Source organism: Drosophila suzukii, chromosome X (assembly GCF_043229965.1).
Source record: "Drosophila suzukii chromosome X, CBGP_Dsuzu_IsoJpt1.0, whole genome shotgun sequence".
Classification (NCBI taxonomy): Eukaryota; Metazoa; Arthropoda; class Insecta; order Diptera; family Drosophilidae; genus Drosophila; species Drosophila suzukii.
The window spans coordinates 13920068-14163860 of NC_092084.1; the positions used below are offsets into that span (position 1 = coordinate 13920068).

The 243793-nt window shown below is 38.9% G+C and overlaps 10 protein-coding genes across 17 annotated transcripts in view; 7 read left to right on the forward strand and 3 right to left on the reverse strand.

The window, feature by feature from the left end:
- LOC108018955 (uncharacterized) overlaps positions 1-1333 on the forward strand; it is a 2273-nt gene extending 940 nt beyond the window's left edge. For both annotated transcript variants that reach the window (XM_017086558.4, XM_070997508.1), the window contains exons 3-5: positions 1-13; positions 148-553; positions 1035-1333. The exon at positions 1-13 is cut by the window's left edge and continues 64 nt beyond it. In XM_017086558.4, the coding sequence (XP_016942047.2) occupies positions 1-13; positions 148-553; positions 1035-1250 (635 nt within the window). In that variant the 3' untranslated portion in view covers positions 1251-1333. The remainder of the gene's footprint in view (positions 14-147; positions 554-1034) is intronic.
- A 1266-nt stretch (positions 1334-2599) lies between these two features.
- LOC108018856 (uncharacterized) lies at positions 2600-5509 on the forward strand. The gene is made up of 5 exons (XM_017086445.4): positions 2600-2842; positions 3677-3986; positions 4052-4128; positions 4539-4965; positions 5033-5509. Exons 1-5 carry the CDS (start codon positions 2625-2627, stop codon positions 5324-5326), a joined length of 1326 nt encoding a protein of 441 aa, XP_016941934.3. The 5' UTR covers positions 2600-2624; the 3' UTR covers positions 5327-5509.
- Positions 5510-12976: 7467 nt separating this feature from the next.
- Positions 12977-47860, reverse strand: Tbh (Tyramine beta hydroxylase). Of its 3 annotated transcripts, none has more exons than XM_017086546.4 (8): positions 47715-47860; positions 43577-43885; positions 17966-18324; positions 17480-17631; positions 17025-17416; positions 15997-16346; positions 15216-15403; positions 12977-13390 (listed from the first exon to the last, which is right to left on the reverse strand). In XM_017086546.4, exons 2-8 carry the CDS (start codon positions 43785-43787, stop codon positions 13087-13089), a joined length of 1956 nt encoding a protein of 651 aa, XP_016942035.2. In that variant the 5' UTR covers positions 43788-43885; positions 47715-47860; the 3' UTR covers positions 12977-13086. The 3 variants fall into 3 exon arrangements, with proteins under 3 accessions (XP_016942035.2, XP_016942034.2, XP_016942031.2); XM_017086545.4 differs by having other exon boundaries at positions 47654-47860; XM_017086542.4 differs by having other exon boundaries at positions 47650-47860.
- Positions 47861-64481: 16621 nt separating this feature from the next.
- stx (ubiquitin-like domain-containing protein stuxnet) lies at positions 64482-102649 on the forward strand. The gene is made up of 4 exons (XM_017086838.4): positions 64482-65731; positions 87110-87197; positions 98257-100476; positions 100541-102649. The coding sequence occupies exons 1-4, from the start codon at positions 65352-65354 to the stop codon at positions 101321-101323; spliced, it is 3471 nt and encodes a 1156-aa protein (XP_016942327.2). The 5' UTR covers positions 64482-65351; the 3' UTR covers positions 101324-102649.
- Positions 102650-105347: 2698 nt separating this feature from the next.
- X11Lbeta lies at positions 105348-233039 on the reverse strand. The gene is made up of 14 exons (XM_070997882.1): positions 230242-233039; positions 160591-160637; positions 141506-142915; positions 140940-141385; positions 139558-139752; positions 138399-138823; positions 137520-138122; positions 136718-137258; positions 112502-113005; positions 110438-111721; positions 109413-109543; positions 107609-108376; positions 107337-107477; positions 105348-107282 (listed from the first exon to the last, which is right to left on the reverse strand). Exons 3-14 carry the CDS (start codon positions 142897-142899, stop codon positions 107211-107213), a joined length of 6504 nt encoding a protein of 2167 aa, XP_070853983.1. The 5' UTR covers positions 142900-142915; positions 160591-160637; positions 230242-233039; the 3' UTR covers positions 105348-107210.
- Positions 135465-136657, forward strand: LOC136117272 (nucleolin-like). 2 transcript variants are annotated; one of them, XM_070997881.1, is made up of 2 exons: positions 135465-135719; positions 135766-136657. In XM_070997881.1, exon 2 carries the CDS (start codon positions 135867-135869, stop codon positions 136317-136319), a length of 453 nt encoding a protein of 150 aa, XP_070853982.1. In that variant the 5' UTR covers positions 135465-135719; positions 135766-135866; the 3' UTR covers positions 136320-136657. The 2 variants fall into 2 exon arrangements, with proteins under 2 accessions (XP_070853982.1, XP_065723645.2); XM_065867573.2 differs by having other exon boundaries at positions 135470-135719; positions 135778-136650.
- Positions 166865-167950, forward strand: LOC108019078 (uncharacterized). The gene has a single exon (XM_017086740.4). The coding sequence runs from the start codon at positions 166984-166986 to the stop codon at positions 167854-167856; it is 873 nt and encodes a 290-aa protein (XP_016942229.2). The 5' UTR covers positions 166865-166983; the 3' UTR covers positions 167857-167950.
- Positions 190461-193943, reverse strand: LOC108019077 (thyrotropin-releasing hormone-degrading ectoenzyme). The gene is made up of 4 exons (XM_017086739.4): positions 193324-193943; positions 191451-192885; positions 190893-191386; positions 190461-190817 (listed from the first exon to the last, which is right to left on the reverse strand). Exons 1-4 carry the CDS (start codon positions 193926-193928, stop codon positions 190541-190543), a joined length of 2811 nt encoding a protein of 936 aa, XP_016942228.2. The 5' UTR covers positions 193929-193943; the 3' UTR covers positions 190461-190540.
- Positions 233040-239171: 6132 nt separating the features above from the next.
- LOC108019230 (dnaJ protein homolog 1) lies at positions 239172-240261 on the forward strand. 4 transcript variants are annotated; one of them, XM_017087027.4, is made up of 2 exons: positions 239172-239288; positions 239338-240257. In XM_017087027.4, the coding sequence occupies exon 2, from the start codon at positions 239357-239359 to the stop codon at positions 240185-240187; it is 831 nt and encodes a 276-aa protein (XP_016942516.2). In that variant the 5' UTR covers positions 239172-239288; positions 239338-239356; the 3' UTR covers positions 240188-240257. The 4 variants fall into 4 exon arrangements, with proteins under 4 accessions (XP_016942516.2, XP_065723922.2, XP_016942518.2 ...); XM_065867850.2 differs by having other exon boundaries at positions 239205-239288; positions 239335-240258; XM_017087029.4 differs by having other exon boundaries at positions 239218-239288; positions 239353-240261.
- A 1461-nt stretch (positions 240262-241722) lies between these two features.
- On the forward strand, positions 241723-243438 carry LOC139353395 (uncharacterized). Its single transcript, XM_070997523.1, has 2 exons — positions 241723-243083; positions 243161-243438. Exons 1-2 carry the CDS (start codon positions 242013-242015, stop codon positions 243167-243169), a joined length of 1080 nt encoding a protein of 359 aa, XP_070853624.1. The 5' UTR covers positions 241723-242012; the 3' UTR covers positions 243170-243438.
- Positions 243439-243793: the final 355 nt, after the last annotated feature.

A 243793-nucleotide genomic window follows, 5' to 3' on the forward strand; every position in this document is an offset into this window, starting at 1 on the left:
TTAAAATGGCCAGGTGAGCTTAATGTGGATATTAAATTGGTATATGGGTATCAGAAATTATTAAATTGATTAATTAATTATAAAAAAAATATTAGCTAATAATATGAAGCAAATAATTATCCAATGTTCATCTTTTACCGTCTGCAGCCAGGCGGATGTGAATGCATTCTGGAGCAAGGAGAAGGCTCTTTCGCAGATGTTCGGCACCGGACCCTTCGACTATGCCAGTTTGGTGCAGGACAAGGCTCTGGGCGCCCAGGTGGCCGGCTACGAGGCCATGATGAGCGTCGTCTGGCTGCATAGCCTGCGCACCGGGAACTGGAGGCACTGGCTGGCGGCTCTGCGATCGGCCAGTGAATCCGGCGACCAATTCGAAGTCCGCCTCGGTGTCTCTGGTACCATTGAGCTGTTGGATGGCCGGGAACTGGCCATTGACCTTGCGGACGGCAACACCCTCTCCGTTCCCGCCCACATTTGGGCCCATGTGCGCGCCCTGCAGCCGACTGGAGCGTCCGAGGACGAGTTCGTCCTTGTAGGCCATAACTCTCCCTTTGTGAGTATACCAAACTAACAACTTGCGACATGGTTTAATGAAAATGGAAACGAGTATTTACAAACGATATGTTTCAAAAGAGTTGATTACCTACTCAGAGAGAAATATTCAAGCAAATTGTTCTTGAATTGAGAACATTCGTTCTTAAAAACTGTGTAAGTACATTTTGGTATCAATGTTCTCAATATCAAAACAAAATGGTGAGAAGGTAAAAGTTGAATTGATATACACTAATGACTGAACTAATAGTTTAGTTGTTGAGATGAACAATGTAAGTACCGCCAGTTGAACTGGATTCAAGAACATTGAAAACATTTTCCATTTCTTAAAAACATTTTCAACTCAGATGGGAACGTCAAAAATCTCTCTGTGTACAAATATATTTATCTGATTGGAAAGAAATTCAAGTGAAAGCTTTTTATATAATTTAACAGCAATTAGTGTTTGGCATTGTGTTAAGAAGTTCCTTATTCCTTTGCAGTTACGAATCGATCCATCTGCCGAACTTTGCCCATCGATGTGCGACCAGGTGTCCTGGCTGAAGGACACCCTTTTCGCCAGTCTCCACCGCTATCCCATCAACGGCTTGATGCTGTGCTGCCGAGTGAAGGATGTGGCCCAGAAACTGGACTCCTTTTACGGATCACCAGCGCTGGCCACAGGCACCACTGAAAACTCAAAGGCGCTCGAGCAGTAGATTCAAAATGAATACTTGCAAAAATACATTTGTAAACAATATATAAAGACTTGAATAAATAAATTTAAATTACGACTACAGTATGTCAAAGGATCTTTAATCGAGTCATTGTAAATTTAGATAGGAATGGATTGCTCAAATTGTGTTATACTATATTTGCAACTTCGATAGACTGGAATAAACTATTTCAGCTCTTGTCAACTGTACAAATTTTTGGACAAGCACAAATGTGTCTCTTTAGTTCTACAAAATTATTATATTCTACTATCACAACTGGGGTTTTGTTTAAGTCTCTATAACATCTGAATTAATTTTATTTCTAAGGTAAAATTAAATGTGAGTGAATATTAAGGCTACATTTCTTTCAGTATTTTCATTGTGCTTTGTACAAACGTATGTATAAGTAATGACATATATATAAATATATGGAATCCGCTTTGAATATGTAAAGAATGACATTTAAACATTAGGGTGGTTCACATTTATACGGAAATTATAAAGGTTCAACGTTCACATGCGTACTTAAAAAAATTAAAGAAGGCGTCTTAAGGTCTGTGCATTGTTCTTAAAATTTAAGACTTCTACGAACCTTTGGCTTTTAACAAAAGTTTATTTTAATCTGAGTTGTGACAATTTCAACCAAACATTTGTTTTATACCCTCCCTTACTTTAACAAATAATCCAACAATATTATATAATGACATATGGGAAAACGTTTTTTTTTTGACGGATCTCTAACTGGCGACTGTCTCGTATGATTAATTTTTAGGGAAACTTAAAGACCATTTAGACGTTGCTTAAAATAACATTTTTAAGTTTTCGAATACATTTGTTGCACCCCAAAATCTATCATAATTAAAGGTGAGAATAAGATTCTAGATTGTGGACCACCCTAACGCATATATATATATATATGTATATGTAATCTAGTGCTCTTATCGGTTGAAAAATTAGAAAAAGGGGGATCCCATGAGCTGCTAGGAAAACAAGTAAGCCAGCTTAGCCATCTACACTTATACATATGTAGACTTAATTGATAAGGTGTTTCTTATTTATTTTAAATTTTTGGCAATCTAAGTTTATTTTCAATTTAAATAATAATTTCTTTGGTTCGACTGTTATGGTTATTTTTTATTAGAGAAGGTGACAAATAACTATAATAGATTTAAAATATATATGCATATACATACATTGTATTTGGAATGGCATACTTTCCGACCCTTGGGTTATCGCTTTAGCGCTGTGCTCGGTGGAAATCAGTTCACAATTACGAGTTCACAATTGCAATAAGCAGCTTTGCTGCATCAGCAAACAGGCCCTATAAAAAGGATCCCCATCGACAGACCCAATCAGTTGAATTTTAAAATCGTCGCGATGTGGCCGATATACACTGTGTTCCTGGGGCTTTCACTGCTCTTAATTCTGCCCCAGGATGTGATCGGAACTTGTAAAATGGAAGCAGGTCCCAACGCTCCGCTCGTCCTGACGCAATTCGGGTCCAAGCTACTTTTATCCGATTCTTTTGGGACTTACGAACGGGAATATGGAGAAACTATTGATTTTTATTGTGGCAGTGGATTTTCGTATAACAGGTTTTATGATTTAATACAACTGGTTATTATTGGCGTGTTTCAGCTCTGCAAAAGGAACTACAATTTTCGTGACAATTTTTAAACGCAAAAAAGTTTAATTTCGAATTTTTTAGCTCCGCAATAGTAATAGTGTTATCAGAAGTGTGTAATACAGTGAAATTCCCAAAAGTCATCTTTCATTCCTATACAGAGTAAATTCTGACGTTCTCATCTGAGTTGAAAATGTTCTTAAAAATAGAACGAAATTTTTCAAATTGAAAATGTTTTCACTTTGCCCGATTCAAGTGTAATGGGCGTTATGTACATTTTATATATCAACAAAAAAACTATTAGTTCAGTCAGTAGTGTATACTTATCAAAATGTTGTTAAATAAACTCAATTTAACTTTTCCCTTCTCACCATTTCGTTCTTATATTAAGAACAGTGATACCAAAATGTACTTCCACGGTTTTTAAGAACGAATGTTTTTAATTCAAGAACAATGTACTTGAATACTACTTATCAAAATGTTGTGAAATAAACTCAATTTAACTTTTCCCATCTCCCTTATATTGAGAACAGTGATACCAAAATGTACTTCCACGGTTTTTAAGAACGAATTTTCTCAATTCAAGAACAATGTATTTGAATATTTCTCTCTGTGTAGGCAAGTAGTGTTTAGGTCGGAACGGTCAAAATCAAAAAAGTTCTAGATTCGTTGCCTGGATTATATTCGCTTGGGGCATTGCATTTTTTAAGTTTTCAGATTAAATTGTTATTTTATTGGAGTACTATAGTACATAGCTGCTTGATTTGGTTTTAAGCTGACTCTTTTCTTGTTTTACTTTAATTAGGGACGGATATGCGGATACGTTTAAGGAAACTGTTAAAGTTACAGTGTACTGCAATTCTAATAGTTTATTTTACGACCAATGGATGTCAAATCGTATAAGTAATGTTCAGTGTCTGAAGGGATCGTGGCAGATGTTTGAAAGTAAGACCAGCATGCAGAACTGTGAGGGCGACATGACACTCGTTTTGGGTCATGAGTTCGATGAAAAAGGTTCAATAAAAAGTGCGGCCTTGTGCTACGATATTTTGTCCTCTCGAATGAAATATATCGGCTACACGACATTTCCAACCAAAAACCGAGTTATCACAAAGGTAAGTTTTTAATAGCTGAAATTCCGTTCAAAAAAGTTAGAGTGTGCATATCTGAATTTCCACAGACGCAAGTGGGCCAACTAAATGATATCGGATTGGACATAAATGTAACTTACCAAAAATATCTAGTCAAGACCGTGAGGTAAGTTGATTACAAATGATTACACTAGCTTGCAAAATAATATATTAAAAATGCTCCAAGAAGTATGATGGTAGTTCCTGGTAGAGTTGGACCCCTAGATCACAAAAAAGAGGTCACAAAATTATATATATTTTTTTAATTAAGCTTCTTTTTAAAGAAATATTTTTTGGTATCTCTGAGTTTTGTGATTATATCTCAAGTTGCGCCTAACCAATTAAGATGATATATATTTGAGTTTAAAACTATATTGTAAACCTTTAATTTTGCCAAATAAATGAATAGACTACATTGATTATTTTCGGTAAACTTTTGAAAATGTGGAATTTTTTTTTACTCGAGAAAAATGTCTACCAGGAACTACCATCATGTTCTATCAAATGCTTTTATATGAATTATATATTTTTGTAAAGCCAGGGGGAAATCGACGCCTACATGGCGAAGGAAAGGCAGCTGGCGCAGTTGTTCGCGGGGGAAACCTTTCAGATCGGCAGTCTGGTCCAGGACGAGGCTGTTGCCAGGCAATTGCATGGTTACGAGGACATGGTGTCCACCATCTGGATGAGGGCCTTGCGTGCTGGCAATTGGAAGCACTGGATCCAGGCAATGCGCGATGCAACCGAGTCGAACCACTTTGATGTACGACTGGGCGTGTCCGGTTACCTGGAGCTGCCGATGGCCATCGGACGACCCTGCAACGTCAGCCGTTCGCTGAAAATCGAAATGGCGGACGGCAGCTCCATCCCGATACCCGCCCACATTTGGGCCCATGTGCACGCCCTGGAGAAAACGGGTGGCGTCCAGGACGAGTTTGTCATCATAGGCCACAACTCCCCCTTCGTGCGTACATACATACATATGACTAACTCATTGTTAATAGCCTTCATTATCTTGTCCATCCTACCAGTTAAGCAACAGCGACTTTTGCCCCTCCATGTGCGACCAGGTGTCCTGGCTGAGGAGCAGCCTGTTCGGCAGTCTCCGCGAGTTCCCTGCCTACGGTTTGGTGCAATGCTGCCGGGTGGAGGATGTGGCCAGCAAGCTGGATAACTTTCCAGGTGCGTTTGCCTCTGTGAATGCCACCAGGAACACCGCGGAGGTTCAGCTATTGGACTTGTTTACTCGTACGATTGACACCACGACAGTCCCTAATCCGGAATACGACGACCCATACTACCCAGAAAATGTTATTAGACATTAGTTTCCAAAATGTTAGGTGCAAAAAAAACAAGATATAACTATTTAAAAAAATTTAAAGTTTAAAACCATTTATGCAGAGTTTGAAATTTTAAAATGATTCCCAGGTGAAAATTTGCCTTGTTTTCTATGTGTAATTTAATCAATTGCTTTGTAGTTTAAACAATAAAGTTATAAGTTGAGCATATATGACTGAACTATATACATATAACAAATGGTTGTGGGGGAAATATAACAAAAATTGTTGAGCATAAATAAAAAATTTGGAATAATATGAATATTTTATTTGTAATACCCTATTAATATTTTGTTGTTTTTACTTTTTAACAAGAGGTGGGGATCTATACCCATATATAAAAAGAACATTAACCTTTGATCTTCAGATCAATGCTTGATCTTAACTTATACAAGGAGTATCAATAAAATGTATATGTTTTCATGAGGATGTATGTGTATAATAACGCATTATTAGTCTCGGTTCCCCGTAACGATCTATTTGTAATACACCCCGCCAACTATGCCCCATAAAAGGACCTCGTCTCGTGGGATCGACCTACTTTCACAATCGCAATCGCAGTCGACAGGCGACAGGTCAAATGGACTTTGGCTTATCCCGTCCTGTGACCACGTTTATTGCGAATTCCTGCCGTCGGTGAACCACCCCCCCCCCCCCTCAGCGAGTACAACTGGAAGCCACAAGGGGGCGGAATGTCGAGTCACTTTCATTATCAACAAAACAAAAGAAGGATGGTCGCCGTGAGAAACGCAGAACCGAATCTGAAATGCACTTCTAACACTTCATTTACCTGTGATTTGGAAAATATAAGCTTTTTTAGACTGCCTAACATCAGTGAATCTGTATCACAAATGCATAATTAAATTCCTGCTTAATGCGAATTTATTATACCATAATGAAAACACCAATAAATTATATAAGTTTGCAAACGAAATTCATATAATTAAGCAGAAGCTGGTAATAATAATTATTGGGCATCAGTAATACGTTCTAGATACGAAACCCAAACGTGTTCAGATACCCTTTTTGGGCCACAAAACAAAACGTGGCAAAGGCCACAAAGGCCATTAACGCAATGGTCGGGGGGGATTCTTTTTTGTTTTTGGTCTGGCAAAGGGCAACGAGTCAAAGGCAAACGGAATTTCTTGATTAAGTAATAGGAATGTTGGGTCCACACAACCAGAAATGTCAGCGTTCTATCTCGACTCTGACATTCCTTCAAATGGGTGTGAGCTTTTGGGCCTTATCCTGGCAAAAGTCCTGCGACCACTGGCCAAGGACGAGTCAATAAAGCATACTGATTAATGTCAATTTGTACTTGGATATTTTGCATAAATTATGCATAAAACAAAGCAGCAAACAACATGGCAGAAAAAAATACACAATTGGTCCCCAAAGTGCCATACCGCTGCCACGCCCCCCTGGCCTTAAATGATTGGGCGGCACAGGGGCATTTAAGCCGATTTCAGTCGCTTTATCCCATACCACACAGTACAAATACCCAACGATTACCACCAAATATCACCGAATAGCACAAAAAGTGGTTACAAAAAAAGGACAGACCAAAAAATTTTAAGTCTTAGACTAAAGATTGTGGTACTATTTTTAATTTCTGCCCTTTTAAACAGGAAAACTATATTAAAATGTTATTTAGACTTAGAAAAAATATATATAAGTAAATTTTAAAATAACCACTGAATGTTTAATTGAGATGCTTCTAAAAATGTCCAAAAGATTTAACTGGTTAACTTCAAGTTTACTCTTAACCTAAAGATTGCTTAGCTTTCTTTTTTATATTTTAATAAAATAAATAATCATTTTAATATATATATTTAAATAACAAATTAGTTCAACATTTTCATAGATTTAGTATTGTTTTTTTTTGCCTATTAAGCAAACATAGAGAATAGCTCTGCCGCCACACATACGGTGTACAACAGCAGTCTTAAAGTCAGTCACAAATAATAAATGTACATAAAAGATAATAATATAATATAATATTATATAAATACGGGGTATTTTAAAGTCGACCACCTGACAATAACTGACTTAATGTGCTCCTTAATGCCAAAAATGCGGAAAAGCCTTCATAAAAGCGAATGAAATTACCACAGACTCCGTGCGGAGGTCCTTTGCAGGTTCCTCCTGCAATGACAACAAGAACAACCATCAGCCACCACAAAAAATGAAAAATAAAATAAATGAAAATTACAAGAGCAACGAAAAAAATGAAACGAAGTGAATCTGTGTACAAATTTAATTTTCCCTTTTTTTTGTTTCGCCTTTTTCCCCCTTCAAACTTCCCCCACAAAAGCCGAACGAAAATGTCACATAATCAAATTTTTAAACGCAAGCGATTTAAGAGTTGTGGCCGCTTACAGGGAAATTCCAGGAGGTAGAATTCCGGTAGGTGTGGCACGTGAATATGCTGGGAATGACGGCGGAAAGAAAAAAAAAAAAGAAAACAAGGGAACAAAATGTGGAGTGAAGTGGTGTTCCTGGGACTCCTTGCGATGACATATGAAATATTAACAAGAGCACCGCTCGCTCGAAAAATTTCCAATGCACGGAAAAGCTGCGTGTTTTTCCCAGCGCGCCAAAGGGGTTGGGGAAAAATGTGGCGAAATCTGGCTAAAAAAATTGGGGGATAGGGACCGGGGGGGTGTGGAAAGATCAAGCAAGTCGCACAATTCGCCATCAAGCGTGAAAACAAATTTACTTTAACGATTCTGGGCGAGGGAGGTGATGAATTTGGAAGCCCCACGGGTATGTCGAAATTTGCATGCCTTAAGTAAAATAAAACAGCTTTAGCTTGGCAAATTCTACGAGTTTTGGTATGACTATTTGTACAAAATCTAAATAATACTTTCCAGTGTAGGATGTTTTGAGAATTTTGATAATCCTACAATCATATATGGCATAACTTTAATAATCTATTAATACTTGCCAATGTAGGATGTTTTAAGAATTTTGATAATCCCACAATCATATATGCCATAACTTTAATAATCTAGTATTACTTTTTAATGTAGGATGTTTAAATTATTTTGCTAATCATACAATCATATATGCCATAACTTTAATAATCTATTAATACTTGCCAATGTAGGATGTTTTAAGAATTTTGATAATCCCACAATCATATACGGCATAACTTTAATAATCTATTAATACTTTCCAATGTAGGATGTTTAAATTATTTTGCTAATCATACAATCATATATGCCATAACTTTTTATAATCTAATATTTTGTGGCATTGTAAAAAAAAGGATATTGAAAAAAATACCAAAATTTTTCCTCAAACCCATTTGGTAAATACAAGCAAATCCCTTGAAAGGGTATAGGCCAAAGATAAGGCAGCCTTGATGTCGTCTGCATGTCTGTCTATTTGTCTGTTTGTATATAAATTAGAACACATCAAAAGTTTGTGACATTAAATTTGGCCCCTCCGTCACAAAACTCGTTCACACACGCCAGCGAATGGGCCGCAGATAAATGTTTTAGCAGAATGAGTCTGCGGTTGGAAATGGGAATGGAAATGCCGATGCCGATGACAGTAATGATGCTACGCGGGCGCGAGACTATGGATCTAAGTCCCGAACCCGAAACCCCAACCCCAAAACATCTACCTCAATCGTAACCCAAACTTTTACAGTTGAAATTCCGAAACTTGAATTTATTTCAGTGGATTCTTTAGGAACCTAACCGAAATTGATTTTATTCTATGTGATTGACAGGTAATCTATAAGAAAAACATAATTTTAATATGTTTAACTTTAGAAACATCGAATACCATCGTATATTTTAAAATTTTTAGCTGATAATTCCTTATTAAGTATTCTGATTACAATATAATAACCATTATCCATAATAATTCTTAAGTCTAGCTACTTAAGAGCTTTTTTAGGGATAACTACAAAGAACCCTTATAGAACCCTTCCTATAGAAGTTTGACTGTACCTCACAGGTGGCGCCACTAACCAGAACAAGGCGGTCACGTTGAAGGTTGGGTTGATTAAATGTTCTGCTCCTGCGTGTGTGTGTGTGTGTGCGTACGAGTGTGTATGGTGTGTGTGCGAGCGTGAAAATGCAATGACAACAACCCGAAAAAGGCGATTACACACACACACACGAGATTTTTGGGGGCGATGCCTTCACGTACGCCATTACGTTAGGTTACGTTACGCATACGCCGCGTACGCCGCGACCACTTGACTTTTCGCAGTCCCCGAAATCGGAAATCTGCCGCTGACTTCCCTCGCCTCAAATGAAACCACTCTGCCCGCGTGACACTGGCCCCAAAAATCCCTAAAAAAAAATTGGACGAGTTAAATTACTTATTCTAATTAAGAGTACTGCCTTGAATATTTTAAAACTTTAATTACGCTTACAAAATACACTGCTCAGCAAAGGGACTAAATATTATTTCATTCTTTTTCTTAATGAATTTATTTTTCATATATTTTTCTTTCTTGATATATTTTAAAAGCATTGAAATCTTATTTTTTATTTTAGTAGATAGAAAATAAATAAAATAATTAAAATTTAGTACATATACAATTTACACTGTTCATCAACATGATGAAAATTTATTTGATTTATTTATTTTTGGCAAGAACACTATATATTTTTAAAGCATTGACAAATTATTTTTATATAATAAAACTTAAAAAATAATTAAACTATAATTAAAATGAATTAAAATTAAATACATTTACAATATTCAATATTCACCAATATTTTGCTTAATTTATTTTTAAAGCATTCAAAAATTTTTTTTAGCAATTAAATTAAAAAATTACTTAATATATAATTTAAATTAAATACATATACAATATACACTGTTTTCTTCTTTTTTTGCTTTATTTATTTTTGGGGAATATGTTCTTACTTCATATATTTTAAAAGACATTTATATATTTTTATATATTATATTATACATATATTATTAAATTAAAATTTATTTAGTGGCCCCAAAATTTTATATGATATTTAAAAATCGAATCCTTTTTAAGATATGTCATTGTAATTCAGTGTCAAGGAAGTGTAAGCCCAAGTTCCATTTCCCCCTTCTCCTTCGACGTTCATTCTTATCGTTCATTCTGACTGACTTTCTCCTCTCCTTTCCTTTTACTTCTTATTTTTGCTAGCTTCTCGGCAGGAAAAGAATGGGAACGTACATATGTAAGGAGTCTGTCATCTGCTTGAAGGCTTCCACGTCTGATGAAATAATGCTAATGGAATGGAAGCTGTTATATTTTGTCTCCGCAAATAAACCATGCACAAAAAAATTGGGTCAAAAACTTAAGCAAAAATGTATTACTATGCTATATTCAAAAAAAAAAAAAATGATTCCAAAATATTTATTTTCTGTGTGGCACATTTTTTAAACATCTCACGCTCTTCCCTTTTTTTTAATGTAGTTTTTCTTATTCCCTCGTTTTTTTTTTTTTTTGGGTGTGTGCGTGTACGCCCGGCGCCAATGAATATTAAAATATTTGTTGTTTCGTTAAAAACTTTTAATTGGATTGCAGCGTTTTTAATACTCTCATGACTTTCCATCGCCGGGCGCTGTTCTTTACCCCTTTCACGTTGGTCACACGAAAACTGTGCACAAAACTGAAAAATCAATTAAAATGGCCGGTCGTCAGTCAACGCGTTGAAGGATCAAATCTGCAATGAGGACAATGAACAGCGAGAGTCCATCATTGAACGGTTTAAGCCCTTAAGCACTCAGGGATTTCCGTAGGGCCATAAATTAAACGAATTTTTAAGGGAAACTCGACTCAAATGTGTAATGTATGTGCATTTGGGTAGGATTTTTGGAGCAGACTAACTAATTGATAAATAATTGACAGGTGTCTGTGGAGTTATTATCTGAAAGTTGAATAAAAATCCATCTTAATCACTCAATTGTCAAGAGATGTTGACATTACGACACCATCCCCCCCCCCCAAAAAAAAAAATAAAACACAGGTATTTTTCTGGTATGGTGGTCAGTTTTTATTCGATAAATTATACATTTTACTTTTTTTTTGGTTTCGCTTTCGATTCGTTTTTGTTTTTTATAAATATTTCATCTACATAGTTTATATATTCATGTGTATATATATTTCTTTTATAGCCATAGAACAATTATCACATCTTACATATGTATGTTGGCTACACTTAAACGTATCCATTACATGTTTACTCAAATGTATGTGTGTTCGGTGTTTGTGTGTGTGTGTGTGTAGTTGAGTTAGGGAAAACTAAAAACTATGAAAGATAGAACTAATGAAAAGCGTGAAGGAATGATACGGATATCAAGGGATTCTGGAGGGGGATTTCCTGGTAAGTAAGCTCCTGGCTGCTGGTAGCTCATCTACCATGTCCCACGATCCCCCCTGCACCATATTCCCCATAAGAACCCAATACCAATATGTATATATATTTTTCTACGATTTGTTACATTTTTTTTACCGCCTTTTTTCCATGGCGTTTTCCTAAGAGCTTCTTGGTAATTAGACTTGGCAACGTGGGGTTGCATCAAAAGTTTGCTCATTTATATTGTATAAACAGTGAGCTCGACTACCCCGCTTCGCCATTATACTTTTGGCCTTCTTGGTTCCGGCCACTTTGTCCATTTAAGTCCGTTCCGTTCCATTCAGTCAGTTGGCCATTTCATTTTTCAGCTGGCGCTGAGAAGTATGCTACAATTTCCTCTCAGCCAAGTTCAGTGCGTGTGTGTGTGTGTGTGTGTGTGCAAGGGTGTGTGTGTGTGTGGGCCATGCCTTCCTTGTAAGCTGCTTTGTGTTAAACGTTTTAGCCTGGCGGCGCTGTCAGTCGGCAAATTTCAAAGGCTGGCCAAGACAACAAGGGCAAAGGGCACAAAAACAGAAAATATAACACAAAAGCAGGCCAAAAGCCAAGGAAAAAAGGTGAAAGTAAAAGTGAAAGGGTTTGGGTACATGGGCGGGATTGGTAAATGCATTAGTTATTTAAAGAGCGAAAACATTTGTTTTGGCCTGTTGCCCTTGCGTTGCTTTCACTTTGGCCCATACACACACGCACACACTCGCACAAAGAAAGGATAATGATAATGCTAATGGCGATGCAGATGAACGGGCAAATACAAAGCGACTACAGTCGAACTTCCCTAACGCTTTAAAAAAAAAAACGTTTTAACCTCTTAGAAAGAGGTTAAAAAATTTAAATAAATTCTTCAGATACTTCTCTTTGAAGTTTTAGCAAAAAAATGATTTCTTGCCCAGGAAAACTTATAAAAAAGCATACAATTTAAAGTTCTTACACGTAGGAAACTATTTTAATACTGATTTTATTATAATGCCTTTTGTTTTTATTACTTTAAGGATGGCTTTTTATTTTTATAAAATATTTTTCTATAACTTTGAACTAATTTAATGGCAAAGAAAAACTAAAATACTTTCAGTAAAGAAAAGATTGTTATGATTTCAATAGCTGCATTTAATTTCAAACCTCATCCTTTTAAAAAATTAAATCAAATCAAACTAAAGCTTTAATAAGAGTTTGCTTAGCATTATATATTATAATAATAATAATAAAATCTGTAAAAATTGTTTGGCTATGGAACTACGACTGTTGAAGTCAAAATCTCCGTATAAACCATTTCTTTTGCAGGTGTATGGGTGTGTGTTCTGTGTACTCTGTGTGTGTGTGTGCTTGTGCTATGCCACGCCCCCATGCCAGCCAAGGCGATTACGCCCTCCGCCTAATGCCTAATGCCTAATAGATGCACTCCCCCAGCAAATCGCACTCGCCCTTCTCCAGCGGCTTCAGCCACAGCGGATTGTAGTTGGGGCACAACTTGCGGTGGATGGGTATGCGGATTTGCACGGGCGTCGCTGCCACGCCCTCCCAGCTGTCCCGCCCCCCGAAGCGGGTGCCATCCGACCTGTTGCACTGCATGCTCAGCGGCTCCTGCATGTACATGGTGTACAGCTGGTCGACCCGGGGCTGGGTCCACTCGATGCTCCGGTAGTTGGACGACCTGGCCCCATTCAGGTGCACTCCGTGCTGGTGCTCCGTGCTGAAAGAATGCGGGAAAAACGGGGATCCATTAGCGATTATTAAAATCATTGATAACCAAAAAAGGGCATGGTATACATTGGGCAATCCACATTTGTATAGTATTTGGTATTTGGTATTTTGTATTTGGTATTTGGTATTTGGTATTTGGTATTTGGTATTTGGTATTTGGTATTTGATATTTGGTATTTATCACTCATACGCACTGTTGCCTTGAATCAAAGATCTATTTGATTCAAGGTGGCGTAGATCTCAACCATCCATTTCTTTGTATACCCTTCATTTTTTTTACAACAATTCTAACAAGTTCTACAAGTTGATAAGGCTAGGTATAAAAGAGCTATTTTTCTAAACTATATTTTAACTGGCATACGTGTCGTATGAGTAATTTTTAAGGAATATTTATGACCATAACGCTCTTCCCTTGAATTACTGGAACTATTTTATTATAGACAAGTAAAAATAAAAACAAATTTGGAATTATAATTATAAGTATAAACCAAATCATATCACATATGTAGATATAATACTACCCAATATTGGCAGTACTTAAATTGATTTTAACTTTATAGTTAATATTATAAAAATATTAAATTATAATCAATTTATATCACTGAAATATGCATTACATAAAATACAATTTCCTTTATTAGCTTTGACTGTCTTTAAGAATCTTTAGGGACATGGAACATAATGATTTAAGCAAAGCGGTTGTGGTTAAAAAGGTTTAGGTAAATATAACCGCAACAATAATAGCTTCAGCCATCTGAGCAATTTCCATTTCCGACTGCCACCTAAAGGATACGGATACGGATATGAATAGGGATAGAAATTCGGATACGGGGATACGGGGATACGGGGATACACAATGCTCTGGCAAGGCAGCATTGCAAGTTTTCCCATTGCGGTGGCCCTAATCTAATGTAAACTTCGCCATCAACCGATGCTCAACTGCTTAAACTTGGCAATTAGCGAACACCTTTTTTGGGGGCTAGGCTGGGGGAAATGGGCGTGGCAAAGGGGGGTTAGCGAACAAAGAGCATTTCGCCGTTATGAATGCGCCAAGGAATCGGTGCCTCCAAAAAAGGAATGCCGAAAAGTTTCCCTTTGATGCACAAGGAGCCGAGCGGAAGAACCCCCTTAATGAAAACCCACAATGCCACCACCGCTCATCACCCCAAAGCCCCTTGGACCCTTCTAAGTCCCCCCTTGGATCACCCGAAATCCCCGCCTGTGACGTCGCCTGTCGTCGCTTTCGCTGCGTAGATTAAAAAATATTTCTTCCATTAACGCCACAAACGCCTGCGGTACGGATGGATAGAATGCCATGAATGTGCATGGGCGTTGTAATTGTTGAATAAAGACAGGGATAAAAAAAGGAGCAAAAAAAAGGGGAAGCAAGTCAGGAATTCCCCTGGAGCTCTTTTCAAAATCAAAGGGTTTTCGGTAATTTCGGCGGTTAAGCGATCAAATCTAATCTAATCAATCTGAAGTGATTGCAAACAATTATAATCATATTATCTTTAAAGGGGTTTTTTCTTTTAAAACGTTCCCAGATTCTTAATACAAAGTAATAATATTAAAAAGGGGCGTTATAAATGCTGAATAAAGACAGGGAAAAAAAGTAGACGAAACAAGTTTACAATTTAGGAATTTGCCTGCAGCTCCCTCCAAAATCAAAGGACTTTCAATGGTTTCGTATCTAAACTAATCAATGTAAAGTGATTTCTAAAAACTATGACTTATATTAAAACCATTTTCTTTTAATATAAAATAATAAGTTCTAGTTCTAACTTGTATTATACTAGCAAAAATATATCCCTCACCGCTTCATATAAATAAAGTAGTTCTCCAGCGTCTCCTCGGAAACGGAACTCTTGCAGACCTCCAGTTTGGTGGCCGGATAGTAGTGGATGTAGTTGACGCACATCTCGTCGCTGATGGAGAATCCCCCGAGGGCGGCGGTCTTGTCATCCTTCGTATTGTAGTAGCAAGTGGTCACCAAGGCGTCGCCCTGAAAAAAACAAATGGTAGATCGTCAGGATTGCCAGGAGGTCAAGGCTAAAAAAATCCCTTTTAAAAATACAAGATTGCTCAAATTGTGACTTCAAGTGCGATGCGAAAGTGCTGTTTTTGTAATTTTGAAGTCAAAGAAATATTATTTAAAATATAATAAATGGTGGTATCAAGATAACTACGATTTGAATGAGGCTTTTAACTTTTAAGAAAGTTTGAAATGTCTTTTATATCATTTGTCACTATATCATTATACATAATTCGTGAAGTTTTTACAAAATGGTAAGATTTATTTAGATATATTTATAATATTTATTAAAATAAGTATATTGTTATTATTAAAATTACAATTTATAGTTTTATTTAGTAATTTATTATTCTCAGGTTAAAAGGCAATTGAAAATGACCTATTATCTATGTTTCTAATTTCAGCCACAGCTACTGTGGCCTCTAGCTAGTTTTAGAGTTTTACTTTAAGCTTTACAACGTATAGTTTTACCTTGAAGGTTCAAACTGTGGTAATATTCCCAGTTAAAAAGGCTAATTCTTTTAACTAAACCCAAATCAGAGCCAAAGATTTACATAACTCACCGGCAGGACACGCGGCTTGTAGTGCAGGGTGCGCATCTCCTGGAAGTGGTTCGAGTAGAAGTCATCCCGGTTGATCTCCCGCAGCTCCTGCTCCCCGCGGAAGTGCCGGGTGAGGACGCGCACTCCACGCAGGTGGGTGTGCAGCTGGGATCCGAAGATGATGATGCCCGTCGCCGGCAGAGCGGCTCGGGTGCAATCCGCCACACAGTAGCCGCTCAGCGGGAAAGCGGTCTGGCCCGGTGGAATGGCCATCTTGTCCGTATACTCCAGGCCCAATTCCATTACGGCGGCATCGTATTGTCGCAGTGTCTTCGACATCTTGATGCGGAAACCCGAGTTGTCGACCAAACCTGTAATTGGAATCGACAGGGCACAACGGGGCGGATGATTAATATTGATTGACGTTAATGGCACAAGAGCATTGCATTTCTCAATAGCTGCCATTAACAATTTGCAATTGGGTAGCAAGATTTAATTGGATCCAGTTACCTACGCTTTTAAACATTTTATAAAAGTACCCTACTTGACTAAGGGGATAACTTATTTACACTACATTGCGTATACGACTGGTTGAGCAGCCCTTAAGTAGGCTACGTTTTTTGTAAATTTTATAAAACAAAGGATTTTAATCTGTATTTATTAATTTTGAACTTTATTTAAAAAATAGCCCACTGGGATAATCAAATATACATAGTTCACTGGTTTTAACATTTTTTTATGAACTGGAGTAATTTTAAAAAATAAAATTCTCGAATAATTCTTATCTACGAACCCCGATAAAAATATATTTGTTTACGATTGATAATTCGATAACCTGGGATCCCATAACACCACCTAAATAAATGGCTCTCAATTGAGTCCCAATTAAAATAAATACATGCAAAGAGTGTAATACGCTTAAAGTTTCAACCAAATCCCTGTACTGCGCCACGTGTGGCGATGCAGTCCATCACTTAACCAAACCGGGTTGTGGTAATCCTCTTTGGGCTACCCCTTCCACACCCACACCCACTTCCCAATCCACTCACCAGCCTGCTTCTCTGGATTATTGAAGTGAACCTCCAGCCGGACGTAGGGATTGAAGCCAGGTCCGCCGATGGGCAGACCGGCCTCCGGGGGATAGGTGAAGGTGCCGGCGCCCATGGCCCACAGCACCATCACCTTGGAGCAGACCTTCACCGGCGGCGGCATCTGTTCACAGTCGCCGTTGTACAGGGGGATCTCCACGTGCTCCTCGGCCTCGCAGTGGAACACCTCCATGTGGTGAACGATGCCTGGCGTCCGGATGAGCGGCTCAAACTGGACGATGTGGTGCCGCCGCCGGAGATCTCCCTCCAGACGCTGGACATGGCACCAGTAGGTCGTCTCCTGGGCGGGAATGGGTGCCTCCTGCAGCATGATCTCCAAGTGGTCCAGTTCACTGAGTATAATATTTCGGGTATTTAACTAAGCTATATTTTGCATAGGATATACCCCGTCTTACGTTTCGGGTATGAGTATCTTGTCGGCCCGGAGTAACTGCAGCATCTTGACACCCGCCTCATGTGGAGCCGTCACATTGGGCAGGGCAAACTGGTGATCCTCCAGAGCCAGCTCCGTTTCACCACGGGCCCAGACCACGTACATGGTGCCCTCCTGCACAGAAAAAAATTTAAAGTAATGTTGATATACAATAAATAATGTTAATTTGACATTCAGGAATGGTACTTCTTGAATATCTATTCTTCGAAAAATTATATCAAATCGAAAAACAAAGGAAAGAGCAAGCGGGAAACTCCCGAAACTCTCCGAAATATAAAACAAGAGATCAAAAAGCAAAATGGTGAACGTATAACGTATCTAGATAAATTAGTTATGAATTACATCGAAATAATAATATATATATTTAATATTTAATTAATTTTTTCTCAGTTTATAGAATAAAATCTGCTAATCAAGTCAGTAGTTCTCTGTACAAAAATCAACTTACATGTAGTCGCAAATCTAGGGGATCGCAGGTGTCGAACTTGCGTCTGAAGGCCAGCGTAAACTCGTCCATCTTGAAGACCTCGCAATCCTGCTGGTAGTCCCGCCTTACCCACCGTCCATCCGGACTTGTGTACGTGTCGGTCACCGCGTTGAAGAACCCATTCTGGTTCTCAAAAAAACAAATATCCGCATCCGCCAGGCCACCACGTTTCGAGAATCCCAGATAGAACCACCGGTGCTGCTCGTTGAATGCATTCTGCAAATGGAAGAGCACCTCCTGCTTGTACCAGTCCACCATCCAACTCAACTTGATCTCCTTATCGTCCAAGTAGATCTCGTGCAGCTTCGTGTCCGACAATCCTGAGAAAGAGGTCAAGGAAAAAAGAAAATATTAATACAAAGTTTATAATATTGGTTGGTATTATTTCATAGAGGCTAAAATTAACTAAATTATAGGATGAAGTGATAGGGATCGTTGGCATATGTAGCAAGCTAGGAACCCCAATATTAAAAAAGGCAAAAACTTGTCAAACAATAAAAATCCCCCTTACAAAAAATGAAAAAATTTGTCAAAAAATAAATCTTCCTCAAAGTGATAGAAAGCGATAGCAATTGAATCAAGCTGCTCAAAACTGTCGGTCTTTTAGCTGTACGCCTTGATTTGGCTAAACTACGACTGAAAAACCACCAAAAAATGAGTATTTTTGACCAAAATCTGAATCTCAAAAATAAACGACCTACCCCCTTACAAAAAATGAAAAAATTTGTCAAAAAATAAATCTTTCTTAAAGTGATAGGGATCGATAGCAATTGAAGCAAGCTGCTCAAAACTGTCGGTCTTTTAGCTGTACGCCTTGATTTGGCTAAACTACGACTGAAAAACCACCAAAAAATGAGTATTTTTGACCAAAATCTGAATCTCAAAAATAAACGACCTACCCCCTTACAAAAAATGAAAAAATTTGTCAAAAAATAAATCTTTCTTAAAGTGATAGGGATCGATAGGAATTGAAGCAAGCTGCTCAAAACTGTCGGTCTTTTAGCTGTACGCCTTGATTTGGCTAAACTACGACTGAAAAACCACCAAAAAATGAGTATTTTTGACCAAAATCTGAATCTCAAAAATAAACGACCTACCCCCTTACAAAAAATGAAAAAATTTGTCAAAAAATAAATCTTTCTTAAAGTGATAGGGATCGATAGGAATTGAAGCAAGCTGCTCAAAACTGTCGGTCTTTTAGCTGTACGCCTTGATTTGGCTAAACTACGACTGAAAAACCACTAAAAAATAAGTATTTTTGACCAAAATCTGAATTTCAAAAATAAACGACCTACCCCCTTACAAAAAATGAAAAAAATTTGTCAAAAAATAAATCTTTCTTAAAGTGATAGGGATCGATAGGAATTGAAGCAAGCTGCTCAAAACTTTCGGTCTTTTAGCTGTACGCCTTGATTTGGCTAAACTACGACTGAAAAACCACTAAAAATGAGTATTTTTGACCAAAATCTGAATCTCAAAAATAAACGACCTACCCCCTTACAAAAAATGAAAAAATTTGTCAAAAAATAAATCTTTCTTAAAGTGATAGGGATCGATAGGAATTGAAGCAAGCTGCTCAAAACTGTCGGTCTTTTAGCTGTACGCCTTGATTTGGCTAAACTACGACTGAAAAACCACCAAAAAATGAGTATTTTTGACCAAAATCTGAATCTCAAAAATAAACGACCTACCCCTTACAAAAAATGAAAAAATTTGTCAAAAAATAAATCTTTCTTAAAGTGATAGGGATCGATAGCAATTGAAGCAAGCTGCTCAAAACTGTCGGTCTTTTAGCTGTACGCCTTGATTTGGCTAAACTACGACTGAAAAACCACTAAAAAATGAGTATTTTTGACCAAAATCTGAATCTCAAAAATAAACGACCTACCCCCTTACAAAAAATGAAAAAATTTGTCAAAAAATAAATCTTCTTAAAAATGATGGGGATCGATAGCAATTGAAGAAAGCTGCTCAAAACTGTCGGTCTTTTAGGTGTACGCCTTGATTTGGCCAAACTAAAAAATGAGTATTTTTGACCAAAATCTGAATCCCAAAACATATATGTTCCTTAAAGTGAAAGGGATCGATAGCATAGGTTCACTCGTGGTTCCTTGCAAAAGTCAGTTTAATTAAGATTCAGATTGTTGTAACGTGGAAGCTTCTCCCAAATTAACCGGTTAGGTCTTTGTGTTGCTGGTTCAATTTATTAATTAGGGCAGCTCAGATTGAATAGGGCCCCGGTGTTGTATGCGATTGGATAGCCCAGCTGCAGGGCCAATTTCCCGCGGGACCCGATGCTGGCAGTGTTATCCGACCTGTTACTCAGTGTCCTGCTTGTCCTGGGTGTCCTGTCCTCCTGGACAGTCCACGTCCACATCCTCGTCCACCGGCAAGTCGAGTTATTGCTGGCCATTAAGCCGGCTCGTCTGCTTTGGTTACCAATCCCGGCAACTGTGCATCCGTGGAGATGGCGCGATAATCAAGTTGCCTTGTACTAATTACCCAAATAAAAGCGAGCCACGCGACTTCAATTCATCCACTCCCCGGTCCATAAACCCTCATAACCCTCAGGAACTCGCGACGTACCAGGGGAATCCAGGGAATCCAGGGAATAAATGGGAGTAAAGGGAGTAATGTCACTTGGCAACGGGGGAACAGGGACAGCGTGGATTTATGTTGGCAGCGACTTGGTCGAAACGGCAGCACATCAGGCACATCAATTACGGCAACAATATCAGCAACAACAGCAATCGTGGATCCAGTGGAGCGGCAGTAACGAGAGCGAAGGAAAACCCAATAAAATGTCAAATCCAATTGGCAAACACACGCCGAGATCGAGGACGACGAGGATGAGTTTGAGGACCATGGCCAGGACTCTGGATGTGGATGTGGATGTGGCTTTGCAGCGCAGTTCGTAAAGTATATCAAACTGTTTGTCAGTGCGCAAGCACAGGAAAAAAATATTTGGAACGACCAATTAATAAAAAGCTCTTTAATCTATTTAAAAAAAAAAAATGTTACTTTCAATATGATAAATCCAATTCACTTGATTATACACTTGATTACACCTAAGAAAATAAACAAAGGTTTTAAATGAAGAAAAGGAAATTCAGATAATAATATTTTTATTAAAAATTATATAACTTAAAAGAATAAATTCCAACTTAAGATAATAAATAAAATATTTAAAGCGATACTATTGTATTGTATTGTACTAGAGTGCAAAATGCGTTCCATTAAAATATAGAATTACAACTCCAATGAAAATGAAATTGTATCAATTTATTTTAGATTCCACAGTGACTTAAATTAGCTTGCAATTTCTTTCAGTGCAGCTAGATGAAGACACAGAAGGCAGAGCAAAGGCGAGAGCGAGAGAGCGACAATAAAAACACTCGATTACAATCAAAAGTGACAGGGGTCCGTGGTTTTTTTTACACGGGGCGCGGTGTCGGGCTGTCAAGGGGGGGTTGGGGATTTGACATGGGTGCCGCTGGAAGAGGGGGCCAAAGGATTTCGGGCAATGGTGCGTTGATGAATTTCGCTTTCCGCTCGCTCGCTGTCCGGACCAGAGCAGTTCAATCAAGTTCGGCGGAAGTAATATGCCCCAAAACGAGTTTGAGCGGCACCCACACCGCCCACCGCCCCCCAATCCCCTTTTCCCACCCTATATGCCACCCCAACCTGTGTGTGTTTGCCACTAAAATTGATTTGTTACTGTACATATGTCTCACTTCACTTTTACAAGCGGCACACAGACACGATACTTCGGCCCAACCGCAAAGACCCCAACGAACCGGAACTGGAGAACCCTAACCCAAACCGCCTTTCTCCCCCCCCCCCCTACTCCTTTCTTTTTTCGGCGAAAGTTTGGTAATACGAAACAAATCGGTTTTGTTGTTCCGCTCCCATCGTTTGCCATTTCGCAATTGCTTCGTGGGAAATGGAGTTCAAAACCAGTGCAAAACGAGTTCAACTCATAATTGGCAGGTTGATCGTTAATTATTTGCCTTGTATTATGTGGGACTATTTAGAATTTAAGAATCCACACAATAGAATTTATGAGAATATATAAATGGCAAACGAATTGTAACCTAAATAAAATAGAAAAGTTAAAAAAAAAAAAAATTGTATTAAAAAATTTTTTCTTAGTATTAGATTACAGCAAAATCTTTTTGAAATTCCCCTGCTTTTCGCCCTCCCAGTTAATAGCCATATTATACGGCTAAGTATAACCATACCCACCTAAGTAATTCAATTTGTTTCGTTTTTTTTTTTGTAGGTTGGATTGGGTTCGTGGGTCAGGGCTGCGAGTTCATTGTAGATTCAGTTGGTGGAGCTGGCCCAGTTGATTTGATTTGGCATTGATTGGGCCGCCATTGCATCCTCGAAATCTACACTTTACATGGCCTTTTGGCAATTTGATTCCCGGCAAACAATTGCCCGGCCACACATAAGAGATATAAGTGTGATAAAATTTAATAAACTTGAAGTTTATTGCATTTGCTCGACTGCGTCTCGGTTGTGTTGGCCTCTTATCCAATCGAAAACTTTTTTGATTTTTCCAACCCGCTTGAACTTGAAATGCCACTTTGAAGCTCCGCTCATCCTGCGAATGGATGATATTTTTTTTTTTGTTTTTTCTGTTGATGGACAAACTACTGGGGTAGATCCTTTGGGGCCGCGCTGCATAGTTTTGTGTCTCCGGACCGATGACGGGAATGATGAGGATGTTGGCGCGGAAATGCCAAAGCGCACAGGAATTTTCTTATTATTTACTGGATGCGAACGAACGGCACTTGAAGGCATGTCCAATTTCCCGACACCCCCTCACTCCGATTCTCGCAAGTCCCATTCCCATCGAACATACCAAAGTGCTCCACAAAGCTACACTTTGAGAAGTGCTTCGGAAACTTTTATATATATTTTTTATTCATATAAAAAACTTGTATCATAGCTTCTTGCCATCGGTAGCTAAATCAACAGTTTATCCCTTAACAAAAACAATTTTAGCAGATCTTCAAAAACAAAAAAAAAAAATTCCTTTAAAAATAAAGTTTTTAGAAATTGTACATAGAAATGTTTTCCTTTTTTGGAAAGGGGTTGTTCTTAAGAAGGATTTTTCTTTGAATATATTAAAAAATGTGTAAATCCAAAAACGTCTTCCTACGAAAACGATTAATTTGATTACAAAACAGCAAGCAATTTTTTGTTGGCCAGTGTAATTTTTGCATTTGGACGATGGGCTGCCACAGGCGCACTGGGATGATGTCATTATAATAATGTTATATGCACAAATCGTCAATTGGTTTGGCCCGGGGACGATTTGGCTTGGCTTTAGTCGCCCGTCGTTTTAACCAGCCCCCTCCCCTCGAAAATCCCCCCCCCCCCTCTCATTTGTCGCATTTCCAGCATTTCCCTTTACCATTCGCATTCCGATTCCCATTCGTTCATTCAAATTGCCGCTCAAGTGACGCAAAAGCATCTGGGGAATGAAATGTTCGTGCTTTCTCCGGACTTTCCCTCGACCCCCCCCTCTCTTTTTTTCCTCAGCTTTCTCCGCCCCTTTTTGGCTGCCCCACTTAACACTTTATTGGATTCCTTTTGTGCATGTCCGCTGGTTGTTGTTGTTTCCGTTACTCTTATCACTTATCATTATCCGCGCTCTCATCTGTCCAGTTCGATTGCCATGTCCTGGACATTGGCTCATAATATAAATTGACTGCGTCCTTGTGGACCTTTTCCTTTTCCTTAACAACACCCCTCCCCCTTTTTTTGAGTTATGAAATTGTTCGACATGAGCTGTTGACAATTGTCGGGGTGCCATTATGTATTATCCATTATTATCTCTTCTAGGTTGGTATTTCGGCGAAAGCATTTCCCTTTTGTTCACTAAAAAATCATATTTTCCAGCACCGTAAGCCTAACGTTTAATTACTTTTAACGAGGCTTATGTTATTAAAACTTTGCCCCAAAAAGTGTTGCCTACTTATCAGCTGTAAGCCACTGTGATATTGTCGCGTCTTCTCTTTGATTGAGACAAATATTTGAACAAATTTCACCTTTGCTAAGGCACCCACATACATTCCATCCACTTCCATTGACACTTCCCCTTACCCCTTACCCAAAAACCTCAGAAATGCGGCTGGGGCTCTATATAAATTATTGAGGATTTATTGGGCGGTCTGCTTACTCGCTCATACACATATAAGATATTGGCATTTTGATAGACTTCCTATCACGCCCGCGGACACACAAGCACACACACTCAAATACCTAGTGATGGGAGTTATCTAGAAGGCGTTCTAGAAGGTGTTCTAGAAGGTATTCTAGAAGGTATTCTAGAAGGTATTCTAGAAGGTATTCTTCAACACTTTTAGAAGGTATTTTGGGTAGCCTTAACTTAAACTGGACAATTTAACCACAGCTTAGTTATATACATGAGTGATACGATATTTTTTGATATTAGGGTTATAATAGAAATCCCATATATTATGTACTTCTAATTGTATAAATACTATCAATGCTTATCTTCAGTTAAGAGGTACATTTGTTAAATAAATAATTTATGAATTCAAGTCTGAAGTCCTTGCCCATCACTAAATCACATCTAATTCGCACTTTGTCTAGAACAAACGAGCGCACGTTTAGTTTATCATAACGCTTATTTATGGCAACCACTTTGCGCCACCTTTCGATGATGATTCCCATAGTGATTATGATGACGAACGATCTTGGGCAAGGTGGGTGCATATATATATGCCACACACCCACGTATACCTATATACAGTGGTTTATTGGGGGCGTAGGCTGTGGGAGGCGCTCAACAACTGCCGTGACACATTGAGTAATGACACTCTCAAGTCGATAATCCATTAGGATGTCCAACACTAAGCCCCATGAATCGCTAATGCCATCGGGGAAAAAGGGGGCTATTTGTTTTTTGTTTTTAATAAAAGGGGCAGCGGGCAGGGTTAAGTGGCTAGGAATTAAAACCGATGTCCGAGCAACGTTTGCCTCATAACTCGAAGGCAAGTTAAAATGACAAACTGTCAAACTTTTCAAAACCAAGCAAAAACAATTTTTTTTCTCGAAGCTTTTAGTTTCTGAGTACACCGAAAATAAAATTATTTATAGTAAAATATTCCATTCAAAAGCTGAAATAAAAACTAAGGATTTTAAGTATTTTTGTATACAAGAAAATTGTATCTTCAAACTTCAAATGAATAAAATAAATACTTAATTAAATATTTTTTAAGTGTAAGATTGTGTGTAAGCCATCTGGATTAGTTTGTCATCTTCAAGGAACTTTCGAGTCCCTCACAAATTTAGCATCGATCATAAAGGGCTAAAACCACCGGGAAAAAAACACGAAATGCTCCACTGCTTTTTGTGCGTTAATTTAGTTTGAATTTTTGTGGGCTTTTCGCGTGGCATATGGACAGCCCCCAAAGGCGACATTTGGCATCCAATATTTGAGAAGGAAGCGGAAAAAGGGAAACAGGAGCTGCATGTGTTAGAAGGGGCAAAAACGTGGCCAAAACGCACGTGAACGTAAACTGCCGCAGGCTGTTGCATAAATAACAAAGCCGCCAAATTGCCATGGCCACGTTTTGGCCAAATGACGCTCTGACCACCACCGGCAAAAAAGAAGGCATAAACCAAAAAACAAAAAAAAACCTAAGCCAAAAAAAAAGGCCCAAAACTGCGGCGGCGAATGCGGCCTCTGATAAATAAATTAAAAGGCACACGCAAAACAGCGGGAATAGCCCAAAGTTTCCCATGCAACTTGAACCTAATAAAGCTGACCACGCACCATGGGAGGGAGGTCAGGGGTCAGGGGTCAGGGGTCGAAGGGGGTGGTGGCACATGTGTGGCCACATCCACGCAGCCGACAAAAAACCGCCAACGCGTGGCCACACAACGGCCCAAAGCGGCAAAAACGGTCCAAAAGCAAAGCTGCAAAGCCACAGCCCTAAACAAAATTGATAAACCGAAAAAAATAGCCAAACAATGGGGTATACTCGAATCCAAAAATACCTTTAATGTTAAGGAAGCATTTACAGTATAAAATAAATTAATAAATCAGGTATAAATTGTTTTTAGCTTTGACTAAATACTTTTTTAAAAATTTAAAATAATCCTTAATTTATCAATTAAATATTGAATAAAAAATAAATAAATGAATAACATAATAATAATAATAAATTAATAGCTTAAGTGTTTTAGTATTGAAAACAAAAATAATTTATAAATTGTTTTCAATTTTAAAAAAGCATTCCTAAAAATGTATAAAAATATATAATAATAATAATATTAAATAATAATATTAATATAAATACCCAATTTAATCGTAACATAACAATATTTTTTTATTTTCTGTAAGGAATGTAATCAAAGTACTTTGTAATATTTTCTTTTAAGCGAAAGGATCTCCATGAACTTTTATTGTTATAATTTCTTAGATCTCTTCAGCTTTAATGGAAACTGACCAATATAAAAGGCACATTAATAAAAGTCTATTAAAGTCATAAACAATTTAAATATATTCACCTTTCCTCTTTTAAACACCTTGTTCATTTAATTTTTACCTTTGAAAATTAAAGTTATAACTATAGCTAGTTGAGCAAATTGAACAGAACGATCAACTTTCAGATCTGGTGGCAATAATGAATTGGGAAAGTTCATCCTAGCTGTTGATGCAAATGAAAAAAGGTTTTTGTAAATACTTTTGCGCTATGGCAAACTTTCTATCCGCAACAAAACAACCAATTTATATAGTAAAATACCCACTGGAAAGGGGATAACAGCGGGGTCCAAACGAGTGCAGTTGACCAAAGGACAGTGGATGTGGATGAGGATGATGCATAAAGGAGTGAAAACCGCCATCGAACATGTTTTCATGGGTTTTATTTGATGCCACCAGCAAAATCGAGGAAATCTTAGGAACCAACGGAAAAAGCGGGAAAAACAAGCCAAAGTGATCAGAAATCCAAATGACGGAGATGAAGGAACTCAAGAAAGAAGCATATGGGGTTTCCATATGCAAGCGATTCAATAATCAAGTGTTTTCTTTCAGGATCCTTTGTTTGGGGTAGTTCTTAACTTTCATTAGTAAATGTGCTATTCAAAAACCATAACATAACTATGTATTACTAATTTTAAAAATAATGTATTTTTTTAACTCCATTTTTTAACAGTTTACTAATTTTATATAGCCTCTAAATACATATAAAGTATAATCCACTAATTAGTTATTATAAAGTGCCATAGTTAGTTATGTTAAACTTATATTTTCTATCTTTTTAATGCTGATCTATAACAATATTTAGTTTAGAAATCATGTATATATTTTTTTTTTAACTGATAAAGTTTATAAATATTATTTTATATGTTATATTTATATTTCCTCATTTTAGATCTTATAAAAATCAATGATATATTATTTTTTAGCTGATAAAGTCTTTTATATATTATATAATATATTATATTAATATTTTATTTTATATTATCTTTTATTTATCTTTTTTTTTTTTTAGAACTTGTTTTAAATTGCCTGAAATCTAGTTCCTAACTGAAAGCTCTATCATGTTTTATACCCTAGCTATTTTGAATATATGTTATCACAGATTGAGGACCTTAAGTCAAGGGTCTTGAGAGCAAATCTGTCCACCCAACTGTTTCTGGTTTTATGAAGTATCTAAAGTCCTCTTGATGTGCATAGCTACAAGGCACTTGTCCCGTAAACTTGGATCGGAGAAGTGGCAAAACCAAAAAAAGGAGAAAAAGAGGCGGCTGGTGAAAGGGGGAGTGGCAGACCAAGTGGGCGGTGGGTGGTGGGGCAGAAACCTTATCAATGTGCCTGAGTGAGTGTGTGTGCGTGTTGGGTAAATTAGGTTTCATCTTTGGGCAATTTTCCTTTTGCTATTTTGCTGCCTTTTTTGCACTCTGTTTGCAAACTAATTTACCGTTAGTTATTACTTGCCATCTGTGTGTGTGTGTGTGTGACTGAGTGTGTGTTGGTAAGAGTGTGTGTGTGTTGGTGAGAGTGTCTATCTCAGCATGCATATGCCGGCCATTTGTCTGCCACGCCTTGACCATAAATAACACGTTCTTTAGGGTCCTGGCTACACCAACCCAAACATGGCTAACACGGAGTTGCAAACACAGATACAGACACACACACACACACCGACGCACAGGAGCACGCACACAGCGACAAAGTTGTCACTTATAAATGTGCAGCTATTTCCATTAAGTTGTTGTCATCACTAACATTCCTGCGAGCCTCATTTGACCATAGCCAAAGGCAAAGGCAAAGCCAAAGCCACTTGGCCCAAACACAATATACCCTACTGCCAAATACCCTGCAATTTTTGATTGCATTTTAGGGAATTTCCATTCTAGTTTATTATATCTAGATGTTAATTTTAATTATATGCAACTGCTGGTAAGCCAATATTGTTCTTTATAAATGAAGTATTATGTATTTATTGAAAGAGGTCAGAAAAACTGGCAATTTGCTTTTAAGTAAGATTCTTATTATTTTAATTTTAAATTTAAGAAATTTGTTACATTGTTATAAATATATTGTTATATTTACTTTTGTTTATACAACCTTTATCCATTTAATTTAAACTTCTTTAGAGGTAAGTATTTTATATTTTGATAAAGTTAAAAATGGTAAGTTTTATACTTTTTCGTTGAAATACATCTTATAAAGTTAAGTTTAAATAATACAAATGTATTGTAGATTTAAATAAGAGGTATTCTCTATATAATATATAGGTTCTGCATTCTACATATAAACTTTATTCAAAGTTTAAGTATTTTATTTTTATAAAAATAAAAAAAAAATGTGACCTTTTTTAATACTTTTAATTAGTTATTATTATTTATTTTATATTTTATTATTTTACCAACAGCTACCAAAGAGTATCTGCTCCGTTATCAATTCGGTTCTCTTTTGACTCTTCATTTTGTTTTAGGTTTGTTTAGGCCAGGCCAGGAGAAAGGTCAGGGGAACAAGTCAGTAGGTAATCTCCGTCTAAACGGCAAGTGGTCGGGGGAATGGGAACGGGAATGGAAATGGGATTCGAAATGGGGGGCAGGCTGCTGCTGTTGGGGCGACTTGTGGGTAACCGACTTAATCACAAGAAAAGGACGTCACAGTCTTAACTTGGCCCTCTCCTTCTACAACTCGTCCCCTCTCTTTCTAGCCTCTGTCGCTGTCTCTTTCCCCCTCTTACCGGTTCCAGTCATTCGAATCTGCAGTGTCAGCCATTCATTTGGTTAATGACATTGTGGCGGTTGCTGCGCCAAAAGCCACAGGGGCTGTGGGCAGGGGGCTGCGGGGGATTCATGGCTAAGAAGGAGGCAAGAAAGTATCTCTAAGATACTTTCAACTGACACATAAAGTTTTTGGTCGGCCCACCGCCATATGTACACACAAAGAAAAACATTCATTTATTTTTTGTTAAAGATAACAAACAATTTAAGGATATACCTATGTAAATTGTAATTTAAATTGTTAAAAAAAAGGTTTTTGATTATAATATTTAATAATATTTTTCATACTAGTATAAATTTTAAGTAAAAAATTAAAAAAAATGTATAATATAATGTAGTAAGTGTTAGGAATAGGTATAATATATATAATAAAGTAATATGATTTTAAGTAATGAAATTTTTTTTTTAATAATAAAAATCCTAGTTTAATTTATAATCCCATATTTCAATATGTTAGGCCACAAACTTTTACTGGCTTGCATCTCCAATCATTTTCAGTGCGTTTTCCTTTGTTCTTTTGACATTTTAATGATTAACGATGTGAAAACCATGATTTCACCTGCATGTGAGCATGCAATTCGTTAAAGTGTGCCTTAATAATTAATGTACAAGATGATTTTCTCTCAGTGCATGCCTACATGTGTGGGTTTTGTGTTCGTGTTGTTCATGTTGCCGCTTGTCTGTGCATATGAAAGTGGTCGCCGCACCAACAGCGCTTTCCCCCGAAGTCCGAACTCTGGTTGAATTATTTTAGCAGCAACTGTTGTCTGCCCATGTTGCTGCCTTTGTGCTAATGCAGCATACCCACTCGCATTTCCCTGCAACATCTACCCTCTTGGGATGTGCCAGCAAGAAATGGAAATGAAATATAAATTAAAAAAAAAAAAAAAAAATTGTAATAGACAAACAGACGAGAATGTATGGAATGTAACTGAATTGAATTAAATGTACAAATGTCGGTGGCTGAGCCATATGCATGTGTACATATATGCATTTGCATAACAGTCCATATGCCTAGGGGGTTTTCCAAGAACAATCGTGAGTTTTTCCCTGCATTTGGGGATTCCCCATTCAAATTTAGTCCTATTTCAAAAATGATTGATGTTTTATTTTTTCTTTTTTTGGGAGATGTTCTCATTAGGACCATTCCTTTTTTATAGTAGATATACATACATTTTATGTAAATTTCTCACAATGATATTAAGAATGATCAATAACAATAAGAGCATATATATTATTATAATTTATTATTAGAATATAATACAAACTAGGGTGTTTTCCAAAAATAATAGTGTGTTAACCATTGAATTTATTCCCCATTCAAATTTAACTCTATTCTAAAATTCTTGAATCTCTATTTTTCTATGGGAAATACATTTTAGACCTTTCTATATAAGACTAAAATATATTATATTACATTAAGATATATTTGAAGTGTTAAGATCATTTAAAATAGAATCCATATAAGGATAAAAAAACTTCGGTTACTGCTTTGCATATAAGATTTAAAATGTCATCAACGTTCGCTACCAGCAGGAGAAAAAAAAATGTCACTAATTAAGGCGCTGCTGTTAATGAAATCTAGGCCAGGAGAAGAACAAGAAGAATTGCGAGGGTCTGGCGGGGTCTTGACCAATATAGCCGCCCCTAGCAGAGCGCTTTAGTGACTTAATAATGGCTCAACATTTGCATGGCCAACACACAGACACTCATGCAGCTGCACTTGGCTTAAACACACACACACACACACACACACACATGTTTGATTCAATTTGGCTGAAACGAAGACATTGACACGCCCCCAGGCTCATATGCCCCCCCAACCCCCTCTTCACGCTCACATTCCACAACATTCTTCACATCCTCCACTTGCAAAAACTCCCACTTTCGACCCAGCTGAACTCTCACTAATGAGTTTCAAATGGAAAGTACTCAAGGAAAGTGTGCCCCCTTGCCCCCTGACCCGCTGCCACGCCCCCTAACCGTTACCGCCCTCGATTCGGTATTTTTTTCCATTCTTCGATGCCGGACGAGTGGACGACCCTTTTGGGCTCTTGGGCACTTGGGCACTTGATGCATTGCACTCGAACGCCTGGCGATGCGATAATGGCAGGATGGAAAATGTAGAAAGCGCCGAATGTAGAATGTGGATGGATGGTGGATGGAGGATGCAGGATGCTGGATGGATGCAGGATGAATCGGCTGATGATTCCCGATTTCCAAATGGTTTTCCTTTTAATGTGCGCCACATACCATAGTTGACCCAAATCAGGGTAGTGGTTGCTTGGCTGCTTCGTTGGTTCATCGTTGGATGTGAGCCTCCCAAGCTCCCAACTTCCCATGCAACCCATACAATCCAAACACCCACCAAAATGACAGACTGAAACGAATTTTCAATTTTGCATAGAAAATTTTGAAGCCAAAATAAATCCGCACAAATGCTGATTCTGCTACACATGAAAAAATTCACTTTGGCAGTCAAATCAAAAAAAGTTGAGCTAATACCAAAAAAAAATTTTACAACATTTCAAACTCTAGAAATTACAAAGCATTATATTTTAAAAATTTTTTATGGCTTAGCAAATATTATTATTAAAGCTTATCAAAAAACTTTCAGAGAAAAATTGCATTTAAAATGTAAAACTAACTTGATAGATGGTAAAAAAAATCCCAAATTGTAGGTAAATTACAAAATAGTATTTGTCCAATGAAATAATACAAAGCCTAAGTTAAGATTCCTAAACTGTTTCCTAGAATCCGAAATAAAAAAATGTTTGTATATATTTAAAACTATGTAAGCTGCGGTAAATAATTTTAAAATTGTTTAATAGAACAGTAAATGATTTTCAACACTTTTCAAAAAGAGTTAAGTATTTTACGAACTCCCCAAAAAAAAAACCAAACCGTTTATAATAATACCAAATTACACCTACACAATGAAATAATACCAAGCTAAAATTTAAAATAAATAAATGTTTCCAAATGTTTAAAGCCCCATTAACTGCCCCATATAATAATTAAATTTTTAAATAACTAAGTAAATACCATTTAAGATTTAAAAACTCCCGAAAATAAGAAATAAAACATGTAAAATTCCTGAAACAATTTTGATAGATGGTGAAAATGAACCCAAATCGTTGATAATAAAACCGAATGGCTATCAATTTGTTCTCAGCGCACCGATTTCTCATTCCGCCCCCCTTTGCGACTTTAATGAGTTGCGAAATGTTCCACATGGAAACATTTGAGAACGGAATGAAGCCCGCCAGCATTTTGTAATTGGCTAAAAGAGCACGCGGGTCTGGGGGTAGATTCAAAAATGAAATTATATACCGCAAGGACAAGCCCTGAATGGATAAAAAGGGGGCGCAGGCAGCAGGAGGGGCGTGGCAGTCTGGGGGCAGACTCAATTTAATCAGGCAACGCAAAATCAATTTAAAATAGATTTACTTCGCAACGCTAATTGAGGCGCCGCCAAGTTGTTTCCAAGGGGTTTGGGTATTAACAAATATTTGCCGAAAACTAAAGGCGGCTATATGGGGAGCAGTTAGTTAATTAAACGCTTTTCAACGCCCCAGAGACAGCAACAACAACAGCGGTAGATACAACGCGTTAACAAGCAGCGTAACGGCAACAACAATAAAAGTTGTTTAGACATAAGTAAATTACTTGGAAGCGCCATTTTGACACTTGGCTGGCGGCGGCAATTCCACAGTCCGTCGCCTTCCCCCCCCCCCCCCCCCCCAACAAACCCCTTTTTCCGGGAAAATCCACTACCCCCACCCCCTTTTCACACTCTTTTGCCACGCCCCCTCGCCGCCTACGCTGCTCTGATGGATTTAAGTTCCCAGCGTAAACTGTAAACAAGAAAGGGGGCTCTCGACTTAAAGATACCAGGTAGTTTTGGTCAAAAATACTACTTTTTTTTGTCTTTTTTTACTAGTAGTTCGGTCAAATCAAGGAGTACAGCTTAAATACCGACTGTTGTGAGCAGCTTGCTTCAATTGCTATCGATCCTCATCAACTTAAGGAAAATTTATTTTTTGACAAATTTTTTCATTTTTTGTAAGGGGGTAGCTCGGTTTTTTTTGGGATTCAGATTTTGGTCAAAAATACCCATTTTTTAGTGGTTTTTCATTCGTAGTTTAGCCAAATCAAGGCGTAAAGCTAAGAGACCGACAGTTTTGAGCAGCTTGCTTCAATTGCTATCGATCCTCATCAATTTAAGAAAGATTTATTTTTTGACCAATATTTTCATATTTTGTAAGGGGGTACATCATTTTTTTAAAAAAATGTCAAAATATAAAAATTTTCAGGTTTGAATGCCAATGCATAATAAATTAAACTACGAGCTCAATGAGGTATGACATTTCTTATTTGGACCATTTTTTGGACCATGACGGTCAAAACACTTCAATTTTATCAATCATACGCAGTGGTGTACTTGGTCTAAGAATTGAAATATCTTTAAAATGTTATATTTTTTGAATTGCATTTTAAAGTGGATAGAAGTAATATACCCAGACATTTGCGCAGTACCTTTTATTCATGGAAAGATGAAGGAGCGGCTTCGCGAAGCGGCTAAGAAAAAGACATGGCCAGAACGATGGGAAGGGGGGGAAAGGCTGGGGAAAGGCCGGGGAAAGCCGGGGAAAGCAGAGAAAAAGCAGCAGCCAAGTGCCCACAAATACATTCAAATTTAATTGAAATACAAATTGGCAGCTTTTGTTGCCAATCGTCCGCATAAAGCTCGAGCAGAAGTGGAAGCCGAGGCGAAATAACAAAGCAAATAAACAAACAAAACGGGAAAACTGGGAAAAGGACTAAGGACCAAGGACCAAGGACGAGGGACAGCGAATTTCTGCTAGTGGAAAGCAATTTGAATTGAATCTAAATATTTATGCAGCAGTTGGATGAAAAGAAATGAAAAGTTGCTTATGAAACGAAGCCCCAAAAAGAGCCACTAACTAAAGAAGAAGAAAGTGCGCAAGAAAAATGCGAGCAAATAAAGGCTGCGCATTAACCGATCCGTGTTTCCGGGTAAATATTAAGGTCAATGGTATCAAAGTCCCCAGTTTCCATTTAAATTGAAATTCAATCAAGTGCACCTTTCAATCGGTAAAAGCAAATCCGATTTTCTCTACGAATAACTTGAGGAAATTCGAAATTCGTAGAAAACAAAAACAGCATTAAGAAAAATATGCACATGTATATTTAAAAAGGCGAATATTCTTTGACTAAATTAATTTTGCATTCCAATTGTAACCACCATGGCACAGAAAACGTTCAAAATGACTACGAAATCAATAAATTCTTATATTAATATTTAATAAACTGCTCTGCGAACTGTGTTATTAAGGATTATTTATTTACAACCCACTGCTGTCAAGTATTTGTTATTAATTAATGCAATGTGAGCTCCAGGAATGGCAAATAAACTGGAATAAAATAGCGAAAAGGGCAACAATTTAAATGGATTTTAAATGGCATTAAGCCCTATCACTCATACGCAGTGTTGGTTGGGGAATTAAATGTGCCACAAAATTCCTAAAGCTTGCACAAAGACTACAGATTACATTCGAGTAGATTTCCGTACGACCAAGTTGTTGTTCTTTTTTGAAATTGATGAAAACAATTTTCCAATTCAATGAAAAGCCAAGACAAAATGGCCGCAAAAAGGATAAAATCACTGAAAGCATTGTGCATCCTCGAAATATACCTTAAAATAACATTGAAGTACATACTCTTTCAATATCTTATCCCCGCCATTTTTGCCACCCAGCTTGGCTTCCTATCTCAGTGTTTGTATACAAATAAGATCAAGTGGGATTCGGCCCTGGAGCGTTGTATCCGGTGGATTGCATTCCGTGAAGGTCTCGCGGTCGGTTTACCACCCACAAAAGCCAAGTCCCCACCCAATCCGCTGGTCATCTTAAATCGCATTAAAGTTTCCCCGTCGAAGTCAGCCAATCGTGGTCTCTTAAGAATCACATCGACATCCTCACGTACGCACACATATGTGGGGATTAAGCTGCATCAAATGATTTGCCCAATTTAAATTGCTGCCATAAGTGTCTACGGTTCGGGTTAAGATAATAGCACTAAAGATATGAAATCATAATTATAACTATAATTATTTATTCAAATGTGGAGGGTATTCCAAAAATATATTATATGCCTTGAAGAACTGCAATGCTTCCTAAACATACATAGATGGTTTTCTTGAAATTATAAGACGTATTACAATGTTTTTAATTGTATTACCCCTACATAAATATGTAGTTTTATGTTGTAAAACTAATATTATATTTTTTAAAATATTTTATTTTAAGCCCTTTCTATTGGAAAAATAGGTTATACGCTTTGAAGAACTGTAACGATCCTTAATTATATTTTATTTGGAATTGTAACAGAAAGAAAGAACATAAATGCATAGTTTTTTCTGTAAATCTAATAATACCATATAATTTTGACCACAGCTGTAGATACGTATGCACACAGACATACTTAGCCTGGATTTTTTTTTAAGAGAGGAAAGGGGATTCTGGGGGCCAACAAAACATTTCGATTCCTTCACTAACTGGAGCAAATTCAAAGAAAATTTCCCTCAACGGGTTTGGCTTGCTTGAGCGCACTTCAAGTGGCAAACACACACTCGAGCACTCACCACACACACACACACACGTGTTGCCGGAAAAATCGAGGGAAATGGGAAGCGGAAAAGTGAGAACGGAAAATGCAACAGAAAAACTAGCGACGCTTAATAAAGCCACGCGAAGCGGAAATGAGCGTGTAATGTAAACGGAAATGCGTTGAATGACGCCATATTTGTTTGGGCTGCGAATGGGGGATTGGTTTCGCAATTGAAATGCTCCTCTGGCTTTGGGACACCAACATTCGCATTCGCATTCGCAATCGCAATCGCACTCGTCCAGTTATCCTAGTTATACCCCCGAGCGGCGACAAAGTGTTAAATTGTGTTCGCCAAAGAATGACAGAAGACAACGGAGATCTGGGGGAATTCCCGTTTTATGTCAGTGAGCGCTGCAGGCAATCCCAGCGGCACGGTGGGACCATTTCACCTTATTATAGCATATCGCATTTCATTTTTAATCAGCTGAGTGTCACCATTCACTAGGAACAACTGCCTCTTATCTTATTTTATTAAGGGCAACACCTAATACATTTTTTAGATACTTTTTTTTTATATAAAAACCCTTATACAAATATGTTATATATTATATAATATATAGTATAACTAGTTAAGAGATAAATATATAGACAGACAGAAATCTAACGTTCTCATCTGAGTTAAAAAATGCTCTTCAAAATAGAACGAAATTTTTAAAGTGAAAAATGTTTTTATTGTCCTTGAATCAAGTTGAAATGGCGGTACTTACATTGTATATCTTAACAACTAAACAATTGGTCCGCTCATTAGTGTATACTTATCAAAAAGTTGTTAAATAAACTCAATTTAACTTTTCTCTTATCACCACTTCGTTCTAATATTCAAAACATTGATACAAAAGTGTACTTACACTATTTTTAAGAACGAATGTTCTCAATTCAAGAACAATGTACTTGAATATTTCCCTCTGTGTATATGTTAGTACGAAAGATCCTAGGCTTTATATAAAATTAAAAACATAATTTGAACAGTTTTACTAACTTTGTTAGGAACCTGAAAAGTAGAAACCTTTTCGATTTAAGCTTAACATTACTATATTTAAGGACTTAAGATTGGTCAAAATCATTTTTTTTTTATTTTAAATTTAGAATTTTATTTCAAAAGCTTTAAAAGTCAGAAAAAGTGAATTTAACTAACGACTTGAAATCTTGGTTTTATTTTGCTTAAAATAAAAAACCCCAAAAAGTGCATTTTTCACCACTGTGCACACTGCACTCGGGGGACACAGTGGTGCAAGTGTGTGAGCAGGACATACATCATTGGTTATTTATTGGTTTCCACTAAATAAATCGAACTGGAATTGGCAAACGTCGCAGAATGGCCATCATTGGCCTCTCCTGACCCCCTGACCTGCGACATCCACGTACTATATATATATGGTACATATATATATATATATTTAGTACGCCTCACGTAAGCCCCGGACATATTAGAGTTGCCACCGAAAGGCGACACAAGGAGCCCAAAGTTTTCCCTTTGGCCGGCCAGCAAACTCGTCGCAAGTCACTCCAATAAATGTTGGCCAAAGTTTTTGGCCCGCTTTGGTTCGAGTTTATTATTTATTCAGTCAAGTTTTCACTCTGACACCGAATCCCAATACATGTCCCCCATATTGCGTCCATATGGGCCTATGTGTATTACATCTATATACTATATACCATATAAGGGAGTATCTCATTAGCTGTTTTGGGCTGCTCTTAGTTAGCGGATGATTTGCCCGATTGTCAACTGATTGCAGTCGCACCAAAGTTGGCCCAAAAGGTCCCGAAACCGGATGAGTGGGCCAAAAAAGGAAACCCAGATACAAAAGGCACCTGCTGTTAGTCGGCAAATTTGCTGTCATGGGGGGATTGGGTGGCACAAACGATGCCGGCGATAAGAAAGGTAATAACTTTTAAAATAGCTTTAGGCCACCTTGAAAGTGGCGGAAAAAGGTGTGGGGGGTGGGCCCCTTTGCTTTTGGCCAACTAATTTAACATTATATATATTCGAGGCCAGATTAGATAACTGTTTTGTAATTTTCACAATCTGCCGCCATGATAAATGAAACATTTTTAGCATAAATAATAAAGTCATAACCAGCCGGTTGACATCATCTGAAAATGTGTTTTATTGATCTTAAATCAATGGTAATTTAAATATATATCAACTGGATATGCGGTTCGCTGATCTTAAATCCACATCGTATTTTTTTTTTTTTGCTTATTTAAATAAATAAACACAGCAATGTTGGCTCCCTAATCCTTCTATGTACAAACGTTTGCCAACGGAATTTGCCAAAAAGTCGATGTATAATTCGCATGCAGTCGGGCCAATTAAATTTTCATAGCATACTTTATGGGGCATTCGTTTGGCTCTTGATTAAAATTAATGGCAAGTTTAGCTTTCACTGAATTTTCGCAGACGAAAACGAAAGAAATTGCGATAACACTCTTTGTTTTTGTATTTTAATTGTATACCCTGTGGATAAGGATATACGATTAATTTATTTATATTTATACATTGTACGAGCTATTAGATTGAAAAAATAAAATACAACTAGTTTATTGGAATACCTTCTATTTTCTTAATCTTTATTCGTTCATTTAAAAAATTTGAGTTTTGTATCTATTAGATAAACAAAATAGTTTTATGGGGTATTCGAAGATTTGGTTAAATAAAATTCCCTTTTTCTACCGGCTTTCTTCTATGAGAAATGACTGACAAATCTCAGGCGGAGAAAATCTCGCGCTCTCCTTCCAGTCTCTTAATTTTCCAGTCAAGTCCAGTCAGCTTAGTGTCAAGCAGTCTCCAAACAACAACAGCAATTCGCCAGTACATTAACAACAACAAAAACATAAGCGTGAGCACTTTGCACACAACAAAAGTCTCCAAACAATAACAACAACTAAATCAACACTAAAAACAGAGCAGAGCATAAAATAACAACAACAACAATTAAGACGAAAGTCAAGCGGCGAGAGGAAAAGAAAGAGAGTGAGTGAGAGGGGTGTGAGAAGAAAGCGGGGGAGAGAGTGAGCAAGAACTGCAGCTGAGAACATAAAGCAAAAACAATACAGCCAGAGAAATAAAATAAAAAAAACAACAACAAAGTTAAGCTCAAACAAAGGCGCCGCTTGCGAAAAAAGGGGGGTTTATAAACGGGGGCAAATGGCAAAAAGTGTACCCCTCCAGGGGGAGTAAGGGGCCAAAAGCCTCAGAGCGCACAGCTAAACGCTCGTAAAGCTTTCAATTAAAATTAATAAAAATGTACGCGAATTAAATAAACACCGACGGGGCTCAGAAGCAGTTGGTCAGGACAGGTGCCACAAAAGGCCAGAGGTGCGAATACAGGTAAAACAGCAGACGGAAAAAAAAGGGGTCAAGGGATGAGGGTCGAACGTTAAAGCATTTAATTGTCGACCCACATTAATCGATTGGATTTTAATTCGATTAATAATTTCGATTTTTTCGATTTATCTTATATATTTTTTATTTGTTTGCCATAGAATAGAATATATTATAGATAAATATGATTTTGTTTCAAGGAAATAAGGATTTTTTAATGTGATGTCAAGGGATGAGGGTCGAACGTTAAAGCATTTAATTGTCGACCCACATTAATCGATTGGATTTTAATTCGATTAATAATTTCGATTTTTTCGATTTGTCTTATATTTTTCATTTGCTTGCCATAAATAGAATATATTACAGACAAATATGATTTTGTTTCAAGGAAAAAGGATTTTTTAATGTGATTTATCACAGAAAAGGAATATTTTTTAACATTTTTTAAAATACCATTTTCACACTGCTTTTTTCCAACTATTTTTCATATTTTGCTAAAGATTGTACCCATTACAATTTGTTTACTATTTCATAGGATGTATAATTTTTTACCATTTTAACATTCTATGAAAATCTCCCCTTCAATTATATCTAACGCACTTTAAACTCGTATAAAAAGTTCAAAATATAAATACAAAAGTACCAATATTTGATTATGTGGACTATTAAATTTACATATTTGCGAATTGTAATTCAATTGGTCACATTCCTCTCACACAACGAGGCATTATCTTTGGCGCTACGTGCCGAATGCCGAATTGATTTTGCAATTAAGAATAGTTTTTTGTTGCATTAAATTGAAAATCTCTTGTGACAACAATTAAAGCTTTAATTGCCCGAGTTCAACTTTCTTTCATTATTTTTTTGTTTTGTTAAACGAAATTCAATCAAATCTGCGTTTGCATAAATGGGGTTACACAATCCAAAATGCAACATTGAAAGCTCAAAGGACTGGGTGAAAAAAAAAATAAAATAGAAAAAAAGGGGGGACCAAAGCAATATGTAACACGCATCCGGTTACGTGATACGTTTAACGTGACATTCGCATCCTCCGTGGATGGGATGTCTGTCGGTGACACATTAACCTGGAACGGAGGAGGAGGAGGAGGAGCGCCCACTGTCCGCAGGATTATATAAATTGAATTGTTTGGTACAACATGGCCCTGGCCATTAAGCAGGAAGCTAGGAGAGCGGAACCCCGAGAGTATGTGCGTGTGTCTGGCGTATAGAAAATGGCCGAGAGTTCTAGGGGATTTGGGGGATCCGGGGAACCGGGGAACTGGGGGAACTCCGGACTCCTGGCGCCCCGCTGATCCAAAGCCCTCGTAAGCCGGGCAATCGGCAGACAGACATACAAAAAAAAAAAAGAAATATAAAAAAGGAAAAAGAAAATAGAAAATAGAGATACAAAAAGAGAAGCAAAGTGATTTCACTCGAGCTTCTTTCGCCTTCGGTTTTGTCAGTTCCTTATGGATTTATGAGGCCCGCCCGTCGAAGGTAAATAAGTGGAGAAGCCCTCTCGCACTAATCAGACACTTATGTCGGATTTGGTATGTCCTACGTCCCATGTCTGAGGTCCTTTGCCCAAACGGAGCGCCCACACGTCGGATGCGTAATTCGAGCAGCGATGGAAAACGGAGCAGAAGGACGACATAAAAATAACAAATTATTTTGCTTATTCCAATGTTTACGGTTCGCATTCAAATTTTGTTTTATGGACATTCAATGGCCAATACGAAGGAACATATAAAGTTTCATATCCATACAGACAAGCACTTACACTGGGTGAAAATATTGTGAAATCCCTAAAAGTATGCAGTGAATAAGGGATAGTTGTCATTTCTGAAAGAAATCATTGCACTTTTGAGCTTAAAATATAATGTTGCATACTCTTAGATACAAAATTACATTTAAGAGTGGTTTTAAGACCCTAGTGGTTTCTACAGCATATCCGATTAATTTTAGGATAGTTTATTTTAATTATGAAAAATGTAGATCGTATTTACTTGAATTATTATCATACATACATGGTAATATTAAATGCTTAAATTTGTTTCTGCTTACAATGTTCATACATTTTTTTTTCAGTGATATATGTGTAACATTGGCTAGGATGGCCATTAAGAATGTTTGTCCCATTTATGATTCATGAATGCTCTTTGTTGCTGCCATCGGACCAATGAACTGTCATCAAATAGCTGGCGTAACTTGAGCATCAATTTGGACTTGTTGCCTCCGATGCTTGGTCATTTCAAGAGTTTACTTAGCATCGCTTCAGGAGTATCGAGTAAATGGATTTACTTTAAGGCATAGAAATGTTTTTGCTACAAGGAAAGCCAAATTGAAGGTATCTATACCGTTGATTGGCTTTGAATTAATCAACAATACATCAATTACCATAAATTGTCTTCGAATTTTAGTAATATAACTTTAAATGTGAGCATTTGATTACCTAAAGAAATGTCAGCCAGTATTCCACATAAAAAGGGTTAGAAAAAGTATCGATATGTAAAAGTTATCGAAAGTTAGCAGTTGATAACTCTTTGTTTTTTATTTTTTTGCTTTTTAAACTTAACACTTTGTAGCATACTAAGCTGATATACTGCACTTAACTTAAGTAGACTTAATGATTGCCAGACCAATCGTAAGACCCGAATGTGCTTTAAAGTTTTACACAGAACACTAATCGATATTTAATCGCTTCGATAGCCGGCAATCGATCACTTGGCTTTTATTTCCAAAGTTTTTATAGTTTCCACGTGAGGTGGATGCATTTCAGCCCATTCCACTGACCATTGTAGCTGTGGATCTGCAAAATCAGTCGCCCGATGACGTTGGCGCACCTGCATGGACCATATTTCTTACCCCGGAACACCTTTAACCCTTGTAGTATCCAACGTTGAGGTCGTGGGCAGCGAAGCATCGAGACAGCCCAGTCAGCCAGTAAGGCAGTCCGCCAGTCAGCCAGTCAGTTAGTCAGTCAGTCAGGCTGTCAGCGCACAAATGGCGCCACAAATGTTTTGCCCCTTTTTCCCAATGGTAGGATACATTTGTAACTTCTATTGATTTTTAATGCACGCTTTCTGTTCTGCCAGCCAAGGCGTCGTCTCCGTCGTCGTCGTCGTCGTCGGAACAAGCCACCAAGCCATGAACTTTACGAGGAAGCCACCTACTCAGGCCCAGACTCCGTCCTGCGTCCTTCGTTGTGGGTCCTTCGTCCTGCTCTACGTCTCAATTGTTCCCCCTCTGGTTTTCCCAACGATTGTGCGGGTGGGTGTGAATTTTAATGCTTGTAGCTGAGAAACAAACAAACATGTCACAGTCGAGAGAACTGGCCGCAAATCCGCCATCTTCTTGGCGATGCCATTGCCATCGCTCCACTTGATAACTTAATGCCCCACGCATGCCTCCACATCCTCATCCACATCCTATATCCTACATCCACCCATCCACTGGCACTTTCCCTCTCTCTGTGTGGTACATACGGACTGACACTCATCCAGACTGACACTCATACGGACATACGGACAGCCATCCATCCGGACGGACAACTCTATAAACAAGTAGGCAAACAAGCAACTGAACTTGCCCTGCCGGAATGCCGTCTATGCATTTGCGTATTGGAGATGGGCGCGTGAGGGTTCTGATTGATGTCCATCGAGAAGTAATCGCCGAAATTTGTTGATCGATAAGTGATCGATAATATGAATTTGAAGTAGGTCCATACCCAAGGGTATCTAAATTGCTTTTCAAATACTATTCAAAATGATGGCAATCGAATATCAGGAATCTACTAATCGATAAGTAAGCTATAACCTGAATTGGATGATAGATAAGTAATCGATAATCAAATTTTTGAAGTATGCCAATAGCCAAAGCTATACAATTTGAATTTTGTTAGTATTCTTATTATGTATATTCTCTTTTTCACAAAGATTTCGAATGAATGACAATCGAAGGTGACTACACGCCATTTTCTAATCGATAAGTAAGCGATATCATGATGTAAGCTAAGTAATTTTTGAAAACCAAACTAATAAGAATTGAATACTTTATGTTTATAACACCTACATGTATAATGAAAATGCGGATAACTTGTGGCATTTTAGTGTTTGGCAAAATGGGTTTAGGATAATTCTTTAAAATATCGATAGGTTTTGATGATCTATTAGCTACCGTTATAATTTTTTTGAATTGATCACGTTTGATACTTATTAAGGGATATGATTACGTACTATTGGGTATATGTTTTAGACTCTACTTACGGTTGGAGAAGGCGCTAAGTGGGCGCGTGAGGAGCGTGGCCATCAGGAGGAGCAGCATCACTGGCAACAACGCCGGCGAACGTCCTTGGAGCACTTGTTTTTGTTTTTGCTGTTGCTCCCGATGATGATAAGCCAGTTTTGGTTGCTGACGGAGGGGTCGGGGTGGTAAATTACCATTATGACTGCTCAACTGCAGCTGCATTTTCAGCATTTTAAGCAGATTGCTCGGCCTGCTGATCGCTTCTTGATTATTCTTCCTTGGATATCGTTTATGGCTAATCGCTGCGAGTTTTCCTGCTGTTGGTGTTGCTGCAAATGTTGATGTTGCAAAATCATTGATACTGGGGGAACCCATTTATTTCGACTTATAAACACACTCCAAACGAAATCGAAAATAAAACAAACAGGCGCTTGAAACATGAAAAATATTTGGACTGTAGAATACCCTTTACTAGGAAATGATTTATGAGATACTTATAGGAACTGTAGGGTTACATTTTTAAAAACAAGACTTACTAATAATCAGTAACTTTAATTTTTTTAAATATTTTATTTAACTGATAACTGAATTCCGCTTAGGTTTTTCCAATACATGATGACTAAATGGCTCTTTTCAAACGATTTTTCATCATACCCTCATTCGTTTTCGAACAGCGGGTATAATAAAACAAATCCGTGTACAATTTAAATCAGACAATTGACAGATTTGAGCATTGACAACAACAAAAATTGTAAGCACATAATAAATGTTTACACGTTCATTGTATTGTATTTACATGACAAATTTATCTGGCACCATCGTTTTGGATGGGGTATTATTATATTGTGGACAAGTCGTTGAGTGGGCGAAGTTTCGTGGATACAATGCGGTTTTTTAGAAGAGAGTGGGTGGTAAAGTTAATGTACTGATGGGATGGCCGATGGGCGAATATCATGGGAGCCGCCTGCATTAAAAATCTTCGAATTTTTGGTGGCAGGAGCAGCATACTTTACAGCACCGCCTCGTTTTACGACTTGCCACACGCCGCGTACATCCTTCAACTTATTCCGAAAAAGTTTCCAACGTGCCAGCTTCACAGCGGCGACGTGTAACTCACTTTCACCCACTTTCTCGCTTCTCGCTGCCTTGGAAATCTGGGTACATAACGCCGGATTTGTCAGGCATAAATGGCATTAATCAGTTTGCGGTTTACTTTCGCAAGTCATCCAACTTCCTGGACGGAAAGTAAAAGTGCCAAAGTGTAACTTTATCGTTTAGCGAAGTTGCATATCGCAATCTGAAGAAATTTATTTTAGTTATTAATACGATTTAAAATAGAACTGCCTTTAAGTGAGGTATCTTATGTTCAGGTAATTTAGGAAACTTGATATGCATTTGCCTGGATAACTCAGAAAATCGTTTCAATTTCAGCAGTCTGGCATTTATTTAAGATTTAATGCCACAAAAGAATTTCTAACGCCTTGTGTGCTCCACCTTCCTAGAAATTTTCCAATTAAACTGTCGATAGAACCAGACTTGGGGAAAAATACAACGTGTTCTGCTTAAGGGAGTTTCCAAAGAAATAAGAGGATTTTAGCAACTGAATTGCAGTGCAAAACATGTTATGCTTTCATAGTGAAAGAGAAAATAAAATAAATTACATGTCACAAGGTAATGCTTATATGAAACGGACATAAATTTAATGATTTATGTGGAAGACGTATTAAGTATTTTCTCTGAAATTAAATTGTTTCCTGAATATTTGCCCAAAGACAACAAAACTGGCAAAGTGACAATAATTGTCAGACAATTTAATTTGCTTTGTTTTTAAGTTAAAAAAAAAAATACATTTCATATGCAGAAATTTATGATGCCCACAGTCAATTTTCTCTTTTCAATTTATTGTCAACTCATGTAGGAATTCAAAATACATTTTTGTGTGGCTTTGTTAACATTGATTTGAAATATTTGTGGCCCTTTTCGTTATTTGACCAATAAATATAACTAAGTACCTTTAGTATCCCTTTTATATGGTTAAATGTATATTGTGGTAAGGGGTTGCCGCCGAATTAGCTTCTGTGAATGAACTGTGAAACTTTGGCCAATGAATACCCATGAAAAGGAGATACCCAAATCTAAAACCCAGGCCAAAAACCGTGCCAAGTTTAATCGCCTTGCGGGGGATCTGCGTATTTGCTGTCAACTCGGGCATGAGTTAAGCAATCCTCAAGGCATTAAGTCTGCCCTGCGGTTGGTTAGACCAAATTGAAAACGAATTAAAATGAAATTTCAAACGCTTTGTGCCAAAACTTTTAGCCAGCTTCTCTGCATCGCGCCACACGCCGAAATACTTTGGCAAAGTACTTAAATTCCTACTTTCCTAAAAAAAAATAAAAAATGGAATGGGTGAAAAGTTCTGTACGAGTATTTTCTCAGGTTTTTTCACTGCGTTCTATCACTAGAGAATGCAATTTCCATTTTGATTGGTTTATCAAATGGAAGAGCTCAACTATGCCAAGGGATTTAAAAAAGTTTGAGCTCGGAGCGATCATACTTTTGATCAGATTATTTTCTACTGGTTTTATCTCTAGCACACAATAGTCAATCTATAATTATGAAATAAGTGTGTTAGTTTTTTATTTAAGGTAAACACCTTTTTAAAGTCTTGAAACCTTTTATAATAAAAACGCATCTAGCATAAAACCGGAATTAAAAAGTTTACTACGCGCCGGATTTGGTCGAAAAATATTTTAAAGAATTGTGTCATCGTATAAAGAGTTCCAGACGTGCTTTTAATTTTCATTTGCCCCGCCGGAGTTTCAGACGTTTTACGAGTTTCCCCACTTTGCATTGTTAAGTGCAGGAGTGTCAAATTGACAGCAGAAAGTGCTAAAAACATAAATGTTTAACGCAGGTGTTTTCCCCCGTCCGGTGGTTTAAAATATGCTTGTGAAAAAGAATGGAAAACATTTTTTTTTCGGTTGGCTAACGGCGGTGCTAACGTGGCTGATAATGGTGAATTTTATATTGATATCACGAACTGCACTAAATCATCAATTAAATGATTTTATGATGCCATTTTGGGCATTTCCCCTCAGGCAATTTCGGCTGTGGTTTCTGTTCTATATCTCTTGCCCCGCCCCCCCATTTGTTTCCGGTCGGATCTGGTTTTTGTGGTTTTTTTCTACAGTTGAAAATCGTTAGTGCGAACATTTCTAAGATTAATATGGGTACGTGCCTTAAAGATCTGTTAAAATTCATAATGTTAAAATTAGGCTTTAGTTTTCAACGTCAATTTTTAAGTGAATTAGTTGAGTTTAAGCTTAAATAACAAAGTGATACTGAAATTTTCACCCATATATTTCTTATTCAAAGGATGTAGTCCAAATGGTAAACTTTTTTAGTAACACAAAACAAAATTGCAATAATTTAGTGATACGAATGAATGCAGCTTATACATTCTTTCCAAAATAACAATCACTTATTCTTTATTAAACCTCTTTTTTAATTTGAATGTTGTTTCAAATCATATAGCATTTTATATTTTGTACTTATAATAATTTATATTTATAATGAAAAAACCAAAAAAAACGAACGATGACTCATTCCTAAAGAATTCGCGATTCTCTTTTGCTTTTAGTAATATAAACTGAAAGATTTCTGAAATATTTTCCATGACTTAAACCATTATGCTATTATTTATGCTAAATTTTTTTCTGGATTTAAAAATGAAAGTTCTACTTAGGCTAGTTGGCCTGTACTCCATTTTTTTGGCCAACACCTGCGGCCATTTTGCCGCGGCCAAGATGCTAACGGTAATGGAGAGACTAACGGCAAACGGCAACGGCAATGGGGCCAACAACACCAACATCAACTCGACGGAGCGACGGAAATGCAACACTTTTCCTTTTGCGCTTCCGCTTTGCAAATTCCCGTTTGTTTTACTAGCTTTTGTTCCTGTTATTTCTTGGCCACTGTTTGAACAACGACAAAAAAAAAATCACAAAAAAAAAACGCAGAAAATAATGTGGAGCGCACGGGAGCGCAACAACAACAACAAAATGTGGGAAAAAGGGGGAACACAAGGAATTACCAACATCAACACAAACACAAACAAAGCGCCCGCCGGATTTATAATGGCAAAGTAAACAAGCTTACGAGTCGCGCGCGACTTTTGTCCCGTTAGTTGGCTTTTTGTTTTTGCGCGCGCTTTTTTGGCGCGCTTCTACGCTTTCGCAAGTGGAGAATCGCGGTGGAGAGAGCGAGAGAGAGAGAAGTGGAGAGCGCGTCCTACGCCAGCCGAACGCAGAATGCAGCCGACAGCGCAGACATCAGCGGCTTTTATACGCGCCCCTCGAGCCGAGCACTCGTCGTCCTTCGGCTCGAACTTCGGCTCCGGCGAGAGGGAGAGGGAGAGGGAGACAGGGCGGCCAGTGGGTGGTGGGGGGGTCGGCTTCGGCTCGTTTAGCATATGTCTGCTGCCATCGACATGGGCATCACTGGCACACGTGTGCGTGTGTAAGCACAATGGAGTTCAGGATAATAGCGCTGTCTGTACAAATTCTCTCACCTTAACTGATCAAAATCGATGTGTGTTAATGTTCGTATCTTTTCATAATTGAACAATATCAAAAAGATAGCTATAAATAGGTATTTTATCTAAGCAATAAATCATAGTTTTTATAATCAAGCGGTTTGGATAGTGTTAACTAGTCCTACATGATAAACCAAATCATTGCACTACTGTAGTAAAAAGATAGTCAGAACTTGTCTTGTGTACATTGTACAAAAGACTCAATTAATTTTAGGTGTGAGTGATGCTATAAATGTCGATAATAAAATATCAAGATTTGGTTCTTCTTGGCTGCTTAAGAATTCACGTTTTGAGTTAGTTAACTATAAGAAAACTTGAAAAACTGGAAACTTGACAATTCCTTTTACCTTAAAATATTTGGCTGATTTTTGTTGCTCAAGAATTCGAGATTTGAGTTGGTTTACTCTAAGAATATGAAATATAAAACATAATACCTTATAGAACTGGAAACTTGAGATAATATAAACATATTTCCTTAAAATATTTATCTGTTCTTGGTTGCTTAAGAATTCGCGTTTTGTGTTGGTTTTCCCTAAGAATATTAGCTTTTATAAATATAAACTAAAAAAATTAAAATTTTGAGATAATATAAACACATGTAATAATATACATATACATACATATACATAATAATATGAACATTTTTTACTTTTAAATAGTTTTGATCTTAACTCTTAGCCCTCTGCTATTTGCCTACCCCTTGCTGTTCGCGGGTGTTTGCATATTTGCTTTATGAATGTGTTTACCAGCAAACTTTGGCGCGGAAAAGAGACGGGCGACGGGTGAAAGCAGTGAAAGGGGAGAAAGGGGAGAGAGCGAGAGGTGCGTGCGAAAGTGCCAACACTCGCATTAATGACACCAACAACAAAGGCAACAATTTGAATTGTAAGCCAGCCAACAGCTCAATTAACTATCCGTCCGGCGGATCCGTCCGTCTACCCGTTTGCCATCCTGTTCCATGTTGACTTTCTCATACGCATAATTCCCATTATTTTGGCAATTACAAGGATGTAATGGCAATTGCGTATGCTTGATATTATTTAACCCGTAAGTGTGCCGTCTCTTTCCGGCGCCATGTGAAGGTAAATATGAAAAATGCATTGCAACGCTGGCATTGTCAGGATCTCAATTATTAATATGCAGCATTGCAAGCGTACAGGATTTACTCGCAGTGTAGAACTTTTATTCCTAAAAAATATGTAATGATTTATTTTATTTACATACCCTGAACCAATATGGTTTTGTACCTTTAACAACAAGCAATTCAAAAAACTGAAAATTAAAAAACTTTGTAGACCATTTCTAACCACAGCTGTTCTTAAACAAAATAACAACCGCGTGGTAAATTAAAATTTATTTTTAATTAAACCATATCAAATTCAATTCGAACGATTTCATGGTTAATTAGTTAACATAAATTTGAAAAATATTTCATAGTTCACCATGCATAGGTTTCACTGTACCTTGTGTGTCGGCCTGCTGTGCATCTGTTTGTTTGTAAGTTCCCGGTGCAACATAAAATGAGCAGCAAGTAATTTACATGTAAACAGGTTAAGGGATAAAGTTCATCACATGTAAATGGATATGCCTGATTAATGGCAAATATAAACGACATACAGGACATCTGCATATGCGCATGTGGTTGCTCCTGCCTCCGTGTTTGCCTGCTTTTTGCCAGCCCTTTATTGCATCCGATACGAGACTCAGGAATTCAAGTGTCACCACAACAATCAGGGCTGAATTTATTTATTTACGATCGGGTATAAAAACTTAAGAGCCCCCTTTTCTGGTGTTAACATCCAATTTGGGAGTAGTGGGCGACTGGAGTGTAATAAACTTAATTATACCAATTATGTTTTTAATAACCAGGGACTGAAAAAAAAGAGCTATGAGTTAAAAGATGTTTAACCAAAACCAAAGTCCCAAAAAAAATTGAAGAAATATCACTTTGTTTATTGGGAAAACGTGAGAAAACTTGTGTTTTAAATAATTTAATTTTTTTTAATTTAAAAATTAGTAGTTGTTTTTGAATTTTCATTATAAAAATTTCAAATAAGAATAAAAAATAAAGCAAAAATCTGAAACCATTCATAATTTAAGAGTTATTTAACATGGACCTATTTAAGAAATTTTAAGGACCTTACAATGACTTGTAATATTTCATATACCATATGTATGCATCTAAGTTATTACTAATAATATTTAGTATCTCTTACTTTCATCACCCAACCCAACTTAGTTATAATTTGCAGAATATTTGCAATCTTAGTTGTAATTGCTTCAACTTTTCACCCAGGACCTCTGAGCATTAGGAACTTGAATCGAAGTCCCCTTCAAAGGCGAACCACTCAAACTTGAACTTCCAGTTAGGGTCTGCACATGCGGGCCAAATTCGATGCCAAGTTCTGGCCAAGTTAGTAGTTTCATAAGCGACCTCAAGCTGAACAGCTAACAGCTCAAACTTGAACTGCTTTCCACTTGCACATGGTTTCGCATGCGAGGCGAGATGGTGAGGTAATTGAGATGGATCTGGTCTGGTTGGTTGGTTGGTTGGTTGGCCTCGCATCCCGCGGCTTCACGCAACAAACACTCGGCACCTGCCGCACTTTCCCGGGTTCTCCGGGTGCATTCCGTCCGGAGGATGTCGTGTCACCTGGCGGGGAGTACTACGGACGTAGGGGATTCGGGGGAAGTGGGTGCCTGACAGGCCCCGACATTCTTTCGATACCTCAAATTGGGTTGGTCCGTATGCCTGCACTGCAATAAATAATAAATACCCTTCCTAAATTATAAATACAACAACTTTTCGCAAGCGTTTACACAGAAAAACAGACATGTATTATTAAAATACTTAACAAACATATATGTTAACAATGTTGTTCTAAGTTATGAGACCTTTTCTCTAGAGGATTTCTTGAAGTTTTTTAAGAAATAACTCGTATAACAAAACATTTTCACAAGCTCATTTATAGATAATTTAATATTACATAGTTTATTTAAAAAAAAAGTATAGTATCGCTTTCTTAAGATAAACTCTAAAATGTACATCAAGCTTAAAAGTAAGTAAAATACAAAGGCCTTTAATTTGGGACTATTATCAAATATTTTTTTTATAAAAGAGTCTTTCACGCATAATTTAAACAAATATTATTTATATTAAATATTTTAAAGATTTATTCGTATGGCATGGCATATCCCATTTGAATAGTTTCCTTAAATTTCTAGGTCACAGAGACATTTAAGCCAATTTAAGCCACAAGTAGACGAAAACCCAAAACTGTGTTAATTGGGCATGTAACTAAATAGCTTTGAAAGTATCATTGCACTGCAGTTCCAAAATATGGCATATGATACTTTTTTGCTAGTGTGCATAGCTTGTGCAGTTTGCGTATATTTTGCATGGCTAGGATAACTTTTGGGTTCATTGACAATGGCCGCCACCCGTCAAAAGCCCCCGCATTCCTCCGGAGCCTCAAGGATTTTCGGGGAACATGTCTCGCATTTCACTTTCACAACTTGCCAACTGGCAAAGCAAGCAGATAGAGATAAAGAATTCATGAATACATCCCGAGAAATGCAAGAGGGAGGTATAGGTATATATAGCCATATATATACACATATACCATATATATATATATAGACTGGGGAGGACATCGAGGAGTCAGCGAACAATTTGTATTCAAACGATTTGAGAGCTCTCCTGAAAGTAACATCATTAAAAAATTCTCCATCGCCTTGAGTAGCTTGACTCGGCTTCATTCTCAGAACCTTTTTATATTTTTTTTTTTTATTTTGATACCGGGAAAATCGCACCCTAGAGGCCTTCATCATCCGTCCCGAGTGGCGCCCACTTTCACTCCCAGTCCCGCGAGACCCATGGGAACTTCATTCAAATGCAATATCTCGTAAGCGGGCGAATTGTTGTAGAAATACATACACCTACGTACGTACATATATGGTATGTGACATTCCGGGGCAAATACCGCGTTTATGCTATAACATTTTATGATTCCTGAAATATGCAGCCTGGAAATTTGGGCCGTTGAATTCCAGCTGCAAATTCTGTAATCAGCTGAAATAATTTAAATTAATTTTGGTGGGGAATGCTTTCAAGTATATGCTTTAAATGCATGGAAATTTAAGTACTACAATAGGTCATAGATCACAATAATAATCTTGGAAGTATTAAAATAATTTTGATTTTTAAGTACTTTCATAGAAATGTAGCATACATTTGTGAGCGAAAGTGAAAAATGCAATTGATTTGAACACTGGACGCCGCATGAACTGTGCTGCAGAAAAATGAAACAGAAACCAATCCAATTCGACCCCAATCGAATCCAATCCAATCGAACGCTCGTTACCTTTCCGCTGCCATTCCGATTCTAGCTGCAGGCTGTCAATCGAAGTTTACACTGGATATCGATACCTGGGATGCCTGCTTCCTGGGAATCAATTGGTAAGTAGTGGGTATGGTGTTTGGGAACAGGAATCCCGGATCCAGAACGCAGAACCGAGAATCCAATAGAAAGTTTCTCCTGCACCGCAGCCAGAGCGGCCAAAGAGCCGTTGACTGGCAGTTCGGTTAGCTCGGTTCAGAGGGCTCGGGCTCAGAGAGGTTCCGTTCACACAGGATTCAGAGGATTCAGAGGATTCACTGGATTCCGGGGGCCAGGGGTCGTCAGGTTGCCATCGCTGCCAGGCAAATAGCTAAAACATTTTTGCCCAGGTAACTTTTTAATTAAAGGAACGGCCAGGAACGAGGGGTTTTTGGTGAGTTGGCAGCGGGGGGTTCTTGTGCAACAAGCTCCTTCTCCAGCGCCATCAACATCATTATCATCATCTCGTAGTCGTCATCTCATTGGGCAACAGTTAACAACAGCTTCCTCGATGGCCACAATAAAATGCTTCTGAAGCAGCAACAACCACAAATCCCCCCCCCCTTGCGGTTTCCATCTCGATTATTACAGTGGAAATTGGTTATATAAAAATCCCATTATACTGCAGTTGATAAAAGTTGCCAGTTCCAGGCTCTCACTTTCAAGGAAGCTGATAGAAATCGAGTTTAAATTGCATATGTAGGTTTCCAACAAAATAACAGAATATTCAAACGTATACCATCTACCATGGGGTTTAGTACCCAAGCTGAAACTAATTTACTCGCATGTTACATGAAAAGTAAGGTGTAAGCCTATGAAAATGAAGGAATTTTGGGGTTTCTTTCATTTGACAACACACAGAACTTTAACTTTTTACTAAACTACTTAATAATAATTGACGAATTTAATATGATCTTTTTATGGATATTGTTAATGGTTTTTTAATCTCTACCAACGGGTTTATTTAAACCCCACTTTTAATTTAACATGGGGACGACAGCACTTCCTTTAGGAATGCCAACTGTATTCGTCCAGCTCTTTATTGTTATTGGGATTTTTGCATTTTATTCATAAGCTCAGAATCTGGCCGAGTGTGTTGAAAGCAATTTCAATTTATACAAATAAAATCAATTTCATTTATGGCTGGGTGCATATCCCCTTTATTTTTTTATGGCTCTGCAGCTGCAGTAAGCAATTTTTAATTGAAAAAAAAAGAAAAAAGCACGAACCACATGTTCGAGTACATATTCCCACAGCTAGCCGATCTCCTCACTCTCGCACGCCTACAACTCCCACGGCGATCTGCCACACACACTCGCTGTCCCTTTCTTGTGCTGCCAAAATGCTGAATTATGAAAAGTCACAGGTAACCGTTGCCCTGCTGCCAGCAAAATAATCAAACTGCACAAACAACTCGACCTCATAAATAGTTAAGAGACAGAGAATACGGGAAAAATAAAAATGTTATTCCTAGTCCCACATCCTGAGGCCTGGAGGCGTCTATGTCCAAAGTCCAATGGACTGGTTCCTCTCTTTCTCTCCTTGGGTCCTCTGCGCCTGTGTGCGTGCGTCCACATTTGTGTGGGTGTATTTGTGTGTGTCCCCCTGTCTGAGTACCGGATCACTGGCTTTTCCTGTTGCCAGTGTGGCCAGATGAGCTACTTTCCCGCCAAAAGTAAACATTTATGAAAGAGTTTTCCAAAACTCTTTTATAAATGTTTACCTTTTTTGTTTAACATAAACTACTTATGTTTAAACAGGGCCCAAAAGTTATTCTACAATTTTTTAAATCTTTAAAAAAAATAAAACACATTTTTGGAGTTTTTTAATAGCTTTACAATTATTTACCAATCATTAAACACAGATAGTTTAACCTCAATTTGTTTTTCAATACTAAAATCTGTTGAGAAACCGACAACACTGGTCATTTCTGCACTCCCTTGGCTGTTGTTGCTGTTGTTGTTGATTTATTGTTGCTGTTTTTGTTGTTCGTGCTGCTTCCATTTTTATTGCCCGGTGGCCACATGCGAGTGGAGTCCGAGCTCCTTGTTTACACTGTCCAAACTAATTGGATTGGCAGTTTGCAACGCAAGAAGAACCCGGCGATATATTGCTATTGCATTCCATTTGTCTCGTGTTTGTTTTTCGCACTTGACTGGACATCGCGATAACGATAAGTCGGCGCAAATCTGGTCACATTGCACAGAATATTTTTTTTGAATTTGGTTCGACATTTTGACGTTACATAAGGGAAACCCATGGGAAGATTTTCCATTTAAGAGATTATAAAAAAAAATTTTTATTAAACTAATTTTATTTGATAACAGCTTGGGATCAGTACGATAACGATAAGTCGGCGCAAATCTGGTCACATTGCACAGAATGTTTTTTGAATTTGGTTCGACATTTTGACATTACATAAAGGAAACCCATGGGAAGATTTTCCATTTAAGAGATTATAAAAAAAATTTTTTATTAAACTAATTTTATTTGATAATAGCTTGGGATCCTAGCAGTCTTGGAAGTACACTACCATACCATTTTCAACGACAGTTTTCATGGATGGATACCATCCTTAAAGGCATAACATATACATATATTTATTTTAACCAACCAAGACTATATAAACCAGTCAACTATAACTGAGAAGCAGACATCAACTGAAGTGCCGAAAAGACAAGGCAACTTCATACATAAAAGAAGACATAAGTTGAAAACTTAAATCCGGTAGAAACTTTCATCCAAACTTTGGCCCAACAAACGGATTTCCACAAAGCTGATAGACAGAATAAGCCCAAGTTGTTGGCCAACCTTTAAGGCACACGATATGTGCCCTTTGAACTTCTAAGTAATTAGCTGATGACTATTTGTCCCAGCTCCCAGGAAATGTAATTAATATTAATTCTGTGAGTATATTGTCACAGGGCAACATTTACAATGCAGAGATACACGTTTGTCTAGCTTAAATAATACTATTTTAGTATTTGCAATGATTTTAAAGAAGTCCAAGTGCCAAATGTATTAAATAATAATCAACATAATTTGCCGCGACCTGAGGTATCGTATATATTTTAATTAAGTGAACATTTCGAGAAGTTTTTCGGTTAAGGCGTCTCAGGCGGCAATTTAGCAAATTAGACCATCCACATGGCGGGTACCTGGCACCATCACCACCACCATACCATTTTTCCCTGCTAACGAGCGAGGTCGGCCATCCAACAAGTGGAAGTGGGCGCAGGTCCTGGCTGGCTCCTAACTGGGTCCTGCCTTTTGGTCCTGGCCCGTTGCAGCCGCTTTCAGTTGTCCTCACACATTTCGCTAAACAATAAAAATGCAAAAAGGAAATTGAATGCCCCGAGATGGAGCAATGGAGCCATAAAGTTTGTGACTTTGGCAAACCGTTTTTCCGGCTTCTACATGGAGAAAATATTCAGCTTTCTTTGAACAGATGCTAATTTTTTACCATTTGGGCTCTCTAAAATAAGGAAATCAAATATTTACCCCTTAACTGATTAAGTTAGATAAAATTAAAAAAAAAAAATTTTCGAAAAATACCTGAAAATTTACTCATACAACCTGTATTTCAGTTAGAATTTTTACCATTTCAACTCTCTAAAAAATAGGAAATCCAATACTTACCCCTTAACAGCTTAAGTTAGGTTACATTTTAAAAGAAATTATTTTTGTAGGTTACCTAAAAAATGTCTCATTCGACCTGTATTTCAGTTAGAATTTTTTTCATTGTTTTTCAAAATTATTGTACTTGTATTTAAAGCTTATGATAGACAGATGATTATTTTATATTATGTTTCACTAATAAAAAGTTTTTTATATAACATTAAAATATAACCTAATCTAAATATATTTTAATTATATTTCTAAGGATATTAAATTGCATTTTTTTCTCTGTGTAAAGCTGCTGTTGCTACTTTGCTGCTGGCAACTTTGTTGCGAAATGTGCAGCAAGTAGGATGAAAAAAAATCCGACGGCGAAAGTTGCAGACCCGGATTGAGTCCTTGGGGGGAGGGGGTTCAGTAGGTTTCATTTCGTTTCACTTCTTTTCGTTTCATTTCGTTTTCGTCACAAACATTTCGCAACGTCGCTCCGTTTTAATGGCGACCCATGGTAGCCGGAGTCGCGGCCCTTTTGTTGCTTAATTGGCGGCCGGCCGAGCGAGCCCCGTCTGCACTGCCACAAATTGCCGGGCGAGTTGGCTACGTGCTGCCCCGTATCCGGTGGCTCCAGATCCCAGCTCCCCATGTCACCCGTGTCCTGGCTCCTTTGCTGCCCCTGATTGCACAAGTCCGATGGCCAAAGTTGCATATAAATTTTCGCGCCGTGTTCATCTATCCCACGTCCGTGTGCCATTTGCATTCCGCCATTGTCCTGCGCCAAGTCGTTTTGTATGGGTTGGCTGGTAGGGGGTCAAGGAGTGGGTTCAATTGGGTGGACCTGTGGGCGGAGAAGGCGGAGGTCGAGGAGGTGCCACCGGCGTGGGCGTGTGCTGGAGTTGCCCTACGTGTGTGCCATATAACTTGGCCGGCGTCATTGTCATCGTAGCTGTCCATTGTGCAGCAAGTGCAGTACGTAATCACAACAGCACAGTGGTTGACATACGCCAGTTTATTTTATTTAAGTACCAAGGATTTTTAACAAAAATTAATTTAAAAACACATAAAAGATATGGTTATTTTGATGCTATATATATTTAGTTTTATCAGTGGACTGATGCTATATATTTAGTTTTATCAGTGGACTTTAATAATGAAGCTCCGAAATATCTTCTACAAAATAACAGATGTTTCACATTTGTATTTTACTTGTCTAAGAATAACATATATTATAAAACTTTTAAAATAAAACTCATGATTGATAAGTAACTATGTTCAGAACTTTTGAATTAAAAGTCTTAAAATATAAGCCAAGTTAAAGAGAAAAACAAGTATCTTCTTGGAAAATCCCATAATAAGCCACGTGGTGCTCAAGAATTCGCGTTTGCTTCGTTTGGATCGCTATGTGTAATTTAGATTTGTTATATTTATTGCATTTCCGAAAAAGAATTACATGCTTGACAAATTATGAAAAATCCCAAATTAGATCTAGGGAAGCTGAAGAATTCGCGGTTGATTAAAAAATCAATAGAACCGATATTAGTTGTACATGGAAAGGAATTCCCGGAAAAACTTGATTTAACATACTTATACATAAGCTAGAAACTTAATGAAATCAAATTTTTAAATATTTAAAAAAAATGTAAAATTAAGAGGACTGCTGGAACCACAGTGCAGCGACATCAAGAATGACAGCAACGAAACAATGTGGCAAATGTGCAGGGTTGGCTTTTGCTGGAAATGGTGGTGCCTACTTTTGCTGTCGTGGCAGGGGCTCCTGCCTCACCCCACCCGATTTCGGGTCTCGGGGAGAATCTGGATCTGGGGATGGAGGTGGGTTCTGGAACGGTTAGGGGTAGGGGTACGGAGTCCGGGTCCGGTCATTGCAGTTATGTCACATTGCTGACTTAATTCATTCATTTAGACGACGCTGACAATTGTAGGTGTCGGGTGCGCGCCCTCTGTCATTTCGTTTTTGTCAACGTCGTCGACGCAGTGCACCAAAGGGCAGGTCGAGCAGGAGGAGGAGGAGGAGTAGGTGGCTTGGGTAATGGGATAATGGTTTGGGGAAGGAGCCAAGGATAGAATAGTTGGGGACCTGACCGGAGCCAGTGGAGAGCCATTATGGCACCGACATTGTCAATGACTGGCGAATTATTATTGCCTGACGGAGGCAGTTGGACGCCAACGAAGTGCCCGCCCACTGTCCACCGCCCACCGCCCACTGCCACGCCCCATTGTTCCCGACTGCCACTGCCACCGAGTACATACATATTTGTATCTGTGTGCTCCATCTTGTTATGACAGTTGGCACCAATTTCCGCACACGTTGCAGGTGGCCCGTGGCTCGTGGTCGTTGCAAAGTTCCAAAGTGGGGCCAACCATTTGTCAGCCAGTCAATCAGAAGCTGGCGACCCTCAAACTTATTGCATTACGCGGCTTTACTGCACTCCTGTTGAGCAAAATTGATTGCTTCTTAATATACAAGTATACAATATTTAAAAATATATATAACACTTGATTAAAAGGGATTTATCTTTCTGAATAAAGTTTTCTTTCTTGAAAATTAAATATAAATATATTTACAAATAGGATCTAAAACAAAATATTTAACCCTTACTTGAGGTGTTTAAAGTTCTCGGAGTAACGGTCAATGCAGAGTTGCTTTGGGCGTGGAGTTGCCCATGTTTAGAAGTAGGGATGCCAGATGTGTGTATTTAGATTTCAAATTTAAAACAGAGTTCCATCGTCGGCGCCGACTTGCCGACTCCTCTCTGTCGGCGGAGCGCTCCTGCTGCCGCCGACGTTGCGGCTCCGTCTGGGAGTCCCCCAGATAAAAATTGGTGATTGTCTGAAAAATAAATTTTTATTGTTAATATAATTAATAAGTAAAATCAAAAAAAAACTTACGCATTTTATCGTCGAAATTTGGCGTACCATCTTTTATGAACTTCCCGCAAAAAGCAACGGGGATTGTTTTCGGCAGTATGGCAACACCACAATAGCAACTAGGGAATTTTTATATTTTTCTAAAATCAATAAAATGTTAAATTCTACCAAACCACTGGCTCGAATAATACATTAAAATAATCAGGAAATAAATACCAATTAGGGGGTGCATACATATCACAATGAAAATTTGATATAAAAAATATATATTTTTCGTAGCCTGGCACTTGGCGATATATCGATAAATACCTTTACGTGGTAAATGTCTTGGCTGAATTTGCTTTCTCGCTGGTCTGGACAGTGTGACCGCGTGCGAATAGCCATAATTGAAAATACTTGAATTTCTCAAAAACTGTGGGTTTGAATTGCCTGTAATTAACTCAGAAATTAGCTAAAATGATGCCCCTTCGAATGCGATACCGTGCAAGTTGGCACAACCTCTGTGAGAGTTGTATGAATTAATTAAAGTTTGCATAGAAAATATCTATATTTTGATGGTTGATGTCACAAGCTTAGCCAAATTAAGGCGTACAGCTAAAAGACCGACTGTTTTGAACAGCTTGCTTAAAATGCTAACGATCCTCATCATTCTTAGAAAAATTTATTTTTTGACCAATTTTCTCATTTTTTGTAGGGGTTGCATAGATTTTTTTCGAAAAATGGCAAAAAATGAAAAATTTTAAGGTTAGAATGCCAATCGATTGGAAATTAAACAACGAGCTCAACGAGATATGACATTCCTCATTCTGACAAATACTTTTGTTTAGGCAGCCAAAAAACTGAATTTTTATGTCGAAAAAAAGGGTTCAAATTTTTGTCAAAAATACAAAACTCAGATTTTTGTCAAAAATGCGAATTTTTTTTTCGCTTTTTCCATCGTAGCTCAGCCAAATTAAGGCGTACAGCTAAAAGACCGACTGTTTTGAACAGCTTGCTTAAAATGCTAACGATCCTCATCATTCTTAGAAAAATTTATTTTTTGACCAATTTTCTCATTTTTTGTAGGGGTTGCATAGATTTTTTTCGAAAAATGGCAAAAAATGAAAAATTTTCAGGTTAGATAGCCAATCGATTGGAAATTAAACAACGAGCTCAACGAGGTATGACATTCCTCATTCTGACAAATACTTTTGTTTTGGCAGCCAAAAAACTGAATTTTTATGTCGAAAAAAAGGGTTCCAATTTTTGTCAAAAATACAAAACTCAGATTTTTGTCAAAAATGCGAAATTTTTTTTCGCTTTTTCCATCGTAGCTCAGCCAAATTAAGGCGTACAGCTAAAAGACCGACTGTTTTGAACAGATTGCTTAAAATGCTAACGATCCTCATCATTCTTAGAAAAAATTTTTTTTTGACCAATTTTCTCATTTTTTGTAAGGGGGTACATCACATTTTTTCGAAAAATGGCAAAAAATGAAAAATTTTCAGGTTAGAAGGCCAATCGATTGGAAATTAAACAACGAGCTCAGCGAGGTATGACATTCCTCATTCTGACTTATACTTTTGTTATGGCAGCCAAAAAACCGAATATTTTTGGCGAAAAAAAGGGTTTACATTTTTGTCTAAAATACGAAATTCAGATTTTTGCCAAAAATGCGACATTTTTTTTCGGTTTTTTCATCGTAGCTCAGCCAAATTAAAGCGTACAGCTAAAAGACCGACTGTTTTGAACAGCTTGCTTAAAATGCTAATGATCCTCATCATTCTTAGAAAAATTTATTTTTTGACCAATTTTCTCATTTTTTGTAGGGGTTGCATAGCTTTTTTTCGAAAAATGGCAAAAAATGAAAAATTTTAAGGTTAGAATGCCAATCGATTGGAAATTAAACAACGAGCTCAACGAGGTATGACATTCCTCATTCTGACAAATACTTTTGTTTTGGCAGCCAAAAAACTGAATTTTTTTTGTCGAAAAAAAAGGTTCCAATTTTTGTCAAAAATACAAAACTCAGATTTTTGTCAAAAATGCAAAATTTTTTTTCGCTTTTTCCATCGTAGCTCAGCCAAATTAAGGCGTACAGCTAAAAGACCGACTGTTTTGAACAGCTTGCTTAAAATGCTAATGATCCTCATCATTCTTAGAAAAATTTATTTTTTGACCAATTTTCTCATTTTTTGTAGGGGTTGCATAGCTTTTTTTCGAAAAATGGCAAAAAATGAAAAATTTTAAGGTTAGAATGCCAATCGATTGGAAATTAAACAACGAGCTCAGCGAGGTATGACATTCCTCATTCTGACTTATACTTTTGTTATGGCAGCCAAAAAACCGAATATTTTTGGCGAAAAAAAGGGTTTACATTTTTGTCTAAAATACGAAATTCAGATTTTTGCCAAAAATGCGACATTTTTTTTCGGTTTTTTCATCGTAGTTCAGCCAATTCAAGGCGTACAGCTAAAAGACCGACTGTTTTGAGCAGCTTGCCTAATATGCTAACGATCCTCATCAGTTTTGTGAAAATTTATTTTTTGACCAATTTTCGCAATTTTTGTAGGGGTTTCATCACATTTTTTCGAAAAATGGCAAAAAATGAAAAATTTTCAGGTTAGAATGCCAATCGATTGGAAATTAAACAACGAGCTCAACGAGGTATGACATTCCTCATTCTGACTTATACTTTTGTTATGGCAGCCAAAAAACTGAACTTTTTTGGTGAAAAAAAGGATTCAAATTTTTGTGAAAAATACGAAATTCAGATTTTTGTCAAAAATGCGATATTTTTTTTTGGTTTTTTTATCGTAGTTCATTCAAATTAAGGCGTACATCTAAAAGACCGACTGTTTTGAACAGCTTGCTTAATTTGCTAACGATCCTCATCATTCTTAGGAAAATTTATTTTTTGACCAATTTTCTCATTTTTCGTAGGGGTTGCATAGCTTTTTTTCGAAAAATGGCAAAAAATGAAAAATTTTCAGGTTAGAATGCCAATTGATTGGAAATTGAACAACGAGCTCAACGAGGTATGACATTCCTCATTCTGACAAATACTTTTGTTTTGGCAGCCAAAAAACTGAATTTTTATGTCGAAAAAAAGGGTTCCAATTTTTGTCAAAAATACAAAACTCGGATTTTTGTCAAAAATGCGAAATTTTTTTCGCTTTTTCCATCGTAGCTCAGCCAAATTAAGGCGTACAGCTAAAAGACCGACTGTTTTGAACAGCTTGCTTAAAATGCTAACAATCCTGATCATTCTTAGGAAAATTTATTTTTTGACCAATTTTCTCATTTTTTGTAGGGGTTGCATAGCTTTTTTTCGAAGAATGGCAAAAAATGAAAAATTTTCAGGTTAGAATGCCAATCGATTGGAAATTAAACAACGAGCTCAGCGAGGTATGACGTTCCTTATTCTGACAAATACTTTTGTTTTGGCAGCCAAAAAACGGAATTTTTATGTCGAAAAAAGGGTTCAAATTTTTGTCAAAAATACGAAATTCAGATTTTTGTCAAACATGCAACATTTTTTTTCGGTTTTTACATCTTAGCTTAGCCTGTAATTTATTCAGAAATTAGCTAAAATGATGCCCCTTCGAATGCGATACCGTGCAAGTTGGCACAACCTCTGTGAAAGTTGTATAAAGTTATAGAAAGTTAGCGTCGAACGATTGTCATGGCTAAGCTATTTACATTGTGGTTCATGTCTTAGTATCCAATGGTTCAGTTTCTGGATTAAACGGCCTTTTATTAACCTTTTAAACAACTTCAACTGTAGGTTTGATTTTTATAAAATTTTCACAGAACACTCCTTAGATTATCCCCTATCTACCCATATACCGTGCATGTTGGCACAACTTCTTGGAGTGGAGCAGTAGGTAATTTCATTTTTGCCCCCCTTTTTTGTATGGAGAAAATCCGAGGCTGCGTCACTGTTAGGCTATTTTCTCGAAAACGGTGGGTTTTATTTGGATGAAACTTTCAGACAAGGAGCTTGAATTAACCCTCAATAGCTTGGCTTCGAAACTACCGTTCTTTTAATTCTTTATTTTCATTAATATCTGGTTTTAGCCGATAAAAACAGTTATTTTTAATGAATGTTCTAGTTTTTTTCTTTGTTAATTAACAAATGATTCGTCCAAAGGAGGGGTCTGCAAGCGGGAGGATCGCGATTCCTTATAGGGAAACCCATCGCCATAAGTCGGGGGAACTCACCATCCGCTTCCATGATGAATCTCATTGTGGATTGTGTTCATAATAGATCCTCAAAATACAAAAAAAAACCGTCTTTGTAAAAAATTAGATTAGGATAAAAACTTTAAGATTAAATGAAAAAAATGATTCAGTACTGTTAGTTAGACCGTATTCGGTACTGAGAAATAGACGAATCTTGATATATATGGCGCCATCAATCGAATAGAGTTCGCCAGGGCTAAGGCGAATTATCGATAGTTCGTGCTTCAGTGAGGCTGTGCTGCGAAAATCCTAACTTACCAAGCGACCATGCCTTGCGGGCATACTTAGTGTGTTTCCCGGGGCCGTGGAGTTGAGCTGGGAAACTATCGATAGTGGTCCCATTCGATGGTTTGGGAGAGAAAATTCGATATCATCGATAGTTTCGTTTCTTGTACAGCTCATTTATAAAATTAAAATTATAAGCAATATCGATTTATTTTTTCGTACTTTATGTTTTGTTTATCATATTTTATGTATCATACTATCAACTTTAACTAATACTTAGACTTTACTATACTACTATAACTACATATAGAACTTAAAAGGAGATCAACAGAATGAAAGATTAAAAAGGAATCAATCTTCGATGAAGACACCGCCAAATCTTCAACGTTCAATGTTGGATGTACACGCTTTAGATGTTCGAAGAGATTTGATGTGTTTGTTGAATATACATACATTGTTTATAAAAAATAAATATAATTACCTGTTCTGTGTAAATTCACTATGTAAGATATAATATTTAATTTTTTAATGGCTCAGGAAGCTAAACATTCGATTCGTCGATAGTGCCATCGATAGTTTCCCAGCTCTACATTGGAGTGGATTTTTTTTCGAACCTCGCAAGTCGATTAGATACTAGATACTCTTTATCGGTTGGCGCCAAACTTAAATTAATTTAAGCCTTTTATTGTGTGTAATGTTTTTAAGCTAAATGCGGTAAAATATCAAGCTAGAAGTGAGCTAGAAGGATAAGAGCATTGCACATCCAGCGAATACGAGATGGTTTATCTTGCCACGAAATTGTTTTTTCAGTATTTTTTGTGTTTGAACGTAAGCAAAAGTTCAGTAAAAGAAAAGATAGAAGACTTCTGCGTGAGCGAGAGAGCTTCAATATCGATATGGGCTTGCAAAACATCGATGTCACCGACGCTTTGAAAACATCGATGGCATACATATCGATGTTTTGCCACCTCTAGCCGTGGAGTGGATTTTTTTTCGAGCCCCGCAAGTCGTTTAGATGCTCTTTGGCGGTTGGCGCCGCTTGACTTGCCAGTGTGTGACTCTCCAGGCCGAGTGTGTGTGTGTGTGCGTAGTGGTTGTGCCAGCAGAGTTGTTGCAGAACCACCAACTACTAACTGAAAGTCAAAAGCAAAAGCAAGAGACGCGCGGTGAGCAGCAGCAGCAGCAAAACTGAACTGAGGTGAACACAAACATAAATGCAAAAAAAAAAAAATCAAATAAAAAATAAAACACCGGGACTCAATAGCTAAAATAAAATAGCTCAATAGCCAAGCGAATACGGGTTTTTTTTTTCATCTTCCTCTTCCTCTTGCACATACATGCGTACCTGGGCAGAGATTCAGAGATTTACCGCCTCCCCCGCCTCCTACACATCGACATTGTTGTTGTTGCTGTCGTTCCGCCGTCGCTCTCACGTAATCCGCCCCCAAACCCCGCACCGCCCCACAAACTAGATAGACCGAAAATCGATTAGCGGCCTCTCTTCTTCTTCTTCGTCATCATCATCATCATCATCTTCGGCGTTCGTTACGTTACGGTTACCGTTACGTCGCCCGCGCGTGTCGCTGTGTGAGCGTGTGCTGGTGTGTGCGTGTGCAAGGTGTGGTGTGTATAGAAAATCGATTGGCAATTTGAACCGAGCCGAGCTGAGCTGAGCTACTATTCGCCGCAGTCGCCGCGTGTGTGCCGTTACGCGATTTTCAACAGATATTGCTTTTATTTTTTTGCCTGTGAAGTCCTCTTAAGAGAGTGTGATAGCGAAAGAGAGCAACAGAGAGAGAGAGAGAGAGAGCGAGAGACGAGCTCCTCTAAAACCTCTTCAAACAAAAAAAAAAGAAAGAAAAAACACCGGACATGGATAAATCAGCGGCCACGAACTCGGCCACTGCCGATGGCCAAAACGAGGCAGCAGCAGCAGCAGCTGGGTGTGGCAGCAGCAGCAACAATAGCAGCAGCAGCGGCAGCGGTAGCAATACCACCACCACCAGCAACAACAACAACAACAACGGCGACTTGCAGCGTTTGGCAACAACATCCTCATCAGCAGCAGCAACAACAACAACAAGTGCCGTGGTGGCATCCCCAATGACGATCAACCTGAACATCAGCACCACCACCGGCGGCAATTTCGGCGTCAGCGTCGAGCCGTTCATCAGCGTGGAGAGCCTAAAGAAGATCATCGCCAAGAAGCTGAAGGTGGCCAAGGATCGCATCTGTCTGCTGCACCGCGAGAAGTAAGTAGAGCATGGGGATCCTATAGGACGGTATATTCTTCAAATGTTGTTATAACGTTATATTGGGAGTGTTACAAGTTCCATCTAGGATGGTACATATTCTTCCAATTTTTAAACATTTTATAAGGTTATATAGGGAGGAGAAGAGAGTACAATTGGGTTCCTTGTAGGATGGTATATTCTTTCAATTTTCCAGCATTTTATAGGGATAGAGGGGTTATAAGTTAGAACCCACAAAATTACTCCGAAAGAAGTTTGTAGAGAATGGGGGGTTCCTTATAGGATGGTATATTCTTCGAATTCTTCGAATCTATTAGGTTATATGGGGTTACAAGTTACAAATTACAATTGGGTTCCTTGTAGGATGGCATATTCTTCCAATTTTCTAACATTTTATAAGGTTATTTAGGAAGGAGAAGAGAGTACGATTGGGTTCCTTGTAGGATGGTATATTCTTTCAATTTTATACAAGGTTAGTTTGTAGAACATTGCGTTCCTTATAGGTTGGTATATATTTCCAAATTTCAACCCACAAAATAACTCTGCGAGAAGCAATTAGAATATACATTTTCCAATTTTCTACCATTTTATTAAGAACAACCTATGAAACTAGTAAAATTAGGTTCCTTGTAGGATGGTATATTCTTTAAAGGGCCACACAAAGATTTCCAGTGTTAAAATTAAACTAGTGACTGCTAAAGGCAGAACTATAGTAAAAAACTATAATTTTTTACATTCTCTATAATAAAATCCTTAGCTTTTTTGTATCACCAAAGTTATTGCACATTTGTAAAAAATCAAATAAATTGTACACAGTTAGGAATCCCAGTTTTATAAAAGGTTTTAAATGAGGCACGATTTTTGTTATAATTTCCTAGATATCTGGTTTCCAATTCTATGAAATCATATTTAAACTTTAGAGAATAGAAAATATTTTTGAAAAAAATATTAAAATGTACCATTTTCAATAATGTAAGAACTTTGTATATGTTCCCAATAGGTTACATGCTTGACTTCGTATTCCCCGCCACTATATTTGCACTCCAATGGGCAAAACTCACCCCTGAAGAGGTGATAGTGGTGTTTCGGTTTCGACAAGTGTGTCACTTGCATGTTGCCATGAATTTCTTATGATTGTGCCAATGAGGTAATATCTACCCAGAATGAACAACTGATAATGCAAATGATAATGTTTGGAAATAGAATTTTATCTTGCCAGCCAGGTTGAAAGTTAGTTTTTTTTTCTTAATTGAAATTCCACCTTTATGAATAACCGCTATTTCTACCAGTTTTCCAACTGTTTTGATACCCTTGCTGATTTTATATTATTTGTATATTTTCCATTATTTAATTTAGAAAATCTGGTAGATCGGGTGTCTATTTTGAAAAGAAAAAGTTAAAGGTGAAAATAGTTGTTTTAAATTTTTTCTATTCGTTAGGAAATCTTTTTTGGGGAAATGATTAAAGTAATTTTATTATAACAAGGGTATTACAATTTCGGCTTTTTTTTCTGATTTGAAACCCTATGTTTTTAAAGTTTTGTTTAGTTAAATGCTTTTGATAATCGTTTATGTTATCTATTTTCCGCCGCCCCGCCCCCTCCGCTGCGCCCCTTTTCTAACCCCTTTGTTGAGCTTTGTTAGGGATGTAGGTGTGTGTGTGTGTGTGTGTGTTCTTTTTAGTCGCTAAGTTGCCATTGTTTAGTTGATTTGCCTGCTGTTCTCGTTATTATTGTGATTATTATTGATATAACCTCCAAAAATAATGGCATGTTTGAAGGGTTAAGCACAAAGTGCTCGAATGTATTGGTAGTTGATCTAAACACACGCACACACACACACAGTTCGCCAGCGATTTCATAATCAATTTGTTATTTATACAAAACAACACAAAAAATGGCAAAATAAAAGTGTAAAAAATGTGCGCGCAACACAAAACCGGCAAAAAAAGACAAAAAAGCGATACAACAAAAAAACCAAACAAAAACAGAAGCAGTGGCAGAAAATGAAATTGAAAATGAAAAGCCAAAGGAAAAGCAAAAAAAAAAAGAGCGAGGGAGGCAGCGCAGCCAGCGTCGACGTCATTGTTCCAACTAGTTGCATTGCGCTGTTAAAAGCTAAATGTTAACTGCAACTGTTAATCTCGGTGCAGCTGTTAATGTTACAGCTTCTGTTAGCGATTCGCTTGCAGAAGAATGGATTTTCTTATTCTCTTTTCGAAATGTTTTAGATTTGTTAAGGGAATTTGTTTTTCTGAACTAAAATATTAATATTAATAACTAACTTTTGTGGGATTTCGAAATTTTTTACGGAATATGTGATACACTTGTCTTAGAAACACTGTTTTAAAACTTTCGTTTCATGTATTTTATTCCATGTTAATACTTAATACTTCATTATTTTGATTGGAGATTGTTGAAATGCGAATTAGTAAAGTCAAAAGTGGATTTTGAAGGGCCTGCTGCATTTCTTTGGCTTGGTTTTCTTATGTGCATTGTGTGCATGTGTGTGTATTGGTGCATTACAGAGGCTTCGCAATAATGCGGGCTTCTCTCTCCTACTCCTCTCGCTCTCTTTCTCTCTCTTGGGCATCCCACTCTCTGCTGCATTTATTTCTGCAAATAGATTTCTAATTGAGAGGAGTGACTGCCCTTCCCCTTCCCCTTTCTTCTTCTTTTCTGCCTGCTTCGCCTTTGTCTGGCTTGGACAAAAAAAAAAGAAGAAAAAACTTGACTGATAAGAATTTCACTTGCTTCTTCTTCTTCTGCTTTGCCTCTTCTTCGCCGTGTTGTTGCATCTGTTTTATGCCACTTTGCAGCAAGCAATGGCGTCACGGTTTTTTTACTCTCATCTCTTTTGCCGCTCGTTTTTTGTTTTTCGTGTTGTTGTTGTTGCTTCCACTTGAAGTTTTTTTTATTCATCTTCCTCTGTGTTTCTACGTGTGTGTGTGTGTGTGTGTGGCAGAGATTTTTGTGCCCGCTTCTCTTTGTTCTGCAATCAAATTGCTGCTTCTTCCTCGTCCTCTCCTTCTTCTCCCCCACATTTCGCCTCTTCTTCTTCTTTGATGATGATGATGATGTTGGCAGGCTGCGCTTATCGGACATTCGGAAAATGGACTCTCCTCGCCTCTTCTTCTTCTTCTTTGTCTGAATGTCATATGTTGTTGAAGCAGAAGAATGACAAAAAACAGAGAACAAGTAAGAAGAAGAAGCCATAGATGCCACCCCCGCCAAAATAAAATATATGGACTGATGCGGAAAACCTACCACCCGGCTAGCAAAAAAAAAGCCTTTCGCTAAAAGCTTATTCACACCACCAATATTTCCGAAAAGAAAAAAAAAACACCCGCCCGCAGAAAAAGCTGAAAGAAGAAGCCACCACCGGCTAAAAGAAGAAGCAGCAACAGTAGATGAAGAAACTTACACAAAAAGAAAAGTCACCTAGTATTACAAAACAAATTCTCTCCTTAAAAAATGTAGCTAAGTTCTTAAAAAATAATAAAAAACAACGTTTTCGAATTAAAATTACTAGGTAATCCTACAGAGACAACAAGATTAAGAGTTCCTTTTGGCTTTGACAGCTTGTTATGTAGATGTTCAGGTTCGACACCCTCCGCTTAAACAAATGATTTTAGTATTCCTTTATATATTCTACATTATTATAACATTTAAATATCATTTCATATCAGTTTTTTCTTTTTGTGCTTGGGCAGCGAAAAGGCAAAATGTTGCACACATCAGTGAATGAGAATTTCGTGCTGCATGCAAAGTCACCACCATCCGAATTGGTAAATTTATTTCGAGAGGCGTCCAAACACCACCAAACGCAAATCTCCAAGTCACAATATAATCCACTATTCATATCACTGGCGTGGAAAAAGGTGACCGACCACAAGGAAACTGGTCAAATGGAAAATACGCTGGAAAAGCGGAGAGTATCTGCTCGAGAGGCCAACCCTTTAAAACCACGTGGTTGTCATGAGAATGCCTAGACCAGATGTTAGGTTTAAACCTGATTTCAATTAGAATTACTACGTTTTAAAGCTGAAATATGATCCTATCAAATTGATTAGATATTAAATATATTAAATATAAACGAAACAATCATAGAACCCATTAAAAAAGCACCTAAAAATATGAACGCTAACAAAAAACCTTATTTTATCATTTCAAAATCCCATTCAGAAATATAAAGGGATTTTTAAAATCTGCTCATAATAATATTTTAAATATACCCAAGATAATGCCGAAGCTAAAACCCATTTACAAGTTATGTTCCTTTGTCTTTTGCAATATCAACCCTTTTTAACACGTGGTGGTGAAAGAAACCTGAACTGAACTGTTTCCATATAAACAAGAAACCGGATTTCAAGTCAAACCTATACAAAAGTAACATAATATTCAAGTACTAGTATAACAGCCGAAGAGCTACTTATGTATATAGATGCTCGCGGATTAAATAAAACTGATTACGTAGCGCTAATCAGATAACTATCAGAAAAAAAAACCAATGCAAATAATAACGGTATTAGACCTATTAGTAAAATTCGATATATTATGAAAAAAATGTGCAAAATAGCTCGAATATAGGAGAAATAATGTCGTATCAGAATAATGCAAACAGATTAGATGTCCCCATTCCTATCAGCATAGCCCCTTGCCCCGTCGTCCCATCCCCCGATTAGTGGCGCACTTCCAAGGTGTGTGCTATATAGTAGTATGACATAAGCCCAAGTCCCGCTCCCCACGCCCCATATGTCACCTTAGGGTTCTTCAGATAGAGCTACGTAATTGTATAAAACAACGCACACGCAACCACCACCACCTCCACCTCCGCATCCACCTCCCATGATTTCGCTTGGCCCTCGGGCCTGTATTATCAACAGTTTTAATTTTAGTATGCGCTTTTTCTTCGCCCTCTCTTCATAATTTTAATTTTAAAGCCAGAGGAAATAGGTGGGGCATGGGGCATCGGCAGTACGGAGGCGAATCGGTGATGTTCCGGGGCCTCATTGCCCATGGCGACGTCATAAACTAGCGGCGCGTGTGTTTTTACCTTCTGCCTACAGTCGAACTCGTCTAACTCGAACTATGAGCTACGTATTATACAGAAAGTTGAAATGTCATTGCATTTTAAAAAGCTTCCCTATTTTTTTTTTAATATTTAAAATTCTTGTGAAGCATGGAAACCATAGAAACTATGGAATGTGTAAAAAATGTTGAAATATTACTGTTTTTCTTATAAACATATTAAAATTAAATAAATAGATTGTAATTTAACATTCCAATAATGAAAGTAGGAAGACAAAGCCAATAGATCATGGATCGTAAATCAGTTAAAGATAAGAATTTTGAGTTTTCAAAAAAAAAAAATGTTTTAAAACATATTTTTAACTAAAACATCAACATTTTTGGTGGCATTTCACGTTTTTTGTGATTTTATTTTGGTGGTCCCTGTGTTTACCCACATGTTGAATTTTGGCTTTTGACGCATGTTGAGTTAAGCCCAACGAGTTGGGTTTCTTGGGCCGAGTGGTGGATTTTGGCCGTGTTTTTGGGGCTTGCCTTAGTGGCTCGCTTGCTCTCTGTCTCTGTCTCTGTCTCTCCCACATACACCCGTCTCTCTCGGGTTGTACTGCTTTTATGGTTTCAGTTACGAAAGGTTCTTGAATTCACGGCAAGCCGAAATGATCTTTGTTGTGTTATCAGACATGTTTGATCTAACTTGACTGCATTGGATTGGATTGGGTTGGGTTGGTTTGCCATGGGTTAAGGGTGAAAACGAGGCACATTTCTTTGTTGCCTTTGCTGCGCAGTTCTTGGTTGCTTTTTATTTATTATTTTACGTTGTTGATTAGGCGGCGCGAGAAGAGATCTTGTTTGGAATATGTACGGACAAGCGTGCTTTGTTCTGCTGCTTTGCTGCTGCTTTGCTTTGCTTTGCTGCTTTGCTCATTGTTTGCCTCTCGCCATCTCTTTCTGTCTGTCGGTTTGTCTCTCCTTGCCGCTCGACTGTTTGCCTGTGTTTGCTCGCCGCTCTCGCTCTCTCTCCCAGCAGATTAGGTTACACAAGACTCGCTCTCTCTTCCTCTTTCTCTTTCTCTTACCCGGCTAGTTCCCCACTTGAAAGACCTTTTCCGGAGCAGACTATCCAAATGTATCACTAGTCTTAGGTTTACCTGTTTTGGAAACCCAAGTGAATCAAAGCTAGTCGAACACTAGTTTTAAGTTTTTCTATCTGGGAAAACTTTAAGGTCTCAACTTTTATTTCAGACTTAAACGTATTTCTATCTTTCTTTATAATCAAGGGGGAAGAAGGCAAATACTGCTTGAGTTCTAGGTTTTTTTTCATAATGTTTAAAATAATAATTTTGACTCGGAGGGCACTAAAATTTGGTTATGTTGACTTGTTATCTGCACAAGCATTAAATAAGCTGACACTAAAAACTTGATAAGAAAGAAATACTACTTGAAAATGTTGTTTTTCTGGAATTTGTAGTATTACTGCTGGTTTCTATCCAAAAATTGGGATAGACACAATAAGGATTTTCAATTTAAAATCATATTTTCGAGTCTGGCCAATCGTTACATCCTTTTATAGGATGTGTGCCTGTAAAAACTCGTTTTGTTACTGGGGAAGTAACGCTACACAGATACAGAGAGTCAGTCCACCACCACCAACAAAAGCTCACATCACCTGCCTTCGCATTTCCTCTTGCTTCATCTCTGCTCCACCCTTTCCTTTTCCCTTGACCCCCCCCCCCATACACACACCCCTTCACCTTTGGCCAATTTCCAAGCCCCACAAGTGCGGCCCCCTTTTTCCAAATGGCCCTTGGCTGCCATTTTGTACCCTTCGTTATTTGCTGAAAGCCCCCCCCCCCCCAGCATTTGTTTATGGCCTCAGGCCTTAGCCTTGGCTTTGTTCGGCGCTAGATGGCGCCACGCCTCAATGCTTCTTCTTTTTCTTCATCGTCATCATCATCATCATCATCATCAGCGTTTTTCACTGCTGCAGGCGCATTCAATAAATTTTCCCATCACTACTGCAGCTTTGCGTTTTTCCACCCACTGAATTATTAGAATAAACTGAAACTCTTGGTGCAACAAAGTTGCTAGGCATTAAAAATAGAAAGCATCGCAGAATCGGGAGGATGTGTGCTCGCTCGCTCGTTCGTTCGCTTTTTGCTCTGCTCTGCTTCGGTTCAGTTCTCTTCGGTTTAAATGGTGAATGAATGGGATGGTCTGGTCTAATGCACTGCGAGAAAATTGCATCTATGGAAATTTAAACAAAAAAATTATGAACAATATTGTTCAAAGCAAACGCGAATTCTTCAGCAATGACTCAAAAATATTTTTGAAAATTTTAAGAATTTAATTATGAAGGATATTGTAAAAGCAACGTGAATTCTTCAGCAATGACAAAGATATGTTATTGGGATACTTTTTGTGTTCCTTGCATCATCTATACAAATTTAGGCAATATAACTGTAAAGGACGCGAATTCTTAAGCATTGAGTACATACAACCATTAGAATATTATTTGAAATCATCTGCAAAAGTTTTTTATAGTGCATTTGATGGGTTGGTCTGGGCTTTAGTGGGTGGGTGGTTGGTTGGTTGGCTTTGCTATGTGCTGTTTTGGGTGGTTGGTCGCCTTCTTTTAAGTTTATTTAAGGTGCTGCGGTTGTGTGTATCTAATATCTAATGCCTATGCGCCGCCTAGCTGAGTGTGCTTGTGTCAGTCGGTATCTGCAAGATACTCGTATAAAATTAAATAGTGGCCAAGTCTGAGCTAACGGCACGTTTGCATGTCTGCTAGTTGTGCGGACGACGGGTGTGTTTGCATTTTGTATCTTGTATCTGGCAGATACTCGCCTTAATTGTGCCAAATTGCATGCCAGCGCGAAGATCCACGAAATGCCCGAAACAAATTCGCCGTCTATTTCTGGCCCAGACCAATGACTTTTTCTTCCTGCTGTTTTCTTCAGTGGTTGGGCGATGTGTCAATGCACCACCATCCATTCGAGCCGCAGAAAAAAAACGGAAGGAAAACCACCAACCACCAAAGTACCCGGCAAGAAACGAACGCATCAAAAATGATTGTTTATGCTCATAAAAAATGCAAATCGAAATTGCTGGTGATTAACCAAAAGGCTTTAAACCTATCCATTCTACGAGTCTTCACTCCTTCGATTTTATATCATTTTTTGCAGCAGTTTCAACGAAAAAATCAGCCATTAAAAGAGTGTTCAAAGTGAAAATAGACAAAGAAAAAGTCAAACAACAAAACAAAGGCAGCCGAATATTTCAAAAACGAAAAATGCAAGAGAAACTGCGAAACAATGGAAAGCTAAAACTGAATAGTACTGCAAAAAATAGATGTCTATATTGGGGGATATTTCTTTATTTCAAAAATCTAAAATGTTGTACTTTATTAAGACGTTAAACACGAGTATTATTATTATCTAATGCTAAACATCTAAAACTATAAGCTAACAGAGGGTTTATTATAGAGCTATAGCAGCAAAGGCCTTAGGCTCGCTTAAGATTGATATCTAAATTATAGATTAGTTTAAAAATGAGTCATTTTGCAACATTTAAATGTTTATTTGTAAGCAAGGTCACGAGTACTTATCATTTATATTTTTAAACAAAATTAGTCACACTCTGGGGAATTTCGAATTATGAGCAACTAAAACTTTTTACATTGAAAAATCTTATTCTAACTAGAATCACAAAAACAACTTAATTTACTGATACCATAGACGAAATACAAATTATATGATAATTTCATCATTCATATACTGCTAAAAATTTGTTCACCTCGGTTTTCTCCCCTTCATAACGATTTCATTCAGCAGTCGCTCGATTCTTTGATTCTGGTTTTCATTCACATGCATTTGCTGTCAAATTGAGGGGAATCTAAATAACATCATCATCATCATCAAGATCACATCATCAGCAGCATCCTACACACACTGCAAACACACTCGTTCTAATTTTCAATTACTCGCACACTTGTGTAAACTCTGTATATTCGTTGCGAATAAATAGAGATGGGGTTTTTTTTTTTGGGGGAATACGATATTATAATAACTGAAATAAACAAAACGCTTTTGTTAGCGTAATTTTTGTCCGACAGTTATGAAATTTGGGATATGCGTGGGATTTAAAAATCCCTGACTTGGGGTAAGTGTTTAAAACAAATATGGCCTTAAACCGTCTGGGGAATTGACGCTTTACCGATAAATGTTTATAGTATCGATCTGAAAGAAGATCTAACTATTTTTTGAGTGCTCCATTTTCATGATGAAAGCGGAGAGCCCTGGAAAAACATCGTCATCCAATTGCATTTACTTTCAATGCAAAACGATCAACAAAAAAGAAGAAGAGGGAGAAACAACAACTTACGGCATCAATAACGTCATCGGAGAGAAGTGTTACCCCTCTCTCTCTCTCTCATGACCGCCCACTGCCTCCCACCGCCCACCGCCCAACACCCACTTCCCCTCCCCTTCAACACTTTTTTTTCCCATCAACAGTTTTGCTCGGCCGGCCGGCAATTGTTCTCTTTGCTCTTTGTTGCTAAGCTCTTCTGTGTGTGTGTGTGTGTGTGTGTGGGTTTTGTTTGCTTGTGTGCGCGCGCAGCCCCACACACACACACAGTTGCATACGTAAAAAAGCTGTTTTCGTTGCTGTTCTGTTATTGCAGTTGTTGCTATCGTTATTGTTGTTGTTTGTGTGCCTTTAGCTAGAGATCCGATGATTGAGCCCCCCCCTTTCAAATCAATCCATCTATTATCCAGTTACAGTGATCATCATACCTCTCAAACTCACAGATATTACGTTATTTTTACAGACTCACCTTTGAAATTAGAGATCTATCTCCAGATACTGACTAATATAAACACACAATATCATTTTGATCAATAAAATATTAGATCATACTACCAGACTTTTATAGACTCACCTTTGAAATCGATGCATATACAGTGATCTATCTCCAGATACTGACTAATAGACATATAATATCATTTTGATCAATAAAATATTAGATCATTCTACCAGAAATATCTGTCTTTTATTATAATTAAATGCTTCAAATCTCTATAAATGATATTTTCTTGTATTTAAATATCAAACTTATAAATACTTTCCCTCATTACAAATACAATACAATAGAACATGTTTTTAATCTATAGATATTTCCAAGAACTTGTTTTTATTTTAAAGTTAAACTTTAATATTTACATTTATTTCATGAGTATCTTGAGTAGTTGATTAAGTATATTTATATCTCAGTTACCAGTTCAAAAAAATCCATCCCATGAAATATATTAATATTCTATTTTGATACTTTATCACCTGTGTGGATTCCTTTTTAGGAGCGACCACTGTGACTTTAGCATTTTCAGTGTTTGCCCTTTCGCAAATGTCTTCCGGCGGCTATATTATAGTCAGTATATAGCTATATAGATGAAAACTTCTGAATCAATAGTTCGAAATTAGAAGCATTGGCTGACTTTTGTTTGTGGGCTGTTGAAAAGGGGGTGGGGGGGGCTTTCGTTGCTTTCGATGTGCGGGGGCGTGATGTTATTTTTGCTTTGCCTTTGCTGCTTTTTGCTATTTTTAGTCGCTTGCTGTGATTTCTCATTGTTGTTTGTTGCTGCCTTCGTCGATCCCCCCCACCCCAACCCCCTTTCTCGCTTATTCCTTTGTTTAATTTGTCTTTGTTATGGATGCTGCCCTGTAATCCCCACCCCCCCACCCCCTGCTCCTCCCCACCTAAAACCAGTGCCACGCCCCCACGTCCTCAACGCCCCTTGGCGCATGCAAATGCGATGTGTTGACTCCACAAAGCTGCGATTCAGCGGTTGCCATCGATTTTTCAGGCCTCTCTTCTGGATTTCCCATCGCCCCCTCCCCCTCCCCCAATTTCCCTTTTTTCCTGGCTGGCTCAACCCTTTTCCGATTTTCCCCCGAAGTCTTTGCTCCAAAAGCGAAGCCAAAGTGGGCGTTTTTGGGGGTGTGGCTGAAAAGGGGTGGGTTTTTTAGCTGGTGAAACTGCAGCTGACAGCCTTGATGGTGCTCCTCTCCTCCCACAGTGGGTGGATCTCAGATAGATACTGCGATTATCAGAGTATTAAATTAAAGATATATGTATGTATTACCCACAAATAGAAAGGTAGTACAGATAAAGCGGATTGGGGTTTTTCGCAATTATTCATCTATATGTACAAACAATCCATTATATTTATAGGTAACGCTATGACGATTATGGTGTTATTACTTTGAAATACGAGTTCCTACAATGCTGTGATTATCCGAGTATTGTTTTCAACAAATATTTCTTAGTCACAAACAGATAGATACTACCGATGAAGGGATATCATTTCGGGTTTTCTCATTTATTTATATCTATATATAGACAATCCATTATATTTCTAGCGTTGTCGATGATATTATTTTGGGATAATAACTCCTTCAAAGCTGCGATTATCAAAGATGAGATATAATGATAAAAATGATGAGATATCATTTGGGTTTTTACGTTTATTGAAATCAATTTATGGAGAATCTTTAATATTTCTTGCTTTTGCTACCATATTACCATAGTATTCGATTTTTGGCAATTAGTTAAGGGTACATAGCGTTTGGTAAATGTTTGATAACAAAAGTTTTGACAAAAAGTTATCATTTCTGATATATGCTTTTATTTCCGATATAATACGAGTACTTCCTGAAATGCACTATATAGTATGGTTTAATCGTGGCTAGGGTCTCTAGCATTCGGATCGGGTCTAGAACATATGGTCAGCACCAGTTTCGGCCAAAAGGGTCGTTCTAATCCCACATCCTGCCCCATCCGCCGCTTTTTCTTTGTGGTGGTGCAGCTTTTCGTCCGGAAATTAATGAAACTCATCAGCAACAGCGGCGGTCGGTGGTTGCAACCCCAAGTTGCCATGATGTGGGTGGTTCGGTTTGGTTCGGTTTGGTTCCACTGAAAACTGAAGGAGGAAAAGCTTCTCTCAAGTGAAAGCTGGGCTGAAAATGTTGTGTTTTTTGTTTTCTGCTTTCAGTATACCCGTTTTAGGTTTTCCTTTTTCCCCATCTCATCACCCACCGTCATCCTTTTTACCAAAAGTGGTGGCTGCTGTGGTTGCTGGTGTTGATGATGGTGCACCAGGCTGTGGCGGCCGCTTTTTTATGGCTATGTGGGTGTTCTCAATTTTTGCCTACTATAAATGTGTGTGTTGGTGCGAGTACCGAAAGAACGGACGAGCAAACGAACGAACGAATGGTAATCAAAGTTAGGATTAGTTGACTTTAAAGTAGCCTTAGGGGTAGCAAGCGCTGCATTCAGCAACCCCACACAAGAAGCCCCATTCTGTGTGGTGTAGGCCGACAAAAGGGATAGGGATCTAAGTGTTTTAGTATCTCTTAGGTGTCTATACCAAAAATAGGATAGGAATTGGACGGGCTTGTTAGGGGAACTATTCATTAATATTTGGTATAGACCGAAGGGTAAAATGGCAAAAAGTATGGCAATACCAAATTAAAAGTACCTTTATTAGTCAAAGTGTTATAAATTTGAACTAAAATACTAAAATGAAGAAAGTAAATAATATAAAAGTTTTTTGTTATACATATTTGAAGTAAAAGATTGACATCTCCGGATAGAAAAGACCATTTATAATGGCACCTTTTTCCCAACACCCTTGTAACCAATGGTTAATCCAAGTGTCACTTGCAATATTTATATGTATGTACATATCTTCAACCCTCGCACAAGTACATACATATCTATGAAAAAGTTGACGGCCCCACTCTCAATCACATGTAGTTGGCAAAAGCCCAACCCACCGAAAACTGTATCTATCTACAACTGGAGCGGCAAAGAAGCCTCTAAAATTCTATTAATTAACACGTTTCCATCTGCAGCTGTGCGGGTTGTATCTGTATCTGTTGCCATATACTCTAGACGTCGTCGAGAGCAAATATGAGAAATACTTCCTCATATCTTTGGCAAATAATTCGTCAGCGTCGAAAATTATTCGGGCTCAGATTCTCGTTTAACGCGTTTCTGTTTTCCGATAGCAAAAAAAACGAAATGAGCTATGAAAACAAAGCAGTCGCATAAATGAAATCTAATATATGAATGAGAAAACAATAACAAAAAAATATATCAGCATAATCGCAAAAATTAAACAGTAAAAAATTTGAGATATATGTATAAAAACATTTTCTATGTGTTTGTAGAACTAGATTAGAGAACGAATCAAATTCATATCTTTTCAACCTGGGCTGACATTTCATTGTGGATGAAAAGGCAGGGTGGGGATTGAAAAAGAAATTAAAATTGAACTTAAAATGGAAATGGGTATTGGAAACAAGTGACCAAGCGAAAATAAAGAAAAGGTTATGCAATCTTTTAATGGTTGAGAGAGTTTCGGGTTCCGCTGGACTTTCTCGAAAGGGGAGGGAATAATGCCGGAATTTCGGGGAAGTAGCGTTCAACCCCTGATGTGCGATGACATGATATGATATCTTATACTACGTCCAAGTTTTACATTATTTTCGTTTCTTTATATTTCAAAATTCCTTTTACATTTTTCCATTTTTATTGAGTAAATACTTTTATAAAAGTCGGGTATTTATATTATACTTTTTCGCATTTCTCTATTCACGATATGTGCTATCTATGATATCTCTATTTTGTTCTTCTCAAATTGTTTCAATATTTGCTTGTTGACATGAACAATTCAATTAATATTATCCATCTGTATTGAATTAAAACTTTTGTGAAAGTTGCAACTTTCGCATTTCTACCAAAGGGATTTCTCCGTGAATTTTTATTTTCACTATATGATATCTATGATTCTTATTATATCTCTGTTGTATTTCTAAAATAGTCGCTTTAAATTAAAAATGATTTTTAAATTTTTCATCTATATTGAATTAAAACTATTATGATAGTTGGGTACTCATATTAAACTTTCGCCATTTTTCCAAGGTATTTCTTTGTGAATTTTCATATTCACGATATGATAACTATGATACTTAAGATATCTCTTTTGTATTTCTTCGTGAATTTTTATTTTCACGATATGATATCTATGTTACTCATATCTCTTTTGTATTTCTCTAATAGTCGCTTAAAATTAAAAATGATTTTTAAATTTTTCATCTGTATTGAAAACTTTTATAAAAGTTGGGTATTCTTATTAAACTTTCGCATTTCCTCCAAGGGATTTCTCCCTGAATTTCTCTATTCCTTTGGTCGTCGGTTAAAGTGGCGGTGGGTGGCTGTTGGGCGTGTGTACAGTTGCCCTTGACTCGACGAGGGGAGTCCGTCCGTCCGTCAGTCAGTCAACACCCCCCGTTTACTTCGCTTTGTGTTAGCCCCAAAAATGTTGACCAGACATTTAGGTGGCATTTTTTAGATACACACCAACGCAGACTTTTATTTTCTATGTTTTGTGCCACGTTTTTTTTTTTGGCCACACGTTTTCCCTTGGGTTTATTCTCTGCGCTGGCGGAAAATCTCGTACTCATTTTCAATTCTCAGTGCAGTTTTCTATGCGACGCTCTCTCGTTTTCTCTTCGCTCCTTTCCTCTTTCCCATGTGAGATTTTCTTCTTCTCCAACACTCCCTTCACTTTTTATACCCTTACAGAATGGTATTATGATAATTTTTCCTATTCTCGCAACATAGTAAAGGTCTAATGACTTTAAAAGCTATTTTAAGTGGCCAACAGGTGTGCATTTTATAACCATTTGTTTCGAACTATTATATCGCTACTATATATCGAAAACTTATATATACATATGTGGTTTTGTAAATGTTTAGAGTGTAAAATGAATTTTTTTTCAAGAACTGTTTCGTCTTAAAAAGGTATATACTAATTTCAGCTATTTTAATATACATAAGTGCATTTTTTAACCATTTGTTTCGAACTATTACATCGCTACTATATATCGAAAACTTATAGATACATATGTGGTTTTGTAAATGTTTAGAGTGTAAAATGAATTTTTTTTCAAGAACTGTTTCGTCTTAAAAAGTTTTATACTAATTTCAGCCATTATAATATACATAAGTTACATATAAGGGTGCAATTTATAGGTCAAGGGTATATAAATTTCGTCTTGACAAGTTAGACTTTCTTTTCTGGTTTTTTCGATTTCTTGTTTAGGCTTTTACCCTTGTGCACTGACTACAAAAACCATCATGTGTAAGGGAGCGAGTGAGAAGGGGCGAAGGAGTGAGGGAGATGGCCTGAGAGAGTCCTTGTGCGATGCTCTCTCTTCAAACCCTGAACCTTCTTTTTCATCCTCCTTCGAAGGCAGTAAACATGATAATTTACGCAGCATGCCCAATACACACAGCGTTTGCAATACAGAGCAAGGTGGTGGAATTTTATGACAACAAAGGGCAATTCACTTGGTTCCCCGGTTTGAAATTACATAGCTGGAAAACGCCGAATGCCGAATGCCGAATACCGAATGCCCCCACCAAAGGCCTATTAAAGTATATGTGTACATATATATCCCTATATCCCGGGGATGGTGGAGTCGAAATTACAGGAAAAGAACAAGGGAAGAGATCGTGTGAAGAGCGTGAAGGTAGCATAGAACAGCATACCACACCATATACTACTATACCATGTAACCCCTGATCTCTGCGGGTGTCACGCTTCCACCTTCTTATCGGTTACGCTTCGGTTACAATAGGGGTATTTCAGGTTTTACGAGAAAGGAAGCAGCTAGCTCTTCAAACCATCTTCATGTTGTAGCTGTGGCACCTTATATGTATATCCTATTGTCCAATTCATAAAACTATATGAATATATGAGAAAGAGTTATGTAGGGTCTAAAATATCCTATAGTCAAATAGAAGAATAGTAGAATTAAAATCTGTTATATTTTTATACCATTATAAAACTAGATGAATCAGATCTTTATATAAATTTATGGTGATAATAAGAGAAAGAAAGAGTTATGTAGGGTATATTGTCAAATAAATAAAACTGGAATAAAAATTTTTAATAATATTTCTTATACCATTATGAAACTATGTTAATCCGTACTTCTTGTAAAGGTTAAGGTGATAATAAGAGACAGAAATAGTTTCCGACTTTATAACCTATGTATTTTAAAGATTTTTAATGAATATGTTTCATCTTTTTGAGACGATGTATACAATGTTTTTTTCGAATACTAAACTTTTTTTCTTATATATCCTATGATATATAATGGGTTACAAAGTCTACTGTAAATACGGTTTATTCTAATTGCTTTACTGTATAGAGCGTTCAACTTTTAACATTGGTAGTACAGTTTGATGTCTGCATTTTCTATGCCTGAGTTTTCCCGTCTGTCTGTCTGGGTCAGGCCCCCTTCTGACCCCACTCCCCCTTTTCCGACCGCCCAACCACCCAACAACCGAGCCAACTCGTTTGGCCTTCGCTGCTGTTGCTGTTGTTGTTGTTGTTGTTGTTGTTTCTGTCGCGTCATATTGCGTCGCTTTTGTCGTCGGCGTCATCTGCTGCCTATTGCGTAAAGGCACAGACACACAGTCACACAGTCACACACTCACACAGTAGTACAGAAACCATGAAACACAGACACCCCCGCAGACAAAAAGCCTAAGCACCCACAAACACATACACACTCTGCCAAACACAGCCACACCTCAGCGAAACCCACACACACCCCCTTTTTTGAGGCTTTTTTTTTAAACGATTAAGTTTAAGTTTTGAAAAAACCAAATCTATTCACTGAATTTAAACATTTAAAAAAAATTAAAAATTTTTAAATCATAAATTCACATTTGAAATTCATATTTCACATCTCAAACATGGTTGGAAATATGAATTAACAATAAATAAGTTTATATTTGGATCAATCCAGATTTCTTAGTATTAAAGTTGGATCAATTCAGAATTCTTTGTATTAATATTGGATCAATTCAGATTTGTTAGTATTAATATTGGATCAATTCAGATTTCTTAGTATTAATATTGGATCAATTCAGATTTGTTAGTATTAATATTGGATCAATTCAGATTTCTTAGTATTAGTATTGGATCAATTCGGATTTGTTAGTATTCAAATTGGATCAATTCAGATTTCTTAGTATTAATATTGAATCAATTCATATTTCTTAGTATTAAAATTGGATCAATTCAGATTTGTTAGTATTATTAATATTTAATTTTCATGTGCTTTTATTCTTATAGAAATATCAATATGTATTCCAGCTTGATTTTAAAAATGTTTACATTCAGTAGACAAAATAAGATTTCGAACTTTTTATATGGAGGTTTAGTACAAATTATACTTAACTCACTGCCCACTTACATATACAAGATTTTTTCACTGTAACTAGTAGACGACTTTAAAGAAAATAGATTGAAAAGTATGGCTATTTACTGAAGTAAGGAACAGGAATTCATTGTATTAAAACTCGTAATTTATGCCAATTCAATAATGATCAGGAATTATATGTTATTATATTTAACAAAATTATAGTACTTTTAGCAAGAGTGTTCATATACATTTTCGTACCTCTGAGCCAAGAGTATTTATTTGAAAAAAAAAACACATGAAAAATAAAATTTAACCAAAATTATGGAAGGATGGGAAATTAATAAAAATACCTCTTTAATGGGGGTACCATATCTCTCTCTTGCTCTCTCTTGCGGCTCTCTCACTCTCTGCGTTACGTTACAGTAACTGTTACTGTTACTCGCCGCTGTGGTGAGTTTCTTTCGCCGTGGCACCTGCAGCAGCTGCAACATGTTGCTGCTGGGCGAGGTGAGAAATCACAGACACGTTACGCTATGCGTGGCCTTACGTAACGTAACGCAATGCCTTTGAAAATGTTGGTTAAATAATTTACAAAATTTCTTATTGTGCATTAACTAGACTTGTGTTTATTGTTTTACACTCCCTAATATTTTTTATTTAACAACAGCTTAAGTGATAATATATAAGAAGTTATAATTATTTATATTTATATTGTTTTATTAAATTTTTTTTATATATATATTAATAAAAAACTTACATTTTCTAGTGGCTATATTACATATTTGCATTGAATATTGCTCCCATTGTACAGAAATTTCGCAGATAAACTAGCTCAAAAAATGGGGAAAACAATAAATTTCGTTAAGGCTGCAATAAATTCAAATTGTTTTCGGTTCGAGGGGGGTTTTCTGTGTTTTTTCGGTTATGGTTTTTATTTACTTATTTGTGTTGCTGTTTTTTTTGTTTTTTTTTTGGTATCCATGCGAGCGTGTGCGTGAGTGTTGAAAGTTGAGCGTTGCGTGCAACCGCAGCGATTGTTGTTGCTGCTGTTGCCGCCGACGTGCCACGCCCCTTTCGCTGACCCAAATTCGCTTTTCGTGCCAGCCAACTAACCAAATCTTATCAATTCATCAATCATGCATGCAGTCATTAAACGCTCGCCTCGTTTAATAGCCTTTGTTGTTGTTGTTTCTGGCTGAATTCGATTGCTCTTGTTACCGTTGTTGCTGTTGTTGCGTTTGTTGTTGCTGTTTTTGCCGTTGCCGGGGTTACCGCATCGCCACTGAATTCGCCGCAACTAGCTCTCTCTTTCTCTCGCTCTTTCTCTTTCCTTCGCCGCATTATGCAGTTAAAACGACAAGATTTTCAACCGAAAATTTTCATTTTAAATAGTGGATATTAATAACTTTATATATACGTACATAACTTTATCATTAATTTTGTATTCCAAAATATTTGTAAAGAAAAAGCATAATTTTTTTTTTAAATTTAATTGATTAAGAAAAATTATTTTATCCCACTCTTATAACTACATAGATTACCTTCAAAAGTCTTGCAAAATATTCTATGGTTTTAAAGTAAACTTAATAAAGGTTTTGTCAGTTTAAGTTGGCTTAAAAGTTAAAAGATATCTCTGCAACAGTGTGACCAAAAAAGTAAAAACCTTCATTTTGCAAATGTATGGTTACACTGTACTTCTGGTGAAATTGATTAGATTAATAAAAATTGTTCGTTTCAATGTATTTATTCAAATTTTCAGGTAATAGGTAAACAATTTGCCAAGGTCTTACTTAGGTTACAGACACAAAATCCAGTTGAAGTTGGTTATTTAATAGTTTCTCCTTTGTGGCCATGTATAATTTTCTTTGTGTATTTAACCAACTCTCTCATGACGGGATATGGGACCCCTCTGTATCTCTGTTGGAGCATAAAGTTGAGTAATTTTAAACAACCGATCCCCTTTCTTCGCCTGGCTTTCTGTGGCCCCCCCCCACCTGTCGACAAGGTATTTTCCCCGCCCTTTGTCTGTACATATTTATTTACATACCGCCCCACCGCCCATTGCTCGATTTATGTTTCGGATCAGCGTTTTATTCGTTTTTCTGTTGTGGCTTTACCGCTTTGCGTTGCTAGCCAAAACAAATGCATCGCCGTCTATATATAGGCCCGACATTGATTGTACCTGAATATCTAAGCACACGTAATTACATACCTAGGTAGGTATGGTATATATGAAAGACTTGCTTCAGGGCCGAAAAGCTGTGGGGCCAACTGTACTTTGTGGTTGGGGCAAGACTGCAATCCAAGCTGAAATCAAAAGATGCATCTTACATTTACCAGTGGAAATCTCAAACATTTCAATTCAAAATCGAAATGATTTGACTAAATTTTATAAAAACCAATTTTGGTTTGGCTTTGAATTTCCAAATTTTTATAAAAGATACAAAACGCTAGAAAAGATACAAAATGTTAGAAAAGATACAACAAGTTAGAAAAGATACAACACGTTAGAAATGATACAAAATGTTAAAAAAAGATACAAAATGGTATAAAAGATACAAAATGTTAGAAAAGATACAAAACGCTAGAAAAGATACAAAATTACATAAAAGATACATTTTGTTTAATTTGATTTTTTGCACATATAAATTATAATAGTGGAAGAAAATTTCTTGCAGCAGTTAATTCTCATGTCAAGCCCCACTCGATTTCGTTTTCTCCTATATTATCTGTATTGTTATTTAAATAAAAGAAATTAAGCAAATAAGAGGCAGCTGTATGGTTCGTTTGTTTATTTGTCTGTCGGTCTGTTGGTATTTTGTTGTAGCTGCCAGCTACTGCTGTTTTTGCCTCTTAACACCTGCAAAATGCAATGCCCAAAAAAATTACAAAAAAAACACAGCAAAAAATTAAACAATTGAAATTCAGCAACTGAAAAGTGTCAACAGCGTTTAACTTTTGACTTTGTTTCACTCCACCGTCAGACAACAACGACAAAAATCAGCAATTACAGAGAAAAAATAAAACAAAAATGAAACAAAAAGTAAAATAAAATAAAACGAACAGAAAACAGAACAAAAATGGAATGGAAATCAACTGGCACCAATGCTTTTGATCAAAAAGCAGCAGAGAGGGAAGAAAAAAACCTGTAAAGTGCTTGAACTTTTAATTTCTTACCTGTGCGCCTTTAAATTCTCATTTAGTAAAAGGGGGTAGGTTGTATATATAAAAAACAGACAAAATATTCGTTTTTTACAGAAAAACCACTCGACTATAGAGTACTTACTTACGAATTTATTTAGTATTAATTATGTGCTTGAATTTACTTAAACAAATGACTTTAATTCACAATTTTTAATCAAAAGATGTTGTTTATATGTACAGAAGCTAGCTTTCATAAAAATATTATTATAATTATGGGGGGATCAGTATTTATAAATAACATTTTTGTTGACTTGACAGAAAGCTTATCGAAACTTTTGTTAACTCTTCAGAATAAACAGATTCGAATGTCGCTAAAAATTAAATTACGCATGCAAAAGTGCTGACAGCAGCAAATCAACGCCTTTAAAAGATCCCCCCTCCCCTTTTTTTTTGGCAATTGTATTATTATTTTTTTTTGGTTGTTTTTGGCTCAGTAAAAATACCCGCAAAGCGCTTTCGTTGAAGGAAAGAAAGAAAGAAAGAGAGAGCTTGTCACAATGCAAACAAACCAAATGCCAAATTAATTATATTATCCATTAAAATGCCGATATAATCCCCAATTGTGTGTATAAGTTTGTGTGACTGTACTGTTAAGTGGAGAATCGAGAGAAGTTAAAAAACAAAAACCATTATCAAAAAAAAAAAACGGCGCACGCCTTTTGTTGAATTTTGTTGAATCGACTCGAAATTCGTTGTTCGTCTCGGTTTTGTATAATTTTCATTTTTAACTTATTAACTTCTTTTTTAATTTTGTTGTATTATTTTTTTTTAGGTCGCTTAGATTTTTACTTCCATACCCCTATACCATTTATTGATTGCACTATTCTAACTGATATGATTATTTTGTCTCTATCTTGCAGGGAACTTCAGGATGGCACGCTCAGAGATCACAACTTAATGGACGGATCCAAGATCATTTTGATACCGAACGTGGAAACTGGTTTATTGGTAAGTCAGCCGCATCCTATAAAGCAACTACTAATAAATAAATGATCTAAGAATGACAATACAACGTTTTTAAATAGGGATTTCCATTTTATTTTTGGGATAGAGCTTAAAAAAGAGAAATTGAAAACAAATTTAACCCAAAAAAATTATTTCCTAATATTTTTGGTATTCCTTGAGTCATGAAGATATAATGTCAATCGAATTATCAACCGAATGTCAAGAAACATATTTAAAAGTCAAGCTGTAACCCTGACCCCGTTTGAAAGCCAAATTCAAAACCGCTTTCCAATTAAACTCTCTAATGTGTTAAAAATCGTGTATTTTTAAGTTTTGACAATTAGATATTATTTACCTAAGGAATTTTAATCATGATGACTGTGACTAATACGACTAATTCCGTTTCTCATTCGAATTCTGCTGATTATTGTTCATCGGTTTCTTGTTGCGGCATGTCTGGTCGTCATTTGTCGTTGCCAAAGTTGTTTGACATTAATGGATCTTAATTTATTTACATATTTATTTTATTGCACACATTTTTTCGATTGTCTGACACCCCCGGCTAACTGGTTTGCCTTTCACGGGGGTGCTAACTCAAAGGGGGTCATCCTATATTTTTATTCAAGTCATAAAAAACATACTTTAAGGGGCACCAAAAGGATCTCCTTGAAATAAGCTCGATTTTTGCCTTCAATTTATGCCGCAGTATTTTTTAACCAATACCAGGAGTGGAGTTTTGGAGTTGACGATCGCTTGACGATCGGTCATGACAATCATTATATGTTTCTTTCTCCAAAATTTGCAGAGCTTTTGCAGCTCTCTCTCCCTTCTCCTGATTTTGGTCATTGTGTTCAAGTTTTCCAAGGTTTTTGTACATAGCGTGTTTTAAATGAGAAAGTTTTGAGCAATTTTAACCTAAAGGTCAAGATTGCATTTGTATGCGCAGCTGAGTTTTGCGAGGTAGCTACAAATTGGAAAATCGAAGTGCAAGCTTGTGTTAACAAAGGGAATGGCCCTATCTACAGTGCTGTACAGGGAAATAGTTGCAATAATGATCTGGTTATAGATCATTGTATTTCTTTCCACAATTTCTTCCTTAAGATTTAAGATTTAGATTTGGTTTTGTGAGAGATGGTATCAAGAAATAGGAAATTCGATGTGCTGGAATGACCCTATCTACAGTGCTGTACAAAGAAATAGTTGCAAAAAAGTAAGCTTATAGAATCTATAATATAGATCAATGTATTTCTTTCCATAATTTCTTCCTTAAGGAGGGTGTATATTAGACAGATAAATAATCGTAACAAAGATTTAGTTTTAAATCATTTTATTTCATATATAAACAGAAAAATATATGCGATAAAGTATTTAGTTTAATCTTTCTTGTTTAGGGTTGAATATTATAATGGAACTTGCAGTTTCTGAAATTTACCAGATATGGTATCATATTTACTCTGATTTCTTTACTATTTCTCATATTTTCTCTTTGTGCTTTTCCGTTTGATTTACTGTTTACCGTTTAAGTTATAAGCCGGTATTTTTTTTTTGTATACCTGGTTCAGGTAACTCCACTCTTAACTTGTCTCTCCGTATTACCAATCTCTTTGTTTGCAAATCCCGCGCGTGACATTGCAACATGCCGCCGCAGCAACAAGTTGCTTGTCCAACCAACATTTGCAACACTATTTGACAAAATACACTAATAAATTAAATAGTTTACTCGTTCATAATAAGGTTTTTGTGTGGTTATATGATTAAATTAAATTGGCTAAATATATACGGTTCAGAAGAACAGCTGATTTTTCAGAAATTTTCTTATAGTTAAAAGGTTTGTTAAAATGATATTATATTTTTTTTAGACAATTATAATTGTAAAAACAAAAATATTTTGTCTATAAATTTTGGTATTTGGAATTCCATAATATACATAATGTAATTCTTTAAAATCTCTTGATGAAAAGCTGCCATTTGGAATTTCATTATGCTGTTTTGAGAGTTTTTCTGGTGTCTCTGTTGATTTTATTAACTGTCTAGGTATTTTAGTTTGCAATGGCTTTTCCGCTTTTCCCGGGGTGACACCGTTTCGTCAGGTGAGGCAATCTGTGCCATCTTGCAACAGTGCCACATAACGTTTATCAATATTGGACTAGCCGCTCTCTTTCTACCTCCATTAAGTCTATTATTTTTCTTGTTTTTTGTTTAATAACATTTATGCATTTTATGTCGTATTGCTGGTTCTTCACTTCTTCTCCATTGTCTCAATTGCTTTTCACATGAAATTGGTTCAAGTTGCGCATATGGATGGGATGGTAAGAAATAAGATGATGACACAGTGTGGTTATAAACTTGTTAAAGACTCTACTTAAATTTTGTCACATGGGTGCGAGAAAAAAAAAGATACAAATTGAATTTACAAGAGGTTGACACTTTGCAGATTACGGAAAAATATAGGTTACAAATTGAAAGCACTTTGAAAAAACTTTACCAACTGACTATCTCAAATATAAAATTACAGACTAAACACTTGTTTTTAAGTAAGAGTAATACAATATCTCAGATAAATGTTTTCAAAATCCGCTTTTTTATGCGCTCTGTACCTGAGTATAAATATGTACGTAACTTTGTTACTTTGACGGACATTTGTTAGCCATATTTATTGCATTTCGTATTGCATTCAAAACACACACGTATGTATATAAAAAAGTTCATGCAATTTGTTGTGATGCGAACAAAGAAATATTTTGGCGTGCTCGAGAAATCCATAAAAATTCCCAAAAAGACGAGCACAAAACACAACAGCTAAATTTACATATACTTTTATATGCGAACATTTGTCCATACATATAAGCCAGTGCACATACTGCAGATACTCAATACCAATACATTTTTTGTTTTCGTTTTAATAGATTGTTGGTAAAATACTGGTAAAAGCGATTAATTAAATGATTCAATAATCCCCTTGCAATAAAGCTTTATTCCAATGATTTAAATGCATTTGAAAGATTATGAAGTAATACTAAACATCAAGGGTATTGCATTTCTTTTAAATAGAGTAATTCCTTCTAAGAATGCCGAAATAAAAGTCGTGCTATTCTTTTTTTCTTCTGTTCTTTGTCTCTCGTTGAAAAGAGTCAATAAAAAATGCTGATTAAAATTTATTTACAAAACAAAATGAAATTGCAATGTACGAAAATAAAAAAATGTTTAAATAGCCAATTAACAATTTGCGTCTCTTTAGCATTTAAATTTTATTTACTTTTGTTTTTTTGGGAATTGCTATTGTTGTTTGTCGTGCAAATTTACGAAATAAATCCGATGGTGCGAGAGGGTTTATCCAATTGCCAGAACTCCAGAAAGGTGTGAGACCTTTACACTGAGAAAAAAAATTAAAGCTGATTTTGGGGTTCCAGAAATTTGGCATTGTATATTAAGGAAGGCCATAATATCATTTTTTTTAAATGCTTATCTGCCTTTTCGATAAGAAATAATTAGATGTAAGACATAGTTTGTGGCAATCTTCCAATTCAGTTCGTAATATATATACTAAAATGTTTTAAAATGATAGTTTGACTTGTTGCAGTGATTATTCTGAATTTGGGTTCCAGAAATTCTGCATTGTATATTAGGGAAGGCCATAATATCATAGTTTTTAAATGCTTATCTGCCTTTTCGATAAGAAATGATTAGATGTAAGACATAGTTTGTTGCAATCATTAAATTTAATTCGAAATATTTAAACTTAAATGTTAGATACCGATGACACCGATAATAATACTGAATTTGGTATTATTTTTTCTCTGTAAAGGAATTTTCTGTTTTTTTTTATATTATGCCCCTCCAGGCGAAAGGAGTGCCTGGAGCATTGCCTCCCCTCTGAGGAAGTCTCTATCTTGTTGTTCCCTGAGTCACGATGCTTCAGTCTCAGTATTTTATATTGTTCTGTTTTTTTTTTGCCACCTCATGCCATTGCCTCCTAATTAGCAACACAGAGTAGCCGAAAGTAAACCGAAACATTGCAATTTGCAATTCGGTGGCGACTGCTTGTCAACCTGGACAGGTGTTGTTGGACCTCCTGGCCCCCTTTCGCCCACACTCTCCTGTTAAATGTGTGTTAACAAGTGACAGGTTGATTTGATGGAGACATCTCTGGATTTATTGGCACCACACTGACTGACTGACTGACTGACGGAATGGTTAAATGGCTAAATGACTAAATGGCTAAATGGCCGAGAGTGAGTAAGCGGCAAGGTGACCGATCACAGAAGTCGCCCCTGTTTCCCCCCTAAATAATATAAATAAAACAAATTATTCGCCAATTATCTTGGATCAGCGGGATACTACAGCCTGCATACAGCCTAAATATATACTCATTTGTCTGCCGCGACATTTGCATATTGCTCCAATTTTATCTTGACACATCGCAGACAGCCAAAAATGGTCGACGAAGAGGAGAGAATTATTTCAGCTGCTATTAGCAGTAATAATATTTTGTAAAGTTTATTATAGCCGCGTGTGAGAAGAAAGGAATAATATATACTTGGAATATAGTCTATAGGTCTGCGAATGGAGATGAGTGGTCTCCTCCTCGACAATACTTTCGATTTTCATAGTTGCCCCGCATGGGAATCACATGTTTTGACAATTCGAAACTGAATACACAAAGCTTTTATTATTAGAATTATTCAGAGAAATAATTAAAATGTGTAAAAAGAAGGCAATGTTATAAATTCTAGAAAGAATCAGAAGGCGATTTATGACGTAACTTATAAAATTACAATTGTTTTTAATATTATAATTTCTGTGAAAGTGAAAATTTGTAAAAAAAAAAAACGTTTCAATTTGTTAAATTTGCTATTTTCCTTAAGATATTCCCAGTGGAATGGAGCACCTTGCAAGTTCTTTTTTCGACAGCTCAATCATAATCCCCGCAGACTTCTGTCATTCCTTTATTCTTCGAATGTCTTGTGCCCCCCGGGGCCACCTTTTGTGGTTTTTGTCATTATTTTCGATTTCGTTGCCAAGAGACATGGGCAACAAACACAAGTCAGCTGCAGAAACTGCACTGGAAAAAAACCCGAAGTGGGTATACAAAATAAAGATAAATAAAATAACTATGGTATTAAATAACTATGGTATAAAAAATGATAAAATATATATAATATATTATAAAATATAAAATATATCTTATATATTATAAAAAATAAAATATATAGTACATATTATAAAAAATAAAATATATATTATAAAAGCTAGGAATGAAATATATCATAACAAACGAAATTAAAATATATGAAATGTATTATTTGAAACATATGAAATGTGAATTAATTTTCTGTTCGATGTGTAAGAACGGAACTGACGGCACTGACAATCAAGTGGGTGGGCGTTGTCAGTCGCACCATTCAGCATTCACCATTCACCATTGTGCACCATGACCGACTGTGACAGAGAAGGAGAAATCAGGGGGTTCCCCCGTCCCCACCAAAAGCGACTCATCTCGAGTGGTTTCGATTCGTTTTATTATTTATGTCGCTTAAATGATGCGCTGGCGTTGCCCTGTCAAATTAATTGCTTTTGCTTTCTTTTTTCTCTCTCTGCATTTTCGGACCCGGTTGCTTCTTTTTGGCAATTTTCCGTTGTTGTTGGTCAGCAGTGAAGGCTCTGCATAGATTTATGAAAATGATTTTAATTGCAAGAGTCGTCTTTCTCGCATAACAACGGAGCCCAAGACAAAAGCGTGGGGCAAACAAAGGGCCAGCGATGATAACACGACGGGTAGAGTGAAGGATGGAGGATCTCGAGAATGGTGATGCTGATGGTGATGGTAATGGTCCACAAGTTGGAGACGCAGAGGGGCAGAGACAAAGCAACAAAGATCTGGGATGTACTCTCATAAAAAGCCAAAAATGATATGGCTGTATATCAGCGATATGGTGGCGCCCACCACCACCACAGCCCAAAATGATGACAGCAATATGAACTGGTGGCCGCCACGACGGTGTATGGTATGGTATGGTATATGGGTGTGACCGACCCAGTCGAATTTATGCATCCTTTGTATGTTTGGCCAAAAGCAAAACAGCAAAAAAGCCAGCAAAGAAAGAAACGGAAAACGGCCAAAGGAAACGGCTCAGGAATGAGCAACAGATGCCAAAGAAACCATGGGGACAGGTTATTAACCAGTTCTATTTGTCTTTGTCTGGGGAACTTCATCGCCCAGCGCCCATCTCCTTCTCCATTCCCATATCTATCTCTGTCTATCTGTTTTTCCTCAATGAATTCGGAGAACTTATCTCGAAACTCACTTGACTATGGAATGCCAAGTGCTATCGGGAATGTTGGGGCCAACCCAAGTTGGATGCCCCATTGTCGAGACGTTACCATTTATCAGTTTTCTTATATAGATCTTCATTAAAAGTGGCGTCTTTGTGCACGTTTATTTTTAATTTCTGCAATAAATCATCTTTGAACTTAATAGAACCAGAGTTCCGGTGAAAATACACATGCTCTTAGGAAATAAATTCAAATTATTGTAGTTATTATTTAAAAAATCACATTATCAATACTTTGGTCTGACTTTTAATTAGAAATGGGTACCATATACAAACAAAAAACCATTGTAATCGTATCGGAGGTAACTATATCAACCTGTTCTTCGTTCCATATCATCGATATCAGGGTCCAAGCATCTTTATCAACTGCTCTGACATTTCCGTACCGAACATCTTCATCTCGTGAAGATTACTTTCCCGTCTTTCATCATCCCAGTATTGTACCCATCATATACTTAAACCTCGCAATGTGTCAACAAGTGGTACATTCTTGTTCATAACTTAACGGAGTGAACGGAAGAACTTAACTTTACTCACTTAATTTCCGTGAATCCGGTTTATCTATCTTCTGATGCGGTAAACAACAGCACTGCAAAGTGTTGAACGGAAGTGAAAGATACGTATATCTTTAAAACGAAATCATCCATCGATTAGATGACTGACTTCATTTAAGATTCGAATTCCAATCTCAACTTGATATTCATTGATAAAATTCCAAGAGTGAATTACCCTTATCCACTCGCAACGAGATATTTTATTCATATGTGCATATTCATTTATATTTATTATTTCTGTGAATCGATTGGCAATTCCAGATCTGCGTTTTTGCCATTTACAAATTGCTATTATTAGTTTCGTTTTAATTGCCGTTGGGCATGAGTAATAATTGGCTAAGGAAATCACCTGCTGTAGTTGTTTTTTGTTTTTGCGGATTTCTTTATTGCAATTTGCTTTAATCAAACTAAAGAAATACTTAAACTGGCGCCTGATGTTGTTGTTTACAGTGGGTCTTTTGATATGATAACAATTCATATATTGGTTTCTTTATGACTAAGCTTGTGGCAAAACAATACTACTAATACTAAAAATCTACTACTAGTACTAAAAACATACTACTAATACTAAAAACATACTACAAATACTAAAAACATACTATAAATACTAAAAACATACTGCAAATACTAAAAACATACTATAAATACTAAAAACATATTTCTAATACTAAAAAACATACTTATTATACTAAAAAATACCCAATCAAGTATTAATCAATGTAAAAATTGTAATTTTAAATGATGTGGTTTTTCAATAGAAAATCAAAGCAAATAGATCTTGATTTTTGGTAAGAGAAACGTATGTGCACGAAAGTTTCCCCTAATTAAGCTGATAAGGGGAATCCCCATAGCGAGACAAAGGAACACTATGTGTGAATCCACCGAATAAAACCCGACCGTATGACAAACACCTACGTATCTTGTAAAGTGAAAACAAAAATGCGACCAATAACTATGGTACTTTTTATTTGCCTTTCGAGATAGCTCAATTTTAAAGCCAAACCCATACCAATTGTCATAAAAACGGGTTACGTGGTCAAGTCCAGTGCCTCGCAAACTGTCGCCTGATAATGGAGGCAAACAGGGCGTCATCGCTGGCGCCGGTCTTTGTCTTTGTCCCGCCTGGCACTATAAAAAAAGTCCAACTAATATACCTACAAGTGAGTTGAAAAGGGGGTGGCAGGGGGTTTTCACTCTTATCAAAGAGCCGGCAGCGCGCCGTTTGGCCAATTTAATTTGTTACACATTGTCAAGTGTTTTCCCCCGCCCATGGCAAAAAGGGGGAGTGGGAAGTTGGAAGGGGGCGGTCCACTCACATGCGAAACTTCCATTGAAAACGCTACGCAATAAAAATAATTTCATGGTCAACAAACAAACACACAAACTCACGCAAAGATAGCCTACCCAACTGAAAACTAACGCAAAAAATTGCTTTGTCCCCAAAATGTACAAATATTTGATTTTTTTGTTTTTCTTTGTAGTACGTACTTGGTTTTTTCAAGTGCGCACTGCCCCCACCCATAAAAAAAAAAATAAGATGAGCCTACTGCCGTGAGAAATAATCTATAATACATTTATTTCTAAATGTTTACAATAATTCATTTGCTTGAATGGGTTTAGCAGTTCTACCGATTTGACTGGACCGCAAAACTTTATAAACAAGATGTTATATAAGGTTGATACAAATGTCCTAATGGTCTATTAGTTAGTTATACAACTTTTCAAACGCTAAGCAGCTTATAAAGATTAGGACTTCAAGTGGCAAAAGTTTAATTGGAGATCCTTTGCAAAGTGGGAAATGGGTATTATACTAAGATCAAATAGTGGATTTTATTTAGTATTTTCTAACGCTAATAAGAAAACAACAGTTTATTAAAACTTTTTTTATAAACCTAGTTAAATCAATAAATAGTATAACAAATAATTGGTTTAGTTAGTTAGTGGGGTAGTAATATCACACTTCAAAGATAAGGCACGGAATTTTTGAGAAACACATGCTATATGAGTCTAAACTACTCCCATAAATGTATAGTTTTCAGGATTTTTAATGATATCAGTTATGTTTTTTGTTGTTTTTAAGTATTTAACCTGAATCTAGGGCTTCGATTATGATGTATTAGTTACTTGAATTGCAAGCCACTGAAACCGGTTGACCAAAAAAAAAAAAAAACGATTTCCCTGCCAAAGAAAAAAATGTGTAAAAAAAAAGAGTCAATTTGCACAAAGTTAATAAATTACAGCATTGACTGCTTTTGTTGCGGTTGTTGTTGCCACTACTGCTTTTTTTTTTTTGGTGTTGCTCTTGGGTTAAATTTTAAAATTTCGATTTCGCTGTGACTGTCGGCTGATGACGTAAGTTGCGTGCGACGTCAGTTGACCTTGGTACACTTAACAGCAGCAACATCAGCCATGAGTAACAACAAAGTCAACAAATAGGCTCGACTCCAAAAGTTGGTCTTTTTTCGGTTTAGTTTTTGGGTTGCCTCCATTTCTTTTATAAATTTTTTGGTTTGGTTGCTAGGCTGAGGTTATTTCTTCTTTTTTTTTGGTTTTTGGGAGGGAAACTTGACGAGGTTGCATAAGGTCCCATGGCACGTCAAATGGCAAAGGGAAAGTGGGACGATGAGGCTCGTCATCCCCTGATCTTCATCATCATCATCATCATCATCTCGGCGGTATCCATCCACAACTGAGTTTCTTCAAATTGAGGCTGAAACTGAAACTAAAGCGAACTTTTGTCGCCGACTTCATTTGAATATTATTGGGTCACTGTGTCAGAGCAGCGGAGTCAATAAAAATTAAAACATGACCCTCTGTAACGGCCCCCTCATTCGCACATGTTGTTACTGAACAGTGGAACTCGAAAAAATAGCAATTTACTTAAGGAATTTGCAACACCATTATATAATTTTGTACATTTTTAAGTACTAAAAAATAATCATTTTTAATATATTTAGTTCGGTTAATTTTGATTTATCTATCAAGAAGTTCGCTTGTATTTTTGGTATAATACTTAAAAATTGTTAATACTCTCATTAATAAATTCCCTTTAAAGATCATACGAATACTAATTGCTTGACCGCCATTGTACGTGCATATGCAATGGAAATGATTAATTAACCCAGACCCAGACCTCTAAAAACGAAAATCAAACTTCGAACTGAGTCGCAGTATATGTAGTATGCTTATATGTACTGGTATTATATATATATACTGCCTTTTGTTTGCTGCTCTTAATTTTTCACAATTACTTTTCATTTCACTTGTTTTCTCATAACAGTTTGATAGTTAATTCCCTGGAATCCATACTTTTTATCCCTTTATTTTAGTTCTGTGACGCAACTCGAGGCGTTGACTTTACAGCCTGGTTTTTTTTTTTTTTTTTTTTTTTGCAAATATTTGAACGGAACACAAAGGCGTCGCATTGAATCACGTAGAATAACAACAGCGCCAGAAATAATACGTTCTGAAAAGAAGGGGGTTTGTGAATAGTTGGTCTAGGTTTCGATAGGGGAAGGGAATTACGGGGCGTAATTCATCTGGTTGGAATGCGGTGTGTCTTTATGTAACTCTGATTAAAAGGGGGTTGTCGAGTTGTAAGCCCTGAAATAAATACTATAGGAAAAAACTAATTTAATTACAAAATATATACACAGAGAATGGATCAATTAGCAGTTGACTTGGAACATTTGCTATCCAATGTTGAACGATCATCCATAAAGTATAATAATAATGACGATTTCAAATGATAAGATATATAGATAGAAATTCACTAATTTTGTATTTACTATAGTTTTATTTACTATTTTTTTTATTTATTATTTGTATTTTTTTTTATTTTATTTATTATTATTTTTTTGTTTATTTATAATTTGTTGTTGTTTTATTTTTAATTTTTAATTTTTTTATTTGTTCTTTAATTTTGTTTTGCTTTTTTAATTTATTTAAAATTGCTATTTTGGATTTTTTTATTTTATGTATTTATTTACTTAACCTTTTTTATTGTTCTTTAAGATCCGTATTTATTTATCTTTTTGTTTAAGATACATGTTCTCAAAACTAATAAAACAGCATAGACCTAGGGTCTAAAATTAAGCAATTTACTTGTAGTACTAAGACTGTTTATAAATATGATAATGATAATGATTATAACAATTATCCCTCTTTTCCTTGCAGGCTCAGCGTCCCGAGAACACGGTTATGCAAGCGCTGGAATCGCTTAACGACTCGCAGGTTAATGACTTTCTTAGCGGCAAGACCCCGCTTAACCTGAGCATGCGCCTCGGCGACCACATGATGCTCATCCAGCTGCAGCTGAGCACGGTCAATCCGGCGGGCGGCGGTGCCACAGTGGCCACGGCCAGCGGTGGTGCTAGTGGTTCCACCAGCACCACAGCTGCTGCTGCCGTCAACACAACGTCATCGGCGACCGCCATGCCAGCTGGTACTGGCTGCTCCAGCGCCACATCCTCCTCTTCGTCCTCCTCCTCCTCCTCATCGTCGGTGGTGGCAGGAGGTGGCAGCGGAAGCACTGGATCCGGTGGCGCCACCACCTCATCCTCATCCACATCCTCGTCATCATCGTCGACGAGGACCCGCTCTTCTGGCCAGCGATCAAGTGGAAGAATCGGCCATGGCCATGTCCACAGCCACCAGCATCCGAGTCTACATGCTGTCAACATGCATGACATGGGCCACAGACACGGTCATGGTCATGGCCACAGCCACGGACATGGACATGGGCACAGCCATCACCATCATCATCACCACCATCACCATCATTATCATAACGCTTCGGCCGTGGCTGCGGGCAGCGGCGGTGGGATGTCCTCGTTGCGCAAGATGTACGGCGATCTGCCCAGCTCATCTGGAGCAGCTGGTTCTGGGGCACCTGGAACTGGCACTGGCCAGGCCCAAAGTTCGTCCACGCTCAATGGACCCGATCTCACCAAGCTGCTGATCAAGGGCGGCATTCAGAACATCATGCAGAAGAGCTTCGCTTTGAAGGAGGCAAGCGGTGGTGCTGCAACTCGTCCTGTGGCCAATGGTGGATCCGGCTCGAGTCCGGGCAAGCCGGTGCTGGAGCAGTCGCCCATCAAATCGCTGTCGAATCTCGTGTCCAGTCCCATCAAGATGACGGCCATCAAAAACATTCCCCTGCCCACAACGGCTGCCGCCAGTTCCAGTTCCAGTTCGAGTTGCAGCTGCAGCTCTAGCTCTTCGGCCTCCGCATCATCGTCATCCTCTTCCAGTGGAGCCTGCACCACCATTGGCGGCTGCCAGCAGGATCCCATAGCTGCCAAGCTGACCTCATGCTTGTGCACACGCCTACCCACGCCGTCAGTGGCTCCGCCGGTGGCCTCCCTGGTCTCACCCAGTGCTCCTCTAACCAGATCCGGCTCCACGAGCTCATCCGGCAAGTGCCAGGAGTCGAGTTGCAGTGGGGCGAGTGCCGGATACGCAGCACGTTCGACTGCCTCGGGCGCAGGCGTCACCTTCTCGGGCAATTCGATGCTGCACAAGACGGGCAATAATCGCATCACCAGGACCAAGCATCGTCACTATCACGGACATGGCCACAGTCACGGACATGGACATGGTCATAGTAGCAGCGGCAGCAGCAGCAGTAGCAGTAGCCACTTTTACCATCACGGGTGTGCCGGCAACCAGTCTTCGGTTAACGCAGCTGCCATAGCCTCGTCTTCCTCATCCTCTTCCTCCTCATCGTCGTCCTCCTCGTCGCGTCGCAAGCTGGAGCAGGCCATGACAGCCGGAGCAGGAGGAGGAGGAGGAGCAGGATCAGGATCAGGATCAGCAGCCACAACCACAACGGCAGCGGCAACGGTGGCCCTCCCAGCCAGCGCCACCGCCACCGAAGCCGACGACTCCCTGCTGGGTGTATCGGACACCAGAACTCTGGCCGAGGCATCGCGAAATCTCACCCAGACATTGCGCAAACTCTCCAAGGAGGTGTTCACCCACAAGATCGATCTATCCGGGGCCGGCGTGGTGACCAGCAGCCGCAGCTCCAGCAGTGGAACAGCCTCAAGTGGATCGGCAAGTGGCGAGGAGGCACCGCGCAAGGGCGGATCGGGAGCCGTAATCGAGTCGATGAAGAACCACGGCAAGGGCATCTATTCGGGTACCTTCTCGGGCACTCTGAATCCGGCGCTGCAGGATCGCTATGGACGACCCAAACGCGACATCTCCACGGTGATCCACATTCTTAACGACCTGCTGAGTGCCACACCGCAATATGGACGTGGTGCCCGCATCAGCTTCGAGGCCCCCACCACTGGTTCGGTCTCGGGATCTAGTTCGGGATCCGGTAGCAGTGGATCCACCTCAACGACGTCCTCCAGCGGGGGAATGCATCACGGATCACGCAGCAAAATGGTAAGTATAGTATAACTAACTAAATTGCAAAGCACAATTTGCTAATACCTTACCGTACTTGCAGTACTCTTCCAAGCACCACAATTGCGCCAAGTGCAACAGTCGCGCCCAGCAGCAGCAGCAGCAACAACAACAACAACAGCAGCAGCAGTCGGCGGCTCTGGCCACCGGAGGCGGAGGAAGTTGCTCCTTCCGCGACTGTCCCAGCTATCACTCCTCCTCCGCCGCCGCTGGCGCCTCCAAGGCGTCCGGCAGCTCCAAGTCTTCGTCTCACAGCTGCTGCCAGGCTGAGCCAGCAAGCTCATTGGCCAGTCAAACCAACGGCTGCAGCTGTCGCTATCGCCGGGATGATGGACAGGGACAGGGAGAACGGGAGCGTGAGCACACGTGCCAGAAGTGTACCGTGGAGCTGGCCAACATGAAGACCCGCTCGAAGATGGACCAGCTGCGCCTGGTGATGCAGCAGCACAAGCAGAAGCGAGAGGCGCGCAAGCTGAAGAGCGGCCCCTATGCCACGCCCGGCACAGCTTCGGCGGCCGAGAACCTCTCCTCGACGGCAGCCGGCGGTACAGCCGCCGTTTCAATGGGTGGAGCGGCAGCCCAGTACAGTGCCGTGAGCGCCCTGGTGGCCACGCCCCTGCAACAAGCCGCTGCGCCCGTCCAGGCGGGGAAAGCTGCACCCGCGAGCAACATCACAGGCAACAACAACAACAGCAGCAGCAACACCAATGCCAACAGCAACACTTCGACGGCACCCGCAACAGCAGCCGCCGCAGCAGCAACGGCAGCACCACCCAGCGAAGTCTCCCCCAACCACATTGTGGAGGAGGTGGATACGGCGGCCTAAAGGCAGCGGCACCACCATCAGCTGGAGCAACCACCAGCCCCGCTGACATTATCCTATTTTGTAGCATTTACTAGTTTACGCAGCAGCAACAAAGAAAGAAGATCAGAGGAGAGATGAAGATGAAGATGAAGATGGTTAGGGGATTTGAAGATGGAGATGGAAGATGGAGATGAAGACGCAGGACCAGTAGAAGCAGAATGGGCAAACAAGAGAAACTAGAACCACAACTAAAGCTTATATTAATCTAGAGTTAGTGCATAACAACACCAATTCTTATGTTCGAACACCCGCTCGTTCAATATTCCCACCTTCAAAATGAGGCAAAAGGGGAATGGGAGCGCCCGGAAAGTCGATAAGCTGTTAAATTAATTTTAAGATCCTTTAACACACACCCTCTTCAGTCCATGCCAACAAATTTGGAAACACTTGGAATGAATAATTCAGCTTCTGGAGGCGAAATCCTTTAATGTTTTGTAAATTAAATTTAGTGAAATTTTTTGTGTGCATCCCAGGCAAACGCAAATTCAATTGCGAAAAATCCAGCAAGAGCGGAAAAAAACAAAGAAAGAAAAGCGAATCATAAGAAAAGGAAAGAAAAAACCTAATATGGAAATGATTAATATAGATTTAAATGTAAAACGTATACACACACAGACTATGCTGAATGAATTGTAAGCCAAAGCGGTGGCAAATTTTGGTAGAACTAAAACAAAATTTAGATTTAATTTTAGACACACCAAATCTAACACACACACACAACACGATCACACACACACACCTGGCTTTGGCAGCTTTATGTTATGTTTAAATTTAATCAACGACAGAAGGAAAATCTGCACATGCAAATGCGACTGCAAAGTGGCGCTTTAACCTAATTTGCCTTAATAGAAAATCGTTTTTCACCTATTACTTTTTTTTGTATACTTTATCACCAAGAATGTGTTTCGAAACGCGCCGGGGAAAAAACGAGCGACGAATTGAATTTTGTTCACCTACACCTATACTATTGAATTAGTTAGTAAGACTATGTTTTCTATTCATTTTACAATTACCATTACACGTATAATTACCGATTGGATTAGTTTAATAAGTTGCGCAACAGAAGCGTCTAAGAAGCAGCAAGTAACGCTAACTTAGCTGTAGAATTATAATTTAAACACAAGCAATTACTATTTTTTTGTCCTACACTTACTATTATCCAATTCAAATAATGCAATTAGTTCTAGGCGAGTTTAACTTTTGAGTTGGTTTCATTTGTCTTTGCCTTGTGTGCACTACAACTACTTGATTTCAATAAATGTTTAGTAAATGGTTTAGTTAACTAAATTATACTTTGTTTATTATTTTCGTTGGATTTCGGTTGCTTTATTGTTATTATTATTATTTTCAGCTTATTTTCGGGCTGCGTCTTGTGCAATACAACCACACCCTAGACAAAAACACACTCGTAAACGAATAAGAGATCGAATGAGCAAGTGAACATCAAGTATTTTGATTTGATTGACTCTTTTTAGAAATGATGTGCCAATTGCAAATCCAAATACATGTGCGTATATATGTGGAACCCTAGTAAGAATTGTAAATTATATATATATATATATAAATGTATACCCTATACCTAACCTATATATAACCTCCTCACACACACACACTCGAGAAGCAAGAGGAGTATCGAACTAATTGAAACTTTTTATCAAAGAAAACCCCAACTTGACAGACATATAAAGGCTTCAAGAAATATGTTTGTAAGTCGTAGCTATTAAGTGCTAAGTAAAAGTTATGTGCAATTTATACAAACATCCGTTTCTGTTTCTATAGTTTCCCTTCTATACCCCTATTTATATATCTATATTCGTAAAGCTTTCCATCTATCTCTACATAACGAATTCGGTAGTTATATTAGCATTAGGAGACACATAAGTTCGATGTACGATAACAAATCTAGAGTTAGGCTTAGACGAAGGGCACCAAAGGCAGGATATATCGATAAGGATGAGGAAAAAGAATGGAAGAACAGAAGAAAAAGGCATTGGAATGTGGGAATCGGAAGACGGAGGAACGCTGAGACAGGACACTGATGATATTGGGTGGCTTTGCAAGGGTATTACTTTGGTTCAGATGGGATTTCGGTTAGATTGATTGATTGATTCGGACTCGGTTGGATAATTTCAGCATATCTGCGCGATTTTCTAACAAGTACAAACACACAAACGATGAGATTTTTTACATATATAACATAGTTCAAATATTTACACACACCCTCAATTCACTCGATAAGAAATTTAACCCAAAACATATGCGCAACACTTGCTGAAAACGAAAAAGAAACACTTACAATTATAAATTCTATGTAAAAAAACAAATTTTGAATTGTAAACTAAATTAAATTTTTGTCGTATTTATTTTGAATAGTTAAAATTTATCCAAAATGAAGTCCCAAGCCCAAAAAAATCTCGTATATATATATATATATTCATCCATATATATTATATATAGATATATATATACACATATATTTTTGAATTGACATTTTGCGTCTTTTTTGTTGACATCTACTTAATCATAAAAATCGATTATTATCAAAGCAAAATTAATGAAATTAGCTAAATTATTACAGGCCCTTGAGCTGAGAAACAGTTGAGAACATCCAACTGCGAGTCGAAAATGTTCTCCACTCACGTTCCCCACAAACTTAAAAAACTTAAAAATGTATAAAAACGATGTAGAAGATCCAGGATATTGGATGAAAGTTTATATGGTAACCAATAGGTGTTAAGTGGGTTCGCATCCGGCGAACTTAGATAAATTTTAATGCAAGTTTCTTAAGAACTTGTGGGTAAACAGAACACGAATGTTTCAACCTCCGGTAATGGAAGTTCTAAGATCTGACAAAGCTTCGTCACCAAATGTTCGAAGTCAAACGGAGTTCCATCGAATGCATTTCGATGGCTTTGTTGTTTTTGACATGGAAAGCGGAAATGGCTTCGCCATTTTTTTTTTTTGGGAAAGTGCACACTAACACACGCATATAGAGAAAACATACTAATAAGATGAAAAATTAATGGTCAACTTGTTTGTCATGAAAAAATCCAATTTTGATTGTTGTGTGTGCTGATTAAATGACCGTGAACATATTACTTATATACACAAATATATATATATATAGATGCATATACATATAGATATACACACTTTGCCATAGCCAAAACCGGAAGAATGAACTTGAAATAAAAGTCGGGAATCAATTTCATACAATTGCATGTATAAAATGATACAAAGTAAGCAAATGAAACAATGCAAGTAAAAGTATTCGTCAATAAACATTATTTCCAAACACAGTAACCGAAAGGTATTAAGCGTATTAATGGGGAAAGGAAGGGTTTTGGGCTTGATTCCAATTTAGTCTTAATTTTTTAAAGAATTATTTATTAAATGAGGTATTATTATTATTTAAATTTTTTTTTTTAAATAACAAAAAGTTTTAAAACAACAGAGTTATAGCCAAACTATCAAGAGAACGATTTATTTAAAATGGAAAACGTAGAAACATTTAGTTATCATCAAATGTCTAGTCGCTGAACGAAGGAATTTGGAAAATTTCGGTTACATTTCGGGAAAACATTCTGTGATTTGGCTGGCAGATTCTAGGGATTCTTGCGCAGCCCATTTTTTTCACCAAAGTGCCACGCCTATTTTAACGCCCACAAGCCGCCCAAATCTGTGGCACATAGACAAACTTTAACAGGAATGTATTGGTTTCGTCAACGCCTTACGATTGACCTAAAAAAAGTTTCCCACGGTCCGTAAAAGTAAAAGTGTAAATGGTATAGACTATAGCATTCTACTTTGATTTGTTCAGATTTTCAATAACTATCCCATTTACGTTTTAAATAAACGATAGTAAGGTTGGTATTTAAAAAGCCCAAGCGTTCAAAGTAAAATAAAACATACCAGTACTAGGCACAAAGTACAAAGTACAAAGTAAAGTATTTCCAGAACCATTATTAAATAAAACTCATGAAAGTCTTTTTTCCATTTTCTGTTTATTATGCCCAATTTTTGGTTTTATATTTTTGTTATGCATGTGATTATATATTCTTTTATTTATTCATTCTGTTTTCGGTTTTTTTGGGTTTAGTTTGCCTTTACAAATAATCATCGTTAATCATCGTTCTTATATAATTTCTATGCAATTAGCCCGTTTTAATAAATATTTAATATATTCATTAAATTTGTTATGCAATTTCACATTCCATATAAATAATGTACACCAAAAAAAAAAAAAAACAATTCATTAAATATTAGTTGTTGTATGCATTTGTTTCGGTTTCCTGTCATCTCATTGGTTTGCTGAAGCAGTTTTTAATGATCTGTGTTTTACGTTTATTTTTGTATAATAATTTTGGTTTTTTTTTTTTAGATTTTTGGTGGGCGTGGGCGTGGCCCTTGCCAAGCAGCGGAAATGAGGCCGAAAAGTCGTTCAATTCACAAACATCAAGCAAATGCCCCGTTGCCGTTACATAATTAAATCGTACTGGTAGTTAATAATAGTTCTCTTAGTGACTGCTGATGCCGCTTGCTTGTGGATTGCATTGGGGCCAATAGCGAGTATTTTACACATACATATACACACAAAGAAATGCAATTCTCCCTCTCTGTCTGTCTATATTTCTGTTCCTGTTGCCGTCTCTTTCTGTTCGAGTCTAGTCTACGTATGTAGCTCTAAAATGCGGGTCTAGGTGTACATACATACATATGTTTGTTGTAAGCTTTCCTGGTTCTATCCCGTCTCTTTCTAATTATTATGGCTTATAACGGGGGTCTAACTCTGTCTCTTTCTTCACCGGCCTTCCCTCTCTCTCTTTTCTCCCCTCCTGTTATCCCTTTCTAATCTGTCTCTATATCTATCAACTTGTTTAACGAGTAGTAGCACAATTTTTGGACGAAGATGGTTGAAATCGAAGCGTCTAAGTGAGTGTGAGTTTAGGTGTCTGCTAAACTAAATCCTCTATGGGGGAATATGTATTTGTGGGGGGGGGTGTAAAGCGCTCCTCAATTTACACTTTGCATACATTACGATCTGGCTATATCCGTTAAATAACTATCAAAATTCTCGGCTATGGGTGCGAGTAGAAAACGAAACGCTGCAGTTACAATATCAATTTCCATTTCCATATCCATTTCCTATCTGCCTCAAGCCTTCTATTCTTCTCCGCCCTCTATTTTGTTATATAAATATATTTTGGGGGGTGGTGCTATATAGTGTGTGGATTATATATACTATATCAAAAGAGCTGCCTGCCTCCTGTCTGTATTTGAATCTCGTTTGGGTCTTTTGGTTGTTAGATTTCTGTTCTTTTTTTTGTTGGTTTTTACAATAAGTATGGGTAAGCATATATATCGGGGTCGTTACTAGCTTCAGTATTCCTTGACTAATGTCGCCGTTCAACTAAGCTAAGGACGTTTTCGCAAAAAGGTCATTGTGTTCATATATATATATATATTTATGTATATATGTATGTACTGGCCGATGGCCCGATGTCACACACATTATTAACTATTATTACTAAGCTTTGCAAAAAGGCGTGCCATGTGTGTTAGTTATCGCTTCCTCTTATTTGTCGTAGTAGCTGCTCTTAACTCGCCTCCGATCGAACTTTGTCTAGTTTACTCACAAAAAAAAATCGATACACTCGTGTGTAATATATATGTTTAGCATATATCAATATATATATATATATAGGTACACACGCATATACATACATATATTTACTCTCTCTCTATCAATCTTTCTATATGAATAGGTATATATACTTAATATGGTAATATCCTTGTAAGGTTTTTTTTATAGTTAACAATAATCGCCGTTTATTATTCTCCCGCAGGCTTAAATATATATGGGATTCTCCTGACCAGTGAGCAGGCGGAACATGGACGTGGGCATCGTCTTCATGAGGATCTGCAATGGATGGGTAGTTAGTTTCGATGTCATACTTAATAATTCGTTTAGTACCTCTCCCACTGATGTGGCCAGCAAGTTGACGATCTTCTCGTGGGGCACAGCCACCACACTCTGGTTGTTTATCTCGATGATGCGATGACCCACACGAACACCACCCCTTTCCGCAATGCCGCCACGCAGGAGACTACAGATCTGCAAGTTGAGATATAGATAGTTAAAGAAAGATCTCAAGACTGTATCTCATATTTGGGATACACTTTCATGACCCCAAAAGGTACCCATTAGATGGTGTAATACTTGGCATAGCCCCTAACCCAACTCACCACTCCATTCTGAACGCTGAATCCAAGCTGGTACTTGGTCTCCGGCCGCTTGATCTTCACCTCGACGACGGGGGCACAGGGCACCACCGTGAACTTGACCACCGTCTGGTTCTTGGTGTTCTTGATGTACGTCTGGCAGGTGGAGAGCGGCAGGCCCACAAGGCTCAACCCATTGATGGCTATCAACTGGTCGCCGATGTTGAGCTGCCCACATCGGGCGGCTGCTCCCGAACTCATCAGATTGGCAATCACCACGGTGGGCAGCATGGATCCCCAGCCGCTCTCCACGATCACCACTCCGAGGATCTCACCCTTGGACTTCGGCACCACCACCTCCTTCTGCAGCTCCTTCTTGGCAAAGATCTCCAGCTCGTCGCCGAAGATCTCCTGGCTGTTGAGCACCTCCTGGTAGTCCATCTCCTTGACAAAGCGATGGTCCTCGATCCCATTGGCCTTGAGGAACTCCATGTAGGCCACCTGGAAGGCCTGACCAATCGATTGGGCAATAAACTGGGCCTCATCGCTCTCGAACACATGGCATATCATCTTGGGCGTGCGATTCGGCTTGGGGGCATCGTCGATGTCCTGGGGAACGAAGCGACGTCGGGCCATCAGAACCACCAGATCCCCGATGTCCGCAATATAGGAGATGGTGCGCAGGGCATGGTCCATCATGATCTCCTTGAGGTCCGTGTTCAGGACCATGATCTTCTCCGTCGAAATAAACAAATCCACCTCGGTGCTGGGCTGCACATCGCCATCGGGTGCCTGAAATATGGTTAATATCTATGTTAGATACTTATTATACTTAACAAGATGGATTATATTAGGTTCTGGAACTGGGATTTGGCGGGATCTTCAGGGGAACAAGCTTCGCTTTTTGGGTAACACAAGAATTACAGCGGGCCAAATGTCTTCGATCCAATTTATTTCAAGGCAAATCAGGCAAACCAGAGGTAGGTGGTTGGTTGGGTGGTTCCGGGGGTCAGTGGGTCAGTGGGTCTGTGGATATTGGGTATAGCTAGTGTTTCCATTACTTACCAGCGCCTATTATGCGAATTTTTGGGTTGGTTGTGTTTTTTATTTGATATAGATTTGGTTTTTTTCATATTTTAATTGATCGTTTGCATGGCGATACGTGGTTTAGTTAGCGTGGTTAGTCGTCGCGGATGCGGAGCATTTGATGTGGAGGAGGTGATGCATGAAAATATAACAGTAAACAGTTAATGAGTTTCTCTTTTTTATGCACTCGAGGTCGAGGTCCTTCAATCAGCTTAACAGCACAAGGTCGCTTACTGGGGGACTAGTGGGTGGTGGGTGGTGTTGGGAAAATGGGAGTCAAGTGCGGGTATCAAATCAAAAATCGGAGATCGAGGAGGTATCAAAAATAGCTGATAATTTTGGTCATTAGTGCAAAGGCATCGGGGGAGCAGCTCAGGGCATTGTCACAATCCAAGTATATTCAGAAATATTTTAAGCTTAGGTATTTATGTTCTCAATCTTATAACATTTAAAATTCTAAATGTTTTCCAATAATATTTACTAGGTAATAAAGCATCCAGAATGTAAGAGGTAACATACAAGTTTCTTCGAATCTCAAGGGGACAACATTTTAGAGACTTTTATATGATATATTTAGGATGTTTATGCTATAAACTAAGTTGTGGCAATCTCTGATCTGGATTTCTAATCACTACAAATACAAAACCGATTGTGTCACAAATGAAACTCAAGCTGATCGAAGCAATCGATCGAGTCGGGCGAGCATTATCTATTTTTCATGAGGATTCTAAGGGAACTTTACCTTGATCCTGGAAACGGCCTCCTCCGCCTGCATCATGCGCGTCGATTTCGTGGGCTGACCTTCGCAGACCAGCTGCGTGGAGCCCAAGTACTTGGCCCTGAAGAGAACGCCCTCGATGAGCACTGCGCCGCCTGAGAAGATGGAGAACCCGGTTAGAAGGTCGGTTTTGTTAAGGTCAGGGTTCGCAGAGTACATGTGTAGTATAAGTTGATTAGTGTACGTGCATGTGTTTGTCCGCAATCTATAAAAGTCACGTCTTTGTATTAGAATCCTATGATTCTGGATTCTATAAAATTTGGGATACAAGTTTATCTAGGAGTGAAAACCTTGCTTTAAGTGTACAAATTTACTATCTAAGATATGATATATCAAATTTTGACTAAGTTTCAAGTCAATAAACATCTCAAAAATTGATTAAAGAATTATATTTATATTTCCCAACGATCTTTCAACTTGAGGAGTATTTTAATAGTGTATACTGGGGTCTGGGGTCAGGTAGGTCATTGTTTCGTGTTATCTTGTTAGTGTTGGATCTTAGGCACTATTACATAATGGAATTTTATCTTACAAAGTATTGTACACACACACAGACACAGTAAAATGAAGAGTAGAGTTTGGTTTTGATTTGGTTGAACGAACGAACGACGCATGCAAAAATACGCAAATAAATATGCGAAAGAATACAGAGAAATGATAGGTAAATATATATATACGATTAATACGGATTATCTGGATCTGGATCAAGAATACTGCATATAGGATAATCAAAATTTACACATTATACAATTTCGTATTTACGCAGCCAAGATTGAATTTTGAATTTGCTCTGCTGCGCTTTTCGAGATCGTAATCGCAATTTTGGCGCAACGACAACACATCAATGCACATCGACAACATGGCAGGCCACAAGAATATATATATATATATTGATTGGCATATATATATAGCTATATGCATATACGGTTATATGGTTAAATGGTTATACATAGGAACAATCGAACGAAGGATAAACCCAACGCATTTACCTTCTTTGCTCTTACTCTTTTTCACTTTTTTCTCGCCGCTGTTGCTGTTGCTGCCGCTGCTATTGTTGTTGCTGCCGCTGCCGTTGTTGTTGTTGCTGTTGCTGTTGGCCACGGCGGTACCATTGGCCACCGCTCCAGATCCCGATCCAGTACCAGAACCTGTCCCCGATCCACCTCCCGATCCAGCTGCCGATCCTGCCAGCGGTGGCGCTGCCAGTGTGCCCCCATTGAGGGCTCCATTCTCCGTCTCACCAACTATCTTCACTGCTCCCCCGGGTTGGGTCAATCCACCGCCGGCCGATCTCTCCGATCCACCTCCATTTCCCGGGCTACCCAGCGCCGGTGTACTGACCACCGCTGCCGATGCGGCCGCCACCGCTGAGGCCACCACATCCACGCTGCCGGCTGCACACAGATCTCCGCCAGAAATGGGCATGGCCAACTTGCTGGGCGACTTATCGCTATGCTCCGAGGACGAGCGGGACAGGCTGCGCTGCACCATGCCACCCACCAGATCCAACAGCTTGCCACCATTGCCAGAGCCCAGGGTGAGACCCAATCCCAGGCCGGACTGGCCCTTGGGCGGAATCGGTGGCGGCAACTCCGGCGTGGAGCTGAGCAGGGCATTGTAGCCATTGCGCGTCTTGGTGCTCGGTATCTGCTGCTTGGGCGAGATCTTCGAGAGCAGCGAGCGCGGCTTGCGGTCCCAGCTCTTGTTCTCATCGTAGTAGCCCTGATCGTCCAGCCGCTGGTGGCCCAGCAGGCGATCCGTCTCCAGGTCGGTGTCCACGTCCTCCTCGTCGGCACTGTGGTTCTTCGAGTGATTATCCGAACCGGACTCCAGCAGTTCCTTGCCAGCGCCGCCATCTAGATGACGGGATAGCCAGACGGGTGAGTTGAGGCCCGGCGATGGGGATCTCTGCGAGGCGGAGACGAGGTTCGTCCTCTCCGGAATGGGCGGTGGCACGCCCCCATTGCCACCGCTGCTGCTGCAGTTGCTGCCGGCGCTGCGGGGCTTGCTTCCGCTTCCGGTTACCATTCCGATTCCATTTCCGGTGACCGTCGAGGTGGGTGAGCTGCGCTGCAGCGTGGAACTGATGGCCGCCGCCAATGGAGTGTGCTTGCTGCTCGGCTGCAGCAGATCCACATCGTTGTTGCCACCGCCCATGTTGCCATTGGTGTTGACAACGGCGTTGGCACTGCCACTGTTGTTGGGCTTGCGATGTGGCGCCGGAGCGGGCGGCGGCGGAGTCATCTGCACCGTGTCCGGGCGGTGGAAAACTCCTGGAAATCAAAACAACATCGATCAAAATCCATGTGGCATACGGAAATTGGTTTCTCTCCATCAAATCAAAAGTAAGTCAAGATCAATTCTATCTTAATCTCAATTTAAATCTTTCTCTAGACTTTTCGGTTTTTGAGAACACTTTCGTCTTGAAAAACGAAATTGGGACTACTTTTATCTCTGTTTTAGGAAATGTTCATCTTGAAAAACATTTTCAAGAGTACATTTGCCTTGATTTTAAGAGCATTTGTTCTTGAATAAGTAGGAGGACGTATTCCTGAATTGAGAATATTTCGCTCATTTACTAAAAGATTAAAAATATTGGAAATCTATGTTTAACTTGAAAACTTTAAATGCGTTTATCTAAAAATGTTATTCTCCTTGATTTTAAGAGCATTTGTTCTTGAACAAGTAAAAGGACGTCTTCCTGAATTGAGAACATTTCGCTCATTTACTAAAAGAGTTAAAATATTGAAAATCTATATTAAACTTGAAAACTTAAAATGAGTTTTTAGATTTATCATTCTTCTTACACATTTAGTGCAAACGAAGGTTATCAAAGCAGAAGCTATGGTAAACCATACATTTTTTAAGACTAGCCATGTACTTAACAGTTTCAGAAAATAAAGATTTTCCAAAATGTTTAATGCAAATTTATATAGTGTTAAATGGGTTCTAAATAGTTTGCTTGTCAAGACTCCATTTTAAAACTTTCCATCTCAATTTGTTTTAAATAAAAATAAAACCATTCGAAAACCATTACCTTTGGAAGAACTTACCAATCGAGTAGAGCGAATCCAATTCCGGATCAATGTTCTTGAACACTTTGCTGTGGTTGCTGGGACTCTGGTCCAGAGACAGAGTCTTCGGCTGTGATTGCGCCTGATTGGCCTGCGGACCCTTCGACTGCCCATTGCTGGGACTGGGCGTGGCGACCAGGTGGTGACCCGCCATGCCGCCGTTGCTGTCCGTGGTGGAGGCGGTGGTGGTCAGGTTGTGCATGCTGTTCAGGCTGTTGTTCGTCGAGACGCGCTTCATGTCCATCAGCATGGAGATGCCGCCGCTGCCGCCGATGCTGGTGCTTCCGCTCAGGCTGGTGGGACACTGTTGACCCTGGCTGACCACCGCCTGCTGCAGGTTCTTCTGGTTGTTGTTGTTGTTCTCGGTGTCACTGGTGTGACCCGAGGAGAGCCCATCCTCCAGCACCGGCATGGCCGAGGCATAGTACTTGGCGTAGTTCGAGCAGGAGGTGGACACACCGCCGTTCATCTCACCCGAGAGACCTAAGGATACAAGTTGGATTAAAATCGCATAAAAACTTAGAGAGAAATTCGATTCAACTTAAAAGTCAACTTTATATCTAGGTTTTAATCTAAATGTCTTTTAGTTTCACCACTTACTGTCCATCAAAATTCAAAACTCGCAAGTTTCACATTAACACCATAACGTATATATATTTTTATATTTCTATTGCACGTAGTATATACGTTTTGAGCAGCTTGCTTCAATTGCTATCGATCCCCATCATTTTAAGGAAGATTTATTTTTTGACAAATTTTTTCATTTTTTGTAAGGGGGTAGCTCGTTTTTTTTTGACATTAAGACTTTGGTCAAAAATACTCATTTTTTAGTTGTTTTTCAGTCGTAGTTTATCCAAATAAAGGCGTACAGCTAAAAGACCTACAGTTTTGAGCAGCTTGCTTCAATTGCTATCGATCCCCATCATTTTAAGGAAGATTTATTTTTTGACAAATTTTTTCATTTTTTGTAAGGGGGCAGGTCGTTTATTTTTGAGATTCAGATTTTGGTCAACAATACTAATTTTTTAGTGGTTTTTCAGTCGTAGTTTGGCCAAATCAAGGCGTACAGCTAAAATACCGACAGTTTTGAGCAGCTTGCTTCAATTGCTATCGATCCCTATCACTTTAAGGAAGATTTATTTTTTGACAAATTTTTTCATTTTTTGTAAGGGGGCAGGTCGTTTATTTTTGAGATTCAGATTTTGATCAAAAATACTGATTTTTTAGTGGTTTTTCAGTCGTAGTTTGGCCAAATCAAGGCGTACAGCTAAAAGACCGACAGTTTTGAGCAGCTTGCTTCAATTGCTATCGATCCCTATCACTTTAAGAAAGATTTATTTTTTGACAAATTTTTTCATTTTTTGTAAGGGGGCAGGTCGTTTATTTTTGAGATTCAGATTTTGATCAAAAATACTGATTTTTTAGTGGTTTTTCAGTCGTAGTTTGGCCAAATCAAGGCGTACAGCTAAAAGACCGACAGTTTTGAGCAGCTTGCTTCAATTGCTATCGATCCCTATCACTTTAAGGAAGATTTATTTTTTGACAAATTTTTTCATTTTTTGTAAGGGGGCAGGTCGTTTATTTTTGAGATTCAGATTTTGATCAAAAATACTGATTTTTTAGTGGTTTTTCAGTCGTAGTTTGGCCAAATCAAGGCGTACAGCTAAAAGACCGACAGTTTTGAGCAGCTTGCTTCAATTGCTATCGATCCCTATCACTTTAAGGAAGATTAATTTTTTGAACCATTTTTTCATTTTTTTTAAGGGGGCAGGTCGTTTATTTTTGAGATTCAGATTTTGATCAAAAATACTGATTTTTTAGTGGTTTTTCAGTCGTAGTTTGGCCAAATCAAGGCGTACAGCTAAAAGACCGACAGTTTTGAGCAGCTTGCTTCAATTGCTATCGATCCCTATCACTTTAAGAAAGATTTATTTTTTGACAAATTTTTTCATTTTTTGTAAGGGGGCAGGTCGTTTATTTTTGAGATTCAGATTTTGATCAAAAATACTGATTTTTTAGTGGTTTTTCAGTCGTAGTTTGGCCAAATCAAGGCGTACAGCTAAAAGACCGACAGTTTTGAGCAGCTTGCTTCAATTGCTATCGATCCCTATCACTTTAAGGAAGATTAATTTTTTGAACCATTTTTTCATTTTTTTTAAGGGGGCAGGTCGTTTATTTTTGAGATTCAGATTTTGATCAAAAATACTGATTTTTTAGTGGTTTTTCAGTCGTAGTTTGGCCAAATCAAGGCGTACAGCTAAAAGACCGACAGTTTTGAGCAGCTTGCTTCAATTGCTATCGATCCCTATCACTTTAAGAAAGATTTATTTTTTGACAAATTTTTTCATTTTTTGTAAGGGGGCAGGTCGTTTATTTTTGAGATTCAGATTTTGATCAAAAATACTGATTTTTTAGTGGTTTTTCAGTCGTAGTTTGGCCAAATCAAGGCGTACAGCTAAAAGACCTACAGTTTTGAGCAGCTTGCTTCAATTGCTATCGATCCCTATCACTTTAAGGAAGATTAATTTTTTGAACCATTTTTTCATTTTTTTTAAGGTCGTTTATTTTTGAGATTCAGATTTTGATCAAAAATACTGATTTTTTAGTGGTTTTTCAGTCGTAGTTTGGCCAAATCAAGGCGTACAGCTAAAAGACCGACAGTTTTGAGCAGCTTGCTTCAATTGCTATCGATCCCTATCACTTTAAGAAAGATTTATTTTTTGACAAATTTTTTCATTTTTTGTAAGGGGGCAGGTCGTTTATTTTTGAGATTCAGATTTTGATCAAAAATACTGATTTTTTAGTGGTTTTTCAGTCGTAGTTTGGCCAAATCAAGGCGTACAGCTAAAAGACCGACAGTTTTGAGCAGCTTGCTTCAATTGCTATCGATCCCTATCACTTTAAGAAAGATTTATTTTTTGACAAATTTTTTCATTTTTTGTAAGGGGGCAGGTCGTTTATTTTTGAGATTCAGATTTTGATCAAAAATACTGATTTTTTAGTGGTTTTTCAGTCGTAGTTTGGCCAAATCAAGGCGTACAGCTAAAAGACCGACAGTTTTGAGCAGCTTGCTTCAATTGCTATCGATCCCTATCACTTTAAGGAAGATTAATTTTTTGAACCATTTTTTCATTTTTTGTAAGGGGGTAGGTCGTTTATTTTTGAGATTCAGATTTTGGTCAAAAATACTAATTTTTAGTGGTTTTTCAGTCGTAGTTTGGCCAAATCAAGGCGTACAGCTAAAAGACCGACAGTTTTGAGCAGCTTGCTTCAATTGCTATCGATCCCTATCTTTTTAGAGAAGATTAATTTTTTGAACCATTTTTTCATTTTTTTTAAGGGGGTAGGTCGTTTATTTTTGAGATTCAGATTTTGGTCAAAAATACTAATTTTTAGTGGTTTTTCAGTCGTAGTTTGGCCAAATCAAGGCGTACAGCTAAAAGACCGACAGTTTTGAGCAGCTTGCTTCAATTGCTATCGATCCCTATCACTTTAAGAAAGATTTATTTTTTGACAAATTTTTTCATTTTTTGTAAGGGGGCAGGTCGTTTATTTTTGAGATTCAGATTTTGATCAAAAATACTGATTTTTTAGTGGTTTTTCAGTCGTAGTTTGGCCAAATCAAGGCGTACAGCTAAAAGACCGACAGTTTTGAGCAGCTTGCTTCAATTGCTATCGATCCCTATCACTTTAAGAAAGATTTATTTTTTGACAAATTTTTTCATTTTTTGTAAGGGGGCAGGTCGTTTATTTTTGAGATTCAGATTTTGATCAAAAATACTGATTTTTTAGTGGTTTTTCAGTCGTAGTTTGGCCAAATCAAGGCGCTAAAAGACCGACAGTTTTGAGCAGCTTGCTTCAATTGCTATCGATCCCTATCACTTTAAGGAAGATTAATTTTTTGAACCATTTTTTCATTTTTTTTAAGGGGGCAGGTCGTTTATTTTTGAGATTCAGATTTTGATCAAAAATACTGATTTTTTAGTGGTTTTTCAGTCGTAGTTTGGCCAAATCAAGGCGTACAGCTAAAAGACCGACAGTTTTGAGCAGCTTGCTTCAATTGCTATCGATCCCTATCACTTTAAGGAAGATTTATTTTTTGACAAATTTTTTCATTTTTTGTAAGGGGGCAGGTCGTTTATTTTTGAGATTCAGATTTTGATCAAAAATACTGATTTTTTAGTGGTTTTTCAGTCGTAGTTTGGCCAAATCAAGGCGTACAGCTAAAAGACCGACAGTTTTGAGCAGCTTGCTTCAATTGCTATCGATCCCTATCACTTTAAGAAAGATTTATTTTTTGACAAATTTTTTCATTTTTTTTAAGGGGGTAGGTCGTTTATTTTTGAGATTCAGATTTTGGTCAACAATACTAATTTTTTAGTGGTTTTTCAGTCGTAGTTTGGCCAAATCAAGGCGTACAGCTAAAATACCGACAGTTTTGAGCAGCTTGCTTCAATTGCTATCGATCCCTATCACTTTAAGGAAGATTTATTTTTTGACAAATTTTTTCATTTTTTGTAAGGGGGCAGGTCGTTAATTTGAGATTCAGATTTTGGTCAAAAATACTAATTTTTAGTGGTTTTTCAGTCGTAGTTTGGCCAAATCAAGGAGTACACCTAAAAGACCGACAGTTTTGAGCAGCTTGCTTCAATTGCTATCGATCCCTATCACTTTAAGGAAGATTAATTTTTTGAACCATTTTTTCATTTTTTGTAAGGGGGTAGGTCGTTTATTTTTGAGATTCAGATTTTGGTCAAAAATACTAATTTTTAGTGGTTTTTCAGTCGTAGTTTGGCCAAATCAAGGCGTACAGCTAAAAGACCGACAGTTTTGAGCAGCTTGCTTCAATTGCTATCGATCCCTATCACTTTAAGAAAGATTTATTTTTTGACAAATTTTTTCATTTTTTGTAAGGGGGCAGGTCGTTTATTTTTGAGATTCAGATTTTGATCAAAAATACTGATTTTTTAGTGGTTTTTCAGTCGTAGTTTGGCCAAATCAAGGCGTACAGCTAAAAGACCGACAGTTTTGAGCAGCTTGCTTCAATTGCTATCGATCCCTATCACTTTAAGAAAGATTTATTTTTTGACAAATTTTTTCATTTTTTGTAAGGGGGCAGGTCGTTTATTTTTGAGATTCAGATTTTGATCAAAAATACTGATTTTTTAGTGGTTTTTCAGTCGTAGTTTGGCCAAATCAAGGCGCTAAAAGACCGACAGTTTTGAGCAGCTTGCTTCAATTGCTATCGATCCCTATCACTTTAAGGAAGATTAATTTTTTGAACCATTTTTTCATTTTTTTTAAGGGGGCAGGTCGTTTATTTTTGAGATTCAGATTTTGATCAAAAATACTGATTTTTTAGTGGTTTTTCAGTCGTAGTTTGGCCAAATCAAGGCGTACAGCTAAAAGACCGACAGTTTTGAGCAGCTTGCTTCAATTGCTATCGATCCCTATCACTTTAAGGAAGATTTATTTTTTGACAAATTTTTTCATTTTTTGTAAGGGGGCAGGTCGTTTATTTTTGAGATTCAGATTTTGATCAAAAATACTGATTTTTTAGTGGTTTTTCAGTCGTAGTTTGGCCAAATCAAGGCGTACAGCAGCGTGCTTCAATTGCTATCGATCCCTATCTTTTTAAGGAAGATTAATTTTTTGAACCATTTTTTCATTTTTTTTAAGGGGGCAGGTCGTTTATTTTTGAGATTCAGATTTTGATCAAAAATACTGATTTTTTAGTGGTTTTTCAGTCGTAGTTTGGCCAAATCAAGGCGTACAGCTAAAAGACCGACAGTTTTGAGCAGCTTGCTTCAATTGCTATCGATCCCTATCACTTTAAGAAAGATTTATTTTTTGACAAATTTTTTCATTTTTTTTAAGGGGGTAGGTCGTTTATTTTTGAGATTCAGATTTTGGTCAACAATACTAATTTTTTAGTGGTTTTTCAGTCGTAGTTTGGCCAAATCAAGGCGTACAGCTAAAATACCGACAGTTTTGAGCAGCTTGCTTCAATTGCTATCGATCCCTATCACTTTAAGGAAGATTTATTTTTTGACAAATTTTTTCATTTTTTGTAAGGGGGCAGGTCGTTAATTTGAGATTCAGATTTTGGTCAAAAATACTAATTTTTAGTGGTTTTTCAGTCGTAGTTTGGCCAAATCAAGGAGTACACCTAAAAGACCGACAGTTTTGAGCAGCTTGCTTCAATTGCTATCGATCCCTATCACTTTAAGGAAGATTAATTTTTTGAACCATTTTTTCATTTTTTGTAAGGGGGTAGGTCGTTTATTTTTGAGATTCAGATTTTGGTCAAAAATACTAATTTTTAGTGGTTTTTCAGTCGTAGTTTGGCCAAATCAAGGCGTACAGCTAAAAGACCGACAGTTTTGAGCAGCTTGCTTCAATTGCTATCGATCCCTATCACTTTAAGAAAGATTTATTTTTTGACAAATTTTTTCATTTTTTGTAAGGGGGCAGGTCGTTTATTTTTGAGATTCAGATTTTGATCAAAAATACTGATTTTTTAGTGGTTTTTCAGTCGTAGTTTGGCCAAATCAAGGCGTACAGCTAAAAGACCGACAGTTTTGAGCAGCTTGCTTCAATTGCTATCGATCCCTATCACTTTAAGAAAGATTTATTTTTTGACAAATTTTTTCATTTTTTGTAAGGGGGCAGGTCGTTTATTTTTGAGATTCAGATTTTGATCAAAAATACTGATTTTTTAGTGGTTTTTCAGTCGTAGTTTGGCCAAATCAAGGCGCTAAAAGACCGACAGTTTTGAGCAGCTTGCTTCAATTGCTATCGATCCCTATCACTTTAAGGAAGATTAATTTTTTGAACCATTTTTTCATTTTTTTTAAGGGGGCAGGTCGTTTATTTTTGAGATTCAGATTTTGATCAAAAATACTGATTTTTTAGTGGTTTTTCAGTCGTAGTTTGGCCAAATCAAGGCGTACAGCTAAAAGACCGACAGTTTTGAGCAGCTTGCTTCAATTGCTATCGATCCCTATCACTTTAAGGAAGATTTATTTTTTGACAAATTTTTTCATTTTTTGTAAGGGGGCAGGTCGTTTATTTTTGAGATTCAGATTTTGATCAAAAATACTGATTTTTTAGTGGTTTTTCAGTCGTAGTTTGGCCAAATCAAGGCGTACAGCAGCGTGCTTCAATTGCTATCGATCCCTATCTTTTTAAGGAAGATTAATTTTTTGAACCATTTTTTCATTTTTTTTAAGGGGGCAGGTCGTTTATTTTTGAGATTCAGATTTTGATCAAAAATACTGATTTTTTAGTGGTTTTTCAGTCGTAGTTTGGCCAAATCAAGGCGTACAGCTAAAAGACCGACAGTTTTGAGCAGCTTGCTTCAATTGCTATCGATCCCTATCACTTTAAGAAAGATTTATTTTTTGACAAATTTTTTCATTTTTTTTAAGGGGGTAGGTCGTTTATTTTTGAGATTCAGATTTTGGTCAACAATACTAATTTTTTAGTGGTTTTTCAGTCGTAGTTTGGCCAAATCAAGGCGTACAGCTAAAATACCGACAGTTTTGAGCAGCTTGCTTCAATTGCTATCGATCCCTATAACTTTAAGGAAGATTTATTTTTTGACAAATTTTTTCATTTTTTGTAAGGGGGCAGGTCGTTTATTTTTGAGATTCAGATTTTGGTCAAAAATACTAATTTTTAGTGGTTTTTCAGTCGTAGTTTGGCCAAATCAAGGAGTACACCTAAAAGACCGACAGTTTTGAGCAGCTTGCTTCAATTGCTATCGATCCCTATCTTTTTAAGGAAGATTCATTTTTTTAACCATTTTTTCATTTTTTTTAAGGGGGCAGGTCGTTTATTTTTGAGATTCAGATTTTGATCAAAAATACTGATTTTTTAGTGGTTTTTCAGTCGTAGTTTGGCCAAATCAAGGCGTACAGCTAAAAGACCGACAGTTTTGAGCAGCTTGCTTCAATTGCTATCGATCCCTATCACTTTAAGAAAGATTTATTTTTTGACAAATTTTTTCATTTTTTGTAAGGGGGTAGGTCGTTTATTTTTGAGATTCAGATTTTGGTCAAAAATACTAATTTTTTAGTGGTTTTTCAGTCGTAGTTTGGCCAAATCAAGGAGTACACCTAAAAGACCGACAGTTTTGAGCAGCTTGCTTCAATTGCTATCGATCCCTATCACTTTAAGGAAGATTAATTTTTTTAACCATTTTTTCATTTTTTGTAAGGGGGTAGGTCGTTTATTTTTGAGATTCAGATTTTGGTCAAAAATACTAATTTTTTAGTGGTTTTTCAGTCGTAGTTTGGCCAAATCAAGGCGTACAGCTAAAAGACCGACAGTTTTGAGCAGCTTGCTTCAATTGCTATCGATCCCTATCACTTTAAGAAAGATTTATTTTTTGACAAATTTTTTCATTTTTTGTAAGGGGGCAGGTCGTTTATTTTTGAGATTCAGATTTTGATCAAAAATACTGATTTTTTAGTGGTTTTTCAGTCGTAGTTTGGCCAAATCAAGGCGTACAGCTAAAAGACCGACAGTTTTGAGCAGCGTGCTTCAATTGCTATCGATCCCTATCACTTTAAGAAAGATTTATTTTTTGACAAATTTTTTCATTTTTTGTAAGGGGGTAGCTCTTTTTTTTTTGGGATTCAGATTTTGGTCAAAAATACTAATTTTTTAGTGGTTTTTCAGTCGTAGTTTGGCCAAATCAAGGCGTACAGCTAAAAGACCGACAGTTTTGAGCAGCTTGCTTCAATTGCTATCGATCCCTATCACTTTAAGGAAGTTTAATTTTTTGAACCATTTTTTCATTTTTAGATTCAGATTTTGATCAAAAATACTGATTTTTTAGTGGTTTTTCAGTCGTAGTTTGGCCAAATCAAGGCGTACAGCTAAAATACCGACAGTTTTGAGCAGCTTGCTTCAATTGCTATCGATCCCTATAACTTTAAGGAAGATTTATTTTTTGACAAATTTTTTCATTTTTTGTAAGGGGGCAGGTCGTTTATTTTTGAGATTCAGATTTTGGTCAAAAATACTAATTTTTAGTGGTTTTTCAGTCGTAGTTTGGCCAAATCAAGGAGTACACCTAAAAGACCGACAGTTTTGAGCAGCTTGCTTCAATTGCTATCGATCCCTATCTTTTTAAGGAAGATTCATTTTTTTAACCATTTTTTCATTTTTTTTAAGGGGGCAGGTCGTTTATTTTTGAGATTCAGATTTTGATCAAAAATACTGATTTTTTTAGTGGTTTTTCAGTCGTAGTTTGGCCAAATCAAGGCGTACAGCTAAAAGACCGACAGTTTTGAGCAGCTTGCTTCAATTGCTATCGATCCCTATCACTTTAAGAAAGATTTATTTTTTGACAAATTTTTTCATTTTTTGTAAGGGGGTAGGTCGTTTATTTTTGAGATTCAGATTTTGGTCAAAAATACTAATTTTTTAGTGGTTTTTCAGTCGTAGTTTGGCCAAATCAAGGAGTACACCTAAAAGACCGACAGTTTTGAGCAGCTTGCTTCAATTGCTATCGATCCCTATCACTTTAAGGAAGATTAATTTTTTTAACCATTTTTTCATTTTTTGTAAGGGGGTAGGTCGTTTATTTTTGAGATTCAGATTTTGGTCAAAAATACTAATTTTTTAGTGGTTTTTCAGTCGTAGTTTGGCCAAATCAAGGCGTACAGCTAAAAGACCGACAGTTTTGAGCAGCTTGCTTCAATTGCTATCGATCCCTATCACTTTAAGAAAGATTTATTTTTTGACAAATTTTTTCATTTTTTGTAAGGGGGCAGGTCGTTTATTTTTGAGATTCAGATTTTGATCAAAAATACTGATTTTTTAGTGGTTTTTCAGTCGTAGTTTGGCCAAATCAAGGCGTACAGCTAAAAGACCGACAGTTTTGAGCAGCGTGCTTCAATTGCTATCGATCCCTATCACTTTAAGAAAGATTTATTTTTTGACAAATTTTTTCATTTTTTGTAAGGGGGTAGCTCTTTTTTTTTGGGATTCAGATTTTGGTCAAAAATACTAATTTTTTAGTGGTTTTTCAGTCGTAGTTTGGCCAAATCAAGGCGTACAGCTAAAAGACCGACAGTTTTGAGCAGCTTGCTTCAATTGCTATCGATCCCTATCACTTTAAGGAAGTTTAATTTTTTGAACCATTTTTTCATTTTTAGATTCAGATTTTGATCAAAAATACTGATTTTTTAGTGGTTTTTCAGTCGTAGTTTGGCCAAATCAAGGCGTACAGCTAAAAGACCGACAGTTTTGAGCAGCTTGCTTCAATTGCTATCGATCCCTATCACTTTAAGGAAGATTTATTTTTTGACAAATTTTTTCATTTTTTGTAAGGGGGCAGGTCGTTTATTTTTGAGATTCAGATTTTGATCAAAAATACTGATTTTTTAGTGGTTTTTCAGTCGTAGTTTGGCCAAATCAAGGCGTACAGCTAAAAGACCGACAGTTTTGAGCAGCTTGCTTCAATTGCTATCGATCCCTATCACTTTAAGAAAGATTTATTTTTTGACAAATTTTTTCATTTTTTTTAAGGGGGTAGGTCGTTTATTTTTGAGATTCAGATTTTGGTCAACAATACTAATTTTTTAGTGGTTTTTCAGTCGTAGTTTGGCCAAATCAAGGCGTACAGCTAAAATACCGACAGTTTTGAGCAGCTTGCTTCAATTGCTATCGATCCCTATCACTTTAAGGAAGATTTATTTTTTGACAAATTTTTTCATTTTTTGTAAGGGGGCAGGTCGTTTATTTTTGAGATTCAGATTTTGGTCAAAAATACTAATTTTTAGTGGTTTTTCAGTCGTAGTTTGGCCAAATCAAGGAGTACACCTAAAAGACCGACAGTTTTGAGCAGCTTGCTTCAATTGCTATCGATCCCTATCACTTTAAGGAAGATTAATTTTTTGAACCATTTTTTCATTTTTTGTAAGGGGGTAGGTCGTTTATTTTTGAGATTCAGATTTTGGTCAAAAATACTAATTTTTAGTGGTTTTTCAGTCGTAGTTTGGCCAAATCAAGGCGTACAGCTAAAAGACCGACAGTTTTGAGCAGCTTGCTTCAATTGCTATCGATCCCTATCACTTTAAGAAAGATTTATTTTTTGACAAATTTTTTCATTTTTTGTAAGGGGGTAGCTCTTTTTTTTTTGGGATTCAGATTTTGGTCAAAAATACTATCACTTTAAGAAAGATTTATTTTTTGACAAATTTTTTCATTTTTTGTAAGGGGGTAGGTCGTTTATTTTTGAGATTCAGATTTTGGTCAAAAATACTAATTTTTTAGTGGTTTTTCAGTCGTAGTTTGGCCAAATCAAGGAGTACACCTAAAAGACCGACAGTTTTGAGCAGCTTGCTTCAATTGCTATCGATCCCTATCACTTTAAGGAAGATTAATTTTTTTAGCCATTTTTTCATTTTTTGTAAGGGGGCAGGTCGTTTATTTTTGAGATTCAGATTTTGATCAAAAATACTGATTTTTTAGTGGTTTTTCAGTCGTAGTTTGGCCAAATCAAGGCGTACAGCTAAAAGACCGACAGTTTTGAGCAGCGTGCTTCAATTGCTATCGATCCCTATCACTTTAAGAAAGATTTATTTTTTGACAAATTTTTTCATTTTTTGTAAGGGGGTAGCTCTTTTTTTTTTGGGATTCAGATTTTGGTCAAAAATACTAATTTTTTAGTGGTTTTTCAGTCGTAGTTTGGCCAAATCAAGGCGTACAGCTAAAAGACCGACAGTTTTGAGCAGCTTGCTTCAATTGCTATCGATCCCTATCACTTTAAGGAAGTTTAATTTTTTGAACCATTTTTTCATTTTTAGATTCAGATTTTGATCAAAAATACTGATTTTTTAGTGGTTTTTCAGTCGTAGTTTGGCCAAATCAAGGCGTACAGCTAAAATACCGACAGTTTTGAGCAGCTTGCTTCAATTGCTATCGATCCCTATAACTTTAAGGAAGATTTATTTTTTGACAAATTTTTTCATTTTTTGTAAGGGGGCAGGTCGTTTATTTTTGAGATTCAGATTTTGGTCAAAAATACTAATTTTTAGTGGTTTTTCAGTCGTAGTTTGGCCAAATCAAGGAGTACACCTAAAAGACCGACAGTTTTGAGCAGCTTGCTTCAATTGCTATCGATCCCTATCTTTTTAAGGAAGATTCATTTTTTTAACCATTTTTTCATTTTTTTTAAGGGGGCAGGTCGTTTATTTTTGAGATTCAGATTTTGATCAAAAATACTGATTTTTTAGTGGTTTTTCAGTCGTAGTTTGGCCAAATCAAGGCGTACAGCTAAAAGACCGACAGTTTTGAGCAGCTTGCTTCAATTGCTATCGATCCCTATCACTTTAAGAAAGATTTATTTTTTGACAAATTTTTTCATTTTTTGTAAGGGGGTAGGTCGTTTATTTTTGAGATTCAGATTTTGGTCAAAAATACTAATTTTTTAGTGGTTTTTCAGTCGTAGTTTGGCCAAATCAAGGAGTACACCTAAAAGACCGACAGTTTTGAGCAGCTTGCTTCAATTGCTATCGATCCCTATCACTTTAAGGAAGATTAATTTTTTTAACCATTTTTTCATTTTTTGTAAGGGGGTAGGTCGTTTATTTTTGAGATTCAGATTTTGGTCAAAAATACTAATTTTTTAGTGGTTTTTCAGTCGTAGTTTGGCCAAATCAAGGCGTACAGCTAAAAGACCGACAGTTTTGAGCAGCTTGCTTCAATTGCTATCGATCCCTATCACTTTAAGAAAGATTTATTTTTTGACAAATTTTTTCATTTTTTGTAAGGGGGCAGGTCGTTTATTTTTGAGATTCAGATTTTGATCAAAAATACTGATTTTTTAGTGGTTTTTCAGTCGTAGTTTGGCCAAATCAAGGCGTACAGCTAAAAGACCGACAGTTTTGAGCAGCGTGCTTCAATTGCTATCGATCCCTATCACTTTAAGAAAGATTTATTTTTTGACAAATTTTTTCATTTTTTGTAAGGGGGTAGCTCTTTTTTTTTTGGGATTCAGATTTTGGTCAAAAATACTAATTTTTTAGTGGTTTTTCAGTCGTAGTTTGGCCAAATCAAGGCGTACAGCTAAAAGACCGACAGTTTTGAGCAGCTTGCTTCAATTGCTATCGATCCCTATCACTTTAAGGAAGTTTAATTTTTTGAACCATTTTTTCATTTTTAGATTCAGATTTTGATCAAAAATACTGATTTTTTAGTGGTTTTTCAGTCGTAGTTTGGCCAAATCAAGGCGTACAGCTAAAAGACCGACAGTTTTGAGCAGCTTGCTTCAATTGCTATCGATCCCTATCACTTTAAGGAAGATTTATTTTTTGACAAATTTTTTCATTTTTTGTAAGGGGGCAGGTCGTTTATTTTTGAGATTCAGATTTTGATCAAAAATACTGATTTTTTAGTGGTTTTTCAGTCGTAGTTTGGCCAAATCAAGGCGTACAGCTAAAAGACCGACAGTTTTGAGCAGCTTGCTTCAATTGCTATCGATCCCTATCACTTTAAGAAAGATTTATTTTTTGACAAATTTTTTCATTTTTTTTAAGGGGGTAGGTCGTTTATTTTTGAGATTCAGATTTTGGTCAACAATACTAATTTTTTAGTGGTTTTTCAGTCGTAGTTTGGCCAAATCAAGGCGTACAGCTAAAATACCGACAGTTTTGAGCAGCTTGCTTCAATTGCTATCGATCCCTATCACTTTAAGGAAGATTTATTTTTTGACAAATTTTTTCATTTTTTGTAAGGGGGCAGGTCGTTTATTTTTGAGATTCAGATTTTGGTCAAAAATACTAATTTTTAGTGGTTTTTCAGTCGTAGTTTGGCCAAATCAAGGAGTACACCTAAAAGACCGACAGTTTTGAGCAGCTTGCTTCAATTGCTATCGATCCCTATCACTTTAAGGAAGATTAATTTTTTGAACCATTTTTTCATTTTTTGTAAGGGGGTAGGTCGTTTATTTTTGAGATTCAGATTTTGGTCAAAAATACTAATTTTTAGTGGTTTTTCAGTCGTAGTTTGGCCAAATCAAGGCGTACAGCTAAAAGACCGACAGTTTTGAGCAGCTTGCTTCAATTGCTATCGATCCCTATCACTTTAAGAAAGATTTATTTTTTGACAAATTTTTTCATTTTTTGTAAGGGGGTAGCTCTTTTTTTTTTGGGATTCAGATTTTGGTCAAAAATACTATCACTTTAAGAAAGATTTATTTTTTGACAAATTTTTTCATTTTTTGTAAGGGGGTAGGTCGTTTATTTTTGAGATTCAGATTTTGGTCAAAAATACTAATTTTTTAGTGGTTTTTCAGTCGTAGTTTGGCCAAATCAAGGAGTACACCTAAAAGACCGACAGTTTTGAGCAGCTTGCTTCAATTGCTATCGATCCCTATCACTTTAAGGAAGATTAATTTTTTTAGCCATTTTTTCATTTTTTGTAAGGGGGTAGGTCGTTTATTTTTGAGATTCAGATTTTGGTCAAAAATACTAATTTTTTAGTGGTTTTTCAGTCGTAGTTTGGCCAAATCAAGGCGTACAGCTAAAAGACCGACAGTTTTGAGCAGCTTGCTTCAATTGCTATCGATCCCTATCACTTTAAGAAAGATTTATTTTTTGACAAATTTTTTCATTTTTTGTAAGGGGGTAGGTCGTTTATTTTTGAGATTCAGATTTTGGTCAAAAATACTAATTTTTTAGTGGTTTTTCAGTCGTAGTTTGGCCAAATCAAGGCGTACAGCTAAAAGACCGACAGTTTTGAGCAGCTTGCTTCAATTGCTATCGATCCCTATCACTTTAAGAAAGATTTATTTTTTGACAAATTTTTTCATTTTTTGTAAGGGGGTAGCTCTTTTTTTTTTGGGATTCAGATTTTGGTCAAAAATACTATCACTTTAAGAAAGATTTATTTTTTGACAAATTTTTTCATTTTTTGTAAGGGGGTAGGTCGTTTATTTTTGAGATTCAGATTTTGGTCAAAAATACTAATTTTTTAGTGGTTTTTCAGTCGTAGTTTGGCCAAATCAAGGAGTACACCTAAAAGACCGACAGTTTTGAGCAGCTTGCTTCAATTGCTATCGATCCCTATCACTTTAAGGAAGATTAATTTTTTTAGCCATTTTTTCATTTTTTGTAAGGGGGTAGGTCGTTTATTTTTGAGATTCAGATTTTGGTCAAAAATACTAATTTTTTAGTGGTTTTTCAGTCGTAGTTTGGCCAAATCAAGGCGTACAGCTAAAAGACCGACAGTTTTGAGCAGCTTGCTTCAATTGCTATCGATCCCTATCACTTTAAGAAAGATTTATTTTTTGACAAATTTTTTCATTTTTTGTAAGGGGGCAGGTCGTTTATTTTTGAGATTCAGATTTTGATCAAAAATACTGATTTTTTAGTGGTTTTTCAGTCGTAGTTTGGCCAAATCAAGGCGTACAGCTAAAAGACCGACAGTTTTGAGCAGCGTGCTTCAATTGCTATCGATCCCTATCACTTTAAGAAAGATTTATTTTTTGACAAATTTTTTCATTTTTTGTAAGGGGGTAGGTCGTTTATTTTTGAGATTCAGATTTTGGTCAAAAATACTAATTTTTTAGTGGTTTTTCAGTCGTAGTTTGCCCAAATCAAGGCGTACAGCTAAAAGACCGACAGTTTTGAGCAGCTTGCTTCAATTGCTATCGATCCCTATCACTTTAAGAAAGATTTATTTTTTGACAAATTTTTTCATTTTTTCGTCGTTTATTTTTGAGATTCAGATTTTGGTCAAAAATACTCATTTTTTAGTGGTTTTTCAGTCGTAGTTTGCCCAAATCAAGGCGTACAGCTAAAAGACCGACAGTTTTGATCAGCTTGCTTCAATTGCTATCGATCCCTATCACTTTAAGAAAGATTTATTTTTTGACAAATCTTTTCATTTTTTGTAAGGGGGCAGGTCGTTTATTTTTGAGATTCAGATTTTGATCAAAAATACTGATTTTTTAGTGGTTTTTCAGTCGTAGTTTGGCCAAATCAAGGCGTACAGCTAAAAGACCGACAGTTTTGAGCAGCTTGCTTCAATTGCTATCGATCCCTATCACTTTAAGGAAGATTTATTTTTTGACAAATTTTTTCATTTTTTGTAAGGGGGCAGGTCGTTTATTTTTGAGATTCAGATTTTGATCAAAAATACTGATTTTTTAGTGGTTTTTCAGTCGTAGTTTGGCCAAATCAAGGCGTACAGCTAAAAGACCGACAGTTTTGAGCAGCGTGCTTCAATTGCTATCGATCCCTATCTTTTTATGGAAGATTAATTTTTTGAACCATTTTTTCATTTTTTTTAAGGGGGTAGGTCGTTTATTTTTGAGATTCAGATTTTGGTCAAAAATACTAATTTTTAGTGGTTTTTCAGTCGTAGTTTGGCCAAATCAAGGCGTACAGCTAAAAGACCGACAGTTTTGAGCAGCTTGCTTCAATTGCTATCGATCCCTATCACTTTAAGAAAGATTTATTTTTTGACAAATTTTTTCATTTTTTGTAAGGGGGCAGGTCGTTTATTTTTGAGATTCAGATTTTGATCAAAAATACTGATTTTTTAGTGGTTTTTCAGTCGTAGTTTGGCCAAATCAAGGCGTACAGCTAAAAGACCGACAGTTTTGAGCAGCTTGCTTCAATTGCTATCGATCCCTATCACTTTAAGAAAGATTTATTTTTTGACAAATTTTTTCATTTTTTGTAAGGGGGCAGGTCGTTTATTTTTGAGATTCAGATTTTGATCAAAAATACTGATTTTTTAGTGGTTTTTCAGTCGTAGTTTGGCCAAATCAAGGCGTACAGCTAAAAGACCGACAGTTTTGAGCAGCTTGCTTCAATTGCTATCGATCCCTATCACTTTAAGAAAGATTTATTTTTTGACAAATTTTTTCATTTTTTGTAAGGGGGCAGGTCGTTTATTTTTGAGATTCAGATTTTGATCAAAAATACTGATTTTTTAGTGGTTTTTCAGTCGTAGTTTGGCCAAATCAAGGCGTACAGCTAAAAGACCGACAGTTTTGAGCAGCTTGCTTCAATTGCTATCGATCCCTATCACTTTAAGGAAGATTAATTTTTTGAACCATTTTTTAATTTTTTTTAAGGGGGCAGGTCGTTTATTTTTGAGATTCAGATTTTGATCAAAAATACTGATTTTTTAGTGGTTTTTCAGTCGTAGTTTGGCCAAATCAAGGCGTACAGCTAAAAGACCGACAGTTTTGAGCAGCTTGCTTCAATTGCTATCGATCCCTATCACTTTAAGGAAGATTTATTTTTTGACAAATTTTTTCATTTTTTGTAAGGGGGCAGGTCGTTTATTTTTGAGATTCAGATTTTGATCAAAAATACTGATTTTTTAGTGGTTTTTCAGTCGTAGTTTGGCCAAATCAAGGCGTACAGCTAAAAGACCGACAGTTTTGAGCAGCGTGCTTCAATTGCTATCGATCCCTATCTTTTTAAGGAAGATTAATTTTTTGAACCATTTTTTCATTTTTTTTAAGGGGGCAGGTCGTTTATTTTTGAGATTCAGATTTTGATCAAAAATACTGATTTTTTAGTGGTTTTTCAGTCGTAGTTTGGCCAAATCAAGGCGTACAGCTAAAAGACCGACAGTTTTGAGCAGCTTGCTTCAATTGCTATCGATCCCTATCACTTTAAGAAAGATTTATTTTTTGACAAATTTTTTCATTTTTTTTAAGGGGGTAGGTCGTTTATTTTTGAGATTCAGATTTTGGTCAACAATACTAATTTTTTAGTGGTTTTTCAGTCGTAGTTTGGCCAAATCAAGGCGTACAGCTAAAATACCGACAGTTTTGAGCAGCTTGCTTCAATTGCTATCGATCCCTATCACTTTAAGGAAGATTTATTTTTTGACAAATTTTTTCATTTTTTGTAAGGGGGCAGGTCGTTTATTTTTGAGATTCAGATTTTGGTCAAAAATACTAATTTTTAGTGGTTTTTCAGTCGTAGTTTGGCCAAATCAAGGAGTACACCTAAAAGACCGACAGTTTTGAGCAGCTTGCTTCAATTGCTATCGATCCCTATCACTTTAAGGAAGATTAATTTTTTGAACCATTTTTTCATTTTTTGTAAGGGGGTAGGTCGTTTATTTTTGAGATTCAGATTTTGGTCAAAAATACTAATTTTTAGTGGTTTTTCAGTCGTAGTTTGGCCAAATCAAGGCGTACAGCTAAAAGACCGACAGTTTTGAGCAGCTTGCTTCAATTGCTATCGATCCCTATCTTTTTAAGGAAGATTCATTTTTTTAACCATTTTTTCATTTTTTTTAAGGGGGCAGGTCGTTTATTTTTGAGATTCAGATTTTGATCAAAAATACTGATTTTTTAGTGGTTTTTCAGTCGTAGTTTGGCCAAATCAAGGCGTACAGCTAAAAGACCGACAGTTTTGAGCAGCTTGCTTCAATTGCTATCGATCCCTATCACTTTAAGAAAGATTTATTTTTTGACAAATTTTTTCATTTTTTGTAAGGGGGTAGGTCGTTTATTTTTGAGATTCAGATTTTGGTCAAAAATACTAATTTTTTAGTGGTTTTTCAGTCGTAGTTTGGCCAAATCAAGGCGTACAGCTAAAAGACCGACAGTTTTGAGCAGCTTGCTTCAATTGCTATCGATCCCTATCACTTTAAGAAAGATTTATTTTTTGACAAATTTTTTCATTTTTTGTAAGGGGGTAGCTCTTTTTTTTTGGGATTCAGATTTTGGTCAAAAATACTATCACTTTAAGAAAGATTTATTTTTTGACAAATTTTTTCATTTTTTGTAAGGGGGTAGGTCGTTTATTTTTGAGATTCAGATTTTGGTCAAAAATACTAATTTTTTAGTGGTTTTTCAGTCGTAGTTTGGCCAAATCAAGGAGTACACCTAAAAGACCGACAGTTTTGAGCAGCTTGCTTCAATTGCTATCGATCCCTATCACTTTAAGGAAGATTAATTTTTTTAGCCATTTTTTCATTTTTTGTAAGGGGGTAGGTCGTTTATTTTTGAGATTCAGATTTTGGTCAAAAATACTAATTTTTTAGTGGTTTTTCAGTCGTAGTTTGGCCAAATCAAGGCGTACAGCTAAAAGACCGACAGTTTTGAGCAGCTTGCTTCAATTGCTATCGATCCCTATCACTTTAAGAAAGATTTATTTTTTGACAAATTTTTTCATTTTTTGTAAGGGGGCAGGTCGTTTATTTTTGAGATTCAGATTTTGATCAAAAATACTGATTTTTTAGTGTTTTTTCAGTCGTAGTTTGGCCAAATCAAGGCGTACAGCTAAAAGACCGACAGTTTTGAGCAGCGTGCTTCAATTGCTATCGATCCCTATCACTTTAAGAAAGATTTATTTTTTGACAAATTTTTTCATTTTTTGTAAGGGGGTAGGTCGTTTATTTTTGAGATTCAGATTTTGGTCAAAAATACTAATTTTTTAGTGGTTTTTCAGTCGTAGTTTGCCCAAATCAAGGCGTACAGCTAAAAGACCGACAGTTTTGAGCAGCTTGCTTCAATTGCTATCGATCCCTATCACTTTAAGAAAGATTTATTTTTTGACAAATTTTTTCATTTTTTGTAAGGGGGCAGGTCGTTTATTTTTGAGATTCAGATTTTGATCAAAAATACTGATTTTTTAGTGGTTTTTCAGTCGTAGTTTGGCCAAATCAAGGCGTACAGCTAAAAGACCGACAGTTTTGAGCAGCTTGCTTCAATTGCTATCGATCCCTATCACTTTAAGAAAGATTTATTTTTTGACAAATTTTTTCATTTTTTGTAAGGGGGCAGGTCGTTTATTTTTGAGATTCAGATTTTGATCAAAAATACTGATTTTTTAGTGGTTTTTCAGTCGTAGTTTGGCCAAATCAAGGCGTACAGCTAAAAGACCGACAGTTTTGAGCAGCTTGCTTCAATTGCTATCGATCCCTATCACTTTAAGAAAGATTTATTTTTTGACAAATTTTTTCATTTTTTGTAAGGGGGCAGGTCGTTTATTTTTGAGATTCAGATTTTGATCAAAAATACTGATTTTTTAGTGGTTTTTCAGTCGTAGTTTGGCCAAATCAAGGCGTACAGCTAAAAGACCGACAGTTTTGAGCAGCTTGCTTCAATTGCTATCGATCCCTATCACTTTAAGGAAGATTAATTTTTTGAACCATTTTTTCATTTTTTTTAAGGGGGCAGGTCGTTTATTTTTGAGATTCAGATTTTGATCAAAAATACTGATTTTTTAGTGGTTTTTCAGTCGTAGTTTGGCCAAATCAAGGCGTACAGCTAAAAGACCGACAGTTTTGAGCAGCTTGCTTCAATTGCTATCGATCCCTATCACTTTAAGGAAGATTTATTTTTTGACAAATTTTTTCATTTTTTGTAAGGGGGCAGGTCGTTTATTTTTGAGATTCAGATTTTGATCAAAAATACTGATTTTTTAGTGGTTTTTCAGTCGTAGTTTGGCCAAATCAAGGCGTACAGCTAAAAGACCGACAGTTTTGAGCAGCGTGCTTCAATTGCTATCGATCCCTATCTTTTTAAGGAAGATTAATTTTTTGAACCATTTTTTCATTTTTTTTAAGGGGGCAGGTCGTTTATTTTTGAGATTCAGATTTTGATCAAAAATACTGATTTTTTAGTGGTTTTTCAGTCGTAGTTTGGCCAAATCAAGGCGTACAGCTAAAAGACCGACAGTTTTGAGCAGCTTGCTTCAATTGCTATCGATCCCTATCACTTTAAGAAAGATTTATTTTTTGACAAATTTTTTCATTTTTTTTAAGGGGGTAGGTCGTTTATTTTTGAGATTCAGATTTTGGTCAACAATACTAATTTTTTAGTGGTTTTTCAGTCGTAGTTTGGCCAAATCAAGGCGTACAGCTAAAATACCGACAGTTTTGAGCAGCTTGCTTCAATTGCTATCGATCCCTATCACTTTAAGGAAGATTTATTTTTTGACAAATTTTTTCATTTTTTGTAAGGGGGCAGGTCGTTTATTTTTGAGATTCAGATTTTGGTCAAAAATACTAATTTTTAGTGGTTTTTCAGTCGTAGTTTGGCCAAATCAAGGAGTACACCTAAAAGACCGACAGTTTTGAGCAGCTTGCTTCAATTGCTATCGATCCCTATCACTTTAAGGAAGATTAATTTTTTGAACCATTTTTTCATTTTTTGTAAGGGGGTAGGTCGTTTATTTTTGAGATTCAGATTTTGGTCAAAAATACTAATTTTTAGTGGTTTTTCAGTCGTAGTTTGGCCAAATCAAGGCGTACAGCTAAAAGACCGACAGTTTTGAGCAGCTTGCTTCAATTGCTATCGATCCCTATCTTTTTAAGGAAGATTAATTTTTTGAACCATTTTTTCATTTTTTTTAAGGGGGTAGGTCGTTTATTTTTGAGATTCAGATTTTGGTCAAAAATACTAATTTTTAGTGGTTTTTCAGTCGTAGTTTGGCCAAATCAAGGCGTACAGCTAAAAGACCGACAGTTTTGAGCAGCTTGCTTCAATTGCTATCGATCCCTATCACTTTAAGAAAGATTTATTTTTTGACAAATTTTTTCATTTTTTGTAAGGGGGTAGGTCGTTTATTTTTGAGATTCAGATTTTGGTCAAAAATACTAATTTTTTAGTGGTTTTTCAGTCGTAGTTTGGCCAAATCAAGGAGTACACCTAAAAGACCGACAGTTTTGAGCAGCTTGCTTCAATTGCTATCGATCCCTATCACTTTAAGGAAGATTAATTTTTTTAACCATTTTTTCATTTTTTGTAAGGGGGTAGGTCGTTTATTTTTGAGATTCAGATTTTGGTCAAAAATACTAATTTTTTAGTGGTTTTTCAGTCGTAGTTTGGCCAAATCAAGGCGTACAGCTAAAAGACCGACAGTTTTGAGCAGCTTGCTTCAATTGCTATCGATCCCTATCACTTTAAGAAAGATTTATTTTTTGACAAATTTTTTCATTTTTTGTAAGGGGGCAGGTCGTTTATTTTTGAGATTCAGATTTTGATCAAAAATACTGATTTTTTAGTGGTTTTTCAGTCGTAGTTTGGCCAAATCAAGGCGTACAGCTAAAAGACCGACAGTTTTGAGCAGCGTGCTTCAATTGCTATCGATCCCTATCACTTTAAGAAAGATTTATTTTTTGACAAATTTTTTCATTTTTTGTAAGGGGGTAGCTCTTTTTTTTTGGGATTCAGATTTTGGTCAAAAATACTAATTTTTTAGTGGTTTTTCAGTCGTAGTTTGGCCAAATCAAGGAGTACACCTAAAAGACCGACAGCTTTGAGCAGCTTGCTTCAATTGCTATCGATCCCTATCACTTTAAGGAAGATTAATTTTTTGAACCATTTTTTCATTTTTTGTAAGGGGGTAGGTCGTTTATTTTTGAGATTCAGATTTTGGTCAAAAATACTAATTTTTAGTGGTTTTTCAGTCGTAGTTTGGCCAAATCAAGGCGTACAGCTAAAAGACCGACAGTTTTGAGCAGCTTGCTTCAATTGCTATCGATCCCTATCACTTAAAGAAAGATTTATTTTTTGACAAATTCTTTCATTTTTTGTAAGGGGGTAGCTCGGACAACTATATCCTATAACTTTCATAGGAATGATCAAAAACATATTTTTAAAATATAAAAACATATTAACGTCTGGGAATATTTTGGGAATCGCTCGACCTTATCATATAGCTGACTTAGGTCGGATAATTAATGTCAAATTGATACGAGGACCGTTATATTTTGTTTTCAGTAAACATATATGTATGTATCTGTAATTAGTTTTTAGTTTTCTAAAAATTGAAAAGCTCTCTGCATACAACGATCCCACGGTTGGGATAACTAGATTAAAACCAAATTAATTGCTGATCTGCTAATCAGCAACCCCAAAAACACCTTTGCGACGATCACATTGGAATCGAATTCCTTTCGGATTTCTATTATCGGTCAGCAACAATCCTTGGAGAGCCACTGAAAACCATCCATCAAGTTGTCAAACCAGGCAGAAGATGAGTGGAAGCCAGTTAAGGGATTACTTTTTTGAATCGTAACACTGATATGATAAGTGTGACCGAATAAGTTAAGGGCTTACCGACTCGGAGTAATCTGGCAACCCTGATTCTGGCAAACCCCAATGGTGTGCGACCACACTAAATGTCTGTCAAAAACCTGTCAAGATATTGAATGCCAAATTAATTTTGTCACATCTGGAAATTGGTTTTCACTGAAAGTAAGCGCATAAAAACTTGAATAAACCTTAATTAACCTATTTGGAGTCTTTGATCAAGGTGTTAAGTGGTTTTCAGCAGCGGCAAAGATCACCGAGACGACGTATTAAATAAATTCAGCCAGCAGAAACTTTAAACAAGTGAACGATATGGCCTCTATGCCCGACCTTGAGAACGACGCGCTCTTCAACACGAATGAGGAAAACGACGCATCAATGAACGCGGTGATTCAAATCACCGTGGCCACCGGATCCGAGGAGCTCGGGACTGCAGATCCCGAGACAGCGGCTACCGCCGGCAAGGATGACAAGCCGGAGATCAAGGCGGAACCGCCTTCCAACACCCATGTGATGGGCCTGGGGAAGGACTCGGAGGACGGGGAGTCCCCCAAGAAACCCGACTCAGATCAGCAGGTCAGTGACGAGGAGAAAGAAAACCAGTCTAAGGAAAATTCCTTGCCAAAGCGCCATGCTCTGGATATGATGCAGGATACGGTCGCTCCACAGGCTAAGCGAGCAAAGCTAGTGGATGAAGACGGCAAGGACCCCGAAAACGAGGTTTCTGCTGACCATGCCAATGATGTGAATCGCTCTCAAACTTAAACTGTACCTAAAGGCTATCTTTTTGCAACACAACTAATCCATTTACTTAAAAAAAAACAGTACAATGCGGACAATTCTAAATTTGGTTTTTTTGAATTAGTTCTTTGTCCTTAAACTGAATCAACACACATCACAATAAAGCAATTACATACCTAATGAAATGAAAATGTAACACACATCACAATAAAGCAATTACATACCTTATGAAATGAAAATGTAACATTATCTTAAAGTTTCTGTTTTTAGTTTTTATTTTCTGAAAATCCGAAAGCTCTGTACATACAATGCTCCCACAAGAACGACCTACAAGGGTATATAAACTTCGGCTTGCCGAAGCTAGCTTCCTTTCTTGTTAAAGCTAGATTTAAAACTAAATGTCTTTTAGTTGCTCAACTTACTGTCCAGATCGCCGCAGTTGGAGTCATAGTCGGTGGTCTCCGGTGAGTAGCGGTAGTTGTGTCCTCCGCCCGGACCCACGCCCACTCCCACGCCCCCGCCTCCGCCATGTCCGCTGCCCGTGCTCAGCAGCTGGTTGTGATTGAGCCCATCCTGATCGCCGTCCCGCTCGCCGCTGCTCCGACTGGTGGAGTCCAGGAAGAAGTCGAAGTCCCGCATCAGCGGACTGCCGCTATAGTGCCGCCGTGCCACGCCCATGCCAACGCCCACGCCCATCGGTTGGGCGGTCAGTTGGGGCTGCGACTGCTGGCCATAGCCCACGCCCCCGTAAACGAGTCGTTCGGAGGCGTGGCCGGCGGTGGGAGGCGCCTGCTGGCGGTAGTTCTGGTCGCGATCCTGACCCAACGGCTCGTCCTCATCCTCGGCCTCGTCGTTCTCCTCGTCGGCATCGTCGTCGACCTCCTCGTCGTCCTCGGCCTCCTCCTCCTCAGCCAGATCTTCTTCATCACGCTCAAAGTTGCTGTGGAACTCGTACTGGATATCCTGCAGAATGAGTTAACAAAAAACATATATTATAAAACAACTAAAGTGATTTTAAATGAAATTGTATTAAAAATATCTCATTTTGAGAATGCAGTGTTCCGCAAACAATGAATTTATAAATCTATGAAGTGCTTATTGTTATCATCTGTTAATCTTGCTATCATCTGTTGATGTTTTGAAATCCAATTTCAATTTTGACATATTTTTCCATATTTCATAATAATGACTTTGACCAAAAACAATCATCATCTGGGTACTCACAATGCTGTCCACATCGCTGCCGTTTTCCATGATGGGCTGCTCGTCGGTGGAGGGACACTTGAAGAACTCCTCCAGCACCTTGCGCGTCTCCGAGAACTCGTAGAGGTAATCGAAGGTCGACGATTTCGTGTGCAGGCTCAGCGGACCCGTTGCTGTTGCATTTCCAGTTGCGGCGCCATTTCCATTTCCGGTTCCATTGGCAGTGCTGCCCGCCACTGCTGTCGGTGGTGCCAATGCCAATGCCGGTGGTGCCTGCGGTGGCGTGGCCGCCCGGCTAGCAACCTCGCCGGCAGCGGCTCCAATGGCCAGTCCCAGACCCACGGCCTCCGGAGTGGTCAGGTCGGATATGGTGCCAATCTCGGACACATCGTTGCTGGTGTCCTCCGCGTTGTTGTCGCTGCTCAGCGGCTGTTTGTTGGTGTTCGAGTTGTTACTATGATTGCTCATCAGACTGGCAAAGTGCTGCTGCTGCTGCTGATGTTGCTGTTGCTGATGTTGCTGTTGCTGCTGCTGCTGATGTTGCTGCTGCTGATGTTGCTGTTGCTGCTGCTGCAGCGGAGGAGAGCTACTGCGGGGCTCACGATTCGGCGGCGAGATGATGCGCTATGAATAAAGAAAAGGAATTCAAGTCAATAAAATAAATATAATTCCTTAAGCTGGGATCATAATAAATAATTGCCAAATAATAAGTTATAGGTTTTAAATGGATTATTCCAATAAACATCATTCCATTTCTCATAATTCTCCAAACAATATTTTAATAATTAAAACCAATACATCAATCAATGTAATCAGTCAATACATATTTAAGTATATGTAGTTAGGGGTGGGTCATAGTTGTTTCAATCGAACATCATAATACGTATTTCTAATACCCACCTGTGGAAAGCCCGGACGAACGGGATAGTTCTGCATGGGCTGCTGCGGCGAGTGCATCTGGATCTGGCTGGGATTCAGTGGGTTGGGGTTGCCCGAGCTCGGGAGCAGGGAGCTGAGGATGTTGTGGGTGTTGTGGGGGTGGCTCTGGGCAAGGGCGGCCAGTGCTGCCCGGGCCGCCGTCTTTTGCAGCGAGGTGGCCGTGGAGCTCAGCGGTGGAACGGTGGCCATGGGCACCTGCTGCTGCTGCTGCTGCTGTTGTTGTTGTTGTGGTGGTGGTGTTGCTACTTCTACCGCTGCTGGTGGTTCGCTTTCGTCCGCTGCTGCCCCTGCTGCTGCTGCTGCTGCTGCTACCGCTGCCGCTGCAGTCGTCACTTGCCCCAAATTGTTGCTGGACAACCCAATGCGCCGCGGCGAGCCCTCGTATTCTGTGGATAAAAGCGATTAAAATCCGAGTTAAAGTGGATCGAATGATTCTGAATAAAAGCATAAAGGACCACGCCACATATTACAAAACATGTTGCCTACCTAAAAGGGCCGCCAAAAAGGCCGAACCAAATAAAGTTACGCTTTTTTTATAAAACGTGTTTGATTGGCAAAACTTTTTGTAGATTTTTTATGCAATTTTCGTTGGTAAAATTTCTTTTGGATGAAAGGAGGTCAGCAAAAATTTAAAATTCACTTTTTCCGTTGCGCTTTAAATTTATTATCTATATTTTTTTTAACTGACTGACGGAAGTAATATATATTCCAAATAATTAAACGAATAAATTAAAAGAGAATAACTTTTCAACGATTGTTTCAATTTATTTTTCCCTATTAGTGACTTAAAATAAGGGTAATTATAATAGGGAAATTGAAAAGAAATCCTATACTTTTGGTAATATTGGCAGTGAAGGTCATAAAAAATTTTAAGTTCACTTTATCTGCGGATAAAATTTCATTTTTCTCAACTATTAGACGGAAGTGATAAAAATTCAGAGTAATTGAAATAGTGATTTAAGCAGAAAACAACATTTAAAATTAATATATTCATTTAGTGATTCTAAAACTCAGCTTGGATTATTGGCAGACTATTGGTAAAATGAATACCAATTGGTTCTGAGTTAGGGAGGGGGTATTCGAGAGTAATAATATTATTTTTGTTGGGAAATATCTGTACCAATGATGCCGTGGCGCGACTCCACGGCCAGCGTGTAGTTGCGCTCGAGCTTCCAGGCGTCCAGCTTGTGCTCCCTGTAGACATTGACCTCCGGGTTCTGACCTTGGTTCAGACTGAGGCTCTGCATCTGGTGCTGGGCCTTATCCGCCAGCTTGCCGCCCTCCTCCGCCAAAGTTTCGGTCGTAACGCGCAGATCTGGATGGGGTGAGATGGGGATAGAAACAAAGCTCGGATGAGGGGCGGTGGCAATGACAAGGGTTGCGCACAGCAAGGATTGGGGGGACCCTTTACAATACTTGGCATGCCAATTAATTGCAATCAATTAAATTCCACTTTGGCGCGCTTCCTACGCTTTGTTCCCCTGGATTTCCCCCAAACTCCAATGTTTTGTTGCCCCGTTTCATACATATTTGCAGTACACTTCATTACGCATGATTTGCAATTCAATTACCCGGCCCATGTCTATCAGTCCGGCATTCAGCCAGTCGGAAATTGGTTTCGCAGGCAGCCCCGAAATGCTCAGTCCAGTCTTTCGATGAGGCAGTCGGTCCTTCTAGCCGCAAATTGCTGCAGGCACGTGCAACCGCAGAGGTTGCTGCTCGGACAGAGGCAACACTTTAGCTGGGACTGGGGTTAACCGGAAAAGGGTTTGTGTACTCTAGAAATGCAATCCGACCAGGGATGCTGCTAAGTTCCTCTTTAAAATGTGTAAATGCTATTGCTTTTACTTAACACTTAAAAAAATTAAGAGTCATTATAATATGCCTAAAATAGTTGTATATCCAGGCTCATTTGTCCATTATAGCCATATAACACTGGTTATGCTTTGGCTAAGTGACTGAATTGATTGTATAAATGCTATTGGTTTTACATAACGATTTTATGCTTTTCCCTATATTAATATCTTCAAATTTTAAAAGATCCCACATGACACTTGCTTGAATTTCGACTCACTTACTTCCTGTCTTTATAAATTCATAAGATGTCTATTTTTTAAAATAAACACAGCCAGTTGGTTGAAATTAAAGCAAGTGTAACTTTATTAAAAAAGTCTGATTAAATATATTGTAAAATGGAGCTTTTAAAGAAAGTATTCTTTCTAAATTTTAAAAATTTTCAGTAAGTTGCAATTTTCCATTAAACTAGCAAAATTATCTACTCCCAAAAATATTTTTTAAATAAAGTAAATTGAACATTATTATTTTTATTGTCTACATTTTGGATCGAATCCTTTTTTTAATTGAGTATACATTAATTCGTTAGATGTTCGAAGTTAGTCCAAGTTTCCTTACTAAAGTCTGATTGAAAACGTTTTAAAACCTAGCTTTTAAGGGGGTACTTCTCTTCGATTCTAGATTATTAAATATATATTTTCAACTTACGCTGCCAGCTCTCGTTGGGATCTGCGTTTCCATTGACCAGGCGGTGATCCCGCTCCATGTCCCGCTCCCTTTCCCGCTCCTCGCCGTAAACATGCCGTTTGCGCTGCTGTTGCTGTTGCTGTTGCTGCTGACCCGCCAAATGGCTTAGATGGTTGTCCCTGGCCGCCTGCACCTCCTGCATCTGCAACTGCTGCTGCTGCTGCTCCAGCAACAGGTGCTCCCGATCCCGATCTCGATCCCGCTCCCTTTCTCGCTCCCTCTCCCTCTCCCTTTCCCGCTCCTCGCGCAGCCGCAGTTTGCGCTGCTCCCGCGGCTCCCAATCGCCTTGCTGCTGATCCAGGGATGACTTGCTGCCATAAAGATAGTGACTGGCCAGCGGAGTCAGCCCATCGGCGCAGGGATTGCTCCTGGCCACAGCAATCTGCTGCTGTTGCTGCTGGGCAAAGCTGCGATTTACTGGACTCCTTCCCACCCGCAAAATGTGCGACTGTTGCTGCTGCTGTTGCTGTTGCTGTTGCTGCTGCTGTTGTTGCTGTTGCTGCTGCTGCTGTTGCTGTTGCTGCTGCTGCTGCTGTTGCTGCTGCTGCTGTTGCTGTTGCTGTTGCTGCTGCTGTTGTTGCTGTTGCTGCTGCTGCTGTTGCTGTTGCTGCTGCTGCTGCTGTTGCTGCTGCTGCTGTTGCTGTTGCTGCTGCTGTCGCTGACTGATTCCATACACTTGTTCCCGCTGCTGGTGGTAAGCTCGTCTGGCTGAGGCATGCATATGTTGCTGCTGCTGTTGTTGCTGCTGCTGCTGCTGTTGCTGTTGCTGCTCCTCGGAGTACTCCGTGGGCGAATGGAGCAGCAAGCTGGCTCTTGTGGGCGGTGCCTCCCAGTAGTTCTCCTTGATGAAAGGATTCTGACTACCATTGCCGTTGTGCAACTGTTGCTGCTGCCTGTTGCTGGCGGGCAGGGCGCCGCTGCGTTTTCTTGGCATTTCAGCGTAGCCACCGGGGCCACGCCTACTTTCGCCCACCGTGTGGTAGTAAAAGGAGGCGGGATAGTCGGGCTCCTCGCCAGCCGCTCCGCTCCTGCTCCGCTCCACAGCTGACTCGCCCGTGGTGTCCTGTTGTTGCTGGTGTTGCGGCTGCTGCTGTTGCTGTTGCTGCTGGTAGTGCGGCGGTGTGGGCGGCGTGAGCGGTGCGCACAGGAAGGGATTGGTGGAGATGCGCGGCGTCACCGAGGAAAGCGATTCGGAGGAGTGCGACGAGGCTGAGTGCGGCGGCGGCGATTGCGTAATTATGTTCACGCTCTTGTAATAGCTGGGCGTGCTGGTGGGCGTGGCCTTGGGCGGCGGCGGACTAACACTGGCCAGCGGCTCCCGATCCCGTTCCCCAGCAACGATTGCTGCCGTTGGGCTGCTGCTCCTGATGCTGTTGCTGTTGGGATTCACGACGTCCGCGAGGAGTGCATGTGCATGTTGCTGCTGTGCTGGCTGATGTTGCTGCTGCGATTGCTGCTGTTGCTGCTGCTGCTGCGGCTGCTGCTTGGGTCGGCACTTGGGGAAGAGCAAACTGATCTGATCGTTGAGCGGCGGCGAAGGCGACAGCAGAGCCTGCGACAGGATCAAAGGCGGTTGCTGTTGCTGCTGCTGTTGCTGGTAGCTGGTGTTGCTGCTGCTGTTGCTGTTGGAGTTGCTGTTGCTGCTGTCTAGCTCCAAGCTGCCGTTGAGTGCGTAGAAGCCGCGCTGCTGGCTAACCGCTGCGGCTGCTGCTGCGGCGTGTGGCTGCAATCGCTGATAGGGCAACGGCTGATGCAACGTTTGATGCAGCTGCTGATGCGACTGATCCTGCTGCTGCTGCTGCTGCAACTGTTGCGGATTCTGCTGCTGCTGATGCTGCTGGTGGTGATGGTGGTGGTGATGGTGATTACTGCTACTAGTTGTTTGTCCAGCAGCCAGTGTTGTCAATGTTGTGCTGACCATTATTGTTGCCAATAAACTGCAAGTGAAAATGGTAGGTTAGGCAACATTAGAGTGATTCAACGTTTAATAAGCCACTTGAACAGCCCCCCCCCCAGGATCCTTTGTATACCCAATATACCACGCTTCACGTCCCACTGGCAGTTGTTTTAATAAATGCAGGCGCTGTGTCAACCTTTGTCATGTCCAAACGGCAACGGGGCGTGACAGTAACGAGTTCTGTCGCCATTCTCGGCTCGTCTGGGTCACGTTTCATGGGGTGGATTCGTGGAATGGTAATGGCACATTTCGCCCTGGTCCTGGCCAAAACAAATGGCTGCCATAAGACAGGCAAATATTTAATTGTCCGCCCCCGCCGTGAAAGTGAAAAATGCAAAATGCGTAACACTCGTGCAGCAGCAGCCAATCAATGTCATTGAGCGATTGCCGTCGCTTTGTTGAACTTAAATTTTAAAATATTGAAATGACCGCCTGCGTTTAAATTGGATTCAATTTGCATTCGCACCATGAGCTTTTTGTCATGTGGCATGCAAATGAGGCGCACTGCTGGTATTTTCGGCTCTAGAGAGCATGTGGAGCTTTGGAAAAGTCGGGGGAAAAAAACAAGTAATATTGCAAAGAGATTCACAGTTTTGTTTAACTTTAGTTTTTTTTGGCCTAGGTGATATGCAAATAACCGAAAGCCATTTGAAGTTTGGAAAAATCAATTGAATAGAATTTTAATTCCTTTCGTTTGATTTTGTTTTTTTAAGATTTAAGACCCGCATTTAAAGTCTACCTTGGAAATTGGGAGTAAAAAGCAGGTATGTATGTCCAATGTATTTAAGGACCTCTTGTGGAATCTTTGCTGTCTTTAAACCAACTAACGGTTAGCTTGCCCCAAAAAGGTCCCTCTTAAACCGCTTAAAGCTGCAGCACGTATCCCCTTTTGGGACCCCAAACACTCCACACTCGCATTCCAGGCCGCAATCCATCCCAAAACTCCACCCACAAGTTATGCTAATGCGTGCGGTGTTCAGGGCGTGTGTATATGTATGTGCATGTTTTGTGTTTGTGCCCGGGGTCTAAAATATTTTCCAACAATCAAACTAAAAATTTCGAAAAGGATTAACAACAACAGGAGCCAGAAGCGAGACGAGAAAAAAGTCAGAGAAGCGTACAAAAACACCCGGAGAAAATGGGTTAAACGACGTAAAATAGGTTTATACTATATACTTCTTGATAAATGTTTGTTAAATTCGATCCCATGTAATGCGATTAAATATTTGATATATTCATTTAAATCTGATTCTTCTTCTTCTTTTTTAATAAGATCTTATTTATTATCCCAGATATAATTCAATGTTAATGCGATATCATATCATATGATAATATGATATATTGAAAATGCCAGTTTTCTTTCTATGGCTTCGGAATCTACCATAGAAATCAGTGATGTCTTAAACTCAAAAATATTTAATTGAAACAAACCTATTTATAATAATCCAAGAAAATGCCAGTACTTATTTCTCTCAGTGGCAATCACACATACAAGTGGGGATAACCGAGGCGAGATATGTGAGCCGGATCCTGTTGGAGTTGTTTCTCTTGTTGCTCCTGTTGCTGTGCGTCTCGCATCGCTTTGTGCACTCGCATGGAAAATATGTTTTCGTTTTCTGGAATACCACACACACAACCGGGCTGCGAAAAGGGCAAGGAGCTGGTGGCAGGGGGCCTTTGGATGCCACCAAGACGGAGGAGGTCTTTCATAACCGAAATTCACACAACAGCTAACAAGGTATAACAGCAGCAGCGACAGCAAGAGACTCGCTTCCCGGATGAGGAGGGACATGGCCAGAACCAGAACCAGAACGAGAACCATAAACAGAACTCGAACCATCCCCAGATCGAGGGAAACATTTTCTTTACGGCTCCACACGACACGAACACGGCTAGATGGGCAAACATTTTCATTGCTTCCCACTGGGATGTTGGTTCAAGATAGTCTCTTGTCAGAGGAATTGGTGACAATAAAACATAGTCTCCACATGTGTTGGTTTTTTAGATATGAAATTCGAATTTAAAACTCTAGTGCAGCACAGTTTTGCTTAAAATTAATAAATTTAAATTTCCATTTTACTCAGTATCCTAAATACTTTGGAATTAGGAATATCGACTCCTTTTAAAGGGAGGTTCTATGAATAGCGGGTAAAAATTGTAAGTAAAAAAAGGAATAGCCATCTGTCTTAGCCATTATCAATCTTTGTTGATCTTCGCTTTATCATTAACTAGTTATTAAGAATCCACCTCGGTAAACGACATAATACATATTACTTTATATTTAAGATATTGTAAGTTATTTGGTTCATTACTTGTATCGTTAGATTTTTCTTTTTCTAGTTTTTTTGCTCTAATATCGCGCAGTTTTTCCATTCAATAGATTTTTCTACATCAGATGGTCTATATTTTTAGCCTCATGTCATTTTTGCTCTGTGTTAGGTTTCAGTACCGAAGTTTGATGGCTTGGATGTTCTTACGCCTGTGCAATGATTGCGATTGACATATCTTGACACTGTGCTACTGATTTTCTCTTTAGTCCTTGGGGATGAATGAAGTTGCCAGGAGATTGACTACACAAGCACATACCATTTCATTTAAAAAAAATAATATATTTTTTGGTGAAAGGTAATTTACTATTTTTAAGTAAGCTTTAAGATAATTTGATTTTGGTCATTATGCTGATTAAAAAAATGAAGAGATTTAAAAAATACCAAGAGTTTGGGTAATGAAATAAAGCTTAATTATCATATAAAGATTGTTGCAATATTTCAGGTCCCTGTCTTTAGGTGAGGTAAAGTGCGAGGCATAAAATTTTCATAAATTCTTCAGCCGTGTAGCACACATGCACATCCCGAGCATCCTGACAACCCGACATCCCGACACCCCCATCCTCATCCTCATTCACGGCGAGACTCCATCCTTGTCCTAGACCTGTCAGGTGCATAATTAAGTTACCAGGACGAAGAGGAGGACCGCGTCGACTGGCGTCCTTGGAGTTTTATTAACTTAATGTCTGCTTAAACGATGCACCGCCTGCTGGTCTTTAAATATTTAAAATTAATTCAGTCGCTCGTTGCTGTCCAATGAATCAAAATCGAAATCAATTGCCCGGGCCCACAGTTTGCCGCGAATGTGCAGTGGTGGGTCAAAGGTGGTGCAAGGTGGTGCAGGGGTGGCCTAATGCGGTCCTGGGGTCCGGGTCCTGATACCGTCATTACGGCCACATTGCGGCAGAGCTCCGGCAGCACACAGGCAGGCAGCCAGGCATCCAGGCAGCCAGGCGGCCGGCTAACGACGTGGGCAACGGGTTAGATGCAATTACCTCTGCCTATGATGGCATTAATTATGCAAAACAACTAACGCTGCAGCAGGCTGTGGGTGCTTTTCTCTGCACAGAGAAAAATCAGACGTTCTCATCTGAGTTAAAAATGTTCTTGAAAAAAGAACGACATTTTTAAGTTGAAAATGTTTTTATTTTGCTCGAATCAAGTTGAATTGGGGGTATTTAAGTGCATTGTATGTACAAAAAAAAACTATTTGTTCAGTCCTTAGTGTATACTTATCAAGAAGTCAATTTATCTTGATACCAAAATGTACTTACACGGTTTTTAAGAACGTATGTTCTCAATTCAAGAACGAATGTTCTCAATTCAAGAACATTGTTCTCAATTCAAGAACATTGTTCTCAATTCCAGAACAATGTTATCAATTCAAGAACAATGTTATCAATTCAAGAACAATATTCTCAGTTCAAGAACAATGTTTTCAATTCAAAAACATTGTTCTCAATTCAAGAGCAATGTTCTCAATTCAAGAACAATGTTCTAAAATAGTTTTCTCTGTGTGTGTGTGTGTGGGGGGGGGGGGGGGGTGTCAGTGTGTGGTGGTGGCAAATCCGCGCGTGTGTGCGTTTGTGGGGTTGCGAGTTGCGAGTCGACTTCCTGGCGATTGCATGCACGGCACCACTGCCGTAAATGAAACATGCAATTTATTTTAACCCAAATCGTTGCCTGGTTTTTGTTTTCTGCCCGTTATGCAATTACTTGCCATCCCATATCCCATATCCCAGCGGTGCGATAAGTACAGCTTTGTCTGGCGATTGAATGCTCAGCTCACGAATACCAAGCCCCCCAATTCGCGTTTTTCGTAGCTCACTTCTCGGGGCCTCTGCGTTTAGTCTAGTTTAGTTAATATTTTGCAGATTTTCACCTATGTGCAATTAAGCCTGCCTTCGGCTTTCACAAACACACAAAAACACAGGCACACACACACACACACACATTAAACGGAGTGCTCAAGGATTAATTCAATTATGGGGGAAAATTGTCGCTAAGCGGATTTTCATGCAGTGCATGCAAAACTCTTGCAATTTGGGTTAAAAACCATTTTGGCCAAGAAAAAACCCGCACAGACAACGAAAAAAAAAAAAAAAATAAGAACGGGGAGGTGAAAATGCCGCATGACAAAAGCACCCTGCGATAAAGGAAATGCTAAGAAGAGAGAGCAGAGGGGAAAAACCGAAAAACGAAAGCGAAAAATGTAATGAAAAGTGAAAGTGACTAAGATGTTTTTCCGAGCTGTTGATGACGTGGGCGAGTAGTAATGTTGACAAAAGCAACAACAATAATGGCGGAATTGTTACGTTTGCCAAATGAAAATGGCAGCACGCAAAATGGCGAGAACTGAATTTGGGCTAAGAGGCGGAAAATGCGGAAAAGCCGGGTGGAAAAGGGGCGAAAAAGAGAGACCGACGAAGAGGATGACGATGAAGATGGCGATGGCGAACGAGGCGAAAACAAACATGACGAACAGAACAACAGGCGGTGGCAAACAATGAAGAGCGCCGAGGAGGAGGTTGCCACCAAAGTATTTTCCAGGGAAAGGGAAATGGAAAAGCGTATCCCAAATCCTAGCAAACTAGTTACAACGAATTTCACAAAAATTAAAGACCCAAACACGAGCCCAATTAAGAGAGTTTATAAAAATAACAACACAGAAAAAAAATATAAGGATCAGTTTGATATTCGCACGGTAAATTTATTATATGTTATTTTTACCACTGAATAATGTTAATTTAATACTAAGGCATATTACCTCTTCACTTTGAAAATTCTCTCAAATCAAAAAAGGAAAAGAAAAGCGAGTAAGCGCCGAAACTTACTCTGGGTTAGAGCGAGATGGAAATGTTAAGAATTAGAATATCAGAATATCAGATAGAATTGTTACTGAATTTCATTTAAAGATAGATTTTTTTCTGTGCAGGATTAGTTTTAAAGAAGCTTATCTTTTGTAATCTGTAAGCTGTAATCCTTTTCACAAGGAAAACAATTGATTTTAAACCAACATCGCTTATTTATTCTATTTTCAAGCAAAGGAAAACCCATTAAATAATTGGCAGGAATTTTCAAAGCCTAAGTGTGTGATTATCCCCAGTTTCCTTAAACTTTTAATCAAATTTTATTTTCAAGTAGAAACTGAACAAAAACTGTGCAATAATCGATCCCTTCCTGAAATAAACCAGAACTACTCAGTCCACCCACCCCAAGTAAACCCACACAAATCAAATTTGTTGTAAGCCTCGTAACACTCGAGGGTTGAGTGACTGTCTGATATGTTTTCGACTAACTGACTAACTGACTGACTGAAAAGGTGAGTGTAGGTGTATAAAACGTACAGACATACATTTCTGGGTTACACATGGGGATGGTTTCTTTTTTTTAATGGGGACGGGGGAGCGTGTTGAATGGGTGTCATTGTCGCCGCTGGCAAATGTGTTGCTTACGGGCCTAAGGATCCATTAATAAAATGAGTTGGGCATAAATTTCAACTGGCAGCCGTATCCTGAACTCCCGAGGAGAGCTCCTTGGAGGGGGGGTGTCCTAATCGATTGAAAAACCCCCTTCTCTTACGCTACAATGCAAACACCTTTAAGCGGCTTACGAAGACCCATCATCCGATTTCTTCTCCACGTCCTCTGAAATGGATCGTAAAATTTGGCTCTCGACTTAATGCTAATATTATTTGGCCAATTTTTCGTGTGTGCATGTGCCTCTGTTTGGCTGACGATAAAGTGTTTTGGCTATCACCTGAACTGCACAGTCACCTGGCTTCCCATTCAAGAAGCCCCTTTCGGATCCCTTAGTCCTCTGGTTCCTCTCGTCCGCTCTGGACCTCTGGTCCTCTGTTTTTCCTGCCAATTCCGGTCCGGCTCTTTGACATATCTCGGTGCGTGCTGAGCGGGTTTTATGGCACAAGTTTTCATTGGCTTAATGCATATTTAAAATTGGATACATTCCACATGTACGCATCGTCTCTTCCGCACCAAAAATCCCCCCTATTTTGCAGCCAGCATAATGCCGCTTTGAGCTTGCAGTATTTAAACTGATAGCGATGAAAGTTTTAGCACAACGTGCGAGTGTGGGCGATGCACTTGAAGAAAAAGGCTTCAATTTTGATGTGCAAACACAAACAGCTGGTTTACAGATTAAAATATATATTATTGCATACTTTTAGACACTTGTTAAAACCAGCTCTTAATTTTTTATCGATTTATGCTTTTGTGGGCATACGTATTTGTGTTTGAACAATTTTAATTTGTCATACAAATTTGATTACACTTATTTTTAACCACATTGTGTATTGACATACTTCAGAGCAAAAAAAACGCGTCGAAAAAATGTAAATATTGCTTGTATTGCTGTGATTTTTTTTCTCTCTGTGGGAATGTTTTTTTTTTTTTTGCCGGATGGTTGCATTTGGTGGGTGGTGGATGGATGGTATATGTTAGTCCATTATCAGTGGTGCTGCAGCTGCTGAGAAGCGAGAACTCGGCTTTGGCTGAAGCACATGCAATCCATAAAGTTATTTGGACGGGAGCTTGGACTAATGTGTTTTTAAGGTGCCCATCATCGAAGGTTCCAAACTCAACATCCCCCCCCCCACTGGCACACATATTGTAGGTTATACTATATAGCTGGTATACTTCATGTTGGGCTTTAATTCGACGTCTTCGGCTGTCGTCGCTGCCTTCAATTATTGGAATACTATTCCAGTCACGTCCCTTCGTTCGTGTCTGCCCCGCCTCCTCGTCCTCCTCCTCCCCCCCCCCCTGCTCTCCGATTGTTGCTATATGGCTGTATGGTGCTATATGGCCCCATTCCCTCTATAACTCTTCGTAACGATTTTTCTCGCCGACCAAGCCAAATATAAAACAAAAGTTACAAAAATAGCAAGCGAAATTTACAACAATTGCACGCCTCCAACGAACACACCCCTTTTTCTTTCACTTTTTTTCATGGCCCCATTGCAATTTGTGGGAAATTTCCACCCACCCGACAAACGTAGTTCCAGTTTTGCGAAAAACATTTTTGGTTGTTTTTCGAGGGCAATAAAACGTTTCGAATTAACGTTTGTTGCTAGACAATTGGGACACCAAAGGGATCGTGGGAAGAGGGGGTGTGACTTTAATGGGAGCCTTGAGAATGCTTTATTAGCCAGATAAAGTTTATTAAAGCGTGAGTTCTGTCGGTGAATTCCAATGATGCTTCAAATGAGTCGTTCCAAGGGGATTCGCTGTCACTTTGTTGAAGCAAGTCTGACAATAGACGTATATCTACATTTGCTTTCATCGCAAATCAAATGGGGGTAAAAAAAAAATGCGAAAAAGCAGTTGGCAATTGCAGTTACATTACATTTTTCACTTCCAAAAATATTAGTGTGACCAAAGTTCAATTTGATGAGTGTGTTTACTTGATTTTCTATTATCCAGTCTATAAAATATTTTCTAAAATCATAAACATTTAAACAAGAGTATTGAACACAAGTAAATAACACTTTAATATTAAATTTAAAAAATTAAAGTTTGTATATTTTAAAGGAAATGTCAAGTCACTCTGCTATTACCTTTAAATCTTTTTCTTTAAGACATGCCTTTCACGTAGAGTAGTGTTAATATACTTTCAAGTCAAACGACAGTTGTCAAAGTACTTTCAATGCTTTTTAAGGCTTTTCGCTGTAAGGAGTCGACTTGTTTGGAAGCCCAATGAATCAGCTAGCCATTAACTCTTCCCATCTTCATTAGCAGCTTCCCACCCGCTTCCTGGAACGCCAAGTCGTTGATGGATAGAGATACAGAGCTAATGCTGGCACTCCCCCCCCAAACACACACACACAGTTGCCAGGACAATTAACCCAAGTGAAGGGCAAAGAAAGCGGAGAAAGTGCTGACAGACCAGCAATGGACGGCCAGTCCGAGCTAATGAAATGCTAGCGACGTCGACGACAATTGGAATAAATTGCCGGTTGGCCGTGGAAAGCCTCGAGAATCGAGGAAAACCACAAGCGAGTTATGAGTGGGGCTGTGGAGATGGGGTGGTGTGGCATGCGCCATGCGGCATGTGGCGTGTGGCATGAGAGCCAGCGACTCATCAGCCAGAAAGCCACTTTATTCTATTTCCGTTTCCGGCTGTTGTCGCCAGGCGCTGGCTCTAGTAATCCACCCACTCCATGTCGTTCCTTGTTGTTCTAGTCAAGCTGCCGAGTATGTAATGTGTTTCCTCTGGCCACAAACTGTGGCACCAAGTGCGTGCAGCTCCGACACAAACCCAATCCAGGATCCTGGATCCCGGATCCAGAGTCCTGGAAGGGGAATCGGGCTCTAGAAACTGTGGAAACCCAGTTAAACAACTAAAGGATACCTTTCTATTATTTACAGACATTATTTTGGATTTCAAATAAACTTAGCTAAAGTTCAGCGGTCAGCAGCATCCCATTAAGCGGGCATAGGGATTAGCTCTGCTCGATCTCTGCCGCCACATAAACAGTGTACAACAGAGGTTGGCACATACACACCGATAATAACAATGACGTCATTGATCTGCGGGTCGACCGCTCATATAGTTCTTTAAGACTATTATACTGTAAAGAAAAAAGTTTACTGCTGCGTTTTCAATTTCATAAGAGGGATTCTAATCGGAACTCTGTCAATTCATAATCCCTAACATAAAAGTAGCGTTTTAAGGGCTGAACGTATTGACCTTGAGTCTATAAAAGAGGAGCTTTATAAATGCAAACACACCCCTTGATCATAAAAATCTTTGGGATGAGCCAGTATATCTGTACCAATAGTACCGTATGGTATGGATATACGGGTAATCCGCACGATTCCAGGGTATATAAAGCACGAGAAAGACGATGTAAAGCGAGAGTTTGGGTGTTGCAAGTGGCTGTGGCAGCCACGCCAAGCCCAAGCCAACAAAATGACACTCAAAATGTCAACGTCACCGCCACCGAGAAGGCGAAGGAAGCGGGTAAAACGGGGCCAGGACATAGTGTATGCACAATATCCATCTCCCTTAAAAGTCGTAGAGCTCCCCCACACTGCACTACACTTTATACATATACATGTAGTTGCTAGTCAATCCCGGGGCACGCATTTTTATATTACAGCCGGAATGAAGACGTTGACGGAGGCGGTGGCAAGATATATGAGCGTTGCATGAGGCAGCAGCCAAAGTTCTTCTTGCAAATTCCCCACAGTTGACACACTTGGAAAAATATGTCTGGCGAGGAATGATTCACTTTGCGGATCTTCGTCGTTTGCCATTGGGATTAGAAAGTGGAAGGCTGCGGAAAAAGATTTTAAGGCAAGGGATAGTGCCTTAAAACTTAAAAACATCTTTTAATTGAATAAAAAAAACAAATTTAGGTACCTAAAAGTATGCTACAATATATTTGAAACTTAGAAGTACAATGAATTAATGGAGAAAGACGACTATTATTTAGTCACTGCATACTTTTAGACACCTAAAATGCTTTTCAAAGTGATTTCGAAACCCTAATAATGTGTGTAATCTAATGAAATGTTCCAAGCAATTGAGTTGAGACTTGTGAACTACTTTCCCTTCAGTGCAAAAGCGGACTAAATTTTTGGTCAGAACTTAAGATTCCCTGATAAGTTGGAATTGCTGAGATTTATGCAGCTGAAGGCGTTGGGCGAAGACGAATTGCGCCAGGAGTGATGGAGACTTGAGAGGATTTGGCGCTCCATTAGACATCCCCCCCCCCCCCACACACTCACTGAAATTATCCAGATTTCCCTATATAGGGTTAGCAGTCAAGACAAGTCAATTGGACGCAATCTGGCCAAGTATTTTCCAATCTACCACTAAATGCCCTTAATAACTTAAGACCCCGTCCGTGTTTTGGAATAACCCCTCCCCCAACTCCCGCTGTGTGAGTCCACCCATTGCATACTTTATGAGCTGGGATTATGGTCATTAAGGTGGCCACCGACCACCTCACATATGGCGATCCATTCACTAGCAACAGTTGGCGCTCATTTTGTGTGAGTTTCGCCTGAGTTTTGGGTGGGAGCTGCATTTTTGGGTGGGTTGCCTGGGTAGGTTGGGGGTGTTCGGACCACAAAACGTTTAGCGTTAAGCCGGCAACAACAACGACGAGCTCAATTATGTTTTCGGGGCCCCGAGCCGAGAGTCAAGTGGTGTGTCCCTGGCTTAATCCTTGGCACTAGGAGGGACCAAAATCTGGGTATTGGGGGAAACGGGGTGGCATGGGTCTTTCGTGGAACGTCATCGATGAGTCACATAGCCTTTTGGAGGGTTGAAGGTTGCGCTCTTGTTTTGGACTCGGTTTCGCTTACAGTTTTAGTTTTAGTTTTGGCTTGTTTGCCAAATTAGTTTCGGGCTAAGCTAAGGCGGGGAGGAACTTTTATTTTTAGACCACCCTCGTTTTCATTTTCTCTTTCCTATGCCACCCACTGCAGCCCACTGCCACCCACAACAAAGTGACATGGCCACCCCAAAAATTATCTGACAAAGACACCCCAAGGGGCTGAGGACGAGTTCAATGACACGACAACGAGGAGATGGCTGCCTATTTAAGTGTTAAGAGCAGAGGGTTGGGCCGAGTGAGTGTCTTTCTCTTGGCTTTCTCTCTGCCAATCTCTCGCTCTCTCTCTCTCCCCTGGCCTTCTATCTCTGTCTGCCCCCCACAACTTTCCCATTTTCCTTGGGGGGTGTTCGTTCCGCCCCCACGTTGATTGAGCTCCACAAATCGATTTCCATTGATTGATAAAGCTACCAAGGCAGCGACTGAAGGAAAACTCCAGGCAGGGAGAAAAAGGAAAGTAGTTATTTCATAAAGGATTTTCCGTTTGATTTTGTCATTTCATACTTTTCGGGGTTTATTTGAGTGAGTTGAAATCACCAGGAATTGTGTGCTTTTCGTTTACAACTGGTATTGCCATTATTTGATTATTATTTAAGGACTTTCTATTTCTAAGCTCCACTTACGGTGGTATTGAAAAGTTAGTAGTTACTACAACAACTTTCGTGGTTCGAACTTTCGAATGAGAATTGCATTCAGAAATATGAGCTTACCAGCTTATCTGCACTAAGGTTGTACGATAAAGAGCATTTTTCGATTGAAAGTAAGAAGATGAGGTCCCACAAAACCTCGGGTTAAGGTCAAATACTGCGGTTAACAATGCGCAATACCGATAAATCAATATTAAATACAAACTGACAAATAAAATGCCACGCGTTGTCCACAATTGGGATTGTGATAAAAGATACGCAGCACTTTCAGAAAAACTAGGGAAGACCGGAGGAATGGAAAGCATAGAAAATAAGAGGGAGAGCTAAGGAAAAACATTGTACAAATATTCAGAGCACTTTCCACATTCATTTATTAAGCAAACAGACGGGCAGACGGCGGGGTGAAAAAGGGGAAAGGGGCAGAAGGTCGCCTGGGGACTGGTGGATGGTGGGTGTTAGGTGGGCGGGCTCAGATAGCGACAGGCGTCAAAGGTCGGGCCCCTTATTTATTTCCAATTCCAATACAATGTCGGGCAATGTTTCCACACCCCCAATCAAACGAGGGATGGATGGAAAGTTGTCACAAAGGTTAACGGCTACAATATCTCCGAGTTATCTCAAGATGCTCGTATGGCAATGGTTTTCAAACCAAAACCCAGTGATACAAAATAAATCAGTGTTTAGGGTTAAATATAGGTGGGTGAGTATGCTTTCTAACATTATAGTTTGATTTATAATTATGTTTAGTACCTATCACACCTATAATGCCCCAGAATTGTCATTACATTATCTTAATACTAAAAAATGATCATCTTTTTTTAAATATTAACCAGTTCCAATAGATGAGATAATACTTTTTGGAATATATTCTCCAGAGTTGTCTTAGTACTGAAAAAACATTATTTTATTCGAAAATCTTTCTTTTGACCAGCACCAATAGAGGAAATACTGCTAATACCATTATAGATCATAGTACGGGGGACATATTCCCTCTTTCGAGGACATATTCCCAATGATGGAGCTGTCATATTCTTAGTTAGCCATCAGTTCATCGGGTCTATCGCTTCAAATTTCTCTTCCCCTTTCTGCTGTCAAAACGCCGTTGGCGTTTTCAGTGAGCCAGCGATTTAAAGAATCGCCCAAAGACACGTACGAGTGCAGGAATGGGAAAAGCGAGGAAAATCAATGGAAATTTATGTGACTCAAATATCAAACAATTTTATTTTCCCCAGGTCCACCAGTCTGCCGTCTGCCGCAGTATACATTGCGAGATATTTTTGCACAATTTTTGTACATTTATTTGGTTGTCCTACGCGAATGCAGCGAGCATTGGAAATTCCCCAAGAGAGGGAGATAGCCGGTTTAAATTCGTGTGCATTGTGCATGCTTAATTGAGTTGTCCCCGTCCTCCGGGCTTTTCTTTTCCTTTCCCTCTCTCCACCATCCCTTTCCTTTTAGTTTTCTTCCTGTTCGGGGCGCCTCCCAGCGGTGGGCGTGGCCACATGTGTGCCCCAAACAGTTTATCGAGGCAAACAGCCCCAAAACGCCAACCATCCCCATCCACATATCCCTCCATATCCAACTACCCTATCCAAAATCCAGCCATCCGAAGCCATTCACTCTGTTGATTTAGCCCTGCAAAATGTCCTCGGCCCGTAAATCGCGCACATCGCTTCAGTTGATTTCCATGTCACTGACAAAACACAATTTGCTTTCGTCTTTTGTGTACATAGCTAAATTCTAGATGGGACATTGCATACGGCATGCAACATACAACGTACCACATGCAACATACATCCATCGTTGGGGGGCTTCGATAAAAAGGATTAAAGGCGGGGCCGACAGGACAGGCCGGCAAATATCATGGCCAAGATGACATCTAATCTCGAGAAATCCGAAGGGGTGTTGTCAGACGGTCGATAGGGTTGCTCTGTATTAATATGAAATATGAAATATGAAAGCCCTGCCGCCCACAAGGGTTAAAAGATGGTAGCCTGCATTCTGTGGCAAAAGCATGCTTTTACCCTTAAGAAATCGGTTGAGCAACAAAGGCCGTTGAATTGAAATACCTTATTTATATGAAAATGCTTCCATTTCCCTGCGGTAGATTTATTTGTTAGTTTAACAACGAGAGGGAAAGTAAAGTCAATTAAATAAACTATCGTCATGAAATTGTAGTTAGTTCGCTAAATCAAACAACGCAACAAATAAATTGGCTTTTTAGTTTAGTGACTAGACCACCAAATATCTGGTACTTTTTGTGTGATTACAACATATATATATCAACTTTGACAGGAATGCAATATACACCTGTGTTCTGAGAGTACCAGGTATTAAAATCCATTTACTTTATTTTTTCAATGCAATTATTTGCTCTTATTGTTAATAATTTGATTCAATTTTAAATCAATTGTTTATGGGATTTGCGCAAACAAGCGTGTGCAATAAAGCGAACAAAAAAACCAAAGGGATTCTAGGTCATTTGACAGATATGTATACATAGATACAATCAGGAAAAGGCAACAAAATAATGCAACTGTATTTAAGCCTAGATGAAACACAGCCGCCAGATTATACAAAAGTATAGGAAAGTTAAGGTAAAGTTGGGAATGTCCTTTGATCGATGAAAACCCATTCGGGACCCATTGGTTTCGGAACTTGTGGGCACTTTCATCCATATTCATTTGCCCTCAAGATAGGACAAAGTTGCCCCTGACAAGCAACAGTTTTTCGAGTTGAGCCTGGCTGCGAAAGCGGATGAGAAACTATTTTTATTAATTTTACAAACGAACGCTTTGCTTTCCAATTCGACCGCAATAAGCCTAGGATCCACCGCCCACAGCTCGTCCATACTCTGCTGATGAGAAGTTACCCCACACCATAACCATAACCACCACCCTCATCCTCATCCTCATCATCATCATCATCATCATTATTTTCATCGTTTGGCATCGTTAGGAGAAAATTTTCCCAAGCCGCAGAAATGATTGCTGTCACCGATAAGGCGACTGACAATGGTCGAAAGCAGTTTGGTCGAGGGAAAGGGCTGGGGGAAAAGTTTTCACTACTTTCGGTTTTAATTTCGCAAATTGCATTTGCCAATGTTATTTATTCAATCCACTGGCTGCCTGCTGCTTTCTCTTCACGGAACAAGGAACAGGTGCCTCCTGGATTGTCACATCCTGGCGATGAAGCTCGTTTATTAACACGATTCTCGGTGTTCGCCACCGTGTTTCCATATAAAATATATACTTGGTTGCCACTTGAATCCTCGAGGTAGTACTCCTTGGTTTTCCCCCATCGCTGCCAGCTCTAATCGATTTTTGATGAGATTTTTGTATTCAATTTTGGTTTTGATAGGTAACGAGCAACGCATCGCGGAAAATGTGGGGTTTCTGAGGGGGTTGAAAGGGGGTTGGAAGAAAGTCGGAAGGTGTTTGGAAGGGGTTTGGAAGGGGTTTGGAAGGGGTATGGACGGTGGTTGGAAGGGGTTTGGAAGGGGTATGGAAGGTGGTTGGAAGGTGGTTTTCAGGAGGTTGGAAGGGGATTTTCACGAGGTTTGCGTAGGATGGTCAGGGGGTTTTCAGACGGTGCAACGTGGCTTTTAGTGTCGTCAAAGGGGTGGGGGGATTGCTCTGATTTTGTTCGACTGGGGTGTAGCAATTCCTGGCGACAATGGCATCAGGAGAGAAGGTCCCCAAGGAAGATGAAAACGGAAAGTAGGGAAAGATGGAATGGAAGAGCTCCTTACGGCGGAGGAACTTATGCAGCAGTGGCCATGACAACGATGCCATTGACATAATTCTGCACCGCTTTTGTTTGTATTGCCAATGGAAGGGGCCGTTAAAAAGAAGGGGTTTTTTTTTATGGCTGATGCCAGAGGGTGGAGAATCTTGGATGGCTAAGTAAAAGCAAACGACTCTCTTTTTGTTTGGCTTTCATTCGCTTGAGTTCAAGTTGATTTACGCAGTTGCTCTCATAACTGGGCTAAGGCTTCCCTGCAATTGACTTTCAACTGCATTATTATTTTTAAGGGTTCTTTTCGAATTGGCAACCAAGTTTTCTTTGAGCTTTGGATAGTTTCAAGGCGAGCTTTAATTAGTTTTTTTTTGGGGAAAGGGAAGTAAAGTAGTTACGAATAGTTGGGAACGGAATATATATTGGATAACTTTCAGAATGTAATAGCAAAGAAAATGGGTCACCAGTATGTTTATCCTATATCCATCGATTTCTGCTCTTTTTTCGATCATCTCAGAATCCCATCTCGTTATCCTGCTCTCTATTTTTCCCAATTTGTCCCCTCTTACGTCAGTGTGACGCAGTCTTAGTTTCGCATTCGTGCAAATCACATTAGGCGGCGTGAGTCCTCGCAAAAAATCACAGACCAGTGAATGACTGATTGAGCCTGAACCAGAACCAGAACGCAGATGTGTTCGAGTCCCCTTTTTTTTCTGAACTCCCCAAAGGATCCGCCAGTCTTCATTCTCCCGCTCTCCTTATTCTCATTGAAATTGGCAATTTCGTTTTCATTTAACGCTGACGAAATGCATTTCCTGAAATGAACGGCGAGCAAGCCGGAGATGGAGTCACGAAAAGGGTCAGGGATGTTGGATGGAGGATGGAGGATGCAGGATGTGCCTGGCTGGTTGCCTGGCACCGAAGGACTTCTCTGGCTTTGTGCAATGTCAAATGTTGCCGCAAGGACGACAGCCGGAAGTGCAGTACGGCCAATGGGCAGGCAATACCCGAGGGGTAGGAAAATGGCTGGAGGTCACCTGCCAGGCACAATAAGTTTAATATATTGGCATGGACTTAAGCCCGGCCAGGTGGTCCAGGTGCTCGACTGCAGTGGAAGCACTGCCTTTTCACTTCTTTTCCAGCAACATAAGACGGGCAACATATGTGTGGCCAGGATTCAGGATTGAGGACCCTCGGAGGGGCACACTGACTGTCAGGCCTTGTGTCTCTGCCTTGGCAACTGATTCGGACTGATTAAGGCATTCTGGCTAATTCCCTTGCACCTGTAAAACAACACTGAATGCACTTTAATTTGCTCCTGCTCCTTGTGCCTCTGGCAGACAAATAAGAGATGTCAAAAGGTCAGGGAAATACGGGCTTAAAGTCGGTTGTTGTGTAATTTTAAGTTAAAGAGATAGTTAGGAACTCATTTTCCTTAATCAAATGTGACAGTTTATAAATTCATGAGTTGACAACAAGGTTTTGATACAATATTAAGTTATCTTTTGTCCCTTTAATACATATGATATCTAGTTTTCCTAGCCAGATTACGATTAATATATGTATACGTGTTTAATAATCCGCAAGTCGCATAAGTCGCTTATTAAAGATTCCATCAAATTCCACTATTTCCACAGCCAAACTTTCAAATTGCATTTAAAGTTAAGTGATTATTGATATTAAGGATTTGATATAATATTAAGTATTCTTAAGTGGCTTTAACATGTGATGCCTAGTTTACCTAACAAGATTTCAATGTATGTATATAGGGGTTTACTAACCCGCAAGGATCAAGAATCGCTTATTAAAGATTCCATCAAATTCAACTATTCCCACAGCCAAACTTTCAAATTGCATTTAAAGTTAAGTGATTATTGATATTAAGTAAGTATTCTTAAGTGGCTTTAATCGATGTGATGTCTAGTTTACCTAACCATATTACAAAGTATGTGGATTAGAGGTTTAATAAACTGCAAGAATCAAGAATCGCTTGCAAGAGATTCCATCAAATTCAACTATTTCCACAGCAAAACTTTCGAATTGCATTTAAAGTCCTGTGATCCCACCATTAGCCATAGGAAACCTGTTCCGCAGATGGTTTCCATTGCAGCCCCTCGTTGTATTCTATTTCAAGTGGACTTAAGTTCCCACCTGACTTTTGCGAATGCGAGCTTTAATTCCCCGTTCAGTGGGAGCTGCACAAGTTTGTTCGCTTTATCTGCAACATTGTCCGCTTATCTATTGCAAAAAGGTAGGAAGAAGGAGATTTGTGTGGCTCAACTGGAACTGTGACCCCTCGTCCCTATATATTCTTCAACCCCCCCACCCAATGGCCATCTGACCTCAAAACTAAATCGAAACTTGCAGTTGCAGGACGACAATCTCGGCATTATCCTTCCGCTGTTGTTGTTTTATTTTGCCTCTTCCGAAAGTTTACAGAGTCGTGGTATGTGCAACAATTCAAATAGAAAACCAAACCAAATACTTTTCCGTTCACAGACCCGTCCCTTTTATTTAGTACACTGGTTCGATTATCATTGTTGTCGTTCGTTGTTTATCTTTGGGGGCCCAAATAACTTACCGAAAGTCCTCGAGTTACAACATGAAACAAGTCGATGCCGGAGACACCTGTAAGTAAAAGAGGCGGTGGGTAGAAGAAATCCATTAGTTAAGTTTCTGACAAGGCTGGCAGTTCATTACACTCGACTACCCTCGATACTCGAAACCACCTCCTATTACCCAAAAAAATGTACTGTATTAATGATGCAACTGTCAAAGTTTTCGGGCCGAGACTGTACCTGCTAATGAGGCAACTGCCGGCGTTGCCAGATTCTTCAGATTGCCATCTTTACGAAAGATTAAAAAGAATTGGGGGGAGAATGTAAAGAGAGTGGCCACCACGTCAAAGACATGCCAAACATATCCCGTAAAACATTAAAAAACGAGGAGATGGGTAAACAATTTTTTGCTGTTGCCAAATGGAAATGTTGTTGAAGAAAATGCAAAAAAAGGAAAGCAAAGGAAGAGAGAGCCAGGAATGAATTAATGAAATAAAGTGTGGTGCAGGGGTGGCAAAGAAAACAATTAAAAGAATTTATTGCTTCAGTTTAATGAATTTTCAGCTTGTTTGCACGCACACACATGCCAAAATGGGTGGGGGCAGCATTTTCATTCAGCCATTTGATGCATGGTGGGTGGTTGGGTGGTTGGGAGGTGGGTGGTTGGTGTATTTCAAGGCCTAAAAAGGCGCCACAGGTGTAAAATGCTTATAAATCTCTGAGTTCGTGTGCCAGTGAATGAGAATGAATGCTATTGTTGAACATTGTTTAATGAAGTATTTTTTGTTTTTGTTTTAGAAGCAGCTGCTTAGACAGAAATTGATGGGTAGTCGGGATCTGATGAGCCAGCTGAGTCTGCCAGAGGGCTCTCGAAAATCATTTTAAATGGCCCTGATAAAATACCTCTACCTCCACTTTACCTTGGCTCTTTTTGGTCGGAATTTATTTGCATTAAGGCAATTAACAACGCTGTTTAAAAAGACATTGAGGAGTGGCTGCGAGGGCGGAGGAACAATATTAAGAATTCCAGCAGATAATCAGAGGACTTTAGTACCTGCGAAACTTCAGGACCAAGAAGACTTATGTTTTACCCACAAAAAATAAATTCTTGTTAAAAAAAAACACGAAACACGTGGGCGTTACTTCACTGCGGTTTATTAATACTAATAATCTAGTATATTTTATAAAAGTTATAATGTCCTTTTAAACGTTTAAAGTTCTACAACAATTTTTTAAATCGTCAGTTTGAGGCACATTGAGATGTTCTTAAATATAACATTTTAGTCCAAGTTTCCACAGCCAGCTCAATTTATCTCTCAATTGAAACCCAAACCAGAATGATAAATACAGGTTTTCCATTCCGTTGCATAATCATTATTATTATGGGCCAAGAAGTGTAGTTGGAAAAACTGGTGAACTATAATCCACCGGGCAATCGGACACCATCTATGCAACGCTTTTCTGGGCTCCTTTGCGACCTTGGGTGGCTGGAAAACGGAAAAGTGGGTGGAAAATGGCGGTAAGAATGCGGATAGTGGGCGTGGGCATCGTATTAGGTGAGGTCCTGGCTTCTCTTGGCTTCAATTATGAAACAATAAACAATTTGCTTGGCCCTTTCCTGTCATCTTTTCCAGTGTCCTGCCCTCCGTGTCCTCCATTTTTGCCCGGCGGCTCCTTTGGCGCTGCAAATTGGCTGCGACACTTGTTCACTGCCTTGTTGTCATCGACATTTCGCCGGAAGCAGATATTTGATAAATTTTTTGTGTCATCTTGTGTTTCAACTTTTTTTTTTATCTTTTAGTTTTTATTATTTTGCCATGTTTTTGCCATGTTTTTTTGGACCCTGAACTCGGAGCCCTGCCAGCATTTCCATGATAACTGTTGATAACAGCACCGCTCTCCTCCGGGCTCATGGAAAAAATTTTAATTCAGTTTGGTTTTCATTTCTCTTTGTTTGGCATTTCTTTTCTGCGGCCGGCAGCAGATCTCAATTCTGCGGACATTTCCCACCGCTTTTCCCTTTCCCTTTCCCATTTTCCTCGACCGGCAGCTTGTTAATTTATTGCCAGGCCCAGCTTCGGGGAATCCCCCATCCTGCCTTCATCCTGTCCAATTTGAGCCTGGCAACTGTTCGCAGGACAACGACGGTGGTAACTTGGCCTTGCCAGCAATGTGTTGTATTGGTTATTGATTTGGGCTTCCACCTTCCAGTTGGCAGTAAATATAAAGCCACCAGAAGTTTGATTTCATCGAGTTCGAGTTACTTAAAAGACCATTTTGTTTGTTTAACACTGATGTGAAGAACCCAGCAGAGAACATTACAAACAATAAGCCAAGTTAGTGGAAATATGCTTTTAAATGGTCATCAAATGTTGGGCGCATATGTAAAGCACCCATCATTTTTTTGCGAAAAACGGCAAATGTGAAAAACATCCAGGTTTGAATGCCAACCGATTGGAAATTAAATCACGAGCTCAACGGGGTATGGCATTCCTCATTCTGACCTTTGTTTGCAGTATGGTAGCCAAAACACTGCTAACACTAGGTTGCAAAATAATATTTTTAAAATTTTTTCGAGCTTTCACTAAATTGTTTAAAAAGTTCACATTTTCAAAGTTTGCCGAGTTGTACCTCACAAACGTAGCTGTTAAACAAAACATAAGTCACTTGAATTGGTTAAGCGCAACTTGAGATGTAATTAAAAACTCGGAGGTATAAAAAAAAAGTATTTTAGATGTCTTTAAAAAAACTTATCCTAAAAAAAATTTTTAACTTATTTTTTGTTGTCTAGGGGTCCCACTTCACCAGTAACTACCATCATCCTGTAAACTAGTGCTATTTGGTGCGGAAAATGGGATTTGGATTTTATTGAAAATAAAATCCTTCTTTTTGGTTTTTCTATTGTAGTTTAGCCAAATCAAGGGACCGTTTTGAGCAGCTGGCTTTCTGTGATAACGATCCCCATTACTTTAAAAACAATTTATATGTTGACCAATTTTCGCAATGAAAAATGTCCAGGTTTGAATGACAATAGTTTGGAAATTAAACAATGAGCTCAGCGGAGTGTGACATTCCTCACTCTGACATTTATTTGCAGTATGGCAGCCAAAACACAGATTTTTTAGTGCGTATAATAGGATTCGGATTTTAGTAAGGTGCACAACTAAAAGACGGACTGTTTTGAGCAACTAACAATATCCATTACTATAAAAAAAACTATTTTTGACAAATTTTCGCATTTTTCTTAAGGATTACATCAGCAAAAATACAATAATTTTCCAAAGCAAAAAAAAAAACACAAAATTTCATGATGTTCCAGAGCATATATATATTATTAGTTTTTACAAGCCTAAAACTCGTTTGTAGATTTAAGGTATATGGTATATTTTGGGCATCAAAACTAAGCAAGAATATTTCAAAAACAAATTTTTCTTTAGATATTATACTTTAGCTGTGTAAGAGTAATTGGCTGAAGGGGTGTTTTTCTTAAAGACGTTTACGCATTAAAATCCAGGCCAAAGGCAAAAGTCAATTTGCCAAGGTTGTCTGAGTTTGGCAAAAAAAAGGAAAAGGCAGGGAGAACTGCTCGTAAATCTTGGCACTTTTCACTTGGCACTGACCACTGGCTTTCTCCCACTTGTGTGTCCTTAAGCATTCATTTGTCGGAGTTGAAAAATTGAACGACTCTCGATTTGGAGCCCGGTTTGTATTTTTTTTTGATTTTTGGATGGTATGAGCGAAAAACTGCAATCTGCTGACAGGGCCGAGTAATCGCTTGTGGGCGGGGCTGCTGGAAATATAGAGGTTCATACATATAACTTTGTACAGTCGCCGATATCGCCGTTGGCACAGGCATCGATGGGGTCAGGATATTAAGCCTTAATTTATGCAACGATTTCTTTGCGCAACGTGTTTATCGAGCGCCTCTCACAACATTGCCACACAAAGTGCACAAAGTTGGTCCAAGGAAGTGGCAAAAAAAAAGATGGCGGGAAAGAAAAGTTGCAAGAGCAAAAATCCAGGACAATGCAGGACAATGTCCCTCCATGGAAGAAAGGCTCCATTGGCATGACCAAAGGGCTTTCATTTAGATGCAAGCTGCCCAGTGATTTCATCTCTCTCAGCCAATTTCAGCAAAAAGCTAACGTTGCTGGCTTACATTTACAAACATTTACCTTTAGCTTTCATTTCGGTCAAATTAACTCAAACGGCTGTTTTGTGTAACTGTCATTTTAGACATCTGGCCAGATTTTCCATTTTTACTTAAAAGTTCATTTTCCCTAAAGTTTTCCTTTTATGAGACAGAGTAAGATGTCAATAAAATAGTACATCCCATCTTAACTGAGTTTCTAGTACAAAATTCAATCATATTTCGTTATAACAAAATGCTTTGGATTTTCTAGAAAATAAATAAAAAGTGAGAAGGGTAAGAGAGAGCTATATCTCGTAAATCTATAAAAGGAAAGGGAAAAATTTTGGGGGAGTATGCCCACAGCTCAAACTATTAAAGCTAGAGCGGCAAAAATTTTTACAGAATATTCTAGTGGTCCCAAAAAGCGCCAAAAAAAGATCTGAGAAGAAAAATGAATATTTTTTAATATGCCCCATAAAGTCTTAATAAAATCGTATTTGTTTTAATTTAAAATTGTAAAAAATGTGTAAAATCCATTATCATTTTGGAGCTCAATTTGGTTGAATCTTTTTATTTTAAACAACTTAAACAGGATGATGAGGACAAAGTCGCGTCTGGGTAACTAGTATATATAGATGCAGTTGGCATATGGCACACATGGCATATGGTTGAATGCGTGGATGGTGGTTGGCTGCTCCCATGAGTGCCGAATGCTGGGAGTTGGGAGCTCAGGGCTAAGAGCTATGAGCTAAGAGCTAAGAGCCAAGAGCCAGAAGCTGGTAGATTGCATTTTACTCAAGTAAACTGGGGCGCAGATAGAGATTTAGTCTGAAAACCGAGCAGGCTGTTGTTGTGGTGGCCTGTGTGGATGTTGCAATGTTGCAATGTTGCATGTGAGAATGCATCATTAGTGCAGGAAAGCCACGTGTTGCTGGCGGAAAGAGCAGGCTGCAATAACCCACTGGGAAATGGGTATAAGGTATAAGGTATACGGTATATGGTATACGGGTATACGGGTATACCACTCTCGGGGGAGAGAAACGAAGCCATGTGGCAAATGAGGCTAAAACACAAGTGAAGCCAGGCAAAACCAGAGAAGACGTCCTCGTCTCCGATTCTCCATATCTGTCTCCGTTGCCAAGTGGCAGTGATGGATATATGCCGGCAATGGATGGAACAGGACAGGACAGCACACGACAGGACAGCAGTCAACGTTCATTTCCTTGCCGGGAAACTAATATTCAAGCAGCAGTAGAATGCGGAATAGCGAGGGAAATGCACTGCAAATTAAATAGAACAGCAAAAATAAATCAAAAATATTCCGAAATAAATATAAAAACGTAATATTTAATCAAAAACATAGAATTCAAATGAATTAAGGCCTAAAATATAAGATACGATGTGGATTATATTTATTTGGAACATTTTAAGTCATTAACAAAAAGAGTTTCACAATAAAATTAAAGTATAAAATCATTAAAATTGACATCATGTTTCAAAAAAATACTGAAAAACAGCATAGAAATATTTTAGTGGAATACGAATTCCTTGAATTTCCTACGTTTTCTTTATCAGTGTATACATGCTGGAATCTGCACGCTTGACTGAGTTCGCTCGAAAAGGGGGATTGAGTTATCATTCGGATATTTCAGGCAGGACCTCAATGGCATTATTTCTATCCAATTTTTTCTCGCTTAAAGAGTAATTATTTCCCAAGCTTTGGCCACAATGCTTTGCCATTCGTGCATTTTCATTTAAGCAGCATAAAGATTTGTTGGTTAAACAGTTTCAAAAAAAGCATTTAATTACATACTACAGTGCAGAACACAGATACTCTTCTTGAAGTTAAAACTCATTTTAACAGTTTACAATTTTTAAGTGAATTACTCTCGTAAACTGGCAAATTTGTTTAACTTTTCCAAGCAAAACAAAAACGAACTTAACTTTGTTGAAAGTGACTTTTCAATTGATTCGCATTAAGAAAATAACATCATAAATTTCTTAATTAAATGGACTTAAGGCCATGACCAAAAAGTTTGTTGACATTACCCAGGGGTTGAGTAAACATAGAACACGAGTGACTTTGGTGACGGCTTGGCAGAATGTATTTTTAGAATGTTTAGACACAATTTGACACCTGTGCGATTTCACAGGCGTATTAAATGACTTTAGACTCCAAGTAAAAGCAAATGAAGTGAAATTTCAGTCTCTCAAAATCTGAAAATATTTAAATTTTTGTTAAAATTTATAGTTGTTATTCTTTGTGGATATCCCATAATCCGCGATGCCGAAACACGCTCCCTACACTTGGCGCCAGCCGGACTTTCCCGGCGACGGCAGCGACCTGTCCTGGCAGGATCCCACCCTGCTGGTCATCTGCCAGAAGGCCGACATCCAGGCGGCCATCCAGCCGCTCCTGGGCTCCCTGAAGCAGCCCTTTGCCCCCGCCCAGGTGGCCAGCGTTTTTGTCCACGAGACGATGCGGACTGCCTTCTGCGACCAGGTGCGCTCCTCCATGGAACCCATGCACCGCCAGGCGGCCAGCCACGCCCACTATCTGAGGGCCGTCGAGATGGTCGACTGCCTGAAGGCGGAAATGGTCTGCCTGCTGACGCCGGACGACATCCGTTTCCGGTTCAAAATGTCCACCGCCTCGCCGATGATTGTGTGCGAGTTCGATCAGAGTTTTTTTGGAGGATCGCGTCCCACCTCGGTGGTCACGCTGCACACCTTTCGCCACGCCTCCGAGCTGCCCCGCCTACTGGCCACCGAACGGTTGCCCTTCGCGAGTGCCGCCATCTGGGGTCCCAAGATGGCCACCGTCTATGAGGCGGCCCTGCATCTGGACCTGGTCGTCGTCTACATCAATTGCCATGGCATCTCGCTGGCTCCCATCCGGGAGTTCCTCGAGGAGAAGCAGCCGCACGTGGTGCTGGCCAGGTACCATCACTTCGAGGTCATTTCGCATAGGGCCAAGCACCGGGCCATTGTCTATCCGGCCAAGGTCATCTGGGAGCCCGAGCCCGAGGCACCCATTCGCCCCTCGGCGGGAGCTCAGGAGAAGGTCAAGCCCCCGGCGGAGGGAAAACCGGTGGCCAGGAGGAATGGAAAAGGAAACCCCGCCGTATCCCATCTTAAGTCCTTGTCAAAAGCTTAAAGTGTCGACAAATTTACAATACTTCAAGGTCAACTGTTAAAGTAATAAGTAGATAATGCTTGAATATGTTTAATAAAGAAATTATTTAATATGATTTCTTTCAAACTAGATTACTTTTATTGGTTCTTATTGAACAAATACTGGGTATCGATACCAGTCATACATTAAATTCCTAGTATTAAAAGCTTAAAATATTATTCAGCCCTTAAATTATTAAATGTTCATAAATATATATTTTCTCTCTAATTATAATACTTTTCTGGGTTTATATTGAACAATCGAAGTTAATCGATACTAAAGTTCAAATATGTTAGACCAAGAAACTATTTGTAATAGAACCATGTTTGAATCAAGTCAGTTTTAATAATACGAAACATACGAATGCCTTATGTCAACTGTATATATGTTTCGAAACAAATCGGTAGGGTTCGAAACATGCCAAGACTAAAGTGCTTTTCAAAATGGATTGATATGCCAAGTGGTTCCGGTTTAATAAAAGAATCACCATGGTAATTTTGCATAGCTAGGCCATCCGTACAATTCAAGAAAATATATGCTATATTAAAAGCTAAACTTGTTTTAGGGACCTATACATTAGGCAAAAAAAACAACAAATTCAAATTATTTAGATGATTTGAAAAATTCGAATCTTAGTGTGAAAGTGTTCGAAACATTAAATGTCTGATTCATGCAGGCCTGTTATTTGTACCAAGTACATATCATATATGGATTCTAGGTATTTCATTTTCAAAGCATTTTAACTGAGTTGCGCTATTATTATATTTACCGCTATTGTGAAACCGATAAATCAGTTTTCCCTGGCAAGTTGATCACTTGTATCTGGTATCTGCGTCAGTCCCAAGACCCTCATATCTGTATCGTTTCGCTTACCCCCTCTATAAATCCGCAATCGGGGCCTTCGGAGGCATCCCCGGGCCATAAACAACCACCGACGCGTATGTAAGTGGGCGAGAACACAGAAATAGTTCAAGTGCCTACTTTCGGCAAGCCAAAGCACTTAGTCGTGTTGCACCGCCCACTCTCTACCCACTCCGCCCACTGCCCACCCCACTTTCACCCCACTTTCACCCCTTTCCAACCACCCATCACCCACTCCACATTCAGTCATGCCACATTGCATCTATCCGCGATTTTCGCAATGAGTTTCACTTAACTTTTGCGTCACTTAAATGTAATTTGTGGAACTTTTTGGCGCAGCCTTAGGGCTCCGTGTGTGTATGAGTGTGAGTGTGTGTGTGTGAGTGGGCGTGGGCTTGGCATTTTCGAGGGGGGTTTTTGGGGGGCTCTTGTTGCCCATTCGATTGCATTCGCTGGCGGCATCGCTTCGTTCGCCACTTTTGAGTGCATTTCAGTGTAATCAAGCGCCCACTTCAGGAGTCTTTCCCCCATCCCCCCATCCCCCCCATCCCCCCCAGCCCACACCCCTGGAAAACCCCCTTTTCTGTTGCCGTTCCATGCTTTTTAGCATTTCATCATTTGTTGCCAGCTTTTGCCTGCCAACAACACAATTTTCTCCATCTCTCTCTCCATTTTTTATTCAGCATTTCGATTTCGTGAGCCTACATACACTGAACAAAATTACGTGGGGCAGGGGCGCCAGCCCTTATGCATTGTTTTTTATATTTTCGCCACCCCTTTTTGGCGCCTCGCTGTGTGTTTGAGTGGCCTTTTAATGCAGCCGCTTAGCGCGCGTGTTGCAACTCAAGAGTCGAGTTGTTGCTGTTGCGTTGTTGCTGCCACCGTTGTTTGCTGTTTACCCTGCTGTTGGCAGCGATATTCATTATTTATTTCACTGACCCCGTTGCCGTACCGCCTGGTCCATGCCCTGACCCAATTTTCCGCCTCCAGATGCAGTCCAGCCACAAAAAAAAAACCAAAGTTTTCCTTTTTGATCAAACAGAAGGTCCGCTCAAGTCGGATAATGATTTCCATTGACCCAAGGAAGGAGGCTGGAATAATAAGGAACTTTCAATGCTATCCAGGTCGAATCTTAGAAATCACTAATATTCCATTTAAAACAGGATTGACAGTTATTAAACTCTCTAGGAATCTCAATAGCACAGCAATAAAAACATAAAAATCATATCTTTAGGTATAAGCTATAAAAAACTCGTTATAAATATAACAATGACCTTACCATTAAGAAATTATAGTCCTGTAAGGAAACAAATAATTCAGGAATCCTCCAGGAAATCAATCAATCTTAAGCAAAACACAGAATATGATCCTAGGAAATTCCCCGATTCATTTTATACCCGAGTGATATTTTAGCTGGTTTCCAATTAAAAAAGAACTCCAAGGACCTAAGCTAAACTCACTTATTTGGAAACAACCATTCCGTTAAACACAATTCGCTGTTAAAAAGGACTAAATGAAATGATTAAGGGGAGTGCTGCGATAGGAGTAAGGAACGAAAAGAGTTTAAAACCCATTGAAGAGGTAGTAAAATCTGGTGGCAATTGAGGACTTTCAAGTTCCAAGGAGTCATTCAGCGGGAATTAGGGGGAGAGAGAAAATTGGATTGGATGGACAGCATCAAATTGAGTGGAAGATATTGTATTAGGCGGGATAACACGAGGACGGGACATGTCCTGGTGTGGAATTGGGATGAGGACTGGGGCTTCTGGGTGATTACAAAGGCAGCAGGAGGACTTAGCAGTGCTCCAGGACAGCCGAAGTCAGAAATGAGCAGAATGAAATCCAACTGAATTCATCCATCCTTCCCGCTCTTTGTCATTCGCTGCCCGGGGCCAACGAGGTCCTTCCTGGGACAATTACAAAATTTAGATTATGTTTTCGTTTTTTTTCACTCTTATTCTTTCTTTTTTTTTGTTCTGTTCTTGCCACAAACAATGCAGCTTAAATGCTGGGGCAGGAACAGAGGCGTCGGCGGTGGGGGGGCCGCTGCTGATTGACAGGAAACAACGCCAACAAGTTGTTGACTGCCACTGCCACACAAAAAGGGGGCGGCCGCAAGGGCGGAAGAGGGGGCGTGGCAGGAGCAGCTGTTGCCCGAGAGTTGGTGCTGAATTAACTTGCATTGTATAGGGGCAGACAAAACCCTGGACGATGGCAAAAGTTGGAGGCAAGAGACAGTGGAATATATATGTGGAATATATATATAGTGAAGGAGAGGTAGGGGTTGGCAGGGTAATTCAGGGGGTCGGCAACTTATGCAGCGAAATGTTTGCCATTGTGTGACGGCGTTTAAAGCAAGCCCCCTCCAGAACATCCCAACTTTTCGACGACCCTGCCTTCCGCCTGCCTGGCCAACATATATTCCACTGCATCTCGGAAGTTCGCACACTTCTGCTTTCAAAGCACACACACAATTCACTTCTTCGTAACCTGCACTGCGAACAATTTTTAATGGAAGTATCTCACATCATTCACTAAATATTTCATTAAAATGTCATGGTTTACATTTAGACAATGACTTTTAAATATACCTTTCTTTTTAGCTTACAAAAATTACTTGAACATATTTTGATATTGTAGTTTAACCCTATTTCTATAAAAGCTAACAAATTGGGTTTCGTAATGCAGAGTCTTGAGGATCTTGCGCACCGCTAGTTTTTCCAGCGAGCATAACGCTAAAACCTGCCTAGCCCACATTTTAATATTATATTGTTCTGATTATAAATACCCATCTACGTTCCATAAATTGTTTAACTCGGACCATTCGTTTAAAAGTTATAAGCAACTAAAGTATGCCATCTCGGAAACAGCCGATTTGCTGCATGCATATCTCCATCTCCCTTGCACTATCGTTAGCTAAGTAATGGGTATCTAATAGTCGAGGTCGTTGACTATAGCGTTCTCTCTTGTTAAATCTCTTATATTAAGTGAGCCACTTTTTTTTTTTGAATATGCAATTTATCAAGCTAAGAACTTATGTTCACTGTATTCTGAAAATTGGTTTCTGTTTATTAATTACATTTTCATACACTTGTGAACTTTTTTTTCTCCGTGTGGCCACATTGATGCTCGGATGCAGGATGCAGTGCAGCTTGGCAGCCTGGCAGCCAGGCAGCCTAGCCTCCTGGAGATAGCTGGCCAATCCGCCGTCCTCGACGACGGGCCACCCTTCCTCCAAGGACTCTTCTTTCAATGGCCTCTCACTTGGATGGACTGGCGGAGGAGGCGGTCGGGTGGCCAGGTGGCCAGGTGGGAAAGTTCTGCTCCTGCTCCCTGGCCAGGTGCTGTTGCCACTGTTGTGCGGAAACACTACAAGGATAATGGCAGCGGCAACAACAACGGGATCCGTGCAACAATGAGTGGCTGCCTCGGCAGCGGCGTCGCTGCCATGTTGCAAAAGTAATTCAATTTGACTTTTTGTTTTGAAGCTGTCGAGTGGCCCAGGGGATGGGGTGTGGGATGTGGGGTTCATAGGGGATGCAGGATGCAGGATGCGGGAAGGGATGCTGCAGTGCTCAAGGATTGCCAAGAACAACGCCAGCTGGCCGAGAAAGTTTTCGGGGGCGGGCAGGAAAAGTCAGGTGGGGCTGGGGGGGTGTGGCATGTCGGCCATGACGGTGTATAAGCTGCTGCACTCTCGACGGGCTGCCAGAGTGGTCGAGAGGGCGTCAATTGATTTAGCCATTGAGTTATTGCCGAGTTGCTTTCCCACCTCCACTTCCGTTTCCTCCCACGCCCACCTCCCTCCCCCCCCCCCCCCCCTCCAAGGACAACCGAGGCAGCTGAGAAGACCCTGAAACATCCTGCGATATCCTAAACAAATAATGTCAAGCAGGAAGAGGCATGACCAAAATGTTTTAATAATTTTGGGTCAAGTTATTCTAACCCACAATGTTCTTAAAATACCCCGAAATAAAGCTGACATTGGCAGATTCTAAGTTTCTTTAGGGTTGTTTGTGAAAGAAGTAAGTAATATGAGAAACATCTTCCAGAAATATTTGATTTGTATACCCAAGATGTAATAAAAAATATTTGTGTTATTTTCTCGAAGTCCTCAAAGAAATAATCTCCATGATTATTTATTAATATTATAGTTTATATGATCTTTTTTGCTTTCTTTAAAAGCGAAACTATATAATTTAATTTAAGCTTTGCAATCCATAAATTATAAATATGTTGCCTGATATTATTATTTATTTCATTTAATGCAAGGAAACTTTAAAATTATTTCGCAAGAGCATGCGGCTTAATGTAAGACATTAATTGAAGCTTTAAAAACATTTGTTTGAATCCCAGTCTTGAAACTATGCAATTAATGTTCGAATCTGTTGCACATGGCCATTTCAATAAGGCATTATGCTCCAATAGCCTGTACTACAAAGAGCAAAAGCAAAATCAGAATCCAAGCCAAAAACAAAGACCTGCCATATGGCGCCGCAGTCTATCATTCGGAAAGGCAAATCACAGCTGGCACCATATTAATTAAATAATAATTTCAGCAATTTGGCTTTGATTACATTTACCCAACCCCCTGAGCCGCAAAACGACTGCGCCAAATGGTATCCAAAGACACCTTAAGTGAGTCCTCCCCTGTCGACGGATGCGGAGCCGGTCCCCTGGGGCAAAATATGATTTGTGGTCAAGACGGGCGACGAAAATGAAGAAGCCATAAGCCAAATTAACAATTAAAGTGAGCCAGACCAGATACCAGATACCAGGGACCAGAAAACCCGGAGCCAAGGCCCAAAAGCGGAGGTGCTGACAAACAAACTGGGAACTGGGAACTGTGAGATGGGAGATGGGAAATGGGACTGGAACCCAGTGGATAAACCGGAGTGAGTGACGGACCAAACAAACAATGAGCCAAGATACAATATACATGTTTCGGGACTTGTTTGTGGGAGATGGTGTACATCTACCACAGAGAAAAAAAACATAACAATTTTATAATATATCAAAGTGATACTAGATACTTGATATTAAAAAATTCTCTTATAAAATCAAATTGATAAAATTTCATTATAATATTAAATTGTTACTGATGTTATTTTTGCTTATCTGTACACTCTGAAAAAAAAACACCGTGCTAAAATCAAGTACAAACTGTCTTGATTTAAGAAGGATTTTATGCTTAACATTTCAAGACGTTCGTACTGGAAAGCTCTTTAATTGAGCACAATTTTGATTTACACAACGATTAACTCTAAAAATACCCAACAATTTATTCTGAAAGTGCTCAGTATATAAAGCGCATAAAATACACGGTGTTAATGCCCGTAAGATGAATGTCATTTATATGTAATTTTATTCATTTTCAGTTTCCAATTCTTATTCCTCTTACTAGCACACAATTAAAACCCAATTTTAATTTACAATATATGCATATGGGTTCTAGAATTATTCGTCTTTGAATAATGCTTGCAATTTTCTTACTGTATTTATAAATCGTAATTATTTTAAGTAGAACATTACTAGATTTAAGAACAAATCATTCTTGATTGGACACCGAAAGGTTCTCAAAAACGTACTGAATTCGATAATTTTCTGTCTAAAAAATGTTCTTAAGATCGGGATTTTTGATACTTTGCGAAGTTTTGACTCTGAAAATTCTTGATTTAAGCACGAAATACTTGGTTTTTTTCTGAGTGTATTCTATATATCTTCACTGGCCGACGGGCAGTACAACTGTTGGGCCCTGATTGCTGAAGTTTGGAGTTCGGTGTTGGTGTTTTTGGTGTGGCGGGAAGCGCATAATAGTTCCTGGGATTCCGGAAGGACACGCCACACTTTCGGATCTCAGAGTCAGCCTTGAGCACTCGAGTTTTGAGTTCTGAGTCCTGAGTACTGAGTACTGGGTACCGAGTGCGCTGCCTGCGGAGGCAGTAAATTGCATTTAAAATGCCATAAATTAAGAGACAACAACTGACGATGCTGAGGTCGGGCCATTGCAGTTTCCACTTTTCGTGTGGGCGGCTATTAAAATGCATTAAAATTGTTTTTAATGTCAGCTGCATAGAGGCACAAACACACACACACACACATGTAAGCGACACCGGTTAAAGGTCACTAAAAACACACACGCACACGTGCGTTAAAAAAATTATTTTTGAAAAAATAAGCACAAAGAGCTGCGACCTCGCTCCCCCGCAGCACCCCCCCCTTTCCCACCTCTTGCTAATCCAATTTGTCATAATTAAATTACTTTAAGCCACTTTCCACTTGCCAGGACGCTTTTTCCACCCCGCCCCCCCCCCCCCCCCCCTCTGGCTTTCCACTCTTGAAAAGTTTTGGAGGCCGCACTTAGCGCGCGCATAAACCTCAATTAAATGCTCGCCCCGAACAAAGGCGAAACGGAGCGGGAAAATGCGGAAATTGTGGGAAATATGGAGGGGGAAAAAAGAAATGGGGAAAGTCCGCGGGGGTGGTGGAAAAGTGCAGCATGCTCTCGGGCGCATTAATATCGAATGAGAAATAATTACAAGTGCTTAACCAGGCGATTTCGATGCTCATTACACTGCACTTGCTGGCCGGTCATAGCCCACCCCCCTACGCCCCCTCCACAGCCACGCCCCCGTTTTCCCGCCCACAGCAGCCACACAGAGAGAGAGAAAGAGAGATAAACGCTGAAGCACATACATTAACATTTATTAATACGCCGTTAACTGACACCGGCAATAAAATGCAGAGTGCCACCCCTTTAGAAAATCGTGGGGGTTGCGAAAACGGTAGGGATTGTCCGGAAAATGGTGTGCAGGTGGAAAAACGTCAGGCAAGCGAGATGATGCAAGTCATTCAGCGTCATCAAAATGTAACTCGGAAAAGATTTCAGCTCAGAAGATAAATATTCCAAGAAACAAACTACATACACAGAAAAAATTCTGATTTTCTCATCTGAGTTGAAAACGTACATTTTATGTACAAATAAACTAATGAGTATTTTTGACCAAAATCTGAATCCCAAAAATAAACGACCTACCCCCTTACAAAAAATGAAAAAATTTGTCAAAAAATAAATCTTTCTTAAAGTGATAGGGATCGATAGGAATTGAAGCAAGCTGCTCAAAACTGTCGGTCTTTTAGCTGTACGCCTTGATTTGGCTAAACTACGACTGAAAAACCACTAAAAAAGGAGTATTTTTGACCAAAATCTGAATCCCAAAAAAAACCGAGCTAACCCCTTACAAAAAATGAAAAAATTTGTCAAAAAATAAATTTTCCTTAAAATGATGGGGATCGATAGCAATTGAAGCAAGCTGCTCAAAACTGTCGGTCTTTTAGCTGTACGCCTTGATTTGGCTAAACTACGACTGAAAAACCACTAAAAAATGAGTATTTTTGACCAAAATCTGAATCTCAAAAATAAACGACCTACCCCCTTACAAAAAATGAAAAAATTTGTCAAAAAATAAATCTTTCTTAAAGTGATAGGGATCGATAGGAATTGAAGCAAGCTGCTCAAAACTGTCGGTCTTTTAGCTGTACGCCTTGATTTGGCTAAACTACGACTGAAAAACCACTAAAAAATTAGTATTTTTGACCAAAATCTGAATCTCGAAAATAAACGACCTACCCCCTTACAAAAAATGAAAAAATTTGTCAAAAAATAAATCTTTCTTAAAGTGATAGGGATCGATAGGAATTGAAGCAAGCTGCTCAAAACTGTCGGTCTTTTAGCTGTACGCCTTGATTTGGCTAAACTACGACTGAAATACCACTAAAAAATGAGTATTTTTGACCAAAATCTGAATCTCAAAAATAAACGACCTACCCCCTTACAAAAAATGAAAAAATTTGTCAAAAAATAAATCTTTCTTAAAGTGATAGGGATCGATAGGAATTGAAGCAAGCTGCTCAAAACTGTCGGTCTTTTAGCTGTACGCCTTGATTTGGCTAAACTACGACTGAAAAACCACTAAAAAATTAGTATTTTTGACCAAAATCTGAATCTCAAAAATAAACGACCTACCCCCTTACAAAAAATGAAAAAATTTGTCAAAAAATAAATCTTTCTTAAAGTGATAGGGATCGATAGGAATTGAAGCAAGCTGCTCAAAACTGTCGGTCTTTTAGCTGTACGCCTTGATTTGGCTAAACTGCGGCTGAAAAACCACTAAAAAATGAGTATTTTTGACCAAAATCTGAATCTCGAAAATAAACGACCTACCCCCTTACAAAAAATGAAAAAATTTGTCAAAAAATAAATCTTTCTTAAAGTGATAGGGATCGATAGGAATTGAAGCAAGCTGCTCAAAACTGTCGGTCTTTTAGCTGTACGCCTTGATTTGGCTAAACTACGACTGAAAAACCACTAAAAAATTAGTATTTTTGACCAAAATCTGAATCTCAAAAATAAACGACCTACCCCCTTACAAAAAATGAAAAAATTTGTCAAAAAATAAATCTTTCTTAAAGTGATGGGGATCGATAGCAATTGAAGCAAGCTGCTCAAAACTGTCGGTCTTTTAGCTGTACGCCTTGATTTGGCTAAACTACGACTGAAAAACCACTAAAAAATGAGTATTTTTGACCAAAATCTGAATCTCGAAAATAAACGACCTACCCCCTTACAAAAAATGAAAAAATTTGTCAAAAAATAAATCTTTCTTAAAGTGATAGGGATCGATAGCAATTGAAGCAAGCAGCTCAAAACTGTCGGTCTTTTAGCTGTACGCCTTGATTTGGCTAAACTACGACTGAAAAACCACTAAAAAATGAGTATTTTTGACCAAAATCTGAATCTCAAAAAAAACCGAGCTACCCCCTTACAAAAAATGAAAAAATTTGTCAAAAAATAAATCTTTCTAAAAGTGATGGGGATCGATAGCAATTGAAGCAAGCTGCTCAAAACTGTCGGTCTTTTCGCTGTACGCCTTGATTTGGCTAAACTACGACTGAAAAACCACAAAAAAATGAGTATTTTTGACCAAAATTTGAATCCCAAAAAAAACCGAGCTACCCCCTTACAAAAAATGAAAAAATTTGTCAAAAAATAAATCTTTCTTAAAATGATAGGGATCGATAGCAATTGAAGCAAGCTGCTCAAAACTGTCGGTCTTTTAGCTGTACGCCTTGATTTGGCTAAACTACGACTGAAATACCACTAAAAAATGAGTATTTTTGACCAAAATCTGAATCTCAAAAATAAACGACCTACCCCCTTACAAAAAATGAAAAAATTTGTCAAAAATAAATCTTTCTTAAACTGATAGGGATCGATAGCAATTGAAGCAAGCTGCTCAAAACTGTCGGTCCTTCAGCTGTACGCCTTGATTTGGCTGAACTACGACTGAAAAACCACAAAAAAAGGAGTATTTTTGACCAAAATTTGAATCCCAAAAAAAACCGAGCTACCCCCTTACAAAAAATGAAAAAATTTGTCAAAAAATAAATCTTTCTAAAAGTGATGGGGATCGATAGCAATTGAAGCAAGCTGCTCAAAACTGTCGGTCTTTTCGCTGTACGCCTTGATTTGGCTAAACTACGACTGAAAAACCACAAAAAAATGAGTATTTTTGACCAAAATTTGAATCCCAAAAAAAACCGAGCTACCCCCTTACAAAAAATGAAAAAATTTGTCAAAAAATAAATCTTTCTTAAAATGATAGGGATCGATAGCAATTGAAGCAAGCTGCTCAAAACTGTCGGTCTTTTAGCTGTACGCCTTGATTTGGCTAAACTGCGCCTGAAAAACCACTAAAAAATTAGTATTTTTGACCAAAATCTGAATCTCAAAAATAAACCCTTACAAAAAATGAAAAAATTTGTCAAAAAATAAATCTTTCTTGAAATGATAGGGATCGATAGCAATTGAAGCAAGCTGCTCAAAACTGTCGGTCTTTTAGCTGTACGCCTTGATTTGGCTAAACTGCGCCTGAAAAACCACTAAAAAATTAGTATTTTTGACCAAAATCTGAATCTCAAAAATAAACCCTTACAAAAAATGAAAAAATTTGTCAAAAAATAAATCTTTCTAAAAGTGATGGGGATCGATAGCAATTGAAGCAAGCTGCCCAAAACTGTAGGTCTTTTAGCTGTACGCCTTGATTTGGCTAAACTACGACCGAAAAACCACTAAAAAATTAGCATTTTCAACCAAAATTTGAATCCCAAAAAAAACCGTTAATCCCCTTACAAAAAATGAAAAAATTTGTCAAAAAATACATCTTCCTTAAAATGATAGGGATCGATAGCAATTGAAGCAAGCTGCTCAAAACTGTCGGTTTTTTAGCTGTACGCCTTGATTGGACTAAACTACTATTGAAAAACCACTAAAAAATGCGATTTTTTGACCAAAATCTGAATCCCAAAAAAAACCGAGCTACCCCTTACAAAAAATGAAAAAATTTGTCTAAAAATAAATCTTCCTTAAAATGATAGGGATCGATAGCAATTGAAGCAAGCTGCTCAAAACTGTAGGTCTTTTAGCTGTACGCCTTTATTTGGATAAACTACGACTGAAAAACCAATAAAAAATGAGCATTTTTGACCAAAATTTGAATCCCAAAAAAAAACCGAGCTACCCCCTTACAAAAAATGAAAAAATTTGTCAAAAAATAAATCTTCCTTAAAATGATAGGGATCGATAGCAATTGAAGCAAGCTGCTCAAAACTGTAGGTCTTTTAGCTGTACGCCTTGATTTGGCTAAACTACGACCGAAAAACCACTAAAAAATGAGATTTTTCGACCAAAATTTGAATCCCAAAAAAAACCGGCTACCCCCTTACAAAAAATGAAAAAATTTGTCAAAAAATAAATCTTTCTAAAAGTGATGGGGATCGATAGCAATTGAAGCAAGCTGCTCAAAACTGTCGGTCTTTTCGCTGTACGCCTTGATTTGGCTAAACTACGACTGAAAAACCACAAAAAAATGAGTATTTTTGACCAAAATTTGAATCCCAAAAAAAACCGAGCTACCCCCTTACAAAAAATGAAAAAATTTGTCAAAAATAAATCTTTCTTAAAATGATAGGGATCGATAGCAATTGAAGCAAGCTGCTCAAAACTGTCGGTCTTTTAGCTGTACGCCTTGATTTGGCTAAACTGCGCCTGAAAAACCACTAAAAAATTAGTATTTTTGACCAAAATCTGAATCTCAAAAATAAACGACCTACTCCCTTACAAAAAATGAAAAAATTTGTCAAAAAATAAATCTTTCTAAAAGTGATGGGGATCGATAGCAATTGAAGCAAGCTGCTCAAAACTGTCGGTCTTTTAGCTGTACGCCTTGATTTGGCTAAACTGCGCCTGAAAAACCACTAAAAAATTAGTATTTTTGACCAAAATCTGAATCTCAAAAATAAACGACCTACCCCCTTACAAAAAATGAAAAAATTTGTCAAAAAATAAATCTTTCTAAAAGTGATGGGGATCGATAGCAATTGAAGCAAGCTGCCCAAAACTGTAGGTCTTTTAGCTGTACGCCTTGATTTGGCTAAACTACGACCGAAAAACCACTAAAAAATTAGCATTTTCGACCAAAATTTGAATCCCAAAAAAAACCGTTAACCCCCTTACAAAAAATGAAAAAATTTGTCTAAAAATAAATCTTCCTTAAAATGATAGGGATCGATAGCAATTGAAGCAAGCTGCTCAAAACTGTAGGTCTTTTAGCTGTACGCCTTGATTTGGCTAAACTACGACTGAAAAACCACTAAAAAATTACATTTTTTGACCAAAATCTGAATCTCAAAAATAGACGACCTACCCCCTTACAAAAAATGAAAAAATTTGTCAAAAAATAAATCTTTCTTAAAATGATAGGGATCGATAGCAATTGAAGCAAGCTGCTCAAAACTGTAGGTCTTTTAGCTGTACGCCTTGATTTGGCTAAACTACGACTGAAAAACCACTAAAAAATTACATTTTTTGACCAAAATCTGAATCTCAAAAATAGACGACCTACCCCCTTACAAAAAATGAAAAAATTTGTCAAAAAATAAATCTTTCTTAAAATGATAGGGATCGATAGCAATTGAAGCAAGCTGCTCAAAACTGTCGGTCTTATAGCTGTACGCCTTGATTTGGCTAAACTGCGCCTGAAAAACCACTAAAAAATTTGTATTTTTGACCAAAATCTGAATCTCAAAAATAAACGACCTACCCCCTTACAAAAAATGAAAAAATTTGTCAAAAAATAAATCTTTCTTAAAATGATAGGGATCGATAGCAATTGAAGCAAGCTGCTCAAAACTGTCGGTCTTTTAGCTGTACGCCTTGATTTGGCTAAACTGCGCCTGAAAAACCACTAAAAAATTAGTATTTTTGACCAAAATCTGAATCTCAAAAATAAACCCTTACAAAAAATGAAAAAATTTGTCAAAAAATAAATCTTTCTAAAAGTGATGGGGATCGATAGCAATTGAAGCAAGCTGCCCAAAACTGTAGGTCTTTTAGCTGTACGCCTTGATTTGGCTAAACTACGACCGAAAAACCACTAAAAAATTAGCATTTTCGACCAAAATTTGAATCCCAAAAAAAACCGTTAATCCCCTTACAAAAATGAAAAAATTTGTCAAAAAATACATCTTCCTTAAAATGATAGGGATCGATAGCAATTGAAGCAAGCTGCTCAAAACTGTCGGTTTTTTAGCTGTACGCCTTGATTGGACTAAACTACTATTGAAAAACCACTAAAAAATGCGATTTTTTGACCAAAATCTGAATCCCAAAAAAAACCGAGCTACCCTTTACAAAAAATGAAAAAATTTGTCTAAAAATAAATCTTCCTTAAAATGATAGGGATCGATAGCAATTGAAGCAAGCTGCTCAAAACTGTAGGTCTTTTAGCTGTACGCCTTTATTTGGATAAACTACGACTGAAAAACCAATAAAAAATGAGCATTTTTGACCAAAATTTGAATCCCAAAAAAAAACCGAGCTACCCCCTTACAAAAAATGAAAAAATTTGTCAAAAAATAAATCTTCCTTAAAATGATAGGGATCGATAGCAATTGAAGCAAGCTGCTCAAAACTGTAGGTCTTTTAGCTGTACGCCTTGATTTGGCTAAACTACGACCGAAAAACCACTAAAAAATGAGATTTTTCGACCAAAATTTGAATCCCAAAAAAAACCGGCTACCCCCTAAAAAAATGGAAATATTTGTCAAAAAATAAATCTTTCTAAAAGTGATGGGGATCGATAGCAATTGAAGCAAGCTGCTCAAAACTGTCGGTCTTTTCGCTGTACGCCTTGATTTGGCTAAACTACGACTGAAAAACCACAAAAAAATGAGTATTTTTGACCAAAATTTGAATCCCAAAAAAAACCGAGCTACCCCCTTACAAAAAATGAAAAAATTTGTCAAAAAATAAATCTTTCTTAAAATGATAGGGATCGATAGCAATTGAAGCAAGCTGCTCAAAACTGTCGGTCTTTTAGCTGTACGCCTTGATTTGGCTAAACTGCGCCTGAAAAACCACTAAAAAATTAGTATTTTTGACCAAAATCTGAATCTCAAAAATAAACGACCTACTCCCTTACAAAAAATGAAAAAATTTGTCAAAAAATAAATCTTTCTAAAAGTGATGGGGATCGATAGCAATTGAAGCAAGCTGCTCAAAACTGTCGGTCTTTTAGCTGTACGCCTTGATTTGGCTAAACTGCGCCTGAAAAACCACTAAAAAATTAGTATTTTTGACCAAAATCTGAATCTCAAAAATAAACGACCTACCCCCTTACAAAAAATGAAAAAATTTGTCAAAAAATAAATCTTTCTAAAAGTGATGATTTGGCTAAACTACGACCGAAAAACCACTAAAAAATGAGATTTTTCGACCAAAATTTGAATCCCAAAAAAAACCGGCTACCCCCTTACAAAAAATGAAAAAATTTGTCAAAAAATAAATCTTTCTAAAAGTGATGGGGATCGATAGCAATTGAAGCAAGCTGCTCAAAACTGTCGGTCTTTTCGCTGTACGCCTTGATTTGGCTAAACTACGACTGAAAAACCACAAAAAAATGAGTATTTTTGACCAAAATTTGAATCCCAAAAAAAACCGAGCTACCCCCTTACAAAAAATGAAAAAATTTGTCAAAAAATAAATCTTTCTTAAAATGATAGGGATCGATAGCAATTGAAGCAAGCTGCTCAAAACTGTCGGTCTTTTAGCTGTACGCCTTGATTTGGCTAAACTGCGCCTGAAAAACCACTAAAAAATTAGTATTTTTGACCAAAATCTGAATCTCAAAAATAAACGACCTACTCCCTTACAAAAAATGAAAAAATTTGTCAAAAAATAAATCTTTCTAAAAGTGATGGGGATCGATAGCAATTGAAGCAAGCTGCTCAAAACTGTCGGTCTTTTAGCTGTACGCCTTGATTTGGCTAAACTGCGCCTGAAAAACCACTAAAAAATTAGTATTTTTGACCAAAATCTGAATCTCAAAAATAAACGACCTACCCCCTTACAAAAAATGAAAAAATTTGTCAAAAAATAAATCTTTCTAAAAGTGATGGGGATCGATAGCAATTGAAGCAAGCTGCTCAAAACTGTAGGTCTTTTAGCTGTACGCCTTTATTTGGATAAACTACGACTGAAAAACCAATAAAAAATGAGCATTTTTGACCAAAATTTGAATCCCAAAAAAAAACCGAGCTACCCCCTTACAAAAAATGAAAAAATTTGTCAAAAAATAAATCTTCCTTAAAATGATAGGGATCGATAGCAATTGAAGCAAGCTGCTCAAAACTGTAGGTCTTTTAGCTGTACGCCTTGATTTGGCTAAACTACGACCGAAAAACCACTAAAAAATGAGATTTTTCGACCAAAATTTGAATCCCAAAAAAAACCGAGCTACCCCCTTACAAAAAATGAAAAAATTTGTCAAAAAATAAATCTTTCTTAAAATGATAAGGATCGATAGCAATTGAAGCAAGCTGCTCAAAACTGTCGGTCTTTTAGCTGTACGCCTTGATTTGGCTAAACTGCGCCTGAAAAACCACTAAAAAATTAGTATTTTTGACCAAAATCTGAATCTCAAAAATAAACGACCTACCCCCTTACAAAAAATGAAAAAATTTGTCAAAAAATAAATCTTTCTAAAAGTGATGGGGATCGATAGCAATTGAAGCAAGCTGCCCAAAACTGTAGGTCTTTTAGCTGTACGCCTTGATTTGGCTAAACTACGACCGAAAAACCACTAAAAAATTAGCATTTTCGACCAAAATTTGAATCCCAAAAAAAACCGTTAACCCCCTTACAAAAAATGAAAAAATTTGTCAAAAAATACATCTTCCTTAAAATGATAGGGATCGATAGCAATTGAAGCAAGCTGCTCAAAACTGTCGGTTTTTTAGCTGTACGCCTTGATTGGACTAAACTACTATTGAAAAACCACTAAAAAATGCGATTTTTTGACCAAAATCTGAATCCCAAAAAAAACCGAGCTACCCCTTACAAAAAATGAAAAAATTTGTCTAAAAATAAATCTTCCTTAAAATGATAGGGATCGATAGCAATTGAAGCAAGCTGCTCAAAACTGTAGGTCTTTTAGCTGTACGCCTTTATTTGGATAAACTACGACTGAAAAACCAATAAAAAATGAGCATTTTTGACCAAAATTTGAATCCCAAAAAAAAACCGAGCTACCTCCTTACAAAAAATGAAAAAATTTGTCAAAAAATAAATCTTCCTTAAAATGATAGGGATCGATAGCAATTGAAGCAAGCTGCTCAAAACTGTAGGTCTTTTAGCTGTACGCCTTGATTTGGCTAAACTACGACCGAAAAACCACTAAAAAATGAGATTTTTCGACCAAAACTTGAATCCCAAAGAAAACCGAGCTACCCCCTTACAAAAAATGAAAAAATTTGTCAAAAAATAAATCTTCCTTAAAATGATAGGGATCGATAGCAATTGAAGCAAGCTGCTCAAAACTGTAGGTCTTTTAGCTGTACGCCTTGATTTGGCTAAACTACGACCGAAAAACCACTAAAAAATGAGATTTTTCGACCAAAATTTGAATCACAAAAAAAACCGAGCTACCCCCTTACAAAAAATGAAAAAATGTATCAAAAAATAAATCTTCCTTAAAATGATGGGGATCGATAGCAATTGAAGCAAGCTGCTCAAAACTGTAGGTCTTTTAGCTGTACGCCTTTATTTGGCTAAACTACGACTGAAAAACCACTAAAAAATGAGCATTTTTGACCAAAATTTGAATCCCAAAAAAAACCGAGCTACCCCCTTACAAAAAATGAAAAAATTTGTCAAAAAATAAATCTTCCTTAAAGTGATAGGGATCAATAGCAATTGAAGCAAGTTGCTCAAAACTGTCGGTGTTTTAGCTGTACGCCTTGATTTGGCTAAACTACGACTGAAAAACCACTAAAAAATGAGTCATACTCGTTAAATAAACTCAATTTAACTTTTCTCTTTTCACCATTTCGTTCTTATATTGATACCAAAATGTACTTACACGGTTTTTAAGAACGAATGTTCTCAATTCAAGAACAATGTTCTTAGATAGTTTTCTCTGTGTAGACCATATGTTTCTATTAAAATAAATATAAATATAAATATAAATATAAATAAATAAATAAAATATAAAATTATGTAAAATAACCTAAGACTTTATATACATTTTATTAGTTTTCACTTTTTACTGCAAGTTTAAAAACCCAAAAAGGCATTTAAAAAAAAAAAAAACTTCTTCATCTTATAAATATTTTTTTAATTATTGTGCACTTTAGCCAAAAGCTTAAAACTTAAGGTACAGGGAGGAATCGGCCATAGTTGCAAAGACTTTATAACATAGTGTGGTGTAATGCCCTTATGCAGCTGCTGTTGAAGTTTATTACTCATACGCAGTGTTGCCCACTGCTTGCTCCACTTTATTACTAATACGCAATGTGGGCTTCTCCCTCTTTTACAGCTTGTCTATCATTAAAATCAATGAGAAACCGACAGTCATTAAAAACATATCAAGCTGGTGTACATTATTTTGTTTCCCGAACATTTTTGGCTTTTAATGCATTTCCTAATTTTGGTTTTCGACGATACTATTTTAGTGAATCAGTATTTAATTGTCGAACATGGCTGAAGAAATTAGATTTTAATTGGACAAAATATAGGGATGATTAATTCACTCGTCAATGGAAAATGACAATGTTTTTGGCTTACAAATATGTGTATGCAACTTGGTTTTATGTTGCAGCTAACAGGAAATGACTCGAATGTAATGATGATTGACTAATTGGCCAATGACAAATGACCGAGCATAATTTGAGAGTATATTTGTGCAATTATGATGATGACTTTTGATGACCAGTCAATGAATTGAGGGAAACCGCAAGACAAAGTTAGAAAATTTGTAAATCAGTTGGGAAAAGTAGAAGACTTTGAATAAAATGCAATTAAATTGCAAATTTTCCATTCCCCATTTCCAAGGAAAAGCAGCTTAATGAGCCTGGTAAAATTTTGCAAAAACATATTGTGTTTGCCAAAATATCATCCTTTGTATGCAACTTAAATGTGCAACGAGCGTAAAAATTCAAGCCTCATCAGCTTAGCGCTTAGTGCGGCCATTTACCCGGAAAATCTCTGGTAATTGGAAAAAAATCAATTAATTGGAATCGTGCATAATGAATGTTGGGCAAACGTGTTTACAAGCCCGAAAAAGCAAACAAACCGATTTCCGATGACAAAATTACTCATTTACAATGCAATTTTGAGGCTGAATATGCGAAGAATCTGGGTTGTACATGGGTCTATATACCGGGTGTATATATACGAGTATATCATGTATATTACATAGTATCCTCGTTGCCTTTGTTCCAATGGGCAGTAAATCATTGACCGAAATTGGTGCGCTTCAGTGGAGAGCTGGCCAAACACGACGTAAATTAATAAATATTAAAATGTCCAGCCATGTCCTGGAACTCCACCCCATCTCCGTCCTCCTGCTCCATTTTTCTCCCCTGCGCTGACTTACTCAACTGGCACTTGAAAATGAACAAAGCGATATAAAGCACAAAACACTCAGCCACAGAGGACAGGGAGAAATGGGTGGTAGATAGAGCAAACAAACTTCTGAGCCATTACACAACAAAATGGCGTTAACAGGGCAGCAAAAATGGCGAAAAACAGGATGGTATCGCACCGGTGATATCCTTGTGGGATTCACCATTTAGTTGGGTACTCCCCGTCCACAGCGGTGCCGAAAATACCCAGCCGGAATGCCATGCCGAAACAATATATAAACAACAATTCAAATGCAGAAAACACTCGCCAACACACCCACACACACACACGCTGCACGTATTGAAATAATATTTTTACATTTCATGTTGCCAAATGGTTTATCCAGCAGCAGCCAGCAGACGGAAGTGAAAACTCTCTAGCGGCGGCGGATGATAAACAAAAAAAAAAAGGAAAGTGCAGAAAAAGCAAGTGCAACCACAGATGGACAGCAAAAGCAAAGCCAAAGGCACCACGGGGAACCGCCCAGAAATATGCAATGATAATCAGAAAAGCAAACAAGATGTGGGGACGACCACGACGACGGCTCCATGAGGGCCATCAGGATCAGGATCAGCATTTGCATCCGCATCCACATCCACATCCACATCCTCGTCCGCATCCACGTTCACATCCACATCCACATCCACATCCTCGTCCGCTTCCACATCCACATCCACATCAACGTCAACATCAGGAGGTGAAATGCTGTTGGTTTTCCCATTGGTTGCTGATGCTCCTGATTTCCGAGCTCATCCGCTTCTGTTTGCCAGTCAATCAATGCACAGGGAGCACTGTGGCAGCACCACCGAACCACTGTACCCACTGAACCACCGAACCACTGAACCACCATACATATGTGTGGCTTTTGGCCCACCCTCAACCACACGGTCAGTGCTAATTGTGATGCATTAATTGGCCAGGCCAAGCACAGCCACATTATTTAGATGCATTTCTAAAGCCAATTGTGCTAACTAGCTTTTTGGCCAAGGGTGAGGCCCCTGGAATGTCAACAGGTCAATATGGAGATGTGGAGAATAAAGGGTAGAATAACTGTTAGGCTAGAGATATGTACTCCATAATTCATAGTATTTAAATAGACTCTGTAAATACTGTCCAGAGCAGAGTTGTCTAAGCAATCGATAGCATTATCGATACTATCGATGATTTTGCAATTTAGTAAACATCATCAATATGGGACAATTACTTTAACAGAAGATATTTTTCTATATATGTGTAATATGATTCATAAGGTTCCCACTCTAAAAATATTTTGTTTTTCTTATTTGTTATTTGTTTTCCTTCATGTTTGTATATAGATAGTGGCTACTATCGATAGCCCAAAACAATTGAGGATGCCCCCGTCTATGTTTTCCCAACTCTAGTCAATATTATACATTAGAAAGTACCAAAAAAGATAAGCACTAGATACATTACAACTAATTTCTGCCAATAAATTCATAATTGCGTAATAAGAGCTGTGGAAACTCCTAATTATTCCCAAAAAAAATCCAATCAAATTAGCTGCTGCTGCGCTTTTATTTCCTTGACCTGTATTATTTATGAGCTTCTCGCTTACCACTTCACTTCACTATTTATTTATTTATTTACATGCAACATTTCAATTAAATTTCAATTTATTTCTGCAAGCTCATTGATTATGCATGACAATTAATTTTATGCAATTTTCAGTACGCAATATTTTCAATTAGTCTGTGGGCCTGGCGGAAGGTGAGGTGGGGAGCTGGCGACCTGGAGGACTAGACAGCATAATATGCTAACTATGTGCCGCACACACTCGTTGTAATTGATACAGGGCCAGAGATTGGATGGCTTCAGTTCCATGGAAAAGGATTATACGTACATACGGATATATGGAGGGGACATCCGAGCGGGGGATAATACCAAAACAGAGGCAGGCATATATGTATATCGAATGTCCGAGGAACAGACAATTAGTTGCTCATGTGACAAATGCAAGGCCAGGGAAAATAAAGTGGCAGTGGGCCCACAAACAAAGGAGGCAAAAACATCGAGCGAGGTATGGGGATGGCATCTAAAATTGCATTTAAATAATGAAAAAGGCTTAAACAAAAGGCCGGTCGGACAATGGCAAACTGCAGCCAAATGGCCAGCAAAATGGAAAGGAAGGAAGCGAACGAAGGTTGAATGGTAGGAAGGAAGGAAGGAAGCAACTTGGCTCAAATCAAGAACATGTAAATACAGTCAGGCCAACGTTTGACGCTTGGCTAGCCACTGTCCAAACTACCCGATCCCCAATCCTTGACCCCTGACCCCTCGTTCTATCTATTTCAAGAAGAGAATTGTAAATTACAGTTGCATTCATTCATTGGGTAAATATTCTTCTCCTCTTTTTTTAGGCCGCCTGGGGATTCATGAATAAATGATAGCTCAACTCTACTCCTACACACTTTGTCATCGGATAAACCATCTATATATGTATACATATATTGTGTGTGTGTGTGCTGGGGGAAATTTGAGACTCACCTCATTAGCACTTTGTTTGCTCCGGCCACGAGGCGTATGCGTAATATGCGACACCACTCCGCCGAACACCGAAAGCGATGCAAATAAGAAGCTAATTAGGCGCTGATTGATGCCTCTTCACATGGCCTCTGGGCAGTTCACCACCTACACAATATGGTAATGAATGCTGGAGTATTGGCTAATGGGAACGGGGGCATCAGAAATGTCCCGAAAAGATAGCCAAATGCTGTCAAGCGGAGTTGCATAACCATTTCTGCCGGGGGAGGGGGGCGGTGGAAAACCGCAGAGAGCAGGCGACTGGAACTAAGCGCCTTAAGGCAGCTTTCCCCCTTTCGCCGCTACCCTCTACGATTTTCCAACTGCCAGTTTTCCTCAGCTGCCAGTTGTCAATTGTCAGTTGTCAGTTGTCACTTGGCTGCCTCATGTGGCCTGCTAATGCGATGCGTTGCGTTGCGACGCGCATCTGAATGATGCAGCAACTGTAAATGCCAACTATGTTGCAAGCTGGGGAAACTGGAAAACTGGGAAACTGGCAGGGCCAGATAGGCAGATTCGGATTTGGATCCAAAGAGAGAAAGACGCAGGGGCAGAGGCAGGCGAATCCCACTAATTGCCACCGAACGGAGGCCAGACGGAGTCGCCACCCATGAGATCGCGTTAGTTAGGTTGTGTTGGGCTAGGAGGAGCTTAAAACCTATGGTCCTTGGGCTATGACGAACGAAAGCCTTTAAGCGAAATGCTGAAAACGCACTCTAGCGTTCATGGAAGATGGTTCCATCAATATATGAGGCAGCATTATCATTGAGACCTGTTATGTTAGGAAGCATCACTTCATCTCGTCTTAAAAAATAGCTATGTACAATAGCTAGAAAATATTAAAATATAGGGATTCATTTATTTAAAAGTTAAGAAACCCTACATTGAAAAATCTTTAACAAATCATTAGCCTTTTAACAGCCAACCCACTTTAACTTCTTTAAATTGTCTATCAAAAGTAACTAAGTCATCTTGTAAATACTATGATATTCCAGATGAAAGGCCCAGCAACTATGTATCTTAAGCAATGAACATTTCATAAGATATTTATACCGATGTTTGGGACTTTAAGCCTATATACTCGTATGACATTTTAAAATTTTTCCAGGGAAGTTACCTGAATCTATGTAATCTGTTGTAAAGAAGACTGTTATATCAGGAGTACATTTCAGATTGCAAATTTATTGATCAGATTTGGTCATTAAAATCAATCATTCTTAATGAACTCCATTTTAGTGCTGGTCAAGGCACATCCATTTGCGTTCCCACTGAGTTCCCCCGATCTCGCCAGAGGATAATGTCCCGGATGGCCCTAAGCATGGAGCGGAACTTGGTGCGCTCCCAGTGGATGTTATCGCTGCCGCGCTCCAGAAGGATCCTGATCATCTGATCCATGCCGTGCATATCCTGTAGGATCTCCTTGAAGTAATTGCTAAAAAAGTCCAGTTCCTGGGCAGTAGACAGCCGTTCGACCAGCGGCCTCAAGAGATTCACAATCTTGTTGGTGGAGTTGCTGCAGCTTTGGATTCGATGGGGACACAAAGTAAAGGAGTTATCATTATCATTTCTAGTTTTCTCCTTCTCTTTCACTTACTAGTTGCGTATGTACTGCATGTTGGTGGCCACATACTTCATGGCCAGCCCATAACCCACGCTATTGGAAACCACCGCATTGAAGGTTCGCCTGGCGTTGTGCCTGCGAATGCCCACACTCTCAAAGGTCCATTTGAGGACCCTTTTCAGGGCGAAAGCGTTGCGGGAACAGGCCAGAGCGGTCAGGAGGGACTCCTGCTCGGCGGCGAAGTTCGAGTTATAGTACATCGACTCCACGGCTTCCCGTTCCGCTTCCGTTCCAAACTTGACCGCCGTGCAGAAGACCGTCTCACGCTCCTGAATGGTCATCCAGCCGGCCTTCGCCGGCGTCCCCTTCTCGAACTCCCGGCGGGCCAGGCTCACGCAGGAGGGCACCTCGTACTGACAGGCCAGCTGGAGGATCACCGGGCGGTGGGTCATGTTCCCGGAGGAGTTGGACAGGTACAGGGAGAGTACCCGCTTGAACTGACGCTCCAGCAGGAGGCGCATATAACTCTGGGGACAGGGCGATTGAGTGAAAAACCATCTTCAAACCCTTTTTCAAGAGCAGCGAACACACCTTATAAACGCGGTAGTTGTGATCCCTCTTGGCCACATTATTAATCCGCTCGAAGTTGACCAGCGTGGCAGCCCAGACCACGTACTCATCCTCGTGCTCGAGATAACCGAGAATACCCAGGGCCATCGGGTAGTCCATGATGCCACTCCAGGCCAGGTTGAACAAGTCATCGACCAATTGGGCTCGGTGCACACGGTGGATGAGGCGGAATTTCTTTGGATCGGAGAGCGTTTTGTTGAGCAGCTGCCAGTTGCGCAGGTCATAGTTCACGCGAAAAGGAGCCGAGTGCTGGACATTGAGCAGTAGCCACTCCCCTGGGGACGATACCACCTTCTCCAGCAGAACGGTTGGGACCCCAATCCCCCGGCTGGGGTAGATCGGGCAGGTGAGCCAGCGGCTGGCGGTGGAGCTGTCCAACTGCAGGCAACTGGGACAGGTGTAGGTTAGCGGTACCCACCAGCAGGGATTCTTGGCCGCCCGGTGCTTGAACTGCGGACTGATGAAGAAACGATCCTGCCGCACCAGAGCCGAATGGTTTTTGTAGTTCCTGGTGACCTTGAGCAGGGGATATCCCGGCTGCCGCAACCAGGACTCCATGGTACGGGTGATGTTCAGACCCTTGCCCAAACGCCCATTGCGATCCACCTGCATCTGCAGGATGTCCCAGAAATCCGAGGAGGTGGCACTTCGATTGGCATAAATCACCAGATAGCGACGCACAGCCGCCAGCCACGCCTCCTCGCCCATGATGCGGTGCAGCATGTCGAAGAGCACGGCGGCCTTGCGCTCACCAATCTCATTGTAGGCCGACCAAATGTCCGTCTCATCGGCCACCATGTGGGCCACCAGATCGGTGTTCACATGGGCATCGTGATCGAGCACCTCCAGGTAGAGTCGCAGGGCATGCCGCTCCTTGTAGTCCCACTCCGGACGCAGGGCGTGCACTCCAAAACGTGAGAGATACAAAGCGAAGGCGTTCTTCAGCCAGACCTCGTGCCACCAGACCACGGACACCAGGTTGCCGAACCACTGGTGTACCACCATCACCGCCACCGCACGTGCCACGCCCTGCTGATCGGCCATCGAACTCAGCTCGCTGTCGTACAGGATGGCCTCCTCCGCGAAGGTGGGGAGGCCCCAGTTCTCATTGGCTCGGTAGGCGAAGTTCGGCAGGGCCTGCAGGTCGATCTTCCTCAGCTTCAGAGTGCTGTTGAAGAGCTGCTCGTAGAAGGAGAGTAGCGGCGCCACCAGCATGTTAGCAAACTCCGTCTGCGACAGGGCATCTGGACGGGCCCACGTGCTGATCGGACAGCCTGGGCGCTCCTTGGACGTGAAGCCCGGCCTCTCGAACTTGGTGATCGAGAAGGCCACCAGGTACGACTGGATCGGATGGCTCTCAACGAACTGCGTCCACACGAAGTCGGTTAGGCTGGCGCTTTGGGTGGGATGTAAGGCATTTAATTTGAAAATCCTACTATCGCAACATCAGTTATTTTCGTTACACAATAAGCATTTTAAAAGAGATATGCTCGTTTTTAAATGATTTTAAGTCCAAAAGAGCTTAAAAAAAATACCTCGAATTCTTTAGAGCTTGGAACAACAAATTTGCTATGTTCCACTTTAGTAATTTTAGAATTTGGTCATTGCTAAATTAAGGATTTAAGTTCATAGCAAGGAGACTGTGAATTCTTTACAACTTGGAACAACATACAACATTTAAATATCGCACTGTACAAATCTGTGAGGCCAATCCCAATCACTAAAACCACCAGAGCACTAACTGTTAAAACAAAAAGACCGCGAATTCTTTAGAGTTTGGATAAGCCTTAAAAATATTGATTGAAAAAATTGCAAATGAAAAAACACTACTCACTGGCGGATGGTCCGCTTGACGGGCATGTTGGACAGGGCGCGGTACTCATGTGGATGGGCCAGGTTGATCTCAAACGGGGTCCTGAAAATGGGATCGTCGAAGCAGGGAAATGCCTCGCGAGCGTGATTCGGCTCGAATTGGGTGGCCGCCAGCCACTGGGCGAGTGTGGTGTTCTGGTCCACGTAGTTGCTGCTGTAGAACCCATTGTTGTCGTTTCTCAAAACACTTGTGAATGAAATTTTTAGTGTGTATGTGGTGTTGACCGTGAGGGTGCTCTTCAAATAGACAGTCAGCCGGCTGAGTTGGGTGCTTAAATTTATATGGCTGACCCCCACGGATCTGCCACCCTTCGCCACTAAGCTCACGCCCTTCTGCTTACGAATCTCCAGATCGCGGGAGTTGAGCACCAGTTTCTTGGTGGGTCGCTCCGATCGCAGGTCAATGAGAACCGTTCCGCCGAAGGGCTGATAGGGCTGGTTGATCCGCGTCACGATGTCCAAACGATATCGCAGTGGCACTACCCACCTCGGCAGGCGGCTGCCATCGGATAGACCTTCCAGCGACCCAAACAAGGTCGTGAGTACTGTCAGGTAGACCAAGTGCATGACTGCGTAGAACTCAAGCTGCCTTAGTTTGTTTCGATTCGGGACAGAGGTGTGTCCAATCGGCCATTCGATTCGTCAGGCCCCTTAAACGCATACCGTTTTGATACCCCATATTTCTTGATTACTACCTCTGTAATGGCTTATAAAAATATTACACACCGATCACAAAAATGATTTCTAGTAATTTAAACTATTCATAGAAATTGCTTAGAATGTTAAAAGCTTAGGTAATTCGTTATTGTTTTGAAGGGAATTACTTCGAATAAAGGTTAACAAGCATTGTAATGTCCAATAACAGATATGCATATTCGTTCACTTTCCATTCAGGAAATATTGATACAAAAGATGTAATAATTCGAATTGTGTAAGGCTCTTCGATGAAATCTGAAACAGAATTTGTGGTTTGCATTTGTTTCCCAGCAAAAGGAATGGGAATCCAATCGAATTCGCACACATAGAGCGGTGGGTTGGCGGGAAGAAAAGGGGCGACAAACCACAGCACAATGTCATTAGCGCATGTTGGTCTTCTCTTTCACTCGTTATCTTTGTGTGAGTGCGTGTGTTTGTGAGTGAGTGTGTGAGGTGTGTGTGTGTGTGGTTGTGTGGGCTTGGCAATAAATTTCCAATTTTCGTGCAATTTTCGCAGACCAGGCGGCACACATACCTATGGAGGTGACCGGGGTTGGGGCCGTGGTTCGTAGAGTTGGGTTTTAGGGGCCAGGATGGCGTACTCATAAATACATTGACCAATAACATAATTTTTGTTTGTGTTGGTATATTGCCAAATGACCTCGTTACCCCGGTGGGAAAACGTGGAGAAATCGAGGGGAAAGGCAGGAAAATCACTGCCACAACACGACACAAAAAGGCGACAAAGGCACCGAACGTGCGGCATATGTTGCTGTATGGGTGGGCGGAGGAGGCGGAGAAGGCGCAGGAGGCAGAGGAGGCGTGTCCCTGGCCCTAGCGAAAGTCGGCTGAGGCCCCTCAACGTTCGCTTTGCTCGCAGTGCGGCATTATAATTAATGGGCATGTTGGGGCATGCGAACCCGCATTTCCCTACTACCGACCTTTCGTACGCCTCGCTCCCTGCGATTTGGGATATTAAATGTAACGATGCGAGCGGCAAGGCGAGGCGGGGCGAGGCGAGACAGTTGGCTATGAATACGACATGTAGTTTGTGACGAACCAAACAGTCCAAAACGGTCCCACTGCCCACAAGGTAGAGCTCGTGCGGCTGCTGCTGATGATGATGATCACATGCTATTAAACCGCAATACAATAGCAATTTTCAAATAAATGATTTATGGCTCTGGACATGACACACACAGCTGTCGTGTGTGTGCGGACTGCTGGCAAATGCCAAAACTGCCGCAGTCCGTTGCTGCCATAAACCAAATGCCATAGTCCGGCCCAAAAAAAAAAAGGGAAAAGAGAGAGGAAAAAGCAAAGCATGAAAGCCAGAAAAACTGGGAGCCAAATGCCCAGCGGAGGGGTCAGAGGTGCTGACTGAGATGCTGAAAGTGGGTGCTGGTGGGGTTTGATACATGGCCCAGGGTTCAGTAAGTCGATTTCGTTCGGCCAATTGTTCAAACTGCAGTCAGTGAATTAAGCCAGGGCAATTGCCACATGGCCACAATGCCAGCCAAGAATTCACTTCGATTTCCTTGCACTTTTCAGAAGCCATCCTAGCCATTCAATGGGCTCCACTCTACTTTCGATGAGCGATGATGGTAGTGCCTTCATTTTCCAGTCTATTCAACTTGATCAGGAGTTTATGGTTATGGATAAGGGCGCTCATAAGTTAACTACTCCTTAGCGTATATTCCTTACGTTAATCCTCAAAGATTTTGATCAATTTGACTATGGAGTTTGACTAGCCGTCAGAACGTCACTCCTGCATTCCTTGTCTAAATGCCTTTCGATTGATGAAGCTGATGTGCGATTGTTGCCCAGGTGTTATACCGGTGTGCTCGTCATCTGCCAGTTGGCATGCCCATCTACTCACATATCACGTGATGGCATGTGTACGAAGTATATGTAAGGGATGGCAATCTGTTGATTTGGCCACTTGGCGTGGCACACTTTACCGACTTTACCGACTCAAAGGAGGAAACTGAAAACTGGGAGCCGAGAAAATGATGATTCCCCTCGCCTGCCAGCCTCCAGCCTCCAGCCGCTATTAAGTCATAACATTTATACTTCCCTTTTTATACCCTGACAAATCAGCGCACAGAAGTGGAAGGAAAAGTTGAAATGCGGAAAGGGGAACTCAAATGGGAATGGGAACGGAAACGGGGAACTGTCATTGCCAAGATGGCAACGGGTACATTCACCTGTCCCAAACACACACAGCTACACACACCCATCCACGTTGATGTCTCCATTTAGTGGGCGATATGCTGCTGCTGTTGTAAATTTTAATGCAAAACTCGTTTATAAACACACACACAGCCGGCACAAAAGGAGGCGAGTGAAGGGGGGAAACGACATTGTCATTTTCTGCTCAAACGTTTGCGTGACAGCACCGCCCACCAAGTCAGCCGCCCAATCTCGCACCACCACCCCAAGAAACAGCCATCATTTTACCACCCTTAGAGCCACCCGCCAAGTTGGCTGCCATTTTGACAGATGCCAAACGCAAAGCGAGCAGCAAAGCTCCACATTTTTTATTTGTCTTTCTGTTGTTTTGCTTGGCTGGAAGGCAAATGGCCGAAAAGCTTACAAAATCATCGAAAGGAACAGATACCCTACATATGTATATGTTTATAAACACTTACCTAGAGTTCCTAAACAGAATGACTAGGAGAAATAGTAGACATTTTGTAAAATACACCTTAAAATGTATCTAACTCGAATGAAGAAATATAGGGTCTTATTTTAGAAAGCAAGTATAGTGATAACTTGATTTATAATATTCAATTCAATTTGCCACGTTGGTATCATTGATTCAATTAAAGATTTATAGAGCCCATTCTCATAAATAATTCGAAAACATTATATTAATTTCAGTTGCGTTATTAGAATGCAGTTGCTAAATACCATTAATTTAACTGTTGAATAAATTCCTCTTCTTTTTATTACCTATTTTGTTGGCTAGGTAGCTGGTATTGAAAATAAACATTGCCGTGAAAGGCAAATGAAATATTTTCCAAAACAAAAATGGCAATATTCCCAGCGTTATAGGGTGCCACAAATAACAACAACGGCTGGAGTAAGGAAGTAACCTGCGGGGCGAAGTTTACGGCTCTGCTTGGACCATCGTTAGTTGGCTTTTACGACTCGTAACGCTCCTGACCCCCGACCCCAAACCCCAGACCTCCGGTAACCATAAAGATTAATACCAAAGACCCAACGCCATCCGGGACGATAACAGTTGTGAGGTCATTGCAGTGGCTCGCAAACCGTGGCAATCGTTATTATTGCAATTTCATTAGATGAAAGCCACAAAAATGAAATAATTAATGGCAGACTGAAACTGAAATAATTGCCAGCGAATTGCAGGGGGTTGATATTGCGGTCCCAAAACGAACGCGGTGTGGGTGAGGGGTTAATGATTTATAATTTATCGAATTGTACAAAAATTATAACAATTAAACGGTGAATTTCGATTGCAATGCCAATCTAAACGGTCAATTAATTACTAATGGGATTAACAATGGGTGGCAAAAGAGCTACTTAAATTGTGGAGAAGTGTGGGAAGGTTGAGTATGGCGTATAGATAAAGGGAATTTATTCAAAATGTGACCACATTGTCTGGCCAACAGTTGAAGATCCGATAACAATGGAAACAATAAGCTCTTTTTATTACATTTTCATGATTTTCACAAAAACACTGTATACCTAAGCCAATTCTAGAAGATTATATTTGCAGTTTCTGTATTTTGATACCTCTGTTAAATTCTATACTTTAACGACAATGTGTGGAAAAAGTTGCTGCATGTTTTCTGTTTGATCCACTGCCAAAAGCTGGAAATCTAAACCAACACGAACTGCTGGGGCTATGGACTACGACTATGTGGCCATATCGAGGCTATGAAATAGGAAGAAAAACTCCATAAAAAGTTTTGCAATTGCTTAAACGTGCCGTTTGGGCTGCATCATAAACAAGGAGGAAAACTGAACCCACCCACCAGTCGGCCATTTCAGTTGGGGACTTTAAAGGCTTTAAGTTCGAATTGCATTCCCAAAATGCAGGGAATACCGGGGGCTTTGGGGGTCAGGGGTCAGGGGTGAGGACTTGTGGGGATGGCTGGGAATTTCTAAGCTGGGCGGTTCATGTGTGCCACATTAGCCACACTCGGGGCTTCTGCATTTTGAATCGCCTACTTTTCGGGGCAGTCACTTTGGGGCCCTAATAACTTACGGCTCAGTGGTAAGGGGGCAACAACAGAAAAGTCAGCTGCATTGTTCAAGATTTGTTTCAATTTCCACATGCAGGACTCGGGCTTCCTTCATGGAAAATAGCCACACATATATGCAGATTCTCCATTCCAACTGCTTAGATATGCTGGCCCTGTGCTTGTATGCAAATATGCAACAACGGGCAACAACTGCTTGGCATACAATTTCAAATGATCTAATGAAACAACAACGGAATGGCCAACAACAAAGACACATCAAAATGCCACACGAAAGTGGGCGAGTGTTGGGAAAGTGGGCGGGGCTGAGTGGCAGGAAAGCCCAAGGAAAACTCCTTTTCGTCAAGAGGGGGAAAAGCTAAAGAGAAGCAGAGGATATGCAATGCGGGGTAAAGAGGAACAGAAAAAGTGGAAAATTCGCTGAATGAAGTAAAGAGTCAGACAAAAATACAATAGGAAAATCGGATAAAAACCAATGGAAAAAGGAATGCCACAATGCAATTGAAGGGGAAAATAATACCAGGTACATTTTGTGATTAATTTACACTTTGAGTATTTGCAGAACTTCGGAATAAGTAGGATAAATTAATTAAATAGTCTCGTCCTCTGAATACTCTCTGGATTTTAAGCTAATATTAAGCTTTACAATTTTAGCTTGCATTTGAAAAATCAGTACAAATTCCTCAATTCCTCCTGATCCGATTAAATTGTAGTTACCCCATTCTGGGATTATACTATAATAATGATATACACTGGTCGGCATAAGTATTTTGACGAAACAAAAGTTAAATATACTCATAATTTAAACTTACTTCTTGTAAACTTTGACATCAATGGAAATGTAATTTAAATGCCGTTTGAATGATAGAATACTTTACTTAACCCATTCAGTACTTATAGAAAAGGTCGAATTTTTGTAAAAATCTACTTTTTAGACTTGTTTCCTCGTCTTGAAAACCTAAATTTTTTGATGCAAAAAGTTTCTCCAAACAAAAATAATAGTAACTACAAAAATAATTTTTCAAAAATCAGTTTGCTTATATTTTTCTTTGATTATGAGTACATTTAACTTTTGCTTCGTCAAAATACTTATGCCGACCAGTGTATATTTTCCAATAGAACTGAAATTATTAAAATGATATATACTCCCTTATGGAATTTAAAAAAGCTTCTTCATTCAGTGAAGTTTTTTCTTGGGAACCAATTTCCAAAAACATACGTATTGCTAAGTAAAAAACTCAACGAGAGCCCGAAGAAAAATCGAATTGAAATGGAAACATGGTTTTTCCTCTCATCGCCCGAAGATAAATTTAATCAAATTTGTTGTCCCTTAACAAAACTGTGGAAATCTTGTTAAATTTTGCATCGGTAGCTGGGCTCCCCTTTCAGTTTCTGTTTCTGTTTCAGTTTCGGTGGCAAGTGCAACTGTTTTACTGCGGCTGGGACCCCTTAACCCATTCCCGAGCGCCCCCCTTAACCCCCTTAAGCCCCCGGGGGTGGAGTTTTATCAATGCAGCGTCAGGCGACGCCAAAGGCGACGACCAAAAGCAGTTTGCGGCTGGGTGGGAAGGAGATAGGCGATGCCAGAGCGAGAGGGCCAGAGGAAGCTGCCTTGCGGCTGCCGGAAACCGCAGAAACCGCTTTAGCCGCAATGACTGCGCTTGCCATGTGCCCTGCACTGCCACGCCCCCTTTTCCCCATCCCAAACCGCCCGACAATCCGTCCGCGAGCCCTTTTCAACATGCATTAAAAGCAAAAAAAAAAAAAACAGCTCACTGTGAGGAAAAAGGGCTCGACCAATCCAACAAAAAACCAATGGGAGAATAAATCATATCAAAAGTGCAGAGGGCAGCTGGAATTTAAAGTCAGGAATGTGGAATTCATTTGCCAATTTGTATGAAAAATTTAACATAATCTTCTTTTTCCAATCTTAATTCAAGTGCAAATATTTATACATTCACAATCAGGGGCATTTCCATTCCACATAATTCATTTGTTGCAATGCGATAAAAAATGAAAGGAGGACACCATGTCCACTTGCTTTTCATTTAATTGATTGTTTTAATGATGAATTATGACAGGAATTTATATTGAATGAGTCATAATGAACTCATTGTATAACCTTAATATTAAAGGCAAAAACATTTATATGGATTTTTGAATGTTTTTCCGAATATTTCATAACATATAGTAAGATATTTATACCATACATATGTATATCATATTCAAAATAAACAATGTTTCGAGTTTTAAGAAATGAATAGTTTCGAATTTGCTATTATTTCTCAAATTCATTGTAAGAAATTTTAATAGCAGTTCAAAGATATTGTATTTAAGAAATTTAAGAATTCTGTTAAATTTTTTTCTAATATTCAAGATGTTATAGGGGATACAAAAATTGAATTCTTTTTTTTAACACTTCAGACAAAACCCCCCTTTGTTTTCTTCTTTTTTTGCAGTGTGGAAACGACAAGCACGCATGCGATTTCCTCGATTCGCAATTGTGCAAATGCTGTTTTGGTTGGTACAGCTTCTTCTGCGTGGTTTTTGCTCCATTGCGGATTGCGAAAGAGGGCTTAAACTTTGGCAACGGGACCACTCAACAGTTGCACCGATCTTCGTACCTTACTTTCCCATCAACCTTTCCCCTTTCTCCGCACTTAGTGCCGATTGTTTAAGCCACTTAATTAACTCGTTTGCGGTTCCCCTTTTCAGCCATTGTTCTTTGACGACTTTCTGGCCGTGCCATATGAATTATACTTAATAAGTTAAAGTGTTGGGGCCGCCATTCTCTGCACCCCTCGAAAATGCTTACCAATTTTCCAGTCGCGTAACTGGAGCAGAAATTAGCACAGAAAAGCGTACCATGAAAATGGGGGGATGGGATGGTTGGTTGGGGGGGGTGGTGAACAAATACGACACTCATTTTCCCATTTTCCATCACTCCCTCGTGCGGCCAATTCAACGCGAAATTCACGGGTTTCCTGCAACGTGAAAACAGCCGGAAAATTATACCAAAAAAGGGAGGCGACGGATGGGAGCTGGAGGGGGCGTGGCATTTCCGTCCGGACGTCGACGGCCAATTGCCACTGACCGAAAAATCGAGTAAAGAGAAGCCAAAGACAAAGTGCAGCCGGAAAATTGTAGGAGGGCACAGGAGTAAGATAGATGGAAGGCAGAAATAATATTGGTTTAGCTTCTGCAGTTACATGGTGGGGAAAAGCAGCCAGCAGGGGTTTTCCCCAAGAAGGTGGAGTTCATAAATTCTCCAGCGGACAGCAGAACCCCTTTTTTTACTCGAAACAACAGAGAAATTCCCGCAAAAAGAAGTTATAGATAACAGAATTCTTACCATATCTTAGCATACACTGTATTTACGATATATCGCCCTCGTATAAATTGCACAAAAATGCTGCACTCACCTGAAAAGAAACAAAAGGTAAATGGATTTCGATTAGTTCAAGTAGAAATATTCTTATTTTCTTAGAAAACATAGGGATAGATAAGGGTAAATGTCATGCCGAAGGAAGAGAAGTAAGTCAGTGAATTATAGAGTAATTTAATTGAAACAGAATGAAATACCAAGGACAAAATGGTCAAGACAACTTTGAAATTCAAGGCAGCAAAATTCTAAATAACCATAAATTGCTGTCACTACATGTACTATGTTTATGCGAAATACATTTCATGTAATTACCATTTTTAGCATGAACATAAATTTATACATGAAATATATTTATATAGTATACCATAACTAATTTTAATAAAAAAAAGTTTCGTTTTTAATTTCACGTATTCAGGCACTCGTGAAATGCATAGCATAAACACCACAGAATAATGTTGTGTTTGTGTATGATTAGTTTATTTGGTTTGAAGCCATGCAAATGAGACTCCAACTGAGGCACGCACAACAATCTGAACTTCTGACTTTTGTAGGTGGGGACATTTCTAATTATTTTGCATTTTTCAGCTGGGGGTTGTGGGTGGAGAGCTGCAGACAGGAAATTAAAATTAGAATGAGCAGCAAAAATAATCAAGAGCGGGTACGGTTTAATAGAGGAAAAAGTTTGTGTTTATAAAGTTTTCCCCAGCATTTAAAACGGGGTTTCAGTGACCCAATTTTGTAGCACCCACAAGAAGGATGTGGAATAAATATTTTACAGTTTTTTTACGGCCTCACCAAACAATATGTTGTTTATTAGTGCTGAGAACTCTATTTTTATAGAGGAATATTTAACGATATTTATTTATTTTTGTTGGCAAAACAAAGGCATTCAAAATATGAAAGGTTCTCTGGAGAGAATTTTCCCTTGTTTAACATAAAGTGACTGTTTATACGTCTCAATAGGGACTACAATAAGGACACATATCTGAACGATCTGGGCCATTAGCCTGATTTGGCTCCTATTGCAGCCACCAGATGGTTCCAACCTCATTATAGCTTCTGGTCATGTGAATCTAATGAAATCTTATGACCGAAAAATGTGTCTAGAAATTTGCAAAGATGTTTGCGCCACTGATGATGCCACAAAAACAGTAAAACGACTGAAAAGAAGTGTGGGCAAAAAAAAACAGGGACATTCTATGATATATGAGATAGAGATACATGTGGGCACACAGAAACGACTGCGTACATATATTTATATTTGTATTTATACATCCATATAGCTATACTCATCCTGTTTGTGTGCGCTTTCTGTGCGTTATGATTATATCTTAATGAATGTTTTGGGGGCAACACATAAATCAAATTGCGAAAACGCCACAAGCAGTTGGACAAAAGGACAAAGGACACTCTCGACAAGGAGCCTACAAAAAGGAATGGAGTGGAGAGTGAAGAGTGGAGAGTGGAAAGCTCTGGAAAATACTTGCTCTAATGTTCGCGACGAGGAATGCAAAATCATAAAGGATCCCTTCACTCTGGCAGCTCCATTTTCACTTCTCTTTGAGCTGTTCTAACGCACTTAGTAAGACGACAGCTTGGCAAATGTTTGGCTTTCTGGTTTGATTTCCATTATGGCTCTTGATGTTGGTCACTCATCTTTTTCCCACCAAAGACGCCGCCCCCTTTTCCCATTCTTTAACCTCCAAGTCACCAAAAACTGTATACACAACAAGACAGGGAAACTTTCACCATAATCTTGTTTACTGAGAAGACAGGGTAAGGAAAAACTGTCTGTTTTCTTGCAGTACCCACTGGTAATTTTAATAAAGCTGTCAACTTTTGCCCTGCCGTTGAAAGCGATGATCTCAAGGATCTCAACGATCTCCATGGAGCTCAAGGGGTTCATATAATTTCCACAAATCTTGGCTGTCTACCACTTAACCCGGATAAATCCAGAGCTTCCACTCTAGAAATTTCCTTTGCCTTCTGGCCCAAAAGTGATAGCTTTTCAGCTGGGGAAACTCGAATACCCATCCCCCCCTTTCGAATGCCGATTTCCATGTCCATGTCCGGCAAAAGGGGGGCTGAGCTGCTAAGCTACAGTCTAAATTATGCACAGCTCCGAGTTATTTAAGCGTAAACTATACACACAGCAGGTGGCGATGACACCACCCCAATGCCTTTCACTACTTTCCCATTTTCTATTTCTCATTTCCAATGCCTTTCAGCAAATGCATCTACAAATAGAAATAAATGTCATTGTCCGTGCATACACTCCCATACATATATAGCTACGCATCTGTACCATCTGTATCTATATTTCCCTGTTTTTAGTTTCTGTTTCTGTTCCTGAGTGCGTGTGTGCATTCAATGGATAAAAGTCTGGTATTGTCAGTGTTGTTCTTGCTGTTCTTGCCGGCAAACAAATGACAACAAGTGCACAGAAACTACACGTTGGGTGACAAAAAAAAAAAGAGGAAAACTTACAGGGAGAACAGTGGGGAAGAATCAAATAAATGAAATAAAATAAAATCAACAAAAAGTCTGCGGCAAAAAAGGGCAAAAACCAGAGACGTGGCAAAGAGGGGCGAGGGGGGAACAAAAGGGGGCACACTGCGCGTGCAGTGTGGCAAAAAAATGGCAACAACTTTTAAAACTCATTAAAATTAATGAAAGCCACGCACTTCAGGCCCAGGCCCAGAAACAAGAGGCGGCGTAAAAAGGGGGTCGACTCGAGAGGGGCTTTTTCCAGGGGGGGGGTCTGCTGGAGATGCACATGCAATGGCGCCTGTAATTATACAAGTGAGCTAGCATATTGCAACTGAATCTCGCCAAGCCAAAACCCAAACCCCCCCCTCCTGGAAATACGTTGCTTGAAAGTTCATTAAAACAAATTAAAAAGCAAGAGAGCAGAAGGCAAAAATGGGAAAATTGTCGGGGCAAACGTGCCGGAAACTAGGCAATACTGCGGGGTCACCACGTGAAGGGATGGCGGGGTCACCAGGGGGGGAAAATGGTAGCGTGTCAAATGATAATGGCGAAGAAATAGCTGATGCTGTGGTCAGGGGGGGTGGTTTGGGGGCGAAAGAAAAGCCAACCTTGAAGGCCAATGTGTCAGGAGGTTATCCGGAGTGATGGTAGTACCTCGCCATTAACTACAAGAAACTGGAGCCGAAATGGGCAAACTTTAAGGTGAGAAATGCCATACCACCCCCGTTCTCTCCACCCCGAAAATTCGAATAAAATTGGGAAAGGAGCGCGGAAAATGGGAAAAGATGGCGCGCAAATGGGGAAAAGGCCAAAAGAAAATGAGAAAGTGTAAAAAATAATGAGAGCGTATAAAATACCTTGAAGCAACACTTTCTCAATTAGTTGGAACTGCACTTGCAGATGTGTAATAAGAACAGACTAGCTCTAAAAAATATATAAAAAATGCACAGCGGGCGAGAAAAGTTCAATTACTTGGGAATGTAGAGTATATGTAATTTAAATTCTTAATGAATTTAAAAGAGAAAATGAGAAAATAATTCATGTTCAAGAACAACTAAAAAAAATAATGAAGAAAGATAAACAAGGACTGAGGGAAAAATATCTAACTAAAGGGCAACAAATAAAAAAAATGGAAGAACAGAGAAAAAAGAGAAAGCTGTAACGGAAGGAAAATGTCTTTAAGTAAGACTTTGCTAATTGATTTTAAAATGCATTTCATTTCAGCATTTAATTAGAAATGAAGAAAAGCAAAAATTAACCAAGCAAGAGGAGCAGCAACTTGGGGCAATACTTTCTTCCAATTAGTTAAAAACTACTTAATTGATGCCCAGAAGGAAAGGAAATCTCTACACGGGATTTACATAACAATTCCCCAACGGATATTACGTATACGCTGCGTGGTCGCACACACACACTAATACATGGCGTTGTCTTGCACGTGGCACTAATACTACGGCAAAAACAACAAGGACGAGTACAACCAAAAATCAATCGCATAAACTAACCAAGGGGCAGGGTCACACCCAGACACCTAAAACACGCAGGCCACTTCCTACTTTCACTACACGGAAAAAAATGGGATAAGATAATGATCATGTGGCTGAAATTCAGTACCACTTTGATATGTTCGCCATCTTGCCTTTTGCTCTCTTTTTCTATTTCAGAGAGTTTGGAATATGGCTGTCTCGCTCTAACCCAGAGTAATTCAAACCGCTATCTCGCTCTTTTTTGACATTAGAGCATTTTTAAAGAGAGGAAATGTCATTTTTCAATTTCAATATTACATGATTCAATGGTAAAATAGATACTTTATAAAATATATCCTTTTTTCAATTTCAATATTACATGATTAAATGGTTAAACAGTTACCATATAAATGTATTATGCTAAAATAAAATATATCCTTTGTTTTCTGTGCACCCATTTTCACCACCCATTTTCACTTCCCATGCATAATCGAGCAACGTCAAACAAAATTTCACTTGCCAGACAAACAGAGACGTTGTCCAAAACTGACAATCAAAGGCGCCGTCAGGAAAGGGGTGGCGTTTTAGGGGGGGAGGGGCTACGTTTTGGGGCCTACAACATTTTGACAGCAATCTCGCAAACACGCACACAAGCCCTATAAAATTCTCAGCTCAAAGCTGGCCACAATTACAGCACCCAGAAAAGGGGGTTAAGGGGTGGTAATGGGAACTTTAATGTGTGCACTGCTTACCTCATTCACCACCCTATATATACTACACTATATGTGTGTGTAGCTACCATCTAAATCCAACCCACAGCAAACCCCTTTCAGTGTTTGCTGCTGCTGCTGCAGGGGCAAAGTCAACAAAGCGCGTAATTTACATTTAAGAACTGCTGCAAAAAGAACAGGATGCAACAACAACGGCCAACTAACACGAACAATGCATTTGAATCGTTGTTGCAGTTGTTGCAGTTGTTGCAGTTGCCACTTGGGAAACGGAGCAAAGTGCAACAAATGGGAGGCCAGCACTTGAAACTAAATTGTTTAATTATGATAATCAAGAGGGGGAATTAGGCGAAGGAGAATCGACTGGGAGTCTGGGAAAATGAAAATGACTGGGATAATTCGCAGCCATGCGGCGAAAGACCATCCCAAATCGATTTATCCCACAAGAATTCAATTTGAAATTATACACATATTCCATTATCTCATTTGTATCTGCCATTTGCTTGATACAATATTTAGTTTTAACCCCTTACCGTGGTATATATATTATGGCTTCAAGAATAGATCCCTTCGGGTATTTTCGGCGAATACAATACATATTATATGCAAGTTTGATTTTCTTTGCAATCCAAAACAAAAGAAAATATTTAATCTGTTGCTGTTTAGCTAGATCAAAGGTTAAATATTACTTGCATAACACCTAGTCCGATCCCTTTGACATCTAAAAAACGACACAAGGCAACACTGATAGAAAAACGTAGTATCTCCATAGATTTCATATTAACAAAACAACACTGATAGAAAAACGTAGTATCTCCATAGATTTCATATTAGGCAGTGAAACACGGATTGAAAAAAGTAGTATCTTCATAGATTTCATATTAAACTAAGCAACACTGATAGAAAAACGTAGTATCTCCATAGATTTCATTTCAAACACAGATTGAAAAACGTAGTATTTCCATAGATTTCCTATTAAACAAAGCAACACTGATTGAAAAACGTAGTATCTCCATAGATTTCATACTAAACAAAGCAATACTGATTGAAAAACGTAGTATTTCCATAGATTTCATATTAAACAAAGCAACACTGATTGCAAAACGTTGTATCTCCATAGATTTCATATTAAACAAAGCAACACTGATTGAAAAACGTAGTATCTAGATAGATTTCATATTAAACAAAGCAACACTGATAGAAAAACGTAGTATCTCCGTAGATTTCATATTAAACAAAGCAACAGTGATGGAAAAACGTAGTATATCCGTAGATTTCATATTAAACAAAGCAACAGTGATGGAAAAACGTAGTATATCCATAGAATTCATTATATTCAATATGTCTATATTTATTTTTACTAGTCCCTTTTTTCCGTGTAACAATATCACTTACAAAAAAATTAACATCAGCATTTCTATTAATTTAAATTAGCATTAAAGTCAGCAAGCACACACTAAAAGATGCAAATAATGGCATTATAAGCAGTGAAGAGAGACGCACGATTAAGATATAATAGAATGTAAATGTCATGATGCAGAAATGGCACAGGGACATTTCAGGGGTTGGCGGAATGATTTGGCCTCCACAAGAATGCCTGGCAATCGCAGGACGCCGAGTGGGGGCCATGGTTGGCTAACGAAATGCGAAATGCAATTTTAAAGCATACTTTGGGGGCAACGAGCAGAAGAGAATACTCGCGCATACACTTGTGCAACTACTGCTACTGCTACTACTTTTTACCTCTTGTTTTTTTTCTAGTTTGTTGGTGCTTTGTGGTGCGGCAGACGAGCGTGAATTTTAGCTTAGTAATTAAAGTCTAATGGTTAACTGAAGCCGCCGCAGGCCCTCACACACGCGCCACACTCACAAATGAGCAGAGTTGCAACTTGCTGTCGCATGCAACGCTGGGCTTTAATTAATGTCAATGCTTGTTGACAACTCTGTGTGCGCTGAAATGTAGGCAAGGGATTTGTGCCCGGGGCCCCAGCCGCAGGCGAAAGAGTGCCATGGAAGGTTGAGACACCGAGACAGTGCCAGAATGGCAAACTTTTTGCAAAAATCATGTGAAATCTAAACACTGCACACACACACTCACCGCACATGACGAGTTCAAAAAGATCATGGCCATGGAGAGCACAGACAGCAAAAAATAAAAATAGAACTGACCAAAGTCTGCATATGTTTCACAGGATATTTTTGCGGTGTTTAGAAATTTTCATAACTTCTCTGGGTACTACTCGGAAGGCAAAACCAGCGTATGAGTTGCTGACAATTTGCGGTCGAAATACAGTTTTGTTGAACTTTGAACAAAAGCCCCAGCCCTTTGGGCACATGTTTTTCTCGCAACTCCAAGCTTAGATTAATAAAGTTGGAAACAGGGCATAAATATAATATATATATTCTCTGCTTTCCAGGCCATCAATCCCTTTAAAGCACTTTTAATATCTCAAGTATTTTAATTATAGGAGCTCTTAATAATGGGAGTTACAGGTAAAGAGCGCACATTAACTTCGTGATGTGTCTGCACCTCCGAGGATCCATCAATTATTGAGCCCACCTCGTGAGCTCTTAATAAGCAATCTGTGCGTCCCTTCGGCTGTATGTATGTGTATATGTCGGGACCTGCACTTCACTTCAATCAATCAAAATGCCCCTCAATCCCGACATAATCCAGCACGGGCGGGCTGCAATTTTTGCGAGGGGGATACAAGGGGGATACCAGGGGGGGTCCCTTCTGGCCCGTAAGCCATTCATTATGCAGCCCCACAGTGGGTAACTGCAGCTGCAGTGGCTCAGTGGCTCAGTGAATAGTGAATAGTGCCACTGCCGACTTTTGCAGCTCTGATTTATGCGCGAACACGTCGACAAGTCGATGGAGAACCCACATAGACAGCACGGGCCAAATTACAAGAGACGGTTGACGGTAGACGGTAGTCGGTAGTCGGTGGAAGGCAGTTGTTGTCATGTTGTCGACTTTGCTAAGACAGAGCTTAGCTAATTGTGAAGACAGCAATGCAGGGAGAGAGACTGGGAAGAAATCAAAGGCAAAGCCGGCAAAGTTGGCCAACAAAAACTCATTAATAAGCCGACAGCTGGAGGAGCAGAGAAATGGGTCACAGACACAGGATGTTTCCAAGGATGAGAGGCCGTTGAAGAGCCTGGCAAACAGTTGCATTCTAATGAAGACACAAGCACACACAGAAACAGACACACAGAAGGCGAATCAGTCGGGCTAATTAGGCCTGGACCATGCCAAATCCCCCCCTCCTCACTCCCCATCACAGCTAATTTGGCATATTTTTTGTCCATCAGTCTGACTCGCTGGCTAAAATGAATTTAAATGCCTGGCAAAAATTATGCTGAGCGAAAAGTTTGAAGTGAACTTCAGGTTAAGCTGCGGAGTGGTAGCCACTCCAAGGTGGATTGGATGGCCAGTTGCCTCTTCAAATGGACAGTGACAATTGCAATGGAATGCCCGTTGGAGTTCCTAAATTGTCATTTGAAATTGAAAAAAAATATATTTACCTGTCATCGAGGTATAATATAAAAATAAAAATGGTAAAATATATTCTCATGGAAGGGTATAATAATATAGTATAATGATATTATTATACCCTTCCATGAGAATATATTTTAAATATATATCTTTAAAAAAAAACGTATTCATTTCAATTTATTTAAAGAACGTCAGATTATTTTTAAAACACAATTGCTTAAATTCCGTATCATATCGGTTTTGATTGGTTACAAAAAAGATCAATAAGATCACAAGTCAGCTTACCTTAATTTAATGGGTTTATACAACAAAACGTTAAGCAATCAAGGCTTGGGAGATACTTAAGTTCAAAAAGTGATTTTACATATAATCGGAAGGTAGATAGTATCATAAGCTGTCAGAGCTTTCCAAGGATCTTCTAAGATGGGCTTTAGCTTATCAAAATTTAAGTTCTATACAATTTGTTTTATTATTAACAGTGTTTCAATAACCTTAAATCAGTTATGATTATATAGAAATTGATATTGAATAACGAAAGAAATCGATTCCGATTCCAAGTTCCCTAGAGGACCGCGTAAGACTTTCAGACATTGGCTGAGCTCAGAGTTCCTGCAGGGTATAATGAATTTAAATGTCGCACGAAAGTATGCTACACCGAAATGACATTACGTATTCGCCCCGTATTCCGCAGCCCAGTGCCAGTGCGAATACCCATCACCCATCCGCCCCGTTGGCCGAGGGCAAAGTTTACAGTTACCAGCTTTCGCCAGCCCCTCTCTTCGCCTTATTCCTTCTACGCCCCTGCTTTTATGCCCTGCAACTGTGTCTCTTTCGGCTGTTTTGGTACATTCAAATTCATGGCGACGGCCGCCAGGTGGCGCTGCATGTGTCAAACGGCGCGCGGCTCATTTCGGGAAAATTGTGTGGGCGTGTCCAGGGGGGTCGGTTGCGGGGGTCAGGGGTCAGAGGTTCGAGGTTCGAGGGGCGGAGCGCGTACAAACAACTTGCAACAACTTTGTGCAAAAGTTTTTCCCTTCTCCTCGCTCGCCAACGTCACAATTTGGGTTTTCTTCTTCTTTTTTTTTTTTTTTTTGGTTGCTTGCGCACTTTTTGGCATTACTTCAGTGCCACAGCGGCCAGGACACACTCAGGACACGCCCCCGCCGCCGCCCCCGCCATTCCCCATGCAAATAAATTCAAATATGCGCTCTGCGCCCGCAGGTTAAATAAATTTGCGTCGTCCTTTCGCGCTGGCTAGCATCCCCATCCCCATACCCATTTCCAACCCCCAAACCCATCCAGTCACATTCTCATCTCCATCTCCATTCCCACACCCTACCATATCCACCCAAACCCATCATCATCATCATCCGTCCGCTGGAGGAGTCCTCGGAAGGTCCCAGCTCGGGTTTCACTCTGGTTCAGGTTCGCGGTCCTCGCGAGGCACTTTCTTTGTGTGCCCAATCCCGCACAGAAATTTATGTGGAATAGAATTAAATTTACACTGCTCAGGGCCCCCTTTCCCCCAGCTCCACCTTTCCCCATTTCCACCTTGCCCTTTGATGCAAACGAAGCTATTTAAGCTGGCGGAACGAAAGGACCTCCCAAGGACCGCCGAAATAAACTGGACACGGCCCAGGCAGCGAATCAGGTACTTGCCATGATTAGCTAGGATCCAGGGTGTTTCAACTCCACTTATTTCGTACAATACAAAAGATTTCCAGCCAACAAGGCAAACAAGTTGTCAGCAAGTCAACGTTAATCGAAATGTAATTGCGTTCACTGTGAATGCATTTGACATATATAAATTTGACATATCAAACAATAAAATGACTTGAAATAATTGAAAACGACAAATTGGATAAGGGAAGTTCTGGCCAGGGCAATCACCAGAGGAAAAACATTTTAAATTTAAAACTACACAATAACTAATGGATTTGGTATTAAAAGTCGAAAACACACATTATCTCTTTCAGCCAACTTTTTACCACAACGGGCTTTTCATAACTATCCCTTCCAATCCTCAAAAGGACTTTTAAATTAGTTCTCTAATGCCTTTCGCTGCTTTCCCTGCCGATTCCAGCCCACTTGCAATTGATATCCGTAAGCCGAGAATAACTTATTCTAATTTATGGTGACCCCGCCGTGCCTCGGGCATCTCTCACCTGTTTGATATCGCACATTTACATATAAAACGGGCTGCAAAGGTCCCGCCCCGTCCCGGGCATTTTCCAGCCCCCATTTTCCCGAGCCCAACCACTATGTATGTATATACATAATAAACATCTCATCAACTTCTAAGCGAAAGCAGGAAAAGAGGGAATACGAGTACACTTCGACTACACTGGGCCAGCGGGCTGAAATCGGAGAGCGGGTCCTGAAATTCGGGGTTTTGTCAGTTGAAATGGTATGTGGGCTGGTGGTTCGATGGGCGGCGAAATTAGGCAAACGTTGAGAGTTCGAAAACCAGGCAAACATTTCACAAAATTAAACACAAAACACTAACACACACAAAATGAGCAAAGTGGATGGGAGAATAAACACAGAGAGAGAAGGAGAAAGAGACAAAGAATATGTTCTCTGGTCTCACTCTTCCTCTTTTTTGGGCACATCTCAAACACAATCCATCGCGACTTCAATGGATGCTCTTCCAAAAATACACACAAAAAAATCCTTATTTAGACCGATTTCTCATCGGCAGGTTAGTTTTTATTAAGTTTAATTATTGCTTTGTCTGTCCAAACAATTTCAGTTAATGACAACTTTCTCTGACAGATAATTAACTAGAACCTTAACCTGACATTGAGAAATCATCTGTAAAAAGGTTATTAAATACAATAATTATGTGATTTCCGAATGTCATGTTAACTTTTGTCAATGCTTATTTGTCCCTCCGATCAATTTAACTCCATGCCAACTTTCTCTGACAGATAGTTAACTAGAACCTTAACCTGACATTGAGAAATCATCTGTGAATGGGTTATTAAATACAATAATTATGTGATTTCCGAATGTCATGTTAACTTTTGTCAATGCTTATTTGTCCCTCCATCAATTTAACTTCATGTCAACTTTCTCCGACAGATAATTTACTATAACCTTAACATAACATTGAAAAATTGGCAATGTATGGAACATTATAAAAATGATTATGTGCTGCTTTCTGAATGACATGTTATCTTTTGACATTGCTGATTTGTCTTTTCGCACAATTCAACTTCATACTAATTTTCACTGACAGATAACAAGCAGGAAGTTTAACATGACATTGAGAAATTGGTCCCAAATGGGTAATTTTAAGGAATAATCCTTACCAATTTATATTTCCCCATTATAAACAGAGCGGTTTGGAATCGGAAACCTATAATCATTTAAATCGATGATGACAGATGACGTAAAGCAACACATAGAGCAGATTTTTTCTCTGTGCAGTTACCAAAAAGAATTGCAGTCATATGAGCTTTACTCAATAATCCCAAAAAGGGATGTGATACTCGGGGCCGATGGCATAAATCCCTCTAAGCGCAAATGGACACATACGATTTCGTGATCGATGCGAAAGCGGACGCCAAATCGCATCTCTGCCATCGAACGCGCATTTTGCCAGCGTTAGCAGAATAAATCGATTAAAGTGTCTTAAAATGTTCATATACATGCCATATAGCCACCCCCTTCATTTCCATTCCTCTACCCAAAAACCCCAATCCAATACCCATACCCATACCATTGGAAAAATGCGAGAATTTCCTTTGCAATTTCCATAACGAAAATGAAATGCCCCGAATATTGACCCACACCCACCAAGTCGCCTTGGCAACTCTTCCTTTCCGCTGACCCAAAAGCCTGATTTTTTGGCTGAAGGGCAGCTGTTTGCATTTTTGCGCATTTGACGAGTCAAGCTGGAAAATATTTGGGATCTTTACTCTTCTCGAAATGAAATGCATACATATATGTATGATTAATTTTCCCCAAAAATCCAGCCACTGGAGCAATCAAGCACTGTGTGGTAGCCTATGGAAAATGTCTGCTTATCGATTTCTTACCGAAAAGTGGCTAATTTCTCCCACTGTGCGAGTGGAAAGGCTGGTGACTCAATCGAACTTGCCACCTTTCAGTATTTGCCCACTTGCAGCTGTCACAAATCTCCAAAAATATGCCAAAAATGTTGCCCGGACAATGCAATTAAATTTCTGCCGAGCACCGGCCTCGACCACGTCCTGCAAAATGACACAGATACCGATACGGATACGGATACGAATACGGATTCTGCATCTGAATCTGTATCTGACTCCTGCATCTGCATCAGCATCTGCATCAATGTATACGGATGCGGCTCAATCATGTAATGGCATTTCTGCTGGGAATACAATCCACTGAATGATTTATGGCTCTACACGGACACGAACACACACATTCACTGGCTCGGAAGCAATTGAGTTTTTGATTTCCCAATTTTTTTGATTCCTGTTGCCGTTTGATTGCCGACCAACGAATATTACGAATTGAAATACCCAATAACCAGGCAAAAAGATTCAACATTTCACTTTCCCTTCGCCTGTTAAAAGCCATTTACTGCTGGTATTCAATTTAACCAATTCTAGCCGGATTTTATGTTTGCCGTACGGAATGTTGTAGACTTTTTAGAACTCACAGAGGTAATTAAAAAGGAAAATGTTATAATAAAGTGCCCACATATCGGCTTATCTACCGAGAAAAAATCAAATATATTGACTTGTTTAAGAAATTATATCTTTTTTAATGGAAAATAAATTGTATTTATTAATAATTGGTACCTTTTCTGGTAATATTAAATATAGAGAAAACGAATGAGCAATTTAACTAAAAGTAGGTTTTAGGTCAGGAAGATGTATGTAAATCCTGAGTTTAAAATCCAGTTCAGAAGAGTAAACGTCAACTAATCAGAAATGCAACTAATAGGACAACAATTAGCTCTCTATTTCTATGCTCCGGATTAACTAGAAACTTTCTTCATTGTCTGCTTGGGCTAAAACCGACTATAAGCCATGAAAGTAGATGGTATGCACAGAAGAAAGTTAGTCCTCAAGGCGGCTTCTTTTTATTGGCGTTCTTTTAACATAAGTTCAGTTACTCAACGTTGATCAGCTTGGCGTCAGGCAGTGGTTTTCCTGGAAAAACCGCACCCCCAGCTTGTGGCTATATAAAGAACAACGATACGGATGCGGATGAGGATGAGGATGGAGGGCAACGGATTGTCACCGGTGGACGTTTCCTTGGTTATTAAACTGCTCGGCACGTTGCGGTTAGCCAACAGCGATGACGACGACGAGGACTAAGCCAAATAAGCAATTTAAAAGCCACAATGTCAGAGGAAAAGCCGAGGCTGTGGCCGAGTGGCAACTTGGCTGGAGAAGATGAGGAAGTGCCTCTGGAGGCGTAACCAAATGCAGCTGAATGCCACGGAGCTAAATGCCTTGGTTTCGTCAAGAAACGAGGGCGGAGCAGGACAATAAATGGAGGCAATAAAAAGGAGGCGAAACATTTCACTACAAGCTTACATTTTATATCGTTAAGGTTCTGACGATCCTATGAAGTAGCTAGGCTACATTACTGATTTATCTAAAGAAAATTAATACAAATTTATTTTATCCTGATTGATGAGAACACACTTTGACTTTTTTATTCAATGTTTTGAATTTTTTTGTACGTAGAAATTTGGGTTTTCGTGTATCTTTATCTGGAAGCTAAGGTTCTGACTAGCTTGGTTTTTTTTGGGATTCAGAATTTGGTCAAAAATACTCATTTTTTAGTGGGTTTTCAGTCGTAGTTTAGCCAATTCAAGGCGTACAGCTAAAAGACCGACAGTTTAGAACAGCTTGCTTCAATTGCTATCGATCCCCATCATTTTAAGAAAAATTTATTTTTTGACAAATTTTTTCATTTTTTGTAAGGGGGTACCTCGGTTTTTTTTGGGATTCAGATTTTGGTCAAAAAATGTAATTTTTTAGTGGTTTTTCAGTCGTAGTTTAGTCAAATCAAGGCGTACAGCGAAAAGACCGACAGTTTTGAGCAGCTTGCTTCAATTGCTATCGATCCCCATCATTTTAAGGAAGATTTATTTTTTGACAAATTTTTTCATTTTTTGTAAGGGGGTAGCTCGGTTTTTTTTGGGATTCAGATTTTGGTCAAAAATACTCATTTTTTAGTGGTTTTTCAGTCGTAGTTTAGTCAAATCAAGGCGTACAGCGAAAAGACCTACAGTTTTGAGCAGCTTGCTTCAATTGCTATCGATCCTTATCATTTTAAGGAAAATTTATTTTTTGACAAATTTTTTCATTTTTTGTAAGGGGGTAGCTCGGTTTTTTTTGGGATTCAGATTTTGGTCAAAAAATGTAATTTTTTAGTGGTTTTTCAGTCGTAGTTTAGTCAAATCAAGGCGTACAGCGAAAAGACCGACAGTTTTGAGCAGCTTGCTTCAATTGCTATCGATCCCTATCATTTTAAGAATAATTTATTTTTTGACAAATTTTTTCATTTTTTGTAAGGGGGTAGCTCGGTTTTTTTTGGGATTCAGATTTTGGTCAAAAATGCTAATTTTTTAGTGGTTTTTCAGTCGTAGTTTAGTCAAATCAAGGCGTACAGCGAAAAGACCGACAGTTTTGAGCAGCTTGCTTCAATTGCTATCAAACCCAATCATTTTAAGGAAGATTTATTTTTTGACAAATTTTTTCATTTTTTGTAAGGGGGTAGCTCGGTTTTTTTTGGGATTCAGATTTTGGTCAAAAATACTCATTTTTTAGTGGTTTTTCAGTCGTAGTTTAGTCAAATCAAGGCGTACAGCGAAAAGACCTACAGTTTTGAGCAGCTTGCTTCAATTGCTATCGATCCTTATCATTTTAAGGAAAATTTATTTTTTGACAAATTTTTTCATTTTTTGTAAGGGGGTAGCTCGGTTTTTTTTGGGATTCAGATTTTGGTCAAAAAATGTAATTTTTTAGTGGTTTTTCAGTCGTAGTTTAGTCAAATCAAGGCGTACAGCGAAAAGACCGACAGTTTTGAGCAGCTTGCTTCAATTGCTATCGATCCCTATCATTTTAAGAATAATTTATTTTTTGACAAATTTTTTCATTTTTTGTAAGGGGGTAGCTCGGTTTTTTTTGGGATTCAGATTTTGGTCAAAAATGCTAATTTTTTAGTGGTTTTTCAGTCGTAGTTTAGTCAAATCAAGGCGTACAGCGAAAAGACCGACAGTTTTGAGCAGCTTGCTTCAATTGCTATCAAACCCAATCATTTTAAGGAAGATTTATTTTTTGACATATTTTTTTCATTTTTTGTAAGGGGGTAGCTCGGTTTTTTTTGGGATTCAGATTTTGGTCAAAAATACTCATTTTTTAGTGGTTTTTCAGTCGTAGTTTAGTCAAATCAAGGCGTACAGCGAAAAGACCGACAGTTTTGAGCAGCTTGGTTCAATTGCTATCGATCCTTATCATTTTAAGGAAAATTTATTTTTTGACAAATTTTTTCATTTTTTGTAAGGGGGTAGCTCGGTTTTTTTTGGGATTCAGATTTTGGTCAAAAAATGTAATTTTTTAGTGGTTTTTCAGTCGTAGTTTAGTCAAATCAAGGCGTACAGCGAAAAGACCGACAGTTTTGAGCAGCTTGCTTCAATTGCTATCGATCCTTATCATTTTAAGGAAAATTTATTTTTTGACAAATTTTTTCATTTTTTGTAAGGGGTACCTCGGTTTTTTTTGGGATTCCGATTTTGGTCAAAAATGCTAATTTTTTAGTGGTTTTTCAGTCGTAGTTTAGTCAAATCAAGGCGTACAGCGAAAAGACCTACAGTTTTGAGCAGCTTGCTTCAATTGCTATCGATCCCCATCATTTTAAGGAAGATTTATTTTTTGACATATTTTTTTCATTTTTTGTAAGGGGGTAGCTCGGTTTTTTTTGGGATTCAGATTTTGGTCAAAAATACTCATTTTTTAGTGGTTTTTCAGTCGTAGTTTAGTCAAATCAAGGCGTACAGCGAAAAGACCTACAGTTTTGAGCAGCTTGCTTCAATTGCTATCGATCCCCATCATTTTAAGGAAGATTTATTTTTTGACAAATTTTTTCATTTTTTGTAAGGGGGTACCTCGGTTTTTTTTGGGATTCAGATTTTGGTCAAAAAATGTAATTTTTTAGTGGTTTTTCAGTCGTAGTTTAGTCAAATCAAGGCGTACAGCTAAAAGACCGACAGTTTTGAGCAGCTTGCTTCAATTGCTATCGATCCCTATCACTTTAAGGAAGATTTATTTATTGACAAATGTTTTCATTTTTTGTAAGGGGGTAGCTAGGGGGGTAGGTATTGACGAGAACAATACATTTCAGTTAAAACTTTTTATCTAGCATTAAAACTGTAGGAGCCACAGTTTTGGGCGGTTTGTGGGCGTTAGAGTGGGCGTGGCACTCTGCTGAAATAAACTTGCGCTGCGCAGGAATCTCAGGAATCTGCATGCCTAATCCCAGTATTGTAGCTTGTATAATTTACGAGATCTCAGCGTTCATACGGACAGACGGACAGACGGACATGGCAAGATCGACTCGACTAGTGATCCTGATCAAGAATATATATACTTTTTGGGGTCGGAAACGCTTCCTTCTGCCTGTTACATACTTTCCGACGAATCTAGTATACCCTTTTACTCTACGAGTAACGGGTATAAAAATTTGTAACCAATGTTTTAAAAGAGGATTTTGATATTTATATGTGATATCTATTGATAAGATTACATACAGTTCCCAAGCCCAAACATAATAAATTAAATGCTGTTGTAAGTAAATCAAACAAGGGAGAACGCTATAGTCGAGTACCTCGACTATCAGATACCCGTTACTCAGCTAAATGGAGATATGCAAGCAGCAAAGCGAGATTAAAATGCGCCACCTACCGGCGGTATACAGATTTAAGCGTTATGGGCGTTAGAGTGGGCGTGGCAAATTTTTTTTTGGATCAATCGATAGGTATTGACGAGACCAATACATTTCAGTTAAAATTTTTTATCTAGCATGAAAATTGTGGGCGTCACAGGGTTTTGCGGTTTGTGGGCGTTAAAGTGGGCGTGGCAAATTTTTTTTTGGGTCAATCGATAGGTATTGATGAGAACATTACATTTCAGTTAAAATTTTCTATCTAGCATCAAAACTGTAGGAGCCACAGTTTTGGGCGGTTTGTGGGCGTTAGAGTGGGCGTGGCACTCTACTGAAACAAACTTGCGCTGCGCAGGAATCTCAGGAATCTGCGTGCCTAATCCCAGTATTGTAACTCTCATAGTTTCCGAGATCTCAGCGTTCATACGGACAGACGGACAGACGGACAGACGGACAGACGGACAGACGGACATGGCTAGATCGACTCGGCTAGTGATCCTGATCAAGAATATATATACTTTATGGGGTCGGAAACGCTTCCTTCTGCCTGTTACATACTTTCCGACGAATCTAGTATACCCTTTTACTCTACGAGTAACGGGTATAATAAATGCAATACTTGTTTAAGGTATGACTACTTTTTAAAGCAAAGTTCAACTAATTCCTTAACTTCCTAACGAGCAAAATGATCATTGGTGCGAAATTCAATACCGAGTAAATTTGATAACCGAAGAAAACTTATTTTCCCGGAATCTGGCCTAGCCCAACCCCTACATTTTCCGACCCCTGTGCACCAGTTGGCCGGGGTTTTTCGGTGACTAAAGTTCAGCCAACATGTTGGTGGGGGAAAAATCAATAAACGAAAATTGCTGAAAATAAAAAGGAGACGCATAAATATCATAAAAGGAAGAGGACTTCGCCCACTCCCCACTCTTTTATACACCAAGTCCAAGTAGTCCCGTCTCGTTCCTTTAATAATTCGAGGACTCCAGAGGAAAATGGCAAAGGGCGAGGCAACTTTGCCTTTTGTTTTTGACGCCGTTTTTTCGCTTTTTATGGCCACCTTGCAGCGCAGTCGATGGAGATAATATGGGATTGAGGGGCGGATGGACGGTTGGGCGGAGCAGAAGGGATCGACAGGACACAAAGAGCTCAAAGTTTTGCTTTATTGTTTCTAAAATGTGCTAAAGCAAAATAAACAAAAGAGCCGCCAAAGACAGATGCTCAAAGGTTCGGGGCACGGGGCGATTGCTGAAAAGTGGGCGGATTCTGCAGGATTCTGCTGGATTCCTGGGCCTCTGAGGCTGTGGGGCTGGGTTCCGCCTGTGCAAGCCCATAAAAAGTTGGCCTACAACGTTGTGTGGCTCCAAGGGCGAAATGAAAACATCAGCGGACCCCAAAGTCAACCCGATACCTTAAATCCACCCCATGTTTCCAGGGCATTTTTGTTGACTTTTTTGTACCCTGTTGTTCTTTGGGGATTTTTTTTTTTTTTGGGGACATTCTAATAAAAACATTGCGTGAAAGTAAAAACTAAACATTAGGCAAACAATAAGCCGACACTCTCTTCCCACACACACACACACAGCCAAACACACTGAGATGCACAATAAACAAAAAGAAATAAAGGCAAAAAGGGGTCATCTCTTTGGGGGCAAACAAAAACCCAGCCACGTGTTGTCATATGCAAAACAAAGTGAAGTGAAGCCCAGCAAAAAAAAATGAAGAAAAAAGGAAAAAGGGGGGAGTCTTAGGCGAACGACAAGTGAAGCGAAGACAGTCAAGTTCCGCCTGGATATTCGGATCCTATGAGTAGGTCGACCAGTTTTTTGCCACTCCAAAAGCCGCTTTGGTTTAAAACCCCAAAAGGGAGAAAATGTGGCCAATATTTAAGTAAGGGCCAATTTGCGCAACCTTCGTTTTCATCTTGGTTTTGATCAGTTCTCAATGTCAAAAACGCAGGTGAGGGCTTCCAATGTAATTTGCGTGAAATTGAAAACAAATACATAGTTGGAACGCTGTTGAAGTATTCATAAAAGGGAAAATTTAGAATATAAGCACCGAATCCAGAAGTTGGTTGTGGGAGATATAAAAAAAATTGGTTGAGTAGAAATAACAAATTTTGAAAATACATATTGCATATACTTTTTTACCCGAGTTGCGGGGAAGTATACCTATATACCCCCCGTGGGTCCGCGCATATTAAAGACATACTTTACTAGAGATAGCTTGCTTCACTAAGAAGAACGAAATACACGTACTATCAATAACAAATTTAACAAGTAAGCTAATTTCGGCAGGCCGAAGTTTAAATAACCTTTCAGCAAGCAATGAATAGCATTTCTTAGAAAATTAAAAATTATTCACAGAAATATTGAGAAGTTACATTTAATTTTACAAGCGAATAAGTTTTGCCAACAACAAAATATAGTATAACAATTTTTGGCAGCTATATGATATAGTAGTCTGACTTTAATCAAATTGACCTCGTAATTCTGAAATTTTAACAAAATGCTATATAGCGGAGAAGAGAATATGAATTAATGAAGCAATAATTATCATATTCCCCTGAGTTTATCTAATCCTAGTGTTGATAGGTAGAAAGCAATCCTTCCAGAGTCTGATTTTACTGAATGGTAAGAGAAGCGTCATCCGCTGGGTCTCCTTTACATTACCCCATTTAAAAACACAACAACTGGATAAATCTTTACAGCAAAATTAAGTATAATTATGTCTCCATGTTAGTACATCGAATAGCAGCAGATGACGGGCAACAAGATCAGGACCTCGGAGCTGGGTGAGGAGCATCTGAAGAAGCGGCGCCGGGCGGATCGCTGCGATGACGACATTTAACGGCGTACCCTGCCAACGCGGTTCAAGTTTATGACGCGGTGGCGTCTTTGATTGAACACGGCCACAACCATAAGCGCTAGTATGATTAGGAACAGGATTATGATGCTCCAGTTACTCCAGGAAAAGCTTCCCATCCATTGGAGCGGTAAGCCTTCGACTATCATTTCCGCTATCAAGCTATCCAGGTCCCACATATAAATAGCTCCCGAAACAAGGAACATAAGGAGAGAGACACAAAAATGCCGCTTGTTGGCAAAAACAAACCGAAAGATGTCGTTGTTCATGGTTAAATAGCTGTGGAATAACACCTTGAGCAAAAGGAAAATAGTTAAACACGAGCGTTACCTTTCTTTGTTCTTTAAAAAGTGATGTGATAAAATTTATGCAAACTGATTCTGTTGAGTTCTAGAAACCAAGTGAAAATTTTTTATACGACACCAAAGCACATTGACATTTAGTGCTGCGTTGCTGAGCACTGTTCTGTTCTATCGATATATCGCATTTTCCAAAACTTTTAATTCCAGAGAACTAGTTCATCTACATTTTGAAATTGTATTTTTAAAATACCAAAATTCATGAAAAAAATCACTTTACACTGTGTATACAAATCTGACTTATTACGAAATATCCATGTAATTTGGACAAATTAATAGCAACATCACAATTAAATTTGTAATAAAACTATTTTTTTCCTACCAAGGATTTAGAGAACCTCAAGAGAATATGATAATTATAGCCTCGTTGTTTTTAAACATACTACATTTTTATAATATTTCAGAATAAAGAATCCAATTTGAGAAAAACAGGACTAATTACGAATATCCATGTAATTTGTTCTTTTATGCATGGGCTAAATTAATTGCAACGTCACCATTAAATTCGTAATGCAACTATTTTATTTTGTTCATGTATTTTGGTATTTAAAATATACAATTCCAAATTGTAGATGAACTAGTTCTCTTGACTTAAAAGTTTTGGAAAATGCGATCTATCGATAGAAGAGAACAGTGCTCAGCAACGCAGCACTAAATGTCAATGTGCTTTGGTGTCGTATAAAAAATTTTCACTTGGTTTCTAGAATTCAACAGAATCAGTTCGCATCTGCAAGAAATTTTGTCACATCTTAAAGAACAAAGAAAGGTAACGCTCGTGTTTAACTATTTTCCTTTTGCTCAAGATGTTTTCCCACAGCTATTTAACGATGTCGCCCATTAACAACAATATCTTTCGGTTTGTTTGGGCCAACAAACGAAATATTTGTGTCTCTCTCCTTATGTTCCTTGTTTCGGGAGCTATCTACTTCTGGGACCTGGATTCCTTGGTAGCGGAAATGATAGTCGAAGGCTTACCGCTCCAATGGATGGGAAGCTTTGCGTGGAGTCACTGGAGCATCATAGTCCTGTTCCTAACCATACTAGGGTTTATGGTCCTAGCCGTCTTTAATCAAAGACGCCACCGCGTCATAAACTTAAACCGCGTTGGCAGGGTACGCCGTTAAATGAAAGGATTACGGTCGTCATCGCTGCGATCCGCCCGTCGCCGCTTCTTCCGATGATCCTCCACCAGCTCCGAGGTCCTGATCTTGTTGCCCGTCATCTGCATCAATTCGATGTACTTACATAGAGAAATAATGATACTTAATTTTGCTGTAAAGGTAATTCCAGTTGTGTTTTTAAAGGGGTAATGTAGGGGAGACCCAGCGAAAGAAGCTAATCTGACCATGCAGAAAAACCAGACTCTTTGGAAGAAGGATTGCATTCTACATTTGAAGACTAGGATTAGATAACCTCGGAGAGTATGATAATTAAGGCTTCCTTAATTTTGATCATATTCTCTTCTCCGGTATATAGATTTTTTTAATATTTCATAATTACGAATTAAATTTGATTAAAGTCGCATTACTATATCAAATAGTTGCCATAGAAAGGATCGCAAAGTGAATGTCGAAATAATAAAAAATTCTTCATATTTTGTTTTCGGCAAAACGTGTACGCTAGAGAATTGAAATGTAACATTATCTGAATATTTTTGAGATTGTTTTTTAATTTTCTAAAAAGCGGAAAGCTCCGTGTATAAATTTGTTTCATAGGAACGACCTGCAAGGGTATATAAACTTCAGCTTGCCGAAGCTAGCTTCCTTGTTTAAAATTTGTTTTCATTATTTTTATATGAATACGAATAAATATAAAAGGCAACGAATGAGTCAGCTTTAATAGTTCCCTATTATTTTGAACACAAATGTACATAGCCGCAGAGACTTAAGCCTTTTTTTTTGCTTCAAAGTGATTACTAAAGTGACATTTCTGCAGGCAGACATTCAGTGCATATCCTGCAAATGCAAATCGAGGCACATCCTGGCAGGTGGTCGTTGCTTTTGGTGGTTCGGTTGGTGGTGCAATAGCAGTATGCCGGTTTTGGATTCGGTTTCAGTTTCAGGTCTTGCGTGTTTGGGTGTGGGTGAGTCACACCGCAAGGACCGGTCATTTCCATGCCCATTCCGAAATCCCATCCCAATCCTTTGCCAGCCCTTTGTCCCGTGTGTCCTGGCGCTGTCATGTGTGACGCGTGGCTAAACATTTGATATCCTTGAGCGCCTCAGGAAAAACAATACCCAATACCTTCTATCTAGCCTACAAGACAACAATGTTTTTCGAACGGCCGAACGTGGGGAGTGTAGAATAAAAAGTAATTTGAGCGTAATACCAGAGAGGACGTAACTTGAAGGACGGCAGCAAGTCAATTGAGAGCCCCGAAAAATCAATGACTTGTGTGGGTCAGGGAAGGATATGTGTACATAAACATATATACATATATATATATTGTAGTACCCTCACCGACACACATGAGTGGTAAACTTTACTTTCGGCCATGTAATATAATTTTGGGTCCAAGCTACGGGGGACGGAGGGCTATCGGCCAGAACTGATTGGAAATCATAAGTGAAAGGCCGGCTGCAGAACTCGATTTAAAGACCCTGGCCAGGGGTTTACTTAACTTTTTGTGAGCCCGAATTGTTCTCAAACTGATTTAAGGGGTGGCGGGGATAACTCGCCATTTCTATCTAATTTCACAACTTGCAAAGTCGCATAAACTTTTATTCCCCCTTCGGTTGCATGTGGCCATTGTGGCCATGAATATGCTGCACGGGGCACGGTGCTCAGTGCACCCCGCTCAATTTGAACGATTTATATGCGTGGCGCGCTGCGAGCCGAACAGACACACTGCAAGTGGCGAATGCACTGAAAAAAAAGTGTCTAGTGCTTACTATTAATTGTAATTTGAGTATTGTCAATTTTACATTAAGAATTTTTACCTTGTTTATATATAAAACGGCTGTGTAAACTTGAACAATTAATGCAAAACCTTCACAGAGGGAAATTTTTAAGTACATTGTTCTTGAATTAAGAACATTCGTTCTTAAAAGCCGTGTAAGTACATTTTGGTATAAATGTTTTCAATGTTAGAACGAAATGGTGAGAAGAAAAAGGTTAAATTGATTTTATTTAACAACTTTTTGATAAGTATACACTAATGACTGGACTAATAGTTTATTTGTTGAGAAGCACACAGACTTGATTCGAGAAAAATGAAAACATTTTCAACTTCTATTTTTAAAAACATTATAGACTCAGATGAGAACGTCAGAATTTTCTATGTGTAAACCAAAAAAGCTTGCCTTTCATATTCTTACCAAGTATTCCTACTCTAGTGTAGGTTTGTCCTAGGAACTGAATACCATATTACATTTATGTAGAGTACATAAGTGAAGAAAAAATACCAGGATAGGTGTTTTGAGCCAGAGCATTTATTAAAACGAATGAATTTTAATTTAGCATGCTTTAAAATCCCAAGCAATTTTTTAAATGTGTATTGGTATTTTTGAAGTCACTGTAACTTTTCTCTGAGTGTATAAACGAGCAAGCGAAATGGCAAACCAAATGACCGAAGTGCAGTGGAAATGGGTATAATGCAGCCGGGCGAGCACATCCAGGTAGGCAGAGGATTCGCCTCAATAAATAATATTTCTGGCTCGCCTCGGTTGCGAACGATGAAAGTTTTGTGTGACCAGCAAGGAGGCGACATTGCTGCCAGGATGTGGCAGGATGTGCGAGGATGTTCGCAGCCCTGGGGCATGGCTCCTTATTTGCTCTGGCTGCTCCCGTCGCTGTTGTTGTTTCTGTCACGTTTTTATGGCCAGATGCAGTGGCATGTTTCGCATAGCGTGTGCAACATAAATTCACTTACCTGTCGCACACGCACAGGACACAAGCTCGCAAAAAGGCGCAGGACTCGTAGCCGTTGCCTGGCTTAGCAGGACTTTTATCCTCGAATGCGGGTTGAATGGCTCTGCGATCACAAATGCAGCAATATAGCTGCGGACTCATTTCAGGGGCTATGCGTAAATTCGGTCTTTCGAGGTATCCCCATACAAAGATTACCGAAGAATTCGAAATCCGTTATCAAATAGGAGTTGCAATGTGAAAGTTTTTTAAGAATTACATGATTGTCTGTATTTAAACGGCTTATACTTTAATATAATAAAATACCTATACTCTTTTAAGACAGCTTTAAATATTTTCTTAAATATTGGGAAATCGAAACTCCCTCTCAAATGCAATTCCCAGCTTTTATCGCATCGAATTGATGGCACTCCTTGAGTGTATGTTCCACTTCGGTGCTTCCGGGGCACAGGATATGTCCCATTTCGTGCGCTGTTTTTACTATTTTGTACTTGCCATTTGCCGAACACAAGGCCATCGGCCCAGCATCTAGCCCAATATTTGGCCACAGCAAACATTTATTGCGCCAGCCCATTCTGGAGTGCAAGTTGTGGAAATCGCCATACAAATGTGGCGAACAATAAGGACAACAATGGCAGGAACAGGACCCACAACAGGGGCAGCAACAGAAACACAAACACAGGCAGGAACAACAACGATGAGGGGCGACAATTGCAACGTGTCGAAGCGACGTTCATTGCATATTAGTTAAGCACACACACTCACACACACACACACACATAACTGCATCTCGGCACACGGGCCGTATGCGCAACGTTTTTCCACTCACAGATGCGTCGAGCCATATGCCAACATCCGGCTTTCGCACGCACACTCACACAGGCTTGGGGAAAAAACGGAAAAAACGAGAAAACGTTAGACGGAAGCGAACAAAGTGGTTCAAGCCCAAACACAGCAAAAAGCGTTTGGTTTTTTGCATCAAGAATAGCCCTTATCTATGAAATTTCAACTTGACATTTTGGTACTTCAAAGAGATTTCATTAAATAAAAAAGTTAATGTTAAAGCTCTTGAGAGTTAAGTACAAAGCGGGTTTTCAATGGTGGCAAAAATTAGATGTAACTATGTAATTAACAACATTTTATTTACCCACTCATGTCGAAATCTAAACATTTTTATATAAATGTAATCATGCTGGGGCTTGTAATCACTTTTAAACATCATTTGAGGTACCTAAAAGTATGCTGTAAAATATTTTTAGTTCAGAAGTACACTGAATTCATTCACATGGAAGGCTATGATGTATTTACTGCATACTTTTCAGCAGCTAAAATAAAATTTGTATGTCATAATAATTTTTTGTGGAAATCTAAACATTTGTAATCATAATAGGGCTTGTGATCACTGTTAAACATAATTTGAGGTATCTAAAAATATGCTACAAAATATTAAGTACATTGAATTCATTCACATGGAAGGCTATGATGTATTTACTGCATACTTTTCAGCACCTAAAATAATGTCATAATGATTTTTTGTGGTTTCTGACAGCAACATTTATGGTTGTTATTGCCTTATACAAAGTGTGCTGTTAGCATTCAATATTATCCACGTCCGCACTCTGTGGACACACGCACAGTATACGATTAGAAGTCGTCAAAAACGCGTGAAAAAACTTGTCTTTGAAAACTGATATCATTTTTCTCGCAGTGCACCACGTTAAAACCGAGGGCCCAAGCAAATGGAGCGTTTCTCCCTGCCAGTCATAATTCTAATACCCCGCTCCTTGGATTGTAACAACGGAGGCTTCCACAGTCGAGTGCCGAGTACCGAGTGCAGAATGGAAATGGAAACGGCAGCTGGAGCAGCAGAAGAAGTGCTCCAATTACCAAGGAAACTCAAGTTCAGCCCGGCAGCTGTTGTGGTCAATTAATGAGGACTGCGACTGTCGAAATAGAGACGCTTGAAGCGCATCAGATTGGCCCAAGCTGCTCAGTCACTTTGAATTGCTTTGGGACATCGACTCGGAATCGTTTTGTTGCTAAACAACCGGGATTATCGGATAGTGAACAAGCCAATTCCGACACTCGAAACTATCAAAAGCCTTTGGTAAAGTAGGGAATTGCAGTCGTTGAAGGGAAATCTTGATGGGCTGACTGACAACTCAAAGAGATCGGAATTTATTCCACAGAATTAGCATTTATCCACAGCTGCAGTGCTCATTGTTAAAGTACTCGGTCAAAGTCACAAAGGATTTGTATTTGTTCATTGACACCACAATCGGATTCTAAAATGAATGACAATTTTGTAAAATTTAATATAATTTAACCGAGTACGATGAAGAGGTTTTTTTTGAAAATCAAAAAACAAAGTTATATTAAATCATCAGATTTCAAAATTCCCAGAGGCGTACATCATGTTAAGATATGGATTATTTGTGAGTAAAATAGTTCTAATATAGCCTGAAATTTGTAATCTTTTTTACATCCTTTTAAGCCAACTGGGTAGGGGGAATGAAATTAACGGCTTTTATATGTTGTTTGCGTTTGTCAATCTGTCAATCATTCGGTTACTAATAGAGACATGTGCCCATGAAATAGTTTTCTGAAGCACGATTTTCCTTACTTTTTTTTTGAGGGCAATGACTTCCTATTAGCTGTAACCCCAATAAGTCATTTACTGTCAAGTCAAAGAAAAGAAATGGGTTGGTTGCACTTTTTCTTCATTTTTTTTTTGGCCGGGTGTCGGCAAATCGGGAATGAAGTTGAGGGATTGAAAACTAATTAGTGACAAGCCAATGCAGCCTTCAAGCTAATGCAATCAGAGTGGAGTTCAGGATGGGATGGGCGGAGTGGAAGGCTAGTGTAAATACACTTCGATTAACGCTAAATTAGCTCTCGCTGAACTGAATGGATCGAACAAAAGCCGGAGATGTCGGGGAAGGAGACGAGGAGAAGGGGGATATAGGATGGCCAGGATGGTAAGGATAGGATGATGACGCCAATGATGATGAGAGAGCGATGACGACAGCAACCGGGCGGGCTGATGGCTAATGGGTGATGGGTGATGGGTGGTTCTGGGTAGACACCCACTTATCTTTCCTCTGGCTCTTTGTGCATTGTCAGCCCCATTGGCCATGATGCCGTGGCGTCGAATGCATTTGGCTATGATTCACAATACAAAAGATGCAGCGGTCGCCGGAGAATGGGGATGAAAAACTTGTGGGTAGCGGATAAATAGATGTATAAGCGGGTTCTATCTATACAGAGTGCCCATCCCCACTCGATTCTCTGTGTGTGTGTGTGTGTGTGTGTGTGTGTGAGTCTGCCAATTTGCTAGGCGCTCTCGCCTCGCTCAGGCTGACAAAACAAGTCCCTGACCCCAAAAAGTAGGCAACAAAAAGCGTTGGCTGCTTTGTCAGCTTCCAGTGCAAGCCCCCGAGCCCCCAAACCCTACACATATACCCGTAGAATAACCCCATGTACACCCCCTGGCTATGCTAATAACCAATATTTTAGAGCCAAGCCGCCGTCTGCCGTTGAATTTGTCGCCAGCAACAAAAGGGGGCGAAAAAACAAACTTTTCACAGATAGCTGATTCATGCCGCAGACAAAGGACATGTGGGGATGCGCTGGAAAGGCTGGAAAGGAAGTCGAGTTTGGAGAAAGGGGGGGCAGACGGGTACAAGTAGAAGGCATTAATTTAACAGGATAATTGAAAATGAATAGTTGCATGTGGCAAGATGTGGGGGCAGGGCCGACAACATCCGGACATGCGACAAATCAATGCGGATCCAGGAAGGGGCCGAAGATAATAATTTAGAGGGAATTTCCCTTGGGCCATCCAAGTCGGGATTTCCCAAACCGACTGCGGCACCAATATAATGACAGGCTTTAAGGGTTTATTTATGCCAGCAAGGGGAAAATATTCATGGCTTATTCACAACAGTACGGTTCATTATGCAGTGACAATAAAAACTATAGATATCGGGATTTTGTTTGACAGAGGAACAAGATAATAAGGCTTAAATATATGGTTAATAAAGCCCTGTTTCTCTCTGTTTCTTCGACGTAATCTAAATTATTAATATGATATTTTGTAACTCTTTGGAATATAAGTTTCCTGGTTATGGTTTTTCAACTTGCTATCAATCAAAATGTTCTAAGAGACTTAAGGTTTTACGATACAAAACCAATTAATTTTGATATCGTTGCTTAATTGAATAACAAACAATTCCTTTCATTTATGGCTTATAATTTAAGCTAAACACTTTATTTGTACATTGTAGAACGCAACAGATACCTATATAAGCCGCACACCGAAATGAAAGTGCTAATCTCTATATTTTCCGGATTTCCGCTCACAAATAAACATTAAAATATTGACTATTCATAGCTTACCTTTAGCCACAAGCTCATATGCTTGGTGGTCAATGCGAGTTCTGCCTGGGTCTGCGATTTCGATTTCAATTTCGATTCGATTATTTGGTTTAGATTTTGGTTTTTGGTTTGTGTGATTCGTGTTTGGATTATTTAGTTTAAAGAGAATTTTACATTAAGAATTGGTGATTAGACACACTTTAGGTTTGGATGTATACATATATATTTAGATTGGGTTAAGGTTTCGATTTATTTTGCTGTTTGTTTGTTTGTTTGTTTGTCTGGTAGCTGTTGTTGTTTGGTTTCTGTTCAGTTTTGGCTTTTGCTGGCTTGCCAATTCCGAATTCCGACTATCTGGTTCTTGGCCAGTTGGGAATTCGAGTACAACAAAATTGAACTTGGCAAACACAACGAACGAACGAAGGAACGGAACGCATCAAACGAACTGGGGAACTACGAGAAACGAACGAGGAACGAAACGGAACGGAACGGAAATTATGTAACTTTACTTGGCTAACGTACAATATAGTGTGTGTGTGTGGCTTGTAATTTTTATATATACTTCTGATCCCATCCGATCGAACCAATCGACATCGTCTGTGTGTGGATGTGTTGCATTCTCAAATGATAAATCGATAACCAGTAGAAGAAGCTGATGATTTCTCGGGCATGCAGGTTGTATTAGAAGAAGCAGGCAATCGAAAGGTTAAAAGTGTTTGGGGTTTGGGGAAATTGTTTTTTTTGGGGTACGGGGTCTTATTTACAGTATCGGAACTCCAGCCAATCAGTGGGGAAGTTTTTACGAGTGCCAACGCACAGGAACCATCTTGAGAACTTCACTTTTCAGATGCTTTTCTCAGTCGGTCTTCCCAATTTCCAAAGACTTGAGTGGGAAAGTTTTTATTTGTTTAACAGGAGAAGTTAGAAGAGTGGGTAAAAGTTCAAGGCATGTTAACTAGACAGAACAAGAAAGACAGAGTGAGGGAGAGATAGTGAGAGAGAGCGAGAGAGGCAGACCGATATAGTATAAGTAATACTTAGTATTGTATTTGGTAATATGGAACAGAACAGAAAAGAGGGGAATGTGGTTTGGGTTTATATAGTTGTTGTAGTCAAGAGTCTAGATCTAAAGTGGCAAACATGGCAAGACAAATCGGGGAGTGTTAAGGTGGGTAGCTAGTTAGTAACTTAGTTGTTTTGGGATAGAGAGAGTGGACGCTACGAATTTGGAGGTTCTTCGAGGAGGTAGAGCTATAGCTAGAGGTTCTAGGGGGGATGCTATATGTATGCACATATTACGGGAACGAACATCTAGTAATGCATTTTTTTTTTTTTTGGTGGAGCTCACATTTTTCAACTGACGACATTTTGGACAAGTGGACTCGGAATCTGGGCTCTGCCTTTCTTTCTTTCTTTTCAGATTACTTTCTTTTTTTTTTTTTTTTGGTATTTATTGCGAAGTGGTTCAGGTCGAGGCTGGTAGTTGGTGGTTGTGGTTCATGGTTCTTGGTTCTTAATTCTTGGTTGTGGTGGTACTAGTGGTTGTGGTGGAAGTAGTAGTTCTAGTGGTGGTGGGCGGTGGCATTAGCTTTAAACTAGCGGGCGAGCGGTGAGGCGGTGAGCGTGAGGCGGTGGTGGGTGCAACGTTTTTCAGCGGTTCGCAATACTCGGTTCTCGGTTCTCAGTTCACTTATGTATTATTGTCTTGGTGTGGGCTGGCTTTCTATGTTGTTTTTTGTATTCTATATTGGCAAAAGCATGGACAATTATCGCCAACTGATTTGCCAAGCCCCATTGGTTTGGTTTTGTACCATCTTAAATGTTTTTTTTTTCTTTCTTTATGTTCATTTTACGCAGTCAACGCACAACTTAAAGGCAAACTGAATAAAACTGTAAGCGAGTGCCAATGACACTGGAGGGTGGAATGGGGATGGGAATGGAAATGGAAATGGGTTTGGGTTTGGGTTTCGGGGGGGGTGGTGTCTCGGTGGTTTGTTGTATGGCTGCGATGACGTCGACGGCGACGGCAAGTGGTTGAAGTGAAGTTTTGATGGCGGGAGGGATGGGATGGCGGGGTGGGGAGCGGAGCGGCAGGGCAGGAAAAAAACAACCCTCCGCTTGACAGGCGCTGCTGACTCAGAGCGAGAGAGCAATAGCACTTGCCAGGCAAAACCAAAAACACAAAAAAAAAAAAACTACACGAGAAATTAAGCAAAGACAAAATAAACACACGCACACAACCACACACACACAAACTGTCAGAATGACAGGCTCACAGGACGGCAAATCGGTTAACGGTTAACGGATAGCAATTAACGGTTAGCGGTTCAAAATGACAACTCAAAACCGGAAACGGAGATCGCGCAGAGTTGCAATCGAACAGCTGTAAGCAGTTCGCTTCACATCACATGCAAATGGCCAGTAGTTGTAGTTGTAGAGTACTATACTGAGTATTGAGCGTGTGTTTGTGTTATTTCTTCCTCTTCCTTCTGTTTCCACGCTCATCAAACACACACACACAAACAGGCACACACACGCAAACTCACACACGCTCTCAACTGGGAGCAAGAAACACTGGAAAAAAAAGTATGTGACTGGTAGAGTGGGAAGTCGGAATCCCTGCGTACGTCTTGCGAACTCGTGACTCGTCGGCAGCGCGTTCGAAGAAGGACTAAAACTAAACCAAGCCAAACAGGACGAGCACGCTTCCGCCGACCAACTGAGCACGACAAAGGAGAGAGGGAGAGACACACAGGGAGAGAGAGAGAGAGAGGCAGTCCCGTTATGCGCTGTTAAACAGTGACTATGTTGGCGCAATGTTAACCCTTGGTTAACCCTTGACTGAAAAACATAGTGTTTGAGAACCCCTTTTAACATATATTAATACTATTTAACATCTTAATTTTTGAGTGTTGTAACTAATAAGCTGTTGATTTCCAAATTTCAAACATATAAAGATTTAAAACAAATTTTATTTTGAGCTCACCATAAGTAGGAATAAAATTGAAATTTTGAAAGTTAAAGTAAATGCTTTCCAAAGCTTATTTCAAATTTCAACTAAAAAATTATGTTGGAAATACCTCAGCGTTTTTAGATGTAGTGCTTTAATGAAAATGACATATTCGATGTTTCAATTATTATGACAGGAGATAAGTGTTAAGCTGTCAAAGTTAACAGAAGTTACACATGTTAACTGCCAAGAGAGTCCACAGCAAAAGGACGAGAGAGGAAGAGAGAGAGAAGTGGCGCATGTGGGGAACGCGACAAGTGGCGGTCAATTTGAATTGGCTTTCAAATCTAGCCTGGCAATGTCAATTGGGCTGCAGGAACTAAAAAAGTATCTACAATTAATTTGGGCCTATATCAACGGTTTTCGGGTAGCCTTTGGTGAAAAGTGTAGATATTTGTATCAATAACGCATCCGATACCTTAGCATTTTTTCTCCCTTTGACAAGCTGTCAGGAAAAACATGTGACTAACGAGGGAAAATTGTATTTTGGACTGGCAATGTTGTGCAGAGCAGACAAAAGTCTGCAATATTTTGACATTTCGAAGGGCAAAAGAGCGATTGGGCGGTGACGAGGGTGCTGAGGGCGACGGGGGGAGTAAAAATAATAAAATTTTATAAATTGTGAGTGCTCTCTTGCACTCTCTCTCTCTTTATATCTCGCTCTATCTCTCTGGCTGATTGCATGGAAAAGTGCGATTGGCAAAGACATGTTGCTACAATCGACGCACACGACACGACACGCTTGTGCAAGTGTGTGCGTGCAGTAAACTGTGGAGCATACTTAAGTGCGGACGCACTCTATTAATTAGCAAATTGAAGCTTCCCATTTTTTTGGCAGTTGGTCAAAGGCAATCGGTTTGGAAATCAGCGCAACCCACTGTCAAATGTCAATAAGACGAGCACTTTACATAATAAGCACTCTCTCAGCCACACACACAGGGGGAAACACACACACACACACAGAGCCACAACACACACAGGCACACCCACCAACACACTGGCAAATCAGGCGAACACGCGCGCGTTTATGGGCCGCAGACTTTTTTTTTGAGGAAATTTAATTTCAGACTTTAATTATCAAAGAAAAAATTCGCAAAAAAAATATGAAAGTTAATCTCTTTGTCATTTTCCACACTCGCGAAAGTGTCACGATTTTTGCACAATTTCAGTTTGACTTTCAGTGCTATCGGTCTTGTTTATTATCGTATAACTGTATTCATGCCGTTTTTGACGTGTTGGTGTGCGCACCGTATGGGGGTAACGAAGTGCTCCAAAGTCAGAGAACACACTGAAACTGAAACTGAAGACCCCGTCACTCTGAAGTCATGCCTTTGACATTTGCAACGTGTTCGCCTCGCAGGCGGGAGAATAACAGTACACGAGAGAGGGAGCGCCCCGAAACGAGCAAGAGAAGAGAGAGCCACCCTTGCGCAGGCGCAGCTATCGGTATCGGAAGCCACCCCCACGAATTGGTCAGCTGGTTGCAGGGGTGCACAGGAAACCGCCCTCTGTGGCAGACAGAGGGCGCCAGTAGAGCTTTGTATATTCATTTACACGATCCCAGCACTATTCCTCTAAAGCTTTGTATAAAATAATCTGCTGAACCGCAGTTAAACATAAGTTGTACGTTTTTTTAGCCACCCTTGTAATTGATTGAAAGGTTTAGGCTTTTATTACATACAACATTTATGTGGCGCGAAGCTTGCCGCCCAGGTTAAGCCAAAAATGCAAAGCTTCCGCTTAAGATTTAACTCACCACAATATATTCCTCAGCGTTGCCGTTTCTGGCCATTTATAAAGAAACGGACGGTTAATTAACCCTCTAGTGCCCAAATTTTCTTTTCCAAAAAAAAAATTATTTTTGGATTCATTATGTATCAAAAAAGAATGTTTGTTTTAGAAAAACTTTTACTTTTGCATGGATCGAGTTTTATGGGACTATATCCTTGGACCGCCTAGAGGCGGCTTTGGGAAGGTAGGCCAACAAAAAATTAGGTAATCAATTCTTTTGTTTACACGTTTTATTATAAATTACTTAAAGAAAGGCTCCAAAAACAAATAAAACAACAATTAAAACTAAAGTTACTTAAATTCACAAAGCTTCAAATATTTGGGTACAAAAAGTTTGATTACTTATTTGTGATGAAAATCATAGAAACAGTCTTTTTTCTGGGAAAAGCACAGGTTTATATTACATTTGCGGCAGACAATTTGAGTTTCCGATGTACAACCAGGAAGCTTACAGGTTTTTTTGTCAGCGCGTGATAAAAACATTGGAAAATGCTCGACTTTATCATAACGTACATCATTAATCGGAAGGAAAGTTTTCTTCTCTGTGCATTTATTTTCCTTTCCATCAACTTGTCGCGGGCGCCCGGGTCCTTTTGGCAGATAAGGAGTTTGTAGCATGCAAAGCACATTTGCAACCTCTGACCGGAAGTTTGGCAATTGGTATTTTGTGTTATTAGCGTCCGGCTGGTTTGTTCGGTGGAACAAAATTTAAGCGTTTACCATGGCTAAATCAAGCATATGTGTAAATAGTCGATTTTTATACTTGTTGCTCTTTACGGGAATTTTATATCGACCAATAACATTTACATTTGGGCAATTTATGTCAACGTACTTTTTTTCGGAACGAACAAAACGTGAAACCTGATCTTTTGAATTCGTTTCATTCAGGAAAGGCTTTGTGCCCGCGTAAGTCGAAGCAAGTCGTACTGCCTTATTGTCCTTCTAAATCGTCAAAGACAGTTCGACTCCTGATACAGATCCACAAAATTCTGTAGAATATCCACGCACTTGTTTCTTGAGGTCGCTGTCAGATGGCAGCTTACAATTTGGAATGCGATTCGAGCGAATAGTTCCCAAAGAAAATATTCCCCGGGACTTGAGATATACAAGAAGCGGCAAAGAAGTATAATAATTGTCAAAGTAGACAATCTGGTTTTTGAAATCCGGAACATTGCGTGACAATCGAAAAACTACATTTGCTGCCGCACCAAGATCTGGTGAGCCAGTTTGAACAACGTTGTCACCTGCTCCACAATATATCTCGAAATTATAGCAAAAGCCAGAAGAGTCACACAAATTGAAGAATTTCACTCCCCATTTGTGTGGTTTGTCTGGTAAATATTGTCTAAGAAAGGTCTTCATCTTCGTTGCACACATTTGTTCATCCACAGATAAGCGTTGGCGCATCGGAACTGACTGAAACTTCTCATTGAAGTGATTCACGAGTGGCCGTATTTTGTATAAAGGATCGTGGTCGGTAGAATCCTTGGAGGGCAACTTACTATTATCATTAAAATGCAAATTACCTCGTATTTTTTCAAAGCGATTTCTTGACTTTGTGTTCTGAATTGTTCCAAATGCGTACTCCCCCCAATATGAACGGACATTTGGGTAGCGAAAAACTGACATAAAAAATAAAATGCCAATAAATTTTCGAATTTATAAATTGGTTGTAGAAAACGAAGTATTGACATCCTTTTGGGCAGCATACAAATTTGTTTGCTGCGTAATATGCTCAATTATAGTATCACTCAAAAAGAATTGAAAACACTTGAATGGCGTATCCAGATTTTTAAGTGCTCCGAGGTCAGGCTCATTAAAGGATATTGCAGATTTATCCATGACTAGGTTCGTTTGGCGCCACAACATCTTTTTGAAAAGCGGTGATTTTGGGTCTATAGCCCAAACAGATCCTACACATTCAGCTATTGTGCTTGCTTTAACATGAGCAATATTTTGCTCAGCAGGCGCTTTGCGTTTGCGTTTCTGTGCTTGAGGGGAATTGGATGCAATCGAACTTGAGGGTGACAACAATTTTGCAAAAGGAGTAGGACTTCCGCTTGAAGTTACACAAATCTCTCTAGCCAACATATTGTAGAATCCGACATATGTATAACTTTCTCAATCGCTTCTTCATCTTCCTCATTTACAGGACGCGCTGCCTCGCAAGCATCATCAGTCAAATCTTCCTCCAATTCTTCTTCTCCGTCCGTATCAATGTCAATATCAATTGAATTTAAAAATTTTTCAATCTCCACGTCGGAAAGAGCTGATAGCTTATTCACTTGTCGTCGCTCCATGTCTACTGAAGCAATTATTTGTACTTAAATATGTCATAGGTTGTTCCACTTTCAAACTTACCTTATAATTTTTTTTTCCCGAATTGTCCCAAGACCGCCTCTAGACGGGATACCTTATAAAAGCTATAGAAAGCTAACGAAATCTTATTTTTAGTGTGGGTTTCGTTTTTTGAGTCCTTGAGACTATCAGCAACACGGTACAATTTTTTTTTCCAGCAACAAACTTTTTATAATATTTTAAAAAAATATTTATATTTTGCACTTAATTTGCAAATAATTATTTCGTCCGAGTTGCACAAATTTTCTGCTTCAAATGACTACAGCAGCTTGCGCAAGCTCTAGTATGTATTCCAAACGCAACGAACTTAATTTTTGGACTTCCCCGAATTAGAAAAAACGCAAAACCGAGTCAAAAGGAATGAAAAGACTAAAATAACGGTGTTTTTAACCTTACCCGTCTGGAGGCGGTCTTGGGCACTAGAGGGTTAAAATAAACATTTATTAACCCTAACAAGAATGAAAACAATTTAGTTTAATTTTTCGTCACAAAATTGATATCAGAACTTTTATAAGTTGATGTGCGATCGTCACGAGTTAAGGGGTGTTTTTACTTTATGTGATATAATAGTCTGATTTTAAGCAAATTTAATTCGTAATTCGGAGTAAGAGATCAAAAATGAATATGATCAAAATTAACGAAGCAATGATTATCATATTCCCCTGAGTTTATCTAATCCTAGTGTTCATAAGTAGAATCTAGACCTTCCAAAAGCCTGATTTTTCTGAATGAGCAGAGAAGCCTCTTCCGCAGGGTCTCCCACACATTACCCTATTTAAAAACACAACTGGATAAACCTTTACACCAAAATAAAGTATTATTATTTCTCCATTTAAGTACATCGAATGGCAAAAAATATAAGACCACAAAATTCGGACCTCGGAGCTGGGTGAGGAGCATCTGAAGAAGCGGCGGCGGGCGGATCGCAGCGATGACGACCGTAACCCTTTCATTTAACGGCGTACCTTGCCAACTCGGTTCAAGTTTATGACGCGGTGACGTCTTTGATTACACACGGCCAGGATCATCAACGATAGTAAGGTTAGGAACAGGATTATGATGCTCCAGTTACTCCACGAAAAGCTTCCCATCCATTGGAGCGGTAAGCCTTCGACAATCATCTCCGCTATCAAGCTGTCCAGGTCCCACATATAAATAGCTCCCGAAACAAGGAACATAAGGAGAGAGACACAAAAATGCCTTTTGTTGGCCCAGACGAACCGAAAGATATTGTGGTTAATGGGCGACATCGTTAAATAGCTGTGGGTAAACACCTTGAGCAATAGGAGAAGAGTTAAACACGAGCGTTACCTTTATTCTTTTTCAAAAAGTAATGAGACAAAATTTCTTCCAGATACGAACTGATTCGGTTGACTTCTAGAAACCAAGTGAATAATTTTTATATGGCACTAAAGCAAATTGACATTTGGTGCTGCATTGCTGAGCACTGTTCTGTTCTATCGATAGATCGCATTTTCCAAAACTTTTTAGTCAAGAGAACTAGTTTATCTATAATTTGGAACTAATTTTTTTAAATACCAAAATAAATGAGAGTAATCCTCTGCAAAAGTACACAAATCCGACTAATAACGAAATATCCATGTAATTTGTTGTTTTAAGCATGGGCCGAATTAAAAGCAACATCACGACTAAATTCGTAGTAAAACTATTTTATTTTGTTCATGTACTTTGGTATTTAAAAGTAAAATTTCAAATTGTATATAAACTAGTTCTCTAGACTTACAAGTTTTGGAAAATGCGATCTATCGATAGAACAGCACTAAATGTCAACGTGCTTTAGTGCCCTATTAAAAAAAATGATAAGAATTTTTCACTTGATGTCTAGGAGTCAACCGAATCAGTTCGCATCTGGAAATTTTGTCTCATTACTTTTTGAAAAAGGATAAAGGTAAGGCTCTTGTTTAACTCTTCCTTTTGCTCAAGGTGTTTTTCAGTAGCTATTTAACCAGCAGGAACATGGGCAAGGACTTCTACAAGATGCTGGGCCTCCGTCGCGGAGCCACTGACTATGAGATCCGTGTGAAGTACTGCAAGCTGGCACAGCGCTACCATCCGGACATGAACCAGTACCCCCATGCCGCGGAGCGCTTCAATCAGGTGGCCGAGGCCTTCGAGGTCCTGTCGGACAAGAAGAAGCGCGACCTGTTCGACGCTCTGGGCGAGGAGGGTCTCCAGCCGGACAGCTACCAGTTCCACGGTGATCCGTTCGCCACCTTCGCCAAGGTCATCGCCACCGAGGACTTTCCGCTGATCCCAAAGAATGCGCCGATAGAACACGTGCTTCTTGTCACTCTGGAGGAAATAGCCAAGGGGTTCATTAAGCGCCTTGAGATCTCGCAACGGAGGTTCTCGTCCAGCGGCCGGGCGATTCAACATACCAAAATGCTCAAAGTCGAGATTCGACCGGGCTGGAAGGCGGGTACCAGGATCACCTTCCCCGGCGAGGGCGACGAGGTGCCCAACCGGCGACCCGGCGATGTGGTGTTTGTCCTGCGAGAGAAGCCGCACCCCTTCTTTCGCCGGGAGGGGTGCGACCTGCACTTCACGGCCCGGATATCGCTGAGGCAGGCGCTGAGCGGAGTGAACCTGCAAGTGCCGACGCTCCAAGGGGAGCCGCTGGACCTCAGCACCGCAGGCGAGGTGATCAGATGGGACTCCACTCGCCGCATCCCGGGCCAGGGACTGCCCCATCAAGTGAACGGCTCGTGCCGCGGCGACCTCGTGGTAGATTTCATCATCGAGTTCCCCGAAACAGTTTCAGAAACTGTTATATCTTTGCTCAAATAATAAAACACATACTCCTAAGTTCCGATAAGTTCTTTTGAGTAGTTCGCTACAATATGTTATAGTACTGAATAAATTACTGGGTAATAGCGACTTAAATATAAAGCGATTGTACCCCTGTAGAATTCGCAGTCGAAAAGAAAGTTATAAAAAAAAGAAAGGAGCTATAGGATATATGTAGTTGTCTGATCCGGAGTGATCCGACTTACATATATAGAAATAAGACTTTTAAAACATATAATTTATTATTTGACAATTATTTATAATGATCAAGGCTTTGAGAGATATATTTATTTTATTGAAATAGCTGCTTAAAATAGATATTTCAAGATTTATTATTTATACGCTACGCCTTAAAAAACTATATATGGATTACGATTATCAGTCTAGTCTTGAACATTCTTAAAAATAGCTTTAATTGCTCTTGTAAAATACATATATTTACATTTATAAAAATATTTTTCATGATCTAAGCTTTATCAAAACTGTATATGTACTAGAAAAATCAGTCGCATATCGACCTTTTATATATATTTATATCAGTTATTTATATAACTATTATAAAACTATATATTTATATATTCTAATGTTTCGTTTGAAAGTCACCTTAAACTCATGATATAAGAAAGTCATATATTTAATTGAAGAAAAGTATGAAATCATAGCGCATCATCTTGCCGCCGAATCGGGAGCCCCGCAGTAGCACTCCTCCGCTGCAACAGCAGCAACACCATCAGCAGCAGCAACAGAAACATCAGCAGCAGCACTTTGCCAGTCTGATGAGGAAATCATAGTAACAACTCGAACACCAACAAACAGCCGCTGAGCAGCGACAACAACGCGGAGGGCACCAGCAACGATGTGTCCGAGATTAACACCATATCCGACCTGACCACTCCGGAGGCCGTGGGTCTAGGACTGGCCATTGGAGCCGCTGCCGGCGAGGTTGCTAGCCGGGCGGCCACGCCACCGCAGGCACCACCGGCATTGGCATTGGCACCACCGACAGCAGTGGCGGGCAGCACTGCCAATGGAACCGGAACCGCAACAGCAACGGGTCCGCTGAGCCTGCACCCGAAATCGTCGACCTTCGATTACCTCTACGAGTTCTCGGAGACGCACAAGGTGCTGGAGGAGTTCTTCAAGTGTCCCTCCACCGACGAGCAGCCCATCATGGAAAACGGCAGCGATGTGGACAGCATTGTGAGTACCCAGATGATGATTGTTTTCGGCCAAAGAAATATGAAAAATATGAAAAAATATGTCAAAATCGAAATTGGATTTCAAAACATCAAGCTAGTATTTTATATTCTAAACATAACCAATAAAATAGCTTCGGGAATGCGAGCATTAACAGATGATAACAATAAGTACTTCATAGATTTATAAATTCATTGTTTGCGGAACACTGCATTCTCAAAATGAGATAATGTTAATACGATTTCATTTAAAATCACTTTAGTTGTTTTATAATTGTTAGCAGTGTATTAGAGAGGTTCATAGAATAAGCTGTATGCCGATGACTGTTTAGTATTAATATCGTTCACATGCTAACTTCCGCATTTATGTACCAATTCCGATATTCCGATTCAATGTAAAACTAAGTTAAGCTAATATATTATGATAAGGATATTGAAAAGAGCGGAGAACGGTCACACTGCGATATAAGAGAGCTAGCGAGCACATGTGTAAATTTAAGCCAAAATAAAACAGACAAATAAAAAGTGAAACAGAACGGCAATAACAACTTCAGAAGTGGGATTGACACCTTTTTAAACACCCGCCTACATTTCTGGTTATCTGAGGACACACAGTTTTTTTTTCTGAAATGGACAAGAAACAAATTGTTGAGTGGCTACAAGCCAATGAAATCTTGTTCCCAGCAAGTGCAACTTTAAGGCAATTGCGCAAGCTTGCGTTGGATGCCGGTTGCCAAGAAGCGGCTGATATCCCGGAAAACACATTGGAGGAAGAAGACGCCAAAATTGATATACTAAGTCAAGGAACCGCTAGCGAAGACATACACATACACACATTGGAAGAAGAAGAAGCATTGCTTGACGCCGCCATAAGGGTGGCTGAAAAGAAAAAGATATTGGCCGGATTGATGCAAAACAACAACAAGACGACAGATGACATTAGAATGGTAAAGCAGCTCGTGGTCCCGTTTTCTGCCACTGAAAATGAGGAAGCTCTTAAGTGGATTTTGGATTTTGAGAGAATCTGCAGAGATGTTAATGAGTGTAAAAATTTTCAATTGCGCTGCGTACGAATGCTTATGAAACCGGGCACAGATGCGGACTTGTTTGTGCGTGTTGACCGATCGAGTACTTACGACGAATTTAAGAAAAACTTTATAGAAACATTTGGTCATGGCAGTTCAACTGCTGATATTGTATTGCTGTTAAAGGAAACCATTTTTAACCCTGCGAAGAACACCGTTATGGGATACATACTTCTTATGGAGGAAATTGCTATGCGTGCTAACATCGACGAAAAATTGACAGTCCAGTTCATCATTGATGGTTTTCGTGATCGTTCAGCCAATATCGCCCTATTGTACACAGCTACAACAATCGGACAATTGAAAGAGTTGGCTCGGAAGTATGCAAGTCTAAGTAAGAAGTCGCACAATTTTTCCCACCGTGCAGAAAGTTCTGGAAATGAGCGGAACACAATCCGCTGCTATAATTGTTCCGCTTATGGGCATTACGCTTCGTCGTGTACTGCGTCGAAACGCGAGAAGGGGTCCTGTTTCCGTTGTGGATCCCTCCAACATATGCTGAAGGATTGTCAACAGAAGCCTACAATTAATCCGCGGATGGTGGGCGCAGCCAACAACCAGCCGATTCGAGATGACGAAGAGGGGCACAATATGTTTATTCCGATTGTTAACCAGGTAGGAGTATATTTTTACACTGATTGTCAACAGAAGCCTAACGTAACCTTACTTTCTGCCATGTTTGATACGGGAAGCGCCATTAATTTAATTCAGCACGCTGCGATTCCTTATAGTAACTTTAGCGATGTATTGTTTCCGACGGACTACTGTGGAGTTAATGGATTTAAAATTAAAACTTTCGGGAAAATATTTGTTAGACTTATTTTTCAAAACAGAGAAGAAGAAATTTCATTTTTTGTTGTACCCAACAACTATGTTGCAACTAATGTTCTTTTAGGACGTAAGTTTTTGGAAAAATTTGGAATAAAATTGATTTTTAAGGATAAGGTAAAAGAAATTGTAGAATTGCATTTATTTAAGAATATTGAAGCATATCGAGACAGTGAACCATTGAAGAGTTTAGTGAATATTGAAGCATATCGAGACAGTGAACCATTGAAGAGTTTAGTGAATATTGAAGCATATCGAGACAGTGAATCATTGAAAAGATTGAACATTGACAGTGAACCATTGAAGAGTTTAGTGAATATTGAAACATATCGAGACAGTGACCCATTGAAAAGCAGTAGAAGATTTGAAGAATTATGTAATGAGAGTAAAATAGATAGTAATGATAGCATACCATACATATATAGTATTGATGTATTTAAGGATGATGAAAGTATTGACATTGACCCGAAGTTAAGCGATAAGGATAGGTGCGAACT

Coding starts and splice junctions, on each gene's coding strand:
- LOC108018856 (XM_017086445.4), top strand. CDS start 2,625: ATGTGGCCGATATACACTGTGTTCCTGGGGCTTTCACTGCTCTTAATT. Junction 2,843..3,676: donor AGTGGATTTTCGTATAACAG/GTTTTATGATTT, acceptor TACTTTAATTAG/GGACGGATATGCGGATACGT. Junction 3,987..4,051: donor AAAACCGAGTTATCACAAAG/GTAAGTTTTTAA, acceptor GAATTTCCACAG/ACGCAAGTGGGCCAACTAAA.
- Tbh (XM_017086546.4), bottom strand. CDS start 43,787: ATGCTGAAAATGCAGCTGCAGTTGAGCAGTCATAATGGTAATTTACCA. Junction 18,325..43,576: donor ACTTAGCGCCTTCTCCAACC/GTAAGTAGAGTC, acceptor CCTCTTTCTCAG/GATTGTCGGACACGAAGCTG. Junction 15,404..15,996: donor ACAAGCCGCGTGTCCTGCCG/GTGAGTTATGTA, acceptor TGTTTTTTTCAG/GGCGACGCCTTGGTGACCAC.
- stx (XM_017086838.4), top strand. CDS start 65,352: ATGGATAAATCAGCGGCCACGAACTCGGCCACTGCCGATGGCCAAAAC. Junction 65,732..87,109: donor TGTCTGCTGCACCGCGAGAA/GTAAGTAGAGCA, acceptor TCTATCTTGCAG/GGAACTTCAGGATGGCACGC. Junction 100,477..100,540: donor ACGGATCACGCAGCAAAATG/GTAAGTATAGTA, acceptor CCGTACTTGCAG/TACTCTTCCAAGCACCACAA.
- LOC136117272 (XM_070997881.1), top strand. CDS start 135,867: ATGGCCTCTATGCCCGACCTTGAGAACGACGCGCTCTTCAACACGAAT.
- X11Lbeta (XM_070997882.1), bottom strand. CDS start 142,899: ATGGTCAGCACAACATTGACAACACTGGCTGCTGGACAAACAACTAGT. Junction 141,386..141,505: donor CAGCAGCAGCAACAGCAGCA/GCAGCAGCAACA, acceptor AGTAAATCGCAG/CTTTGCCCAGCAGCAACAGC. Junction 111,722..112,501: donor GGATTCGCTCTACTCGATTG/GTAAGTTCTTCC, acceptor TTTGATTTCCAG/GAGTTTTCCACCGCCCGGAC.
- LOC108019078 (XM_017086740.4), top strand. CDS start 166,984: ATGCCGAAACACGCTCCCTACACTTGGCGCCAGCCGGACTTTCCCGGC.
- LOC108019077 (XM_017086739.4), bottom strand. CDS start 193,928: ATGCACTTGGTCTACCTGACAGTACTCACGACCTTGTTTGGGTCGCTG. Junction 192,886..193,323: donor GTCAAGCGGACCATCCGCCA/GTGAGTAGTGTT, acceptor TCCCACCCAAAG/CGCCAGCCTAACCGACTTCG. Junction 190,818..190,892: donor ATGCAGTACATACGCAACTA/GTAAGTGAAAGA, acceptor TCGAATCCAAAG/CTGCAGCAACTCCACCAACA.
- LOC108019230 (XM_017087027.4), top strand. CDS start 239,357: ATGGGCAAGGACTTCTACAAGATGCTGGGCCTCCGTCGCGGAGCCACT.
- LOC139353395 (XM_070997523.1), top strand. CDS start 242,013: ATGGACAAGAAACAAATTGTTGAGTGGCTACAAGCCAATGAAATCTTG.